The sequence below is a fragment of the Sorex araneus genome, chromosome 1, assembly GCF_027595985.1.
Source record: "Sorex araneus isolate mSorAra2 chromosome 1, mSorAra2.pri, whole genome shotgun sequence".
In the NCBI taxonomy this organism is placed as follows: Eukaryota; Metazoa; Chordata; class Mammalia; order Eulipotyphla; family Soricidae; genus Sorex; species Sorex araneus.
In genome coordinates, this window is record NC_073302.1 from 434,765,477 (window position 1) to 435,009,269 (window position 243,793).

A 243,793-nucleotide genomic window follows, 5' to 3' on the forward strand; every position below is an offset into this window, starting at 1 on the left:
CCTGAAGGAACTAAGGCTTTCCATCTTCCTGGAGCGAGCAGATGCCATTGGGCTACACTAGCGTGAGACAGGGATGAATGGAGATGTTACTGGCACCCGCTTGAGCAAATTGATGAGGAACAGGATGACAAGTGATACACGTGATCTAAAATTTAGTTTTGATTATTTGTATAGAAGAGACATTTTACTTACACATCTTATCTGAAAATGCAAAGTAAAACATATGTATATTCATATCCATATATAGGATGATCCATCTATAACCAACTAATACCACTTCACCAAAACTCTTCAGTGCCATGTGAGGACTGAATGGTATTTCCAATGCATTAGTCTAGCCCTCTGGCCTTATCTTTATCTAAATAGTCACTTTTACATATGAACCTATCCCAATTATCAGCCATCAATCGTTTGATTGTCCAATATACAATGTACTTTCAATACTCACACACATAGACTCTTATATGCCATTGAAGACAATTTTATCAACTAGAGTACAGAACTTATATGCAGTTCCTTTTGCCTTGGGTCTTACACACTCAATTTATTTCCAAATTACTTAGGGCTGCCCCATCTCCCTCATCACCTTCCATAAAGTTGTTTGACATAATAGAGTTATAATTTGTATTATAATTTATAATATAATTGGATTTTCTTGACATGATTTGAATTTTCTGTGATCCTTCAAATGAAAATGAGTTTTAAAATATGTGTACAAGAAGGTCCTGATTTGTATTATACAGTTTTGTGGGTGCTTTAGCCTAGCAGTATGGATTTAAGTTGGAGTGTAATACCCCCAATCCATTTTATCAGGAATTAGAATAGCGGATGCCTCTGAAACTATAGTAACCATATATTTTATCAGGAATAAAAATAGTGGACGCCTCTGATAGTAATAACTCAAGTATTCACACCACTCTTGACAGACAAAATTACAACTATTTCTTCTTGTCAATTTGCTAGGTTAGCCATTCCAGGTAGGTACCTAGGTGAAAATATATCATTGTCTATCTTTGTCCTATTTATATGCACTTGGATATGAAACATTACTATTTTGTTAGATTAAACTTTTAAATCCACATCTCTGTTATATCACAAAGAAAATTCTACTTATATACGAGGTTTGCCCTAAACATTAGTGAAAAGTAAGGGAAAAGGGAGAAAGAAAGACAGAAAGGGGAGAGACTATGAGAAGAGAAAGAGAGTTTAAGAGACTATGTATGTGGAGGTGTGGGGAGAGAGGGGGAGGGAAGGACACAGAGAGAGAATCTGTGATAGAATAATATAAATTTCTTAGGATTGGACAGATTTTTTCTCAGTTGATATTCTTGTTCATTAGTGCATAGTATGCATAAAAATAGCATATCCAATACAATAACATAATTGACTTGGATAATTTCTCATTCTTCTGTTCATTAGAGAGAATTGTCACTTCTCATCTCATTCCATCAGCCACTTGATTAGTTGTCAATATTAGTGATATGAATTGAAATTGGATAAGAGGTCAGGTACAGAATTATTTTACTCCGTTTCCCCCCACCCCACCCCACCATTGTTCTGCTGTTTTAATAGAAAATTTTATTTTCTGAACTGTTTACCGTTGTTTAGTTCAACAGCTGGACTATGGGGCAAAATAATACCTAGCTTTTCACCGCACATTATACAGCTCTTCTTGTAACTTTATATATCATTCATATCTTCCTGCTCTAGGAGTTATCTCTTCATTAAATCTCATAGATTGTCTGTGTGCTTACAGATATCAATTCCCACATATCAAAAAGTCAAGTCTATCCAAAATCAAAGTTTTAGAACTTTAATTCAAATATTGATTATTCTACCCATCCCATCTTAGGTTTAAAAGTCTGCAGCAAGGAGGGGCATGTGTCTTAATTTTCATCATTTGCCTTCCCTGTAGGCATTACGTTTTTTTCTGGTAGGATCCTTTAGTTTAGACATGGATAAAAAAGAAAAGGTAAAGAGCATGATCTCACAGCACTAGCAGATTTATGATGCAATGTTGGAGGCTTTTAAATAGAAGCATCCAACCATTCACGAGCAGTTTGTCAGACAGGGAACTTCCATACTTTATGGGAAGGGTTTTCTAAGTGGAAATCGTGGCTTTGTACTCTTCTCTCAGTTACTCTTCTGGCTATACACTTCAAACATCTTTCATTTAAGGTAATATTCAATTGAGACAGGAATTCAAAAGAATGTGGATTTTTGAACTAATATATTTTTGCCATAGCAAACTATCACATGGAGAAGGCCTAAGATCCAGAAGAAATCAGTGAACAAACTATTCTGGAGCTTAATGTCTTAGAAGCAGCATAATATTGATTTTACACTATTTGTGTTCCATTTGCTCGCTCCCCCCCATATTAGTTAAATTAAAATATACAGCACACACTCCTCTTTCAGCTGTAACCCAGCACATCTCTAAGTGCAGTCATCTTTTTGTGGGCTAGCAACTACTAGACAATGAAAATTCAAAGACACTTGGAAAATTGTCTAGGTTTCTATATTTTACTAAAATAATGAGTGGATGGTGATTTAAATTAATCAAAGACTGAATCTGAACTTCTTAAATACTCCTGGATAATTTTATCAGAAACTCTTGAATTTGTATTCAATATAAGAGCATTGAAAAGAAAATTTGGTTGTTATTATTTTAAAATATTCAAACTGGATTTATTCCAGTCAGTGAATATAAAAATAAGAGAATTGGGTTGTTGGTCCTCTTCCAAACCATGTCTGTATGAAGGGAACAATTAAGAATAAAATTTGGGCTGCTGGATGCATCTCAGTTCATATAATAGCTTATTTGTAATGTCCTAAAAATGAATAAAAGCAGTATTTTTATATTTTCCTCTGAGAACAAATCTTCAAATGTTCAATATTTATTTATGTTTAGCACTACATGGATAAATATAATAGTTAAGTCATTCATTCACTTTTCTAATTGTTTTAGGGGTTGTACTTAGCAATGCTCAGGCATTACTCCTGGCTCTGCATGATCAGAAGACCACCTGGGATATCTGGGGTAGGATCTGGGTTGGCTGCATGTAAGTCAGACACCTGCTGTACTATTGTTCCAGTCCCTTCTCTAATTTCTTTTGGAGTTAATAAATAAGTACTCTGAAAAATTAAACTGTAATGGCAAAAAAATCACAGCAGTGCGGGCATAATTATATCATGGTGCCACAAAAATTAGAAAAAAAGTTATATCTGACATTAGTATGACAGATTAATTCCTCTAGAATATTATTTTAGAGTTAAGCAGAAACGTATTCATTTTGTTAATTTTTCAAATTACCTTTTAAAGCCAAGTTATTAAAAATCTCCCTTCAAAAAATTAAAGCTCTTCATCCTTCACTATTACTTATCTTTGTTATTAATTGAGCAACAATTGTCTTTATACATATCCACTAGAATGATTCAGAGGAGGTGCTCTAGTTCTGAAATTTTATTCACTTCATATCTAGTACTATAATTTTTACTACTATTTCATAATATTCTCTGTCTTCTATTCTTCCTGTGTTTATCTGAAAATCTTTTCAGGTTTTTCTTACCTGAAGACTAGATAGTAAATAATATATAAGAAAGTTCTGATTATAATACTTCTAAAGTCATTCAGCTTTGGAAAGATAATCAAAAGCATAAGAACATGGTCATGTGCTTGGCTATGGGTCCTTAAAAAGTGACAAGAAAAAAAGATGAAGAAAAACTTAAGAAAGTTACCAAGCTATGAAGAGAAACTGGTATTCCAGAAAGACATCTCCAAGTTTGGGTGTTTCAGCTAGAAGCCTGTAACTCTTGGTGTCATGCTTTTCCATCTTAAAAAGTGCAGGGCGCTCTAAAGAGCACTTCTTTAAGAAATTAAAGGAAGTTGGAAAGAGTTTCAGAAAAACACACCATTTTTTAGGATTTTAGAACAACTATTCAGGTTTTCCCCAGAAGAAGTGATCATAAAATTTCAGGAGCAGTGTGAAAGAAACTCAGCCTTTGTTCTGCAAAGTCCTTTGGCAAGACAATTACCTTATTTCAGTACTTTTTTTTTGCCCAAAATTCAACCTGTGAGAAGGGGAAAGACATTTTCTTTTCATGTATTCCACACCAAACCCAGTTTGATCTCTAGCACCACGTGTGGTCTCCTGAACAAAGCCAGAAGTGACCCCTGAGCACAGAGCCAGGAGTAAAACCTCAGCACGGTTAGGGGTGCCATCTCTCTGGCTTCCCCCCAAGGGGGAAAAAATTAACAGATGACAAATTCATCCTGCACTTTTCCAACCCTTTGAAACAGATGCTTGGCTATTCTGGATTATGAGAAAGCATGTTTGAGGACCAAGGTTCCCATCACACAGGTCTCCTAGAACTGGGTGTATTCTCAACTGTGTTGCCAATCTTTTTCTTGGATTCCTGAGCCTGATTTCCCTGGTTCAATCCTTAAATTCCTCAATTGTTTATACCACTTTGAGCATTTATTTTTTTCAAATCCAATTTTGCATTCAAAATTTAGGAAAATGCATAATCACCCTATATGTTTCCTACATCTTTATCAATGTATCACTGTCATCTCATTGTTCATCTATTTACTTGAGCGGGCGCCAGTAATGCCTCCATTTATCCCAGCCCTGAGATTTTAGCAGCTTCTCCTTATTCGCCTTTCCCAATGATTAGAGGCTCTTTTCAGGGTCAGGGGAATGAGACTGTTATTGTTACTGTATTTGGCATATTGAATATGCCACAGGGAGCTTGCCAGGCTCTTCTGTGCAGGTGGAATACTCTCGGTAGCTTGCTGGGCTCTCCAAGATATAAATTTATATATATCTTGGATGTATGTGTATATATATATATATATATATATATATATATATATATATATAGGCTGGAGCGATAGCACAACGGGTAAGGTGCTTGCCTTGCACGAGGCTGACCCAGGTTCGATTCCTCCACCCCTCTCAGACAGAGAGCCCAGCAAGCTACCAAGAGTATCCCACGTGCACAGCAAAGCCTGGTAAGCTACCTGTGGTGCATTCGACATGCCGAAAACAGTAACAACAAGTCTTACATTGGAGACGTTACTTGGTGCCAGCTTGAGCAAATTGATGAGCAACGGGATGACAGTGACAGTGACAGTGATATCCCTTTTTGATGATGTGTCGCACGACAGTTTTGCGGCCATGCAGTCCAAGAATATGTTCACTCATGCGTGAGGCTCAGCCCAAGCATATGGAAAGTGGCCTGGAGCATGGCAGCATTTGGGTAGTGGAGATCAGCTGCCAGGGCTGGGTCCCTTGGGCAGAGAGGGCTCTCACCTGTCCCCCTCTGGGGCGCCCCTGGTGCGAAGTCTGGTGGCACGGTCATGGGGGCCTCATTTTATGCTCCTTCCAGGAGAAGTAGCTGAGTTCTGGAGAGTGGCTGAAGAGATTATCTGATGCCGGCAGGAGGTGGCTTATGAATGTGACCCCTCCCCCCAGCCCCGGTCACCGGAGATTGGGGGAAGCAGGCAGAGGATCTCGGCTCCCGGGTCCCGTTGAGCCCAGAGCCCAAGATCACAAAGTTCTGCATTACCTTTATCAATGTAGAAAAATTTCTACAATGTAGAAAAATATGCCTTTGGAAATGTGATGAGAGACCAATAAAGTAATGCAATAAAACTCTCAGTCGGAGGCAGAGTGATAGTATAGCAGGCAGAGCACTGCTGTAAAAAGGGGAACCTAAAAAGATCTAAAAGTCAGCTCTGATTAAAACTTAAAGAAGGCTAAATAAAACTTGGACTCGTCTAGTGTTTTGCCTAAAGCTAGCTCTCTTTACTTCCTCTTGTGAAGGCAATCTGGCACCCTGCACGGCGGGTTTTAAGTCACGCATGGCTGTGCACAGTAGCACGTAAGAGGTTGCCTTTTCCGTCAGGCACTAAATCATAAAAATCTTAGAGCTGGAAGGAACTTTGGAAATCATCTATTCCAACTCCCTCATTTTACAGATGAGGAAACTGGGACCCAAAGAGGTTAAACAACTTGCCCAGTATCAGTTATGTTGACTCTGGGCACAGAAGCAATCAGCCACATCATTAACTCGGAGGCTTGCAGACTCGCTGCTCCCTAACTGAAGCTTTGAGAGCTAAAACCACTTCATTGATCTCAGAAATAGAGGCATGTGTTTATTCACTAGCAAATTCTTTTTCTTGCATTAGAGAAAATGTATTCCACTGTTATTTGAAAATTTTACTAATCCTCTCTAAGACTCAGAACCACCCTCTATTTACTGTAGCTTTAAGAAATGTGTTAAATTGGAATTTCCCACCATAATTAGCAGAGTGATTCTTAGGCACTTATTTCCCATAAACCTTAGTTTACTTCTTTTCCTTATTTGGTTTATGATATAATGACACTAATCAAAACTTTTAATCCTGTTAATATTGAAAGAAAGAAATATCTGTTTACAAAGTTGGTGGTCTCTCGTAAAAGATGGCGAAATCACTATGAGCATCTATTTTCTTTCCCCTCACCACAGCAGGTAGGGCATTTGCCTTACATGCAGTCAACCCGGATTCGATTCCTCCACCCCTCTTGGAAAGCCCAACAAGCTACCAAGAGTATCTTGCCCACACGGCAGAGCCTGGCAAGCTACCTGTGGTATATTCAATATCCCAAAAACAGTAGCAACAAGTCTTACAATGGAGACGTTACTGGTGCCTCCTCGAGCAAATTGATGAGCAACAGGATGACAGTGACAATGAGAGTGACACCACATAACTGTCTACATATCGACAATTATCTATACACGTATTTCTAATCTTGAAGAATGTTTTAAGATTACTGTTATCTATCTCTATCATTGAAGCTATATGATTAATCTCACCCAGCAAACGACTTGACTATTAGTTTGGATGACTAAGAGTAGTGAAATGGAATCCTCGAGAAAACTTCCCAAAGCTACCTATGACCAATAAAATCTCACCTCTACTTCACAAAAGATTCTGATAAAGTCTAATAAAGACTAAATCACCAGACTCTCCAGATGGAATCTCAGCAATACTTAGCTTTTACTAACATGACTCCGGTATGTGGACACCAGGACTATTTCTCCAAACCACCTGGAACTGGAACTGGGCAGCTCCAGCCCACCCCTAAGCCAGGAAGTGACTCCCTCAACCCGCTTCCAGTGCCATCTTTTCACACTCAGCAGTGAAAAATCCAGGCCGGTGGGCACCACACATGAGAGAATGCTCCAGACCCCAAACTGAGCCGATAACACCGGGATACCCCAGACAGAGAAGGTGCAGTCTCCCAGCCTTCTCCAAATGGAATCCCAGCGACACTGAGCTTCTACAAACATGGCTCCCATATGTGGGGACAGGGACTATTTCTCTAAATCTTTCCTGATATACAAAAAACCACTCAGGAACAGCTTCTCTGCCCCTGAGTGGCCATGATCCCAGAGGCACACAATTCAATCTTGGAATTCAGTGGCTGCTGGCAGAAATGGTCCTGGACTGTGAACTAAGTTATGGCCCTGTGCAGCTCTGGGAAGGGAAGGGGTTTTGTCCCTCGGCCTTTTCCCCTTTGCGGCAGCATGGCGACTGCCACCTTTCAGAGCCAACTGGACAGAGAGGTAGGAGCTTGCAGTGATGGGGCACATGGAAAATCTCGTTATGGGGGGCAAAACCAGCCCTGCTCCCTCCCCAAATGAGACCCTGAGCAGCTGCCCACGAATAGCTCCTTCACTCCTAACAGCCATGATCCCAGAGGCACACAAACCAATCTTGGAACGCAGTGGCTGCTGACAGAAATATCTCTGGACTTAATTACTAAAATACCAGAATTCCAAAACTGTGCAGCCACTTTTGCAGCCGTGCAACATCATATGCTCTTCATTATCAGCAATAGAAAAAATATGATCTAATGATGCCTTTTTGGCAGGTCTGATTGTTGGAGGGAAATTCCAAATAATAATAGTGTTTTTTTTGTTGAAAATTAAATGTAATAAAAGTAAAGAGAGAATAAAGTGAAAATCATCTGCCACACAGGCAGGGTGAGGCATGGGAGGGTGTATACTGGGGTTCTTGGTGGTGGAACATGTGCACTGGTGAAGGGATAGGTGTTTGATCATTATATGACTGAGACTTAATCCTTTGCAACTTTGTTACAAAGTTAAAAGCTTTGTAACTGTTCTTATGGTGATTCAATAAGGCAAAAGAAAAGACTAAATCACCAGTGTCTCTACCTCCCTTCCCACCCCCTTCTAATTTACATTTTTAAGTTTTTTAATCACATCTGGTCGTACTCTGGGGCTAATCTCAGTGGCTCTGTGCATTGAAGTTGCTTATGGTGCTACTTGGGGGGGGCGGTATGTATGATATATGTGGTACCAAGGATAGAACCCAGGCCTTGTGCATGCAATCCACATTCTCAGCCCATTGAGCTGTCTCTTAAGTCTCAGGCCCTTCTCTAGTGTGGTACAGAAATCAGCAACATCATAATCACATAGGTGCTTAGTGAGGATACAAATTCTCCAACCTCTCAGAAGTTTCCACTAAATCAGAGGTTCTGGTGGGCTTTTAATAGCTGATCTATGTGCTTTGGTTACCTCCAATCTTTGAGAATCACAACTCTAGAGAAGCTTCCCTAACTAGCAATGTGCAATATTTGATGAGCAATTTTTGAGTTAAAATCACTTTTAAGTCCATTAGGTATACTTTCTAATATTTTTTAGTAACACACCTTAATGGTGCTCAACTAGAACCTTAAACAAGGCTCTAGAACAAAATATGGTTATGCTTTTCTCCGAAAAGGACATCATTGCCTCAACATCTTTCCATTATTGCTTCTCTGTGACCAACATAGCTAAGAGCCATATGGAGGCCGAAGGCTCATTACACTGTCATAAAGCACTTAGGAAATACACGTATCTAACATTGGGGAGATGAAAAAATATATTTCCTAGTACAGTGTTTATTTTTAGCTTTAAAATTCTGAGTTACTGTCATGTAAGTCGGGGTCCCTTTCACAGGTGCCAAAATAAATGCACTATGCTTACAAAGCTTTAATGTTGTTATAAGAAAACTGTTCTCTTCCTTTCACTAAAAATAAAGAATTAGTTTTAGCTGGTGCAGATATTTCCTTTGAGTGTGGGTGGCAGTGTTTACATGGCTATGTATTTGGATGAATACACATAACAGTTTGAATGTGCCTATTTGAATACATCTATATGTTCAGTGAATACAAACCTCTGCTCAACTGTAAATAGGTATAGAGATGTGCCTTTTCTTGGAAGTACCCCTGTAAATATGCAAATGTCTGCAGAAGTTTGTGGTAAAGAGCCACTATATGTATGTGCATGCCTCAGTTTTGATTTTAATGAAGAGTGAAAAAAATCCACTTAGCCTTGTTTATTTCTCTTCCAGAATTACTTTAAATTTTTAAGCATTATTTTATAGAAATCACACAGTAATATATATACATACACATGTGTATATGTACACATATATATGTGTGTATATATATTGCTCTCTATGATTTGTATGAAATGATACTTAAAAATTTAAAGTAATATATGTATATTATATACATATATATATATATATATATATATATATAGCTGGAGAGCCCAGCAAGCTACCAAAAGGCTACCAAGAGTATCTCGCCTGCACGGCAGAGCCTGGCAAGCTCCCCGTGGCATATTCGATATGCCAAAAACAGTAACAACAAGTCTCACATGGAGATGTTACTGGTGTCCACTCGAGCAAATCAATGAGTAAGGAAATTACAGTGACAGTGACAGCATATATACACATACCTCTCAGAGAGTCCAGCATGCAACCAAGAATATCCCGCCTACACAGGCAGAGCCTGGCAAGCTCCCCGTGGTGTATTTGATATGCCAAAAACAGTAACAATAGGTCTCATTCCCCTGACCCTGAAAGAGCCTCCAATCGTTGGGAAAGATGAGTAAGGAGAGGCTGCTAAAATATCAGGGATGGGAGGAATAGAGACGTTACTGGCGCCCACTTGCGTAAATCGACGAACAACAGGATGACAGTGATAAGTGATTTTATACAAAGATACATTCTTCCACACATGCCATTTTTTTTCCATTATAACAATGACATTTGGTGTCTGTAAGACTTGTAGACACCAAAATTATAAAGAATTCAAATTAACTCAAGCTTTTTATACTATCATTAGACTTTATCATTAGACTTTACCTTTTTACCTTCTCTTCTAATTTCCAGGCCAGTATTTCTTCTTATAGCTTGTTATTTATCTTTCTTTCTGTTTATCCCCAATTCCCCATATTCTTTCCAAATATTAAAAAGGCACCTTCTTAAAAATGTGAGAATTAAATATCAGTTAGACATATGGAGCGATTCACTGCTTAAGAGATTGGTCTGTAGATGAGAAGTTGTTTTGACCACCATTCATTAGCGATAACGTAGTATATTCGGGGAATTCAGTCGCTTGGTGTATCAGATGGGAAACTGACATAGAAAAGAAATGCCAAAGACGTAAAAGAATTTTCAAAGTAATCATTAACAGTTGAACAAAGCTCAAGGCCTTATACCTAAATATGTCATAGGTTACATGTCAGAACATGAAGTTTCTTTTTGTTTTGGGACCACACCTGCCTGTACTCAGGGCTTACTCCTGACTCAGATCTCAAAGATCACTCCTAGTGGGGGTTGGGAAACCATATGTGATGCCAGGGATTGAACCTGAGTTGTCCGCATGCAAGGCAAGCTCCCTATCCATTGTACTATTGTTCTGGCCATGAACACAGAGATTTTTACAAAGAAAATCAGTGGAACACTAGTTAATGTGTTGCTACAACTTTCCAAGATACCATACTACTATCATCATTGCTATGGATGTGTCCCACTCACCCCAGGTACCTGAAACTGAATAGATCTTCACCCAATATTTGTGAAAGAATTAATGAAAAAATAAAATAGACCTGTGAAAAACCATCAGAATCTATTTGTCAACATGTCTGGCTTACCTGATATCTCCTTGCAGAAAGAGATCCTACATCATTTATTTAAATAACTTCCCTGAGGTACATTGTACATATAATTTGCCCACTGAGAATACAAGTCAGTTATTTTTCACATGCTCACAGAACTGTGCCTTCATCACCACCATCATTTTTCACATTTTTCATTACCACCCAATCTAATTCTACCCTCTGTTTGTTCCATATACACCAATTTCCTACTTCTTCCAATTCCCCCACCTGCCCTAATAAATATACTGTCTGCCTCAATAGAATTTTCTGTCATATATGTTTTATATAAATAAAGTTTAAAATATATAGTCTTTTGTAGCTGGCTTCTTTCATATAGCATATTTTAATAGTCTTCCATTTTATGACATATAACAATACCTAATACATTACTTTTGAAGACTAATTTAACATTAGTCTTCTACACGCTACATGAAATGCAAGGATAAAACATTTCATTTATTGATCATCAGATGATGAATATTTGTGCTGTTTCCACTTTGGGGCCATTACAATGCTTTAGTGACTATCCATGTACAAATTTTTGAGTGAACACAGGTTTTCAATTCTTGAAATGGAATTGCCGGACCATATGATAATTCTGTTTAGAATCTTTTGAATAACTGCTAGACTGCTTTCCAAAGTGCATTATGTACACGCCCATCAGTAGAGTACAGGATTAAATTAGGGGTGAGGTTTTATTTGTATCTACATCCTCATTGCCCGATACTGCACAAGACACTATGATACTTAATATTTGTTAAATTTATTGTTCTACTCTCCCATTTCTTAATTTAAAAAAATTAAATAATAAACTTAGATGAATTTTATAATTAATTTGTCATTGTCTATTGCCTTGACTGTTAGGTAACATGGATGTTAGTAGCAGAAGAAATGCATATGAGCAAAAATTGGTCTCTGATATATTCAATTTTTAATTCTTCGATTTACCACAAAACTAAGAGTTTTATTAAGGATTTACATTATAACCTTACTACAAAGAAAGGAATAGTAGTCAGTCAATATGGTTCAGAACTTAGTTCTGTGACAAATTATGTTAGCTAGCCAGCAATTTTGGAAAGACTTAAGTTGTTTGTGATCATACAAAGTAGAAAAAATTGATACTAGTAGTTTACTAGTAGTTGAATCCAGGCCTTATGACTTCAAATGTTTATATTTTTCCATCTGTTTTTGTGATCTCGCAGCCTAAATAATCAGCAATTCTATAAGCCTTCTCTGCAACTTCAGATGCCCACTGCAAGTCCTTTGCTTCTGTCTTTTTGGCCATGAATAAGAAATTCCAACCTTCTCTGCCATAGGTATCATCAATTTCCTCTCTCTCTCTCTCTTTTTTTTTTTTTTTTGCTTTTTGGGTCACACCCGGCGATGCTAAGGGGTTCCTCCCAGCTTTTGCACTCAGGAATCACTCCTGGCTGTACTCAGGGGACCATATGGGATGCTGGGAATTGGGAATCGAACCCGGGTCAGCTGCATCCAAGGCAAATGCCCTCCCCGCTGTGCTGTTGCTCCAGCCCCTAGGTATCATCAATTTCCTAGAGTGGCTCACAGAACTCAGAGAAACATTTTACTTACTAGATTACTGATTTAGTATAAAGAGATATAACTCGGAGAGAACCAAGTAAAAGAGATTCGTGGGCAAGAGATTACAAAGAAGCACTTCTACACTGCCTCCAAGTGGTCATGCTCACCAAATCTCTCTGTCTTCACAGACTTGGAAGTTCTCCAACCATGAGAACTTCATTTTTCTATGAAAGCTTCCTTGTAAAGTCATGACTGATAAAATCACTAGTCATTGATGATCAAGCAATTTCCAGAGCCTCTCTCATATGTGGAGGTCTGAAAGTCCCAATCCTCTATCACAGTGTTGGTTCTACTGATAACTGGCCCCAGTCTTTAGATGTCTTCCAGAAGTTGTTAATTAACTAGCACACATCTAAGTGTAGCTGAAAGGGATTGGTTATGAGAAGCATGACATTTTATTGCTTTTGTGTTTGAATGTGTCAAGACTTTTAAGAGTAATGTTTCAGTAAACAATGGACAAAGGCATATATACTTACATTCACATGGCATACGTGATTAATAGTCTCATCATCATCATGATATTATCATATTATCACTATTAATAGTCTAAGGGGTAAAAGTGTCATAGACTTCCAGTTCTAAAATAAATACATTTAAGAATAGTAGAGATAAGTACCAACAGGAGTACTCCACAGCTTGGAAGCTGACCTCACATGCCAGGTGAAGAAGCAGCTCTGATAGAGAAGGGATCACCAACCAAAGGGTGCTAGGCGGGCCCACTAGGGATGGGAGATACGGGCTGAAAATAGACTATAGAGCAAACAAGATGCCTACTTAATACCTCTGTAGCAAACCACAACACCCAAAAAAAGAGAGCAATCAAATGGGAATGCCCTGCCACAGAGGCAGGGTGGGATGAAGGGGACAGGGTGGGGGTGGTGGGAGGGATGCTGGGACCATTGGTGGTGCGAAATGGGCACTGGTGGAGGGATGGGCATTCAATCATCATATGACTGAAACGTAAGCATGAAAACCTGTAAGTCTGTAACTTTGTCTCTCGGTGATTCACTAATAAAATTAAAAAATAATAATAAAATAAAATAAATACATTTTGGGGATTCAGTGCAAACCCCAGTCTAATAATGCTGTATTATATACGTATGAACGTTGCTAAAAGTTTGTCTTAAAATTTCTCATCACAAGAAAAATCTTTTTAAGTTTGTGTGGTGATGATGTTGACTGAACTTTCTTTGTGCTGAGCATTCATAACATATGTGTATATCAAATCATCAAGTTTACACCCAAGCTAATACAGTATAATAAGGGGCCGGAGCGATAGCACAGCGGGTAGGGCGTTTGCCTTGCACGCGGCCGACCCGGGTTCAATCCCCGGCATCCCATATGGTCCCCCAAGCACCGCCAGGAGTAATTCCTGAGTGCAAAGCCAGGAGTAACCCCTGAGCATCGCTGGGTGTGACCCAAAAAGCAAAAAAAAAAAAATACAGTATAATAAGAAATTATAACTCTATAGACCTGGTTAAATACTGATTATAAAATTGTCAACTTCTAGGTGGAGATAATTTCAGATTCTTTATTTGTTATTTTTGTTATGTTTTATTGCCCTCATATAATGTGTTGGTTCACATTATGTGAGGGAGTGTTAATAGTAGTAGTAGAAGTAGTAGAATACTTGTTAATAAACAAGCTTTAATGTATCTACTTTTAAATATATGTACAGGAAAACAATTTTCTCATTAACCCTTTCAACCATTTTGAAATATATCCAGAATAATTTATATACATATCCTTAGACATGCACCATTCAAAGCATTGATAATTTAAACAGTATGTTTGCAGTAAGATAGATAAAGAGTTTATTTAATAGTCTCTTGTTGAGAATACATGTGCATGAGAAAATAAAGTGGGTTTCCTCACTTTTGATCATAAATAGTCTTGCTAAATTTAATATTTACAAATTATTTGTCATTAAACACTATATATTGACATTCATTTTACTTAATGTCATTTCACAAAATCTTATCTAATTGCATCAATAAAACAAGAATATAAGGAATAGTCTAAAAATGTGATAAGCTATTCTCAAACTTGTTTGGAAACTAATTTTGCAGCAGATGTTTATGTACAATATGCTAATTTCATCTGGTGCTTATTTAATTCCTGGAGGAAAATATATCAAATTAACTCCCATTTGGAAGAACTACTTACTTCCCTAAGAATAACCCCAAGTATTTTTGAATTTTTTCTGATAATCTCTCATATTTTAAATGTATTTTCATCATTTTTACCAGGTTCTAGCAATATAAGATACACAAGTATAGTAGTTCAATAGGAAAAAGAATAGATTATTCTGTTAGATAAATCCACAATCAAAGAATCACTGCTATTATTTTCTAATTGTGTGAATTTGAACAACATTAACTTCTCCATGATTTAATTTTTATTTTTTAAATAAGATGCCAATGACTAATTTCTAGTACTTTGGGTGGTTTATTTCATAAACTTCATAGTTTGGGGCTTGGATAATAGTAGATTTAAATATGTGCTAATTTCAGTCTATTAATCCCACATCTGTGAGGTTTTAATTCTAAAATGTAAATGTGATGATTGCATGCTTCTCCTTCTAGTTATTCTTAATGAGGAGATTATGCATGCCAGCAAGATCTTGTACCCCTCCATGATAGATCAACAAAAGCTGAATCAAAAATAGATTTACTTCCTTATGTGTGTGTGTGTTTATTTCTTATTTTGGTTATGATAAAACTTTGATTAAAAAAAAACTCGTGGTGAACAACACAATGATTCAATCATTCTGAAACATGGCCCAGGAGATGTTGTCTTGCTTACTTTGACTCTACAAATGGCTAATGTAATATTAAATTTCGTACTAATGAGAGAGTTTACACCTCTAGCATATTAAATATAACAAATGCCAAATGGAATGAAAAGATGGAATGAAATTGAATACATTTGTTTCCAATATAAACTCATATTTGAAGTACAGTGGGACATAATTTGAAATTTATAGCCAAAACAGAATTTATTCTTTTAGTCACACACACATAGTTCTGTGCCTTGTGCATAGGTGCTTCTGTGAATGAATGAATTGCCACTCATTTTTTATGGATAAATAAGGTAGAGAATTTTCCAACAAAAAATTTCAGGACTGAGCCAGATGCAGGATGCCCAGCTGGTACCAGGAAATTGCTTTACGTGAGAACACACACACACACACACACACACATACACACATACACATTTAACTGGTTGCTCAATCAAATGTAGTTTGACAGAAAACCTAGCCGGGAAAATGTTCCATGGGCATTTAAAAAGAATGTGCGTTCTACTGCTGTTGAATGGAAAGTTCTGCAAATATCAAGACCATCTGAGTCTCATATGTAGCTAAACCCAATGGTTACTTATTGATTTTCTGACTGTATAATCAACCAATTATTGAAATGGTGTATGTAAATCTAATGAGATAGTAGAATTGCTATTTCTTTCTCTCTTCTGTTAAAATTTTTCTTTCTATGCATGAATTCTCATAACAGGTATGTGAAAAGGGATCAGCAATTAGGGGCCGGAGCGATAGCACAGCAGGTAGGGCATTTGCCTTGCACGCGGCCAACCCGGGTTCGATCCCCGGCATCCCATATGGTCCTCCAAGCACCGCCAGGAGTAATTCCTGAGTGCAAAGCCAGGAGTAACCCCTGAGCATCGCTGGGTGTGACCCAAAAGAGCAAAAAAAAAAAAACAATCTAAGTATACTAAAGGACATCTCTGGTTATTATAACTTAAATATGATATATCCATCATATTTATGTTACCATAATAATATAGCCATTTTATATAGCTATGCATTTGTCTATGCTATATATGTAAATATTGTGATATATTTACATATTTATTAGGTTGATATAAGCATATATGTATTTAATCTGGGACTAGACCTCAGTTAAACAGCCTGAAAATTTTTGAAGGGTAGTAGAAATAAAAGATCGGAGACAGGTAAACCAAACATATGACAAAAGTTGTAACTTACACTGACTGACTTCACAACATAATAATTGGGAAAATAGCCTAAGCTATCATAACAAACTATGATTTAGATCACTGGAAGCAACTGGAAAAAAAAATTGCAGAAAGAACAGTGAAAAGAGGCCAGAGAAATAGTACACTCTGTAAGCTGCTTGCCTTGCACATGGCTGACCCGGATTCAGTTCTTGGTACCACACGTAGAGTACTCAGCAGTACCAGAACTGGTCCCTGAGCACAGTCTCACGAGTAAATTTCAGTACAGCCAGGTGTGGTCCCAAACAAAAACAAACAAAAAAGCTGTTTGCAACAATAAAGAAAAGACACATTTGGCCAAGCCCCAATAGCATAAGACAAGCTAGAGTAGGATATTATATATTGTAAATAGTTTAGATAGGCGAGGGGAGGATAGAATATTAGGTTTTCTTTAGGAAATAAAATCCTGAAAGCCACTGATTAAGATATATAAAGTTAATGGTCCTTCAGTAAATAAAATCCACTTCTATGGAAATAAAAATAATAAACCACTAGGGAAAAGAATTTGAAATACTATGTTTTAAGCTCAAGGGACAAGGATTTGGATAAGTGCTGTCATCCCGTTGCTCATCAATTTGTTTGAGCAGACACCAGTAATGTCTCTCATTATGAGACTTATTGTTACTGTTTTTTGGCATATTTAAAACGCCATGGGTAGCTTGCCAGGCTCTGCCATGCGGGCGCAATGCTATCGGTAACTTGCCGGGCTCTCCGAGAGGGATGAAGGAATCCAACACAGGTCGGCCACGTGAAAGGTGAACACCCTACAGCTGTGCTATCGCTCCAGCCCAAGGATTTGGATAGAAACACTAATAAAAATTAAGGAGTTACTTAAAAATGGCTACAAAAGCTTGGAATTCTGGAAATGAAAATTATAAAACTACATGATGCATTAAAATATGGCCCCAATTCTGTCCCCCATTCTGGCCCCTCCAAAGATATGCTCAGCACACCTATCCACAGCCTTACTAACGTTACAGTGAACTGTCTTGCATCTGTGATAAACTCAGGCATGGCCATGTGCCTTTCTTTGATCAGAGAGCTGGTATATAATAGGAACTGAAGTTTTCTTTCCCTTTTTGCTCTCAATTTTTTATTGAATCATCATTGACTTACAACATTGAGGAGTTTTACAAGTAGCATAAGCTTTGTCAACTTATTTTTAATTTATTTTGTTTTGGGGACAACAGCCAGCTGTGGGCTTGCTACTGTGTCTTGTGTTCAGGGATCCCTCCTGGAGGGACCATATGGGTGCATAATCAAATCGATGTTGGCCACGTGCAGGGCAAGCACTTGACCTTCTTCTGCCAAGGGATGTAAGCTTTAAGCCTTCTTGTGGATGTAGGCTGTCTTCTTGGTGACTGCCACTTCTATGAGAAAAAAATTCTCATAGAAATTCTGTTTAAATTCCTTCAATTTTCTGAACTTGAGAATGGAATATGTGGTGCAAAGAGGTCAACTGTCTCTTAGAAATTTGATATCTGAGTCAGAATCCCTATCACTGAGCTGCAGATGCATGAGCCAGAAAGAAGTCACTGCAACTCTGTGTGGGTTTATTGTACAAAAGTTGCTGACTGATGCAAAAGTTTGTTGCTTGAATTTGGGGCTACAAAATGTATGAATCTGAGGCATCATTCTGTTTGGGGAAAGGTGGAAGACTGTATGAGTGGTTATTAAAGACTCACGGATGGGTGCCCAACATTATGTAATAGAAAATATCTAGCCAAACGATCACTTTGGTTAATTTTGTGCTTAACAGAAATGTGCTTAATGAAAATGTGCTGATGAACTTTCAAATTCAACAGTTTGAGGAAAAATATTGAGAGCACAAACTCTCGCATGTAGTGAATTTAATAAGTTTCTACAAAAAGAGAAATGAGCAAAGGAAAAAAGCTAACCAATCTGAAAATAGAACTTAGAATAAAAAGACTCCGGAAATCACGGAGTAGGAAAGAAAATATGTTTTATAAAATTAAAGGCATATACCTTGAATATACTTTAAGGAAAAATACAAAATCCAGGAAACAAGAAGAAGCATCATTAAAAAGAAATCAAACATACAGCTATGTAACAGCCATTTAAAATATTTTGTAAGAACTACTTGGTCTTTTATAAAATAAAATTCTTTCAGGATATGAGGATATGATCCTATATAATCCTGTTAATTAAAAGAGAGTGGCCTATTAAGAAAATTTAGGTATGGAATTTCCAAAATAATATATTCAATAATCAATGATCAGTAACACAGAAACTTAAGGTTTCTGAGTAATTCACCTGAGTCATATATTGTCAGCCTGGACTAACTGAGACTAAGACTTATTGATATAAATATATGCCTTTGGTATATCAAGGTGATTGTTGCAGAGGTGCAAAGATAATATAGCATGTAGCGTGTTTGCTTTGCATGCAGCTGACCTGGGTTCGATCCCTGGCATCCCATATGGTCTCCTGAGCACTGCTAGGAGTAATCCCTGACCAGAGAGCCAGGAGAAAGCCCTGAGAAAAACTGGGCGGGTCCCCAAGGCCCCAAATCAAACAAACTGGTTATTGTAACTTTGACATTTTGTTTTCTGAGCCACACACTACTATGTTCAAGCCTTACCTCTGACTCTGCTCTGAGGTATCATTCCACCCTCTGTACTGTCTATCCACGATAAGTAAGTTTTCAAGTTGAATCTTTTCTATGGTTTGGCAATTCTGAGTTAACTTCCATCATTGCTTGCTTTGTTCTTTCAATGCTGTGAAATATGTTTGGGAGATCCATTGATGTATAATCATCACTTGTGTCATTTCCTCTGGGACATCTTCATCTTTTGTTTTCAGGCCACTTTTCTCATTGGTGACTCTAAGGTGGCCTTCCCTCTATTCCTTTCTCTGAAGAGCCACAGTCTCTTCATGGCCAGTGTTTCCACAGTAAGCATTTCTATAACTCTACTTACATTGATTCAAGTTCTCCTTTTAGCATTATCCTTCTCACTTTGTTGCTGCACTTTCATCTTGGTTGGGTGATTTCCTCTTTCAATTACCCATTTCTGTATGAAGTTTATGTATTAATTCTGGGCGTCAACAGGCTTACTTTTGTATGAACTGAATAGCAGCTGTGCAGTGACCTATCACCAGCAGAGTTTTGTGACCTATCACAGCACATTATTGGCCAACGATGATAATGGGCACTTGTTGTTTACTTAGTGATTTCAGGACTACAGAGATAGCAGGGGACTTGTCCTTTTTTACAATTAATCACAGCTGATATGCCATGGTTACAAATTGGAATCGTGCAGTTAAGAGAGTAGTGTTGTTTAACTAAACCATGGAAACTTAACTACATGAATATTCTGGTTGTGTACTTCCTGTGTTGCTGACGTAAACCAATTTGCAGCTAACCTAGGCATCAATGGGATTATCTTCCTGTTGATATGGTTTATTCTCTTATTTATTTATTTTTTGGTGAAGAAATGCTTGAGAAGAAAACAAGGGGAGATGAGTTTTATTTTTTCACAACTTACAAAATTATTGAAGTTTCCAGTAACAGATTAGCAGAAATGCCACTAGAGGACTGGTATATTATAAGAGGAATTTACCTGGATTAAGGCTGCCATGACCAAGTTCCAATTCCTAGCCCCCTGTATGATCCTCTGAGCACTGGGAAGGGCCATTCCTGACCTCAGATCCAGGAATGGTCCATGAACACTATGAGGTACTGCCCCCAAACCCAATTAATCAGTCAATTAATTTGAAGATAAAAAAACATTAATGACAGAAAATGTTAACTCATAATAAATGTCGGATTTTATATTTCATGGTTGTAAATGTTATTAAATAGTAATTTTCTGGAGGAAAAAAATTCTATCTAAATTTAGTTAAATTGCTCTTATTGTATCTATCAAATCAAATATAAGAAAATATTGGAATGAGGGTATAAGTATTAATGGGCTATAGTCATGGTGTCGATTTTTGACATTAACTTAAAAAATTACACATTCGTTTTTTTATAGAAGCACACAGAATAATACTTCCATTGGGAACATATTGGTATTGATTGTGTATGCTAATATATTGGTTCATACTCCATAACAATATTTATTTTTTCAGGTGCCAATGCTATAGGTTGTGGCTGACCCAGGTTCTATTCCAAATATAACATATGGTTTCCTCAAATACTGCCAGACCGAGACAGGAAAAGTTCTGAACATTGCCACGTGGCCTCAAAGCAAAATCAAAACATTTATTTTTAAAAAAAAATTTGCGTGTGTGGATTTTCCTTATTTTGATTTAATATTTTAAGGAAAACTATAATTATTTGCCCTAGCCAAACAGGGCATTCAAACTCAGTACATCAAGATCCTCCGAGAGCTGTATTATGGATTCACCACCAGGATCTCACCACTCTACAAGGAAGTGATCATTGACGTAAAGAGAGGGGTTCCGCAGGGTGATACTATTTCACCGAAACTCAGTGCCACCGTAGAGAACATTATGCAATGACTGGAATGGGAAGGAAAGGGAGTAAAGATAAACGGTCAGCAACTACACCACGTCCACTTTGCTGATGACATAGTTCTCATAGCACCAAACATTAGCCAATGGGCACAAATGCTGGCCGACTTTGACTGAGAGTGTGGAAAGGTTGGACTGCAGCTGAATCTCACCAAGACAATGTTCATGAAAAACTAACTAGTCCCTGATGTTCCATTTGCTCTCAATGGAACAAACATCTCCGAATGCAGCAGCTATGTGTACCTGGGTTGAGAACTTGGTGCCCAGAGGAACGGCTTCCGCCAGAACTGTGCAGGAGGAAGAGAGCAGCGTGGAATGCCTTCAAGAGAGTTGAAGAAGTGGTTAAGAGGATGAATAGACTCCAGCTCCGGGCACATCTTTTTGACTCCATGGTTCTTCCTCCACTAACATACACCTCAGATACCTGGGCCCTACGAAAACAGGATGAAAATGCTATTGGGGTATCCCAAAGAAGAATCAAAAGAGCTGTGCTTGGAGTATCATGTTTCACTGAAGTGAGAGAAGGAATCCAGAGTTCCGACCTTTGTCGCCTATCAAGAATCAGGGACGCTGTGTCGTTTGCTAAGTCGTCAAAAATTACAGGCCGGACACGTAATGCGATTTGAAGACGACTGATGGCTAGAGTTGTTACTGACTGGATTCCACGGGACGTCAAAAGACCGCATGGCCACCCACCTACATGAGATGGTCAGACTTCTTCGTCAAAACCCTGAATGAACGATTTGAGGCTCTTCGTGTTCCTGGAGTGAGCATTACCATTGGGCTACACTAGCACGTGACAGGGATGAATGGAGACATTACTGGTGCCCGCTCAAGCAAATTGAAGATCAATGGGATGACAAGGGATACAAGTGATAATTATTTGCATGTCACTATTTTCTTTGTCTAAAATGCCATTTATTTTTCTCTTTATACAGAAAAAGGTCTGGATCTATTGCTTTGTCACCTAATTGGGGAACTATGGTACTATTTTCTAATTCAAATTTGGGTGAATATAAAAATTTCTTTTATTAAAATGTTTGAGCAGTAAATATTTCTTTTTGGTGTATGGGGATGAAAACGCAGGACCTCACACATACAAGACAGGGGTTCTCCTACTGAGCCACTTTCTCAACCCTAAAACTTTCTTTCCTTCCCCCCCCCCCTATTTTTTTGGCTTTGCTGGGGATAGAACCCGGTGCCTCACACATGTAAGGTTAATCTGTATCTCAGAACCTTTTCAGCTTGAGGATTTTATTTCTGGGAAGGAAGATCTCTTCCTTTATTCTCTTAAATGATGGGACTAGTAGTTGTGGGTTGAACTGGCAATGATAGATAAGAAACAGAAAGGTTCTTTTTTCCCCTTTCACTCTCTCTCTCGCTCATATGTGTGTGTGTGTATGTGTGTGTGTATGTGTATGTGTATGTGTATGTGTACACAGAGCGATAGCACAGTGGGTAGGGCGTTTGCCTTCGTGTGGACAACCCGGGTTCAATTCCTCTGTCCGTCTCGGAGAGCCCAGCAAGTTAGTGAGAGTATCTCACCCTCATGGCAGAGCCTGGCAAGCTACTCGTGGCATATTTGATATGCTAAAAACAGTAACAAGTCTCACAATGGAGACTTTACTGGTTCCCACTCAAGCAAATCGATGAGCAACAGGATGACAATGATACAGTGATCAAAATTTCACCTAGGATTAAATGTATTATGCCCTCTGGAATGAGTTTAATAAAAGATGACACAGGCAGAGAGTAATTAGATGGAAAGAATAGAGGTGCTATCTTGTTCAATCCTTTCTGTTTACTGATGAGAAAACTGGACTCTGATCAATTAGAACCTATCCTGAGTTAACAAATTAAGCAGTAATACCATCCAGGTCATGAAATTCTTAGAACAATTGATCATTATGCCACAAGTTGGCAAGAATGAGAGTAAGACCAAAAATTGTTTAACAGTTTGAAAGTCACAGTTGATACAATGTTGAAAAAAGTTTCTCCAAATAGATTTCCTCTAATGAGAAATAACTCATGCCAAATAAGACTACAGTGCTTTACACGCTCTTGAGACAATTGCCTTGTGCATCTCCCAGATATCTCAAACTGTGTCTATTGAGCTAAAACACATAAAATTGAAATCCAATTGAACAGGTCCCTTGGATAACTGAAATCACTGCACTGGTTCAACTTGCCCGATCAGTTCGGTGAAAATAAATTACCTAGAAAGAAGAATCTGATAGTTTTCCTAGAAAATGGGTTCACTTGTAGATGTATTCAAAGGAAAAAACACAGTAACTTTTAGAAGTGTATCCTGAGTAATCAGGAACTCTATAAAATGCCTAACTTTTTCTAATTAGATTAATCAACTATATATGTATGTATTCATATTGCATTATAAGTTATAATTTTTTTATTCCAACTCATACAAATGTTATAACCCATGATGTCCAATTGGAGAAATGCATTTTAAATTAATCTAATATATTTATATGTGAACAGTTTATGCTTAGGAGAAGTATGGGTATAAAATCAAATATACACATATTTTTATATATTTCTTTTGTAAAATAGCTAAAATAGGACAAAAATTTTAGCAAATTAGAGGCATAAACACATTTGTTCTGAGTTCAGACTATATTTAGTATCTCATAATTTCCAGTTAAGAACTCTTTTGACTTTGTTCTATAAATGTAGTGATTCTCTTTCATGAATACCTTTATTGATCAGACAAAAATAATTTTATTTTTAATCTACTAGTTTGTTTTAACATGGTGTCCTATGGAAAAGGAGTGGAAATGTAATATCTAGAAATGACTAGACATTTATTTAAATTTTAATTGCAATTTCAATGAAAATCTGTCCAGACTGTCATTTCCTTATTGTGCAGTACTTCTTAGCTCCTTTTTCTGCCCATCTCTATTCCTAGAAATCCCCTCATTAGACCTCAGTTGGCAATCACTCCAACTTTCACTTAATCCACTCTCCATTTTACAATCCTGCACACAAAAACTTGTGCATCACTCATTATTACCCAACTATCATCATTACCCTCTGGATTTTTATAAGACAAACAGTTGCAAAACTTTCACAATCAGGTTTCAGTCATACAATTTTCCAACACCCATCCCTCCACCAGTGTATACTTCCCACCACCAGGGACTCCAGTATCCCTCTCCCCACCCCCACCCTCACCCACCCTGCTGTCTGCCTCTATGGCAAGTACTTTTCTTCTTACTCTCTCTCTACTTTGGGGGCATTATGGTTTGCAATATGGATATCAAGAGAACCATCATGTTAGGTCCTTTCCCCACTTTCAGTACCTATCTTCCATCCAGAGGCATCCCTCCAACCATCACTGTCATAGTAGTCTCTTCAACTGTTCCAACCGTAGGCGACCTTCTTATGTGTATCATGTGTATCATTCCTTCTGGCCCTTGTTTCTACTGTCTTTGGGTGTTAGTCTCAGTATGTTATTTTTATATCCCATCAATGAGTGTAGACATTTAACTTCACCCAAAAACCTGCTTGGAGAAAATAATAAGATGAAAAAGGCCTATAAAATAATTATATTGGGTCAGGGAGAATGTACAGCATGAAAATGAACCTGATTTTCACTCCTGGCATCCCATATGGTACCTTGAAAACCAGCAGAAGTGATCTCTGAGTGCAAGGCCAAAAATAACTCCTGAGCATGGCCGGGAGTGGCTCTCCTCCAGCCCCCAAATAATCGTATTTATATCGATAGAGACATTTTATGATATTAATAAAAATAAGGAATAAGAACATATTTATTCTATTATATATTTTGAGATATATGCACATACAAAGGCAAATAATTGGTTATACTATTTCAGCATACAAATCAATTATTTTACATGGCATAAATGTGTCCATTAAATGAATTTTTTCTAAAATTTGGAGTTTAGAATGATATCACACATTTTAATCTTGTATTTAGCTAAATGACCAAACTGTCTCTACATTACTAACTCTTGTTTAGTGGGGCTATGACAGGTAAAGATTCTGCTGTTGCACTTAAATTTAGTGAAAGTTCATTACTGCTCTACAAAAAGAGGAAGGAGTGGCACAATGTGACTTCTGAAAATATGAAATTGAAGAAATATAGTTATTCTTGTATCTCTCTTTAATATTAAACACCTTTGGAGTCCAAAGAAGACTGTCATCTTGCTCTACTGGAGAGACTATTAAGAGTAGAGACTCTTAACTTTATTCTTGCTTTTGCATTTTCCAAAATAAAGCATCAGTATATGAAGGAATAATGCCCTGATTTTTCCCTAGACCCACTTACTAGCTATAAATATTTAACAAAATACTTTTAACCATCGGGCCAAGAAAGAAACCATAAGGAAATTAAAATATTCTTTGAGACAATGGAACAAAGACATAAAATAACATTTATGGGATGCAACGAAATCTGTGGCCTGAGAGAAATTTGTAACTACAAATGCTTCTGTGAAAGTAAAGCAAGATATAAAATCAATAGTTTTAGACTTGGAAAACTAGGGGGGAAAGGTAGAAATCTACATACAGAGCTAGCAGAAGTGAGGATGATGAATAGTGAAGCAGAGATAAAGATAATAGAGAAGCAGAAATAGATTAAGTGGAAAATAGGTAGAGTACTAATAAATCCAGATTATTTGAAAATATCAAGATATTGAACAAACATTTAGCTGGACTTAGAAATACATAAGATGTAAACAAATAAAATTATAAATGAAAATGGAAGCATTACTGATAAAGGATTTTTTTTCAGTTTTTTTTTTGGGGGGGGCATACCCTGATGTGCTCAGGGATCACTCCCAGTGGGGCTTAGGGACCATATAGGGATTGGCCACCTCCTGCTCCACCTACTAGCTCACCATCCCCAGGTTTGTTTTTATATAACTGAAGCAAATGCATATACATGCAAAGCAAACAGAAAAGAAGAAGAAAATTTGACTCTGGAAAACAGCCTTGACGGGGAAGATAACCTGTTAGAGTTAACTATGAAGCGCTAAGTCTTAGAGCCACAAAACTTTTTCCTAATGCCTGGTTGGGCTAATTTATTTCAAAGTCTGAAAAAGTTTTCCATTCCCAAGCTGCAGTCCTTCCTCCACAGGATAAAGTACGTTTTTCTGCCCCAATATCTAGATGGAATTGCTGTTTTCACATACATCTTCAGCTAAATCCTATTACCTAAAGTTTTTCTTTCTTCATAATCCAAGAATCTAACTTATGTAGTATTGTGCCCCATAATTGCATTTTTATTTTATTGAAGTAACATTGTATTGTAACTTTATATGCTGCAGTTGTGATAATTAAAAGCAAATATGTTTATCTGGTCCACTATGTTCATGGTTTTCAGTCCATATTTATCATACAATGATCCTCTTTGGCTCAACTAACTCACTTCTCTTCTTCCTTCCCTTCAAATAATCATTTTTTGGCTTCTCTCTCTTTTTTGGGTGGGGCACACACAGTTGGCTCATGGTTACTCCTGATTTTGCACACAGAGACTATTCTTGGTGATGCTTCAGGGGCCACATGTGGTGTGGGGAATCAAACCTGGTCCAACTGCGTGCAAGGCGAAGGCCCTAACCACGTTTGGTCTTAAAAGGTTATTATTGTTTTATTTTCTTCTATTTAAGCCAACTCCTGCCGGTGCCAGATAATCTCCTCATCTCATCAGCCACCTTCCAGAACTCACGGCTGCTCCTCCCAGAAGGGAGCATAAAATGAGGCCCCCATAACTATGCCACCGAACTCTGCACCAGGGGTACCCCAGAGGGGGTGGGTGAGAGTCCTCACCACCCCACGGGACTTGGTCCCAGCAGTCGACCTCCACTACCCCACCGCTGCCATGCTGCAGGCCGCTTTCCACTCGCTCAGGCTGAGTCGCACAGATGAGTGAACATATTCCTGGACTGCACAGCTGCTGACACATCATAATAAAGGGAAATATATATATGTATATATATACACTCTCAGAAGATTGCCAGTTTATCCTAGAGGGAGAGGTAGGCTAAAGATATATAGTTATAAAGATATATAGTTTTAAGTAGGCTAAAGATATAGAGTTTCCTGCCCCCATGGGACAGCCTTGCAAGCTCCCCATGTGTATTCATATGCAAAATCCAGTAACAAGCTGGATCTCATTCCCCTGACCCTGGAGAGCCCCCAGTGCAACATTGTTAGGAGGGCCGAGTCGGAATAGACTTCTAAGATCTCAGGGAAAGGACGAAATGAGATGTTACTGAGCCCTCCCGAGAAATCGGTGATTAACGGAATATTGTGACTGTGATTGATTGTGCCATACACACACACACACACACACACACACACACACACACATATATATATATATATATAAATATATATGTACACATATATGTATGCCTCTCAGAGAGCCTGGCAAGCTACCAAGAGTCTCCCACCCACATGGAAGAGCCTGGCAAGCCTCCTATGGCATATTAGATATGCCAAATACAGTAACAATAACAGGTCTCATTCCCCTGATGCTGAAAAGAGTCTCCAATCAATGAGAAAACAAATAAAGAGAGGCAGCTAAAATCTCAGGGCTGGGACAAATGGAGACATTACTGGCGCCCACTCGAGTAAATTGATGAACAACGGGATGACAGTGATACAGTGATTCGTCTATTAACTCTCTTTTTATTCCACGTATGAATAAACTCATACCACATTTGTTTCTCTTCATCTGACTTATTTCACTAAGCATAATTTCCTCTGCATCTATGTTGATTCAAATGTTCAAATGGTAGAATTTCGGGGCTGGAGCAATAGCACAGCGAGTAGGGCATTTGCCTTACACACGGCCAGCCCGGGTTCTATTCCCAGCATCCCATATGGTCCCCCGAGCACCGCCAGGAGTTAATTTCTGAGTGCATGAGTCAGGAATAACCCCTGTGCATCACCGGGTGTGACCCAAAAAGAAAAAAAAATCAAATGGTAGAATTTCATTTATTTATATCAGCCTTGTATTCTATGATATATACATATATACTTATATTATATGGTGCATAATCATCCAAGTATCTCTCAATGTATTATTATATCATTGTCTATATGTGAATGATGACTGTATACACATATTACTTTATACACATACATTAGTTACTGTTCTCTAAATGTTGAGATCATGGATTATTTATTTTGATAAACTTTGTTACATTTCTAAATTTTCTGAAATATGCATAGTATATAACAAGTCAGTTAGCTTAAAAATTATAGAGTTAGGCCTTCTCAGAGATTTGCTTCTGATTTATAATTTCTTCAAGGAAATGCACTGGGAAAAATAAAGTCAAAAAATATGTTCTGTGTTGATGTTGTTTTGTTTGTTTTGGATGGCCTCAACAGAGAGAATAGCATCCTGTAAAGAAAACACTTTATTCCTCTGATACAAGAAGGAAGTAGTTTGAGAAGAGTAGCAGCATGGTTTCTAAACTGTATGCTACATTCTGAGTCTTGTTAAAATCACTGGAACATTGTGCTTTTATAGAAATGTACTGCTTTTCAAATCATTTCCTCTTTTATTCTCCTCACAACCTAGGGAGTCAGGCAGGGCAAATCTCATTGTTTCTCGTCTGTAGATCCATCCTAGGTTAAGAGAAGGTAAGCCACTCTCCTCTAGCTGCACCCTTTACAAACAGCAAAGCTCAGAATGAAATCTTTGTTTTCTGTCCTCCTATAATTCTCTTTCCACCACACCACATGCACCTCTTAGAGCAACTGGGTTTTATTATCATTCATCTCGATTATACTACTTGGGGAAAATTATAGTTACAGAGTTGAGAATTATATTCTAATAAGATTTTAGACTTCAAACCAGCTCTCAAAATCAGTGAGTCCAGGGTAGAACAGAACATTTAGTTCCCTAGAAATCCTGGTTTCTGTAGAGTGCAGCAAAATATAACTTTATTCTTTCTTGTCATTTTCTTACAAAACCCACAATTTGGGATCAGGTTTATTTTTTGTTTCACTGCCTTGGACAGAACTAATAACTTTCTCATTCTCTACAGTATTTTAAAGGTCCCCTGCTCCCACTGATTGCAATAAAAAGGTCTTAATTTTCATAATTAAAATGTAGGGTGCAATTAAATCTAATCTTCAAGCTTGATGTTAAACACTGTCCCTCGTGAAGTAATATTGACCCAAACTAGGCAGTCATCAATAAAGAGATAGAATGTGTCCTCCAAATCCTTTGCTTTTTTTGGGGGGGGGCTTTTTGGGTCACACCTGGTGATGCTCAGGGGTTATTTATGGATCATGCACTCAGAAATTAACTCCAGGTGGTGCACAGGGGACTATATGGGATGCTAGGAATCGAACCCGGGTCAGCCACGTGCAAGGTAAACACCCTACCCACAATGCTCCAGCCCTTAAATCCTTTCCTTTTATGTGCTTTCCCCACAGAATGTTCTCACTGGACCTTCAAGAATTCAGTAGAGCAACATGGAGTAAAATGAAGACCTCCACTTAATGTGTCAAACTATTCTCTTGTGAGGATAGTCTATAGGCTTAGTAGGTTCTTGCATGGTCTTTTATGGCTATCTTATATATTCTCTGTTAGAAATACATGATTGTCTCTCCCAGTACGGTCAACCCCCTGTCGCTCTTTCTGTGCATACAATGGCCTGACCACTGAATACAGTGCTCTCTACATCTGTATTTGAGGACAAACCTTAGTATCTTTTTACTAAGTGGCCTCTTCCTGAAGAATTCTTTTGGTCGAAGTCCTATAAGCTCCCTGATAAATAGCTCTCTCCCAAGCCAAAGCTTGGGAGGCACCTTCTTTCTTACAACTAATGGAAACTTAGATGTTGGTCATGGGTACTTCTTTTTTCTTCCTCTCCCATTAATTTGTCACAACTTCATCTTCTGAGACATGGGGTCCAAAGTCCTTGAATCCCAAATTTCAAGGGATACTCAAGTAATCCTCCCAAACACACACACATACACACACACACACACACACACACACACACACACACATGCCCGCACGCACGCATGCACACAATCTCATTTTAACTTAAGTGAGAATCAAATACCCTCTCCCTTTTCTGTATGGGGTGACATATCACAATGTCCTCACATTTTGGTTCAAACTAAAACCTGCTATGAGAAGGGTCACAACTGCTCCATCCTATCCTGGCGGCATGTGAGAGTCATGAATCCCTGGGACATCACTCTTGTAGGTCTTGCATAAGTGATCATATGTTCTTTTGAAGTAGTATAATGAGTTGATCTTTGTGGATTTTTTTTATAAGTGAGACCATCATGAAGAGAAGAATCTCTGTTGCATTCTGAAAATTGGGATTTCAATGAAAAATTTGGTCACGTGGCACCTATGAATTCAACAGAGAATTTTTAGAAACAGTCTCAGGGAAAGTAATAAACTTAGCAACAATTCTTAACGTAACTAAAATGTGTTAACCTTGTTCTTTTACATGAGTATGCTAAAATTATGGTATCTTTACATAATAGTATGAATATTCTTTTTAATCAGAAGTGTATATATTTAACCCTCTCACTACCAACAGGTCTCACATATTTCCTTCTGTTGCTTACTATCCATTTAGAAACACAGATGTATACACCCTAAAACAAATACAGTGATCCTCAAACAGGTACTACCTGAGAAATTTTTATAATATCTCAGTGCCTAGACCTTACGCTGACCAATTGCAATAAATTCCTAAGGACTAGGAATATTTTTCAGCTAATTATGACATGCATTTTTGGGTGAAAGTGCTATTATAAATTTTCAGAACTGGGGTGTCACTTGGAATTGTATCGCATTCAATATTTTTATTCTCATACAAAGATATGTAATCTACTTCCCTTTTCTTTGTTAAGTGACTCTGGTTTCACTCTTATTCTCTCCAACCCAGATAGGGCATAGTTGTATAAAGTCCAAAGTGTAACTGGACTGGGAAGAAAGCGAGGTCAATCTGGCTTTTCACCAGAATATTTTCTTTGGACCTTGAGGAAAAAGAGGGAAGATGAAAATTAGATTAAACTTTCTGAGTTTTTGCTAATGCTTTTTCACATCTATACCACAAAGATAGGTGGTATCAGGTCATAACAAAAAGCTATAGAGAGGCTTCTGCTAATTTTTCAGGAATTTGGAACCACTTGTTTCACATAGAAGACTTGAACATAATCATTACGGAAACAGTAACATAGAAAGTCAAGAATTTCTATGAATCAGCTTTCTCTCTCCACACCTGTCCCCCGCCAAAGAACAAACTATCTAACTATCAATATAAACACTAAAAAATTCTTCAAACTTTGCCATCACTTTTGAAGTTTGATTAGGACTTTCTGCAGATAAATGATTCCTTTATTTAACAAGTCTTCTAGAAATTACTTCCTCAGTAAGATGTTATACTATTAATTGATGATATGGGGGAGTCGTGTAACCATACATCTAACACACATATAACAAAACTGAAAAACCTGAGATCTAAAGTTGCAACCATAGAAACTTTGCAATGTGTCTTTCAAATTGGCAAGCAGGGATGGGGCAGGAATCAGAGGAGAGGTAGGGTGGCATCTGGGAACACTGGGGGAAGGACATTGACACTGGTAGTGGATTGGTGCTGAAATATTATACGCCCAAAACTATCAACAACTTGGTAAATCACAGTTCTTTAATTAAAAACCGACACACACATACACAAAGATGTCATGCTACTGGAGAAGAAGATAATATCAACCAAAATACATTTTAAATTGCTTATATGATTATGTAGACATAAAGTAGATATCTATCATTGAAAAGGTGGAAATGCAGGTGTTTCAGTGAATGTTCATTGGTGTTCCTGCTACAGGCTTTTAATAACTATACTCTACTTCTTTTTTATCCCAGTCCATGTGTGAGGAAGCCGTGTTTTTGTTTTTCTAAAACCCATGTATTTCCCTTTATTTGTTCATGTAGGAAGAAGTTTAGGTGATTTTTAAAGCACTGTTTCAGTACATTGTAAATAAATGCCATCTTTCTTTCTCCGAAGACTAAGGATTTATTTATTTATTTATTTATTTATTTTAAATTTTATTTTTTAATTGCATCACCATGTGGAAAGTTACAAAGCTTTCAGGCTTACGTCTCAGTTAAACCATGCTCAAACACCCATCCCTTCATCAGTGCACATATTCCAGCTCCAAGAATCACAGTATACCACTCCCCCACCCCCCCCGCCCTCACCCTGCCTGTGTAGCTGATAAATGTCACTTTACTTTCTCTTTAATTTGATTACATTCAATATTTCAACAAAAAACTCACTATTATTGTTTAGAGTTTCCCCACCCCCCAACATCGGACCTGCTGAAAAGAAAGCATTTGATAATTTGTTTTTCATTGCTGAGAATGAAGAGCTATGAGGTCGTGCCATCACAATAGTGACCACGCAGTTTTGGATTTCTGTATTTTAGTATTTTAGGAACTAAGTCCAGAGAAATTTCTGCCAGAAGTTGCATCATTGCAAGCTCGAACCTCTCTGCTACTTTATATTCCACATATGAGTGCAATCTTTCTATGTCTGTCTCTTTCTTTCTGACTCATTTCACTCAACATGATACTTTCCATTTTGATCCACTTATATGCAAATTTCATGACTTCATCTTTTCTAACAGGTGCATAGTATTCCATTGTGTAGATGTACTAAAGTTTCTTTAACCAGTCATCTGTTTTTGGGCACTTGGGTTTTATCCAGATTGTGGCTATTGTAAACAGTGCTGCAATGAACATAGAGATGCAGATGTCATTTCTACTATACCTTTTTGCCTCTCCGGGATATATTCCCAGGAGTGGTATTGCCGGGTCAAATGGAAGTTCAATTTCTAATTTTTTGAGAATCGTCCACATTGTTTTCCAAAAGGGCTGAACCAATCAGCATTCCCACCAGCAGTGAAGGAGTGTCCCTTTCTCCCCACCTCCACACCAACAGCGGTTGCTTTTGTTTTTTGGGATGTGGGCCAGTCTCTATGGTGTGAGATGATATCTCATTGTTGTTTTGATATGCATCTCCCTGATGATTAGTGATGTTGAGCATTTTCTCATGTGCCTCTCAGCCATTCGGATTTCTTTTTTGGGAAAGATTCTATTCATTTCATCATTCCATTTTTTGATCAGGTCGGCAGTTTTCTTCTAGTGGAGTTCAACAAGTGCATTGTATATCCTTGATATCAACCCTTTATCGGATGGGTACTGGGTAAATATTCTTTCCCATTCTGTAGACTGTCTTTGTATTTTGGTCACTATTTCTTTTGAGGTTCAGAAGCTTCTTAGTTTAAGATAGTCCCATTTATTTATCTCTGTTTTCACTTGCTTGGTCAATGGTGTGTCATCTTCAAAGATACTGTTGGCTTCAATGCTGTGGAGGGTTTTGCCGACCTTGTCTTCAATGTACCTTAGGGATTCTGGTCTGATGTTGATTTCTTTAATCCATTTTGATCTGACTTTTGTACATGGTGATAGGTGGAGGTCTAAGCCCATTTTTTTGCATGTAGCTTTCCAGTTTTGCCAGCACAATTTGTTAAACATGCTTTCCTTGCTCCACTTCACATTTCTTGCTCCTTTATCAAAGATTAGATGATCATATACTTGGGGGGGGGGGTGTCAGAGTATTCAACCCTGTGCCATTGGTCTGCAGCTCTGCCTTTGTTCCAGTACCATGCTGTTTTAATTACTACCGCTTTGTAGTAGTGTTTGAAGTTCGGGAGGTTGATTCCTCCCATTTGTTTTCCCCAAGAATTGAGAAGACTAAAGATTTATTTTAAGGGGAAAACACTTCAGGTAGGATTTTATATCTTTGAAAGAACATCTTAGAAACAGGATGATACACCATGGATGCTGAAGTGAAGCATATCGCAAGAGCTATATATTCAAATCTATATTTCACTCAGAACTTATAAAATAATAAAAATCTATGAAATCAACTAAACATATCCACTCGCTTTAAAATAAAAAACTACTCAGCAAGATCAGAGAAGTAGGTGATGCCAGTCATTTGATGTGCATGCAGGTCACGGTAGCTCATCCATCTGAGAATAACTTTGTAAATAAATTGAAAATGGAAATAAAAACAGTGGCCTTGACTTTATGAAACTTGAGTTCTTCACAACTCCTAAATTTTCCACATGCAATCAACTTCAAGTGGCTATTCTTTCTCCTTCCCCCATATTTCTCTCAACAAGACACAGAAAATTCTTTTTCTATTTGTCCCACGTGCTCAGTTTTAAAAGATCTTTCCCGTGGTCTCTATTTCCCTTATCCTCTCCCTTTGGCTGGCTTTCTGTGACTCAGAATCCTCTTATTTTTTATTCTATCTTCAAGTCTCTATCAAAGTTGCCCATAGGCTCTCTCATCTCTTCAAGGGTTGATGAAATGGTACTTATATTTGCCTTAGAGTTCTCATCACTGTAGCACTATAGCACTGCAGTCCTGTGGTTCATCGATGTGCTTGAGCAGGCACCAGTAAAGTCTCCATTGTGATGCTTGTTGTTACTGTTTTGGACACATCGAATACGCCACAAGTAGTTTGCTAGGCTCTGCCATGCAGGTGGGATACTCTTGGTAGCTTGCCGGGCTCTCCAAATGGAACACAAATTGGCCGCGTGCGAGGCAAATGACCTGCTCGCTGTGCTTTCGCTCAAGTCCTTCCAGTTCTTTTCATCAGTAAATTAAAATATAAAAGACCCCTTTCAAGAGAATTTTTTTTTAAATTTATTTATTTTTAATTAGAGAATCACCGTGAGGGTACAGTTACAGATTTATACACTTTTGTGCTTATACTTCCCTCATACAAAGTTTGGGAACCCATCCCTTCACCAGTGCCCATTCTCCACCACCCGTAAACCCAGTGTCCCTCCCACCCTCCCCAATCCCATCTCCCCCCCACCCCACCCTGCCACTGTGGCAAGGCATTCCCTTCTGTTTTCTCTCTCTAATTAGCTGTTGTGGTTTGCAATAAAGGTGTTGAGTGGCCGCTGTGCTCAGTCTCTAGCCCTCATTCAGCCCGCAACTCCCTTCCCCCACATGGCCTTCGACTACAATGTAGTTGGTGATCGCTTCTCTGAGTTGACCTTTCCCCGGAACGTGAGGCCAGCCGCGAAGCCATGGAGTCAACCTCCTGGTACTTATTTCTACAGTTCTTGGTTGTAAGTCTCCCACTCTGTTATTCTATATACCATAGATGAGTGCAATCTTTCTATGTCTGTCTCTCTCTTTCTGACTCATTTCACTCAGCATGAAACTTTTCATGCCCATCCACTTGACTACAAAATTCTTGACCTCCTTTTTTCTAACAGCTGCATAGTATTCCATTGTATAGATGTACAAAAGTTTCCTCAACCAGTCATCCGTTCTGGGGCATTCGGGTTTTTTCCAGATTCTGGCTATTGTAAACAGTGCTGCGATGAACATACATGTGCAGATGTTGTTTCGATTGTACTTTTTTGCCTCTCTGGGATATATTCCCAGCAGTGGTATTGCTGGGTCAAATGGGAATTCAATATCTAATTTTTTGAGAGTCGTCCAAATTGTTTTCCAGAAGGGCTGAACCAGTCGGCATTCCCACCAGCAGTGAAGAAGGGTCCCTTTCTCCCCACATCCTCTCCAACAGCGGTTGCTTTTGTTCTTTTGGATGTGTGCTAGTCTCTGTGGTGTGAGGTGGTATCTCATGGTTGTTCTGATCTGCATCTCTCTGATGATTAGTGATGCAGAGCACTTTTTCATGTGCCTTTTGGCCATTCGTATCTCTTCCTTGGTAAAGTTTCTGTTCATTTCTTCGCCCCATTTTTTGATGGGGTTGGATGTTTTCTTCTTGTAGAGTTCAACCAGTGCTTTATATACCATTGATATCAACCCCTTATCTGATGGGTATTGTGTAAATATCCTTTCCCATTCTGTGGATAGTCTTTGGATTCTGGTCACTGTATCTCTTGCGGTGCAGAAGCTTTTTAGTTTAATGTAGTCCCATTTGTTGATCTCTGTTTTTACTAGATTGCTTAGTTCCGTGTCACCTTTGAAGATACCTTTATCTTCAATATCGTGGAGGGTTTCGCCGACCTTGTCTTCAATGTACCTTATGGTTTGTGGTCTAATGTTGAGGTCTTTAATCCATTTTGATCTGACTTTTGTGCATGGTGTCAGGTCAAGGTCTAAACCCATTTTTTTGCATGTGGTTGTCCAGTTGTGCCAGCACCATTTGTTAAAGAGGCTTTCCTTGCTCCACTTCACATCTCTTGCTCCCTTATCAAAGATTAGATGGTCATACATTTGGGGTTGTGTGTAGGGATATTCCACCCTGTTCCATTGGTCTACGGCTCTGCCTTTGTTCCAGTACCATGCTGTTTTAATTGTTACTGCTTTGTAGTAAAGTTTGAGGTTGGGGATGGTGATGCCTCCCATCATCTTTTTCCCAAGAATTGTTTTAGCTATCCTTGGACGTTTGTTATTCCATATGAATTTTAGGATTGCTTGATCCATTTCTTTGAAGAATGTCATGGGTATATTTATAGGGATCGCATTGAATCTGTATAATGCTTTAGGGAGTATTGCCATTTTGACAACATTGATTCTCCCTATCCACGAGCAGGGTATATGTTTCCATTTCCTCATGTCCTCTTTGATTTCATGGAGTAGAGTTTTGTAGTTTTCTTTGTAAAGGTCTTTTACTTCCTTGGTTAAGCTGATTCCGAGGTACCTGATTTTCTGGGGCACGATTGTGAATGGGATTGCTTTTTTCATGTCCCTTTCCTCTGCCTCATTGTTTGCATATATGAAGGCCATGGATTTTTGGGTATTGATTTTGTAGCCTGCAACTTTACTGTATAAGTCTATTGTTTCTAAGAGTTTCTTAGTAGACGTTTTAGGCTTCTCTAGATATAGTATCATGTCGTCTGCAAATAGTGAGAGTTTGATTTCTTCCCTTCCTATCTGGATGCCCTTAATCTCTTTTTCTTGTCTAATAGCTATCGCAAGTACTTCCAGTACTATATTGAAGAGGAGTGGTGAGAGTGGGCATCCTTGTCTTGTGCCTGATCTCAGAGGAAAGGCCCTTATGCTTGCCGTAGGCTTGTGATAGATGGCTTCGACTATCTTGAGGAAAGTTCCTCCAAACCCCATTTTGGCGAGGGTTTTCATCATGAAAGGATGTTGGATCTTGTCAAATGCTTTCTCTGCATCTATTGATATGATCATATGGTTTTTATCTTTACTTTTGTTGATATGCTGGATTATGTTGATTGATTTCCAAATGTTAAACCATCCTTGCATCCCTGGGATGAATCCCACTTGGTCGTGATGTATGATCTTTTTGATGAGTTGTTGGATCCTATTTGCTAGTATTTTGTTGAGGATCTTCGCATCGGTGTTCATCAGGGAAATTGGTCTGTAATTTTCTTTCTTAGTGGTGTCTTTTTTTGCTTTTGGTATTAGGGCGATATGTGCTTCATAGAAACTGTTTGGGAGAGTTCCTGTTTTTTCAATTTCCTGGAAAAGTTTGAGGAAAACAGGCAATAGGTCTTCTTTAATTGTTTGGAAGAATTCGCCAGTGAAACCATCTGGGCCTGGGCTTTTGTTTTTGGGGAGGTTTTTGATTACCGTTTCAATTTCCTTAACATTGATGGGTCTATTCAGGTATTCCAGGTCTTCTTTCTTCAGTCTTGGGAGATTGTAGGAATCAAGGAATCCATTCATTTCTTTTAGGTTCTCCTTTTTTGTGGCGTAAAGACTTTCAAAGTAGTCTCTAATGATCTTTTGAATCTCACTGGTTTCTGTTATGATGTCCCCCTTTTCATTTCTGATTCGATTTATTAGAGTTTTCTCTCTTTCTTTCTTTGTGAGACTTGCTAGCGGTTTATCAATCTTATTTATTTTCTCAAAGAACCAACTCTTTGTTTCATTGATCTTTCGGATTGTTTTTTTGGTTTCGATGTCATTAATTTCTGCTCTAATTTTTATTATTTCTTTCCTTCGGTCTGGTTTGGGGTCCTTTTTCTGGTCCTTTTCTAGGGTCTTGAGTCGTGAAGTCAAGCTATCTATGTGGGTCCTTTCTTCCTTCCTGAGGAATGCTTGGAGAGCTATAATTTTTCCCCTTAACACGGCTTTAGCTGCGTCCCATAGGTTTTGGTAGCTCGTGTCTTCATTCTCATTTGTTTCTAAGTATCTTTTGATTTCTTCCTTGATTTCCTTCTTGACCCACTCATTGTTCAACATGGAATTGTTTAATTTCCAGGTGTTTGATTTGATTTTCCGTATTTGTGGGTGGTTAGCTTCTATTTTCAGCGCATCGTGGTCTGAAAAGATGGTTGATACAATTTCTATTTTTCCGATTCGATTGAGGTATGTTCTGGGGCCCAGTACATGGTCTATTTTTGAAAATGTTCCATGTGCACTGGAAAAGAATGTGTATTCTTTCTTTTTGGGGTGTAAGGCCCTGTATAGGTCTATTAGGCCTCTCTCTTCAATTTCTTCATTCAGAGTCAGTGTTTCCTTGTTGAGTTTTGTTCTTGTGGATCTATCTAGAGGCGATAAGGCCGTATTGAAGTCTCCGACTACAATTGTGCTGTTAGTGATGTCCTCTTTGAAGTCTGTTAGGAGTCGTTTTAAATATTTAGCCGGTCGTTTGTTAGGAGCATATACGTTTAAGAGTGTGATTTCTTCCTGTTGTACATATCCCTTGATAAACAGAAAATGACCTTCGCTGTCCCTTTTGATCTTTTTCATCCTGAAATCTATGTTGTCGGATACCAGGATGGCCACTCCAGCTTTTTTAAGGGGGTTGTTTGCTTGGAGGATTGTTTTCCATCCTTTGACTTTGAGTCTATGTTTACTCTGTTTGTTCAGGTGTGTTTCTTGCAGGCAACAGAATGTTGGGTTTAATTTCCGGATCCATTTAGCCACTCTGTGTCTCTTGATAGGTGCATTTAGGCCATTGACATTGAGAGAGATTATTGTGATGTGGTTTTGTGTCATCTTTCTGTGGGATTTGTTGTTCTTATGGGGCTCCTCCTTGTCTTACAGTAGCCCCTTTAGACCTTCTTTCAAGATTGGTTTTGAGTCTATGAAGTTCCTGAGCTGTTGTTTATCCGAGAAATAGTGTATGGTTCCTTCGAGTTTGAGTGAGAGTTTAGCTGGATAAAGTATTCTTGGTGAGGCATTCATTTCGTTGAGTTTTTTCACTATGTCCCACCATTGTCTTCGGGCTCGGAGGGTTTCTTCTGACAGATCGGCCGTAAATCTGAGGGGTGCTCCTTTGTATGTGATTTCCCTCTTTGACCTTGCTACTTGTAGAATTGTGTCTCTATCTACAGCATCCGCCATTCTGACTATGATATGCCTTGGAGTCTTTTTATTTGGGTCTCTTTTTGCTGGCACTCTTCGGACTTCTTGTATCTGGACGCCTGCCTTGTCCAGCTCTGGGAATTTCTTAGTGATGATGTCTTTGACTATGTTTTTTTCATTGGGGTTACTTCCCTGTGGTTCTGGTACTCCAATGATTCTTATGTTGTTCCTCTTGAAGTCATCCCCCAGGGCTCTGATTCGCTCTATAGCCATTTTGAGGTCTTTCGCCATTATTTGTTGCTGTCTGTAGGCTTTCTGCAGCTCATCCTCAAGCTCGCTGATTCTGTCTTCGGCTGTAGTCATTCTGCTGTTGAGGGCATCGAGTGAGATTTTTATTTCATCTACCGATTGCTTTATTTGTGAGACTTCTGTTCGAAGGTTTGAAATTTCTGCTCTCATTTCTGCTCTCATTTCTTCCTGTATTTTCTTGGTAGACCGTTCCAGCGCTTGATTCATCTCCTCCCTTAATTTATTGGATGTCTGTTCCATAGTTGCTTGGAGTAGGTCGACTCTCCTCCATATTTCCTCTCTGAATTGTTTATCTGAGAGGTCGTAGATGTTGGGAGACTCTTTTGAGCTTTCTAGTATCTTTTCTTCTCCCTCTCTTCGTGGAGGGGATTTTCGCTGTTTCTTCATATTGTCACGGAAGTGCAGAGTTGGAACCTTGTAGTTATTTATTCCTCTTCCTTTTTGTGGGAAGAAGGGGCTCCGATTGTGCTAAACTTCCCTTATTCCCTGATAGCTTTTATACTGTCAGCCTAAGCTAATGGCTATTTTGCGTAAATGTTTGAGATCGCAAAAATGAGTTTTCAAAGGAATACACAGTACGGATTGAGCTGAGGTAGCAAAGAATACCTGCGGCCGCGTTAGCGTTGGTCGCTCTGAGAGGAGGCCACGCCCACTTTAGACCACGCCCACTAAGACACAGGCCACGCCCCCAGTGTCTTCCTGTTGATGGGGGGGACGTGCGCAGTTACAAGCCGGTTCCGGAGACGGGGTGCGCCGGGCGAGCAGGGAGTGACTTCAGAAACTCGGGAGACGCAGACGGCAGCAGGAAGTGGGGGAAAGGGAGGGCCTCAGGGAGTTCTTTGAAGGAATGAATTCTATCAATTGTGGCCAAAGGAGAAGGCATGGAATGGTAAAAAAAAAAAATACCTGCGGCCGCGTTAGCGGCCTGTGCTCCGGAAAGAGGCCACGCCCACTTTTAGGCCACGCCCCTGAGATGAGGACACGCCCCTAAGCAGCAGAGTGGGGATTGGTCAGGATCCGACGGCGGCGGCGGAAAGGTGCCAGGCAGGGGCTTCAGAAGAAGCCCCGAGCCGAGGAGGGCAGGGGGCGGGGAAGGGGCTTCTCCGCGCTGAGGCAGGCTCTCCAAAGGATTGCCTGTTTACCTGCAGGATGGAGATTGGTCAGGATCCGACGGCGGTGGCGGAAAGGTGCCAGGCCTTTCAAGAGAATTTTAAATAAAATCCTAGGGGGATGCTGAAGCCATTGGGGACAGTCCTTAGTATCATCTGAAAAGTTGCATCCAAGATAGATATAGTCCCATTCGCCTTTGTCTAAGGGAAATATTTCATAACCCTATAGCTGGAGTGAGAACATTGGAAGAGTACTTATTTTCAGGACACATATTTTCCAGTTTATATAAACTGCATCTAGAGGAGTATATTCAACTCTGGTGACTGACATATGATAAAAACAAAACAAAACAAAAAACAAACAGGGATCTTGCCAGGCCACCTCACCCAGCTCCCATGCAACACATGTCTTAAACTAGTCTGAGAATGTTTCAATCTTGTTTTTCATTGAACCTTCAGCTATGTGATCGTATACACCAAATGCCATTCAATTTAGGGAAATGCTTTTGGGATAAAATTAATCAATTGGTATGTAGTAAGCAATTCAATAAAAATAGTGCAAGTAATTTTTCTTTGTGATCATAAATTAAAAACATAACAGGGAAATGATGAGAAATAGACAACAAGGCTTATGCAGCTTGCATTACATGTGGCCAATCCTGATTTGATTTTTTGTACAAGAGTCCTCCAACCATTCCATGTCCCTGCCAACACAAATCCATGAACAACACCAGAGCACCACTGGGTGTGGTCCTCAGACACCCCGCCCCCCAAATAGAAAATACACCATTACCCGGTATAGCACCTGCATGATTATAACGCCTTGCATAAAGGTCTTGACTTCTCTATATAATGACAGTGCCAGGTACTATCCCCAGTGCCACAGTAAGTACAACCCCCAGCATTGCAACAAAATGTGTCAGACCAAATTGTGTCAGACCGAACATTCAACTCCTCCTCAGACAGTGCAGCAGTTGCAACAGCATACAGGAGGCATTTTGTTTCTGGTGCTGTAATTATAGGAAATTAATGTCTATCCTCTAATTGGTAACCATTAACATAAAATGTGGATATAAGTACCTTGTTTAAAAATTGCATATTGTATAGAAGTTCAATTTTGGGCTCTTTGTAATGCATTTAACTAACAAGACTTGTTAAAATGAATAAAAATATTCATGAGCTTTACAGATCAGGAGAACATTTATCATCTAAAATTTTCTTATCAGGTCACTTATGCCTAGAATTCTTTACTGTTTTTTCTCCTCGATTTTGAAACTAAGGCCTAATAATAATCCATTGGAGAGTCAAATTATAATTCTATGTTCTGAAGTGTAAAAGATCTATCCCAAGTGCCAGAAGGAATTGAGCTCTCTCTTTTTTTTCTATTTATTTTTTAATAAATTTTTAATCACAGTGATAGTCACATCTACGAAGTTGTAATTGAGTTCTCTTAATAGTTCCCTGTCCCCCACCTCCAAAAACTATTTTAGAATCTGCAAGAACTTAAAATACAGAAGATGCCCATTCTTACTAAGTTTTCTAACATTTCCTTCTATGCCTTTCACATCTGATACCCCCTAATTTCCTGGGAACATAGTTTAGGTCCAAAAAGCAATAATGCTAGGTTTGCATTTTTTATGGGGGTTGGATCAGGGTTTCTGGGTTTGTATGTGTGTGTTTGCCTGTGCAATGGCCACCTTGTTATATTTTCAGAATGCATTTCATTGTCTATTTAAAATGTTAGCTATGGTGTTCCATCTGCTGTCAGTGAACTGGAAAGTACCCAAAATGTAAAGTGAGTCCCACTGGGAATTGCCTCAAGAAATCATTTGCTTGATAAATAGCAAGTTGCAAAATGAGTTTTAACTTTTTACAATTAACTACAAGGAGAATGAGGAGGGGAAGAGAGTTGGAAGAGAAGTAACAGAAGACAGTCTTGCTGGGCTTACATTATAGGTATGTCTTAATTAGCTTATTCATTAGTATTGGTGCTTTTTATATTTTTAATGTATTGAGGCAAGTATGGTCACATGAGGGTAAATGTCTATATATATTTTTTGGGGGGTAATATTCTTATTTTTCATTGAGTGAAATTTAAGGTTGAAAGAATTGTAAGAGCTACTATGACAAGACAGTGTAGCTCAATACTTTTTCTGTTGTGGATAACTCAACAGACTAACATCAGGATGCTGTCATTGGAGCACTGGAGCACTGTCGTTCCATTGTTCTTCAATTTGATAGAGCGGACATCAGTTATGTTTCCATTGTGAGACTTGTTCTTACTGTTTGTGGTATATCGAATATGCCTCAGGAAGCTTGTCAGGCTATGCCTTGCTGGCATGATACTCTTGGTAGCTTGCCAAGCTCTCCAAGAGGGACGGAGGAATTGAACCCAGGTTGGCCGCGTGCAAGGCAACCATCCTACCTGCTGTGCTATCGATCTTATTATTATTATAAAGGACATCAAAGTGCTTAAATCATTCCCCAATCATCATACTGTTTAAAGTTACAGTATTCACAATTGAAATGTTTCTCTTGCCAATAGAGGCAGAAAAGGAAGTTCTTCCTTCCCTTCTGTAGAAAAGCATTAGAGTAATTTTGGAAAATTCAAGTATGTCAGAGACTAAATTATTCATTCAACAAATACTTATTGAGTGTCTACTATGTGCCAGAACTCATGTTAAGCACTAGAGAAATGAAAACGTAATAGTCCCTGATTATAAAACTTGCTGTTTGGTGGAAGAGACAAATATTTATAAATAATCATTGAAATAAATGTACAATCTCAAGTATAACTAGGAAGGATGTGAAAGAGTAGTACATGAGGCCTCTAGAATGGATCTGTAAGGGGGGTTCCAAAGTAAGCAGAGATCAGAGAGATAAAGTGTAAGAAGGGAATTTTTACACTCATAAGACAGATAAGAATTTTAGTGAATGTCAAAGGAGAAACAACTAAACTCTGCAAAAACACTTTGCTTGATGAGCCCAATAAATACTGGGGACAAAAATATCGGAAGAGTGAGAATGGGGTAGATGTAGTCCATATCTTATCATGTAAAGAAAAGAAAAGTTTTCCTCTTGAAATGTTCATTTTGAAAAAAATTGTTTATATAATAACTTTAAAAAGATAAAAAATGTTCTATTTTTATTGTTTATCCAACTTCTCCTAATATTAACATCTAAATGTCATGGTAACTCTATTAAAAATTAGACACTGATAGAATATTTTTATCTAACTTACAGACTTTATTATTTTGAGGCCACACCTGGAAATGCTTAGGGCTTACTCCCAAGTCTGTACTTAGAGAACACTCCTGGTGCTCAAGGGGTGCCAGGGATCAAACCTAGGCTGGATGCTTGCAAGAAAAGGGACCTTGCCTGCTATGCTATCTCCCCAGCAACACTTAATTCCTTTTTAACTAATTTTCCCATCATACTCTATGTACCTAAATAAGGATAATATATTTATTTTAATGTATTCTCTATGTCAAAAACAATAACAACAAGTCTCATAATGGAGACGTAACTGGTACCCACTTGAGCAAATCGATGAGCAACGGGATGACAGTGATATAGTGACAGTGATATACTATTATCTGGATATTTTTTCTTTTCTTTCATAATCTTAATTTTTTTATTTTAAAAGAATATGGCACTTTTTTATTCTATCTATTTTGTTTTGACTTTTTTTCTTAACTGAAGTGAGGTTATGGATTTGGGGGGTGTATGTTACAGATGTATAGGTCCTCATCATTACATCCTACCTATTGACTTTTCATACCAACCAGATTTAGTTTTGATAATATTATCTTAGGACTGGAGCGATAGTACAGCAGGTAGAGCATTTGCCTTGCACACAACCGACCCGGGTTTGACTCCTCCGTCCCTCTTGGAGAGTCCGGCAAGCTACTGAGAGTATCCGGCCTGCATGGCAGAGCCTGGAAAGCTACCCGTGGCATATTTGACATGCCAAAACCAGTAACAACAAGTCTCACAAGGGAGACGTTACTGGTGCCCATTCAAGCAAATCAATGAACAACAGGGACAACAGTGCTATGACGACAGTGCTAATATTATCTTTGTACTTCTGAAAATATAGCATGTGTAAGACTTGCATCTTGTCAAGGGGAAGGAACTAAACCTCTACCTCCTGAACCCAGAGATATAAAATAATTTGTGCCTATCTGTTAGAACCACTATATCAATAAGTATATATTGGACAGGAAAGGGGAGAATAATATTTTGAAGCTGAACAAATATCGTGCTACTGCTATATATTTCACTAAAATATATTAACATTCATTTGTTCATCATGCCTGGAATAATTTCCTTATGTAAATTATTGTTTTCCTTTTCTTCTATATTTAAACATAATTAAATTCTTCAATAATAAATATTTGTCCCTTCACATCCATTTATTTTCTTAAATCAATCATTTACTTATATTTGTATAGGTTCATGAATATCAATATTTTGGGAAGATTATAACATAATGCCATAGTTTATCTTTTTAATTTGCATTGCTCAGTTTTTAGCTATAGAGAACTCTAAGATGTAGATCAATGTATTTTTCAAACTATGATACCATTTCTTGGGTAAGCCTTGCTGTCCTATACCAGAAATATTAAACAAACCTTGTATTTTTCAGAAGAACTCAGATTTTCATGACTTATTAGCGCTTTTACATATTGTTAGGTTTGACTTGTGAATATTTTGAGTGTGAAGTAAATGGATGTATCACAATAACATGGAAATTCTCAGGGGAGTAAGCTGTTCTATATTTTGACTGCACCAACATTAATATATATCCTCAACTATTTAGTAAACATTGTTTTCTAATATTTTATTAGTATTCTTGAGAAATACATAAATGTTATATAATATGTCTGCATTATTTTCTAAAGCCTAATATATATAGTTCATAAATATAATTTTATTTAAATGCATATAAATTGCTGTTAACAGTTGTAGGCAGAGTATAAATGTACAGTTTTATATGATTCCTCCACCTAACTTTGTATACATTAGCAAAGCACACTGCAAATTTAAAGAGTCCACTAGGGACCAAGTAGAAAAAGCTCCAGGAAGTTCACACCGGACAGGAAGTGATGGGTCTGTGACTCAGGGTCTGATCCTTCACTATGAGAACTTCTGTAGACTAGAGCAAGTTGGTGAAGCATTGAAACCAAAGAGATCATGATACAAATTTGTCTTGTACCACATACATGAAAATGCCTCATGTAAAAGCAGTTCAAGGTAGAAGATAAGGATCTTGCAGAAAGATTTTTATCTGTAGAGATAATCACTGACAATGACCAAAACAATGGGAACTATGATTGCACATTGGTCATGGATGCACCAGTTGTATGTGACTTACTGATATGAATTCTTCAAAACAAGTTGACAGCAAAGTAAATGTTGTTGTAAATGTGAAACCTAGTGACAGTGGACTAGCAAGCTGCCAAGCTAGGGAAATTTTAGAAATAGGTTTGTGGTCATAAACTGCATATTTCTAAGGATTGGGGGGGTAAAAATAGGTAATGTTGCAGGTTTATGAAAATGGATCACTTTGAGTTTCACCTTTGGAAAATATATAAAACAGATGCTAAAGACAATTCTCTGAAAACTTGTGTAGCTAAGTTTAGGAATTCTGGACATACTGCAATATATTTAAAAGCATGAGCATGTACATGGAGATATTGATGTTGGAATCTTGTGAGCAGTAGCAATACACTTTAAGCACAAGTGTGCACTGAGGAAATTTGAAACCAATGGTGAACTGAAAGTAATCATACCAACACCCCCAAACAGCTCAACATTTGTCTATATAAACTCATTCTATCATTCTAGGGTGTAACAGCAGAAGCATGCATATTTCTGACATAAACAGATACTAATTATTTCATTTTTTCTATCCTACAAACTCTGCCTATCAAAAGTTGTGAGACACTCAAATATTGCATCAAGAAAACAATATATGGTCCAGAAACAAAGCAATTAACAGAACCAGTTTCAGAAATAATTAAGAATTTTCAGACTTTAGGCAGGCATCTGAAAGTAATTATGATTAATGTATTCAAATATTCTATGAAGAAAATTTATAAGCTGCCAAATGTGGGGAGTTCCAACAGAGGGATGGAAATAGTAAGAAAGAAATTAAAAGGAAAATCAGTAAATAAAAGCCACACTAATGGGGACTTGAAATTTTTTCTTTGACATAATTAGCAGTAGATTTACAACTGAAAGAAGAATCAGTATATTTCAAGATTTTCTCAACAGATTACACGAACCATAAATCAAGGTGAAAAGCAATAAAACAAAAACAGATCATCTTTACTTTCTAGAACACATCAAGTGCATACAAAGTTTCAAGAGCAAGCAGGAGGAGGGGTTACGGTTGGAAGGTGGTAATGTATTGTCTATGAAACCCTATTGGCAACTGCAAAGTAAACCACAATGCACAAACTTACATATTTTTAGAAAGTGCTCCTTGTAGATTGGAGGGTGGGAGACAAGGAGGGGGCCAATAGGAATGGGTGGGAGGGGGCACCGATGAAGAGACTGGTGTTGGACCAATGCATGTCTAAAGCACAATCATGAAGGAAACAGCCGCGGGACACCTGGGCAGTCTCAGGCTGGGGCTGGAGCTCGGGCTCCGGCCGAGATTCGACCTGGGTGGCCATGCCTTTGCACGGCCGCGTGGATGTGGAACGAGCAGGAACCAGAGACAGCTTTAGGACTTGGGGTTCCAGCGAGTGCTTGCAACCATGTATGCAGACTGTGAACTAAGCTTTTTCTACATGCTGTTCCAGGAAGGGAAATGATTCATTTTCCAACTTAAATCTCCCTGGACTTAATTACTATAATACAGAAATTGTAAACCGCGCGGCCCCGGTAGACTTTTTTTCTCTTCATTCTCATCAGTGGAAAACTTATTATCAAATAGTTCCTTGTCAATAGAGCTGTATTCTTGGGGGATAAATTCCAACAAAAATAGTGAGTCTGTGTTGAAACTCCAACAACAATAGTGCGTTTGGTGTTGAAATCTGGAATGTAATCAAGGTAAAGAGAAAAGGAAGTGAAATTATCAGTCACACGGGGGAGGCTTGGGGGGTGAAGGGTGGGATGTATACTGTTTTTTTTGTTTGTTTGTTTTTTTGTTTTTTGTTTTGTTTTGTTTTTGTTTTTATTGATGGTGGAATATGGGCACTGGTGAAGGGATGGGTGTTTGAGCATTGCATAACTGAGACATAAGCCTGAGAACTTTGTAACTTTCCACATGGTGATTCAATAAAATAAATTAAAAAAAAAGAACTCCTTCAAAAAAAAAACTAAAACACAATCATGAATAACTTTGTAATTTCATGAATCATCATCATCATCATCATCATCATCATCATCATCATCCTGTTGATTGTCGGATTTCTCGAGTGGTCTTAGTAACATCTCCATTCATCCTAGCCCTGAGATTTTAGAAGCTTCACTTTGCTCATCCTTCCCAAGGATGCCGCATTGGAGGCTCTTTCAGGGTCAGGGGAATGAGACCCAGCATTGTTACTGGTTTTGGCATATGAATACACCATGGGGAGTTTTTGAGGCTCTTCCATGTGGGCAGGAAACTCTCGGTAGCTTGCCAGGTTCTCCCAGAGGGAGAAGTAGGCTATAAGATGTCGCGCGGCCATGAATTTCATGAATAATTTTGTAATTTCACAGTGACTAATATTAGTTTTTAATAAAATTGAAAAAAAAAGCATGCACATAATGTTTCCTAAAACAGAAATAAGTGCTCAGCAGGATAAAAAGTGAAGATTTTGTAAAAGTAATTAAATGCATTAAATTTGAACACAAAAAATTTGATAATTCAAACATGATAGCACTTAAGGAAATAAAACACATCTATGCACATCTAGAAACTCATATTCTAATAACTAAAATCCAAAGATACAGACATGTCTTGAATACAGTCAGAAGACAAAGGATACATAAAATAAACAAGGAAAGCTTGGAGTTGGAGCCAGGGAAATAGTTCAAAAAGCTGACAAGCATACTTTGCATGTGTGGGATCCCTAAATTCAATTCCAGGATCAAGTGATTTTGCTTCCCACCTGTAAAGCTGGAAGAATCATACCGAACTTATTTTTTAAAGTTGCTGGTCCTGAGAGTGAATCACTTTGACTGATGTGGTAAAAGCAATATGAAGAGAAGCTGCCACTCCCAAATTTATTCATAGTGAACATATATTAAATAAGTAAAGTAGAAATAAATATTTCAGACAAAGTGAAATCTTCATTCTCATTCATTGCCAGAAAAATTGCACTACAAATTTGATTTTTAAAATGATCCTCAGAAAGACCAAATAAAATTTTAATACTTGGTTCAACAGAAATAAATTAAAATTCTTAGAATGATTATATAAATTAACATAAAGATTTTTTTAAGTTTTAATTTATCCAAAAGAAAAAGTTCTCTTCTATGAAATAATAGCATACCATTGGGGTTGATTACTATGGAGAATTGACATAAATAACAATAGAACAAAAACAGGAGATATAACTGAATATACTTTATAAGGTTCTTATATGACATACAAAACTATATATTTTGAAGCGAGATTAATGCTTATTAAAATGAATGTGTGAAATTCAAGTTGACTATGGAAATTTTAGAGTCACAAACTATAACTTCAGTGTCACTGTATCACTGTTATCCCATTGTTCATCGATTTACTCGAGCGGGCACCAGTAACGTCTCCATTCATCCCAGCCCTGAGATTGTAGCAGCCTCTCCTTACTCATCTTTCCCAGTGATTGGAGGCTCTTTCAGGGTCAGGGGAATTACGCCTGCTATTATTACTGTTTTGGGCATATCAAATACACCAAAGGGAGCTTGCCAGCTCTGCCGTGCAGGGAGGATACTCTCGGTAGCTTGCCAGGCTCTTCAAGAGGTATATATATATATTTCCCTTCCAAATATATATATATGTATATACATATATATATATTTCCCTTGATGATTTTATGGAAAATGGATAGGGAGTTTCTCATGATGTGTTGTGTGTCTGCTTTGAGATCTCATAGTCCGGGAATATGTTCACTCACACGTGAGGCTAATGAATATTAACTGAATAACTTACAATATCAAAGTCATATAAATATCAAATGGAATAAAGCCAGAAATAGAGGAAAGAGAAAAGCATGGAACAGAATTTCTCTATGGGAGTCCAAGCCTGATTCAACATGTGAAAAAACATTTTGTATAGCTCACCATACTAATATTCTATGACAGAGGGGGGAAGTATGATTCCTATGATTTACAAAAAAAATGACTTAATTTTGCTGAAGTAAAGATGTAATTAACCTCCACTTACCTTCTCCTCTTAAGTGAAATTGCCAGGAATTCAATGCTCAGTTGGAGCTGACAGAGGTTTATATAGGAAGAAAACCAAACTCCTCTCTTTTATTTTATTTCTATTACAATGTAGGTTTCTGGCCTAGAGAAATAATGCCTATTCCTGGCTACCTATCATTATGGACTATGGATTTTTAAAAATTAAGGACTCAGTAGTCTGGAAAGCTAGTACAGTTAGCAGGGAGCTTGTCTTGCACACAGCCAGACCGGGTTTGATTTCCAGGATCTCATATAGTCCCCCTAGCATTGCAGGAGTAACCCCGGAGCATTGCTGAGTGTGCCCCCAAACTAAATAAATAAATAAACAAGTTACTAAACAAAATAAAAGATTCTGAGATGCAGGCACAGGGTTCTGGATCAATAGAATTGGCATCCTGCCCAAATACTACATTGATGATGGCAATGATGGTTGACAGTCATTGTCCTTGAAAGATTAAGACCTTAATATCAACTTGGTCTATGGGTTTCATCCATAGATAATCAAGTATTCACAATAGAGCCTTTAAGATAGTCTAGAAAAATTTAACTCTAATTGAAAGCTATAAGCTAGATGTAAAGTCTGGGATATATAATAAAATAATAATTGACATTTAAGTCTTTGGGCAAAGATAGATTATTTTAGCTTGGCTATTGATATTAAATTCTGATTTTTGACAAATATAGAGAAGATAGTCTATTTTTAAAAATTATTTTTAAAATTTTATTTTTAATAATTATTTTTAAAATTTTATTTTTAATAAAGATATATGCTATTTAATTAGCATAAATGCAAAACTGGAGATGTTTTGTCTTAATTATGAGTTGTATTAACTCTTAATCTTTCTGAAATAAAACAAAAGGAAAAATCACAGTATTTAGATAGCCTTTCAGTAATTTTACGTAATAATTTTAAAACTAAATGTTATAATACATAAAAATTTAAAATAAAAAATATTAATTTGTCCTCCTTACTTTGACATTTATTTACATTTCAGCAAACACTGCTTTTGTTTTATTACTTCTCAGAATCTTCTCTTCTTGATCAGTTATTTTAATTCATTTTATGATTTTTTGTGAAAATATTTTATTGTATGCAGATCTAATTAAGAGTTAAATATGTTACCAATGTATAAAATACTTTGATTAATCCAGGTACTCTGGCCCTAAATTATATCCAGTAATGATGCTGTATTTTATTTCTTATTGTAGAGTTGAAGTCCATTACTGAATATCATACAATTTTTATTTGACACTTAAATTTTGTTGATTATAGCACAGCAGGTAGGGCATTTGCCTTGCATGTGTCCAACCCAGGTTTTATTCCTCTATCCCTCTCGGAGATGCTGGCAAGCTACCGAGAGTATCCTGTCCGCATGGCAGAGCCTGGCAAGCTACCCGTGTTGTATTCAATATGTCAAAACCAATCTCACAATGGAGACATTACTGGTGCCTGCTCGAGCAAATCAATGGGACGACAGTGCTACAGTGCAGTGCATATTGAAAGACAAAAAAGAAGATGAAGGAAAAGTTGTTGCAACCTATTGAGTATCTGTTTACCGAGCATTCTGCTTAGCAATTTACAGAATTACATTAATCCTCTCAAGGAACCAATGAAATAAACATTATTATTATTTCACATTTTAAATGAAATAACTAAAACACAAAACATATGGAGTACTTCTCCAGCATCACAGACTAATCCTGGATTTGAGCATTTTCAGTACTATGCAGTGCCTTCAGCTTGTTTTTTTGTTTTTGTTTTTAGCTTTTTGGGTCATACCCAGCGATGCCCAGAGGTCATTCCTGGCTCTGTACTCAGGAATTACCCCTGGCCGTGCTCAGGGGACCATATGGGGTGCTGGGAATCAAACCCAGGTCGGACGCGTGCAAGGCAAACACCCTACCCACTGTGCTATCACTCCAGCCCCAACAGTGCCATCAGCTTGAACTGCCATGAATATTTCTTCTTTACCCATTTCTATCCATGTATTTTAAATCTGTTGCCTTTTTATCAATATAAAAATTTTGCAGCTCTTTTAAAGTTCTAATTTAAGGTTTCTAAGATCAATCCTAATATTCAGCAAAAGTCAGGAATTCAGATGGAAACACATTTAAAAAAAATTTTTAAATAGTTTGTTTTAATTAAAAAAAATTATTAATAGTGAATCACCATGAGGTACAGTTACATACTTGGAAACCTTTGTGTTTGCATTTTACTCTTACAATGATCGAGTACCCATCCCTCCACCAGTGCCCATTCTCTACTACCAAGGATCCCAGTATCCCTCCCACCATCCCCGTCCCATCCCCCCATACCCCACCCGGCCTCTGTGGCAGGGCATTCCCTTTTGTTCTCTCTCTCCTTTTGGGTGTTGTGGTTTGCAGTAGAGGTATTGAGTGGCCTTTGTGTTCGGTCTATAGTCTACTTTCGGCATGCATCACCCAACCTGAACGGGTTCTCCAAACACCCTTTGCTTGGTGTTCCCTTCTCTATCTGAGCTGTTTTTCCCCCAGCATGTGAGGCCGGCTTCCAAGCCATAGGGCAAACCTCCTGGTTCTTATCTCTACTATTCTTGGGTGGTAGTCTCAAGTTCTGTTACTGTATATTCCACAGATGAATGCAATCTTTCTATATCCATCCCTCTGGAAGCACATTTTTGAGCAGATACATCATTTTGATATTCTTTGATGTCATTGACATAGCACTTTAGTTTCCCTGTCTCCTCTTATCCTTTTCTCTTTCAATTCTTTCTACCAGGTTATCCCTGGTTATTTCAACTTGGAATTTTATAAAATTCCATAGGTCAAGGAATTCACAGTCGATTTACTAGTGATATCTTAATGTGAGTTATTACAATATTAAATAAAATGCTGTATTTTAAAATAATTTTAAGTAAAAATATAAGAATACTTAGTTAAATTGGAATTTCAGATAAAGAAAGGAAAGTATTTTATATGCTCCCAGAAAATTTTTAGTACTTCTACTAAAATTTATTATTATTCATCCTACATTCAAATTTTACATGGTCTTATATTTTATCTGAAAAATAAAACTCAAATATGCTGGGGGAAGGGCAACCCAGACAGAGAAGGGAACACCAAGTAAAATGTGATTGGAGATCCCACACGGGAAGGGAGATGCGTGCTGAAAGCAGACTAGAGACTGAACACGATGGCCACTCAATACCCCTATTGCAAACCACAACACCCAAAATGAGAGAGAAAACAAAATGGGATTCCCTGCCACAGAGGCGGGGTCGGGGGCAGGGGGAACGGGATTGGAGGGTGGGAGGGACACTGGGTTCATTGGTGGTGGAGAATGGACACTGGTGGAGGGATGGGTTCTCGAACATTGTATGAGGGGAAACACAAGCATGAAAATGTGTAAATCTGTAACTGTACCCTCACGGTGACTCACTAACTAATAATAATAATAATAATAATAATAATACAGAATGCACATATATATATAACTCAAATAAATGTGGGATTTTAGGTTTCCCACACCACCACCCAAAGGAGTATTCATCCTGAGTATCCCAGGCACAGAAGACTTAAGATATGATCACAAATGTTACTTTTTCAGTTTGTTTAAATAATATCTAAATTTTACAATTAAGAGTGCTTCCCTCCATACTCTAAAAACCCAATTTTTTTAGAACCTCTTCCTAATACCCAGATGGGTAATAAAATAAAAACAAGGTACCAGTCAATTCATGTTTGGGGTACTTTAAAATGTACAGGGTCAACTTTTTGTCTCAAGAGGGGAGGTACGCTCCTGGAAGTAAGCACTTGTTAATATAAGCCCTTCTTCCTGGAATGGATATAATTAAATGAGGAGACACTTTTTTCGGTCCTGCTGCACTTTCCCACTATATTGAAACAAATCTGGAAATAGCAGTTTGTGAATCCAATGAAACAGCTTACGAATCAGTATCCCGAACCACCAGATAGAAAGCAACTTTCTTTGCAAGCAGGAAACTGGTAAAGATGTGCAGGGAGGTCATTCCCTTTAGATGGCGTCAAGTTGGGCATGACCCTGAGGTCCTTAACTTCTTTCTGACATTAGCCCTGACTCCTTCTGTCAGAGCCATGACGAGGCTCTCCTGGATGGCACGGTTGTTCAAAGTGAGCCTGCCATTCGATGTAGTCTATTTAAAACCTTAGTAGGAGCTTGGATTTTTCCTCCCCTATAATTTACAAGGCAGAACAGAGAGGCAGTTTGCTCTTAAAACAATGCAATTGCAAGCTCCTGAGCTGTTGTCAGACTGACTTCCCTTCCATGGAAAGTAACTCCCTGATGCATGCCAGAGATCTGTGTACCCCAGATTAATGAGAGAGGATTTGCATTGTGCTTAATTCTGGCCCTTGAAGAAATACAGTGATGTGACAGTAATGGAAGAAACTGAGAAAGCGAGCTATGTGGCAGGCGAGACACTTGGGTCCATTTCCCTTGTGCTCAATCTTATTACCTGTTAGCACTGTTGCCTCAGGTAAATTACTAAGTAGCCTCGTACATGAAATACTGAGTGAAGCTTGACTAGATTATTGTAGAGCCGTTGAAACTAGAGGTTTATGATATTTTACATCGGCTTTCTCTTTCCCTCGAGATTCTTGTGCTTTGTTCACTTCTTCCAACTCTGCCACTGCTTGAGCAATAGTCATAAATCACAGCACTCACTGGCTCTCTTACAACTCTTTTAGAAACCTTTATGTAACAAACCAGCATAAGAAATCGCAAAGTTGCAGCCACCTAAAGGGCCTGTGGGAGAAAAAGTTGAAAAGGTAAGGATTTATAATTCTTAAAAAGAAAACCGAGAACAAAACCACCAAAGCAGAGAACCGTACAGGAGAAAAAATGAGAAGGGGGAAATATATCTGAGGGAAATATTCAGATAATAGGACGTGAGGATGAGCTGTGAAAAATACAGAGGATACTGTAGAGTCCAGAGTTCAAGGGATGGCGAAGAGACTGCATAGAAAAACAGTGGGGGGCTGCAGCGATAGCACAGCGGGTAGGAAGTTTGCCTTGCGCGTGGCCGACCCACGTTCGATTCCCAGCATCCCATATGGTCCCCAGAGCACCGCCAGGAGTATAATCCAGGGTGCATGAGCCAGGAATAACCCCTGAGCATTGCAGGGTGTGGCCCAAAAAAAGCAAAAAAAAAGGAAGAAAGAAAAAGAGTGGTTTGTAACAAAAAGAGTGAAGTGATACTCATATAAAGGAAGGGACATGTTCAGGCTTCAGAAGGAGAGCAGTGCTCGTTCCTTTGGAGAACAGAGGCTTATAAACTTTCTCAAAATATTCTTGAGAAATAAATAAAGCATGCAGGATCACATATACAAGTATCAATTTCTAACCTTGGATGGTTGGGCTATATGACAGAAAAGGGACAGGGAGGCAAGGTAATGAGTGGGGTGGAGTAATTGGGTAGTGGTTGGTATTATGGAATGGCATAAATTAGTCATGGGGGAGTGGGGATGCAGAGGAAATGATGGGGAAGAAGAGCAGTGATGTGTGTCTATGCTCTGGAACAGTGAGAAACTGCAGCCTACTCATGGACTCTGGACAGCGTCAGAGAGATCTCTGGTTGTCGTACATTTAAAGAAGGTTGGAAACATCTTCACGTTCTTTCTAGATTCTTCATTGAACCGTGTATAATTCAGTGACAGACCCAATATGTTGTTTAATTTGGTAGACTCTTGAGTTCGATTTCATGGGTAGTTTTCCTTGGGCAGCTGGTGGGTAGTTTGTTTTCTGCATAAAGGACTAGATTAAACTTGAGCTGCAAAGTCAAATACACTAGGAGACTAAGTTCTTTCATGAGATAAATCCAGTGATCACTTGTATCACTTGTCATCCCATTGATCTTTGATTTGCTAAAGCGGGCGCCAGTAAATCCAGTTAGGTAAAAGAATAATATAGATGACATTTTCTCCACTCTTTCTGTCCATTATGCCTCTGAATTTTATTATTTATTCACCTGGATGTAAGGCATGGACATATTCTCATCTGATTAAGAGAAATGAAGTGGATTGGGTATGTGTCTTTGATTTTTAACTACTGATGTTAAATGTGGTTCATGGTTTCTATGTAGACTATAACATAAATGTAATATATAATGACAGAAAAATAAGAAGTATTAAAATATGTGTGATTGGGAAGTGGAGATGCATATAGGCAGTGTAATATATAATAAGAAAAATTACAATTACTGTTTCAAAGGAGATGAATACTCTTAACTCTTAACTCTTTAAAATTATAAGTCTAGACTATTTTGATTGCATAAAATTTCTTTCTACTCTATAGATTTAGAATTTGTGACTCTATAGACATAAAGTTAGATAAATGAAAGATGGTTACAACCATCAGCAATCCTCTGAATCCCGTAATCCTAATCTATCTATTCTCCATTTGTTCATTTTTCTGTTTTATTGGGCCTTCAAAATTGGCAGCTAAACAATTTTGTATTGAAGAAAAAACTGTAAATACTTTCTAAACACCTATTCTGTTCAAGTTTCATGTTAGAAACTCATTAGGAAGAAAATTGAAAAGAAAAATTACACCTTAAGGTACCATTCTATCTTTAAATAAGGGAAAATCATTTAACAAAGCCAATTTGTAGAAAAATTTGTAAAGGATTCCCAGAAAAAGTATAAAAGATACATTTGTTTAAAATGGCAAAAATAGAGGGGCTAGAGAGATAGCAGAGCAGGTAGGTTGCTTGTCTTGTATGCAGCTGGCCCAGGTCCACTTCGCAACACCCCAAAGCTTCACCATGAGTCATCTTAAAAGTGAGGACAAAGCCAAGACTAAGCATTCAGATAGGCTTTAGATAGGCTTCAGATAGGTCTGACCCAAAATGTAAAATAAAATGGGAAAAAATGATTACTACACAGAGGAAATATAACTTAAGATAACTGAAAGGATATAGCACTGTCATCCCGTTGTTCATCAATTTGCTCGAGCGGGCACCAGTAACGTCTCCATTGTGAGAGTTATTACTGTGTTTGGCATATCCAATACCCCACGGGTAGCTTGCCACGCTCTGCCCGGAGGGCGAGATACTCTTGGTGGCTTGCCGGGCTCTCAGAGAGGGGCGGAGGAATCAAACCCTGGTCGGCCTCATGCAAGGCAAACGCCCTACTTGCTGTGCTATCGCTCCAGCCCAACTGAAAGGATAAATGTAAGCACACAAACAAGTTAACTAAGCACCATTATGTCTATACACATGTACTAGACTACATCATTCGTGTTTTATTTACAACGGTTAAATACTAGAAACAACCAAATTGTTGCCATGAGACAAATAGCTCCTTTTATATACTACTGGTGAATTTCATCATTTGTTGTTTTTACTTGTTTGATTTTTTTAATATCAAACCTGAAAGTACTTGGGGGTGGGGTGGGATCCATGCTAAGGGGTCGCTCCCAGCGGTGTTTGGAGGAATGTTCAGTACCAGAGACCAACCTGGGCCCTCACATACAAAGCATACACTCCTCCTGTTGATCTATTTTTCTGACTCCACACTGTAAATTTTGAAAGAGAACTTGTAAAACTTTACATGTGAAATATGTGTGCAACTGACACAACTTTCTTAAGTTACTTGATAAATAATCTATAAGTGTTATATATAAAACAGAAATACCTGTAAGCAACTTTCCTCTTATTAGAGGCAAATGAAATCACAGGCAAATACACATTGCTCACATCTTCACACATATATACTATGTACAATGTGAAAAAATAAGAAGGGATAAAGATCAAGAGAAGGATTGTACATAAACTATAAAGTGCAGACTGGTTCTTGTGCTTAGTACTTCAGCTGTGTACATTGTCCATGCATCAAGAAATAACAAACAACAAGGAAACAATAGAAACGTTTTAACAGTTGTTACTTTGGGTGGTGAACTTGTAAGAGAAATTAGTGGTCTTTCCACTTTTTCTTTATGCATTGGGCAGTTTGAATTTATTGCAGCAAGTAAGTAGTACTTTCATATTTTTTAAAATCAATAAGAAAATTAAGAATGATCCTAAAGTACTGTATGGTTAATATTCAGATGAATTATTGAGATAGCGAAGATAATAAAAGGATTCAGAAATTGTGGAGAAATTTCCCAAGGGCTTTAATCATGAAGCATTGATGAAGGGGTCACCTATGAATTAGGTCTCTATAGCTACTATCTGAGAGCGCTCCAAATGTGGGCGTTAGCCTATTCCTGGCTGCCAAATCCCTGCCTGTTGGAGGCAGAGTAGAAAAAGAAGCATCAGATTTCTGAGCTGAGGGTCTGGAGTATTGAACTTTTGTGTATTGAAGAAATTGAATCTGCCTAACCATCCAGTCTCTTGGTTTAAAATTAAGGACTTTAGGTATTCCACAGGCCCTCTTTTGATGACTATTAAATAATATTTGATGAAGAATGAGCATTCATGGTAGAAGAGGAATAGAAAGTGAGAGAAGTCAATCTCAATTCTGAAACTAGTAAGAAAACTTCCTCACAGTAAAAGGTTAATATACAAGGAATGACCAAGATTGTAGACTATGGATGACTTTTAATGTCAAGTTAAAGAGGAAATGCCTAACCATAATGTCCAAAAGGAGAGAGAGAAGGAAAGTGCCTGCCTTAGAGGCAGGGGGTGGGGCTGGGGGTGGCAGGAGAGATACTGGGGACATTTGTGATGGGAAACGTACTCTGGTGGAGGGGTGGGTGTTTGTTCATTATCTGACTGAAACCCAATCATGAAAGCTTTGTAACTGTATCTCATGGTGACTCAATTAAAAAAAAAAGGAGAGGATGTGCTTGATTTAATGGGAAATCACTGGTGATTTTAAACGAGTAGACCACAATTGTCTAACTAATGCTTTAGAAACTGTAATTTGGTAGTGATATGCAGAAATAAGGAATTAGAAGTAAGAGGGTGGGCCATTTAGAAGGTTTACCAGTGGATAAAGGTGAGATAAAGATAACTTGCTTTGAATATTGGGCATGAGCATGGATAAAAAGCAGAAATGTTGTACCTAGTGCTACAATAGACAGCAGAGGCCTGCGGGTTGGAAAAATATAACTTTGGTGCTGATAGCTTAGTTTGAAAAGAAACAAATATATTAAACATAAATGAAATGTCACTATACAATCCTGTTCTGGTAAAAAAGAAAAAGAAATTAAAATTTAAGCTCTGGGAAGTATTTGAGTGCCATGGTCACTGATTTATAAGCTGTAGGGGGTACATTTAAAAATCTATACTTTTCGTCTGTAAATGAAAAAGGGTGACCTGCTCCCAAATTAGCCAACATAGGCACAGAACATTAAGAGTGGAAAAACACAAAGAATATGAACAGCATAAAGGAAAACCTCCCCAGATTTCATATATAATTGATTTGTTAAGTGTTGTCCTAACAAGTAACACACCGGGCAGTTTTAATTTTTCTCATATTATTACATATACTTTTTTATTAAGATAGAAAATGTCCACTCTTGGTGGTGATTGGGGGTCACCAGGGCCATGCCTGGTAATATCTGAAGGCTATGGTAGCACCAGGATTAAAGTCAGGACCTTGTACTCTTACACTTGAGTTATATTTTTTCTCCTGAGAAAAATACGTCTTATTCTTATACCCACTTTATAATTTATCTCTCTTGTAAATACTTTGTCTGCAGTGAAAAAAATAACAGTCCTGTGAGCTCAAAACCCTTAGTGTTACACTGTTTCATATGAGGGGCCTTAAATCAGAGAAATTATAATGACTGGTGCAGACTAACCACTGATTGGTGATTGGGTTGGTGTGAGTGTCCAGAATTATTTTATTATATCTAATCAGATAATGGTGCCCTACAGTGCAATGACTATTAGTAAGTATTTTCTCATACATCCTTAGGAACAATATAAAAGATGTATTGTGGGGCAGGGGGAATACTAATCTTTTCATGATAGCATAGTAATGTAAATGTGATCTAATAGTTCATGTGAACATCTTAGAAATAATGTAAATAATACGGAAAAGCAATTATATCTATTCTATAAATGATGAAATTGAATATCCAAAAATTAAAATGGGATCATCTAAAGGCAACTTTTATTAGAACAGTGGTGAACTAAACCCAATATTGCATTTCCAGAACATTTGTGAAAGTTTCTTTTCATGTTTCAAGGTTTTGTTAATAAGAAATACAGCTATCAATGGCTATAATTTTATATTAATTTAATTAATACCTGATTGCCCACCAAGCTTTCATGAAAACTTAGTGCTCTTTTCTAAGTGATAAATATTCCTCTGTAGTGTTGGGACAAGTATAAAATTAAAAACATTCTCTTGCTCTTAAGATTCATTTTTTAAATTCTTCATACTACAGGAAATAGTAATCATTAAGCTATTGATTTTCAGAAGTGTTCTCTATGAGATTTATTTATGACTCCTGTTATTATAGAGATGTTAATGTCTTATCAATATTAATTTATTACATAAAAGTATACTTTTGAATAGAAAATAATGTAGAAAATTTTTATTTCACTAAAGGCATTTGTTATATTAACCATACATAAATATGCACACAAAAATATGTGATTTTAACCCAAATATAAAAGCTTGTAACTATCTCACAAGTGACTCAATAAAATTTAAAAAAATTAAATTCAACCAAGATATTCATAATACATCTAGATAAGTGGTTTTTGAAAGCACATTGCATTCAGTTGGTTTTTATTTCATAAAAGGTCACTTGAACCTCATGACAAATCAGACCAGAAACAACTAATGATATCATTATACTCATCTGTTTTAGAGAAATGTTTTTTCAGGGCAATGAGTGTAAAAAATTACAAATGTGGCGCGCGCAGGAGGGGGAGATGCAATGATGTGTGGTGTTGTTCTGTTATCCGAGGGCACTCAGGGAAGTTCTCTCTTGCACTTGCTGCTCAAGTTCCATGTTCTTGAGCCGCTGTGTAAGGACCTGATCAATCGGGATAGCTCCTTCTTGTTCTCTGCTTCTGTGTGTGCCACTGTGCTCTCTTCTGACTGTCTCTCTGTCTCTGTCTCTGTAGTCTCTCCTCTGGTCTCTTCTGACCTCTCTCTGTCTCTGCTTCTGTGTCTTCTCTGTTCTTCTCCCGTGTCCTCTCGTGTGTCCTCTCGTGTGTCTTCTTCTCTGTCTCTTCTGTCTTCTTCTTCCGTCTCCTCTGTCTTCTTCTGTCTCCTCTCTTCTTCTGTCTCCCTTGTCTTCTTCTTCTATCTCAGTTTATATAGCAAATTATATAGGTCGGTAACACAAAGGTGGGTTTAACATTAACAAATCAACAAAGAAGGGTAAGACCATTTCTCAAGGAGATTAACAAAATCTCAGCTAAGGAGACTACTAGGAGATCTGTTCAAGGGTGGGGGTCCAAACAAGGGTGTGTCAGGGTGTGTCCCTTTCTTCCTTCCTCAGCTAGTAATCCACTTAAATAGTTATAGTAAATTTATTTCCAATATTTCTAGCAATGTCATTCTGTATGAGCACAGTATGACATATATCAGACTTATAAATTTGGTTCTTCCTGAGGACATTCACTATATATTCCAGACCACAGTCCTCAGGCCAGGTTAGTCTTCCTAACCCCTGCAGGGTCCTAGTCTCATTGTTACTTTTGGATCATGACAGCATTTGTCTATGACCATGCTCTCAACTTATAGTTGAGTATTGTGGCACTTTGGCCTGTCCCATCTTGATGCCAGGGTAGCTCACAGCTTGTCCTGGGTCCATTCTGTCCCTCATTGTGACCCTGCTTTTGGGGTGCTAGGAACTAAGGGCAAATTAGTGGAGAAAGCAGATGCCCAGGAGTAAATATTATTGGAGTCAATCGGCTCCCAAGTTACAAAGCATAACATTAACTGTCTTCCTGTGTCCATACAGAAAGGCCATTGCTTTTTTTTTTTTTTTTGCTTTTTGGGTCACACCTGGCAATGCACAGGGGTCACTCCTGGCTCTGCACTCAGGAATTACCCCTGGCCGTGCTCAGGGGACCATATGGGATGCTGGGATTCGAACCCGGGTCGGCCGCGTGCAAGGCAAACGCCCCACCCGCTGTGCTATCTCTCCAGCCCCAAGGCCATTGCTTTAAGGTAAACTAAGTTCCCTGTGGCAAGGCTAGAAGGACAAACCCCATTTATCCTACAAAATAGTAGTACAAACTTGTAGTGGTAATAATATTGTGCTACTCCTATTTCTTGCCTGCATGAACATGGATGACTAATGAAGCTATACCGTGATTCTTCTATATTCACAAATGCCAAGTTTTCCATATACTGTCCTAGTAGGTCACTAACCTTGGCAGATGTATAGGTCAAAAAAGGACAAGCTGGTGAGGTGGAGGCATCTAATAAGGTTAGTAACTTTGACTTTGACTCAGTAACTGATGCTGACTTTGACTCAATGACTGCATTGACCAACTCCTTCCTGGAACTCTGTTGCAGCCCAAAATTCTTTTTTAACCAATATTTATTCCTTGCTTCACTCCTCTAAAATGTTAGACCAATATTTCTGTGTAAAGATTTTTATTGCATTGTCCTTCTTTCCCAATTTATTAATCTTTTGCATGTACATCTAAGTCTGTACAGAGCTTCAAATTAATGCAAAAAAACATGTCTATCATAACACTTAATATTTAACTTTAAACACACTGAGTGACTCCACATGCTTCCTTGAAATTACTAAGAACAGGAATTGTAATATGCGAGATAATTATCCAACAGAGGTTGTTCACAGTGTGGCAGTATTCTTCAAAGGAGTTTAATAATCTCACAAAATGTATTCTATTGTCTCCCAGCAAGAAAATAGAGAATTCACTGGTGTGCATAAATTATCCTCTGGGAAGTAAGATGAGTGTAACATCATTCATTTATTTATTCAACAACTATTAATAAAATACATTCTAGGCATTGTTACAGACATACTGGATGCAACTGGGAGTAAGAATGAATGAGACAAAATTTCTGTTCTCCTGATGTTTGCCTGTCACACAAATATTACCCTGTGTTCCCAGGAAAGCAGACTCTGAAATGGTGGGTGAGAGATTCATAGAAAATCATTATTTATGTAATGAGTAAAACAAGTTAGAGGAGCCAGAAAAGGTACACTAGGACCACTGAAATACCACTTAGGCATCCTGAAATTGAGATGGCCTTCACCATGATTGAGTATTTGATATGGATTGTCCCCAGGAGGGACAGAAACTTGAGTTTCAGCTTCTTTTAGTCATTGACAATTTTAAGTGGTGCAGGACTATGACCCATGAGCAGGTAATTCCACATTTTGGAAAATACGGGTTTAGTTGTATAGGATCATAAATGCATGGTGCATCATAGCATTGAATACTATGCATTCCAGTGTGATGGAAAAGTTAAGGCGAAGTGAGACATTAATTAGAGTCTTAAGGGAAAAGGAGACTTTAAACAAAAATGTATATAACATACAGTGAGAAAATACATGCAGGGTATAGCTTTTGGTGACTACAGCTTTAAAAGTTGTGCAGAAAGTAACTGCAAAGCTCCTGAGAAAAAGCATGGTGGTTAACATGTTAAAAGAACAACAAAGGAACCAGTGGGTCTTAAGAGGCACAAGATGTAGAGAAAATTGGTAAAAGATGAGGTTGGGGGCTGATATGGGGACAGAGAGTCATGTAGAGTCACACTCACCAAATAATGAGTTTCAATATTAGCCATGCCTGATGGGCAAGCTCTCAGGCATGCAATAATGACAAGGCTCCTACTGCCATGAAGCTCATATTCAGAGAGACAGAGCAGTATGCAATAACCAAAATAGTAAAAGATCATATTTGATACAGAACAACCTTAAAACGAAATTTTCTAAAAGGAATATGTGATTAAAAAATCAATGAGCTATTTACATCTTTAGATTGTTTGATCAGAAATGTATTTTTGAACAGGTACTATTGAAATTGAGACCCGAATCACTAAAAAGTGATATCAGGACTTTCATTCAAATAAGTGTTTAATGTAGAAACTATTTGTACTTACATATATCCATCACGAATCATGAATCAGAAATCCCCGTTAATCGTCGATTTCTCAGTGGGCTCAGTAATCTCTCCATTCGTCCTTTCCCTGAGATCTTAGAAGTCTCTTTTGACTCGGACCTCCCAATGATGTCACACTGGAGGCTCTTTCAGGGTCAAGGGAATGAGATCCAGCTTGTAACTGGATTTAGCATATGAATTCACCATGGGAAGCTTGCAAGACTGTCCCATGTGGGCAGAAAACTCTCAGTAGCTTGCTAGTTTCTCCCAGAGGGAGAAGTTGGTTATAAAATATCGCTTCTGGGAGCTTGCTTTTGAGTCTCCGGACGTTGGCTGTTGATGGGATTACACACACCTGGGTTCCTCTGCCGGTACCTTCATGTGTGAGGCCTGTCCGAACCTGTGGAGAGGGGCCTCGAGCATGGCTGTAGCTATGTTCCGGTGGTCTTTGGTTGCCGGGAGCTCTGCTCAGGGTGGGGAGGGAAGCTGGAGCCCTTCTCCTCTGAGGGGCCCTGGGGAAGACAGCCAGGCATGTGGCAAGAGACTCTCTGCCCATACACTTTTTAATCCAATTTGTGTCCATTGCCAGTGGCTTTTGAGGAAATTCAATCAGGGAGGATTAGCTTTAATTGTACCAACCTCACCAGCAAGCACAAGATGCATCTTGATTATAACGGGCCACCAAATCTTTGGTTTCATTGCTTGGTAGGGATGAGATCAAAGTTTTTATTACAGCTCTTTAAAAATCAGTGGATAGGGTGTTTGCCCTGCACGCAGCTAACCAAAGTTCAAATCCGAAGCATCCAATAAAGCTCCCCAAGCACCTACAGGAGTAATTCTTGAGTGCAGAGCCAGGAGTAACCCCTGAGCATAGTTAGGTATGACCCCAAAACAACAACAACAAAATCACTCCCTAAATCTAAATTCAATAACAACAAATGTCCAGAGCACAAAATAGATAAGATTGGTCTAATTGAATTACCATTTGTCAATTTTTCATTACCCTTTTTAATTAGAACTTAGTGAGACAGAGGCATTCTCCTATGTGAGTCAGTTAACTTCACAGAGTTCTGTAGTTGTTTAGCAAATTTATCATTTCAACTAATAATTCAATACCACATATCTCAAAAATGCTTAATAATCATAGTTCATGTGCAAAACCCAATGATAGATGCAAGGAGAATACTCAGATGATCAATATAATGGCCCACGTTTACAAGAGATTTGGGAGATATGATATTTGCGCAACAGAACCCACAAACTGACTATGGTAAGTATAAAGGAAGCACAGAGACCAACAATTAATTATTAAACACTCCATTTAACAAAGAAGCAGATAAGGGAAGTGGATTTAAGGCAACCCACCAGAAATAGCAAGTTAACTTTAAAAAACATGTCTTTGCCCAACATTAACAGCAGATAGTGTGTATTTATTTATTTATTTCTCACAGATATTGTGTTAGAGATTATATTGTGTTTTGCCCCACCCCCATTTATATATTGAAATATAAACTCATAGTATATAAAAATATAACCTTTGGGATACCATTTTTACCAATGAAGTCATTACAATGAGCTTTAATAAATGCAACTGTTATCCTTATAGGAAGGAAGTTAAGTTGTCAAATTTGGAAATAGACATGCCAAATTCAGATATCATCATGAACACAGCTTTTTATAAGCCAAGGAAAAGGATACTATAACTGATAATTCTCTTGTAATGCTAAAGAGAAATTACTCCTTCCTACACCTTGATTCAAAACTGCTAACCTCCCAGGCAGAGAGATAATAGTGTGCCTGGCCTTGATTCAGCCCCTGGCACCACATGGTCCTCTCCCCCCTCAGCACCACCAGCGTAGCTCCTGTGCATCGATGCATCACTGGGTGTAGTCCTGGTGGTCTTTTGCATGGCTAAACTACAGCAATACTGCATCCGTGGGCCCTTGCATTAAATGGAATTGTCTAGAATTGCCAAGAATGGCCCTCAGGACCGTCCCCCGATAATTTAGTAAATATTTAGCCTCCAGAACTGTGAGACAACATTTCTTTTTTTCTGTAGTATAAGTCACCTAGTCTGTAGAATTGTTTTTATGTTCATTTGTTTGTTTGTTTTGATTTTTATAGCATCTTGAGTAAATAAAAACACTAAGTTTAAATACGTTTCTAGAGACAGGAAAGTTTAGATACCTAGAGGCAGGAAATACTAAGCTTACATGTTTAGTCTTTACACTATATATTTATCTAGCTCACATCAAAATGAGAGGTTTGAAATAGAGTTATTTATTGTTCCCTTGAATGCTGTTATTTTTATTAGTAAAGAAAATTCATTGAAAATTCATGTGGGATATTTTATGCTTTGAAAGTTAAAAGTTAACTAATTCAAGCTTGGAATGATCAGGATGACTCACAAGAATTTTGTCAATCCATAAAATAGCAAATTCTTCAATTGCCACATGATTGAAAAAGGGTCTGTGTCCTGGAAATGGCTTTTAGAAAGCTCTGCTTGTCGATGTCTTTGGATTATCTTGCTTTTATTATCTTTTTCACTTTTGTCAGATTTTTATTTTACTCATTCTCCTTATAGCCTATAGGAGTTTTAAGTTTTATAATTATATGTATAATGGTGCTCTTCTCTTGGTTAGGAAATCAGAGAAATCAACAAGTGTCCTATAGAAAAAGAGGACAATGGATTTGTGTACTTGTCTACGAAATTACTCCATAAAATATGTTTTAGCCTCTTTTTAGACATGCATTTTAAGGATATACACTATTTGACTTCTCGCTTTTTTAGACTTACATATTGATACACCAAGCACTGCATTTGGTAGATGTCTTACAAGTAAGATATTGCTTTATTTTAGCCCTAAATCATGAGGCTGGCTGGTCTCCTGCTCACACCAGTAAACCAATAACCTGAAAGCTCCCGAGAAACAATAGTACAGAGGTCATGGTCTTGGAATGAGTTTTAATTTAAAAACATTTCTTTTGGACAACTTGTGAGGTATAAAACAGCCATCAGTTTTGAAGAGAAGAATTATTTACTCTCATTGATCTAATCCTAATGATTAATATGTGAGATAAGTTTTCTTGTGGGCAATTTGCATACAAAGTTTTGAAAATCTTGTTTCCAGACCAGGATTTCCTTACATTTGTCCTGATTTGACCCTGCCCTTTATGCTTTTTTTCTGTTTGTTCTGCTAATCTTCCATTAGTCTCCCTGGCTTCCCGCCCTTGTTCCTTCTCCTTCTATGATCTCTCCCTAGGCAGTCTCAGCCTTGCCCCTGGTTTCAATTACCACCTAAGAGCAAATGACTCAGAAGGTTATATATCTAGCTTAGACCTTTATTTTGAATTCCAAATCTGTATTTTCAACTGTCTCTCTGCCAGCCACTCTCGTCTCAAAGTCCCTTCAGATTCAATATGCCCAACACGAAATCCCCACTCCGAGTGCTGTTCTTTCTCACTGTTACCAGCTTTCATCAATGGCATCACTACCGCAGACTGGAGGGGGGTCCTCAAAATCACCACATCTCATAGGTACACATTAAATCCATTACATACTTTAGAATTCATCATTCCTCTATTTCCACCGCAATGTCTCTAATCAAAGCTGGCCTCATCTTTTAATTGGTCTCAGACAATAGTCCTATTGAGTTGTTCCTATTTGCTCTTGCCTTCCCCCAACTCCTTCTTTCTATTTTGATTTAAAATTATAAAAAATAAAATTATTTATTTTAATTTTTAAAAATGTATAATCATCTTTAACCAAATCCCCTTTTATCTTCCAATGACTCTATGTGGCTTTCCTTCATATTTTCCAATATACCTCATTTGTTTACATACCCAAAAATCTCTCAATTTCATATATACTATGTCTCTGTTTTCTCTTTGTACTCTCTACACTCTCATCAACAAAGATTTGACCTGTGGTTCTTTGTCCTATAACATTTTCTTCCACTCTTTACCTGATTAATTCCTTCTTATCAATGGCATGACAGTATTTCACTTCCATAGGCAAGCCTTCTATGACTCTCTTGACATATTCAAATTTCCTTATTATGTACACTCATAACAAAATAATCTTTATGCCATTACATTTACCAGGATTGTCATTTTCCATTGAACTTATGTGATTTCTTACTTAATAATTGGTTCCTTCTCAGTACTGCATGCCCTATCTTTATTCACTATTTCATTCCAATTGTTTTGCCTACAATATGGAATATTAAAGTTGAATAACAAATTTATATTTACTAAATTGTGGGTTGAAAATTATGACATTGCAATGATTCCATGTTTACAAGACTCTTAAGCCTTGCCTGATGATTCAAAGAAAGGTATCTAAATATTTTATTAGGTTGTAATATTGGAAATAAAATGTCACAACACTTGAATTGAAATTTGCTTAGGTCAGATGTAAGTTTTTAACTATATTCCTGAGGCTGAGTATCTAAAATAAAATCTTTATCTTATTCATCTACCATCTTTCTACAAATATATATTAGTTGAGTAATACCTAAAGAAATCAAAATCATTAGGCAGTGAATAAGGAAAGGAACAAAAACCTTGCATCATCCAGAGTAGCAATCAACATCCAACCTTAGTTCAGAGTTTTTAAACACATTCTTGGTGGCTAGTTTATGCTTCTATCCAAGTTTTTACTTTACTTATTTCCTTTGATTGACATATTTTTGCCCCAGGACTTAACACTGAACACGTTATTATTATTATTCAGGTTGCATTTGAAATGTCAGCTTCTTAGTGTCATGCCATCACTTGACTAGCTTTACTATTCCATCAAAATAGGATAGAAATATGCTGTAGATGGAAAAACAAATTTTGTGGCATAAAACAACAAATATGTATTGCACACTCCAATTTCACATCCTTGATAGGCAGAAGGAATCACTCAAGGACCCAGGCTGTGGAATTGCTACCATTTTGAATATTTTCAGTTTCTCTATAGAGATAAGAACCCTGAAGATCCTTATACCCGTAATTAAATGTTCTGATTTAGTTACTCAGTGCCACTCACATTTCATAGATAGAAGTGATCATGTGACCTCATTCCACCACAACTGTTATCTGACATTTTGCCTCGAAGGGAGGAACTGTAAACTTTATGAAAGTAACATACTATCTAATCCAGAAACGTTTCTTCACTTCTTTGGGAACTTTTATGGTAATTAACATTTTTATGTGACTATATTATATTCATTTAGCAACTTCCCTCTATGATTATAGATATTGATAGAAATCTTATGTGATATGTAGATATAGATAGTATTTATTTACTATTTTTCCCCACAAGATGCCCATGAAAAAGCAAGTTTTTATCTTATCCAACTTCATCTATAAATGTCACATGATGCTCAGTAAACAGTTGATTAAATAAATGAATAAATCATGCAAGATGGTATTTTTTAAACATCTTTTTCTAGTTAAGACTTCTAGAGGTGATCTTTGTATTGGTTCCTAGTCAAGAGCTTTTTTGGACTATAAAAATATGTGAGTTACATTGCATAGATTAAGACACATATATAAATACACACCAAACATACATACATGGAGAAGGAAAATCAGATTGAAGAAGTTCACATGAGCTCCATAGATATGCAGGATTGGCTCACAAAAAGTCTGACATTCTTACTCCAGCGGGCTTTGCTAAAACTCAGAAGGTTTGAGGGTCAGGAAAGAACTACTCCAAAATGGGTAGTCACTTTATAGTTCCCCCTGTGGTAATGATCAAACCTTCTTCCTACCTATCTCTAGGATACGGACATAGGCCAGTGCTACAGAGTAACTAGGCCTATCCTGATTACTATGAGAAAATGTGTCCTGTTCTCTCTCCAAGGTACTGATTCAAGGCTGTTAAACGAGGCTGAACTGTCCTGAGTGCTGAACATTTAAAATCAAATAATTGCTGCCTCAAAACTTTTGTAATATTTAACCCCAACTTCTACTCTAGAAAGATTATCATTTCTATTGCTTGTTTGTGTCTTATATCCACACCTAACAGTTCCTGTGGCTTAATCCTGGCTCTGCACTCAGGGATCACTCCTGAAGTGAAGAGACGATATGGGATGCTAGGGATAGAACCTGGGTCAGCTGCATGTAAGGCAAGCACCCTACCAGCTATACTATTGTTCCTGTTCTAGAAAGAGAATTGCAGAAACTATATTTGACAGAATTTGTGGCACTATACTTGACACATTTATATTACCTATAAATAACCACATATCTGGAAATTTGGTCAAACAAAATTACTGCTAAGCCTATACATGCACACATACACACAGAACTTATGTTTCTGACCCTTCCATGACTAGTGGAAATTTGATGTATTAGTTTCCTCCAGATGCAGTAATAAATTACCATACATTGATAGCTTATGGCAATACCACGTACATCAGATATCAAGAAGTCATCAAAGATACACTTTCTGGAGACTCTAGAGACAACCTGTTTTCTTACAGTTCCAAGTTTTTGTGAGCTGCCTACATTCCTTGGCGATGGTCCCTTTCATCTTCAAGGGTAATAATAATCAAATTCTTTTCATATCACATTATTCTCATTTGACGGCTTAGGTGACCCACTTTTTGTAAAGAAGGGTAATTTATTAAAGCAAGATAATATCCTTTTGTTAAGCTTAGTTGATTACCAACCTTAATTCCATCTGTCATTGAAATTATTTTCTTTCCATGTGTGTAACATTCAGAAGTCCCAAGGATTGATAGAGTATCTGTGGAGGGGAGAAATCATTCTGCTTATAGACTTATCATATCCAAACATTAACAAATATCAGAAGATAATGCACAGAGCTAGAGTGAGAGTATAAGGATTAAAATTCATGTGGTTGCACTCAGTTGCATCTTTTGCACTACTATATAGTCTCTTGAGTATCACAAGTACAGATCTCTGATCTCAAAGAACCAGGCATAAGCCCTGAGGACTATCAGATAGGTCACACACCCACCTCCCTAAAAACAGAAAAGAAAGAAAATCATAAAACCAGCCAAAATGAAGTATTATTAGCATCTGGGTTTTCTAAGTATAAAATAATGAATCTTTAGGAATTGAAATATTTTTGAATAATATGAGCCAAATAATGTGGCCATCCCAGGTTTGATTCCTCCGTCCCCCTCAGAGAGCCCAGCAAGCTACCAAGAGTATCCAGCCCGCACGGCAGAGCCTGGAAAGCTACACGTGGCATATTCTATATGCCAAAAACAGTAATAATAAGTCTCACAATGGAGACATTACTGGTGCCTGCTCGAGCAAGTCTATAAGCAACGGGATGACAGTGATACAGTGATGGGCCAAAACTAAAAGGGATGCACACAACACTTCACTGATAATAAGAGTGAGAAAAGTGTCAGTAAAATTACCCATCCATGGCCATATTACTGAGAAAAAATGAAATTTTGATTCATGAAAAAGTCCTACTCCAGCATCATTTTTGTATTTCATATAGGAGTCTTAGCTAATTTTTTATTTACTCCAGAAGAAATATACCAAATGGCTAACCTTTATGCTTTTAGTTTATGTAGATTACTAGGATACTTGAAAAATATAGGATGAGTCTGTTCTTTGATGCTGCTCAAATAATCATTCCTCTCAGTATGTATGAAAGGGGCATTTCAATGTCAAATGAGCACATTATAAGTGATTTACTTGTCCAGAAGACACCAAATAAATTATTACTCAACTCATTTAATCTCAATAAGAGTATTTTGTGTACAGGGTACATTCTTTCAATGAGACTAAAGTTTTCTAGCCACTTATTTCACTTTCCACAGAAGTGTCTTCATAAATAAAGAAATGTTTGTTTGCTGTTTTTTTGGTTTGGGAGACACACCTGATGGTGCTTAGATCTTACTCCTGGCTCTGTGCTCAGAGGTTACTTTTGGTGGCATTCAGAAAACCGTATGCAGTTCTGGGATTGAACCCAGGGTGATCCACATGCAAAATAGCCCCTTTGCCAGGGTTCTCTCTCACTCTCTCTCTCTCTATCTCTCTATCTCTCTCTATCTCTATCTCTGGCTTCCCCCTGCAGAATTATTTTTAAGTGATCAGGAATAGTAAGAAAAATATCAATATTTGTCATTTGGGGGGCAGATATAGGAAAAATGAATGGAGACTTGAGATGTGCCTCCAAAAAAACTATTTTTCTGCATATTATGCAGTATTATCTATAAGAGAGAGGCACTTGGAGTCTTCAGAGGTAACTGAAAGCTAAACAAATACTCTGCATGTGTATACACAGTCACATAGAAATGCTTTTAAAAACGCTGTCTCCCTACTGCTGCTGTGCTTTGTAAAACTGGCATAGAAGATGCTATTTATATCTTTAATAAAACATTTAATTTTTCCGGTCCAGCACGATCCATTCTGAGAGCCACTGTGGCACACTGGGTTTGGGCATTAAGCTGTGACCCTTCCCCCTGGCAACTAGATTACTCTACATTTAAATCCCTTAGTCCACCCTCCTTGCCACACCCCCAGTCCCCTTTGAGTAAGGGCTTCCAGTCTATGCCATCAAGTTCCTAAAGAGACTCCCAGAGAGAAATGTCACCACAAAAGGCTGACAAGGTGCAAAAGAAAAGGAAGTAGAAGCTTTTTTGGAGACTGCTTTTGTTTTACTCACTTAAATAAGTAACTGACAGTTCAGTGGAATGGGTTTACTTACGGCATAAGAGGAGAGAAGAGCTTTCAGCACAGCCTGAGAGCTGTGTGGTACTTTGTGGTGGTTTAGCAGACGATCAGAAAGCCCCAAGAGCTCATTTTCTTTCCCTGATTATTCTTGTTTTAGTTTTCCATTCTCCTCAGAGTGGATTTTTTTTTTGATGCACTAGCGGAATTGGTTCATAGCTGTCCCTTTTGTCTAATGAGTATTGGCTCCATAAGAACAAACTTTACTTGGTATATTTTCCATAATTTCTTCCCTCATTTCATTTTTTTAATATTATTAAAAGTAATGACACTGTTCATCTACTCAATCCATCTTTGAAATTTATTCTTACTCTTCCTTCCCTCATTACCTTGTTAATTTGATGCTTTCCTATTAATCACAAGTTTAATTCACCAGGTACATGAACTGAAAATAGCATTCAACAATTCTGTTGAAGAGGGGAACTAAGAATATTTTAAAAGTTTATGCTTCCAGCATTGTAAATGAAGACGCCATTATTTATTGTGTTATTATTTTGTTTTAGGAACTGGAGAAATAATACAGTGGGTAATGTGCTTGTCATGTAAGTGTCTGACCTGGATTTAATCCCTAGCATTATATGGTTGTCCCGCATTAAGGAGTGATCCCTGAATACAGAGGCAGAAGTCCTGTGTACTGCTAGGTATGGCCTAAAGACCATTATATTTTTAACTTTCAGTGATTATAATTCTATAATACTACTAATGATAGGGCTTGCATGAATACAATATTCCAAAATCACAAATGCCACCATGATTTTTACCCTTAGCCATTGTTTCAGGGACACCCCCTGCCTCTCCCCCCATCTTATTGTCATGGTAAACTCAGTTCTATAGACCAGTTCTTAAATTGCTTTTGTTTGCAAATGTTGCTTTTGGCTTTTTGTTATTCCCCTACTATGCTTCTTGTATCCCATGTATGAGAGAGATCATTCTTTTTTTTTTTAATTTATTTATTGAATCACCGTGAGAGCAGTTACAAAGCTTTCAGGTTTTTTTTTTTCTTGTTGGGTTATTCCTGGCTCTGCACTCAGGAATTACTCCCGGCGGTGCTCAGGGGACCATGTGAGATGCTGGGAATCGAACCGGGGTCCGCTGCGTGCAAGGCAAACACCCTACCCACTGAGCTATCGCTCCAGCCCCAGGAGAGATTCTTATCTGTCTCTCCTCTCCTTCTGGCTGAATTCATTTGTATGATACCTACCAATTCTAAAATTGGAGGCAGAAAATTACATGATTCCACTTTCTTTCTTATAGTCGAGTAGTATTCCACTGTGTATACATACAATATAAGTTCTTTATCCAACCGTTTGTTCCTGGACATGGGTTATTTTCAGAGTGGGCTACTGTGAATAATGCTGCAACAAGCATAGGAGAGCAGATGCCTTTCCTGATTAGTTTTTGGGCCCTTGTGGTAGAAGCTCAGAAATGGAATTGCTGGATTAGATAAAAGCTAAATTCTCAGTTTTTTTGAAGAGTGTCCATGCTGTTTGCCTAACAGGTTGAACCAGTGAAATTTCTGCCAGCTGTGGTTAGAGGGTTTTTTTTTCCCTACATGCATGACGGTACTAGTAGGTTTTGTTGTTCTTTTGCCTTTTGCCAGTCTCACTTGTCTGGGTATTGTTTTGATTTGCATTTCCTCCTGTCATCATTATTAAAAAGTCATAACAAAAATATTTTAAATGCACTGAGATTACTTTTAATAAAAACAATTAATGCACTTATCTTAACACATATATTGGTACTCTGGTCAAAGGTAATAAACCAAATGTGGATGGACAACTCATAACTTAATATGTTTTTAAAAGTCTTCCAAGAGTATAATCATATATGTACATGTAATGAGAACAAACATCCCCTATAGTGACCTAAGTTGTGAAAAGTTAAGCACATTCAAAATAAAGTTGAATCACTTACTATTAGAGAAATGCAAATTAAAGACCATAATTAATTATTAACTTGCTCCATGATAATGACCTATGCAAAAATATTGGAAAGAAGTGGTGAAATGTGGCAAAAAATAACTCAGGTATATTATTAGAAATGTACATTGGTGTAACTTCATTGGAAGATACTGTAAAATTTGACATAACATATGATCATGAACCAGTGATATTGCAATTAGGCATTTATCTGGACTATGGAAACACTACTTAGAAAATGTATGTCAACCTCTGTTAATAGGAACATTATTCACAATAACCAAAACATGAATTCAACCTAAACACCTGTCACAAGTGAGCTAGATAAAGAAACTGTGACCTATGTGCTCAGTGAAATATCACCTTAACATATAAAAGATAAAACTGTGCGTTCTGGAACAAAATGGATGGGACTTGCATGAGTATGCTAGAGAAATTGAAACTTAAAGAAAATATCATAAGATTTTTAATATGTGGAATGCAAATAAATAAAGCGAATAAGTTGACCACAAACACCACCAACAACAACAACTAAACTAACTCTAAGCCTCTGAGAAACCCATGGTGTTTCCCAGTGAAGTAGGATAAAGAGACCATTTTTGTTAGTGAAATGACTCTGGAACTTTGCTGGTAGAGTTTTTAATCTCTTCTTTTTACTTGATAATTACCAGAAACTCCTGCATTTGGAAGAATAGTCAATAAATTGTCTACAAAATCACTGCTCTTTGACATTAGAAGCATCAGTGCTATTCCTGCCTTGAAAATGTACATCTCATCTCCATTTCCATTCTCTTACTCATCACACTGGACCAGCTCTAGAGAGACAGCGAAACCTGAGAGAACCATTCCAGGAATGAACCTGGCATGATTCCGCAAACAGAATGTGTATCCTGTGGCTCAAAATAGGTTTCCATTCCATTCACCCCATTCCCTGAATAGAAACTCCCTTCCAGGGCTGAGTAATATCGCCCTCCTCCCTAACACCGTTAGACACGATATTAATTAGAATAAGCTATAACATTCACGACCAAAACTTTTGTTCAAAGAAATGGCAAAAAAATATACCCTTGTGTTCAGAGAGATAGTATAGAGGGTAAAGCACTTGCCTTGCATGTTACTGACTGGGTTCAATCCCATGCACCACATATGGTTTTCCCTGAGCACAGAACCAGAAGTAAGCCGTTAGTACCACCAGTTATGGCCCAACAGCAAAAAAAAAAAGTCACGAAGACATTCTTTTTTTTTTCTTTTTGGGTCACACCTGGCAATGCACAGGGGTTACTCCTGCTCAGGGGACCATATGGGATGCTGGGAATTGAACCCAGGTTGGCCGCGTGCAAGGCAAACGCCCTACCCACTGTGCTATAGCTCCAGCCCCAAGTCACAGAGACATTCATTGTTAAGTTTCTTCAGTCATCATATTGCTTCCAGAAAATGAAAGAAACTGGTAAAAGAACAGGAATAACTTGAGAGAGATTCCAAGTATATCCTGAAACATTGTACCCTGGAAAGAATTGAAGGGAACTTTTGTTCTAGTCTTTTCCATTAGGTAATTTTAGAGATTGTATATGGGATAAAATAATTTTAGTTATATTTCTACATCTGGATGCTATAAATTCTGAGCCTAAAGTTTTAGTAGACGGTGATTAATGTCTCAGTTTTAGAAGTTCTCTCTAAATATTTTGTTTATGTTTTGTAACCACACCTGGTGATGGTGAGGGATTATTCCTGGCTCTGCACTTTGGAATTACTCCTGGCAGTGCTTGGAGAACCATATGGGATGCTGGGGATTCAGCCCAGTTTGGTCGTGTGCAAGGCGAAAGCCTTCCCCACTGTACTGTCACTCCAGCTCCTTTCTGTAAATATTTAACTATTATTTTATTCTTCAGAGTCGCTCACTCAGAAGCCCTGAGTTGTCATATCTTCCAAATCCCAGGTGACAGTCTAACTTAGCTAGTTAGTTTAAGTTCAGATAACTGACTCCGGAGGTAGCAAAAAGTAATAAGATTAAGCACTTCTTACCTCCCCCACGGGCTATGTTATCTGTGTTGCTGAAGAACAACTTTCCTGTTTATGTTCTTTCCATCTGGGTTAGCTTTTACAGGGCAGAAAATCTCATCTATCTTTGTTGAACTAATTGGTAAGAGAATACCGAATGGTAAATAAATATTTTTGAAACAATTTCTATTCTTCAAATGCATCCTGAAGCATTCAATTCTCAGAGGTTTCATCAGACATACTTGCAGGCATAATCTCTCATTCTCCGTGCTGCAGAAGGAAGCTGAGCAATGGCATCTTGTTTACATGAGATTGAAAATAAAACAAAGAAACTCAACAGTGAGCATTTTCCGAGGCTTGCAACCAGGCAGCAGAACCTGTATAGTCCATATCCTACTCTTAATTAAAGCACAGGCACCTATGATGTGGAACTACAGAGCTATAGAGGCAGATTTTGAATGGTTGGTATTGAAGACTTCCAATGATTACCAATACAAGTTTATTGGCATTCTTTTCAAATTAACTCATTTTCCAGAACATGTTTGCCAATAAAAGCCTTGTAGAAATATAGCACATACATTGACTTTGCCAGTGGCCTTGTCTCTTGCCTTTCTGCAGGGATTTATAGAATACTTTGCATAAGATTTTATAAATGAGATCCTTCAGCACAAAGCCCAGTCACCTTGCTGATTAAGTGAGGAAGAAAGGACACAGAACCCAGAATCTATCTTATTAGGCACAATAATCAGGGACTCTTTAGGGAATGCTTCTTGGGATGGCTTCCTCAGAGAGTCTATTTTTAAAGATAAAAGACCTATACGGAGCGATTATCAGACACAGAGGGAACTGAAGACTCGCTCCTAGGAGTGAGTACATGCTTTGCATGCAGGAGACCTGGGCTCAATCTTCAGCATCCACAAGGTACCCTGGAGCACTGTCAGGATTGGCCCCTGATTACCAAGTCAGGAGTGTGGCACCCAAACCAAATCAAAACAAGTACCAAAATCCAGAGACAGTCCTTGGGTCTTGCTTGGCCAAACATAACTTTCAGCATCAGATGATCTTAATCTCTCTCAAGAAATAGACTGTAGATCACACCAACGCTGCCTGTTGTAGTGGATTCAGAAAGCTGTCTCTTTGGGATGGGTGAGCATTTCTGCCTTTCTCTTGAAGGTCCATTATAATTAGCTTAAGAACTTTAAGATAACAGGTTTTCAATCTCAGAAACCACATGTTTACACAAGCATGATTTCACTCTAAATTCAGAGAAACTGGGTTTCTCTAATACTCAAAAGTTTATGTATATTCCTAGATTATTCTTTCCTGCAATAAAACAAAGAGCCTTGGAGGCAAATAATTGTGATCCTGCACCTAGTGAAGAATTTGTTAATTCTTTCACTTTGAACTTGCTAGAATATTATCAATCTTATCACTGGCTGAGATCCCAAGTATCTGTCTGAGGCTGTTAAAGAAAGAAATCTATCTAAAAGGAGGGGTTTGGGGGGTTCCTAAGAGAGAGATGTGGGTACACTGGTGATAAGTGTGATCTTGGAATTATGTGCGTGTGAGAAAACATTGTTTACAGTGCTATAAACTACAGAATATCAATCAATTTTTTAAAAAGTTTTTAAGGTGAGGTTTAATCTGTTTGTCAAAATACACTCTGAAGTAGCTGCTTAAATTTCTCAGCACTCCTTGTCATACAAGTTCACCTCCATAGCAGATCTCAGCTTGCCTCCTGGAAGTAGGACTTCACATACTTATACTAGAATCTTCTCTAAGTAAACATGCTTGCCACATGACTTTTATTCTGCATTCTTAACACTGATTTATCACCATTGCAGCTGCTTAGCACTTTGCAGGGTAGTCTTTTTTTCTTTTCTTATTTATATTTCTTTCTTCTTCACCCCCTCCCCACTCTTTAGTATACCCCTGTTTGAAAAGAGCTCTGTATTTTAAATATTTTAGACTCAGCAGCAGTAAATGTTTTCAGGCTTTGGATAACACTACCACTGCTAGGAGAGAATGAGTTTTAAACAGCTGTGATGCCAAACTTCATGAAAAAAGGAAAAGAAAAAATAGCAAAGCATTGTTTGTTAGACATCACCAAACGTTTTCACTCAGAATCAGTCCCATTTGTATAGGGAAATGGGTGTTGCATGGTCTGGAGGCTAGCTCAGAGGATGAAAAAGAGAAGTGGAGGGTTTTCTAGAAAGAGATCATCTTTTGTGGCTAAAGAATAGGGCATTTAAATTATTCTCTGGAAAGGATTTTAGGGGAAAATATATAAATATCTAAGAACGGTGTATTTATTAAGAAGCTTGTTATTAAGTTTTCAAAATAGCAAGGGGACAGAAAGATAATTTTAAGCAATGATTTTCATTTAGTGGGTGTTCACTTATAACTCAGGATTGTTATGTTTCAATCTGAGGTCCAAGAATAGAACATTTTCTTCTCTGTACATCAGATCAATCAACCTGCTTTCCCCAAGCTTCTGTTGATAATGCTGTGCTTTCTGAGTTGACCCTTATAGCCATATGTAAGAGGTGAACTAGGCAAGAGCTACTGCGTTGGGCCCATTCTCCCACACAAGCAAAGTCTTCATCTCTATTGTTTAAGCTCCTTGAAAGCAGAAAATAAGGAAAATGTGTTGGGTGCCAGAACTGATGGGAAATCACTCCAGTTGAACCTGTCACCTTCGTAATCCACTTATATAAGGAAAGCGGTGATTTGTGCAACTAATTACTGAAACTTAATTATTGCTGCACTGAAATCAAGGTAGCACAATAAAATATGCATCACCTTTCCAGGAATGAGACCTACCATTCCCCTTTTTTTCTTCTTGTTTAGTCTGTCTCAAAAGTTTGCAACCCAAGCTCTCCCAATGAGTCAAAGACAATCCTTTCAAGAATTGAAACCCTTCTTGTTTAGAGGGCCCACTCGGGATGGGAGATGCATGCTGAAAGTAGACTAGAGTCCAAACATGATGGCCACTCCATACTTGCATTGCAAAGTACAAAACCCTAAAGGAGAGAGTAAAAAGAAATGTGTCTGTCACAGAGGTGGAAGTGGGGAGGGGAAATGGGGGGATGGGAGTGATACAGGGAACATTGATGGTGGAGAACAGGCACTGGTGGAGGGATGGGCACTTGATCCTTTGTATGACTAAAATGTAAGCACAAAAAATGTAAGTCTGTAACTGTTCCCCATGGTGATCCACTAAAAATAAATAAATAAGAAAACACACAAAGAATTGAAACCATTCAGTATCACTTGTCACTTGTCATCCCATTGATCTTCGATTTGCTCGAGACCCTTCAGTATATACCTTAACGAGCCATATGAGATGGTAAGTAATGAAGTTAGGCTTCACAAGTGGAGATTACTAATTTAGTAGTATTCTTTGAGGTGAGATAGGCATTTAGACAAAGGGAAACCTGTCAATACATTCTACAGTCTTTAAAAAGCACTTTTGAGAATGTTTTATACCCAGAGTAGGTAAAATCTACACTCTTGGTTTAAAGGAACACTCTTTTATCTTGGAAAGTAAACTGGCTTAGGAGATAAAAATAAAATGTGCAGAATCAACATGATTTTTTTATATAAAAAGAGAAACTACAAGTGGAAGTGGAAAGGATTTCTTCAGATTAGTGTAATGATGGATTATGTTAATGTGTTTGTGGCATGAGGATGATGAGAACTCTGATTTCATTGGTAACACCCATTCCTAAATACTTTGATTAAGTACTTTAGAGGCATGACCAGAAAGAAGTCTGTGTTTTGAAATCCTCACTGGCAGTCTTATCATAGCTCATTGCTAATGTCACACACCCTTTTGAACACTTTGCATGAACTTTTTCCCTTATAGCAATACCAGGGTACCTTATATTACTAGATTCCTTTCACAAATTAAAAAACTGAGGCACAAAGCAGTTAAATAATTTTTCCAAAATCATATGGTACTTGGCACAGCTACAAATATATGTATCTATATTTGTATAAAGTAAGACAATAAAGCCCAAATTTACAGATAAAACAAGCATCATTCACTGATTGTTTGCTAAAATATGATTCTGTTGGCAGTTGCTCCAAAAGGCCTGAAATATAGAAACTCTACTGAACATAGTAGTTCAGTGACTACTCAACCAACATTTTTATTCAAGTGCAAGAACATATTTTTATTTTTTGTTGATTGGTTTGCTTAGCTTTGTTGCTCTTTTTGGAGAATGTGTCACCCTGTTGCTAAGAAGGCATTTGCATTCATGATAGAAAAGAATAAAATAGCAATAGATCCTAAGGCATCCTGGCAGCTTTCCCCTTCTCTTTTCTGCATTGCTATGATGTAGTGTGTGTGTGTGTGTGTGCGTGCGTGTGTGTGTGTGTGTGTGTGCATGAGAGAGAGAGAGAGAGGCAGAGAGAAAGAGAGAATACGCACACACGTGCACATTTGAACAAGTATATGTGTTTTAAAAGATTCAGGGAACACCAGGAAGATGTAAATAGAAATTATGAAGTAAGGGAAAAGATGCCAATTCATTTTGAAATCATCACCTAAAAGAGAAGAAATGACAGAAAAGATAATTAATGGAACAGACCACATGCTGGTGACTGGGCAGCCTCGATTTCCTCGCAAGTATAAGAAACCTTCAAAGTGATGGTTGAACGTAAAGGCTAAGGAGAGTGCCACAATGTTCATGTATTACTTCATCCTGTTTTCCATCATCCTGTACCAGTTTGCCTAGTGATAGCTTTGAGTTAACTATGAGAAAGACCAGACACTCAGTTATAGGATTCTCATTAATTAATTTATACTGCTGCATAATTAATCATCTTGATTATCAACTGCTACATATGTTTCCTAAGATTGCCTTTCCTTAGCAAAAAGATCAAAAGCTTATAAAGAAAGTGCATACTATAACTTTTGTTATTCTTCATTACCTTGTAAAGAGTGGACTTCAAGAATTGAACTGAATTTAGTTCAAAAATAAAGCATTTATAAATAACTCTTTCCCTGTTTTTTTTTGTGATTTCCCGAAAGTAATACATGTAATTCTATTACACAATTTAAGCTTTCCACTTCTTTCACTTAACTGAGGAAGGTGGTAGAGAGAAAGCCCAGCCAATATCATATACTTTCACAAAATCAAATCTTGTCCCCAGTCATACTTCAGAATTATATCATTGTATCTTTATCAAATGGGATTAGCACCTGAAAAATAATGAGCACTCTTCTTGGAAGAATTTCTCATTCAATTGAAGAAATGAAAAGCTAAGCTTCCACAGAATACAAGAATTTTGCATCCCACATTTTTTAGGGACCCCAAATTCCATGAACCATCATCAATCCTGAATCACCCTCAAAAATTGCATGCCTCTTAGTTAAAGAAAAACATGGACGTTGACCCGTGTTTAAAAGAAGGGGAAACACACAAAAAGTCTCCCTCTTCTACACGCATTTGCCAGCGTCTCGAAGTCATCATCAGCCCGTGAATTTAGCACGATTAACATGTTTACAAAACATAACGGATTTATTCGAACACGTCCCCACCTGGAAACACTGGCTTTAAGCATCTTCGGCAATCGGAAAGCAACAGTGCGTTCTCCCCAGAAGCCATGTCACCTCTAGAGCCATCCTACACTTGCAGGATGGGACTGGGTGGCGGCAAAGGTGGAGCACTGCCACGGCTCTGGTGTAGAAATTGCAGATGGAGAGCAGGACTCTGGGGGGGGCGGTGGTTGGGGGGCTGAGGTGGGGAGGGGGGGATGGACGTGGAGAGGAGCGGGCCGGAGTCCAGAGAAAAGGCTGTCATATCTGCCCCGAAGAACCGCCAAATCAGAGCGCAGAGGAGATCTCATTGGAGGAGCGCCTTCAACGGCAACTAGTCCTGTCATATGGTAAAGAAAATTGTAAGTGTTTTCTCCACAAATTGTCCGCCCATTGCAGCGCATCGCACACACACGCTCCCCAAGCCATCGCCGAGGCGCCCGGGCACAGAGACGCGCGCACAGACACACACATACACACACGCGCGCGCGCGCACACACACACACACACACACACACACACACACACACGCACGTATGCACACAAGCACACATGCACACATGCACACACGCACACGCGCACCCTCTCCGGCCTGCGGGGTGGCCTGAGCGCTGAAATCCCAGCTGGGAAGACGGCCCGCAGCGCCCACGCCCGCTCAGCCCTGGTCCGACTCCCCCGAGCACTGGGCGAGGAGATGACTCCGGCCGGGATCGCCCACCCGGCCCCAGCTCGCTCCTCTCCGGCTCCTCTCGGCGAACACCAGGTTGGAAAGTCCTGCGGGCTGCGCCGGGGGCGGTCGGGAGGCGTGGGCGTGGGCGGCGGTGGGTGCCCGGGGTGGGGGGGGGCGCCCCCGGCCCGGGGAGGGGCTGCAGAGCCGCCGAGTGCCCGGGACGGCCGAGCGCGCCCGGACCCCGCAGCTCCGGCCCCGCGGCCCGGGATCGGTCCTCACCCCGCCTCCCCGCCCCACCCCTCGGGGTGCCGCGGCGCCAACTAATCTTTGCCTTTTTCTCTTGCAAGACCGAGCGAGCGAGTGGCCGGCCAGCCGGCGTAGGACTCTGAGCCCTGCGCAGCGGGCGCCGGGCCGGTCCGCCTCCAACCCGCCGAGGGCTCCCCGGAGGCAGCGGCCGCCGCCCCTGGAGGCACCTGCAGGCAGGTAAGGGCGTCGGGAGTCCCAGTCGCCCTGGCACGGTGGGTGGTCCATCCCCGTCCCGCAACCCGGGAGCGACGCGCAGGTTGGGGGGGGCGGGGGGGAGGAGGGACGGAGGGGAGCTTGGGGTCGCCGCGAGTGCAGGTTTGCCAGGGGAAACTTTGGCTCCGGGGGGCGTGGAGGGCTGCGGGCAGGGACTGCGGGTCTGCAAAGGGCAAAGGGGGGGCACTGCGCGCTCGGCGGGGCGCGGGCCCGCGGGTCACCGAGTCCGGTGGAATGTGGCCACGTCCCGGCATCGCTCCACCCGCCAGCCCGCGATCCCCCTTGCACGCGCAGCCTCACCCCTTCCCCGACCGTCTGGGGAAAGGTCAGGAAGGCTCTGCCCCTCCCGCGCCTGCCTGCGCGCTGGACACGGATTCGGGCGTCTGGGGGGTGCAGGCCCGGCCGGTCGCAGCCTTCCCCACCCCCCTGAGACCTTCCTTCTGAGCAGTGCCTTGGACAGCCGCGCCGGTGGCAGGAGAGAAGCCTGGCGCTGCGCTCGGTGGACCAGGGCCAAGGGGCTTGTGAGGATAAGAAGATGGGGCGCGGAGAGGGGGGGTGGGGGGCGGAATCCCAGGACGCCCGACTTGGATGAGCTTCTCCGCTCGGGCTGGGGGACGAGGGGTCTCAGCGAGAGCCCGGCCGGTGGCTGGACTTTGCCCAACGCCCTGACGGGGCTCGGGGTGCTAGAGGAGGAGCCGCTACACCCCAAAGTCTCTGGCGCCCCTGAGGACGGGCGCAGCCGCTCACTTGTAGCTCGGGTACCCGGCGAGGTGCGGTCGGACCGGAGCGCGCCGGGGACACGGCGCGGAGCTTCCACCTGTGCGCTCTGCCCGTTCCCCACCCCACCCCACCCCCGGCCGCGGGAAGGGCGCTCCTGGAAGGTGAAGACGCCCCGAGTTAGCAGCTTCCAAGTGACCCCCGCCCGCGCCTGCGACCCCTTCCCCGCCGCCCTCTTTCGGCGACCCAATCTCTCTCTCTTCCTCTGGTCGGTCTCCAGGAAGGCGCGGACCCTCCCCTCGCCAGCCCCCACAGCCAGGCCTGGAGACCCGGCTCCTGCCTTTATGGCAAAGAGGTCGGCCGGGAGCGGGGACCCCCCCCCCAGGCATCCCCCCCGGGGCTGCCAGGGCTCCCCCCGGGCCTCCTCTGTGTCCTCGGCACGTCTGTGACCGAGTTCACCCCAGTGTGTGCCCCCCGCCCCCCCCCTCCCCCCACACACCACCCATCGCTTCTTCCCATCCCTGTAAGACCGCCGCGCTGCCGGGGTGCCGTACCCCCCACCCCACACACACACACTCCGCACTTTCTAGTTCCCTTTCAGAGCCTCATTTCTTCTTTAGGGTTTATTTTTTGGCTTCCTTGCTCTTTTTCTCAGCTCTGGCTGGCTCCGTGGCCGCCGGCCCTGCAGTGTGTCGGGAGCTTAGTACACGCAGACAGCGACGCAAACACACCACCTCTCCCCCACCCCCCACCCCGTGATGCCCCCGGTAGGCAGCCCCCACCCTCCCCCCCACTCCCCCGCCACCATCCTGGGCAGCAGCGGCTGGGCAGCCCCTGGTCCCCACAGCTCGGTCAGGGCCACAGTAGAAGACAGGGAGGGAGGAGAGCTGAGTCCGCCCAGACTCCTCCTGGAACTCAGGGCGAGGTGCAAGGCCTGCGGGTAAACTCGGATTGCGGGGTGGGGGCGGGTGGGAGGGGAAGACTCGGGTTGTAGGTCTCAGGCTGCTCAAGCGTGAGGTGACCAGTGGCTGGATCCTGGGCCCTGTGGAGTCTCGGGTCAGAGTTACTCTGGCCAAGGGGTTTGGGTGGAGCGTCAACCTTTCCCTACCCTGGTATGGGAAGCCCAAGTGGCCCCTTGCTTCAGCCAATTAAATCTGGTGGGTACGAAAGGAGAGGGTTCTGAAAGAAGCAAAGGACCCCAAGAACTCAAGCCAGCACCCTGCAGCAAACACCGCTTCGCAGTTTGCTGACAATGTCTATGCCTCTACACATACGCTTACGTCTATACACTCAGAGCATATACTTGGAAAGCATGTGGTACATCCACCGACATATAGAGGAAATGGAAATGTGTGTGTAGGTTGAGATCTGTTTTCATTGATGAGCACGGTAGGCTGATGTTATACTTCAGAAATTATAATTGTGTGTGTCTGTATTTGTGTGCGACCTGACTTTAGAGATGTAACCAGGGCCCAGATAAATGTAGATGATTACCAGTTGATTCAGCAAAAGACAATTTCACAATAGGAAGCATTTTAGGCTGCAGAAAGTGAATTTTTTGACGCTCTTGTCAAAGGGATGGAAGCATTCTGTCTCCACAGTGTCACAGGTCTGCAGTATTTGGCTACTAAGTTCCGAGAAGAAATTATACCAGGAAACTTGGAACTGTTATTACTATTAATCAGTATCAGTTTGTGGTGGTTGTATAACAGATTAGAATTTTCTACTGGTTCTGCTTGCTTCACTTGGTCAGAAACTATCAAACCAAGAAAAAATAAACAAGTAAGCGGGATACCAAGAAAGTAGGAAAATCCCATCTAAGTCAGGTTACTGTCTAAAAGTTCAGTGAATGAGGTGGGGTGGGAGTGGGGGGGGGGAAGTCAGAGACCCCAAAATCTGACAGGCTTCTCAGACAGATGATTGGCTAGCCTACAAAATAAAGGAATTGCTTATTTGTGAAGGCGGCCTTAGGGTATGTGGAAGGGATGGGAGAGAGAAGGTAGAGGGATTTGTGAATCTCTATGACAGATAAGCTCAAGAGCGCAGAGAACATGGTGGTAACTCTCTACCAACTTCAGGGGCAGACAGGAAAGACACTAGCAGTGAGACTTGGGCAAAAGTCCCTTTGATTGGTGTCCTCACAGTCTTGGAGTTTGGGGAGAGCAGAGTTTGCTAAGTTTTACATTTTTTAAATGGGTATTTTGTTTTTTGTTTCCAATACTATTAATGATAGTTTCTCATGGACATAATTCCAACACCACACCCATCACCAGTGGACACGTCTCCCTCCCAGAAGGACTCCAGCCCCCTCCCTAGTAACCCAGCTCCCAAAATTCTAGTTCACATTTAAAACTCACCTGGGTCCTAACAACATGACCTTAGTCCCTTGGGTCCACCTCACCTGTCATTTCGGACTTCTGGACTGTAGGACTCCTTGTCTCCAAGACCGCTGGTCTAGGAGGGAGAGAAGCTTCTGGAATTTGTAGAAAACTCTATTAGTTGCCTTGGAAGCCAGGGAAGCTCCTGGCAGAGGAAGCATATGTTGGCTTGTTCAGAGACACATGTCTTTCTGACCCACAGCAAGGAACAAAATTGCAGCGAAAGCCAAAGAGAAATAGGCATTAATAGATTAAGAAAATGGAAAAGAATGAGGAATGAAAAGGAGGGGGGAAGCAGGTGGTGATGATGGGGGTAAAAATCTGTTGGTATGTCATTAGCAGCTAGCACAGAGCTGACTGCAACCTCCAACCCCAATGTCAGACTTCAGAGTAAGCACCTGAGAGAACATCTATCAGCGATTCTATGAACACAAACACCAGACCCCGTACTTCATCTCCTCTTCATCTTTCTTCACTTGACTTTATAGTATCCAGAGGTTGAGGGACACATTTTAACTCTGCAGTTGCCTGGAAAGATTTGTTTACTTCATACTCACATCACAGTTGGCTCTGCATCTTATAATGCGAGCTCTGGGTTACCTCCGTTTAGAAAACACTGTCAGTATTTTTTCTGAAGACTGTGAGCCATTATCTGGCCCCTCTTGGTCTACGTTTGGTTCATTGAGCGGGCTTGGCATTGCTTTCATTAAAAGGTGTCAGAGCCCAGTGGTGCTCTCTGAGGCGCAGCTGGCTCAAGCAGTGGCAGGGGTGTGTTTGATGCTGGGAGTCAAGCAGGTTGATTTCCCCTGGGAAATGCCAGTCCTCGGAGGGAACTCGGAGTCCTTGGGACTGGCTCGGCACATTACAGATATGGAATCATCCGTTCCATCCTTGCTCTACCCTCACTGTTTAAGATCCTGTCTGGCACATCCGAGATGGTATTAAATATTTGTTGAAAGAGTGAATAGATGAATCAATGTTCCCATTTTATCCTTGAAGCAGTCCTCTGAAGTGGATGCCATTTTTTCCATTTTACAGATCAGGAAAAGAGCATTGAGAAGGCTCCGGCCAGGGGCCAACTACTCACTGCTAGTAAGCTGTAGTCCCCGCATTCAGACACGTCTGTGGCACTCCAGACTCTGCCTAATACTGTGCAGATTGGTGCTTTGCGTGGAGTTAGGGCACTTCTTGCCCTTGGGTTTGGGGAGATCCAAACAGTGGTGTGCAGAAATGGGTGATATTGTCCTATCTATTTTTAAAACTCTGCTCATTCCTTTGGATCCCCTCACCATTAGCAACAAAACTTGGATTCCAGCTAGATTCTTGGTGGGTCACATGCTCGATCTGATTAAGCAATGACACCCAAATGATACCTAGTATTTTGGTGAAAGAAAGAGTGGATTTTCCCACCTCTTTCTGTACTGAAATTTTCTTCTTCCGTGCAAAAGGATGAAAAAGAATTTTGATATCTTCCAGTGTAACTCCTGACCGCCGTTGAAGTGGATTAAAGGACATTTGCAGTGGGAGGCCGCTAAGCCACCCAGGAACTACACAAGGATACAGGTACTCAAACTTCCAGTGTGGTTATTTCTTCATTTGTCATGCTGAATGAATTGCTCCTTCATCAAGATTGCTGGTGCTTCGGGTCCTGAATTTCAATAGCAACTTTTAATTTTCATTAGAATCTCTCAACTGCGTTGGCTTTGGAGGGCATAATGTGACTTAGTGAGTCTGCTCTTAGTAAAGGGTGCAGTAGGCTCCTGCAGCTTTGACCCCTTCCACACCTAATGTGTCCTTTCCTTATTGTATTTCAGTTCCCTTCCCCTTGTCCCTGCCACTCCACCCTAACACACACACCTTCGAGTTTCTCTTTTATACCATGACCTAAATATACAACCATTTTAACGGGTGCTGTTGCCATAGTAATGTTTTATGGTAGATAACGGTGCACACTAAAATATCAGTGTCTTTCATTAGCTATGGAATTCCTTCTGTATTTCCCCCTCTGGCTTCCAAATCCAGCCTTTCGCTGGATGATGCCCTCTAGTGTTCAATATGGGGAAGAACGTTATTTTGGAGAGGGGAAAAAAAAATCTCTGAAAATGTTTTTGAATCTCAGTTGTATTTGAAATGGGGGAAAAAGCAAGAAGGATACTTAATTTGTATATTTTCATCCAATAAATGAGTAGAAGGCACTCACTACCTAGATGTTTTCTTTTCTGTGGAAAATGAGTAGGAGTCTAATAATGTTTTGGAAATGGGCAGGTTGATGCCTTATATGTTTGATATTGATAAAATACATATATAGAAGAAAAAGCAATTCCATTGAGATAGTGCAGGAGAGTGTAATGGAAGCTTCTAAATGTTTTTGTCTTTTAAAATTCATAATTAAGGTCCTTTTTCTTGCTAGACAGGACACACACATGTGTATACACAAATGTATATATATGCATTTATAAAATAAATGCGATTATTGTTATTGCTTTTATGTTATATTATGTATTATTGTGCGAGTAGTAAGATGAACCTGCACATTATTACTCATGCTAAAGTCCCCGACAAACTAGAAGTGAGGTTGATAGACTATAAACATATCTTTCTTCACCACTCCACATTCACCATCGAATGTCAGCATATAATGGTGTCACCAAGTCAAACCTATCTTAGAGACGCGTCTGGAATTCTTCCCCACTTCGCCATCCACACATCTTTCTCAGACCTTTAGCATCTCTCACATGAACTGGCAGCAGCGCCTTATGTTTCTGTCTCCCCCTCCACTCCTTCCCTGGTACAATCTATGGCTCATGCTGCCAGAGTGACCTTTCCAAAATGCAAATCTGAACATGCCATTCTCTTGTTAAAGATGCTCACTGCCCCTCAACTGTCTAGGATAAACTCTAAAGTCAAACCTGCACAAGTTCTCCTGTAACTTTTCAAAGACATTTTGCCAAGTCATATCACGATCAGCCCTTTTTTTTTTTCCATTCCCCACAACAAGAGGTAAAGAGCTTCATGTTTTGATGGACAAGAAGTAAATGCTATATAAATATTGGTCGCTATTATTCTTTTGTCTTTATTCTCCTCTTCCTCTTCTTTCTCATATTACTATTTGCCTAATTTATTATTAATATAATTCCAAGAAGCATGAGAAAAATACTAGCACCCCTAAGTAAATGATAATAGAAGGAAAATCTATAATGTGTTGGGAATTTGTAATTTATTATTAATATAATGTTAATAAGCATGAGAAAAATTCTAGCAATCCCCCCCCCCCAGTAAATGACAATAAAAGGAAAATCTATAGTGCATTGGGCATTTGACCAAGTATTTTGCATTCTTTATCTCAATTTAATCTCTAACAGCCTGGCACGTTGCCTGCTATACTCTAGGTATTCCGTGTATATAACCTCTATATGTTTGTTATTTTGATATACATCATCAGTAAATAATAATAGCAATACCATTTCTGCCATTCCACACAGAAAAAGTTCATTGTAAGATAAAAACTTGGATTTTTCATTTTGAAGAGCTCTGTGGGGTTGCTGACTGTTTTCTTGGATTCTAAATTGAACTGCTTCCAGAAGTGTTAAACTGCAAACGCGCTAGGCTTATATTATTTTACTTATGCCGGTAGTAGAGTACCAACTGCAAATTGTTAGGGATGTTAATGAGGTCTGAGATGAGAGCAGAGGCTGACAGCAATAAACATTTCAAATGTGTTACAAATATGGAGCTTTATTTTCCTCCAATGGCTTGCATGTATAATATGTAATCCTATAAATATGCATGTATCTTCTATTCCATAGTCCTCCGAAGAATCTGTGAGTCTCTTCTTCATGGCTTCCATACTAGTTTAAGCTCAAATTTCTGGTTCATCAATGCAGCAAAACTGAAGACCTATGTTGTTACGATCAGAGAAAAAAAATACCAAAAGTGTGGTCGTGGGGCAGTATTTCAGAGTTATCTATAATTACCAGCCTCAGAGAAGCAAGCCATCTCTTGTCTGAAACTGAATGCCTCGATACCATCACATGTTGATCTCATGACAGGTCTGAAGCCATATTTTCATCTGATATTTATCATCCATTAGAAGTGATGCTTTAAATAACCTCATTTTGAATTAGTTAAATCACTACTGCCTTAACATGTATTACAGTTTAGGTGTTATGATTGTAATAGTGTTAAAAGTTATGGCGTTGATGAATAAGAATTAGGCACCGTCACCACCCCTAATGTGCCCATGACACTCACCAATGTCCTACATCACCTCTCCTTCCATCCCGTCCTCCCCCATTGCTCCCCTGACTACTTGGTAATCAGTTTTGTAATCCAAGGTCAAGGGTTCTTTATTGTCCGTTGCCTTGCTTTGCCTCTCAATATACTATAGATGAGTGAGGTCACTTGGTATTTGACCTCCACCTGACTTAGTTCACATAACATCACAATTGCCCTTAAAAAACATTCTAAAAGAGATTTAATTACAGGTTGAGTCCTCGAAATCTTCAATTTTCTGCAAGGATTTTGAATGACCAGGTTCGGTATCAGAACTGGGAATTCATTTTGTTGTTGTTATTGTTTTTTGGGCCACAACTGGTGGTGCTCAAGGCTTACTCCCGGATCTGTGCTCAAAGTCTATTTTAAACAAGCACTGCAGGTGATACTGATGTGTGAAATCATAGGACCACATTTTAAATAATATAAAAATTAAGAATTGTGATCTAAGGGCCACTGAAGAGAGAGGAAAGGAGAAAAAATACTCAGCATAGCGCTATCATACCAATACATACAATATCATATCATATAATGCATGAGTTTTCTCTCTATATATATGTGGGTCAGAAACTTGGTGTTCTAGTGTGGGTGATAAACAACAATCAGAACAACCCTGGGAAAAGGTGTTTTTCTTCTACTTCACATAATACTGTGTTTGTTGATTTGGGGGGGGTGGTGTTCACAGTCCAACTGCATACCTTGTATCTTCAAAGGTTAATCAGTCCTGGTAATTTCACACAGAGATACCCTTTTTTTCTATGCCTCATTTCATCCGCCTGTCTACAATTTCTCTCATTCTCGTCATCTCATTGTCATTCTCAGATCATATGCCTCCTAATGAGTACCAAAGTTCCTTCATCCTCTCTCCTCTTTTATTTTATTTGCATAGTTTAGGAGTTATGGTTATTTGTTGAGGTTAGGTAGTTATTTGTTATTAAGAGTGAAATAATAACTAAATAAAAAACAATAACTCATTACATCATTTCATTACCTCATTACTACAATTTCTCTCATCCTCTCATTCTCATTCTGTCATTCTGTCATTCTCAGATCATATGTATCTTGATGAGTCCAAAGTTCCTTCATTCTCTCCATTCTCTCTCCTCTTTTATATTATTTATTTGTATAGTTTAGGAAGCTGTGGTTATTTGTTAAATGTAGGCAGTTGTTTATCATTAAGAAGTAAAAATAATAAAATTAGTAAGTCATTTGTTACATTCAGGAAGTTAAATGACACAGTATTGATATACAAAATGACTACACCTCACCACTATCACAACAGTGCCCACAACCCTGTGTAATTGTTCCCATGTCTCTTCTAGTCTGGTCTTCTACCCTACCATGTCCCACCACTATTGATAATTGTTTCTGTATTCCAGTGCTAAAGGTTTGTCACTGTTTGCTACTGTCTATTGTTTTATTTTGGCCTCACAGATGAGTAGATCACACAGTAGTTGTCCTTCTCCCTCTGATTTATTTTGCTTCACATGTGGTCTTCCAGTTCCACACACATTGCAGCAAACTGCATGATTTCATCATTTTCCTACAGCAGTATTTCATTATGTAGATATACCCAAACTTCTTTCTCTATGTATGAATAAACAATATTTATTTACCCTTGTCTAAAAAAATTACCTGAGGTGCTATGATTTAGAATGTCGATAATGGCAGGGTTTTATACATAAAACATCCCAATACCACACTCTCCATCAGAATGTTAGCTTTCCTCCACCATTGTCCCCATGTGCCCCCTCCCTACCAAATCTTGTCCTCATCCCCTCTACAGTGATATGCTTCCTACTGAAGAGCAGCTCTAAGAGTGCTTGTTGTTTCCTTATTATGTATTTTTGTATCCCACATATGAGGAAAATTGTTCTGTGCCTGTCCTTCTCCTTACCAACCTCACTGTGCATGATGTAATCTAGATATGACAAGGTAGTAGCAAATTGCATGGTTCCAAATTTCCTTATTGCCCAGTAGTGTGCCATTGTATATTTGTACCACAGTTTCTTTATCTAGCCATCTGTTTGTGGACACTGGGCCACTGTGAATATGGATGCAATGAACACGGGAGTGCAAATTTTTCCGAATAGAATTTTTGGGTTCTTAGAGAAGATGTAAAGAAGTGGAATTGAGATAGAAAATCAATTCCTAGTCTTTTTGAGAAGTGTCCCATGTTGTTTTCCAAAAAGACTGGGCCAGTCTACATTCCAGCCAGCAGTGAATGAGATGACTCCTTTCCCCTAAACTCCTGCCAGCACTGGTTATTTTTGTTCTAAGTGTTGTTTGCCAGTCTCAGTGATATGAGATATCATCTCGTTGTTTTTATTTGTATTTCTCTGATGATGAGTGATGCAGAGCAATTTTTTCATACACATTTTAGCCATCAGTATCTCTTCTTCTTTTTTTTCTTTAGTCTTTTTAAAAATTATTTTTATTGAATCACCATGAGAAAAGTTACAAACCTTCCAGGTTTAAGTCTCAGTCATACCATGATCAAACACCCATCCCTTCACCAGTGCACATGTTCCACCACCAAGAACCCCAGTAGACCTCCCAGACCACCCCCAACCCTCCACCTGTGTGGCTGATGATTTTCACTTTACTCTGTCTTTACTTTGATTACATTCAGTATCTCAAAAGAAAACTCACTATTATTGTTTGGAATTTTCCCCAATAACCAGACCTGCCGAAAAGACATCCTTTGATAATTTGTTTTTCATTGCTGAGAATGAAGAGCATATGAGGTCGTGCAGCCGTGACAGTGGCTGCACAGTTTTGGATTTCTGGTATAGTATCTCTTCTTTAAAGAAGTTTCTGTTCATTTATTTCTCCCATTTTTATAGGGTTGTTTTCTCTTATCTTATGAAGTTCTACCAATGCTTTATATATCTTGGATGTTAAATTCTACTGGATGAGTAGTGGGCAAATATTTTCTTAGTTTGGAACATGGAAGTTCATTCTAAGCACAGACAGAGTGGGCATCTTTCAAAACTTTCCATCCACAAGCAAAATCATCTTTTTAGACCATAGGCTATAAATCAAGTATAAAACAAAAAATACACATAATAAATTTCCATGATGTACATATACTTTCAAATTATGTTTATATCTCTTAAGATCATATCTATCTTTTTTTTTCTTTTTGGGTCACACCCAGCGATGCTCAGGGGTTACTTCTGGCTCTGCACTCAGGAATTACTCTTGGCAGTGCTTGGGGGACATATGGGATGCCAGGGATCAAACCCGGGTCAGCCGCTTACAAGGCAAACACCCTACCTGCTGTGCTATCGCTCCGGCCCCTCATATCGATCTTGATGATTACAAAGTCCCTTTATCCTCTCCTCTCTTATTATGTTTAGACTTTCATTAACAGGTTAGCTGGACAACTCCCCCCACCCTTCTTCCTCTCTCTTAAACTAGCAGAGGATTTAATGAGCGAAATAATGTCTTGTATTAATGGGTTCCCCTTTCACTGTTGCTAAATCTTGGTACATTGTGATGATCTTTAGTAAAAGACTAATTTAATAATTCCTCTAGAAGTTGGATCTATAATGATCTTTTCTGTCATGGCTATTCGCTGTTTGTCTTGAAATGAGGACCTTTTCCTTATCTCGCTTACCATATCAAGCCAATAAATAAGATGGTTTGATGGAGGAAAATAGGCTTATTATTTTTTTCATTATTTATTTAACTAACTACTAAGAAACTGCTCAGAAGAACTCAGGCAGGGAGTTGAAGATTTATCAAAAGCCTAATTTTTCCCACTCTTCATAAAATTCAAGTGTAAAATCATTTTACCAGCAGCGTAAAGAACTTAAGTTTTACACGCATTTTTAAAATAGCTGTACACAATATAGATTTTTAAATACTCCCTGCTTTCCTTGATTCTGCTGAGGAGTAAGGAGGCCTCTACCATAATCAGCACGAAAAGAGGAAATTATAGAAAAACTCTACTTCATTGTGTTCTTTGGAGAGCACTAGGGCATTTGGTTTCATTTTAGTGAGAAGATAAAGAGCAGTCCCAGAGCCAACTCTCCTGCATCTGCCTGCTGTTCTCTTGCTTCTTCCTCAAAATTACTTTTCTACCAGATTTTATCAGTATAGTGGGAAGCTATGTTTTCATGTGTTAGCCTAAATATTGCAGACTTCTCTTTTCTCCCTTTGTACTATGTGTTGGGAATCCAAAAGGCAACGCTAGTGGTAAATGATGCATGCTTTACTTGCGTTGTCTTTGGCCCCTGGTGACAGTCACAGATAAACAAGGAGTCCCAATTTTGCTTTTATTTGTAGGTAAGAATGACTGCATATTTTTCATGTTAGGAAACATTTCAGAATTTTGGATGAAATACTCTGGTGATAATAATAATGACAACAGAAAATGATGGCATGTCAAGTACTGCTTCTTGAGCATCAAATTTTAGGACCTGTGCCATTTTCTTTGCATATGCTATTTCTACATCTCATGCCAAGCGTTAGATATTTGTTATCTCTCTGTAAATCTAGAAACTAGAGCTCAATGATGCTAAAAGGCTGTTCTAGGTCTAAGAGTGATTTCGTGGTTTTGAGCATCACCATCACATCAAATGTTAAAAATCAGGTTATTGTTTTTTTTCTTTTGTTTACTGCTCCAAACACCCAGGTTCTTTGACTCTGGAGAAATGGAAATTTAAAGGAAATCAGAGTTCTTTTTCCCAAAGTTTGTTCAGGAAGGGGTTTATGGAAAGACACGAGAAGACATGAAAACAAGAGAAGCAACATAGATAAGAGTGTCAAGGCTAGTTGTCTGAAGGATTTTTAGCTTACACTCACAGGCTTTGAGAACATCTGTCCAATAGGCTACTGAGACACTTAGGATTTGTTCATGGCTTTTTGCTGTGATACAAGGATCTATAGGCAGAGAATGCTTAGTGGATGCATAGTCGGGTAAGAGAGCAGAGATAGCACTAGACAGCGGGTAGAGTTGCTCAGTACCAGAGAGGTCTTAGCCTGCAAAATGGTCAAACCATTTTTCACAAGTCCTAAGGCTAGGAATAGCCTCTATTTTGCTGTGTGTTTTGAGGGAAAGAGGAGAGCGAGTGAAGGGGAGTTTGTAGCAACAAAATTGGAAAGTATCAGGTTAAGCAAAGTAAATCATAGGGAGAAGGACAAATACTGGATGATCTTATTCATTTGTGATATATAGAGGTCCCACATAAGGGAATAGATAATTTCAATGACAAGCCCTTGACACCATCTGGATTACAAAACTGAGTTTACCAAACAATTAAGGTGGGTACTGGGGAGAAATGAAGAATCAGACTACAAGTAAGTAAGTACATTGGTGACAGATCTTGAGCACTTTGGTGTTGGTGAAGTTGCACCAACTTTATACATTAAAACCATAAATACTAACCAGTCTAGTAACCATGTTACCAAAACTGCAATATTTTTTTAAAGGGACATAGTAGCTTGCTCTTGGCCCAACATTTTCAAAATTTATAGATTGGGACTCTTCAGTGGGGTGAGGGGTCATAGCCAGCCCTAATCTATGTTTTAATATGCCATAAAAAGTTTCTTTCAAAGAATATATTGTACTATCATTTGATGTCTCATTTCAATAAAGCCAGGGCAAAGAAGGAAATAAAAATGATGTTCAGAAAATAGAATAAAGAAACAAAGTTCACATTAGAAGAATCCGTCTCTAGTAAGATTAAGAATTTGTCTTGGCCACTAACTTCCTAGTTTGCTCTAACTCTAGGCTTTGCATTTGAAAATACTCCTGCTAGTCCTCTGGGAGCACTTTCTAGGCACAAAAGGGAGAAAGTCTAACTGATTCTAGGTATAGAGTTTCAAAGGCACAAAGTAAGAATTCATGCATATTTAAAAACATGCATAGTTGGAACAATTCTGTTGGCTGTAAAAGCATGATGTGTTAGTAAAATGACACCTGCTTTCCCTCACTTTATTACTGTTCCATCTAGTTCCTTCCTCCACAACACAATTACTACTGCTTAGCATTAACCTTTGATATGGGATATAAAATGAAAAGTGGAAGAATTGAATTGCTCGAAGGGAAAAGGATGGGAAATTAATTCCTTTCTTGTTTACAAATCAACTTTTAACTCCAACTATTTGTTTGTGTGCCCCATGTCTCCTGAGAATCATTAGTGTCTATTGGTAAATAATAATACTAGTTATTTTTTATAATTAATTGAAATTTCACACTCTTACATTTCAATATCAGTCAATATTTTTACATACTGACACTTTTAATCTAGGATTATCTTTCACAAGGGAGCTACAACAAGGCCCTAATTAATTAAAGTGATAATTGTTCCTCTCTCTTGCAGTCATTGGTTACATAACACATTCTTCAAGAAATTCACATCTTTACTATTCCTCTTAAAATGTTTTCCACTTATAGGAAGCTTTCTTGGCTTCTATCTCTGTAAGCATACACTAAACATTTAAAATACTTCAGTTTTTAAGCAATGATACAGAAAGGAGGTCATCTTTATTTTCCAGCAAGTTTCCGTATTTAAACAAAATAAAATGACATCTTTCTATCACTGAAGTGTTCATATTGAATCTCAGGGGTCATTTTCATAGAAGAAAGAGAGGTTGTCAAACGTTTTCTCTTTGATGTTCACTTGCTTATTTTAAGTTCTTTATCACCATGCAAGTTCCCAGGGTTGATTCCTTTTGGATCTTTCTATCCTTTTTGAATCCTCAGCTACTTAATCGCTCCAGCTTCTCTGTAGCATTTTCAGTGCATGAGTTTGTTATAGATCCCCGTCTGCTTAGTTCCATTGTCATCGTGGACATCAAATCTATAATAGTGACTGTAATTGACACTGTTGCTATATTCTTTTTAAATAGATATTTATCCAATTCCTATGTTTTAGCATCTCTGGTATGAGATTCATTTTCAGAAATAATTAATGGTGACAAATCTGATAGCCCATTTCCCTAAGATTTAGAGATTGCAGATCACTGAATCACTCAATTACATATTGGTCAGATTTTCTAAAGGTCATTATCTCTCTCTGCTTCTCTTAATTAAATTAATGTTATTTATTCATTCTATTTGCAACAAATAGTTGGCTGGTGAGGGGGTACACCTGGCACTTCTTTGGAGTAACACTTGGCTCTGCAGTCAGAAATCACTCAGGGATGGTTGGGGAACCATATGAGATGCTGAGGATCGAAGCAGAGTTAGCTTCGTGCAGAGCAAATGCTCAACCAATTATACTCGCTTACTGGCCCCAAATATTTGTGTTTTTTCATATTTTCCTCCCAAATTCCATGTGTTCTTACTTTAATTCATATTATAATTTTTTAATATTGCTCAATTTTTAAGAGTTGGTATTTTAATTTTCTGTTTTGAAAGATAGCTTTTATTGATGGAATAGCACTAAAGCACTGTCGTCCTGTTCATCCATTTGCTCGAGCGGGCACCAGTAACGTCTCATTGTCTCATTGTGAGACTTGTCACTGTTTTTGGCGTATAGAATATGCCACGGGTAGCTTGCAAGGCTCTGCCATGCGGGCGGGATGCTCTCGGTAGCTTGCCGGGCTCTCTGAGAAGGACGGAGGAATCGAACCTGGGTCGGCTGTGTTCAAGGCAAAAGCCCTACCCACTGTGCTATCACTTCAGATCGTATTGATGGAATGTTTTTAATAAATTTCATTTTGTCCTCTTGCAATTAAAAATTATTAACATTGCATCATAACATTTTTCTGTGCATCATTGAAAATTATCACATGTATATATTCCATGAAATTCCCCACTAAAATGTCAACTACATTTTTTACCATACAATTGTTCCCTTTGTCCTTTCAACTTCCCTTCCAGTAACCACTAATTTCTCTAAGAGTCCAAAAATTTAATCTTTTGTTTACTTTAGCTTGTTTTCATCTGTTAAGTTTATTTCTCCTTCATCCACAGGAAGAACATTATATACTATTGGTCTTGCTCCTTCTGGCTTATTTCACTATTTTTTAGAGGAATTTTAAGTTCACAACAACATTGAGTAGAAAGCACAGAGCGTTTCCATATGCTCCCTGGCCTTGTACACTGACAGGCTCTTCCTCTGTCAGCATCCTGCTCTAGAGTATTTATTATCTGGGACTAACCTGTAGCAATACAATTTAATCACCGAAAGCTCATTCTTCACATTAAGGCTTGCTCTGGAATATGAACTCTGCTGAATTTGACAAATGTACAGTAATCAATGACATGTATGTACTATTATATAATCATTAAGAGTTTCATTGCTGTAAAGTGCCTTTGGTCTCATCCTTTTTATTCCTTCCTCTTCTAAAGCCCAGCAACCACTGATATTTTTACTGTCCCCATAGTCTGCTTTTACTGGAATGCCATAAAGTTGGGATCAAATAGTATCTAGTCTTTGCAGATTGACTTCTTTTACTTATAGTAATATACGTTTATGTTCCCTCATGTATTTTGATAGCTTGAGAGCTCATTTCTTCATTGAATTGAATAATATTCCATTGTATTACATTTTCTTTGGTATTTGCACTAAAGCAGTAAGTATTTTCTCTTATTCCTATAAATGTGTTTTCTTGCTCCTTGGAGAACTTTTTCTTATTTGTAGAGACCCCTTCTCATTTTTCCATGTATATTATGTTATCCTATTCTTGCACTGGATTATTCTCTGATCTTGTATTTCCATATTACCAAATTTCAGAACTTTTTAATTGTAGTTATAGAACGTGATTTCTGATTATTGTGTTTCTAAATTTCCACCCCCCCATCTTTCTTCTACCAAATATGCTCTGATTTTAGCAGTTACAAAGAAATTGATCAGTATGTTGAATCTTGTGGGTTTTATTTAGTTATTTATTTAGTTATTTTAGTTTTATCATTATTGTGTTTTTTCACAAGATTTATTTTATTTTGTTTTTGTAATCCAGGTAACAAAAATCTTCCACTTCTCAGTTGGAATGCCAAAATGGTTTGTTTATGCAGTTTTGGTAGCTCTTTTGCTCCCTTGAGTCTGTAAACATGAGAAGATGGGAGAAAGGTTATCACAGAAGTGTTCCTTTTCGATTTCTTTTCCCAATCTGACCCCCCAAGCCTCGGTCATTCTGGTGATGGAATAAAAAAGTTGAAAATGTACCTGATATTTCTGCTGTCCTTTACACTTACACTTACAATTCTCAATTTATCTTTCTCAGTAACGGAGAGAATATTTTTACTTCTATTTGAGAAGCAAATGAAATCCTAAGAGGTTGTTCAGAACTCCTCTAGGCTGTGATCTTTATTCACTGCCTTAGAAAAATTGGTGCTGTTTGACATATTGGTTTAATTGTCCAACTATTTAGAGATGGCGTTGGCACTGAAAAATTAATGAACTAAAGGTACCTACTTTTTTTAAAAGTTTTGATATTTTGACTTTGGCCTACCCTTTTACCGTAGACACCTCACATTTTACTTCTTTGCATGATGAAATTGTCTTTAATGTTTTCTGCTTCCACTGGAAGAAAACTGCTTCATACAGGAAAGTTCTTTATTGGGAATTCTTTATTATTCTCAGTATTGAATTTTGTGCCAGGATATAGTCTTGTCACAGAAACAAGCTCAATAAATATTTGTTAAATGATGATGATAGGTGTACAGCTAGTCTGATAGAAGTCTGAAGTTTTTTAATAATCTAGTCTGCTTGTTCTGTTGCTGTCATAAGTTTAAGTCATCTGAAATAGAAAAAGCAAACAAAAAGCTTCCAGACCTCTTTTAAGTAAATACCATCCTTTTGAAATTGATCCTTCTGATAAACTTCTTTTTTGAAACTAATACTTCATCTAAATTTGAGGAAATTTTCTATAGGTTATATTTATAGTTTAACAGTAGTAGCATGACTTCATTTAATCTGAATCTAAGTAATATTTTAATATTTAGTCATGTTTAAGATTTCTGACTTGAGTATGACTTCATTTAATCTGAATCTAAATAATATTTTAATTTTTAGTAATGTTTAAGATTTCTGACTTGTTTCCTTATCTAACATATATTGAAAAAGAATTTTAGCTGGGGAAAATCAAATAAAAAAAGAGACTACATTCTCCTCCACATTAAGATGTAAATACAGTGCCTCTGACTCATTTTTATTGCTTTCATCTATAAAATATAAGACAAAAGATGGAGGGAAATTCATAACATGAATCTGAATAGCTATTCTGGGTAACTTATACTCTACAGTCTTCATGTTATAAGTAGAACTGAAGTATTCCTTTCTTTCTTTCTTTTATAATTTATTCACCCATTCAATGACTATGCATACTTATTTTGTGTATGTCACTGTATATGTGGCCTCACATCTCCCACCTGTCTGACACATTCCCTATCATCTCAGGTGAATATCAGTAGGGGAAAGAGAAGTAGGAGTCTCACATTCACGCCTATTTTACACTGATATTCAACCTCTTTCCCTGACCTGAGTCTTCATTATCTACTGGAAAATATGTTCTGTAGTCAGACAGTATAAAAGAGTGATCAAAGTATGCAGATCTTTGAAACTGTTCTGGTCCCTTGAAACAACATATAAGAAGTAATTATGTTCTAAGTCCAAGAGCTATTCGTATTGATTCTCTTTTTTGCTTTTTTTTTTTTTTTTTTGCTTTTTGGGTCACACCTGGCAATGCACAGGGGTTACTCCTGGCTCATGAACTCAGGAATTACTCCTGGCAGTGCTCAAGGGGACCATATGGGATGCTGAGAATTGAACCTGGGTTGGTTGCATGCAGAACAAATGCCCTACTCGCTGTGATATCACTTCAGCCCCATTTGTATTGATTCTTAACTATGAAATCACTGCAGCAAACAAAATAAAATGATAACAAATAGGTATGTTGGAGACAATGCTACCATTGGGAATTTGCTTTACTTTTTCAACTTCAAGAAGAACTAGTAATTGAGAACTAGTAACTTGTTCAATACTATTCAATTGATCAGTCTAATTTTATAGTAAGGGAAGACACAATCAAGAAATAGTAGTTCACCCTCAGAAGGAATCTGAGGAGATAGAACCAAGTGTTGGGATCTGAATATCCTGGCCCCCAGATCATGACCAATTCTGTTACTCCATCATAATTACTTTTACAAAATGTTCTACATGATTATTTTCATCCAGCCTTTTACCATTATGTCACTCTTTTGGATCACTGCTGAGAGCACTGGCTCAATGAACTTCTCAGTCTTGAGAGTACTTATTGCTTTCCAGAAGCTTTAGAGATCTTATCTATTCATTTTTTGTTTCTTAATTACATATCAATAATTCGAATTTTCATTAATCTTCACTGCATATCTTTGAAACAATCCTTAAATATAATAATGATTATAAATAATGGATCACCAATTCTTAACTTTTTATAATAAACAATAGTTTTACAAAATTACACCAATCAGTTGTTCCCTAGAAATGTATGACTATTTTTAAAAAGCAGAAAGTTACTAACGGAGGAGGCCTTTCATACAGTAAATGCAAAATCTGTTTATTTTTTCCTGTTATGCATTTCATGAGGATATTAGGAAACTCTGTCTCATCTAAGACCAAATTGGCAAAATCATCCATGTGGTATCTTTAGAGTAAGAGAACAAATTGGAAAGCTGTATTTTGATGTCATTTCTCCTAATACTGCAGATGTACTTTTCTTACAAATAGCAAATTACTTCATTCCAAAGTCCTGGTGACCATAAATGCCATCGAATTTGCCATAAATGCTTTAAAGATGTGTCCATTTGGGGGCATTTTTGTTTTGCTTTGTTTGATATCAGAAGAAAGTGGAGAGGAGAAGCAATTGGTGGTGAGTTGAGGAATTTGTGTTGCCTGGTACACTAGGCATTTCATGGTCCAGAGTAGTTCACAATGAGGTGACAAAACGCTCTCTCAGACCACTGTCACTTACACTCGAACATGATGTACTCCTGGGGAATGTGGAGAAAGCACTTGCCAAGCTATTTTAAGACTCCTTTGAAACTGTGAGAGGACAAGGAAGTATAGGAGAAATACCAGAAGTCTTGTTTGTAAATATTCACTGTATTCTTTTTAGTGGTTACTCAGGGGCAAACCAAAATGATTTTTAAATTTCAGGGTGGGGAGGAAATAAAACTGATTATCACTTGCCAAACTAAGAAAAAAAACCTTCATACTTAATGAAGGCCTAAAATTAAAATGGGAAAACTTGAAAGAATATTAAAAAAAATAGATTGTAGCTTGTTTTGTCTTTCTTCAGTGTGAATACTCCAAGATTCTCAATGAATTTGTGCCATTGATTGATACCAATAATCCTAAGGAATGCAGATGGAACTTTGTTTTCAGAAGAACAGTTTGTAGGCTAATTGATCTCCATCATTTTATTTATTTATTTATTTATTTGTTTATTTATTTATGCTTTTTGGGTCATACCCAGCAATGCATAGGGGTTACTCCTGGCTCTGCACTCAGGAATTACTCCTGGCGGTGCTCAGGGGACCATATGGGATGCTGGGAATCGAACCCGGGTCAGCCGCGTGCAAGGCAAACACCCTACCCGCTGTGCTATCGCTCCAGCCCGTCTCCATCATTTTATAAACTGTTTTATTCATCTTAACAGAGGCCTAAAGAAAAAAATATATTGGGGCATCCTTTTGTACGAGATTGTATCTCTTCAATTGTGGAAAAAAAAAACAGAATAACAAATTGGACGTCAGCCTTTAACATCTTCTCTTTCTGTGGAAACCCAGTGGGCTACAAAGTGAATGAAGAAGGGCTACAGAGTATTGGAAGTCAGGTTCTTGCCTTGTGTGAAGCTCACACTCTTTCAATCCCCAGAACTGTGTATGGTCCCCTCAGCACCACCCATCCCCGAAGGGGTCTTTCTTGAGCACAGATTTGGGATTAGCTTCTCAGCACACCAGTTGGAGCTCCAATCCTCCTCCCATCCCCACCCTCAAAATAAATAAAAGCAAAAGGGAAGTGAGTTGAAGAAAAGGTACAGTTTCTCACATGGATGAGAAGAACTGGCAATTCTTTTTAGTTCATCCCTTTCCAAAAGAGAACTCATATTTCAGAGGTATCATATGCATGTAATACGTAGAGGATATTATCCCATATTTAAAAATGATAAAATCTCCATCACTCCTGCTGGTATCATTCCTTATTCCACATTTTAAAGCAAACTTCTCTGTTTCCCTGCACATTCAATCAATGACTGTATAAAAAGCATATGTTTTATAAGAAATAGCTATTGTCACACTGTAAAAAACATGTTCACTCATTTATTCCTCAACATTTATTGCTGCAAAATTAAGCATAGCCATGCACTCTGCTGAGCAGAGATAAAAATATGATTAATCATAATTCAGTTCTTACAATTTGTCATGGGAGATAATGTGAGAAATAAACAATGATATGCAATGTGTGGGTGCTATAACAAAGTAACACTATAGCACTGCGTCCCGTTGTTCATCGATTTGCTCAAGCAGGCACCAGTTATGTCTCCATTGTGAGACTTGTTGTTTCTGTTTTTGGCATATAGAATATGCCATGAATAGCTTTCCAGGCTCTGCCATGTGGGCATGATACTCTCAGTAGCTTGCTGGGTTCTCCAAGTGGGACAGGGGAATCGAACCTGGGCCTGCTGCATGCTAGGCAAATGCACTACCCACTGTGCTATCGCTCCAGCACGCTATAAAAAGGGAGGAAGGAAGGAAGGCTATTGAAATCCCTTAGGAAAGAGTGTGAGTAATACACCTGAGGCTTGGCATCACTGAGCATTTAAAGGGTGAATAGACGCTGGACAAGAACTGAGTGTTAAAAATAGGTAAAGGGATATACATGACAACCTTTCAGTATCTGAATTGCAAACCACAATGCCTGAAGGGAGGGAGGGAGGGGGGAGAGAGAGAGAGGGGAGAGAGAGACAGAGAGATAGACAGACAGAGACGGAGAGCAGAGAGAAAGAGACAGAGAAGGAAGGAAGGAGGGAGGGAGGGAAGGAAGGAAGGAAGGAAGGAAGGAAGGAAGGAAGGAAGGAAGGAAGGAAGGAAGGAAGGAAGGAAGGAAGAAGAAAGAAAGAAAGAAAGAAAGAAAGAAAGAAAGAAAGAAAGAAAGAAAGAAAGAAAGAAAGAAAGAAAGAAAGAAAGAAAGAAAGAAAGAAAGAAAGAAAGAAAGAAAGGAGACAGAGAGAGAGAAAAAAGTGTCTGCCATCGAGGCAGGCTGGGAGTGGGGTGGGGAGTGATGAGAGAGATACAAAGCATATGGGGGATATTGGTATTGGAAAATGTACACTGATGCAGGAATGGATGTTGAAACACGGTATGAATGCAATCTAATCATGAACAGCTTTGTAAGGGTCTAACTCACAGTGATTCAATTTTAAAAAAACACCTTGGGAAAATAAATTAAAAAATGATGGGTGAATAAGATTTTGTTTGGTTGATGCCACCAGAAGTCTTAGTTTTAGTCCTCTTGGGCTCAAGGTTTAGTTCACTTCAAAAGGAAGCATTTATTTCTCACAGTGCTGCAAACTAAAATATGAGATTATGGTGTCAGCATGGTTGGTTTTGGTAAGTCTTCCTCTTGGTTTACAGGGGACTCCCTTCTTGCTATATCTTCCATATGATGTGATGGTGTATGGTGGAATGCATGTGTGTATATGAGAAATACAGAGATACACAAAATTATGTGGTGAGACAGAGAAACCGAGATAGAGATAGAGACAGAAATGAAGAGCCCATGAAAATACAGAACAATATATCCTTCTTCTTTCACTACCCTACATTCATCACTCTGGGATATAGAGGTAGTAGGCCAATTTCTATCTTTATAATATGTAAATGAAGGCACCAGAATGCTGAATAAAGTACAAAATTAATCCTATTTTTTAATTATCTTGCATGTGTGCTGCTGAAGTTAATAGCTGCTTCTAAATTGTTAGGGTTGGAGGAGAGTTGAAATAAAACCCTAATGTGCTGGGGATTACCCTGAATTCTGTGGCTGGGGATTACTCCTGGACATATTAGGAGGACCAAGTAATACCAGGGATCCAACTGGAGGTTGGCTTTATGCAAGATGTGCCATAAGTTCTATGCTATTTCCTTGGCCATTGGCTGTTTCTCAGACCCTCTCTCTTCCCCCACTCCCTGTATCTCAGGGATATAACAGTGAATAGGTGAATAAGTCATCTAAATATTTTGCCTCTGGCATGAAAGACTTCATTACGCTTTCCTAATGATATATTGATAATGAAGAGAAAAGATAGTTCCAGAGAAATCCTTTAAAACAAAGTTTATTTCAGGGATTTATGCTAGAGCAACCTGTTAGGATGTGTCAATTTAACCAAGTGACTTCCAGAATGCCTCCTGTAGGTACAACGAGGTAGTCTGACATATAGTCCAATGAAACAACAGAAAACGTATGTCACAGATGGACTGCTGTTGTTTATGGAACGGATAATTTATACAGGCAGCTCTGTAGCACCTTCGCACTGCACTGTCATCCCATTGTTCATCGATTTGCTCCAGCAAGCACAATAACATCCCCTTTATGAGACTTGTTACTGTTTTTGGCATATCAAATATGCCACAGGTAGCTTGCCAGGTATAACTTAGAATGCAAATAAACCAGTCTTTATAGTGGTGTCAAGCTTGGCGTGAATTTCTACCATGCACCTTGTCTCACTCAATCCTCACCACCCCCTAAATTGCATAATTCCCATTGGAATGAGAGAAAATGATGTTTAAAGAAGTCAAAAAACTTACTCAAGATTGAGCACAAAAGTAAAGGGAATTGAATTTGAACACAGATGAAGTTGGTACAGAAACCCTAGGTCTTGATTATAAAATAAGCCACCCTTGATCCCAAAATATAGAGAGGACAAGGAAGGAGAGCTAGTGGAGGGGGTGATAGAGCTAAATATTCAAACCACTGAGCAGCAACACTGAAATCACGAGACCCAAACTTTGAGAACCAGACTTTAAAAGGTGCCTGTTTAGACAGCAGGCTGAGAGTAGACAGGGAACCTGGGGACACTGGTGGAGGTAAATTGACACTGGTGGTGGGATCGGTGATGCATCATTGTATGCCTGAAACCCAACTATGAATAGCTTTGAAAACCATGATGCTTTCGTGAAACAAAAAATTGGACAATAAATCAAAGAAGACCAACATGGGACAAGTGGGATAGTATAAAGGGGCTGGCATGCATGCCCTGCCTTTGGAGTTCCTAAATTTAACCCTGGACTACAGAAATCCCTCCTCATCATCACGTGTCATCTAGGGACCGCTGTGAACATTTTGTGCAAGAAAAAGGTATGGTTTGGGGCCTCTCGAGAAGCAGCACCCCAACATTGCTGAGTCTGACCACTCAGCTGCCAGGGCCTCAGAGCCAGACCAAGAGGTCCCTGATCTTCTGAGAACTGATTGGTAGGTTTCTTAAAATAAAATTAAATTATTATATATATGTGTGTATATATATGTGTGTGTGCATATATATATACATATATTTATTTATATATTGCAGAAAGCTCAATGGGGTGGGCAATGCTTTGCATTCTGAATGCCTGAGTTCAGTCCCCAGCACCACCTTAAACTCTGAGCACCACAAGGAATGATCCTTGATCATGGAGCCAAGAGGAGCCCCTGAACACTCTTGTGTGCAGTCAAAGTTCTCCCTGCACAATAATGAATAGAATGAGTCTGGAATGACAGTGTGAGGGTTAATGCACTTGCCTTGCACTCAGCTCCCCTCAGTTTGGTCCTCTCACTGCACATCCCCTCTGAGCACCACCAGGAGTGGTCACTGAGCACAGAGTCAGGAGTGAGCCCTAAGCCCAGCCATGTTTGACTCCCAAATCACACATACACACACACACACGTGTTCACACACACAAGTACTCACACGCAATATGTACCTTACTTGCTTGCTTATCTATTTCTTTGCTTGCATATGTCCACCCTGTAGAAGACCATATTGTCTCTTGAACACATTTCCCTCTTCTCTCCTCTCAAATTTTTCAAAACAAATTTCATTCAATCAAAACTGCCTTACTTCAGGGCTGGAGCGATAGTACAGTGGGTAGGGCGTTTGCCTTGCACGGGGCTGACCCAGATTCAATTCCCAGCATCCCATATGGTCCCCTGAGCACCACCAGGAGTAATTACTGAGTGCAAAGCCAGGAGTAACCCAAAGAGAAAAAAAAAAAACTACTTTACTTCACATACACACACAAACACACACACAAAATAATGGGTAAAATAATGAGTTTACTGTATGTGCTATGTTACTATTTTTGACATATTATTGAGTACTTCTAATAAAGTTTTTAGAAGACATGCATTTATAGGAAACAATTCTACTGTATCTGGATGTGCTATCTAAAGAGAATAAATTCACTTGCCAAAACTTAAGTTGTGGCTGTTATAACAGAATAAAAAAGTATAAACTTATGTATCACTGTATAGCTGTCATCCCAGCATTCATCGATTTACTCGAGCGGGTGCCAGTAACGTCTCCATTCATCTCAGCCCTGAGATTTTAACAGCCTGTCCTTACTACTCTTTCCCAATGACTGGAGGATCTTTCAGGGTCAGGGGAATGAGATCTGTAATTATTACTGTATTTGGCATATCAAATATGCCACGGGGAGCTTGCCAGGCTCTGCCAGGTGGCATCAAACAAAGAATATCTTCACACTTACTCAGCATCTAATACCTCTATTTATCATTGTTTGTTTTTCTTGCTGGTCAAATCCAGGCCTGGTCCAAAGAGTGTGCTCTACCTATGAGCGACATTCCCCAGTGTACACCATGGTTTATTCTTGTTTTATCATGAACAAGCCAATTTAGCAGTGATGGGGGTGATCCTTGGGATACTTATTTAGGCAGTGGGGGCCTAACAGATATGGGGCTTGAAAATCTGAAAAACAATAGTGTAGGTTTGAATTAATAATCTTATATACTTGCATGTCACTTAGATTTCCCAAAGGTCCACACTTTCTTGATGTGTATTAGGGGTTCTGGTCACATACAGTCTTCCAACAGATTCTACGTCAACTCTACTCAGGAACTGCTAAAAAGTTTCACATTGACAAAGGGTTGCACAAAAAATAAATAAATAAATAAAAGGACAAATATGCAACAGAGACTAGATATGGTTATTTGAATCTATAATGTTGAACACTGGTCACTATAAAACAAAAATCTTCGAAGCTGCCTCACAGTTGCAATTTCATTTCTCGTGGAGCTCAGACAAGATGGATGAAACATGAGGACCCAACATCTTGTGGTTAGGTTTAAAGAGACCTGCCACTTACTGTGGTGGTTCTAACGGACAGATTTTTGTCTTCCTTTGCACTGTAAATGAACCTGGCAAATCAGGTGTCTTTGCGTGAGTTTGAGCATTGATGGTAACTACTTTTGAAGCTATAATTGTGAGTTACTTATGGAAAATAAGACAGTATCTCATTTTTTTAAATTAAAACCCTAACAATTTCCAGCAGATTATCTGATTTATCCTCTTATTGCATTTTTACAAAAATTCCAACTGGGTAATAATAACACATTTTGGAATGCATGATTAGTGATATTCAAAGACAGGCTTTGAGGTGATTAAAACTGGAGGAGAATTCAGAATGCACACCTATTCCATTGTCTTTTTCATTCTTTCCCAGAAAAAAACTATTGTGTTTTTCCAGAAATGCCCTTGAATGTGGAAAAAAATCAATTGGCAATTTATCTGACTAATCTTCTAGATGGGTTACGTATAAGGATTTAAGAATGGACTCCACTTATCCTCAAAGACAAAAAATTCATTGTGGAACTTAGAACACACTGACCCTGCCAGGCAATGGTTCTCTCTCCCTCCTGAGGAAACCAGTTGTATACTGGAGGAGAAAAAGAAGTCTCAGTTTCATCTCTGAAATCAGTATTCCACTATGTGGCATTTAATATATCACTGTATCACTGTTTTCCCATTGCTCATCGATATGCTCAAGCAGACACCAGTAACGTCTCTATTGTGAGACTTCTTGTTACTGTTTTTGACATATTGAATACGCCACGGGTGGCTTGCCAGGCTCTGCCACGCAGGTGAGATACTCTCGGTAGCTTGCCAGGCTCTCCGAGAGGGCCGGAGGAATTGAACCTGGGTCGGCCAAGTGCAAGGCAAATGCCCTACCACTGTGCTATTGCTCCTATATATATTTTTTCCAGTCCTTAGTGAGTTCTTTGATGTCTATCAAGCTTTTACTGAGAACATCTCAGCTCAGAAGTCCTTGGGAAGGCATATCTAAAAGATGCAATCTATAAAATTTTGAGATGCTGGGATGGGAACATAATATTTGCCCTGAGCTCTGGAGAAAACTCCCTGGAAATCCCTGGAAAAGTATAATTTCCTCGAGGGCAAATTAAGACTAAAATTTCCCTTCTCTTTTTTTTTATGACTAAATGTGTTGCTTTTCCTGGATATGCTTAAAGCAGGGGAATTTTACCTATATACTGATGTTCACACCAGAACATCAAATCATAGCTGAGTCCCCAAGGCCCTGGAATGATAACTAAGAAAGCCTCATTATTTTCAACGGAGAGGAGCCTAATTCCCCACTGTCCTCTGGTGCCTGGTTAAGTGTGCACATTCATGCTTCTGTCTGCACCAGTGAGAGGAAAGATGTGATGCCTCAGGGCACTTTCCCAGTTTAATCTTTACCTCAGCCTGAAGCAAATAGTTGACTTCTGTTATTGGAAGCTATGCAAATTCAAGGAGTTATATTTTAGCAAGTTTACAGAAAGGAAATACATCTGTGAGTAGAAAAAACTTTTCCCAAGTCACACGAATTCTTCTACCCTCAATCTTCAAGAAAAAAATGAAGGTTTCTCTGCTCTGAAATGAACTATGGGAGACATGAGGTTAGAATTTTCTACTCCATCTCCCTGTTGATGCCATCTCCCATGCCTCAGTTTGCTCTTTATGGACATGCATCTAGTATCTGATTTCTTTCCTCCAAAGTGGTAAACATAGTCGTTAATTTAGTGATGTGGAGTTTTAAGGAAATATTTGTATGGTGACTCCAAAGAAAAGAGATCAACCATTTTTAAAACATACACGTACACACACATACACACACACACACACTTCTCTGTTTCATAGTTCAGTTTGTACTGTACTCATTTTCTTCAGAATTATTGCTCTTGTTTTATTACTTTTTATTACTAATTATTATTTTATTACTAATTATTTTATTACTGCTAAAATATCTAATACTGATGAATAAATATGTTCTATGGAGAAGGGCTGGAGTTTATGTTTAGCCATCACTGAGTTTAAGCCTTTTGCAGGTAGCTTAAGAATGAATGGAAACTACTCTTAAGAGAGGATTTGAAACATGCCTCAGTCTTCTTGAGCTCAGAAAGAAAATAATCCTCTCATACTTGATTAACACAAACGGCTTTCAAGTTGACGTTTGTTATCTCTTTACAATCCTGAGGTGAGGGTGTTATTATGAATTCTTCAATTATACTATATGACATAGCCAGGAAAACAAATCCGTTTCTTTCCCCATCACAAGTATAGCATATCCTTTTCCAGTAAAAGATGACTCAGAAAATTTATCGTGTAGTTTCTTTACTTCTAGAATGGATATTGTCAATTCCTACAACTCTGACTTCTTAGATTAAGAATAAAAAATAAATTCAGAGGCATTTTATAAATACTTAAGATACTATACATTTTATAGATACTTAAAATACGATAAATAATTGCAATTTACAATCATCATCGTCATCATACCATTGGTTGTTGAATTTCTTGAGTGGTCTCAGTAACATCTACATTCGTTCTAGCCCTGAGATTTTAGAAGCCTCTCTTTACTCGTCCTTCCCAATGATGCTGGATTGGAGGCTCTTTCAGGGTCAATGGGATGAGACCCAGCATTGTTACTGGTTTTGGTGTATGAATACATCAGGGAGAGTTTGCGAAGCTCTCCCATGTGGGAAGGAAACTCTCATTAGCTTGCCAGGTTCTCCCAGAGGGAGAAATAAATAGGCAATAAGTAGGTCCCTGAGTGTGACTGCCTAGCTACTGGAACATGGGAAATCTGGGCATAAGAGGCCCAGTCCTGATCCAAGCAGGCTTGGAGGTCTCAGCCCCGGGTCCACACACCTGGGTTCCTCTGCCGGTACCTTCATGAGTGAGGCTCGTCCAACAAAAATGTAGATAAAACCAAATGTTTATCTTTGGTTTATTTGGCTATATAGTAGTTTATTTTACTATATAGTACTACTACAGGGATTCTACTATTTTGTTTCATTTTGTTTTATTTGGTAGTCACACTCAGCGATGCTCAGGGGTTACTCCTGGCTCTGCAGTTAAGAATTAGTCCTGGTGGTGCTCAGGGGACTATGTGGATGCCAGAGATGGAACCTGGGTCAGCAGTGTGCAAGGCAGATGTACCAACCATTGTACTATTGCTCTGGCCCCCAGGATGCTACTTTTCATGTTGAATTTATTTTTAAGTTTTGTGCCTTCTCAGACTAATTTATTTTTTCCTGTTAGACCCAGAGATATTTCACACATATAAACAGAGAGCAGACTTGGATTGAGTAGGCTTCAATGAAGAATAAAGAATCCTTCTTGCCCTTGAATAGCTTATCCTCTCCAGCTGTTTCCAATTGCTTTCCATCAAAGTTCAGCATGAACTGTACACTTCATTTTCCTGTATGTCCTTTGCTTCTAATCTGGAGTGAAAAGTTAATGCAATTGGCATGGCTTTAAGAAAATTCCTTCACAACTGAGATAATGTATTCAAGTCTTGGGGAGAATAAAGAAATGCCTAGTTTGCATGGAAGTGTAGCCTCTGGAAATGTTGCCTCATTTCCTGCTGAGATGGACTGGAAACGGGGAAATGGAAATGGAATCCGAGGAAAGGTGTGAGTACCTGGGATCAGAAGGTACTGCCACCTCGGAATTCTTTCATGCCAGTGTCTGTAATACAAAGCAGACTGCATCTTTGCCTCTACTGCTGAAAATTACCAGTGATACTGGTGACATGTCTGAAGGGGTCAAAAAGGAGAAAGAATCATCTGAAAAGAATATTTTGTGACCATTGGCTATTTTTCAAATTAAGTCATTTTCCTTGGCCAAATCCTGAAAGGATGTCAGCACTCAAAGAAAATTGCCATGTTCTGCTGTAGTGAGAACTTGTGACTCAGAGGGAGAAAGAGCATGAATAGAAACAATCTGTTTACAAGGGGAAATATAGGGAGAGCCCCAGAGAACTGCATGCATTGGGATAGTCAGACACTAAAGGTTTTGCTCAGGTATGAACCTTTCATCCCAAAGAGAACATGTTTCCCATGATGCTTGTACCCACCTGAAGGAAAAATAGTAGATGTCTATCCAAAGGTGCTGTTTAGGGTTATTTCAGAGACAACTTAAGGTCCAATATATCATTATACATTATTATATATACAGAAATATTTTATATGGACCATGTGTAGATGTGATTTTATTCCATTTTTAACCAAGCCTTCAAGATAAATATTATATCCAATTGACAGATAAGGAAGAAGGGATTTTGAGAGGTGGAACCAAATGAACAGGACCTCAGAACCAATAAGAGTTAGAACTGGAATTTAAATGCAAATCTTTAATAGAGCTGCTATCTTCTGCAGACCACATTTTCTTTACAAGTATTCCTGGAGGAACCAATGGAGTTAAAAAAGATAACAGGTTCTAAGGAGAACACATCAAAAACGTCATGCAACTAAAAACCACCATGTCAGAAACACTTTACAGGACATTCCCTGTGGAGGCACTTATGTTGGTTCTTGTCAGCATTGTGTGTGTGTGAGTGTGTATGTGTGTGTACTTCAATGTTCTTTATCATGCATTCATGATAAAAAGAACATAAAGAAAGGGATAATAAAACTGTGCCCATGCCTCCAAGAGCCTTGTACTATTTTTTTGTTATAAAATTACATGTAACATAAAATTTACCATATGAATCACTTTTAAGTATGCAGTTCCATGCAGGATGCCCATTCACCTTATTTTTGGAGGGAAGGGTCACACCTAGGGATGCACAGGGGTTACTCCTGGCTCATGCACTCAGGAATTACTCCTGGCGGTGCTGGGGGACCATAGGGGATGCTGGGAATTGAACCCAGGTTGGCTGCATGCAAGACAAATGCCCTACCCGCTGTGCTATCACTCCAACCTCCCATTCACCTTATTTTATAAACTTCTTTCGTTTCCAAAATGTTTCATTTCAGATAGAAACCCTATTACTTTTCCATACTCATCAATGCTGAATAGACTCATCCAGTAATTCTTTGCAAACAATAACAGAAGGGAAAAAAATGCTTAAGCAGTGGGAAAATTATCTCCGAGAATTTCTGAAAGAGCATAGATAAACCTTAGGGTAAAATTGTTCAACTGTTCTTCCTCGTGCAAAAATAAGGACTGTCTAGCTGAACTCTGACCAGTATATGAGATACTTTTCACCAGAGTTGTATGGAAAGTCAGCCTCTGTTTCCTAAAACAAAGAAATGCCTCAGTTCTCTGAGACATGGAACATAATTTGTGTTCACAACCAACAGCAGTGAAAGTTAATGTTCAATTACTCTATACTCATCACTGTCACTGTCATCCCATTGCTCATCGATTTGTTCGAGCGGGCACCAGTAACATCTCTCATTGAGAGACTTATTGTTACTGTTTTTGGCATATCCAATACGCACGGGAAGCTTGCCAGGCACTGCTGAGAGGGCTCGGTACTCTCGGTAGCTTGCCGGGCTCTCTGAGAGGGGCGGAGGAATCAAACATGGGTCGGTCGCGTGAAAGGCAAATGCCCAACCGCTGTGCTATTGCTCCAGCCCACTCTATCCTTATAATACCCTTATTTCTCTTATCTAGTCTCAGTCTAGGTTAGGATTATCATGAGATCTTCTGGTAGATCTAAGGGAAGTAGTATGTTCCTCAGTGGAAGTTATTTTTCTAGGTAGGGTGGAAGACTCTCTGAGTTGGAAGATTGCATAGTTGTAAGCCCATACAACACAGAAAGATACGATGTTTCAGGGTCTTTGTACATTAAGCAATTTTGTATTTGTGTGTGTGTGTACTCATCTGTTCACTCAGAGCTGTATATGCAGAGTGGCTGTAGATACAAATGTAAAAATTCACAAGACCTCTTTAGTGTCAAGGAATGTCCAATGAAGTGAATGATTTCCTAGAGTGGAGAACCTGATGTTTTACTGAATAACAGTAGTTCATCCTCACTAGACTGATGAGTAAGGGGGCATGGGGAATGTCACTGTAGAAATCTGTAAAGATAAACCCTCAGGGGTCTTTAAAATCACGTCATAATTGAGGGAAGTGAGGCATCAATAAATGGTTGATCAAAGGACAGCAATGATTGATTCGTATTTAGGAAAAATGAAAATAAAGAATGCAAAATGATGTAAAAGAAAAATGGCTGAAAACTAGGATCATGGAAATATCAAAGAGGGGATATATTTTTAAAATGTAAAATGAATGGCATTAAGTGAGTGGGTGGTCGGGTGTGTAGTTTCAGTGGTATTGGTGGTAGGTTGACCCAAAAATTGATGCCTGAAGAGTTATTATGTTCTTAGTTTCTTAGTGCATATAAATATGGCATCAATCTGGGGCCGGAGCGATAGCACAGCGGGTAGGGCATTTGCCTTGCATGCGGCCGACCTGGATTCGATCCCCGGCATCCCATATGGTCCTCCAAGCTCCGCCAGGAGTAATTCCTGAGTGCAAAGCCAGGAGTAACCCCTGAGCATCGCTGGGTGTGACCCAAAAAGCAATAAATAAATAAATAAATAAATAAATATGGCATCAATCTTGTAGTATTGGTGGATTCAATTTTGGAGTTCTGAGTTTGAGGAAGCTGGTGTAAATCTAAGATGAGCATTGAAGTGGAATCTATTAGATATACATGTCTTAATGGACACATTTGAATGGACACATTTGAACTGAGAATACTGTTAACATTTATCATATTAATGAAAACTACAGTTGCTTATGTGAATTAATAATAAACAGTGATTTTTCAGCTAACATTTTTCCCTACCTATAAAGCTCTAATGCTAATTCCCTTTAAAAAGTAAAATAGCTAAGTGGTGACAAAAAAGACAGAATTTTAATAGATGATCTCATAAAGCTAGAAAGCAGCGTAGCAGTTTATCTATTATTCATTCCCTGTTGTTTCTTTCTTTTGCTTGCCTTCTGAATGCCTAGGTGTAACTCAGAATATAATTAAAGGGGTGTGAATTGTACCACTGTTGGAGGCACTTTTCAGCAAGCATTAATAAGCCATGAAAAATAGAAACAGACACCACTAGTGGTGTTTCGCAGGGGAAACTTGCATTTGCATATATGCATGTGTTCATTTTTACTGCCTTGTGAGTATAATCACTGTTTCTACTTCATTTTAGTCTTTACTCATATCTTCCCACAATGTGTTTGTGAGTAGGTTAAAAAAAAAAAGAAGAATGGTGAGGAAAAGAAAAGAAAATTCCAAGTGTCATCCCTATCCAAGATCAGTATCCTATGTAATTTTTGTGCCCTTTCCTACGGTGGCATTACAAAGACCAACTACTGTGGGATTTATATTCCTAAGTAATTAGAGTTACTGTTGATACCAACAACGAGCGTACTGTCATGGCAATAAGTAAACTCCAAGTGATCTTATTTCTATTTATTAGACACTTCACTCTAAAAGCTTAAAATTAATTTAAGAGATCAGAATATTAAAATTAATATGGAAGATTATAAAATTTTTTTCAAGGTTTTTGCATCTCTCACAGTCCATTTAATATTTTTAAATGAAATGCCAACTGGGTAAGCTCATATTAGCTATATTAAAAGCTTATCGAATGAAAAAAATAAGTTGTTAAATTCTCTCAGTGCTAAATCTAGAAAATAGTTTTAATTTAGAGCTATCTTCACTGATAAGTATTACATACAACTGATCAAAGAGGTTCCTTAGGTTGTGTCAACAACCAGTTTTCAGTGCATCCACTTTCTCATCTAATCAGTTAATTTTTCCACATTGCTAATATATCTAAGACTGTGAGTTAAATATCTAATTGTAACTTTGTATTAATATAGTATGAATTGGTCATATAGTGAATAACTTACTTTCAAGAGAAAAAAGTTATTTTTCAGAAATGATGAATCATATCTTGCTACATAGTAAATAGCCAATAGAATAAAAAGATCAATTCAGTGAGTGCTGAATGAAGTCTCCTGAAGGTAGACAAAATGATTTCATGATATGTCTACACAAAGTGGTAACACAACAGCCTTAAAATGAACTCTGATTCTAAGGCTTATCAAGAGGGGCTTAATATAGGGAGTTTTACTAATCTGTCTGACTTCTACCTGTTAATGAGATAAGCTCACTGTATCACTGTATCACTGTCATCCCATTGATCATCAAATTACTCGAGCAGGCACCAGTAACATCTCCATTTGTCCTAGCCCTGAGATTTTAGCAGCCACTCTTTACTTGTTCTTCTCAGCAGTGCCGCATTGGAGGCTCTTTCAGGGTAAGGAGAATGAGCCCTATCATTGTTACTGTATTTGGAATATCGAATATGCCATGGAGAGCTTGTCAGGCTCTGTCATGCAGGCAGGATGCTCTCAGTACCTTGCCAGGTTCTCTGAGAAGGAGAACTAGGCTATAAGAGATTGTGCAGCCGAAAACGCTGCTGCGCATTTCTGGGAGTGTTGTTTTATAGTCTCTGGAAGTTGGCCATTGATGGGATTACACAGTGCCAGGACAGTTTGTGGATGTGGCTGCCAAGCTACTGGAAACTGAGGGTCTGGGTGGAGAAGACCCAGTCCCAATCCGAGCAGGCTTGGAGATCTCAGCCTCGGTCCCACACACCTGGGTTCCTCTGTCAGTTCCTTCATGTGTGAGGCTCCTCCGAACATGTGGAGAGGGGCCTTGAGCATGGCTGTGGCTGGGTTCCAGAGGTCTTCAGCTGCCAGGGTTCTGTTGAGGGGTGGAGATAAGTTAAATAGGAAAATTTTAAGTTATATCTCATATAAAGTTTATATAACTGGTTCTTATAAAATATGATGAAGTATGATGTATATGTATCTAATTCATCATACTCTACAACTGGAATATGCTGTACAATTAAAGTTAAAAATTAAGAATACATTAATTAAAGAAACTTGAGAAGTATACCACTTTTTCCTTTAGGAACAGTGCAGCAACTGCTTGCAGTGAAATTTTATTTCCTCCTCCTTTATGTGTTAGTATGCATTGTGAAATATAAAATAATTATTCATCCTTTGATTACTTTTTCTTGCCTTTTTTGTTCAAGTCATTGAAGCCCAAATCTCAAAGAACTGGAAAAATACTCGTATTGAGATCATCAGACTCTTGTCAGATTTGATATCTATTTAGGAGGAAAGATACAAAGACAGTACTATGGAGTAGGTAACAAACAATCACTGTATCACTGTCATCCCGTTGTTCATTGATTTGCTCCAGCGGGCACAGTAACATCTCCATTTGTCCGATCGCATGCTAGTGTAGCCTGATGTCATATTGTGGGCTCTTTCAGGATCAGGGGAATGAGGACCATCGTTGTTACTGTTTTTGGCATATCGAGTATGCAATGGGTAGCTTGCCAGGCTCTGCTGTGTGGGCGTGATGCTCTCGAAAGCTTGGTGGGCTCTCCAAGAGGGGAGGCCTCTAATTGCCTTTACATGTGTTCCCAGTCTACTGAATGTAAGCTTTTGGTCGACTGGCATGTTGTTACGATCTGCACACTGACAAACACGCACCTGCCTGCATTTATGGGCAGTACCTGGGACATCTGTGGCCTCAGGCTGATCTCCTTGAGGTTGATTGAGGGCACCCAGAGGTTGTTGATTGGCTGGCAGAGCAAGACCTTATCACGAAGGGTCTGTGCCAGGTCAAACACCTGCTCCGAGTCCCATTTCACCCAGTGGTTGACTGGCAGCACCCCACAGTGGATGAGCCACTGTGCACACTGCCGCCCCAGCTCTATAATCTCTCGTTGTGTGATGTGGGGACCACCTCATGCCAGAAAACATTTAAACATAGTGTATGTTTAAAATAAAACATATATGAATAACATAAAATTGGCTCCACAGAAACAAAGAGTTATTACTGGTACCTCTGATGTATTCGTTACCAGCAGCTGTGATATCTTTCCCATCACTTCTCTCTCGTCTGGGAACCTAAATGTAGCTCAGTCTAGGCATTGGAGGTACTGGGAAAACTCAAAACGAGTCCTAAACAAGGTTTAAAGTAGCTGAAGTATTTTGCCACCATGTTAACATTTTATTCTTCTGATCCTTTCCCTTTTCCCTTCCGTCCCATTCCACTCTTAGCTTTCCCTTCCCCTCCTTCTCTCCTTGTTCCCTCTCACTCCTTCCTTTCTTCTTTCCTTCCTCCCTTCCATTCCTTTTGATATTATACCGCATTGCTACTGCAGTACACCATCAAAGACATAAAACAGAACTGATCTTGCTGAATCAGTGTTAGTGAGTAGATTGTATTAGTAATCTATAAAATGGGTCTCTAGTTTGGGCCGGTATTATTTAAATGATTTTGACATACACTTGTTTTTGCTGGAGTTTTTATCTGAGTAAACCCTACTTCTGTTTGGGAAGTGCTAGGAGCTATGCAGGAAAGAAGGGCTATAAGAACGAAAATGGAAAATCTGCCAATAAAATATTTTCTATCAAACTGGGCACCTTAGGTAGGGGCTAGTACTAAAGCACATGGATAATTCTAAGAGATGGTTAGAAATCACTAGCTTCAGGATCATCTTGCCAGAGAACTGAGGGAGCTGGAGTATTTACATACCAGTGGTTGGAATAATCACTATCTAAAAGAGCCATTGTCTGAAGACTGCTCCTAGAGGCTGTAAATTCTGGTGTCATTTCCAGCTTGCCACATAGGATAAGCAGTGCAGACTTCCTGGGTCTTTGTAAAAGAAAAGTAGATACAGAAAAATAACAAACACAGTCTTAGTTAAATGCATCTATTTGTTCAAAGCAGATATAATAATGTGTATTTAAACAGAAATCTCTTCTGGTCCTATGACCTTATGCGAGGTATGCAGGCAACCCTCCTCAACCACCACCACCACCACCACCACCTCCTCACCCCAAGGAAAGACAGCCTATGAACTATGGCTATGTTTGAGATGCATTGATCTGGAGCAGCTAGTTTGCCTATCTGTGAGGGGCTGAGGAGAAGAACGGACGAGAGAAGAGCAGAAAAAAGATTCGAGGATTCCATGAAATGAAGCTCCAGAAATTCCAGGGATAGATGACAGCATTAAACAGGTTGGCCAGTTTGGTCAGCTTAGATAGGACAGTTTGGACAGGACTTAGGGGCAACTTTACAATGCAAATGGTGAAATGATAAATAAGGAGACCAGTAACAATTGGTGCAGTGCCAACCTCTGGTCAGTCTTGTTTTGTCTTGTTTTTACCATTATTCCTAGCTGGGTAGTCTTGCTCTGTCATGCTAAGTATAGATAACAACTACAATAAGAAGCTTAGCTTTTGAACTGTGAGATTCCACAGCAAGATGTAATATTTGGTCACTAAATACAATTCAATTTATTGGTTTGACAGTTACTTTCTGGATTTTTATGTGAAGGGTGACTCAAATCAAAGGTTATTTTCTCTAGTTTTTTTGTTCCTGTCATAGGACAATTTATCAAAGGCAAACTGTTCAAGCCCAGGATTAATTTTGAGTCTGAGAAGTATACATTATGTCTAGGATCTTAAAAAGATGGGGCAGGGAATGGAAAGTAGTTGAAGTGAATCTTGAAAGAGAAGACTGAGAATAGAAGCTATTCTGGGTGATTGTAGATAGAGACAGTGCTCGCCAACCAATGCTGGTGAAGAGGAGTTCCCTCACTTTATGGACACCTGGCTGGCTTGGAAAGTTCATTGTTCGACACCATGGATCTCCAGGTGGGTCACGTTTAGAGATACACCAACCTGGAGTACTCCATGCTGTTGAGCTGTTCACAAGCTACGGATGCTCTAACTCCATCTTCGCTGGAAGTACCTTGGCGTCTTCCATAATGTGCATGCAAATCTTCAACAGGAAAGTTCACTCTTCCCCCATTCACAAATGGGAAGGGACAAATTCCCACTTCTGCATCTAAATGTTATTGCTGTGAATATTATTAAAGCCAATTTGGGATGGAAGTAACCATAGAAGATTTATCCTAATGAGAGCTCATCAAAATGGTAGAATATTAATAAAACATGTGTTTGTGTATTAAAATAATGTGTGTAAGGGTTTTTAATGATGGTTGAGTCTGGCATATAGAATACATTTTTTCTAAAAATTGAATTTATTTGACTTGGTATATAATTGTTATTCATACATAATGAAAAATGTCTTTTGCACTAAATACTTAGCTTGTTTATATTTGACAAATTTGTACCGATTAGATATTTTATTGCAAACTGTAATATTGTTATAAAATAATTATGTCAAAACAACTATTCTTATTATATTTTACTAAGTATTCATTAATTTTGTTCTCTTTTTCCTTCAGTGATAAGTGTTGTATATAAAATTAAGGAATATTTGACTTATTGACTTTTTTAATTATCAAATTTCTGTGAGATAGACCATTACAAAGCTGTTCATGATTGGGTTTCAGTCATACAATATTTCAATACCCATCCCTCTGCCAGTGTACATTTCCCACCACCATTGTCCCCAGTTTACCTCCCACCGCCGCTCCAATCCCTACAGCCCCAGCCTGCCTCTATGGCAGGCACCTTTCTTCTTTCCCTCTCTCTCTCCTTTTGTGGGTTATGGTTTGTAATTACAGGTACTAGGAAATCATTGTGTTTGTTCAGGGCATTCAGTATTTTGATCAGAAAGGTACATCTGGGGTAGCTTTTTTTTTTTAAATGGGTGGAAGCTTTGGGGTATGGATGTGACTGCCAGGACTTCTGGAGGTACAGGGAGGTGGGGGGAGGTAGCCCATTCCAACCTAGAGAAAGCCTGGAAATTTCAGTCACAAAACCCGCATAAGCAAATTTTCAGCAGATTACTATCTTAGTGAGGTCCATCCCAAGACAACAGAGACCAGCTGGGGGCATGGCAAAGATTTTGAATTGTGAGAGCACTGGATGCCAAGGACTCTGTTTCTGTGGCCACCAGGCAAACCCTCCCCAGTCAGATTTACCCCAGTCTGTTTTGCCATTCAACCTTGTTTGGATCCAAGATTAACTGCTGCTTTTGCACTCTTGATATTTATTTATGGGTCTCTGGAGCAAGGATGATAAATGACCTTTGTAAGGCTGAGCCAGAGGTGGTTTGTGGGTGTGTCTCCCACATACTTACCTTTTGGTGGTTTAATGTCTCAGAAAACTTGGTTCTGAGTTGTTGGAATCCTGCCAGATGCATAGCAGTGATTTGGGGGTATCTGAAAGGCTGAGGGCACCATCAGGCTGCTGTTATCCTCACATTATCCGTGTTATCCGTGTCCAGGTTGACCTGTTGGTGGCACGGTGCCCTCTGGGCCCCAGTGGCGGTGGCGGCCATGGTGCCAGCTGGGATCAGGACAGCTAGAGCCACCAATCTGGCAAAACCTTCTCAGGGTACACACCCTCCATGCTTGATCTCCAGGGCATTGGTGCACAAGGAGGTTTTCCTCCATAGTGTGCTGGTGGCAGGGATGCCCTGCTGGGAGCCAGCCTCATATGGTGGGAGCCTGGGAACCCAATAATTCCAAGATCCATGCTCGGTGGTAGTGCCAAGATGGATCTGAAGAAATCTATTCATTCATGCTAAACTTCTGCCACCATAGCTGGCTGTTTGTAACACTGGGAGCTACAATAGCTCTGGTAGCTCAATCAGCTTTGGAGTCCACATGGGCACCACCACCAACTTCACAAGTTCCATTCCAGCCAGGGCTCTCCCATGGGTGCCAGTTTGATTCCACTTGAAGCCACTCTGTTTGAGAGAAAATATGTAAAAAAAAATATTTAAAACACTTGGGAGCTGGAGCGATAGCACAGCGGGTAAGGCATTTGCCTTGCATGAGGCCAACCCGGGTTTGATTCCTCCTCCCCTCTCGGAGTGCCCGGCAAGCTACTGAGAGTATCTATCCCACACGGCAGAGCCTGGCAAGCTCCCCGTGGCATATTCGATATGCCAAAAACAGTAACAAAAAGTCTCACAATGGAGACGTTACTGGTGGCCACTCAAGCAAATCGATGACAACAGGATGACAGTGACAGTGATTTAAAACACTTAGAATCATTCACGAAGAAATTTTATGACCCCGTTGTCCCCACTATTACGAGCTCTGAGAGCTGCTGCCGCTCTCCCAGCTCTCAGGCTGCCGTGCCACCATCATCTTCCCTCCAAGGACTTATCAAATATTTATTTTTTGATGCATTGAGATCAGCGTATACATATATCACTGTCACTGTCACTGTCATCCCATTGTTCATTGATTTGCTCGAGCGGTCGCCAGTAAAGTCTCCATTCATCCCTGTTGCGTGCGAGTGTAGCCCAATGGCGTATTGGAGGCTCTTTCAGGATCAGGGGAATGAGGGCCGTCATTGTTACTGTTTTTGGCATATCGAGTACGCCACGGGTAGCTTGCCAGGCTCTGCTGTGTGGGATATACACATATAGGATCATATTAATGACTTTCCAAACTTAATGACATTAATCATAAAGATACACTATGATCTCAATATACAAATGAATACCATATTGATATTTTACAATATTTTAAATTTTCAATCAATAACTTAAATTAGTTTAAGCTTTGTTTTTGTTTTCTTTGGGGGGAGCAACACCCAACATTGCTTAGAGCTTAGTCCTGACAACTGCTCTCAGAGATCACTCCTGGTGGGGCTCAGGGGAACATTATGTGCCGATGAGTATCAAACCTAGGTTGACTGCATACAAGGCAAGTGCCTCACCATTGTACTGTTACTCCCCCCCCAAAACTTATTTTTGAGTTATATATGACTCACATTATTCTCAGTTATTTTTATTTATTAGTGTCTTATCCCTATTACTTATGCTTTCAAGAAGTTTCTAGAAAATGAGGATAATATGCTATTTCAGTGTTTAAATGAGCCACTTGGAATGTTTGTTTTAGAAAAACTTGAAATTCATTCTTGGGAGAAAATTATTATGACATTTGTAAGCCATTTGTTTATTATATTCAATAAGGTTTTTTTATTTTTTACTTTTGGTAAATTAAATATCCTTAAAATATTCAAATAATCACAGCATTTAATTTCCACTAAAATAATTAAATTTGGGGCCAGAGCAATTATACAATGGGTAGGGCATTTGCTTTGCTTGTGGCAACCCAGGTTTGATCCCAAGAATCCCATATGGTTTCCCAAGCACTGCCAAGAGTAACTCCGAGTGCAGAGCCAGGAGTAATCCCTGAGCATCACCAAGTATGATGCAAAAAAGTCAAAATAAACAAATAAAATAATTAAAATTCAAAAACTTGATTATTCTCCAAAATTATTATTTTTATTTTCTCGTGTCCTTTGGTAACTTTTGTCAGTTTTGTGATTTTCGATTTTTAGTTTATTGCTTTCAATTTTATGCTGCTTATTTTATTTTTGTGATTACTTCTCATTTCATAGCAGTTTTTATTTCTTTAATTTTTACAAATCTTAGGGATAATTTTTGTTCCTTCTTTAGGAAAGTTTATTTTTGTTCAGAATTAAGAATATTCATAATTATATATTTGCTCCTAGAAAATCCCTTGGATCTCTAAAAGTTTGAAATATAATATGACTAATTAGAATACAGGCTTAGAATGTTTAAGTTTGGTTTGTGTACATATTATGAAAGGACCTTTAACTAATTACATCTCTTCATTATAATTTACAGTGAAAATACCTTCTAGAGCTTTACAAGACAAAATGTGAAAATACACTTCTAAGTATATAGTACAGTGAGAGAAAAACCAAATATTCAACAAATATAGCAATATTTGTTGGAAATTATAGTTTGCTTTTTTTAACTCAATAATTATTTTAATTTTAGTGCCTATAGAGCTGTGTTGTTACTTTTGTTATCTTGGCAAAAATCTTAAAAATCTTACACATTATTTTTTGTTGAATCTTAGTTAAAAATGTGTTTTAAATACTTTATATTATTTTTCAATTCTGGTTACTTGGGTAATTTGAAGGAAGTTTATATTCTGTATTTAAGGTGACCAACTTACACAAACATACATTCACACAAATTTTATTTATATTTGTTTCTCATGTTCATTATATCGGTTTTGTTCTTGATTATGTTTTTAATTTACCTGGTCTGTAACTGTAGGTTTAAAATAAGGTAGGTGCCTACCTTATTTTAGTAGCAAGCTACCTAGAGTATCTCGCCCGAATGGCAGAGCCTGGCAAGCTACCTGTGACGTATTTGATATGCCAAAAACAGTAACAAGTCTCACAATGGAGACATTATTGGTACCTGCTCGAGCAAATCGATGAGCAATTGGATGACAGTGACAGTGACCCTTTGTTTGAAAAATATTTTTCATTACTTCAATTTTTTATTTCTTATCTACTCATTTTTTAAGTAACACATCAATGAATTCTGTTTTCTATTTTTTAATTCCTGCATATTTGCTTATAAAATAGTAGTATAATCTTTTCTTCTCATATTTCCTTTAATATTATAATAGTGTGACTTATTTCTTTTTCATTATTTTATTTCCTAACTCATTTTCTGTGTCTCAAAATTTTGATTTGGAGAGCAGAGATGTTTTTAATATGAAATTGGTTCTTATATCTACTTAATACAAATTTGAAGTTTATTATTTATTTTAGAAATTATCAAAGCTGAATAAAATGTAACATTAAAAATTAGTATTTTTCATCTTACACTCATTTTAAATCTTTGGTATAACCAAGTGTTCTCTTAAGAGTTAAATCATTACTATTCTTTTAAAAATATTTTGTGTCATATGTATATATGTTTTATTTTAGCTTCCATCAGTTGCCTTTTACTATACAAATATTTACTATTCTTTATTTCATTTGTTTTTATGACTACAACTTCTATGATCACAAACTCTGTATCTAAATTCTTTGTTCTGATTGAACCTCTGGAAAAGGGGTTTTAAACACCATGCTACACTATGCTTTGCTTTAATGATCTTAATCTCAATGCACGTTGACATATTATCTTCAAACTTGACTATTTCAGATGTCCTTCAGTACTAAGTTCTTTTTAACCCGTTCATAATTATGAAGCAGAAGCAATAGTTGCCTTATGTTCTCTCTGGCCAAGGACCAGGATGATTTACTCTGATAGAATCTGAGAACCCATCACCTGACTGGAGACCCATATGAAGTAGTCTAAGTAATTCACTTTGGCATCCAATTATTAAGAAACATCGTTAGGGTAGAAGAGTTAGTTAGTTCAGGGGTTAAGATGCTTACCTTGCATGCTGCCAGCCTGCTTCTAGCCTTCACACTGCGTATGGTCCCCCAAGTTTTGCCAGGAGTAATCCCTGAGCCAGGAGGAAGCCCTGGCAAGCAAGCAGCTATAACCCCGAGCACACACAGAAACAACCAAACAAAAATGAAACAGGACTCAGGGATGCTCTGGAATAATTATGCGATATTTTAAATTCACCTCTCACCTCAATTGCTCACCTTCAAAAGAGAGGAAAAGTTCTAAATAAATTTTATGGGTCAGAGTTTTCTCTGGAGCCGAAAGTTAGACTTTGGCTTTGGTGAGACGAAATACCTACAAAATAGGCATTATTCGTCAAAGAATTAGAGAATTGGAAAGACCTAAATTTCTAACAACCAAACAAAAACATCAAAACAACAAAACATACTATTATGTAAGATTGATCCCTGGGCACAGATTTGAGCAAAGGTGTAATCTCTGAGCACAGCCAGGTGTGGCCCTAAACAAAACCAAACCAGAATGTGTTTGATTTGTTTGGGTGCCACAAATGATTGCATAGATACACTTGGGTCTATATTTGAAGTATGAGTATCAATCTCATGGGAAGTATTCATATACCTGGAAAGTGGAGAAAGAAGCAATTTAGGCATAGAAAATAGAAGAAATTATAATCACAAGTGTTAGAAGATGTAACATATGCTTTAAAACTCTAAGCCCTTTATATCCATGATTTCATTTAATTCTCAAAGCATTCTTGGGATTCTAGTTTTGATCATTATCCTTTCTTAGGTGGGGTCAAGATAATTGAGCCTGAAATCGTTTGCCTGAGACAGATATCTAGGGCCAGAAAGCGTGTAGTTTCAAGGTAACTATTAAATATGGTGTAATGCTGTCTCAGTATTTGAGCATTTATAAACAAAAGAACATAGAATTTTGTTCACTCATAAATGTATTTCTATACTGTATTCTGATGACTATATCAGTTGTTTTGTTTTGTTTTTGGTTTGGGGGCTGAGCTCAATGAATACTCCTAGAAATTACTCCCATTGTTGCCGGGGATCAAACCTGGCCTCCAATATGCAAAGTAGGTGCACTGTCCTCTGAGCCCTCTCTCCAGCCCTCAACTGAGAGAAGAGGATAAATGATGAATTCACAAATGCACAGAGAAAACTATTTTCTAATACATCTATAGTAAGCACAGTTATATTAATCAGGATATGTAATCTTTTTCTTTAGGGGAGAAGAATATACACATGTTCATTGGCCAAAGTGAAGTTCTTCTAAGATGACAATTTAATCCTCATTGCAACTGAGTTAGGTTCAACAGTTTAATGAGGAAACTAAGGTGAAGAGAGTTAGGATAACTTATTTGAGGTGAAAAAGCTTATAACTGTTGGACCTAGGGTTTAAATTAGAAAAATTCAGCTACAGAAATCTATAATTATGCAAAATTCAATTTTAAAAAAGTTGTTAACATGTGTATTGATATATATATACATATATACACCATTCAGGGTAAACAAATTATTGAAAATGATGCCTTTTTAGCATGACTATGTAAGTGTCTGAATAAATATACAAATATATTTTAAAAGTGTTGTTGATTGAATAAATTTTTCCTGGGGTTGAAAATAAGTTGTGTGATGCTGAGCAAATTATTTCAAGGTACTACTCTTTCTCTGACCCTCTGTCTCTGTCTGTCTCTCAGAACGATTGAATAAATAATTGTAAGTGTGATAGTTAACCCTGCTGAGGGATTGTGTTGGATGAGAAGAGAGGTTATGTAATAAAGGGGAGAGAAAAGAAAACATTATGTTCAGATTATTTAGTCAACTCAACCAAACTGAAGCTAGTCAAACCATTTTTAATTACAATTTGAATTTTGTTCCATTCTATGTAGTATCATCTTTATAAATAATCACTGGTGTTAATTATCTTTAGTTTTATAGTAAGTCCACACTTTCAGCAACATTACGTGTCTGCATGACTGTTGCTTCCATATCCTCTGTTAGTTTGAATGGAATCTAAGTGACTATTATGGCAGGAAGATAGAGCCTCTATCTATAGAGCTAGTATTTGGAATCATCTTTCAGAACTTAGATGAAAACGCTAAATACTCCATTGGTTCAACTACTATACCTGTCACCTTTCTAAAATGTGAAGACTGAATTTCTTTTCATCACTGGGAATCCAGAGGAAAGCCTTTCTTATTGACTCAGGAGAACACAAAACAGAACATGATCGGAGGTTTTTAGACACTTAGGCACAGCTCAGCTGCCATCAACGCCCCCCCCCCTTGCTCAGAGGCACACACAACCATCCTGTGCCTCACACAGACACACAGACACACACACACACACACACACTTTCTTCAATAGCATATTCCCAGATTTAAAACTTGAATCTGACTATTTTTCTCAGCTATTAATATTTTGTTGTGGTTTGATTGATTCTTGGCTGTATAATTTAAAAGTTTTGTTGTGTTTAGTTAACATTTAGAGATATTGATGATGATGATGATGCATGAGAATGAGAATTCTCAAATAACTCAAATGAAGTACTCGGTTGTCATATAAATAGTATGTTTTTAATTTAGTCTGTTTAAAAATTTACTTGTTCCAGTGTACAAATTATATCCCTGACTTGTGTCTGACATTTCATGATTTATGTCACTTTCAGAGAAAACATCAGCTATTTTTGATCGATTCCATGAATAAATTCTTACTTTGAAAGTAACAGAACCAACATTTTACTAGACAATGATGATAAAGAGTAATTTTAATTTATTTTCTTTTAGCAAACAAAACACTTAGTTTCAGCAACGGTTATGGATTAGAACTGAGTGTTTTATGTATATTTATAAGCATGTCATATAATGTAAAACATAACTGAACATAGATCATCTAAAAATACATCTAATAAGGTATATTAAATTGATAGCCTTATAAACATAGAAAAATAGGAAAAAACAATAAAAGTTGCATTTTTATTTACTGTGCATTTGCTGTTCACTTAAATATTCTGCATATGCAACCATTCCATAAATTAGATGCTACTAAATTTCCTAATGTGCATTTGAAGAAACTAACATCAGTATACGTTTTAGGAGGAAGAGACAACTGAGGAGCTTCTCTGGAGGATAATGCAGAGCTAGGAATTGAACTGGAGTCAGCAGGCTATTAAAAGAAAAAAAAATGCCCTAAACCGTATACACTGTCTCTGGTCCAGAATATCTTTTAAGTAATGAAGAAAATTTTTACCACTCAATTCTGGCAGAATTAAAACTCAGAGCCCTTTTTCTTGCAACCAAACCATGGTGTTGTTAATGTGTTTGGATCCTTTGGCGATACTTTCATGTATACACTAATTTGGTAGAAGAAGGTTGTTAGTGGAATGATTGCATTTCGTTATAAATCACACTTAGTAACTAGCTGCAACATAGCTATCAAATATCTCAGTTTTATTTACCCCTTTTCAGCCCAGTTTAGGTATTAAAATTGTAGCTTTTATGATTCATGACTCTTACGTCTTTCCTCTATAAGGATTACTGTCTTTGTCACCAATATGAATGAGAAGTTTTCAGATAATCTTTAACGGTTTTTTGGATAGAGGACATTGATTTTCCTCTGATGCCTTTGAATTCTCAGGTGGCCACATACAAAATTCTTTCATTTCTTTTTCTATTTTATGACAGCATCTACTCCTTCAGATATTGCTTTTAAAAAACAAAATTAGTGTACTCATGTGCTTTCTTAGTTTTTGTTTCTGTTATTTTCTTTTTTATTTACTTTGTGTTTGTCTAGATAGTACTGGGGAACAGTCAGGACTATACCTGGAGATGATGTGGCGGAGGGATCAAACCCAGGACATTGCAAAAAATGTGCTTTTCTACGTAAGACATATCCTCTAACACCAATTTTCTGTCTTTTTTTCTTTGGACTTTGCAGTTACACAGAGTGGTGTCTGGAGTTTATTCCTGGCTTTGCACTCAGGGCTCATTTCTAGTGGAGCTTGGTGGACCCTATGAGATGCCAGGGATTGAACTCAGGTAGACCAGATGCAAGGCAGTCACTCTACTGCTATACTATTGCTCTGACCCCATCTGTTTTCTTTATAATGGCAATATTTTTGCTATTAAAATTTTGTTTGCCACTAAAATATTATTGAAACATACATGTCAGCTTTCATACTTCCTTGTAAGAAGGGCCTTATAAGGAAAGGAATTTTAAACAATATTCAAACAAAGATAATTTAATGCTTTTTAATATTCTCCTCCATTAAAGCATTATCTTTTTCTTTAAGATTAATTATTTTCTTCTTTAATATTGGATGCTTTCAAAAATATATTGCTATTTACCTTTTCTAAATATATTCTATTCAACAAATATTTACTGAGCACAAACCACAAGTTGGTTTAGATTCCCTATAGTCTTCCATTATTTTTGACATGTTTCAGAAGAAATTTACTGACAATATTTACGTTAAAAGACTGAGAATGTTTTTGATTCCTCCATAAAATTAGAACATATCTATTTTCATAGTATTTTGTTTTCAAAATAGTATACTCATCTCTAGAAGAAAAAGATGTTGACTTATATTTTTTGCGTGTTAATTACCAAGTATGCCCTAGGGACTGTTTCTGGACTTATCCATGTCTATCAAAGCAGGGAAGAAAAATACTGTTTTCAGAGGCATAGCAATAAATCCTGTTTCTTGTCCTGAAGAAACTCAGGACAAGAGTTTTCATTTGAAGTCCCCCCCCCCAATTCTTTCTACAAAATAATAATAATTATCTAAATAATAATTACAATAAAACAAAAACACATATAAAAGCTCATCATGTGACAAGCATTACAGTAAGCTCTTTGCAGAAATTTCTTTCTTTTTTTTTTTTTTTTTGCTTTTTGGGTCACACCTGGAGATGCACAGGGGTTACTCCTGGCTCTGCACTCAGGAATTACTCCTGGCGGTGCTCAGGGGACCATATGGGATGCTGGGAATTGAACCCGGGTCGACTGCGTGCAAGGCAAACGCCCTACCCGCTGTGCTATCACTCCAGCCCCCTTTTTCCTGTCTTTTCTATGCATGCTTTTAATTACACTTCACAGTACTGTCACTCTATGTTGTTGGAAACAAATCTCAAGTCTACCTTGGTTTCCCCTTTCTCATCTGTATGTAGCAAAGTCCAAACTTGAACCTCAAACCTTGTCCTTTAACATAGCTAATGAGATGGAAAAGAGTTTAACACCTAAAATATTTATTTATTTACTTACAGCCCAAATGAGTTCATGGAAATCCATATAAATTTTGATAGGAAAGCTAAAAGATATAAATATTTGTCTAATAATAATTGCTACCACAAAATATTGGACTTTAAGCAAATTTAACACTTGCATGTGTAACACTTCACTAATCTATGCCTGGATTTTATACCCTGTGAAATGTATTAAGAAAGATACCTCTCTTGTTAGACTCTGGAGATGCTAAGAGGAATTTCTGCCAAGAGCTTACTGTAATGCTTGTCACATGATGAGCCTTTATATGTATTCTTATTTTATTGTAATTGCTTTTTAGATAATTATTATTATTTTGTAGAAAGAATTGGGGAACTCTCTGTACTTTTGGGCATATGGCTTGCAACACAGACATGAAAGCTTGTAACTATCTCAAGGTGATTCAATACAATTTAATAAAATAAAGAATTGGGGGAACTCCAAATGAAAACTAAAACTAAGGCTACATGACACTTTATTAAAAAATTGTAATCAATAAATTTTATTACATTAAAATCATAAAATACCTATTTTTTCCATATGGAAAAAACCAGAGTGCCCAAAAACAGATGATTGGTTAAAGAAACTCTGGTATATCTATACAATGGAATACTACGTAGCTCTCAGAAAACATGAAGTCATGAAATTTGCATATAAGTGGATTAACATGGAAAGTATCATACTGAGTGAAATGAGTCAGAAAGAAAGAGAAAGACATAGAAAGATTGCACTCATATGTGGAATATAAAGTAGCTGAGAGGTATAAGCTTACAATGATGCAATTTCTGGCAGATATTTCTCTGGATTTAGTTACTAAAATACAGAAATCCAAACCCATGCGGCTGCTAGTGTGGCCTCTCTGCCTCATATCTCTTCATTCTCGGCAATGGAAAACAAATTATCAAATGCTTTCTTTTCAGCAGGTCGACATTAGGGGGGAGAAACTCCAAATCAATAATAGTGAGTTTTTTGTTGAAATATTGAATGTAATCAAAGTAAAGTGAAAGTAAAGTAAATTTACCAGTTACACATGCAGGGTGGGGGGCTAGGGAGGTGGGGGGAAGGGGGAGGTATACTGTGATTCTTGGTGGTGGAATATGTGCACTGGTGAAGGGATGGGTGTTCGAGCATTGTTTAACTGAGACTTAAACCTGAAAGCTTTGTAACTTTCCACATGGTTATTCAATAAAAGAATAAATTTTAAAAAAATCATAAAATACCTAAATGACAGTGTCAAAATCCTAATATTCAAAGAAGATTATTTTATTACTTGATGTGATAAATTTTTTGAGAGTACATTATTTGTGATTGACATTTTTCTTATTGAAAAATTTAGAATGAAAAAAAAATGAATTGGCTTTTACTCAAGGTGGCAGGATATCCTTTTTTTAGTCATTAAGGAGTTATTTGAAAGAATTCTTCTTTCAGAAATAACAAAAAGTCTTTAGAAATTTTCCAGAAACAGATTTTTTGTTTCTCTAGAGCATATTTCTATATATTTTTAGGAGTTGGTCCATCTTTAGTTTATACCCATAGCAAATATAGTTGAACTATCTCTGCTATAAAATGCTGGAGATCTTTAATATAATGTAACTTTGATGAAGACCAGATAACCAGCTACCACATCTGTGTGTATTCCAAGTTTTTCTTACTTCAGTGACAATTAATTCCCAGACAACCCTTTGATGGGGGCATCTTTTTTTTTTAAGATAATGGAGCCTGAAGTCTAAAGAATGACAAAACACCTAAAAAGCATATCTGTGTTCTGACTGCAAGCACTTTTCTTGCTTTATACTTTTCTGCCCCATTTTGTGTTTAGTTCCCCAAACTCATTTTCCTGCGCAGAAACTATGTCTATCCATATTGGTAGAACCATATGCCCCAAATAGTGGCAAGCCCATCTAGTCATTTCTTCAATGCCCTTTTAATGCAATAAGTAAAAAATCAGAACTTTATTCCAATAATCCCACAATATAAGAGAAACGTGATTTTAACTTTTTTTCTTCATGTCTAACTCAGTCTCCTACCTTGCATTGGGATTCCAAAAATACACATGCAATTGCTTATCTCCACTTCCTTTTATTTCATTTCATTATTACTGCAATTGTTAGTCTCATTCATGTAATTTTTCTCAATTGATTATACAATCACTGAAGTGGCAACCTCAGATTCACCTACCCTTCAGTTGATTGCAAAAAATTTATAAAACAGTGTCTAAAGAAAGGCTATATTTGGAAGAAAAACAATTACAGCTTTCATTCATTATTGCTTGTTAGAGTCATAAGTAGAAGAATAAGCCCTGGCAGCCTGTTATTTCAGAATGGCAGAGTGGGACTTGGGAGGTTGCTATAGATCTTTCACTCTGGGCGCCCTCCTGGGAGTGACTTCATCTCTCTTACATGAAAGTAGAAGCCTGTAGTAGTATCAGTGCATGCACCTGGAGCAATTCATGAGAGGAATCATAGCAAGTCTCCTTAAAATGCACAAAGCAAATGAGGCAAATAATTATAAAGAAGAAGACGAAGCACAGTTTTTGTGGACCCAAGTGCCACCTGGATGAAGTGTTGGAAAGCTCTAAACAACTAAAATTTGGGGCTTCAGTTTCTTCATTTGTGAAAAGAAAATGCTCGTCAAACTTACCTTATCTCCCATCTAGAACCTTGTAATGGAACAAATGAAATAATGCAAGTAACCAGTTTTGGTTAGTGACAAGTCATGTGGAAATATTGGCTGATGCAATGAAGTGGACTCTGCTGAACAAGTGATGAATTGGGTCCTTGAGTGTTTAGTATTTTTATTAATTGCTGATTTCAGAGCACAGGAGGTAGTAATCCTACGTGCTCTGTTAGTGGGCTGTAAGGAGGGGTTCTGCAAATATTTAACTGTTTATGCTGTATATAAATTATGACTTGTGAATATTTTAAAAGCTAGCCTTATTAATTTACAGACATCTTAAAATTCACACTTAATTGGGGCAGAAAAAAAGATAGTCTGGATGCAGTCTGTAGAGTTACCACAAGACTAATTTTGCTAGTTTAGTGAAAACCAAATAAAAGCTAAATACAAACGTAATTTAGTAAAGTTATAATGCTTTCTTAAAGTTACAAAGTACATCTATGCACTATCAATTTCAAGTCCAACAAAATTAATTAATTAAGGCTATGTATGCTATAAGATTAATTTATTGAAAAATTGACTGAGAAAAGTGTTTAACTTTCAAGTGCTGATACTATAATAAATCATTGACATGACTGATTCATCTCCCTTGGATTAATTGATAGGTTCTAAATGGGAGTAATTGGGGCATATTGATGAGCTTCATGCCACATATACTATTAAGAACTACTAAGACTTTTGATGGACTCAAACATGTGTTTTTAATAGAGATAAAGTTCTATTTTTTAACCTATTTTATAATAGAGATAGAGAACTTTATCTTTATTAAAGTTTTCAATATTTTTGGTAATTTTATTGTCTTCCATTGCAACAAGCAATGTAAAATTTTATCTTTATCTCTTTATCTCTTTCAACTTTGTCTATTTAATTTTCAACTGGAATTTCTTCTTGAACATAAAATCAACAAATTCTTACTCTGGGTCACAACTGATTAATCAAGAAAGAGGATTAAACTGGTAGCCACGAGCAAATTTCTTGGAACTCAGGGAGGATGGGTAATGGAGAAATGCCTAATAAAGCTCTTTGTGACAGAAATCCATACTCAATGTGTCAGTCAAAGTGAGTTTATTACAAAATGCCCAAATGATGGGAATGTAGCAATCATAACTGAGCTTCCCATACCAGGTTGCATTTTGAAAAGAAGCAGCTTTGGTTCTGTGATTTTGGTTCTATTAGAAAATTTCTAGCTAGAAATAGAATAGGGATGAAATATATATTCTATTGACTGTTCTATTTATCCAACATAAATTTTCTTCTTTTTCAAACTTATCTAACTATGGGTAAGCTATACTGCTGTTGAATTAAAAGTATTGATCTTTTAAAAATATAGAGTGATGGGTGATCTTACTCAACAGTGTGAGTCTCACTTACAGAAACCATCCATTTGTAATTCTTACTATTAATCTGAACCAGGAAACTCTTACTGAGGAGACTGTTGCTTTAACTTTCCTTTTATGCTATCATTGTATCACTGCAATTGCTATTTTGTTTTCACATCACAATTCTTATTTTGAAAAAATGTCAGCATATAAATAAACATGATCAGACTTTTTTAAACTTTGTTTAAACATCATGGTTTGCAAAGTTGTTCATAATACAGCTGCTTCAAGCATTTCACATTCCAACACCAATACTCCACCGGAGGGACTTTCCCTATAGCATGTCCTCATTTTCCAACTACCCCCAGGCCTGCCCCTTAGCAGGCACAAAATAATATATTTTACATTGCTTGTTGCAATGAAAGACAATAGAATTACCAAAAATATTTCAACAAAAGGGAATTTGTAAAACTGTTATATGTCATGATGGAGTCATTAAATCCTTGTCTGAGGGTTTACAAACTATTTGCTACTTGTTGATCCTCCTATATCACTGTTTTTATAGATAAATGAAAAGCTTAGTTGGCTTCCATGTGATGTTCCCATATAATCTGATGTGCTTAGACTAGGATGTATGCAATGTGGTATTTGGAAGTGATATATGCATGGTCTTGTGCTCTGGGAATTCCAGGATCTGAGAACTGAGCCAGTGAGTTTATGTGATGGCCACTGAGGGCTATGGCTATGACTTCTGAAGTACAAGGGAATGGTGGGAGGCTGGCCAGCTCCACCCCAGAGTTCTTAGCCTGAAAACCCATGTGCCTGGAATTTCTGTCAGTTTGGTGTTTCTGCCAAGACTAGTCATGAAGCAATGGAGTTGGGTTGTTGGCATGGCGACAGCTGTTGGGTGTGGGTGCAGCTGCCCGGGCTTCAGCAGAGCAGGACTCAACCTACAGTCCCCCTTACCCCCCTTAGAGTTTTCAGTCAGTTGACCAGTGTGCCAGGGTTAGTCACACAGGTTGTGACCAGCGTGTTAGGGCCTGGCTTTCACCTCCTCAGAGACTGGGTCATGAGTCAGTAAAGCTAGGCCCATGGGTGGATTTACATGCTGGTGGCTGTGAGATGCAGTCGGTACGACTTCTTTCAATCACAATTTGAGAAACAACTGCATAACTTTGAAATATAATTTTAGCTTGGAAGGGAGAATAAAGTGCACATTTGCTGGCCCTTGGCTTATATTTCTTTATCTATCTTCTAGTTACTATTTAAGATAAGAATTTTACTATATATTTTACTATATATTCTGTCACGGTCACTGTCACTGTCATCCTGTTGCTCACCGATTTGCTTGAGTGGGCACCAATAATGTCTCTATTGTGAGACTTGTTACTATTTTTGGCATATTGAATACCACACGGGTAGCTTGCCAGGCTCTGCCGTGCCGGTGAGATACTCTCGGTAGCTTGCCGGCTCTCTGAGAGAGGCAGAGGAATCGAACCCAAGTTGGCCGAGTGCAAGGCAAATGCCCTACCCGCTGCGCTATTGCTCCAGCAGAATTTCTAAAAATTCCGTTCTGTATTATTATTTAGAAACCTTTTCCCCTTCATAAGAACTTAGTTAATAAATGAAAACAGTTATTAAGATTATGTAGTAGTGAGATTCAGCTAAAATAAGACAAGTGAAGTCATATTGGCTTTAGATATTTTGGATTTCAGGGGTCTGAACCATGTACCAAGTCTATTGAACAGATAGACCATTACTGAGCAGAGAAGATCAACTTGAAAATTCACACAAAACAGTAGACAAGTAACATCACATGTCTTTATTTGACAATAGCTATAATTTTTACTGAGAAAGAAAAGAAAGCATTTTAGAAAAGTGAATGAAAGGGAAAGGAACTGAACTCATTCAACATGTTAATTGGAAACAGAATGCCATGTCTTAAGTAGATGATAGCTCTCTAAAGTTAGGCATTGTTTATCTGGAAGCTTGATGTCCTTCAGTGACTCTGAAGAATTTATCATTTAATGAATTACAGCATGATTCCTAACTCTTCAGGAGAAAGAAAGTTGAAATTCTCTACTTCAGCTCATACTTTGTACGTATATAATATAGTGAAATTTAGGTGAAAGTTTTTCCTTTTTTTTTCTTTTTGCTTTTTGGGTCACACCCAGCAAAGCACAGGAATCACTACTGGCTCTACACTCAGGAACCACCTCTGGCGGTGCTCAGGGGACCATATGGGATGCTGGGAATCAAACCCGGCTCGGCCGAGTGCAAGTCAAACGCCCTACCCTCTGTGCTATTGCTCCAGCCCCTATTTAGGTGAAATTTTAACCTGAAAAGAACTAGCAACTCATGATTCGTATTTTGTTTTCTCCATTTTTATGTAAAAACTCAATAAAAAAAATTTACTCATTCAAACTTAAAATTATGATGAAAGGGGCTGGAATGATAGCACAGAGAGTAGGGCGTTTGTCTTGCATGTGGTTGACTCGGGTTCGATTCCCAGCATCCCACATGGTCTACCGAGCACCGCCAGGAGTTATTCCTGAGTGCAGAGCCAGGAGTTAACCCCTGTGCATCATCGCCGGGTTGTGCCAAAAAGAAAAAAATTATGATGAAAGTCAAAGATTTTCATATAAACATTTAGAATTTAGCCTCCCATGTCCATCTATCTCACTGTTGATGGGTTTCAAGCTCTAAAAGTGGAGTTCATAATCACTGTATAAAAATTATTCTGGAAACTGAGAACATTGGTGGAGGGAATTGGTCACTGATGAAGGGACTGTTTTTAAAACATTGTATACCTGAAACTCAATCATGAATTTTTATAATTGATGGTGATCCAAAAAATATACTATTATGAAATGGAAGGTTTGGTATCGGTCAGGTAATATTACGTCTCAAAATTGATGTTATAAATTTCTAGGAATCTAGTGATTCTGTGGATATGCATATAAACACAGATAGGTTAGATAGGTAGAAAGGTCATGACCCCATGCTTCATTTCGGACCAGTGGAAAACACAGTTTAAGCATGGGAAAGATATCCTTGGTAACATTCACAGCTGGCCTTATTGCTGCTTCCTCTTTAGTACTGGATAAATAGTTCCCATCGGTAGTGTACCTCCCATTGGGAAATCCATATTGAAGGCTTCTAGTGTTATTGCATAATAAGATATGAATAGGAGAAAATCATGATGAATAGTTTCTTTATAAAGTGGAAATATGGGTGTATCCAGAGAAACAGCTATTAATAATGGTAAAAACATTTTCCCCAGGAAATGAACCTTTGTAACTTTTGTGTTAGCTTTTTGAAAAGTGCAAAGTGGCAGAAAGTAGCTGAACATTTTCTTAGCATTATGCTGGATGGATTGTGTTTTGAAGACCCCTGAGACACGTCAGAGCATTTTTTTTGCCTCTTCTCAGGCCAAAGCAATGTAGGAAAGCAGTCTTCAATCTTTTGCCTCAAATTAGAGAGGAAAACAGATTTTTCTATAATTGAATGCCCTAACAATGGTCATTTATTTCTTTAAATTAAAAATTTTTATAGTAGTATTACTGTGGACAAGATGCTTATATAAAAAATCATCAATTATATGTAAATTATCCTTCAAATGCTACACATTCCCATATATCCAAATTTTCTACTGACTATGGTTTATCTTATTAAACAGCTTTATTAGTAAACTTTATCAGCATTAAATAACTTTAAATATCTCCCTCATACTTACAATGCAGCTTAGGTGCTTATTCTAAATTGTAAATCTTGTCAAGGAATCTTCCTTCAGTAGATATATATATTTTCTTACTTATTCTTCAAAATTATGCTATGTTTCTGTCACTCCAATTTTTCTTCCCACCCTTTAATCTAATCTAACTAGACCATGTTAGTTTCCACAGTGCATCATAGGATTGCAAAGGCTTGTTGTTTTGGTGCTCCAATTCTCTAGAAAGTCCTTTGTCTCCACTTCTATTTGGTAATCTCTCACTCAACTTTTGAAATACACTTCACTTTTGCACCTGAAATTCTGATTGCCTTTGCGTTTTCATTCCCACTGTTGCCTGTACATACCACAGTCATAGTCATCATCTACATGTGACTCACTTATTGATTGATCTGTTTAAATTGTGGTGACTTGTTTATTGCTTTCAATTACATAGAGTTTGTAAAGAACCCGGATTTCCTAATGATTTATACATCTTTAAAGAACCAGTGCATGTAATGTAGTAAAGCTACCAGTGAATGCTGAATAACAACGTAAAATCTTTTTTCCCATGATCCTAGTAATTCAGATGGTTGTGTATTTTGTGTTTGATTTCTCTCTATAATCTCTTCTTATTTTATCAAGTCTTGCTGCTGTCAATGCCTACTGAACTAAATAATGGTGTAGTCTAAGCTGAGATACGAAAACCTTCTGACCTCACTTCCTCCCTCTTGCAGTTATTAGCAGAGTAAATTGGGGGAGGATAACAAAGAGATTAAATAGCTGAACCAATGTTTGCAAGCGTCTTCAATTCTGAACTGAAATGAAATCCTACATTCATTTACAGAACTGGATAGTATAGTATGTTTGTAATCACTACATATTGAGCTCATCAGTTTTACATTATAAGTTCAAAATGACCACATCTGTGAGGTTCTGCATAGCATTTAGATGCTTGGAAGTTTCTGGGGTAAGTGGTAAGGGTCTACTCCCCTACTACATTTTGACTATATAGTTGAGGCTGTATACATTTCACATTCAAACATGACTGTGAATAAGATATTAGTCATTGGAAAAAATATCGCAGCTACCTTAGTTATTGGGAAGCTGATATTAGCCTTTCTGTTTTTCTTTTCTTTTGTTCTTTTTTTTTCTTTTTGAGTCAAATGTGGCAATATTCAGGGATTATGCTTGACTCTGAACTCAGAAATTTCTCCTAGCAGTGCTCAGGGAACGCCCTACCCATTGTACTAATGCTCTGGCCCTTCATTAGCATTTCTATGACCTCCAAAACTATTCAGGACAGTTTTGCTTTACTTTCTGCTCTTGTCTTTGGTTCATTGCATCTCCTTTTCCTCTCCAGAGTGCATGTTTGATTCTAAACACCTCTTGTGTTGACCTAAAATTTTTCCTAACTGATCTTTGGCACGTGTGGCTACACCTATCATTTCGCTCTTGGGAAAAGATGCTTAACAATTTTTAGATTGATTCATAGTTATTTTAGCCCTATTTAACAATTCAACACAGGTTAATTCACTCACCATATACTCTAAGCATCTACTAGGTAACAGGCAGGGTAGACTGCTCATGAGCCGGTATTACCATTTACACTTTGGCATCAGTACCTGAGATAGAGTACTGAGTGACCTCTGTCCTGGTGTAGAAAGCCAAGCTTCCATTTCTTTCACATAAATTTATCTTCATAACTCTTAGATCTCAAATTTTGCACAGAAGAGTCCTTTTAACTAGATATTGAGGTAGATAAGTTAAATAAGGAACCCTGTTATTCCATGTTTCATAATATAGAACAATTTGAATGTGGAGTTCAAATCATCTTTGAAAGTTGTAGTAGCATGCAATATTCAAAGGATCTGATGGGAACAGATGATAGGAAAGAAATGAACTCTTTGTGGAAGAGAATAGAGTCCTAGGAGTCTGTTGTATCTGCCTCCATTCTGCTATCAATGTTAGTTTGTACTCGGCTGTGAGCATCCAGGAACAAGGCAGTTATTGCCTTTGCAATGCCTCCTGATGGTGTTCCTGCTGCAGCTGTCAGATGTATGGAGACATAATTGATGAAATTCTATTTATACCCAGGGATAAACTTAGAAAACCAAGCCATGCTGCCGAAACTAGCATATTCAGTGGATCCCCTTGCTGCAGTTGCTATCAGCCAAGTGACAGCATCTAACAATTTATTTTCTGTTTGTCTTAAGGTCCTCACCTTTGAAGATAGTGCAACAGTTAGTAGTGCAATTTTTGTTGTCAGACAGCCTAGGGTCAAAACTTGGTTTAGTTTAAGCAACATGATCTTGAGCAAGTTTTTCAACTTCTTTGTTAGTCAATTGAAAATATGAGTCTCCACCTCACAGTATTGTAGTGAGTATTAAATAGACCACAGTGCGTGAAGATCTTAAAATAGTAAATAATGACACAGCAAGCACTCAAATTTATTTCCTGTCTTTATTCTCATTATTATTTTTCCTACAGTTCAGAGGAATGTTTAGTCTACTAAAGGTGTTCTGAAGATATACAGCTGCATGATTTTAGAAGTCATTGAACTTCCCTTTCTCTAAATCTGTTTCTTTTGTATATACAATGGATATATTTGGAAATAAATAAATATATATATTTATATAGTAAAATGTTAAGATTAACCATTATAACAGTGGTTACAATTGTATTATTGAATGTGAACTTCCAGAACATTATCATTATACTTTGTTACATTTTCTCATTATTTTCTCTGGTAACAGTGTACTTTTTAAACTGGTTAAAATGTGGTTAAGATTTCTTTCAGCACCAAAAAAGTGATTATCATCACCATCAATTGGTAAATTCATACATAATACACATCATTGAGGAACTTATAATTTTAAATGCTAATCAGAAGAGCACAGAGTCTCTTGCCCCCGTCTCTGGCTTTCTTCACTGGAGCCCCTCGGAGGGGAGTGGGTTGAGTTTCCCTCCCCCTCCCGAGCAGAGCCCCGGCAGCCAAAGACCTCTGGAACCCAACCACAGCCATGCTCAAGATCATGCTCCACACATTCGGACAAGCCTCTTGCATGAAGGAACCGGCAGAGAAACTCAGGTGTGTGGGACTCAGGGCTAATATCTCCAAGCCTGCTAGGATCGGGATTGGCCTCCTCCACCCAGATCCCCCATTTTCCAGTAGCTTGGCAGCCACACCCACAAACTGCCCCCAGCATCGTGTAATCCCATCAATGACCAAGATCAAAGACTATAAAACAAAGCTCCTGAAAGCGCTCGGTCACATTTGCAGCTGCCCGACCTCTTATAGCCTAGTTCTCCCTCTCAGAGAACCTGGCAAGGTACCAAGAGCATCCTGCCAGCATGGCAGAGCCTGGCAAGCTCTGCATGGCATATTTGATATGCCAAATACAGTAAATATGATGGGTCTTATTCCCCTTACTCTGAAAGAGTCTCCAATGCGGTGCCACTGGGAATAATGAGTAAAGAGAGGCTGCTAAAATCTCAAGGCTATGATGAATGTAGACATTACTGGTGCCTGCTTGAGCAAATCAATGATCAACGAGATGACAGTGATACAGTGAATCAGAAGAGCATTGAATCCAAAACATTTTTATAAATTACAAAATTAAAAAAAAAATCAACAAGCCCTGATGGACAACGTTTACAAAATGATGTTTTAATTGAAGTAACAATCTCTTGGTGGAATGAGATTAACCAAGTCTTACTTATCAGCGGTATCAGGTATACCTTGATTGTCGTTCTAACCAATAACTGCAAAACTAAATACAGGTACTGAAGTTTGAATCCTTAAACTCTATGCAGAGATTTTCATCATTTCATAAGGCTCTTACTTTACATTGGCTACTTTGAAAAAGTTAGGTCATGATCTAGACCCTGAAAAAGTTATTTTGATATTTGGGTATTTCTTTGATATGCTATAGGATTCTCATTTATCTAAAGTGTTTATACCTCCTATAACTGTACTTCTATTTACATGCTTAAACTCACATGTGTTCATTGAACTTTAAAACCTAAAAATATGCCCTCGGCCCAGATAAATTCAGGCTTCAGCCCTGTGCTGCCCGGGGGTGGAGTTTTTTTCCTCCCCACCCTGTCTTCCTGCACGGAAAATGGCGGCAAAACAGCAGAGGCAGCAACCACATGGCAGGCGCCATCTTTGAGAATCCTAACCCAGAGGTATTCGATTTCTACACTTGGGGCTCCCAAGGACTCATGGGAAGGGGGTGTAACCGGCAGGCCCTTGACCCAGATAAATTCGGAGCTGCTGAGAGGAAAACGGACCCTCTGAGCCTAAAGACTTTGATTCCAGAGACCTAACACGTTCGGGCATCCAGCGCAGCTTCTAATAACAATGCACTGGGACTGCAAACTGGGATATGCAATTTGTGGTAGAATTTTCCCTGGACTTTATACAGAAATCCAAAACCGCGTGGACGCGGTAGCCAATGTATAGACTTAACATATATAATTGTCAGCTATGTGAAACGGTTCCTTTTGAACAGGTCTGACTTGGGGGGGGGCAAACTCCAAATAATAACAGTAAGTTTTTGTTGAAATATTGAAGGTTATTAATGTAGCAGCCACCTCTCTGGACTGTGAACTAAGCAAAATCCCCACGCCGACCGTTGCGGCGTGGCGTACACCATACTATGAGGCGCGGGATGGGGGATGAGGGTGAAAAAAAAAAGGGGAAAAGGAAAAATAAAAATAAAAAGAAGAAGAATAGTTATGTACTTGTAGCAGTGGGGCTCCATATCTCTCCATTCCCAGCAATGGAAAACTAATTATCAAATGCTTCCTTGTTAGTAGGTCTGTCTCTCTTGGGTGGAAACTTCAACAACTATAGTGAGTTTTGTGTTGAAATATGGAATGTAATCAAGGTAAAGAGCAAATGAAGTGAAATTCATTAGTTATACAGTAGGGGGTAGGGGGTGGGGGTGGGGAGTATACTGGGGTTTTTGGTGGTGGACTGTGGGCACTGGTGAAGGGATGGGTGTTTGAATATTGTATAACTGAGACATAAACCTGAGAACTTTGTAACTTTCCACATGGTGATTTAATAAAAAGTTAAAAAAAAATAAAACACATAAAAAAAGATATGTATACACCAAAAAAAAAAATAAAACTTAAAAATATTCTAGGTAATTTTAAATATGGTTTAATAGCTAGGACAGCAAAGTGATATCATATTTCCATTTACTGCTATATACTCTAAATTATTTAATTAAAAATTATTCTTTAGAAATAAAAATATATTTAAGCAATGTGCAGAGACTAGGGCGTTTGCCTTGCACGTGGCTGACCGATTCCTCTGCCCCTCTCGGAGAGCCCAGCAAGCTACCGAAAGTATCTTGCCAGCATGGCAGAGCCTGGCAAGCTACCCGTGGCATATTTGATATGCCAAAAACAGTAACAACAAGTCACACAATGGAGACGTTACTGGTGCCCGCTCAAGCAAATCGATGAGCAACAGGATAACAGTGACAGTGACAGTGATATAAGTAATGAAGAAATGTTAATAACATTTTTATCCAAATTATTGTTCTTAAATAATTATAAATTTGTGAAACACATTTACCTAGCAATAAAAAGACACAAGAAACAATTTGTTTTAAAATTTATGATTTCATTTATTCACCCAGCTCTTTGGATATCAGCCATTTAGCCTGATTATATTATTTTGCTCAGAAAGGTGCATCAGCAAAGAAAAAAATAATTTATAAAATCTAGAAAATGACAAGTAAAAAAAGTTACTGTAAGTAACAATAATAATTAAATTTGGGTTGAATCTTAGCTTGCTATGTGACTTTGGAAAATTGAAAATCTCTGAACCTCATGGTTCCAGGAGTAGGTTGAAGATATTTACATTTTTGTTAGATTTTAAAGTAAATGAAATATATAAAGCTCTCTGTCATAGGGACTAAAAACTAGTATGCTGTTAACAAGTTTGTAATAATTATTTTCTGAATGCTGGATGTGAGGTGGGGGTGGAGATTGCATATCCTATACTCTGTTGATCCTAGAGCATAGTTCTTTGCTTCATAATTCTTCCAAAAATCAGAGTGAACAGTGTTTTTAATATTCATCCACTTTACTTGTATTCACTGTAAATAATAGAACTGATTGAGTTAGTGGTGGAGCTATTCCAGCTGCTATTTCTCTCTAAATGAGATTATTTAGTAAATATTCTTGAGAAAAGAATTCAGTCATGATTTCAGGATTGTAGAGCAATACAGTTATGCCATTCTTGACAATGTTTTGTATTGGAAAGAGTTCATGATTTTGAATAGGATATTTTTGTTTGAATACCAACCAAACCACTTACTGGCTTCTGTTTCAGGGCTAAAGCATTTAACCTTTGGGGATAAGATTATGTAACTTGAGATACAAATGGAAACAAAAATAGCATCTATCTCCAAGGGCTGCAATGAGGGTGACATAAAGATTTATGTGGAGTTTTTGAAGGAGTAAAACACTTGAGAAAGTAAGCAAAGTTGATTATTGAATAATCCAGGTCCATAAGATAAAATACCTTCCCTCCTCTTAGATCCTGCTGTATGAATCATCTTTTTGAATTTCTACTAACATTTCTGACCCCAAATATATTAAGTTCGAAAGGTTTCTTTTCACCAAACAAGTCCCCGGCTCTCTGGACACCAACAGCTCAGTTCAATTCTGCACTACCGAGCAATAGTGCGTACAGACGCCAAAGGCTCAGACCCACAAGCCTTCCTCCTTTAGATGTCAGTCTCAAGTCCTGAGCCTTCAGTCCAGACTAGTAGTTTGTAAACCAGGGTTCTCCCCACCCACTTCCCCAGTTAAGTAATCTACTACAGTAAGTTACAGCATTTAAAGATTCAGAAGTTTCGCTTACTAGTACTGGCTTGTTAATTTTGTTTTGTTTTTATTTGGAAGCCACACAAAGTGGTGTTCAGGACTTTCTCCTGGCTCTGTGCTCAGGGATCACTTCTGGTGGGCTGGGGAACCACATGAGATGCCGAGGGTTGATCTCACATCGGGTGCCTGAATGACAAGTGCTCTATCTGGCTGTACAGTCTCTCCAGTCCCCAAGTACCGGCTTATTAAAAAGAATGTGATAAGGGATACAATTATCAGTCAGATGAAATTGTGCAGAAGGAGAGAGGTCTGGAAGGACCCCAGGTTCTGAACTGTTGCTATTGAGTTGGTATGTGCTCTCCTTGAGTTATGTGGTTACATATCAACTCAGACGTTCCCTAAGCTCTGTCATTTGTATTTTTCATGCAGGCTTCCTCACAGAGACATTACCTACTGTGAACTACATCCCTAGACGCTCTCTCTCCATGGGAGATCAGGGATGAAGCTACAGTGCCAGATTCCAGCCCTGATAAAATCTAAAGGAAGACCAAATGTTGGCCATTGAAGTAATAATATTCTTACCACTTCCACTAAAAACTTCAAAAAAATTTGCAATTTTCTACCAGAAAACTTGGAAAAAAAGATCAACCTTGGTTTTCTTATTACACCAAATGACAAGATTTCAGTTATATTATAAAAATCTTTTTATTTTAAAATTTAATTTGTTGGCCTAGACAGCTAGTACAGCAGGTAGGATGTGCACCTTGCATGTGACCAATCCAGTTAAATCCTCAGCACCCTATAGTCTTGAACCTTTCAGGAGCTATCTCTCAGTATAGAGCCAGGAGTAAGCTCTAAGCACCACTGGTATGGCCCCCAAATAAAAAGAAATCAATAAATAAAATTTAATTTATTTTTGTATTGACACTGTTTTGACTCCCCTTTAATTTTCACTTTTACTCATTTAGAGGAAGTCATGTGCATAACAAAATAGTAGCTGAATCTTATCATTCATTTACTTGATTATAATTTCCAAATAATTCTCTATTCTTCACTTGCACACCATAGAGTAGTCATTTATTTATTTATTTATTTTTTGCTTTTTGGATCACACTCAGTGATGCTCAGGGGTTACTCATGGCTCTACATTCATGAATTACTCCTGGCAGTGCTCGGGGGAACATATGGGATGCTGGGAATCGAACCCAGGTCGGCCGCGTGCAAGGCAAACACCCTACCCGCTGTGCTATCACTCCAGCCCCATAGAGTAGTCAATTTTTTAAAACCCACCAATAGTAACAACCATACACATTTAGTCATTAAGAATCCATAAACATTTATTTAAGCCATTTTGTTTTTCACCTACCAACTTGTTTTCTGGAAGCAGCCAATTGAATTCAGACAAACTTCTAATTTTTTCAACATTTTGGTTAAAAATGAAAACAACAATGTAGTATCATCTCACACCTGTTGAAATGATTATTATGTTAAAAAAATTGATAACAAGCTTTGGCAAATGTGGAGAAAGAGAAGCTTGTACACTGTTTGTTCAGATATAAACTGGTATAGAAACTATAGGAAATAGTTCTCAGTTTCCAAATTTCTTAATTTTGGACCAAATTCAAATTGGAACTTGTTTCCAAAAGTACCATGGTTTTGCTAACCAGAAGAAGTAGAAATGTACATCATGCTTCTGCTTCATTTTTATAGATGCATCTGTTCCTTTGAGAAGAAGGTTATGTACTTTACAAAAGTCTGTTACTTTTCACTTTGAACAAGAAACCTAGAAGAATTAAATATATATGGTAGCTACCTATACCAGTTTTTGAATTGACCACCTCTAGGCAGTTCAGGCATGAGTTGAAATATGGATTCCACTTTTGAATGCTGTTATTCTCCCCCAAGTCATTTATTTTTCCCTCTTTCCTGCTACTCTCTTAAACTGCTCCAAGAGTTTCTTAGAACATGGGAGATTATAGCTTTTTGTTAATTGATTAGGAATCCCTGAATCATAGAGAGAAGTAAGATACTCATAGAGGATGCAAGAAACTGAGGTCCAAAGTAAAATTAGGGAGGAGCAAAATATTTGGTATTCTGTTTACAAATAGTAGGAAGAGGGAATCATGTCTATTTATCTAGGTAAAAGAAAGTTAACTAATTTTAAAGTAGTGATGAAACAATAATCAAATCAAATGAAAGTATTGATAGTGCTAACAAGTTTGTGAGCCACTACACTAAATATAAATGTGCCAATTGTTTCATTCAATAGCAGAAGATTGTCGGATTGCACTTAAGAAATCTCAGTGTATGATATGTATGAGAAACCATGCAAGCAACGAAGTAAAGGCTGATAATAAAAAGTGGATGTCAGTGTTAATTACTGATAATTTCATTGAGCTTTAATCTCTTAAGACTTAGTCTGTCTAAATTACATAGATGTAAAGGAGCACAATTCCAGAGTATTTGGTCTGGTATGTTTCTGAACTATATTCTGTATTTTGCATCAATCTAGTTACCCTTGGATTCAACAAATAAACAGTACACCTTGCCATTCAGTTACCAACCTGCACATTAGAGAAAGATGAAAGCTTAAGTTTAACAGTCTACGAAATACTTGCGATTGACTTAGACTTTTAAACCATTACGCATTTTCTTTCTTAGCTACTGAATTGGTAGGTAGAACCATAAGGTGAGTGGAATCATAAACACTATTACTAAGAGTAGTAGTATTTATTTCGGTGTTGGAGCTACACCTGGTGCTCAAGGATCACTCCTGGTGGTGTGCAACCTTATAGGGCACTGTGGACAGAACTGGGGTCAGTCACATGCAAGACAATGCCTTGTACAATGTCTCCAGCACTTATTTTTAAATCTGGTATTCCATTATATATATATATGTATATATATATATTTTTTAAAAACTAACCAAAGCTGAAAGTCTTATACTGCATGTATGTTAAGAATATGAAATGTCTTTTGAATAAGGCTGGAGATTATAAATTCAGGAATTAAATTTTCAGATTATTTGCTGGCTTCTGTCATCTTTAATTTTAGGAATTTTAGGAAATCATAATTTCCTTTTGATATGGCAAAAGTTGACAAAATTTTGCTAGTGTTCATTGCTGAATTGTGTTGGGACTGAAGTAAGGACAAGTAACTTTATTTTATTTTTTGCTTTATCTGAGATCTAGTTGGAAGTGCTTAGAATCAAGATAAATATTCAAAATTAATATTTGCATTTTATAATTAGCATATCTATTTGCACATTTACACTTGAGAAATAATTCTAACAGTTTTTTTTTAAGAATGGAAAAATTCTGCAACTAAACCTATCAATAATACTCAGAAAAAAGTAGTCAGAAAGCTTTTTGTCCCATACTGCCACTTCGCTTTCTCTGAATAAATTCTGGAATTAGTAGGGTGTTCAATTACCTGAATCATCCTGTCATAACTTTTCTGATATGATTATATCTCTGTTTACATTAATTAGGATCAATTTATTTTTTTGATGCATTGATAGGTTACATGGTTAATGTTTATACACATCCTCACGAACTTTTTTGGCTGCAGGTATAAATAACAAAGAGAAAAAAATTGAAGTGTGTCTGTTTTGAGAAAAGAATTTATGTTGGGGAGTGACGTTGCTTTTACTCTCAACTCAGTTGAACTACTTTGGGCACAAAGACAGAAAGGGATTTTTTTTTGTTCCAGCAAATGCACAGCAGGAACAGCTGAAACCAAGGGAGAGATAATGCACTAAGTATAGCAGTTAAGTGATAAAGATTTTTATTCCTAAAGTGGCAAACTTGAAGCATCAAAGCAGCAGAGTACATTAAGGCAGCAAATGGAAATGGCGAGAATCTACTGGAGCCAGAAAGATGCCTCTAGGTTGTGTCAGAAAGGAAACCCGTGAGGCACACCCTGGGTTACCACCAATGGGGACAGCTGACTGCAGAATAGAAGAAGCACCACATTGTCTCAAAACTGTTACTGGCACGACTTTGAAGAACAAATTCAAAGATTTCTTTAAAACTATTTCCTGTTTCTTTTCTTCTTCCATCATGCACTCTTAGGGAATGTGTTTCCCATACCCTTGACTTAATGCACTTTAAATTAACATTGTCCAAAATTGCCTCCATGACTTGATCCTTTGAAAGACTTCTTTATTGCGAGTGAAGAGTCCTGGCCGGCGGGCATGACAACACCGGAGAGTGCTCCGGGCCCCAAACCGAGCCAATAACACTGGGGTGCCCCAGATAGAGCAGGTGCAGTCTCCCCGCCTTCCCCAGATGGAATCCCAACAACCATGAGCTTCTATAAACATGGCTCTGGTATGTGGGGACCAGGACTTTTCCTGATATACAAAAATACGCTCAGGAATGGCTCCTCCGCTCCTGAATAGCCATGATCCCAGAGGCACACAAACCAATCTCGGAATATAGCGGCTGCTCCTGGACTATAAACTAAGCTATGGCCCTGTGCTGCCCTGGGGAGGGGAGGAGGGTTTTTGTCCCTCAGCCTTTTCCCCTTTGCAGCAGCATGGTGACTGCCTTCTTTCAGAGCCAATTGGACAGAGAAGTAGGAGCTTGGAGTGATGGGGCACATGGGAAATCTCGCAATGGAGTGGGGAGAGCAGAACCGGTCCTGCTCCCCACCCAGACGAGACCCCAAGCGGCCTCCCACAAATGTCTCCTCCACTCCTGAATGGCCATGATCCCAGAGGCACACAAACCAATATCAGAACTCAGAAGCTGCTGGCAGAAATATCTCTGGACTTAATTACTAAAATACCAGGATTCCAAAACCGCGCAGCCGCTATTGCAGTCATGCGACATCATATGCTCTTCACCAGCAATAGAAAACAAATTATCTAATGATGCCTTTTCGGCATGTCTGATTGTTGGGTGATGGGGGGGGGGGAATTCCAAATAAGAATAGTGGTTTTTCTGTCTAAAATTGAATGTAATCAAAGTAAAGATAGAATAAAGTGAAAATCATCTGCCACACAGGCAAGGTGGGGGGTGGATGGGGGTATAGTGGGGTTCTTGGTGGTGGAACATGTGCACTGGTGAAGGGATGGGTGTTTGATCGTCATATGACTGAGACTAAGATCTGAAAGCTTTGTAACTGTTCTCACAGTGATTCAATAAAAAAAGAAAGACTTCTTTATTGCTTATTGCTTTGAAGATGTCTACCTTCCCTTCTCTTTGTTGTCATTGTTGTCCTTGTTACCATGCCCAGGGGTTGTTGTACACTTGCTTGCCTTTGGCCAAAGATTGCACACTTTGGTGGTATTAGGGTTGACACTGACAGTGACCTTGGGGTCTCACTCAGTGTGATAGGCTGGTCTCAGAATGAGCACTGTAAGGCTAACACAGAGCCACATTCCTGGATCCTGAATTTTTTGCTTAATTGCTTTTCTTAATCACCTATTGGGTTTAATTTTCACTTCCAGAGAAGTGAGTTAAAAATAACTCTTAAGTCCAGTCACATGGATCACCATACCAGAATATGCTGGATATGCCTAAAGTTCTGTAGTTTGATCAGAAACAAAGATAAAGAAGCTCACAATGCCTGGATCTCCATATAAAACTTTTTATTTATGTACTTTTGTAGACTCATTAGGTTCTCTGGGAGTTGCATTTGGAATACCCCAAAAGAAAAAGGGACCAAGCCTTTTAGATTTTTGAAGGAATTCATTCTTTATAAATTATATACAAATATATGTATGCACGTGTATTGTCTGTGTAGACTATATTTGGTAAAATACTAATAATACAAACCTTGTCTTCTTTAAATTTTACATTATTGTCGGCTGGAGTGATAGTAAATAGATAGGGCATTTGCCTTGCACCCGACTGACCTGGGTTCAATTCCCGGTATCCCATATGGTCCCCCCAGCACCGCCAGGAGTATTTCCTGAGTGCAGAGCCCACATTAACCCCTGAGCATCACTGAGTGTGAAGCAAAAAAAAAAGTTTACATTATCCTCATTATAGAAATTATTATTATTAGTTTTACACGTCTATGCTCAGGGCTTCCTCCTGGGCTCAGGGTCCATATGGAGGGCCAGGGACCAAATCAGGGGTGGCTGCATGCAAAGAAAGCATTTTACTTTTGGTTCTATCTCTCTGGAAATTAAAAGGAATATAAAGTTACTATGAATATCTAATTATGTTAAACTGGACAGAAACATGCAGTTAATAATGACCCAATAAGTTATATTTTCTAATAGACATATAGAAAGTACAGAAAAAATTGACTTTGTCATTTTAAAACAGAGAAAAGTGCAGGTCCAGCTGGCCTCACCAGTAAATTCTACCAAGTGTATTAGAGAAGAATTCATAACAATTATTTACCAACTCAGCCCCTGGTTCTGCTGACACGGTAAACTCAATTCTGCCACTGGAATTGTTTGCCCACTATCCAGATAGGAGATTGTGGAGATTACTAGTGTTATTGTGTGTCGATGACTCACAGGTCATATCTCATTCTGTAAACTTTATTCCCTATATCAAGCAATGTAGAAGTAACACTTTGTAAAACATTACTTGTCTTTTAAAGAGTGCTCGGTTTGGTAGAGAACACATTTAATATGGTGCATACTTCTTCAGTCGTTATATACCTAACATGTCTTGGGTGAAAGTTATCCAGATGCCCACTGTCATCACAATTACCTTAAAAATGTATGTGGACCAGCATATTGAAATAAAACAGAAATCAGGAGGGTACGGTTAGAAAGGAGTAAGTTAAACTGTGATTATTTACAAATGATGTGATATTTTACATGAAAAAAACCTAACACAATCTCCAAATTATTAGAAATTATAGAAGTTTATATTAAGGTTTCTAAGCAAAAAAGTTTTTATTCCCCAATAACGAATAACCAAAAATATAATTGTGAAAAGGAATTATTAAATATAGTTTCAGAGACTATTAAAATCTAAAACTGATATAATTAAATACTTTAAAGATAAGAATATAAAAATGTAAAAGTTGTAAAAGGCCCTAAATAAATCAGAAGTGATTAATGTTATATACATAAAAGGTTAATGAGAGTGCTTTTTAAAAAACTCATTATTTAAGTGTGTTTTAGACTCTGTGCATTTCTAACTGAAATCTTTAATCGGAACTTTTGTAGCACTTTGAGTAAATTCTAAAATTCTAAAATTTAATTGAGAGTCAGGGAAATAAAAGATGTCTGCCTTTCAAACATTAAGGTTTATAAGTTTATATTTATTTTGGCACGATACACTTATGCAAGGAAAAACAAATTAATCATAGAATAAAATAGAAACCTCAGAAACAGTCCTGCACCTATATCAAAAACTCCTCTATTGTGTAAACTGGCATTAATTATAAAAAAAGACAGGTAATGCTGCATTAAATGGGGGTACTAGGATGGGTTGAGTACACAGCAGCCTGACATAAGCAGTAGATGGGATGAACATTTGATATGAAACACAATCTGATTAAAATAATGTCAGTGTCTGGCAACTAAAAGCCTAATAATGAGGTTTAAGCCAGCATAAAGAGGAAATTCAAGCCTAGGGATCAAGATTTGCAGTATGAACTTGAAATTGTCCTCTCTCAGATTGTCACTGATCCCACAAGGACTCACTTCTTCGGGAGCTGTTTTAGAGTGCAATGTTTGGTCACCCCATCCCACAGGTCTCTGTTACTTTTACCAGGTGACTTGACAAGGTTCAACTGGCAACAGGAAGTCAACTTCAGTCTCTGAAGTTTCCTTTATTTTTAATCAAAAAAGATTATTATTCCTATAGGTATCAACTCAGGTATCCATGTTGCTGCTTAGAGCACTGGAGAACAAGTTAAAGGTCTGTGGCCAGATTAGAAAAAGGACTAGCTATTTTTCCTTTTCAGATAAGTATGAGCATTCTGGGAACTTTTCTAAGAAAGCAGAATGAACCTGATCCAAATTGAGTGCCTTCATCATTAGCCCTCAGTGATAATGACATTAAAAATATTTAAGCTGTGCTCCCCACACCCCAAAATATTTATGCTACCATCGCTCCCTTTAGTGCTCTTCTACCAGTGATGTGACCCATTTCTCACACCTAGCTGAAGTGTGGAATTTAACTGGATATCACAACCTTCACACTGGATATCACATTCAGACCTTTACAAAAACAACTTGTTTTCCAGATTTAAATTTCTACTTAGAGTGACAATTTTGCATCATCGATCTAGTCAAAAGATATAATGACTAATATGCAAAGTATACAAAATAATGTCCATTTTTAATGCTATGAATCCATCTAATATCAAATAATTACTATTCATGCTCTGAATGTTATTCTTATGGCATACTGTAAGACATATATGTATATATAATCAAATAGAGAAAGAGATATATTAAAATGTCATCCACTCTCTAAAATTTCATTAATCAGGATCAAAGTTGAAAATCATAAATATCACAATCCATTGTACTGTAGATGCATGTAGCAGGTGATTAATAAGCACCTGTAATAAGTTTTTTCAATCTTAATGTAAAAATTACCTTAACATGAATGATATAATTCAGATATAATCAGTCATTACAGATAAGTCATAGCTATATTATTTATGCTTATGTGTTGTGTACACTTAGAAACAAAGAGTTGGGGAAGTAAAAACTGTAAGTACAGTGATCATTTTTTTTTTGTCTTGCTTGTCAGTGTTTATGTAATTTCCTGTAATGGCCTTGCACTGCCTTACAATCAGAAATAAGTGATAATTTTCAAAAAACTGCAATGGTTTTATATATCATCAAAGTACATTTAGCATTTCCCCCCGAATTAACCCTTTCTGTTCTGGAAGAATTTTGGATTTTATAGAGATTTCCTTTGTGTCATTTTCATTTCTTTTGCAGTGGGAAAGTTTGATTACATTCTGCAGTTTTCAGAAGTGACCATGTGGGATTGGGTATTGAACTGGATTTTGCCACCTGCATGGTCAGCGACTTATCCCCTGTACACTCTCTTCAACCCCCCACTTTAATTTCTATGTATCATTAAGAGCTGGACTGAATAAAGTGGTTAAATTCAGACTGTAGTGAAGCTCTTTTCTCAATTGTGCTTAAAAATACCAACTTGCTTAATCTATCATGCACACAGATTCACTCTGTCACAATGCATTCATCACTTGATCAACTTTTTAATCTATTAGGCTAAAAATAAGAGACTAATGGTGATTACATTGGACCCCAGCTCTCCAGGCCCAAGTCTGAAAAGCCTAAATTGAGATCTTTATCATTGTTGAAAACCAACTGCTTGCCATATCCACTGGTGTCAAACACAACATCTGATAATTAGGTTTTCAAGAGTGCTGATGAGAAAATGAGCTTTATACATGTATCCAAATGAAGAAGTGTGAAGGATTTTCTTTGGATTGACATAAATATATGAGATGGGGTTAAAAAAATAGAGATCTGGGTCTTAGAATTACATTTCAGATGTCAAACATGACTTTCAGAATGGGAATCAGAGCCCAATATTTTTTTCATGGTCAAGCATGTGGTCAGTAACTACATTTCTTGCATGAAGACTAATTAAAGGAGAGTTTCCTGTAGCTTGCAAGAGAGTTTGTCCCAGAAATTAAAGGAATTGGACTGGATGGTTTCATGGTATCAAATGCAAACGCATTGACACTGCCATAGGCAGAGCTGTGAATTGAACTGCATCATTGGTCTTCATTTGTGATGAACAGAAAACATTTCTGGCATTGGGCAACGGCAGTTGAGTGGACTGGGGTAAAGGTGATTTGGCTTTGCTTTTGCTTCCCTCTTGTCAGGATTTGAATGCTGCCTCTGCATTCTGCTCAGCATTCCACTCTGGCATAGTCCTTGGCTTAGAAAGTCACTTCTCCCTTAGTGTAACTTAGTATACCATGTTATTTGGCCTCTGGCTTTAGAAACATTTAAAAAATAATTTTGTTTTTTCATTTTTTACACATTGAACTTACTTTTTCTTCCTTTCTCCCTCCCTCCTTCTCTCTTTTCTTCTCTCTCTCTTCATTCCTTCCTTCCTCTCTCACTTTCTCCTTCCCTCCCTTCTTCCCTCTTCCTCCCTCCTTCCCTCCCTTCATCATAGAATAAATGATAATGACATATATGCAATTTTCTGGTATCAGACACAGAAATTTTAATGTCTTAAGTTTCCTCTGTTGTTTTCCTATTTATCCATCCTCTGTCTCTACTCACTGAAATACTTAGTACTTTAATATTGCACATCCTTTTCCATTTCCTAGAATGTTAAATACTAGAATCATGAAGTATGCTCATCGTGGCTTATTTCACAAACACAAAAAGAAATATGCTTGTTTCCATTATATCTTTTTCTGGCCTGGAAAACATACATTTTTATAATCTGCTGATTATGTCTTCCTATAGATTTCTTTGGACTTATGAATATGCTTAGATTGATTGATTTTCTTAACATATATAAACAAAATATTGCAAAGTCAAGTAATGTTCAATGTTATAGTCACTGAGATCTCTGTGCTTTTTGTTTCAGTTTTTATTTATAATTGGTTGTTGGTAACTCTTAGCCTGTTATTGGGGTGGGGAGTTATCTTCATAGTAATGAGTGCTTCTGCATAATTGCCAAAATATGTTTCTGTAACTAGAGATAGAAATGAAGGCTTGAATTTAAGCTACCCAGTTTCAACTAACCATTGGATATTAGTCTATTTCTAACTATGTGACCAGAACTAACAAGTACACTGCTTTGAGACTTAGTTTCCTAGGCCTTAAAGGGGCTTTTGCATTTGACTTCTTGATGTTTGTGTGGTTTTATGCAAACGACGAGTGGCAAATAACTGTTCAGTTTTCAGGCATTGCGCAGAGTTCAAGAGTAAGCCAGAATACAAGTTCAACTATTCTTAATGCCAACTGTTGTTTGAACAAGCATAGCTCTTTGAAATTTTATCTAGTAGAATTGATATTAACAGATGCAAATGAGGTCGGCTAAGGCCCACCATCCTCTCCCTACAAAGCCCCTACTCCTGATAGCGCTGGTCATTCTTGCAAGAAGGCCTTTATCCAAGCCACCGCCAAAGTGTTTCTGCTTCACGCAGTGGGGAAAAGCAAACTTTCATGCTCTGACAACGTCAAGAAATTCAGCCTCTCCTGTCCCTCGGGAGGTTACTCTTGACCACTAGTTTGCTCGGACTCACATCATGTCTATTGCCAAAACCCAGTAACAAATGGAACATCCCTGCAGCGCTCCTGTTTTCAAAGGGTTTATTTTGAAAGATAAAGCACATTTTTTTGTGGGCTGCCCAAACTCTGTTCTCTTATTCTTTCAGAACTCACATCCCTTTTCTGTGATATCTGGCATTTTTAGTTCTCCTCTTGTCCCTTTACCCTTTCATTTAACACATGACTCCCTGACAGAGACGCACCTTCACTGTCAGGAAGAAATAACCCCAGGGCAGTCCGTTTGCTCATTCTCCTCTGTGGTCAAGAGGAATGCAGTGAAATCATTTCGCTGTCCAAAATCTCTTTATCCTCTTTGATTTTTTCTTATGCTTTGCTGCTTTGCTGGCACTCGCTGGGTCCACAGACAATGCACTGCGGGTTTTGTTTTCCTTCTTTTAATTCTTTTTGACTCTCTCTTTATTTTTCTCTCCCTTAAAAATCTGTCTTTGTCCTACACATCATGATCCAACCTCTTACGGTCAGAGTCTTCTTTGCATGATAAGAGATGCAGTGTATTCACAGTCTCATTTTAATCATAGCTTCTAAAGGTTGTGAGGGAAACGGAGAGGTCACCAGACTTGCACACACAGGGGGTTCTGTCTTTGGCAAACCAGACAGTCATTTAGTCTTTCTGTGGAAGTATCCTGTGTTGGGTAGCTCCTGTTAGTAACAGAGTTCACCCATTCATGGAGCATACCTGTTATCAAGGTTCTTTCTTATTTTTAGCTGCTGTTTCCTCGTGGCATCCAACTACTATGGACTTTACTCTGGGGCCATATAGAATTGATCTGTCAACATCTCTTCTGATCATGCCTTCTAGTCTTGCTAGCATGTGGCATACTGATGTGTTTTAATTTCTAGTGGAAATAATTTAATTTACAACTGCTGATTCCTGCCCCCAACCCCCTGCCCCACAACAAATTGCAAGCAAAAAACACAGTGGAAGCATAACACAACTGTCTATAATTGGAATAACATTTTTATATCTTTTACTAATCCAGGGTAGCACTCTTTGCATTATAATATGAATTCCTAATTTATGTTAATATGTGTATATATGATCCATGCTTTTTTTCTTTCACTGGTACCAGATATGAAGCTGATACTTCACCGACAATAGGTCATTTCTTGAATCTGATTCTAAATTTGATATGAATTTCCATCATTGTTTTAGGGCAAAAAAAAACGTTCTCGCAAAGACCAAAAATTGGGATAAGAGCCAACAATTTTTTCTAAATAAGATCATGTTTAAAACTGATATAACATCAGGTATTCTTATAGTAACTCAGGGGAAAATATAATAGAGATTAAAATGATCTATAAACCCACTTAGAGGAAATACAGAATACTTCAAAAGAAATACCACAAAGCTGGAAAAATATTTGCCCTCATAAACACAATATTTTTTAAAATTTTATTTATTTTTATTTTTTTAATTTTATTTAATCACCGCGAGATACAGTTACAAGCTTTCATGTTTAAGTTACAATCACACAATGATCAAACACCCATCCCTCCACCAGTGCACATTCCCCACCACAAATCTCCCCAGTATAGCCCTTCTCCCACCCTCCCCCTCCTTCCATGGCAGACAATTTCCCACATAGTCTTTCTCTACTTTTGGGCATTATGGTTTGCAATACAGATACTGAGAGGTTATCATGTTTGGTCCTTTGTCTACTTTCAGCACACATCTCCCATCCTGACCAATCCCTACAACCATAAACCAAATATTTTTATCCTTATAAAAATATTGGCAACAGCTTATATTAGAGATTTTAATATTTGTAAATATAACCATAATGTAAGGACAAAAGGGAATATCTAGATACATGTTCAAATGTAAGTAAAAGGCCAAATTATAAAATAATCATAGATGTGCAATAGATACAAGGTAACTTTTCGATATGTAAGTGATTTTTGCCTGCCATGCATACAAAAATATAAACAGATCTATCAATGGAGTATAAAGGAAGTTGATAAATATGCAACAATATCTCCAAGTCATTGAGTGGACTAGAATTGAGAGTTATTTACAGGCTGGATATCAAAATACAAATAAAGACACAGAGACAAAGGGCCTGAAATGTGGCTCAGTGGTTACAGCACATCTCTTGCCTGAATAAAGTTTTCTTAAAATCAGTAAACAACAACCAGAAAAAATTAGTAAAAATAAAATAATCTTAGACAAAGTTACATGAGGTAAAAAATACAAGAAATGATGATGAGGGAAGACTGAAAATAAAGAGAGGTTACCTAGAAGAAAGGGTATTATTATTGGGGGAAGGTGGGTGAGAGATTGCCAAATATTGACCTTGTCTACCACATGAATAACATAAAAGATCTTCCTGGATATTTCCTTATGTCCAGTTTTAAGCAGTTTTCATGCTAATGTGTGATTACAAATTTTAATACAAACTAATAAAGATAATTTTTCTTTTTGCTTTTTGGGTCATACCTGGTGCTGCTCAGGGGTTACTCCTGGCTCATGCACTCGGAAATTACTCCTGACAGTGCTCAGGAGGACCATATAGGATGCTGGCAATTGAACCCAGGTCAGCTGTGTGCAAGGCAAATGACTGAGTAACTGACACAGAGGAGGAAGATAAGTAGAATTATTGCAAGTTATTCTGAGAATTACATGCCCAGAACAGCAAAATGTTTATGACCACTGGACTTAACGGTATTGAAATCTCTGCCAAAATAAAATTCTCCACTTCGTTAGGCAAATTATTGTTTATTCTCCTCAATGAGAAAGTTTTTTTTTCTATTTTTATTTTTACCACAACCAGCAGTGCTCAGGGATTACTTCCTGATTCTGCATTCAGGGATCACTCTTTATGGGATCATAAAGTGGACCAAATGGGGCACTAGGGATCAAACACAGGTTGGCCACAGCAAGACAAACAACCTCCCCACTATCTACTATCTCTCCAGGTGCCCCGATGTTAAAACTGATCAAACAACATTAGTTTCAGCAGATCTAGAAGGATCTTTGGCCAGTTTTACATCTGAGGCAGATAGTACCTATTACACCATGAAACGACCACCTATATATAAAAAAAAATAGGATAGGATTTTTTTCTCCAGATTCAAGTATATCTAAGAATGGACAAAAATAAAGCAAGACAGATGTTTTATTGAGAAAAGAACTTTTTGTTAAGTTCTCCCATCTCTTATGACCCAGAGAGAGGGATATTGTGCGTGTAGAAATAGAATGCAAAACTGAAAGAAACAGCAATAATCACTGAGGTAATTTTTAATAACAGGGATTGGTGTAGACATCAGTAAAGTGATTACTATGAATTTTTATCAACAAGAAACAAAACTCTTTCTCATGGCAGATTTACTATGGCTCTCCCATCATAGCTGATTTGGCCATCTGCCCGGAGGCTCTCAGTCATGTCATGTACCTGTTAACCTGATATTATTCTTGTCTGGGATTGCTATTAAGTAGCTCTGCTTCTGTAAAGAGATGATTCACCATCTTCCCCAGTAATATTATCATCATTCATAATTTACAGATCAAGAAAGAGAGATTATTATACTTTGGGTCTCATGCTTTTAGAGTTTGTGTCTTTTAAAGAGTCTGACTCAGGGCTGGGTTGGATCCAGGGGATGTCGGTGAAGCATAGCCGTCTCTAGTGGTGGGATTGGTGTTGGAATATTGCATGCCTGAAATTATTTTGCACAGCTTTGTAAATAATGGTGCCTTCATTCAAAAATTTAAAAAAAAACAGAGATCATAGATACTGTTAGGATTGGAATGATAGCACAGCAGGTAGGGTGTTTGTCTTGCACGAGGCCGACCCAGGTCCAATTTCTCCGTCCCTCTCAGAGAGCCCAGCAAGCTACCGAGAGTAGCTTGGCAAGCTCCCCATGGCGTATTCGATGTGTCAAAAACAGTAACAACAAGTTTCACAATGGAGACGTTACCGGCGCCCACTCGAGCGAATCGATAAACAATGGGATGACAATGATACAGTGATAGATACTGTTGAGGCTGGAAGTAATGGGGTTTGGTGGTGAGTCTAAGTGTAGCTAAGAGAGATTGACCTCAGAGTCAAAAAAAAAAAAAGACTGATTATCACGGAAAGGAAGTCAACAGATGCAAAGATGATTAACTAGGGATTACTCCCTTGGTAATTATTCATTGGTGATTATATAAGAGGCCTGAGACAATTATGAGCATTGGGAAAACTTCAGAAAAGTAGTGAAAGTTTGAACTAGCTGATAGAAAAGTGACTAGGGGCTCCTGGTTAGGTTTCAATCTTTGTAAATTAAAGATCTCATCCTTCTGGCCTAATATTTTATGTAGCAGTAGGCATTAGTTAGCTTCGTCACTTGAGAAATTGAAATGGTACGGCTCACAAGAAAGCTGATGCAAAACAGCAAGGAGTTGGTCTGTAGCTCAAGTAGGGTAATGAACAGAGAAATAGACTATTAAGTATTTTCTATGATGTAGTGAAAATGAGAAAATGATGTTAGGAAGAAAATTATTAATGGGATTGAAGAAAGGAAGGTCTATGAGGGTGTCTTTCTACAATTAAGAAAGTAGTATATTGGAAACAAGAAAAATCTTGAACAAAAACACTAAATAGGAGGAAGAAAGGAGATTATTAATGCTTAAGAATTCCAAGATGGAATAATTTTGAATTTTAACAAAGCCAAATTGGTGCCAAGTGGAGTGAATCACTGAAACCAAGTAGAAGTGATGACAAATGGATTGGAAGAGGTCAAGACTGTGATGTTCTAGGTCATTCAATGGATCTGTTGTTGGACATGTAAATCACCCAAGGGGCTGGGGGATCAGAAATACAAGTACGTTTCATGAATCAAGCTCTGAAAATGTTAATTGGTTGGGTGTAGGTTTGATTAAATGGCAAAGGAGGCAGGATTAAGCAGCAACGATTTGAAGTTCTTTTTACGTGTTAGTATGAAAGAGTTTAAAAAGTAATAAAAACTCCTCTGGGTTTGATTCCTTCGTCCCTCTCAGAGAGCCCGGCAAGCTACCGAGAATATCCCACCCTCATGGCAGAAACTGGCAAGCTACCCGTGGTGTATTCCATATGCCAAAAACAGTAACAATGAGTCTCACAATGGAGCCATTACTGGTGCCCGCTCGAGCAAATCGATGAACAATGGGACGACAGTGCTACAGTAGACAAATTACCTAAAGAGTGGTAAAATAATGTATCCAAAATTATTAATGCAAGAAAATGTTTGTGCAAAGATCCAAACCTAGGCCTGTCTGAACAGTATTTTTTCTTATATCAGTGTATCTGCATAGCAGTAATATCAATTTTGTCCAACATTGAGTTCTTAAATTACCAAATTAGTTATTTGTAAAAAACAATGTATATATATATATATATATATATATATATATATATATATACACACACACACATACAGTGATATATACAGAGAGGGGAGGGTGAGAGCCCTCCCCGCCCCAAGGGACTCAGCCCCGGCAGCCGACCAAAAAGCTTACATGCTTATATTCGGTAGACTGGGAACAACTGTAAATGTGATTAGAGGCCGCCCCAAAATCCACTGTCCCTCTTGGAGAACCTGGCAAGCTACCAAGAATATCCCGCCCACATGACAGAGCCTGGCAAGCTACCCATGGCATACTTGACATGCCAAAAAGAGTAACAACAATGGTCCTCATTCCCCTGATCCTGAAAGAGTCCCCAGTACACTATTGGGCTATAGTAGCTCGCTGCAGGCACTGATGGAGATGTTACTGGTGCCCACTCAAGCAAATCGGTGAACAACAGGATGACAGTGATACAGTGATATACATATATACTCAGCTTCTTACCCTTTAAAACAAATACAAGAAAGCAAGAGATTCATTTATTCATTAACTTTAAATATAATTCAATTTCTATAGTATAAACTAATACTATGAAGAGTAATCATATGCAAAAAATAAAAATAGTACCTTTTTAATAGAAGACCTAATTATACTTTATTAGAGAAAATTCTTTAGCAATATAAAAGGGATCATTATCACTCACAGAAATTTTATCACTTGGGGTTGTAATACTTTGTTTGCAGTTGCCTCTCTAGTGGGAATAAAATGGTATCTCATGGTTTTACTGGTATTTCTCTGATCAGTAGTAAGACTTTCACTCAGTTGCTCACAAGTATTTTCAACAAAATATCTGTTAATATTTTTGACTCATTTTCCAATGAAGGTTGTTTTTCTCTTCAAACCTTCTCATTTAAAAAGAAATAAGGTTTGCATCAAAAAGGTGAAGGAAGGTACACAGATTTTCACAATGAGTAGGTGCAAGAGCTTTACTGAGTATTCTCTGGGATTTGTGCCCCACAAATGAAAACTATTTGCAAGTCAGAGGCCTGGAAGCAGTGGGGGATGCACGGATACCCACCTAGGTTAGTTCTTATTCCTTCAGCTTTGTTCTTTCAGAAGAAATGAAACAAGGGGGCTTGAGTGATAGCACAGCAGGTAGGGCATTTGCCTTGTATGCAGCAGACCCCGGTTTGATTCCAGCATCCCATATGGTCCCCTGAGCACCACCAGGAGTAATTCCTGAGAGCAGAGCCAGGAGTAACCCCTGTGCACCGCCGGGTGTGATCAAAAAAGAAAAAAAAATACAAAATGTGCCAGATGCATCAATTACAGAAAACACCCTATCCTTTTTGATGATAGATGGCATTTTTTTGTAAATCAACTACCAGTATTGAATTCTCAGTCGGAGAATGGTGAGAGTGATTTGAAGCCTGTGTAAGAAGCCTTGTGGCATTAGAGAAATGGCAGTTGGAGCAGAAAATAATCGAACGTGATTTGTGCAGGGGGCGGCTGACTGGCTGGCTTTAGGTTTTATTACTGCAGTTTACTACCCCTTTATTTCCTTATATTTACAATTCTTGCTCCTCTCCTTCACATGATAAAAATATTGGGAAGGTTGATTTAGGAAATGAATTGCTCTCATTTCCTAATGATAGTCTCAAATAGGAACTTGAGATCTGGTATGCAAGATTATGTATAGCACAATATTTTGGGGAATGTATTCATTAATCAATTTATTCCTACATTCACTCATTCATTCAGTCCTTACCACCTAACCCCATCCATCATTTGAAGCACTGGATTAGCTTCCAGGAACAGTTAAACTCATGAGGCAGATTTTACTTTTCTATCAAAATGATTCTCTGTAGACTAGAGCGTACTTTGTCATTCTTCTTGCTATCAGTTTCCCCAGATATACCACTTAATCTTTCCTTCTAGCTCTTATATTTCTCCTCTTTCTTCAGGGATTCTTGTATGGACTATAAAAGTGTCCCTGGGGCTATTTATTAGGCCAGTTAAATTGCTTCCCTTTCAAATGTGCAGACCTGACCCTCTAGCTGCTTAAACGTTCTGCTGAAACTGGGAATATTCAGGATTGGTGGGAACAGAAGAATGACTTGGTGATCATATGGTCCCACCATTGTTCTGTAAAATGAGCCTGTGAGTGAAGGGTGAATTACCATTCAAGGACATATTGTGGGGGTGGAGTGTGTGTGTTGAGTGTTACGGGAAGAGAAAAGGGAGTTGAACTTTTCGTCCTTCCCTCCTTTCCTCCCTCCCTCCTTCCCTTTCTCCCTCCTTCCCTCCCTCCCTCCCTTCCTCCCTCCCTCCTTTCCTCCCTCCCTCCCTCCTTTCCTCCCTCCCTCCCTCCTCCTTCCTTCCTTCCTTCTCCTTCCTTCCTTCCTTCCTTCCTTCCTTCCTTCCTTCCTTCCTTCCTTCCTTCCTTCCTTCCTTCCTTCCTTCCTTCCTTCCTTCCTTCCTTCCTTCCTTCTCTTTTTTTCCTTCTCTTTCTTTCCTTCTCTCTTTCTTTCCTTCTCCCCTTCTCTTCTCTTTCTCTCTTCTTCTTTCTTTCTTTCTTTCTTTCTTTCTTTCTTTCTTTCTTTCTTTCTTTCTTTCTTTCTTTCTTACTTTCTTTCTTCCTTTCTTTCTCTCTTCTTTTCTTTCTTTCTTTCTCTCTTCTTTCTTTCTTTCTTTCTTTCTTTCTTTCTTTCTTTCTTTCTTTCTTTCTTTCTTTCTTTCTTTCTTTCTTTCTTTCTTCTCTCTCTCTCTCTTTCTTTCTTTCTTTCTTTCTTTCTTTCTTTCTTTCTTTCTCTCTTTCTTTCTCTCTTTCTTTCTTTGTCTTTTTCTTGAAGTCAAACTTTAAAGATACTCAGTGATCTCATTCCAAAATTTACAGAACAAAGAATTTGTCATTTCAATAAAGACAAACATAAAATAGATTTGTCTTTATGACTCCAGGTTCAACCACTACAGAGTGAAAAATTCTCTTTTATAAGCAGTATTTTAATTTCCCTCATACCTCTCCTTTTTTCCCCACCTTCCTTATTGTTTATTTTTTTCTCTGCCTTTCTAAGATCTTATAACCTAACACTGTCACTTTAAGGGAGAAAACTTAAAAGACGGGAATGTTGTTCATTCTCTTCTGGTCTGGAACTCTTGTCTCCTAACTACCAATTTAGCATCTTCTGTTATAACCAGAGTTTATACTATTATAACCACAGTTTATAGAAATAACTGTCTTCTGACATTTTATGGGATTGTTGTAGACTAACTCCTTTTTATTTTAAAATTTGCTTCTCTTCAGTAAAACTAACATACATCTGAATATTCGGAGACAGTTTTAAATGAATCACATTATTACCTTAGGTTATTTGTCAATATCTTACCCCTGACTTAGTGGTACTGAGAGATGGACCTAGCAGAGCCCTTGTAGAATCATCTCCCTTGACAGTTTACCAAAATCCAATTCAGTATAGACATCACTTTTTAATACGCTTGTTTCATGGACTTATTCAGAAATAGAATTATCTTAACTCTATAAGAGGTCTAGTTTTTTTTCCTCATCCTTCTAAGTAAACTCTCATATCATATCAAACTGGACATTTGATTATGCCACCCAGATCCATGATATTTCACTCAGCATTCATTGAATATCTCTCGTATACATTGAACTGCAAATTTAGGGAATAGACATCATTCTTGCCTTCAGAGAGCTCGTTAACAGTGGCAAAAATTACATACAACAAAAATGCAAATCGTATGCCAAAGCAGACATGTATACCATGAGGTTTTTAAGAAAGATATTTTTCCTCTGGCAGATAAATAAATCCAGAAGGTACAACAGCACCAGAGCGGCAACGCCTGCTGGCCCCTGGATGTATCCCTCCATCTTTCCATGTGGACTTTTTCAGCACTGAAAATAGTGACAGAAAGTCTTGTCTGAAGAGCAGTAAGCGGCCTGGGGGGGGGCACACTCATCCAGCCATCTTCCTATCCCGTGTCTCATCCATCTTCTCGAGATGTTACAGGGGAACTTGTTCCAAATCTATCTCATCACTCTGAAGCAAGCAATGAATTCTGATGGAGAAATGGTCTTTTTTTTTTTTTTTCTAACCTTGAGTCTCAGGTTCTTCTACAGAGGAGAATTCATTATTCTCTTTTTGGAGGAGCATAGACAGTGATAAAACTGGCACTTGGATAAACCACAAAATTGAAGGGGTAAATGATCCAACTGAATTTTCTCTATTTTTCTTTACTTTATTACACGTATATATTTTTCCAGCCATGTTATAATATAAATTGGCAACCTGTTGTCAGAGAAAATAAATGAGGTACACCTGCATAGCTTTGCGTGACATCTCAGTCTTATTATTCTCTCTTTATCTGCTTGTTTATCTCACACCTAAAATTAATCAAAAGGTTGATTCTGCTACAATTCTGCAAGCTTTTTGCTTCTTGTGACCCCTTTCTATAAGGTCCCATGAGTTCATAGATTATCTTCTACAATTATTAATTCAACTTAGTTTTTCTTTTCATTAATCCTGAACTATTTTTCTATTCGATGTTTTCTTTCTGATGACTTCTCACCTCAAAAAATGAGTTAGTGGAGATACAAACAGCATCGAATGACCAGAATATAGAAACAACATAGCACACAGTTTTAAAGATATTGTACATATGCAATTTTGCACTCCTACACTATGATCTGTGCTAATGCACATCAATTCTTATGGGCTATGTTTCGAATTTACTTGTTCTGTAGCTGCCAGTTAGTTTTAAGCAGTGGGAGAGAGCAAGAGAAGATGATCCGAAGGTGCAAAAAGCTAGAGTATGTGCTTATACTCGTCTCTCTTTCTGCCCAGTTACTATAGTTGGTTGCAGTCTTCCACAGAAGACCAAACTATCAGACTGTCCCACTGCAGTTACATTCTAGTGCAGGGAATCTCCTTCTTGCTTTGTCTTTAAACCTTAAGTATTTTAATTACCCCCCACTGTATCGTATACCATACACTGCACTTGCCTTTCTCTTTAGATATATGAGAATTCTAATTCTAAATTATAATAGATCAATAAAATTTTTCATTGATCTATTTGCTAAGCAAACAGAGATGGTCCTGAGGCTCAGGACAGAAGTAGTAGCATAAACAGATAGATGAGTAGCTGGATTTGGGGATTATATGCAGAAAAAGAATGAAAAATAGCTAAGAGAAGCCTAGAGAGTGTTCATAGGTACTGCAGGAATGTTTCTTCTGATATTACCATCCTATTATTCTCTTCTCTTTGCCCATGAGTATTTTCTCCACTCAAGAATATTTAACAAGGGCTGGAGAGATAGTGCAATCGGTGGGGTTCTTGCTTTATGTGCAGATGACTCGGGTTCTATCATATAGTACCAGCTTGTCATATAGCTTGCCATATAGTCTTCTAGATATCACCAGGACTGGTCACTGAGCAGAGCCACAAATAAGCCCTGAGTGCAGCAGAGTGTAGCCCAAATTAAAAAAATGAAAGAATATTTAAGAGTTAGATTATGAGCACAAAAATAGAGAGATTCTCCAATGGAAAAAGAATTTTTTTTTTTTAGTTCTGGACACATAACAGTCATGGCGCATTTGAATCTGTATCATAAAGATTTTATTGTAAATTCTTTAACATGTACCACATATATATATATAATGCTTTAGCTAGATTCCCATTTGACTAATAACATTTCTCACTGACTGCACTTCAATCATTTTCTCCTCTTCACACCACATTAATTTAAATGGAACAGGTCTTGATCTCTATGATAATTTTCACTTAGTTGGATGTTAATTATTTTCATAGGTAGAGGAACCACAGGATAAACCATTTTTTCACAGTTACTTTTATTGCTCCAATAGTCCCAATTTCCATTTAGCCTTAAAAGAATCTTAAGCACTTGTGTTTGCTTTAATGTTGGGCAACTTATTTTAAGATTATTCATCTTCCCTTTCCTTTACTCCTGACCAAATTCTATAATGTTTCCTTACTATTTCCTTCATGTTAAGAAAATTTTATATTCCATTTATATCAATGCATTAATTAATTCATTTCTCATCAATTATGTGGTCGTTGATCTGAGTAAACATGGCATCATTAGTTAACTCTTCTTTTGAAGTTTCACTTTGATATACTTTAAATAATTTCCTTGGACTATGCCTAATCTAGTCTCTCACCTCATACATAACTCATTATGATACCCTCAATGACAAAGTCTCAATTTTAATAGAAAAGGGAATCATTCTACTATATGTGTTATCAACATATCTTTAATCAACTTCCACAGCTATGAAAGAACATGGTTTGACTTAGCGTCTCATCCCATGGGAACTGTCTTAGCTCTCCCCCTTCACTACCTATTCTTGCTAGGACATGTTCAGTTATAAAGCATATAAGGTCACAGAAAGCACAGTCAGAGGTTGGAATAGTAGCTTTTGCAAAATTTGGAACAACTACTCTCAAAAACATGTTTCAGTAATTTTCTCTGACTATCAATGCTATGTTTTAAACACTGTTATAAAACCAAACTTATCCTAATTAATAATTAATTCATCTCTTGATGCCTAAATTTTAAGTTGGCACATTAAACATATGTTTTCTATGCAAAGTACTATAAACTACAATGTGAACATTAACTATATTGCTCTGCATATAAAATGAGCATTTAAATGTATATTATTCATTTTCTTTTCTTGAATGCACAGGGGTAATAAATTAACTGCTCTTTATTAAGCACCTTCTGTTATCCTTTTACTACTCCTGGTATTAAAAATAACTCAAAAAGTGTTTAGATTCTGAGTCCACATTGATTTTTAAACAAGGAGGGTAATCTTATAAAATAATAAAATCTCCTCCAAATTTTGGAATGATATTGAATATAACAGTTGGTCCACACAAGAGTAGGAAGGGATGCTCTCAAGAGATAGTGTACTGGGTTAATATTTGCCTTGCACATGGCCAACATTTGATTCCTGGCATCTCCGAGTGGTTCTTCAGGGGTGGTTCCTGAGTGCAGAGCCAGAGTCACCCCTGAGCATCACTCAGTGGACCCACAAACCAAAATAAATACATTTTCAATAGAGAGGGGAAGAAATGTGAATGGCCTTTATGTTTTGGTTCTTCTTATGTTTAATTTATTCTTTTTATGGTTTTATTTTTAATTTTTAAAATGTTTTCTGTTTGAACTGTTTTCCACATGTAACTTCATATAAATTTACTTAATTTTTTAAGATAAATAATAACTCTTGGTCATCTCAAAAAGCACTTTTTGTTGCTCTAAGATTAATGGCTAGAATTAGTAACAGAAAGCCCTGGTTGGAAGTAGATTTGGTTTCAAATCTGCAATAGTAGAATTCAATCCATAAAATAGATAAAGTAGGAGATAATCAAATGCAAGAAAGTATGCTAATACTTTCCCATTTCCCCCCCCCTTGTCCTGAAGATTTGAAAAGTCTGAGTATACATATTTTCTATTATTAGCACATCTTAATCATCACCAAAGTATTCCTCATTACTAAACAAATGGGCATTGCTGACCCATTTTTTTCCTTTAGGAGACCTTGGCCTGTGACTGCAGAGTGAGTTGCCCAAAAAGTTACTTAATGAAAATTAAAGCAACAAATCAATGCAAAGGGGCACAGAGAAGAAACGAAATGTGTTTTTCCTTATTTTTATTTCTAAATCCTCCTAGCTGGAAAAGACTTACAAGCAGTAGAATGATGACCTTCCATCAGCAAACACTGGGCACACACTGGTTGAAAGCTACCTGGGAGGTAAGATAAGGTTAGTCCTAGGACTCAAGCCTCAAGAAACTTTGGGCATTCCTTCTTCCAAGTTTCCTCAGGGACACCTGATAGAAAAAGGAAATGTTTGGTCTGAGTCAACCACCATCTTGGCTGGCCCTGTAGACCTTGTGCCAAAACCCCACTTCAATTAGTGTTTGAGGAGCAGCATAGAAAGGAAGAAACTCACCTAGGCAGAAAGCCAGCGTTCTGAGTGGTCACTTTACTGTCCTGGGTGGCAGGCCATAACACTCCCACCAACACAAAATCACCACCGTGGTTTTTTTTTTATTGTTTCTCTCTAAACGAGCACATTAAGTCGTTTCATTATTGGCTAAGTGTTCAGTGGCTTCTAGTTTTCACGTTGTTGAGTACGCTATATTTATACTGATGTGATGTTTTTGTAAATAAAAGAGAAGTGTTAACACTACACATGCTGATGAACACAGAAGTGAGAGAGACAGAAAATAACTATCTTTACTTGCTGTGCTCTAATATCATTAATATCATGAAAATACTGAATGATGTATTTTGACATTTTCTCAGTGAAAGCTAAAATAGGAATAGGGTCCCTTATAGATGATATTTAACTGCCAGAAGACATACATATTTGAGAAGCCCCTGAGTCTTATACCAGGTCTATATTTCACTATATTGTATGAAACATCCAGTGTAGGGGCACCTTCAGACAGCTGACAAGTTTTATTATTGAATATATAAGATGTTCCTCGGAATTTCAGATTTTAAATTATTATGACCACTCATAGACTTTGATTACTGCCCAAGAAATAGATATAAGTATTTGTGAAACTGCAGCCCTCATGAGTTAAAATTTCATATCAAATCAATCATTTTATGAATTCATTTAGAAAATCAAGCCAACTTTGAATAATTATGACCCAAGCCATAATTGTTATGACTTTATTTAACTCTTTAACACTCGCCATCAGATCACCTCCTTGGGAAAAGTAAAAACCACTCCTTGTGACTGTGTGATAGAATGCAACGTGTTCAACTTGGAGACCCTTTTTTAACTGGTGACACTGAAGTCATGTTAAAAGTTTTTCTAAGAGTCAGAGAGATAGCTCAATAGGTTAAGTACATTCTTTTAATATAGGAGACCTCATTTTGATTCTAAGTATTGCATGATCCCTCAATTACTGCTGAGAGTGACACCCCCACCCCGGCACAGAGCTAAGAGTAGCTTCCAGGCACTGTCAGGTATGGCTCAAGATTGGGGGAAAAAATTCTATCATTACAGTGAGAATTTGGAAAATTTACTAGCTAAAAGAAATTTGTATATGTTGTCAGGGAGTCAAATGAGAGGAAGCAGAAATAGTGGAGAAATAATCCAGAGGGTGGGAAAAGATGGTGAATGAGGGAGACATAGTTTCTGGTTTGGACATAGAGACACCACCTGGTCACCCTTGATAGCACCAGATGAAGCAGTATTTGGAGCCTGGTACTCATAGTTTCATAAATGACACAATGGGAACATACAGACATTTCTCTTTAATTCACTTGTATTTTGTGAAGTGAAAGAAACCGTCATCTGTTGAAAGCAAAGAAGAAAGAAGGTCTGGATGAGGCATAAATGATTTGAAAGCATACTTTAATGGAGATAAGAAGCAAATGTGTCACCAGCCTTGCCTTTGCAAAGGACAATTAACAATTACATTGTAATTCCAGACTTTCAGGAGTTTGACTGTCTGTTCATTTGCCTTTGGAAGATGTCTGCAGGAGATGTCTGAGAGACTGGTTCTGTGACTGTGCTCCAGTGACCCTGATTCTCTGTGGGAATAGTAGTGACCCAGTGTTGTCACCTTTATTCCCCGCACCCCTTGTTCTCCCCCTTATTTTCTCTAAAAAAATTTAGTAGCTCTCCTCCTCAAGTAAACCCTTTATTCTCTTAATATTCTCTTTCCTTCTCCCTCCCAGCTCTTAATTTCATTTTTTAGATTCTTTTCTCAGCCTTGTTTTGTTTGTTTTGTTTGAGGGCCACACCCAATGATGCTTAGAGCTTACTCCTGGCTCTCACTACTAGCAGGCATGGGGGACCATATGGGATGCCAGACCAAATTCAAGTTTGCTGCATGCAAGGTAACCACCCTACCTGCTCTGCTATAGCTCTGGCTTCAGCCTCTTAGATTTAATTAGATTCTCTATACTTATCCTTTAGCTAATAAAAGATACACCAATAAATCAATATAACACAAACAAATTACATTATGCAGAATCATTTTTTTACATGTTCCATCACATGCAAACATAAATTTTAAAGAAAAGTGTCCCCTTCGGCCCACGGGAGTCAAGAGGAAGTTGTCTGAGATCAGCCTACCTAAGAGATATGGACACTAGTATCTAGGACCAGAATTGCTCACTAAGCTGACCTGTACAGCTTTCCATCAGAGAGAAAGTGTAAAATGTGGTGAGCGAGTTATTAGGAGAACTTGACAACATTCCCTGAATGTGGAAAACATGCTAAAACAAAGAGCCATAACTCTCTGCATTGGAGATTTCAGACATAAGTGGCAAAGTTCTAGAACATAAATGAAAAGAACTTGAAGGTGGGTGTGCTGTTTTACTCCAGTTCCTGGAAGTTTCATATAGTACAGATACTACTCAAGACTCCTAAGACACTTAAAGGAGGGGCCGAGAAATAGTACAGGAGTTAAGACACTTGCCTTGCATGCAGTCAGCCTGAGATCTCCAGCACCACATATGGTTCCCCAAGCACAGTGATGAGTTATCCATGAGAACAAAACCTGGAGTCAGCCCTAAGCATTACCAATTGCCCATCCCCCAAAAAATATTAATCTAAGACACTTGAAAGAGAATAGATAGATGAGAAAGTTCAGTAGCCACGAGAGTATACTGGAACCCACTTACTAAACAAGCTAGAGCCCAACCTGAGAAAGTATTGAAGGAAAAACTATTGTCAGTGTGTCTCTGTAAATCGGGAGCCAAGAGGGCTAAAGCAGATCACTACCTAGGAAGAACACCTGTCCCATCCACATAGAAACTGTCCTGTTTAAAGAGGCTGAAAAAGCTGCCCATAGAATGATCCTGAATGAGGAGTACCACTTTATAGCACAGATGTAAAAATTGCAAAAGCATCTCCTGTATTCCCTTTTCCTACCTGTTACCAGGACCAGAAGACATTAACACAGGGTCAAGGAGGGCAAAACATACCCCATGGCCAAAACACTACACTCACTCATCCCAAGGCATTAACTAGGAGGAGAAGGAGTCAAAAGGTGGAAACTCACTCCACACGAGGTCAAAAAACTTGTCCCTATGATCATGAAGAACTTCTAAAAGTGGATGAATTTTATAGTGTCTGAAAATGCCTGCGTTCTCCCTCATATAACATTAAAAAATGATTTGACCAAGCACATTCAAAGTCACTGGTTAATAACCTACTTAGAATTTCAGGTTTTGTGTTAGACACCATGTACTGATCCCACAAGTATAGAAAAAAACTAAGCTCAAGACCAACTCTTCTATTTTCTGTATTTTAAAATGCTCCCCTAAATTGTAAGTAAATTGATTCCTCTAAGAATATTTTTATTGAATAGGTTTAATCGGCAAAACGAAATATTGTTCCATTAACCCATGAAATGGTCATATTTTTAAAGGTACTTAATTATTTTTTAAAGATACTTAATTCTTTTTACTTTTCAAGATTTCTATTTTTATTGTTTTAATGTAAAAATCATAATTACCTATTAGTGATGTACATTTATTGGTAAATGAATTATAAAGCTTTTTAACTGAAAGAGCTTTCTAAATGTCAAAACACTGCGAAAGCTTCATCTTCATTAAGTGAAAAAGATAAGAAACGGGATCCAGAAAAGGAAGGTGATTCGGGTAGAAAGAAAGGAATGGGAAGAGAAGGAAGGGAAGAAACTCTGAGAAGAAATGATCATTTACATGTGGTAGGAAAAGGAAAGGGGAGATTAGAAAGAGGAAGAGATAAAGGGGACAAAAGGAGGAGAAGGATGGATAAGGTCATCTTTGATTTTTATGACATCGGGGCATATCCTTTAAGACATTTGGGGTCCAGGTCACAAGACAAAAATTAAAATACCTTTTCAGCAGCATTTTCAAGACGTTTGAAATCGTCAGCAGTTTAAAACTCTGAAATAACAATATCATTGTCAACTAAGTGGTTGGTGCTGTGGAGAATGGTCGGGTAGGGCAGGGGGAGTACACTAGATGAGTAGTAAATAAGAACAGAAATTCATACCTGAGTCTCTGAGGAAATCTATTAGGTTTTTTTCATATTCAAATGTGAAAATGTCTTTTCTTTTGAGTTTATGAGAGAGCTCTAAGTTTTTGGAAAGAGTGAGAATTTTATTTAGAAAGAATCAATTTGGGGGAAAAATGTAAAATTGGGAAGGCCTGCCTCAGTTGGAAAAGAAGGCATTGTATTGGGAATAAACCCCAATTACATCCCTATGACAAGAGTCAGCGACAGCACTGTAGCACTATAGCACTGCTGTCTCATTGTTCATCGGTTTGCTCGAGCGGGCACCAGTAACATCTCCATTGTGAGACTTGTTGCTATTGTTTTTGGCATATCGAATATGCCACGGGTAGCTTTCCAGGCTCTGCCGTGTGGGCGGGACACTCTTGGTAGCTTGCCAGGCTCTCCAAAATGGACAAAGGAATCGAACCTGGGTGTGTCGTGTGCAAATCCCCTCCCCACTGTGCTATCGCTCCAGCCCATATATATTTGTATGTATATTTATTTATATACATTTCATTTGCACATATATATATGTATGCAAAGCTCTTTATATACTACTGGAAAAAAATGCCTCTGTGTTACTCACTCATAGAGTTAATTCACAGAAAAACAATTAAACCCTGAATGTCAACAAGTATTTTTTAAGGGCTTAAAATAAACTCTATATGGTAGTAGAAATGATGGTACATATAAGAAATACAGCTATCTTTCTTTCTTTTTTTTCTTTTTGGGTCACATCTGGTGATGCACAGGGGTTACTCCTGGCTCTGGACTCAGGAATTAGCCCTGGTAGTGCTCAGGGGACCATATAGGATGCTGGGAATCGAACCCAGGTCAGCAAAACAAACACCCTACCTGCTGTGCTATTGCTCCAGTCCCACAGCTTGTTTTCAAAGATCTTATGCACTTTTAGGTAAATTGCCGTAAATATTTGACACTTTTATGATTCTCCATTATGTATGTTCCAAGAAAGGATGCTAATCAAGTTTAACAGAACATAGAATAATAGGCATGGAAGAATGAGCAGAAATGCTCCTTAAAATGAGAATAATTCAAAAACAAGCAAAACAAAACAGAGGAGCTGGAGAAATAGTTCAACAAGCTGGAGCATGGACTTCTCATGCAACAAGCCCAGACTCTAACTCCTGAATCACAAGATCTCACAGCACCGCCAGTTACCCCCAGCACTACCAGGTAAGACCCCTAAAACAAGCAACAGCAAAGAATCAAAGAAACAGTAGATATGCAGAGCAGAAAAGAAGCCAATTAAAGGATATAATTAGAGCATCCAGCATACTAGAGACTATGGTGCCTGAGGGCTTAGTCATTCTCTCCATTCTTCATTCATTAGCACATTTGTCAAGCAAAGCTTTCCATTAATTAATGCGTTTATTGAGCTCTTAGGCACCTGACAAGCCAAGAAGCAATGGAGCAATGGAACTAAAGTTAGTAGGATTGCTAGCCCTAAGAAGACTTACAGTGGGGGAGCAGTGTAATGAAAGCACTGGTTACATTGTAGCAATGGGGAATGCAGTGCCCAGTGGGAAAGGTCTTCCGGGGAGCTCAATGGGGAAGTTAATTTCCTCTTAAGAGTGGCACGATCCAGGATTTCACATTTTGTTTCCTTGGTTATAAAGAAGAAAGATCAAAGCAAATATATGCTAAAATGAATGCATGACAATGATCCTCACTTCTAATATGGTGGTGCTGACGTCTTCACACTGGCAAGGCCAGTGGCTGTGTGCTGGGCTCTAACCCCAATAGCACCGACAATTTTTAATTCAAGGCACACCTGCCTGCACTCTGGCTTATTCGCGTAAGTTGTGTGTCTGTTCCCATCGAAAGGCGTGATTTGGCTTATCAGCCCTCTTTGCCCTGCTTTGATTTAATAATAATCACCTAAGAATACTTCTGCCTGGCCCCTAGGCGGCAGGAATTAAATCAGAATCATTGGAAAGGAATCATTAATTTAAAAAGATATTCTTCACATGGTTCTAATGTGCTCTGGAGTTCAGGCTCGCTGGTCTCTGCATATATGTGGATTCGCTCCTGTGTAGCAGAAGATGATCAAAAGCTTCTGGACTGATTCCAGATGTTACAACAAAAAGGCCTCTTCTTTTAGAAGCACAGATGCTTCTCATTGTATATAGGATTTGCAGACTGCACTGTTTGTGTCTATATGATATGTGCGCATTAATAAACTAGATTCTATTGGCAGAATAGTTTTGCTTTAAAAACCTGGCTATTTAAATAGCTTTGCTTTGAAAAATCTGGCTATTTTCCCATAGATGTTAGTGTACCTAGCCCATTAACTCCTTTTCAGGTGTGTGTCTAATTTTTTTAAAATCATAAATTCTAAAAGAATAGCATCATCAAGAGAATATTCATTTATATCCATTAATTGAAACTCTAAAATATTATTTATATAAAGATAATTAGGAAGAAAATAAGAACCTCTATGTGATAGGTATTTTATAATATTGTTATTTAACATAAAAACAGTACTTCAGCTTGTTCTATGCAGATTTTAACTTTTGCTTTCCTGTAGATTTTTATAGCCCATGAAAACTAACCCGAATCTTGACTTTTCTTTTTGTAACCTCCGTTAGATTTTTAAATGCTACCTGGATCTTTGTATTTCAGTCCTCTGTTCCCCATGATAGATAAAGGGCTGGGAGTAGAAAGAGTTTTCAATCTTTTGTCTACAAAACATCAGAAATATTACAAGACTAGTGAGCATCACAGAGGATTTTCTTCTGTATTTATTTTGTCTTCCACAGGAAATGTTGTATTTCCTACCTGCTTCCCTTTTTCAGTTAGAAGAAAAGGAGGTGGGAATTCCACTTAGCCAGAATTGCTTCTTAAAGCCGGAAACGCTGTTCATCGGGCTTTGTGGTGGCTCAGGCAGAGACGCACCAAGTTTACCCTCTGTGCCGTCTAATCTCTCTTGTTGGACCAGTGGAACAACCACCTTGAATAACATAATCAGTAACAGTTTAGTTAAAGTTACTGGAACTAATTTCAACTCTTAATTTGCCATAAAAAAATAAGCTCTTGTTTTTCTGAACCATCTAAGGATGACTGAGCAAACTATTCTCATTGTTTTATAGAGCTGAGTAGGACTCACAGCCAATGGAATGCCCCAGAAGCTATACTTCATTTAAATCAAGTGGATATGAGATAAATGTTTGGGTGTCTATGTCGAGAATTATAGTAAGACATACAAATATAGAATCACTACATTGTCCGCCTGAGTCAGTTAATCCCAATAAAATATTAAAGCATAGAAATCTATAAATCAATGAACATTGTGATGAGCATTAAGTTAAAACAAGGTAATGGAGGAAGAGAAGCAGTGGAGTTTTAGAGGAATTTATATAGACTGCCTTGTCAAAGTGCTTTGCTTGTGATGCCGGGGTATAAAAGCATGTGCCTGGGCACAAATCCAAGGCATAATTACAAGCAAAGCATGCACTGTGTCACGGAGCTACAACGGTCCCCAAAGCTTTCTCTATCCAGATATCCTCCTGGCAAAAGCAACACCTACTCAGAGTAAGAGAACTCAAACATCTATATACTACTTACGAGTCAATTTTGGCTTAATAGAAGCAATGGAAAAGAAAATGTTTTCCTTTATTATTCATTCTATAATTCAGAATAAGGAAGTCATAAAAGGCATATCTATGATTTATTCGATGTCCTGCCCCCTATGTGGTACCTTGAACCCTGTCCAAGTAATCCCTGAGCTCAGAGCCTGGAGGTAAGCCCTGAGTGCTGCTGGGTGAGGCCCCAAACTGCCTCCACCCACCCCACCCTCCAAAAAAAAATTCTAAAAAGAGCTTTCATCTCAGTTGATATCACTGTACAAGCTTCCAGCCAGTGAGGAAATGATGATGATGTTGAGTTTATGAATTAAAAGAAACCATATACAAATAGAGGTGTGATGTATAAAGACAAAAAATAAATTCAAAAATACAACATGTTGAAATACTAAAAATAATATTTAAAGGAAAAATATATAAATCAACTAATATTTATATGTTTGTTATTTAAAGGAAACAAACCCAAATTAAGTGGCAAAAATAACCTAAAGTCCTTACCAAAAAATTAGCTCAAGGAGAAACTGGGTATCCTGGATTTAAATATGTTACAGTTGGAACAGATCATTAAAAGAAAATAAAAATTAGAAAATACTTTTTTTTCTTTTACATTTTTCTGTAAAGGATCATATGCACTAAACACAAAAGGTAGAATACTAAATGATGCCCCCCAAAAGAGGAAAGTTATAGAGAAGTCTTGATGGTTTAAATCATTGTGAAAATATTTTCCTTCTGCAAAAAAAAAAAATTGCATTTTAGTTTTTAGTTGAATGTTTCATGAAACCATTATCAATTTTATTTGAAATTCATTCATTGAAAGAATACCCTATATACAATATTATTTGCCTTTATTTTTGCAAATTATTTTTCTTCTTAATTTTGCTTAAATTAAATGTTGGCCATAACATAGGTTAAGTTAGCCATATTGTCTTTCTAGAATGTAATAAAAATGTAGCAACTTGTGTTAGCTCTCTTTTTAAGTTTCATTAGTTTTATAAAACCAGAGTATCATTTTTTTTGATTTTTAATTTTTGACTTTCCTTTGAATAAGAAAAGTCATGACATCTTTTCAAAAGATTCATATAGTCACAGTGTTTTGCTTGTTTTTGTCTTCAGTCTCATGATCTCTCATGTTCTTTCCAGAAAAGTAACTAGTACAATAATACAGAACATAATTCTATACAAGTCCTCCAATTTGCACAAAATAGTCCTTTTTTCACACTATGGTAGCTTATGGAATTGTTCTATAACTTTATTCACACATACTACACATATATGGAGAGGTGTCATTAATATTGATATATAGATATAAATATCAGATTATTGAGCCACTATTTTAATAGTATTTTGAGCTTAAACTAAATATGGGTATTAAATTACATTGTTATTATGTATAGGATCAGTATGAAAAGTTCAGGAAAAATCCTGTAAGGAAAAGGAAGTATTTTAATTGAAAAGGCAAAAATGTTGACTCAGCACTTTACAAAGCAGAAAAAGAACTTCCATGCTGGTGAACTCTGGGCCAACCCTTTGAACTATCCACTTCACCTTCAATATTTGGTTAAAGGAAGGATGAAGGAGTAATTGACTTAATATTAGAAAAAAATTAATAATTAATGTTCACAAAGTAAAATTAGCTACTCCCATAGTTGAAAGGTTTTCAACACTAGCAAGGTTGAGTAGTAACTGCTCATTAATAGTTTTTCTAAATTGTTTTTTTACTAGTATTACCCCATAAGTTCCCAATGCCAAGTAGTCTGTTTATTTCAGTGATATATTTTTAAATCTGGAAAGAGATTAGTGTATTTCTCTCAGGTAGAGCTATCAAATTACCAATTACCTTCCAGGTTCTACCTAGCCTAAAATTCTTATTTCTATATGCTTCCATATTCTTGACCCATAGCTAATCTATTTTGACTTTGGACCTTGCTCACCTATAGATCCTTTAGGCATTCCTCCAAAATCTTTCCACCAGGTACAAAAATTTTGTGCCCAAATCACCAACTAGGTTTTATGCAAAAACAAAGAAAAACAAAAGAAAATTAGAGAGAAGTCTTGATGGTGTGTTTGAATCACTGTCTTCAACCTACTTCTGAGTAGGTTTTGTTCTTATGGTTATCCTCTACATAGTGTTTTTCTATGCCTTGGCTCCTACAAGTATTACATCACCAGACTTCAGTTTTATAAGTGGCTTTTAAATGAACACTACCACCCATCTATCACCCTTCTGTTTGGAGTCTCCGATTTCCCATCAATTGACATGTGCTTTCCCAGAGCATAAATATTTCAAAATGTTGCTTTAATTACTACTTATCTTTCCCAAATGACCACCACAAAGCCCATGTTTTCTACTAGCAATGGAATGTGCTTGGGTATTAGTCAGCTCAGGATACCATAACAAAATACACTTTTTGTTGCTTAAAAAAGACTTTATTGCTTAAGCATCATGACTTTTTCTTACAATTCTGGAGGCAAGAAGATCCAAGACCAAGTGTGAATCAGTTCTGTTATGGAAGAGTCTCTTTTTTCACCCCCTGACTCGGACAGCCACCTTCTTTCTCTTGCCTGATATAAGAAAGGAAAAAGGGGAGGAAGAGGAGAAAAGAGAGGAAGGATAAGGATGGAAGAGTAGAAGAGAGGGGAGGTGGAGGAGAGATAGGAAGAGGCAGCAAGACAAAGAACCCACCCACTGGCATGACTTGTAAAGGCATACAATTCATCATGTGGACACATCCTCAAAGTCCAGTATCACTCTAACTTCCTCCCAAAGGTGTGTCTCAAATACCATCCCTAGAAGGCTAGATGCCCAACATATAAATTTGGAGATCTTACCACTTTCTTTTCTCTTTAAAGATTAGCACCAAAAATACAAATGCAAGTTGTGAAAAAAAAATCATTTGATTTATAAGGTTCACTCAAATACCTTATTTGCCTTTTGATTCTAATGCAAAATTTTATCAAACTCATGAAAGGGAGATGAGAATCACTCGGTACTTTTAAAAACGAAATCCATTCTTTTTCCTTTTATGTGGTTTTCCTCCTGGGTCTTTTTATAGCTATACATTTCTGTTATATTTTCCCCAACATTCAGTCCATAACAAAGCATGTCTTTATGGTCAGGTTCCAAGTCATATTTCTAGCTTTATTTCTTTGTACTCCTTTACATAACTCCTCTTCTTGAACCAAATCTATTTATTCACTCCTTCATGACACTGTTTAAGCTCTCAGGACTATCATATGACGTACATTCTGTTCTTAATTTTTAAATCTTACCCATTTTAGCTCATTATCTTCCTTCCATTATTATTTTATATAATTTCCATGTAAATGATATATTTTATATAATTCTACATGATTATATGGCATGGGGCTGGGGGGACAGATAGCCAGTTCTTACATAAGAATATTGTAATAATTATTAATTGCAGAGAACAATGTCTTAGACTTTTAAGTACTAGAACATAGGTCTTGAAAAATAATTATTGGTTATATTCACAATCAGTCCTTCATTCAATTACTACCATTTAATGACCACTTACTTTGCCTTAGTAGGCTAAAAACAGGACACAACTAAAATGTAGTCTGATTTTCAAATTTTTTGACTCTTTCTAACTTTCTGAGCAATACCATATGGAGGGAAATGATTTCACCTTTCACATTTTTCTTATACTTTTATATGTACTACTTCCTTCTCCTGCAGCACTTATGAATCAGAGATTTTCTCGAGTCATAAGTCTAAGTCATAAGTCTAAGTCATCAGCATCTTTCCTTTGTAATTCACTAAGAAACACAGAAAGAATTTGACTGCAATGTCATTTTAACTTCATCAAACTTCAAAATACACAAAGACCATAATTGGGAAAATTAGGCAGATGGAATTAACTCCCCGCCTTCTCCATTCCTCTGGTTGATCTTAAAGTTCTCCCAATGTCAGACAAGAAGAACAGAAAAAAATAGAGCATTGAGTAAATTAAATTAAAGACAACTGCAAAAACCTGCCAGTAGGAAAACTAGAAACATTGAAGTTTAGAGCTGACCTTGTCAGTCATTAATATAAATGTTCACTTTTCAGAACTTGGAATGCCACACCTGGAAAACAAACCTGTTTGTCCCCAAGTCACAAAGTCACCAACACAGTTTAGAACTTCACTCTTTTGACTAAATTATACAATTTAGAGCATCATTCTCAGTAAGTATAGGTTAAAGATAGGCTGAAGAAGTTTTGGGAAAAAATTATAGCAACAGTATAGCTCTAAAAAGACCCAGGAGGAAAAACATATAAAAGAAACAAGGGTCATTTAGTTTTTAAATGTACAGAGTGATTTTGATCTTTCTCTCATGAGCTTGGTAAAGTCCTGCACTAAAAACAAAAGAAACTAAAGGAATATTTTGAATCTTTCAAGCTGCATTTACTACTTATATCTATGTTTTTGGTGCCAGTCTCTAAAGGGAATAGACACTTGTAAAATCTCTGAACTCTTTAACTACTTGAGAACTGCTGCTCTGTGTACAGAATTTTAAAATGGCTTAACTACCTTGTTAGTGATTAATCTGATATATCAGTAATATGCCTACTGAGTCTCTGAGAAGTAGAAAAACAATCATTTTAATGGGATGTCAACGTGATTCTTTTTAATCCAAGTTTCTTTCCTACCATTTCAATTAAAAACATCTTCCAGAAGCACATAAATCCACATATAGATAAAATAAGACTAAAGGATTTATTTTCATTCTATGGAAGTAAAAGCCTTATCCATCTGTTAAAGTCTTTTTGTACCTTGGGGTTAGTTTCTGGTACCTTTCTGGTACCTATATACATTTTTAAGCCTTTCTCATCTGTTCTCTGTCTTTGAATCTCTGCCTTGCTTAGTCCAACCTGAAGGATAACAGCATTTATTACCTTATATATCTTGTTTCCAGAAACAAATGCCTGTGGCACTTCCATTATTTATTCTTTTTTTTTCCTGTCAGTGACATAACAGTCCGCCACTTGCCAAGTACCCTGCTTTTCCAGACCAGTGATTCCATTCCCTCAAGCATTTTCTTAGATTTAATTTCTTATGAAGGAGAAAAATATGGCTGATAATTCTGCCAAATGCGACTCAGCTTGAATTAGCTAAGATGTTAAAATGTTTGTGACTGATATTTGAAGTGCTGATGAAATCGGTAATAGTAATTATGGCACTAGCAGTAGCTAATGATTATGGCGATGGTAATCGTATGGCGAGTATGGTTGTGATATTGTCGGTGGAAATGACTTGATTCTGCTTCTCAGTGTCTTTTCTTATCAACTGTCAAATTGTTTTTGGGATAAATTGACCTCATTGTAGAAGAAGAGGAAACATATAATGATATTTTAACAGTGTAGCATGACAGCAAGTAATATATAGCGAGCAGAATACTGTTTTCTGATTTTCAAGTATAGGAAATATTTATAATATTTATCATATGTACTTTTCTTGAGAATAATACTTTTTAACTACTGTACATCTTTTTCTTTTTTTTGAGACAACCCTCCCCTCCTTTATGGAGCTTGTAAACTCCAGGGCATTATTCCTTTGCCTGGTTATTGCAGGGTGAGAATTTAGACAACCAAGGATGGCTCCCTATAGCCCAGAGCTGCCAAATCATTCACATGGGACAGATCTAAGCCTACAGAAACCACAATAAACCTGATGATTTCCTCATGTGGTCCTGGTGTGGCTTGACATGCTTTTTTATTAGGAGGTTAATGAGCCTACTTAAATTATATTTTCTTTCTTTTCTTTTTTGGCCGGGAGAGGGTTGGACACACCTAGTGATGCTCAGGGCTTACTCCTGGTTCTGCATTCAGGAAGTATTCCTGGCAGGCTTAGTGAACTATGTGGGCTGCTGGGGACTGAACCTAGGTTGACATCATACAAGGCAAGAACCTTACTATCACTCCTGCCACACAATTGTATTTTAACTTTGTTTCTCTCTTTTTTTTTCTTTTTGGGTCACACCCGGCAATTCACAGGGGTTACTCCTGGCTCTACACTCAGGAATTACCCCTGGCAGTGCTCAGGGGACCATATGGGATGCTGGGAATTGAACCTGGGTTGGCCGCGTGCAAGGCAAACTCCGTACGTGCTGTGCTATTGTACATCTTTTTTATGCACTGGTTACAGTCTCATGTTTTTCTTCATTTTATGTTTAGGGGATCCTATCATAAGTATCACAGTATCACTGTAATCCCGTTGTTCGTCGATTTACTCGAGTGGGCACCAGTAACGTCTCTATTCGTCCCAGCCCTGAGATTTTTAGCAACCTCTCCTTACTCGTCTTTCCCAACAATTGGAGGCTCTTTCAGGGTCAGGGGAATGAGACCTATCATTGCTGTTTTTGGCATATTGAGTACACCACGTGTAGCTTGCTAGGCTCTGCCCATGCGGGCAGAATACTCTCAGTAGCTTGCCAGTCTCTCTGAAAGGTGTATGTATATATATGTATATATATATATATGTATATATATAACACGATCATGATCATGATATCCCGTTAATCACCGATTTCTCGGGCCGACTCAGTAACATCTCTTTTCGTCCTTTCCCTGAGATCTTAGAAGTCCATCTTGACTCAGCCCTCCTAACAATGTTGCACTGGGGGCTCTTCAGGGTCAGGGGAATGAGATCCAGCTTGTTACTGGATTTTGCATATGAATACACCATGGGAAGCTTGCAAGGCTGTCCCATGTGGGCAGGAAACTCTCAGAAGATTGCCAGTTTCTCCCAGAGAGAGAAGAAGGCTAAAGATACCGCTTGCTTCTGAGAGCTTGCTTTTAGTCTCTCTCTGGATGTTGGCCATTGATGGGATTACACACACCTGGTTCCTCTGCTGGTACCTTCATGCATGAGGCCTGTCTGAACTTGTGGAGAGGGGCCTCCAGCATGGCTGTAGCTATGTTCCAGTGGTCTTCAGCCGCCAGGAGCTCTGCTCGGGGTGGGGAGGGAAGCTGGAGCCCATCCCGTCCGAGGGACCCCGGGGAAGACAGCCAGGTGTGCGGGCAAGAGACTCTCTGCATATATACATATATATATATGCATTTATATATACACACACACCTATACATATATACTTATATATATACCTATATATACTTATATATACCTATATATACTTATATATATCTATATATATATATATATAAAACTCTCTATGATTTGTTGCCTACTGTCTGAACTCCATCAAATATGGTGTGGTAATTATGGAAAATGGGTAGGAAGTGTCTTATAATGTGTCAGGAAAGCGGCCTGGAGTGTGGCGATGGTTGGGTAGTGGAGGTCGGCTGCTGGGGCTGGGTCCCTTGGGGCAGGGAGGATTCTCACCCACCCACCTCTGGGCACCCTGAGTGAAAACAGCCTGTCACAGAGTCCAAAATGATAAACATTTTGTTTGTTTATCATAAGTATAAGAAATAAAATTGGAGATTAATTCCTGGTAATGTCAATTTAAATATTCTGAAAAATATTTAAAAGTTTCTCCCAGAAGCCAGGGAGATTGCACAATAGGTAAAGCACTTTACTTGCATATAGCAAACCTAAATTCAATCCCAGAACTGCATACAATCCCTTGCGAACTGCCAGGAGTAATCCCTGAGCAGAGTCAAGAGTAAGCCCTGCACACATCTTGGTGTGACTGATCCTTTCCTCTCACCCCCCAAAAAATAAATCCTTGTCCCAAACATTCAATTTTATTCTGTCACTGAGATAATTATCTAGACGTTCATTTTCACATCCATATAATTTAGATCAAAGATGTGATTTTCACTTGTCTTATAAATATTTGTTGAATACTTTCTAGGTGCTAGATGCTGTTCTAAGAAGAAATGGTACAGCACTTGACTCTAAATTCTAAGAACATGTAATTAAAAATACCATTATTATCAATAGATCTACTATAATGACAGTGTAAAAAGTACACTGCGTTTACCACAGTTTCTTTAACCAATCATCTGTTCTTGAGTTGAACAACCTTCTTCAACTCAGGTTGTTTCCAGATTCTGGCTATTGTGAATAGAGCTGCAATGAACATAGAAATGCAGATCGTATTTCTGCAGTGTGTTTTTGGGCCCCCAGGATACAAGTCATAGAAATGATATTGCCGGGTCATCTGGAAGCTCAATTTCTAGAGTTTTGAGGAATACCCATATTGTTCTTCAGAAAGGCTGGACCGGTTGGCATTCCTACCAACAATGAAGGAGAATCCATTCTACCCCAAATCCACACCGGTGCTGATTGCTCTTGTTTTTTGGTTTTTGGGGTTTTTTTAATGTGTTCCAGTCTCTGTGGCATGAGATGATATCTCATTGTTGTTTTTATTTGCATCTCCCTGATGATTGGCACAGAGAAGGGACCACTATGACAAAGACAATTGAAATTATCACTCTGGATAAGAACTGCGTGCTGAAAATAGGTAAAGGAACATGATAACCTCTCAGTATCTGTACTGCAAACTCAGAAAGAAGAGAGATAGAGAGAGAGAGAAAAAGAGAGAGAGAAGAAAATTACCTGCCAGTGGTGGGAGGGAGGGAAACTGGGGGCATTGGTGGTGGGAAATGTGCACTGGTGGAGGGATTGGTGTTGGAATATAGTATGACCGAACCCCAACGATAAACAGCTCTGTAATTGTGTATGTCACAGTAATTCAATTAAAAAAATAGGTTATTTTTTTAAAGGAAAGCATGCTGGGAAATCAGAGAAAAGAACATCTAAATTTCATTAAGTAGTCAGATAATTTTCTTATGAAAGGAAAAGTTTATCCAAGACTTGGTGGAAAAGTTGAGGGAGTAAAACTTATAAGTATAATGTTTATATTTAAATATAATGTTTATGTATAATATAAATATTTAAAGAGTCAAAAAGGAGGAACAAAATACTTGAGAACATACCAACTTGAGTGCATCTGTCTTATTGCAACTATAGTTAGCAAATGCTATAGAATGGCCATTCTGGTAGAGTGGAGGAATAGAATAATGAGTTGAGAGGATATTTGGTGATCTGGCAGATCATTGCCTGAAAGTTCTTAGAGGCTCTCCTGAGGAATTTTATTGTACTCTTAGTAATTTCCAACACCAGTATGGCAAAAATGAGATAAATATCTCTGAGAAGACAGTGAAGGAAGATATTCGATTGAGACTGGAGGTAGGGAAACTAATTGTTCTTTGTGGCTCAAAACTCTGATGAGACAGCATTACCTGCATGGTAGAGACACAAAGATGTGGCTAATATACAGGATATATGAGAATTAGTGGGTGATGGAGTAAAATCGAGTTTGAAACATATTGGAATCAGGTTTCTGGCTGATTGCATGGTACAGAACAATATAAGAGAGTAGAATTAGTAACTATGATGCACTTTTGAAAAATAACCACTCTAAAATTCTCAGTAGCAATTAATAACGAAAGATGACTTCTTGCAGAAGTTGTTAGGGTATAAATTTGAGTACCAGAGACATGGTACTTATTGCACTTAAAGAAAATTGGGTTTCTTAAATGATTTAAAACTCATTTTCTTGTTTCCTATTTGTGTTCTAGAGTGTCATTGAACTTCTACAAAACACAATTGCCTTTCCATTACTCTCAAATGTTAAGGAAAATAGGTTTAGACATGGTCCACAGTCTTACCAAATAAAATTATAGCCCTCATAGAAATACATAAATTTTCAATCATGGATCCCAGAAAAGTAGGATAGAGAAAGGAAGAGAGAAAGAAACTGCTAAGTAATTAGTTTCACAAAAGATGGAGAACTCAAACAGTAAGATATTACTGTATAGTATTAGGAAAAATTAATTTGTAATGACCTAATTAAAAAACCAAAATTGAATAAATAAACACACGAGCATGCTCAACTATAATAATGCGATTTTTTTCTGCCTTCAAACCAAGGTCATTTCCATCAAGGGACAGATGTGTGTTACTTTAGTAGGAGTGCTATAATTCCTTTTTATCTCTCTCCACTGATTGGCATCACTTTTGCAGTTGGTGCAGAGTTTGGCAAAAATTATTAAGTTTTGTGCCCATAATACAAGAGCCAACTGTAATAAGTAAAACAAGAAAATAGAGTAAGGCAGCTTGCCATTTTCTTTAAGCACACTGAGGGTGGATTAGGTGGTTTAAGCACTCTCAAGATTAAGGGCACTATTTGACTTTCAAGAAGAATATTCCAAAGTATACTTATGTGTAATGCACATCAATCCTGTTCTGTTTGACTTGGAAAACAAGTGATGACTATAGAACCAAGAGAATGCTTTTTCCAGTGGTGTTCCATTGGAACCAGATCTGAAAATAAAATTAAAAATTGACGACTTTAAAAGGAGAAAGGATATATTATAAAAAAAGATCATATTGAACCTGAGAGTAATTAAGAACCAAGTACAAACTGCATAAATCTAAGATTTAACCTTATTTGAAGTTATGGGATAGTTAGATATAAAGCATTACATAAAATAGAATACTTCCAGGGTGGGAGATTAGATTTAGAAATCATGGAAGATTTTGATATCAGAGTAGAAGACTAACACTCAAGAATAGTAGTATATAATAACAGGAGGTTGGCTCCATGGCTTGGAAGCTGGCCTCACAAGCTGGGGGAAAGCAGCCCAGACAGAGAAGGGAACACCAAGTAAAATGTGGTTGGCGATCTCGCACGGGAAGGGAGATACGTGCTGAAAGTACACTAGAGACTGAACACGATGGCCACTCAATACCCCTATTGCAAACCACAACCCCCAAAAGGAGAGAGAGAACAAAATGGAATACCCTGTCACAGAGGCAGGGTGGGGTGCGGGGGTGGGATTGGAGGGTGGGAGGGATACTGGGTTCATTGGTGGTGGTGAATGGACACTGGTGGAGGAATGGGTTCTTGAACATTGTTTGAGGGAAACACAAGCACGAAAATGTGTAAAATTGTAACTGTACCCTCATGGTGACTCACTAATTTAAAAATTAATTAATTTTAAAAAAGAAATCATGGAAGATTTTGAAAAACAGATGGATGGAAAACAAGTAACATTACAACTCTGTGAATGCTAAATATTAGCGTTACTAACACTACTTGAAATAATGATAAACATCAGTTAATTCCTATTATTAAAGGTTTTGACAACTATTTTCATCCTTATTAATAAAATTAAATAGATGGCATTATTTTCATTCCTATTTTCCATATTTTAAACTGAAAAACAATGGGACCAGGAAGAGCAGGCTTGTGACTTCTTACCTCTTCCATTAAGTTTCTTATTTGAAAAAGAATAAAGAAACAAAAAAATAGAAAGAACGAGAAAGAAAGAGAGAGAGAAAGAGAAAAAGATAGAAAGAAAGAGAGAGGAAGGAAAGAAAGAGGGGAAGGAGGAAGGAAGGAAGGAAGGAAGGAAGGAAGGAAGGAAGGAAGGAAGGAAGGAAGGAAGGAAGGAAGGAAGGAAGGAAGGAAGGAAGGAAGGAAGGAAGGAAGGAAGGAAGGAAGGAAGGAAGGAAGGAAAAAGTCTAAGAACTATATGGGTTAATTCACATGTAGAAGATGTAAGATCTTGAGGTATAGAGCTCCATGGCAACAGAGAATGTCCACATGCGATAAAACTATATTCTGTTTGGATTGGGTTTTATTTTCACTAAAAGCAAGAATCCATTCAGGTCAAGTATAAACTCATCTAATGAGAGAAACTCTTGAGTGTACTCTGCTGTAGAGATTGATTTCACAACCAGAACTGAATCAACTTAGTCATTGGAGAAATGCCACCAATTCTTCATAATAACTAGTGATCACTTCATATCTTCAATGACACTAACTTCCTTAAGTCCATAAATAAAGTTTTGTTGCTGGAAATGGCTTCAATCTATTGGCAATGTAAATAGTATAACTTCATTTCCATGAAAGCATATAAATTTCTATTTTATACATGCAATATGCATGCAACTATTAGCTCTGATGGAAAAAATATGTAAGTAACTCAGTATTGTTGTAGGAAATCGAACATCTGTTTGCTTTGGAATGCAAGAGGAGTGCTCCACATGGGTTCTTTCTAAAGCATGTTTGTAAGCAACTTGAAAATAAATTATCCACTAGTCTCTCTTACCCATATGCTAAGAGTTTAATGCTCCCTAGAACTGGTGCTGTCCTTTTTATGATGACATATCCATTGTCTCTAGGCTAGATTTCTTATGATAAAGGGAAGAAATGTTATTTCCTAAACTAATCTCTTTAGGATCATATGATGACATTTCTAATCATTGAAACCTCTCTGGGGATATGCTTCTCTAAAGCATTGTTGTTTTTCTTTCCTATCATCCAGTAACAAACAAACACTAATTACTTCCCAGTTATTGGATCTTATGGTAGGTGCTAGTTCGATAACAGAGAACAAGGCATAGCCAATTCCTTCAAATAAAAACAAAGAAGTAAAAGAGTTGTAGTAAGAGAATGTTCATAGCACTAGAAATATTAAAAAAGATACCCATGCACTCGAAGTATCAGGAAAATCTTCCCATAGGACATCACTTTTAAGCTTGGTTTTAAAGGTCTCATCAGACAGGGATGTAGGTAGACAGTTAATAATAAACTATTGTTAATAGTTTATAATTTTGTATATAATAGTTTATAATATTTCATGGACAAGAAATAACAGATATACATTCAGGAGGTAAAAAACTTTACTGAAAATTTCAGGAAACTTTAAGTATCTTCATTCAAATACCCCTCAATTTATTGTTCCATTTGATAAATGTTCATTATTCGTTTCAAAGTCATTTTTTCCTCTTAAAAATGATAATATAGATCCACTGATAAGAAATGTTCTCAATTCAAAATATTTTGAAAAAAGATGAAATTACTTATTAATGTGATTTTTCCCTACAAAATTTTAAACTCACCATGTGAGTCAGAATTCACCAAAAGAATTGTGGGTGATACTTTTTGCAAACTTATTTGACAGTTAAATTGTTTATTCCACATAGCATTTTTTATCAATTGATTAAAGTAGTATTCTGTTGAACAGAGACATGATTCCAAATTTCAGCACGCACCATAGAGGTGAAATGTTCAGATGTTAGAAGATGTGCATTTTAGTCATAATAGTTTTAACTAGTCCCTAGGATTTTAGAAATTGTTAAGAATAAATTAGACAATCAAATTCTTGCTTTCTACAATATTGTGAGCCAACATTGAAGAAACTACAGGACCTGGTTCTAAATAAAGTAGGATTACTGTCCAGTCTTCCTAGAAGGTTCCCAGGGATGCGTCTCTATTTAGTATTTTAGAGACAGTCCTACTGAGATATAAAAATTTAGCATATTCAGGACATATTATAGTGTGAGTATTTACTTGAGCTTGCTATTTAGTATCTCACTGAAAGGGATCCAATATTAAGGTAGATTTCTCTGGGTTGCATCACTGTTTTTCATATTCACTTGCAAAAAAAAAAAAACCAGACTTTTCACTGAGGTTATTTTTAACCATTAAGATAGGTTATCAGAATTACCTAACATCTCTTCCATAGCGTAGAGGGATTCAAGGGGGTGGAGGAATCTTGAAACTTGGAGATGGATGACATTTCGTTTGAGTTCTCTTTAACATAAAAGCTGGATCTCAATAACTACAAGAGTCTCATCCCTCTACTATACCAGAAATAGATGAAAAGGATTATATTTTTCAGTAGGCTTATTTGTGGTTTATACTTAGACAGTAAAGATCAACCTTTCCAGAATGCCCAGAAACTAATCCATGATTATTTTTTTAAATTGAACCATGTCTGAAAGTATCAAAGCATTTCCTTATCTTGGAAGATTTGAAAAAAATAATCTTTTTAAATGTAAAATATAATAAATTATATATAGCGATACTTTGCTATTCTTACCTTCATTCTTCAAAGAGTCTAAACAATGTACACATGGCCTCAACCCTTTATTCACTGTCACTGTCATCAATTTGCTCGAGCAGGCACCAGTAATGTCTCCATTGTGAGACTTGTTACTGTTTTTGGCATATCGAATACACCACGGGTAGCTTGCCAGGCTCTGCTGTGAGGGTGAGATACTCTCGGTAGCTTGCCAGGCTCTCTGAGAGGGGAGGAGGAATCGAACCTGGGTCAGCCTCGTGTGCAAGGCAAATGCCCTACCCGCTGCACGCTTGCTCCAGTCCAACCCTATATTCACAAATTCTAAACTATATGATTTCACTGTCACATTGGCATGGTAAGTCAAAATATACATTTATACATATATATCAGAATGTACAGACCAATTATACATGGGCCTGCTATAGATTTATTTGATTGAAAACTGCTTACCAAAACTTCTTCTCAAGACTTTGGTTTATTCACTAAGAATAAACTTTTTTAACTGTGAATTGTGACCCATAACTGAACATGAGAGAATCTATTTTAATTCCTTTTTTTATCTACTATCAGCTTTCTTTGTAGATCTAAGTTATATACCTACACACCCAAGATTACATAAAAGTTTCTCAGGGAAATAGGAGTCCCAGTAGAGAAAGTTTAAGAAGATTGCATGAAGATTTCTGACCTACTATGACCAAATATTATTTCTCTGTCTATGATTCATTTGCTAATAATTTTGACAATGTGTATATTGTTAAAAATTTGTCTTGCTGTCCAAAGACATTTACCTAAGAAATTGTTGAATAATGTTTTCATAATCCCTGGCAGAAGCTCACTCAATCAGAAACACCTACCTTTAACTAAGAAATTGTTAAATAATGTTTTTCATAATCCCAGGGACAGGCTCACTCAATCAGGACCACCTATAAAACAGATGCCTTATCTCTAGGGACCCTTTTCAGTATTCAAATGAGTAGCAGTTTTATGTTTGTTGAAAATGATGTTGTTAGCACATGAAATAAAGCTACCCAGTACTGAACTCAATTATTAATTATGGCATTGACTCAGCTTTATTAATTTAAAACCGGCAACCCCAAAATGAAACCAGACAAAAATGGTTTGTTCTGCTATTTAGGAAAAAGTACCTTGTATGTCCTTGACAGTTTTTTCCTGCCTTCAGGGCTCCTTTCTTTATTTTCGTGTGTCATCTGTTGCTTTCTCCTTTGCTTGAAGTCCTGATTCACAGTCCCCTTACCTCCCTGCCTCCAATCTAAATAGCATCTGGGAGCAAAGTGTAGGGTTGTCACTGCTCCTGTTCAGATGGCCTTTCTTTCTCTGTAGACTCTGTTCATCAGTGCTCTCTTATTTCAGATGCATTTTGCCTTGTCATGCTTGGAGGGTCTCTGCTTCTTTCCTCCCTCAGTAGGAATTCACGAGGGGCTTCATCCTTGTGCCCCACATCTGCACATTCTAAAAGCAAGCCCTTATCATTTTGCTAGAGGTCAGCGGGTGGGTCTGTAGAGATTTTATTTCAGAACTATGGCTGGTTTCCATTCTAGTAATTTTATTTCCTTGGGACCAGTGATGACACACTCACAATTCCCCTGGCACCATTCTAGGAGTTGGAGATACAGACAGGACCTCTCAAGGACATTTCCCATTGCACTTAGCAGTGAGCCAATGAGCTAAAGTAGGGTGAGTGAAAAAACAGTGGATAGATAAGGACTTACCAACCACCTAAGGATGGCTATCTCCAGGACATCTGTCTCTTAAATTTGCACTTCTCCCTATAGTTATAAAAGATATGTTCTCTCTGGGGTCACTTTAAGTATTTTCACAAACACATTCAGGTTTCAAGTAAATTCTTACTTTCAGGGACTGCATTTAGCACTGTTTATTGATCTTAGTGGTTGCAACTTTTTTACTTAATTACTTTATATATATACATATATATATATATACAAGCATATAGGTAGCACTGTAGCACTGTCGTCTCTATGTTCATCAAGTTGCTCGAGTGGGCACCAGTAACGTCTTTATTGTGAAACTTGTTACTATTTTTGGTATATCTTATACCCCACGGGAGCTTGCCAGGCTCTGCCATGCAGGTGGGATACTCTCAGTAGCTTGCCGGGCTCTTTGAGAGGAACGGAGGAATCGGACCCAGGTTGGCCACTGTGCAAGGCAAACGTCCTACCCACTGTGCTATCACTCCAGTCCAAGTATATAGGTAGGGAGAAAAACAAAGGATCATAGATTTGTTTATATTAATATCCACCACCATTCTTTGAATGGAAAGGAATATGTCTATGTGAGGCTTAAAAGCACTGATATCTAATCCCATCGCAATTTTTAAAAAATGTACAAAAATGACTTTCAAAAAATGTTCTTTCACAAATATATCCAGAAAAAATCAGAAATGGGCAGTCACAGTGGTTTAAAGGAACTTAAAGGAATGGGAATAAAAGGAAAGAGACTTAAGAACAAAGAGAAGGAAGTAGAGGCTAGGGAAGGAAAAATGGAACTGAAAGATGGGAAATCTGATTATATGATTGATGAAGCATGGTCATCTGTAGAAAAATGCAATTAAATGAATGATTAATAATGAATGTATTGATAGTAACATTTTACAGTGTTCAGATCTGTTGACCTATATATAAACTTGTAATACTTTAAAAACTTTCTTCATTTTGTAAAGAAAGTAATTGAGACTTAGAGAAGTAATATAACTAGTCCAAGATTACTTAGATCTAAGTAAGAAAATCACTGTTTTCCTGTTTCTCTTACTACTGAAAAATACATAGTGAGCAAATATTAAGTAATCAATTCAACTCTGTACTGAAACTAGTATTGGCCTGAGAAGCTTAGCAAAAGAGAAATTACAGTATATATACTAAAGTTAAAAATTATATCTTCATGACTGAACATCTTCTATAATCAACTACATAAGATCAGACTATATTTATCTTTTGTCTTTAAAGATGGCTGATATTCTATCTGCTTCTGCAAAATAAAATCTACATATATATGTGTATGTTTTATATATGCAGTCATAAGTTTATGCTTTTCATAATTAACAGGTAATACATATTAGTTGTAATGGAGTATCTAAGTACCTTACATTTATCATTTCACAGTCTTGGAACCCCATAGCTGTCATTTTTCCTGTTCATAAAGAAGGAAACAGACATGGAGCATTGGAACACTAAAAATTGATTGAGTCAGAGCAGAGTTTGAGATTTAGATATCATTCTTTTTTCCTTTTCTTAATTTTTTGGTGGAGGGCATACATAGTATTGTTTAAAGGCTACTCCCAAGTGGGTGCTCAGCAGTCATTCCTGACAGTACTGGAGGAATCAAATGATGCAAAAGCTAGAACCTGAAACTTGGCATGCAAAATGTGAACTGCAACCCATTGAACTACCTTTCCAACCCTAGAGCTCAGTCTCTTACCTTTATAGCTCTTCTGACTTCATATTTGACATATTTCTATGTGTGTTAGGGGAAAACTCATAATGGAGTACATACATAAACAATTCTTAATACTTATTTTTATTATTTTTATTTTTGCATCTTCCTTCCTGATATCTCCTCCCATTTAAATTTAAGCTTATATGTAAGCCATTATTTAATTTACAGAGATAAAAGTACAAAAAATTCAGTGATTGTATTTAAAGTCATGATAATTATCAGCAAAAGTTGAACCCAAGGATTCTACAGAGAAATATCTGAGTGTATGTGTGTGTGTAGAGTTACAGTTACATATAGTTAAATATGAAAATATGTATAAGGTTATATATTCACACATATATACACTATATATCCATATGTACACATATATAGTTGTTGTTTATTATTTGTAGGTTCTACTTACCTTCTTACTAAAATTAATTCAGAGTCCCAATTCCTCAGTTGCTGCTTTTTCAGTTCATTTCCAGGTAAAAATTGGGTTACCTGACATACACATTCCTAGCTGAGGTCTTGCAGACAAGTATCTTTTTCATGCTCTAAGCAGTGCCTTGTATTCCCCCTTTATTGTACATTTTTCTTGCCAATGTTGCTGTTAAATGGTCCCAAGCAGAGTGTTAAAGTAGTCTCCGGTGATCCTAGATGCAAAGAGATGGAATATGCCTTATGAAGCAATTGTGTATTAGATAACATCCTTCAAGCATGAGTGGGATCTTTTTACTATGAATTCAATGTTAATAGATGAACAATGCACATATAACAATGCATATAAAATACCTTTAAATAAAAATATGCACATGCATAAACCAAGGTTATATATTGGTTAGTTGACAAAATTGTTGTCATCCAAAACTTGCAGGAATCCTATTCTTGTATTCCCCCAAGAGCCATGTTTCACATAAGCATATTTAGTCTTTATGCAAACTTTACATAACAAGAACCACCATAAATAACAAGGATAATAGGGAAAGATGGGAAAGATCTCTCTCTCTCTCTCTCTCTCTCTCTCTCTCTCTCTTTCTCCCTCTCATTTTGAAGAATTGGTTCATGCAGCTCGGTTCTGATAAGTCTGAAATATGAAGAGTAGGATCAGAAACTCATACAAGAGATTAATGCCATACTTTTTCTGCAAAGTTCCTTCCTCTCCAGAAAATCAAATTGGTTTTTTTTTCTATTTGAGAGACCAACTCTGGACATAGCCTCCCTGTTTTATGGAGAACGGTCTCCTTTACTTAAATCCAACTCATTATAGACATTAATCACATCTACGGATTCCTTCATATCCAGATTTTTCTTTGACCGCTGAACTGGTCAGGATGACTTAACCAAAATGACATTTAAAACTAATCATCAAAGTTATTCACGGAATGTGTTTTTATACAAGTGAGTTATCACTGATTCTATCCACGTACGTACAACAGAGAGTGAGGAAGAAATAAGATAACGTTTCTGTTCCAGTTCAACATGCCGTTGAGCACCATGCCGTGCCTACTTTAGCTGGCACTGGAAAACGTCAAGACTTTTCTGTGTCAGGTTTGCCTTTGCTTCGTTAATCTCTGAAAGAAAAGATAACAAAGTCTCACCCATGACATTGGGCCTGTTCTGTTCAAATATTTAGCATATGTTAGCTCCTCTTCTTCCTAACTCCTGGGGCAATGTGAGAGGTTTGTGAGGCTGTACACAGACATTCCTTTGAAGGTGAAGCCACAGCCCCTTTTGCATGCTGGTAGTGGAAAATAGCCAACTTTAGTCTCAAGGCTTTCAGCTTGTCACCAAAATAACCCAGGCTAAGAATACCACCGGGATGAATTGAGTGCAAGGTTTTAAGCCTCTTTTATGAATAAAGAAAAACACTCATATATTACCTATGAAAATTTGTGGACTCATAGGAATTTTGTCAGTGATCAAACACGTGGTTTCCTTCCATGCAAAGACTGTGTTCTTCTGCTAAGCTTCATTCCCAGAAAGTCATAACATTCTTATCCCAAAGCTCAGTGATCAAGGAGATAAAAACCCAAAGAAAAGTGAAGTAGTTACAGGTTTCAAATGCCTTCTGAACCCTATTTTATTCAAAAGAAATAAGTGCACTTCCCAAATTGGTCCACAGACAAGTCATAGCAATCACTTTAAAAGTGGGAAAACAACCAAGCAAAAGCAAAACAACAACAACAACAACAAAACCTGTCAATTAGCTTACATGTATATATAATGCAAAAAAAAAAAAAAAGCCCATGAGTACAGTTCCACCGCTTTGTTTGAAGGTCTTCTGTTGTCTGGCTGACTGTTGTGATGCCATGTAAATGTGGATGATGTGATAATGGAAGGTGAACCGAGGACCTTGCTATTCCAAATGCAGTCTCAGCCTCTTTGATGTACCTGCTCCCCTGGCCAAGCCCTTCCCCGACCTCTCCATCACAAAGTGACAGACCTTGGGGAGGATGAAGGGACATTCTAAAACAAAAATAAATCTGTCACTTTTGTAGTCAAAAGTGTCAGAGCTCAAACATCAATGGTGATTTGGGAGAGTCAGTAATGTATTTTGTGTCCGAGCTAACTGACATTTAGTGATTATTCCATATGAAAGTTATTTTTTTATTTGCTCTTCCACCCTAATCTAATCAATATCACATATTTGACTTAGAAACTATTATTTTTAAACTTGCACTTCAGCTCATGGACTATATTGCATAAGCTATGCCATTTCTTTTTGTTGTTGTTGTTTAAAACAGAGGTATTTGTTTAGTTAGATAATATTCATTATCTGCCATTGCCTTTTCCTACAGAGACACATTTAGCTTTATTGTCATTATTGCAATAGTGGCCATGATTATTAGGTTATTTTTCATGCTTATGCAATTGTGACAAATACGTTAAATATTTTGGACACAAAACTCCTTATAGGTATTTTAAATTACATGATTAAAAACTTCAGGTGAACGTAGATCCCCCCTATTTCTCCAATGAGATATAAAGCGAGAAAGTCATTTTAATTGGGAAGAGGGACTCTGCAGATTTACTCCTGCAATCATTATTTTGGAAGACGTTCATTTCTATACAGGATAAATGAATAGAAACCAAATTAGAATGGGGATAAAATTGGAGAAAAGCCATACATCATGGAAATTATATTCATTCAAATGTCAGGCCACTGTGCAATAATGTATATATTTTTAAATATAAAAACAAGGAAGATGGAGAAATAGTACAGAGGTTAGGAGCTTGCCTTGCAGCCATTTCAATCCCTGGCACTGCATTGGTGCCCTGAGTCAGAGCCAGGATAAGCCCAGAGCACAGGGCAATGCTGGTTGTGGCTCAACCTCCCACCCTCCAATAATATAAGCAATTTTCAAAGTAGTCTATTATGGTTTTGAAAATAAGATAACAATTATGTTTAAGCCAATAATGTTTATGTACAATGTTACTGTTCAACTGTCCTAACCTCACCTAGAATTTTATTTTCTTTCCCCACCCCAGCCTATGTTGGTAGCCAATAAATGGCTTTGGTGCATACCGTTATGTAAAAAATTACAAAGACACGCGTGGGAGGAGGCGATGATGTGTGTGGTGTTGTGTTGTCTGAGGGCTCTCGGGGCAGTTCTCTCTTGTGCGCGCTGCTCGCGTTCAGTGCTCTTAAGCTGCTGTGTATGGACCGGATCAGGATGCTTCTCCTTGTGCTCTGCTTCAGTGTGTGCCGCTGTGCTCTCTTCTATCTGTCTCTCTATCTCTGTTTCTGTCTCTGTAGTCTCTCCTCTGGTCTCTTCTGACCTCTCTCTGTCTCTTTTTGTGTCTTCTCTCTTGCTTCTGTGTCTTCTCTCTACGCTTCTGTCTCTTCTCCTTGCTTCTGTCTTGCCTCTGTCTTTCTGTCTTGCCTCTGCCTTTCTGTCTTGCCTCTGCCTACTTCTGTCTTGCCTCTGCACCCTCTCCCACTTACAGTCTTAGTTTATATAGCAATTACATAGGGTGGTGACACAAAGGTGGATTGAACATTAACATATCAACAAAGAGGGGTAAGACCATTTCTCCAGATTAACGAAATCTCATCTAAGGAGATTGCTCCATATTACTAGGAGATCTGCTCAAGGGTGTGTCACTTTCTTCCTTCCTCAGCTAGTAATCCACTTAAATAGTTATAGTAAATTTACTTCTAATATTTCTAGCAATGTCATTCTGTATGAGCACAGTAAGAGATAAAGTTTGGTTCTTCCTGAGGACATTCACTATATACTCCGGACCACAGTCATCAGGCCAGGTTAGTCTTCCTAACCCCAGCAGGGACCTAATCTCGTTATTACTTTTGAATCATGACAGCCTTTGTTTATGACCATGTTCTCAACTTATAATTGAGTATTGTGGCGCTTTGGCCTGGCCCATTTAGATGCCAGTGTAGCTCACAGCTTGCCCTGGGTCCACTCTGTTCTTAGCCTGGACTCTGCTTTGGGGGTGCTAGGAACTAAGGGCAACTGAGTTGAGAAAGCAGATGCCCAGGAGTAAATATTATAGGAGTCAATCAGCTCCCAAGTTACAAAGCATAATATGAACTGTCTTCCTGTGTCCATACAGAAAGGCCATTGCTCTACGGTAAACTAAGTTCCCTGCAGCAAGGCTAAAAGGACAATCCCAACGTTATCATATACCATTACTTCACTTTACCACCACTAAAATACCTTAGAATCTGTAGCTATTCCCTTTGTTACACCAACCTAATATTTTCACATTTACAATCCAGTTTTCAGGGTTTATTGTCAATTAATATCATCCATACTATTGATTTGCTAATTTGGCTAGTAGATGACCAGATGCAAGATAATAGCTTTTATACCTATGATATCATATATATGTGTATATAAACATATATGTGTCTCATACATCTGTTAACATAGGTGACCAAATACAAAATTAATCATTTCTTTTGTTACATAGTTTTGTGGTCTCTGTTGTCTACGTTAATTATGTACATAATATACTTGTCAACTCAAAATAAGTTCAGTCTTAGAAAGATGTGCACATGCATAATTATATGATTACAGGTCTATAAAAATATCATATTTGATATAAGGGATTGCCCCTGCACCAGACTGTCTTCACCAGGGCCCCCTCGGAGGGGGGTGGGTTGAGTCTCCTTCCTCACCCCAAGCATTGCCCCGGCAGCCGAAAACCTCCAGAACCCAGCCGCACCATGTAATCTCATCAACAGCCAAGATCCAGAGACTATAAAACAAAGTTCCCGGAGGAGAGCATTGCAGAATCTCACACGGCAAAGCCTGGCAAGCTACCCATGGCGTATTCAATATGCCAAAAACAGTAACAATGATGGACCTCATTCCCCTTACCCTGAACGTGACAGGGGCAAATGGAGACATTACTGGCACCCACTCAAGCAAATCAATTAACAACGGGACCACAGTGATACAGTGATACAGTGATATAAGGGATAAAACAAGATAACACAGATAAGGGGAAAAAAGGTGAACTGGTAATATTCCTGTAGGAAAAACTGCATACTAGACCATGTTTTTTTTTTTCCTCAAATTAATTTATAACAGTTTAATATAAATGCTATAAGAATAAATGTTTTCACAAAGGTTATATTAAAATAGAATAAAGATCATTTAGAATATATTTTCATAAATTGATTTAATAATTAGAGCTTTGATATATTTTATAGTAAAATATTAAAATAAAAGATAAAATAATGGAATGATGTGAAAGCACAAAACTGAATAAAATTTATGGAAATGCTTGATATTTGAAAAAATTAGCTGTTTCTCAAAATGTGTGCAGAAAGACTTCTTAACAAATGATCTAGAGGTGATTTCAAACTATATGAGAAAAATCAATGTTAAATCTATTTATATGTGATTTCAAAACAGGGCTCATATAAATTACAATTTCAGTTATGAACTCTGTAAAAGAATTAGAGATTATCTTAAATGTTTACAAGCTGAAAGATTGAATTATGCTATAAAGTTAAATATTAATATATGCAACACATGTCCTACAAATTTTCTTGTAAAAGGAACAAAATTTCAATTGTCAACAGTACACAAAAAAAACAAAGCTTCATAAACAACAAATCATAGCTAAAACTGAAACAGATATTATACTTACCTGACTTGTAAACTTTTAAAAATGATTATTCCTTTCTCTGTTAATTATTCTAGGAAAAGGGGCTGGAGTGATAGCACAGTGGGTAGGGCATTTGCCTTGCATGCAGCTGACCTGGGTTCGATTCCCAGCATCTCCTATGGTCCCCTGAGCACCACCAGGAGTAATTCCTGAGTGCAGAGCCAGGAGTAATCCCTGAGCATCACCAGGTGTGACCCACAAAGCAAAAAAAAAAAAAAAAATTTTTTTCTAGGAAAATAGCCATTCATTACAGATATAACTTTACTGTCAAAGATAGAATGTTCTGATGTTGGAGAGAGTGCAGTGGGTAAGGGTAAGGCACTTGGTATATGGTCCCCAAGCACCACGAAGAGCAATTCCTGCGCAAAGGGCCAGGAGTTAGCCCTGAGCACAGTTGGTGCTGCCCAATACCCATCTCCTGAAAAAATAAAATTTACTTTTAGCCAATGATAAAATTTTTAGAAATTAATCCCATAAATGCATGTATATATAAATTTCAAAAGCAATCTGAACTTATATATACATTTATATATAACACACACGCATATACATACATTATATGTATGTATGTATATATATATTCAGAAGGTTCCTGTAACATTTTATCTTAGGCTGAAATAGCAAACATGTTCCAGGTTTTACAAACACAGGATTATTTAGCTAATTTATAGCATGGCCACATAATTAAATTTAATACACCATTAAAATGATACACCAGAAGATTATCTAAGGTCATAGAAAAATACCCATGATTGTCTTTATTTGAAAATTTTATAAGCCAGTAAATGCCAAAGGTCATAAAGTAGAGTGCTACAGGCCAAAATTGTCCATAGACATATTTTGCTTGCTTGTCAGCATTTCATAGTGTATGTCAAGATTTTAAAATTGACGCCAAGGATTTTTTTACGTAGCTATTGGTTATCTGTATGTCTTCTTTGAAGAAGTTTCTGATCATTTCTTTTTTCCTAATTTTTTACAGGGTTGATTGATTTTTTTCCTGGTTCAGTTTTACAAGTGCCTTATATTTTATACATTAATCCATGTTACATGAGTGGCAGGAAAATAATTTCTTCTAGTCTATGGGTTGTCTTTTTTTTTTAATTCTGGTCATCACTTCTTTGTGGCACAGAAGCTTCTTAATTTGCTGCAGTCTCATTTATTTACTTTTGCTTTCATTTGCTTGGTTAGTGGCACTGAGTCATTGAAGATATCATAAGATTCAATGTCATGAAGTGTCTGCCAATGTTTTTTTTCTGCATAATTTATGAATTCAGGTCTGATATTGAGGTCTATAAGCCATTTTGAATTGTCTTTCGTGCATGATATGAGGAAAGGATCTGAGTAAATATTTTACTTGTGACTGACCCATTTTACCAGCACCATTTATTAAGGAGTCTTTTCTTGCTCTTTGGTCTTTTGTCAAACAGTAGCTGTCCATTTACCTGAGGAGTTGTCTGTGAAATCTCAATTCTAGCCCACGGGTCTGAGAGTTTATATTCCATTACCACACTGCTTTGGTTACTATAGCTCTGTAGTATATTTTAAAGTAGGGGAAGAGTCCCAGGTTCGATTCCCAGCATCCCATATGGTCCCCTGAGCACCGCCAGGAGTGATTACTGAGTGCATGAGCCAGGAGTAACCCCTGTGCATCACTGGGTGTGACCCAAAAAGAAAAATAAATAAATAAAAAAAAATAAAGTAGGGGAAGAGAAGTCTCCTATCTTCTTTTCCCTAGGATAGCTTTGACTATTCAGGGAATTTTATTACTCCATATAAATTTTGACAGCAGTTGGGCTAGGTCTTTTAAATTATCATGGTCATTGTAGTAGGGGGTACCTTGAATCTGCATAGTGCTTTGGGTAGGATTGTCAATATTCATTTGGCAATATTCATCTTATCATCATAAAGGGGAAATTTAAATGAAAATAACTGTGGGATGGGATGTAATCTTATGCCAGTTAAATTGGCGCTCATCACAAAGGACAAAAGCAACCAGTATCCCTCATCTACTGTTGATGAGAATATCAACTGGTTCAACCATTTTTGAAAACACTATGGACACCTCTCACAATACTAAGAATTGAGCCTCTATATGACCCAGCAATACCACTTCTTGTTATCTATCTGCAAGGGCTCATAAAGTCTGTTCCAAAGAGAAATCTGTGCTCCTGTGTTTCCTCCAGCACTATTCACAATAAATGAAATCTAGAAACCACCCAAGAGTCCAAGAACATATGCCTGGATAAATAAATTGTCGTACATATATATAATATATTTTTATTTTGTTTTGTTTTGTTGGGGGGGTGCAAACCTGGCTATGCTCAGGGCTTGTTCCTATCTCTGCACTTAGGGATCACCCTCATAGACTCAGTTGCCCGGGATCAAACCTGTGTTGGCCACATGTAAGCAAGTGCCTTAGCCACTGTGCCATCTCTTCTGTCCAGCATATATACACAATGGAACACTACTAAACTGTAGCACTGTAGCACTGTTGTAGGGCTGTTGTCCCATTGTTCATCGATTTGCTCAAGAGGGCACCAGTAACGTCTTCATTGTGAGACTTGTTGTTACTGTTTTGGGCATATCAAATACACCACGGGTAGCTTGCCAGGCTCTGCCTTGTGGGCAGGAAACTCTTGGAAGATTGCCAGGATCTCCAAGAGGGAAGAAGGAATCAAACCCAGGTCAGCCACGTGCAAGGCAAACACCGTACGCGCTGTGCTATCGCTCCAATCCTATTAGCTAGTGACTACTAAACTATGAGAAAAAATAAAATTATGTAACTTTCTGTTTCATGGATAAATCTGGAGACTATCATGCTATGTGAAGTTAGGAGAGGGACTGATGCAGAATAACCTAGCACATATGTAGCATATAAAGAAGTATAGTAAGAAAAACAAGAAATTCCCAAAGGCAACAGAACCAGAGAACTAGTATACAGAACTGAGCTTGCCACAGTCAGGAGTTAGCAAGGGTAGAGTAGTGGGAGATACTGAGAGAACGTGAAGGAAAACAAAATATTCTGGTGGATAATGTAGTGCAGGAACATCTTATGCACAAAACAGTACCACTAACAATATAGTAAAATTACTGTAGCACTGCACTGTCGTCCCATTGTTCGATTTGCTCGAGCGGCCACCAGTAACATCTCCATTGTGAGACTTGTTACTGTTTTCGGCATATCGAATATGCCACAGGTAGCTTGCCAGGCTCTGCCGTGTGGGCAGGATACTCTCAGTAGCTCTTCAAGATGGACGGAGGAATTGAACCCGGGTCGACCACGTGCAAGGCAAATGCCCAACTTGCTGTGCTATCACTCCAGTCCAAGTAAATCACATTGCCTAAAATTTTTAAAATATGTTTTATAATGTTAAAAATTTAAAAATTGAAATACATATATGAAACTTTGAGTTGCTTACATATATTTTTTAAAAGTTTTATCAGTATTCACCGTGAGGTACAGTTACAGACTTACAAACTTTTGTGCTTGCGTTTCAGTCATACAATGACCGAGTACTCATCCCTTCACCAATGCCCATTTTCCACCACCAATGGTCCCAGAATCCCTCCCACCACCCCTACTCCATCCCCTCCACTCCACCTCGCTTCTGTGGCAGGGCATTCCCTTTTGCTCTCTCTCTTTTTGGGTGTTGTGGTTTGCAATAGAGGTATTAAGTGGTCATCATGTTCGGTCTATAGTCTACTTTCAGTCCGCATCTCCCATCCCGAGCGGGCCCTCCTAGCACCCCTTACTTGTTGGTCCCTTCTCTATCTGAGCTGCCTTTCCCCCCAGCATGTGAGGCCGGCTTCTAAGCTGTGGAGTAATCCTCCTGGTACTTACCTCTACTATTCTTGGGTGTTAGTCACCCATTCTGTTACTTTATATTCCACAAATGAGTGCAGTCTTCCTATGTCTGTCCCTCTCTTTCTGACTCATTTCACTAACAAGGTTGTGCATACTTTAAACTCCTGGTAAGAGCTTAATAATGGAGCAACTTCTAGCTACTCCAGTTCTCCACATGTAAAGGCCTACCTGCCATGCAACTTTCTCTCCATTTGGCTTCTTTTACCTTATCTCCCTGTTACTGGTCCCCAGTAAGACAGTGACTCAATATACACCATGGGATCAAAAACATATTGATCTTCACTTGCTTGTTTATTTTTTATCTTTTGTATTTAGTGACCAATACCTTTAGGTCCCCTCCCATGGCTACCAACTCCCCACCCTCACCCCCACAATTCCTTTGGCAGACTCAGTTCTATAAACTAGTTCTCATGGTCTATTATCACCAGCCAATTGTAATTCTCTTACTATGTTTATTTTCTTATTTCTTTTTTGGGCCACACCTAGTGTTTCTCGGAGCTTACTTTTGGTTCTGAGTTTAAGAATCACTCCTGGCCATGCTCTGAGGATCATATGGGGTATGGAGGATTAAACTGCTGTTTGCCCTGTGCAAGGCAAGTGCCCTATCTGGTGTACTAGCACTCCAATCCCATGATGTTTCTCTTTTCATTCCACACATGAGAGATCATTTGTATTTGTTCCTTTCTCACCACTGACTTCACTCATTCATAACACTCTGGTTTTATTCGCATAGCAATAAATGGAATGATTTCATCTTTTCTTATAGCTGAGTACGTTCCATTGTTTATATATACTACAGTTTCTTTATTCCATCATCTGTTCTTGAACACTGGATTATTTCCATATCTTGACAACTGTGAATAGTACCATAATAAACATAGGTGTGCAAAATGCTTTTTCAAAATAGCATTTGGGTCTTTGGGGTAGATGTCAAGAAGTGGAGGTGATGAGTCATATGGAAGCTTAATTCCTGCATTTTTGTAGAAAACTTTGTATTTCTTTCCACAGAGTTACGTGTGCATGTGTGAAGTACATTTCCTGCACAGTCACATAAGATACAATAAAAGTATATAAGAAAATATTCAAAAGCGACAAAAATTCACAAATTTCTCCAAACTTCAATAAGGTCTTGGACATAGGAATTAAATCTGTATTTGGTGCTATTTAATCCCCTGAAATTTTCAGAAGGAAAATTAACTTTTGAATAGGAATCACTGTATTACTGTATCAGTCATCCCATTGCTCATCGATTTTCTCGAGCGGGCACCAGTAATGTCTCCATTGTCTCGAATACTCCACAGGTAGCTTGCCATGCTCTGCTGTGATGGTGGGATAATCTCAGTAGCTTGCCGGGCTCTCTGAGAGGGATGGAGGAATTGATCCCGGGTTGGCCGCATGCAAGGCAAATGCCCTACCTGCTGTGCTATTGCTCCAGCCCATTTTATTAAGTACCAGGAATAGTTAAAGAAAATGAATAGCTTTTATGGATAGGAATAAATTGTCCAAGATAGTTTTTTCTTGTGGCTTACATTTCTAAAATTCTAATTAGAAATCCATGAAAAAATGCATAGTAAATTTGACATTAAATGATCTAAGGTAGAGGAAATTTTGTAAGTTACATGGCATAAGTATTTTGTAAGATATATAGCATAAGTAAATCATATATAAAAATATATGTATTTACATATATAAGTTTATCTTTACTTTTGAGTACATATATAACTTACATATACTAATATGCTTGAATATATAAATGTAAGCATATGTTTACATATATAAACATTTATCCATTTAGTTATGAGGCCACACTGTACTCAGAGTTTACTCCTAGCTGTGCACTAAGAAATCATATCCGGAAATGCTAAGGGAATCATATGTGATGCCAAGACAGAACCTTGGTTATTGAGCCAGAGCTTACAAGGCAAGTCCCTTACCCACTGTACTGTCTGTCTTACTCCCTGTAATATAGCACTGTAGCACTGTCGTCCCATTGTTCATCAATTTGCTCAAGTGGGCAAAATGTATGCACATGAATATATATTTCAAAGTAAAACATACTGTTTTTAGTTGAGACTTAAACCTGAAATCCCTGTCACTGAACTCTGCTTTGCAGTCCAAAACATAATCTGAGAGCCAATTATTCTTTTCTGCTCATTGTAACTTTGTTTACATTTGGACAACCAACGGACATTATCAGAATGTCCTTCCTTACCCTTTGTAAATCTTTGCATGTCTCAAACACACTCTACCCAGTACCCTTTCTTTCATTCCCCTTTCTTGTGTAGAGATAATTAAGCGGTGGTATTTGAAGGGCTAAGGACCAGCATAGAAAGTCAGTAGACTACTATTTCTAGTCTGTCCACTAAATGAGTCAAGGATGAAATCACTGGTATAGAGGTGTCAGTTAATTGGGGAATCAGGCAGCAGGACAGCATAGACTGAGTGAGAAAACACCCTTATCCCAAGGACAAACCTTTGCTCTGACATTCGAGAGAATCCACAAGTGAACTGCCAAGTAAATTGCTTTCCGTCTGTAATGTATGATCTTTTGCTCCAGTGCTAAAGACACTTTTTAATGAGTTGGTAGGTAAATATGGAGCTAGATCGAGAGAATTAGTTCATGCTTGTACGTTTCCAATATTGAAAGTGAAATGAAGATGCAGATAGCAATTTGAATCTAATTTTCAAGCTTACATGGTTGAAGGGTCACACGGGGAAGCTAAAAAGTACCAGGATATTGGGGGAGAGAGACATGGCAACTGCTACAAAGAAATCCAGCTGACAGAAGCAGAGGCATCAGGAGCCAGTCAGACCAGTAAAGCCCAAAGCTGTTAATTCAAAAGAAAAGGGACAGTTTCCTCATTTTACCTCTGTAAGCACATGCCATGCAGGAGTCAGGAAAATGGAGATCTAAGGAAGAAGTCGCTGGTGTTCATCTCTGACCTCTGTGTCAACAGCCAATATTCTACAATGTATCCTGTGAAAATTCAGGTGAAATGAGAATTCTGGACTGTTATGAGCTGAAAGAAACATTGGGAGTTTCCTGTCCTCACTGCCACAGAGGAAACAAATGCATAGAGGTTCAATATAGACTCCCGGAGGAGAACACAGATATTTTATTATCATACCCCTGCTATTTGCATGAAGCCAGACCAGCACCACAGGTTGAAGAAAGGGGAAGGAGGAATCCCAAGAATATTCAAGGAAGAACTACAATAGGGGAAAAGCTTATGAATTGAATTTCGTTAGAAGGTGACCAGCTTGTCCAATTAAACATTTTTTAATATTTGAAAACAAGCACTGGAGCGATAGCACAGCGGGTAGGGCACTTGCCTTGCATGTGGCCAACCCAGGTTTGATTCCTCCGTTCCTCTTGGGAAGCCCGGCAAGCTACCAAGAGTATCCCGCCCGCACGGCAGAGCCTGGCAAGCTACCTGTGGTGTATTTGATATGCCAAAAACAGTAACAACAAGTCTCCCAATGGAGATGTTACTGGTGCCCACTTGAGCAAATCGATGAACAGCAGGATGACAGTGCTACAGAAAATAAGCAGATTCAAGGAAGACTTACAATGGGTAGAGTGCTCATGGCTTGAATTCCTGTAGAAGATGTCATCTTGCGCAGTTTAACACTTTTATTTAGATCAGATTCATAATAAAACCCTTCCCAACCTTCAGTCAAGTTCTAAATTTTATTTCTCTGTGGAGTAGACACACCCCGTGGAGTGAAGGGAAGCTGCAATGGGCGCACTCCCACTCAGTTCAGCGATGCAGACCTCACAAATGGGGGCTTGGCCTTGTGGTCAAGTGCTTGGGGGCCACCAAGACTAAGTCCGGTCAGTGATGCTCAGGGCACCATGCAGTGCCAGTGCTGGGAAGGAAGCACAGGGCCTCGTACGCTGTTGGTGTGTGCTCCACCATTTGAGCTATTTCTCTGGTCCTCAATTTTCTAATGTTTTAAAGAAAACACATGCACATATATACACACATACATGAACAATACAAGTCAGAAAAAGAACACAGTGGGACAGTCCAGAAAGAGACTGGTGGAGGGATAGCTGTGCTTGATCATTGTGATTGTAACCCAAACATGAAAGCTTGTAACTATCTCGAACTGATTCAACAAAATTTAAAAAAAAAAGAAAAAAAGCAAAATAAGTGATTTCCATGATATTACCACTTACCTGCTAATATCAGACAATATCCATGAAAGTCCCCTACCTAACTGCTAATATCAGTATCAAACCGAAAATCTGAGGAAAATTCGCACTAAGATAAATTGCTAGTTTTTATCTGTGACTTCTTTTACATAGCAGGTTGGTGTGATTATATTATTAAATTATCACATGATTTCTATTCACATCCTGCTTTCTTTTTCTTTTATTTATTTTTTATCAAATATCAAAAAAATGGAAATAATTTAAGGCATCATTAATAATGCCATACTTATTCTATAAATGTACATAAATAATTAAATAGAGGTTATATAGAATACATTTTCACCCGGATATTCTGATAGTTTGGTATACATAATAAGATAGGCAGCAAAGCAATTTGCTTTGATAGCCATGCTGTCTTCCCAGTATGTACCCTTCCATTATTTAGCAACTTAGAGTTATTGGGAAAAGTATACATTGTAAATCTGTCCAGAACTTTTAAAAATATGGTGGGTACTTGACTATAAGAAGTGGTGAGATAAGTAGAAGAAATTTATCAACTCCAGGAGAGTTGAAGAAATTTAAGAATATACTTTCCAAATAATAATAGAAAGCCATCTAGAAACAGGTTCAAAAGACCTTTGTACAAGACAATATTACAAACCATGAAAGTAATTCTCTTTACACTTCTACTCCAAATATAATCAAAGTTACTTTTATGCTTTTAAGTTCATGAATTCATGCTCTAGAGCACAGACTGGGAATTCAGCTTAAATCCTGTTATGGATATTATCTCAAGTAAATCTTGAAATGGTTCTGTGTGTGTTCACTGATGAACAATGAGAAATTGTATTCCTGGAGAATTTAAGAAACTTAAAACATAAAGTGTGCTCATGTGCCCAGACTAAAGTTTGGGAGTGTCAAAGGGAACATATTCAAACAACTTGTGGTCAGAAGATTAAGTCAAACCAAGGCTAAGTCCAGAAAGAGACATGAGCATGGTCTGTTTGAAATAAAACTCCCACTAAAGTTCTGGTCAATGAGATAACCCTTGACACCATCCTGGTTAATAATATCAGTATTTTATTATAGTTCCTGACTTCCTAAATCTTCCTCATGCCCTGTCTTCCTCATATTTGATACATAGCTTTAAAAATATTTGTTTTTCTTTTTTCCTGAATAGTTTAATTTCTCAGTAATTATTGAAATTTTATTGTGTTGCTGTTATGCCCAAGTTTCGAATCCTCAGTTGCGGAGAGACCAAGTCCACACACGATAATGTAAAAGCAAAGAACTTTATTGCTAACTCGAGCTAGGGTCCAAGTCTCATCTAACACAGTGGAGTCTTGACAAGGACCCTGACTCCAACTCACAAGCAGTTTATAGAGGGTTCAGAGTTAAGTATTATAGTAACAGTGATCAAGCAACAGTGGTCAGGAAACAGCGGTCAGCAGTTAGACAATAGTTCCCACTAACTGTTGGTGGTTTCTCATGAAGGACACAGTGAACTCTCATGACCAGCTAGACCCATCTGGAAGTTCCTTACTGGGCAGGTCACTCCACTGGGAGCTTATCAGAGATTGCAAGTTCTGGTTCTGGTAAATGGACACTCAGGCCTAGTGGAAACTTTAGGTTAGCTGCAGCTAAAAGTCTTCCTTCTGTGTGTGCACAGGAAGACTGTTACAAATGCTATGCTTTTGTAACCTGGGAGTCATTTGACTCCGCATGATATTTTCCTCCTGGGCTTCTGTTCTCTAAACCAGGGTCTCAGCTGCCCTTACTTCCTAGCACCCCCAAAATCAGGGTCCCAACAAGGGACAGGACGGACCCAGGGCAAGCGGTAAGTTATGTGCTACCCTGGCATCGAGATGGGCCTGGCCAAAGTGCCTAATGCTTAACTATAAGTTGAGAGCTTGGTCATGGACAAATGCTGTAATGATCCAAAAGGTAATAACTAGATTCGGACCCTGCTAGGGTTAGGAATGATTGATCTGGCCTGAGCTCTGTAGTCTGAGTCTGCAAGATGTTCCCAGGAGAGCTGCCCTGCAAGCCTCAATGTATCTCTTACTGTGCCCATACAAAAATAACCAGTATTAAGATATTAATGAGTTCTTGGACTGAGGAAAAGAGAAAAACACCTTAAGAGGTACTTTGCCTGCTAGTAGTCAGGAAGGGCTTTGGAATGCCCCTAGGTGGAGTTTCCTTTGAACCTGGTGGGCCCTCAGGAAGGGCTTTCTTATGTTGATTTAGCTACCTGGCTGTGTATAGCCTAGAGGGCAAGGTGGAGAGAGCCAAGTAGGGGGAGAGACTAGTGAAGAAAGCAGAATCCAGAGGAGGAGATGGAAGGAGCCAGGAAGGAAGAGTGCTTGAGATGAGAGAGAGGAAAGATTGAAGAAACAGTAACTAATCAGCAACCAGCTTGATCTTCGTTTTTTTCTTTCGCCTGTCCTTGGCTAGCAGCCGTCCCGATCCAGCCCATACACAGCGACTCCAGAGCACTGAATACAGGGCGGTGAGGCAGAGGCGCCTGGAGAGCCCAAGAGCACACACCCTGTGGCATGCATAGGTTTTTACAAGCAGGGATTTTTTTTTCTTTTTCATCCTAATTATTGTGAGCTGAAAATATAAATATAAAGCAATCTAAAAATATACAAAAAATAAAGTCTTGATTATTAATTTTTTTAATTTCCCTCTTACTTATTTTTAATTGAATCCCAGTGATAGACACATTTACAAAGTTGTTCCTGACTGGATTTCAGTTATGTAATGCTCCAACACCTGTCCCTTCACCAGAGTGCTTTTCCCTCCATCAGTGGTCCCAGTTTCCTCCTGCTGCCCTCCACCTCACTGCAGGCACTTGGCACTTTTCATATCTCTCCCTCTGGCTCTGTCTCAGTCTCTTTGTCTCTCTGTCTTTCTGTCGCTGTCTCTTTCTGCTCCTCTCTCTCTCTCCTTTTGGGCCTTGTTATTTTCCTTAAAATGAATTTTTCAAGGCCTCTTCAAACCTTCTTTCTTTCAAATAACCTTTTTGTTTATGTATTTTTTACCCTGATGTTTCAAAATAGAAGCATGTCCGTCCCTCCCACTTCTTGGTTATCCAGCCCAATTCTGGGCATGTAAAGAGGTACATGTAATACATTTTATCCTCTGACTTTTGTAGCCCAAGAATTTCCATCTAATTAAATGCAATTCAAACTTTCCTATGTCAGCGTATCTCAATTTATGAAGATATTATTGATTTTTTCATAAATTCGCCCATTTTTTTCAAGTATCCATTAAAGATTTCTTTTTACCTGAGAATAGATGCGCAGTTTACATTAAGAATAAAGAAACTAGTCACAGGTTGGAATAAAAGTTGGTTTACAAAATATAAATCCTATCTAAGCGGAAATGAAACTTCATTCACATCACATGGTGATTCCTCTTTATTTTATTTATTTTGATTGTCTTATATTTTGGTTCTAGGGTCACATCCAGGCATGCTCTGTTTACTGCTGGCTCTGTGCTCAGGGATTATTCCTGGCAGAGATCAGGGGAGTATGTGGGGCAGAGACTAGAACCTGGGTTGACTACGTGCAAGGCCAAGTGCCACCTTCACTATACTATGTCTTTGGCCCCTTTATGACTCTTTATATTAAAACATGCTTTGAAACTTTAAGGATATACTGGTTATTGTGCAAAACATAATTTTTTAAAATATCACTCTTCCCAACCCACAAGGCCTGGACTCTACCCTGCCTTGTTTTGGAATTTTTATAAGCTAAGTTCATTTTCCTCCCCCTTTAGACAGGACTGGCACCCTATGATTTCCTAGTTGAGCCCTGTTTAAAGAGATAAACTCTGGGCACTGAGTCATTTTTTTCTATCTTAATAATACAAAAGACTAAACACAATGGAGCAAAGTGGGTCAAGCAATCACCTTTAAGCCTTTTAAAGATTTTGAAAGCAAACAGAAAAGCTAGGAGCCTAGAAGTAGGCTACTCACAGTTAACACATCTAAATGCAGTTACAGAGCTGAGGATGTTTCATCACGAGTTGCAGAGACTAGGAGGCAGCCTACACACATTCATCACTGGAACGCTTCAGTTGGAGGGCCCCCTTTCAAAAGCTACCCGTGGCCCCGTGTAAGGACAGAGCAGCACAGGGGTCAGTCCAGGCTTAGGATAAAAATTGGGTCATGAGTCCTGAAAAGCGGCCAACTCAGCAGGTGGAAGAACTGCCTTACGCCCACAGCACTCAATACTGGAGGTCTGAATCCTTTGTCTGGCTCTTAGAGATCAACTCTAACACCGTCTGCCCATAGCGGATAAGGTGATGGTTTGTGCTTTCTGTGGAATAAGGCTTCCAGATATACATTTTCTAATCGTCGTTTCCAAACTAGCTACATTTCTTACTTGTAACCAGTCACAACAGAAGAGTACTACATGGCATTAGACAGCTCAAAAATTTTTTCCGATGGTGACTTTTCAGACAACTTGTGCTGCCTCTGACATACTAAGCTCACTGAGAGTACAATGATTGAATGAGAGGATGTGAATAAAAAATGTAGAATAAAAGAATTAGATAAGGAGATTTTTGAGAAGTCAATGGAACTAAGCTGCATGAGTAAAAATGGAATAGTTCTGTAAGAACTCAATCAAAAAAGCTAGTCTTTGACTAGAGGTAGAAGTTACTTACTTTTGGGACCAGAGCAATAGTATCACAGGTTGAGCATTTGCCCTGTATGCAGCAGACCTGGATTTGATTCCTGGCATCCCGTGTGGTTCCCAGAGCATCACCAGGAGTGATTCTGAGTTGAGAGCCAAAAGTAACCCCTGAGCATCACCAAGTGGAATCCAAAATGCTACTTCCTTTCAATTAGCAGGACTGTTAAAATGATATTTTTAAAATAGTTGTTTCTTTGAAAACATCACTTTGAGTAATATGGTAAATATAAAAAGATTACTTTTATGCACACTTAGAGAACACTGACTGACTATATTGCTTAAAGCATTTGCAATTTGATGTGGAATAGAACTTTGAAATACTTATATTGGCAAATAGGAAATCTCTCTCTTAGTTTAATTTTTCCAAATTTGTCTGAGCAGGAATTTTATTTTTTAGTTCCTTAGTAAGGTCATATTGAATTCCAAAATAAAATGATCCTTTCTATCTAAAGTATAAGTACAGATCTATTCAATAATTTTTAGAATCTGTAACTCGAATTTAAGATAGAAGTTTACTTGCTTATGACTTTCTGTCAAATTAGCTAATAAGAAAATTTGTTGCTAATTTTAATATAAGACTTTCTCAAATAAAAAAATTAAAAGGCTCAATGATTTACGGGCTGGTGCAATAGCACAGCGGGTAGGGCGTTTGCCTTGGTTCGACCCAGGTTCGATTCCTCCGCCCCTCTCAGAGAGCCTGGCAAGCTACTGAGAGTATCTCACCCACACGGTAGAACCTGGCAAACTATCTGTGGTGTATTTAATATGCCAAAAACAGTAACAACAAGTCCCACAATGGAGATGTTACTGGTACCCACTCGAGCAAATCGATGAACAACGGGATGACAGTGATACAGTGATACAGTGATGATTTACAGTTATTTTAGGTTGAAGAATTTTACCATTTAGATGTAAGAATCAGGACCCTATAGAGTGATTTGGGGAGGGGAAGGGGTTCCAACTTCTTAAAATGAATGGAAAAAGTAATTTTAAAGGTTTTTAATAATCTCATAAAATGCTTCAAATTACATTCTCATTTTTTATGAAAAATGAAGAAATATGATTCACCAATTTCTTCCTCCCTCCCTCTGCTTCTCTGTCTGCCTCTTCCCTCTCCTCTCTTTTTCCCCTCTCCTCCTCCCCTCCCCTAATCCCCTCCCCTAATCCTCTCCCCTCCCCTCCCCTCCCCTCCCCTCCTCTCCTCTCCCCTCCTCTCCTCTCGTCTCCTCTCCTCTCCTTTCCTCTCCTCTCCATCCTCTCTTACTTTATCTTCTCTTTTTTCTCCCTCTCTTTTTCTCTTTCTTATTTATTGGTTAAGTAACTACTTAAATTGTAATTAACATAATAGCATGATTTTTATCTGCCTGGTATATTGTTTTATAGCTTAACTGTTTTTTAGAACAATAACTTTATTTTTTAAATCTTTTAGATATAGAAAGGAGTTTGATAATTTTAAGTTCATACAAAATAAAGTAGAAAAGAAGAATTTTAAGTTCCATATTTAATTCCAAAGTTCTGTCTACTGTCTCCAGGGTCCTATCATAGTTCTTTGTGTATAAACGTACAGGAAGAAGAGTTACATCATCCCGATAAAACAAACAGGCCAACCCTTATGCTAGCACTTCTTCTCAAAAGGCTTTGCAGACCCTGTAAGTCTCTGTAGATTTCTCAGGGAAAGTGATACTTCATGAAAATTGTCCTTAAACTATTATCTTTTTCAGACTAGTGACTTTCTTGCTCTTTTATTCTTTAATGTGCTTATCCCTTCTTCCTTAACACAAGGCACACACCCTAGTTAGGTGAGGGAACCCAGAGCAAATTTTCTTAGTTTCTTTCCTATTGCCTTTCATTGTGCATTGTTTGGGGGATGAACACAACCCTGCTCCAACATGTTATATCCTAGGAATCCTGAAATGGATCATCTCTGTCCGGCGGAGAGCACAGACTGAGACGGCTTTGCTGCTGGTACAACTGCGCTGGAAGGGAAAAACATGTTGCCTGGCAGACTTGTGCACAAGTCCCCATCCATTTTCAGTCTATCTATTTGAAGATCTTCCCTTCTCATGCATTATTTAGGCACTGAAATTGTATTTAAAGACCTCTATCATGTGAACCACTCCAAGTGTAGCTGTCTTTTTTGCTTTTTTTTCTTTATAACACAGAAGCGATGAAGGCCTCTAAATTGCTCTCAGAATAATCACTAGTCCTTATGGTCTAGGTAAGAAAAGGAAGCTTCCTTTTTGACCTAGCTTTCAAACCAGACTCAGTCAAAATGGCCCCTGCCTCCTGGAGAAAGGTAAAGATAAGGGTTTCGAGGGCCAGTGAGATTGGACAGAGGTTAAAGCTCAGACCTTGCATGCAATTCACCCCCGTTTTTATTTTTGGTATTTTTTTGTTGTTGTTCCTTTAAAAAAAAATTTTTTTTATTAGTGAATCACTGTGATGTACAGTTACAAACTTAAGAACTTTTGTGTTTGCATATCATTCATACAGTGATTGTTTACCCATCCCTCCACCAGTGCCCATTCACCTCCACCAATGATCCCAGTATCCCTCCCATCACCCCACCCCCTCCCCCACCGCCCCACCCCCATTATTCCTCCAGCACCGTCTATGGTCCTTCAAGAACTGCCAGGGGTGGCCTTTAAGAACTATCCTGAATAGAGCCAGGAGCAAGTCCTGAGCACCCACCACCCAGTGGGACCCAATCCCCTCGTTTCCCTCCCCCCACACACCAAAAAAGAGGAGAGTTAGTAATTCTAGCTCACCCTGAATGAAGGATATGATTTTGAAAATTCAAAAAGAATTGTAGAGTCTGAAGATGATGAAAAGTTGAGGTTTTTAGGATGAAAATTGGTTTGAGCTAATTGTATTAGAGAAAAGGGGAGGGAAGCCAGGAAGGGGAGGATGGGGCTTGGGAAAACGCAGGATGGTGTATATGGCAAACACTAAATCAAGTTGTGATTTGCCTTGTGATTATCTCCAAGAAAGAGGCTTTATTCAAGTAGGTAGGAAAACTGAATGCTGGGATTTACCACATCACTGTGTCACTGTATCACTGTCATCCCGCTGCTCATCAATTTGCTCGAGCGGGCACCAGTAACGTCTCCATTGTGAGACTTATTGTTACTGTTTTTGGCATACTGAATACACCATGGGTAGCTTTCCAGGCTCTGCAATGCGGGCGTGATACTCTCGGTAGCTTGCCAGGCTCTCTGAGAGGGGCAGAGGAATCAAACCTGGGTCAATCTCGTGCAAGGCAAACACCCTACCAGCTATGCTATCTCTCCAGCCACGTAGATCTCTTAATTCTATCCCCCACAAACTTTCTCCATTTTCATACTCATTTAGTACTACAGATACAAAAATCTTTGCTGAGTTGATACAACTTTTTATGTTTCCTCATGTCGATTGCCATAAGATCATTTAGTCAAGACTTCAGTCTTCTCCATGCTCTCATCTTTCAGCTCTGGGGTACAACACTGTGGTCATTTTGCTGACTTCTAGAAATAGGCTGCAATCAGCGCGGAGGAAACAAACGTTTTGCCTTTCGATTGGAAACAATAAAAATAGTCGCTACCAGTTACCCTCCCTACTTTGTTACTATTTTATTTTTGAAGATTCAAAGAATCTGCTATGAATCATAAGTACACGAGGCCTGTGCCACTTCTGCCATTAGGGCTGGAGATCGCCTTATGGAGATGAATTGGTTTCCTGAAGTGAACTGGTTTTATCCTACAGGGTCTGTGTGTGCGTGTGTGTGTGTGTGTGTGTGTGTGTGTGTGTGTGTGTGTGTGTGTGTGTGTGTGTGGTGGTGGTGAGTGAGGGGGTGGGGGGGTGGTGATGACATCTTATTCTGGGGGCGGGGGAGGGGGTGTTTTTGTTTTAAGCACTGAAAAAAATTTAAATCACATGTTTATAATATAACTCACCTACCTTAACTTTTTATAGAAATGTGTGTTTTTATAGAAAGAGGCACATAGACGGTAACTTTCCATCTCTTCAAGAAACCTCAGAAGCATGCTTGAATAAATAAGTGAATAGGGGTCAGACCAATGGCATAGCAGATACATGGCTTGTGCATGGCTGGTCTGGGTTCAATCCCCAAGACTACATCTGGTCCACTTACCCCAACGAGAGTGATCCCTGAGCAGCACAGTGCGTGGAGAGTGGCCTTAGGACAGCTGGATGTGGCCCCCAAACAAAAACAAGTAAATTTTTAAAAATATTCCTAAGGACAACTAACTGTCCCTTTTTCAACTTACCTGCTATATATTATATACATTTGTATTTCTTTATACATAAAAGAGAAAATTTCATTCTGCGAGTACCTCCAAATCTCATAAATTTATAATCTCACTTATCTGTGTGTATGTGTGTTTTTGCATTTGTGTTGCCAAGGGTGAAACTCAAGGTCTCATGCATACTAGGCATGTGCTTACCACGTGGGATATCTCTTCCATCTCGACTGCGCTTATTTTTAACCCTTTATTTAAACTTGCCAGAGGAAAACTATTGAATCTTTTTAGCTTCCCTCTGAGTCTAACCTGAATTGCATTCCTGTCTTCAGTGCTGTCTTTGAGGTGCTCTTCAGGGTATCATATGCTTAATGTTTTGTCTCAAGTTTCATGGAAGTGATGTGCACCCCTGAAAAGGGTCCCTAGAGGGAGGTGTTGTGCGGGATTGCTTAGCTTCTCTAGAACAATGGTTTTCATTCTAGAACTTGCTATCAGAGTCCTAACAAGCTTCAACCTCTCTGTAAATTGGATTCACATGTTTAATTCAAAGCAATAAATTAACTACTTTGGAATCAATAAACCAGCTGCCTGCTGATTTAAGGGATAAGAAAACAAAAAAAATTAAAAATAAAGCCAAGTCTACAAATTTTCCATTTCTCAAGATAATAAGAAAGACACACACGTTTCCAATACAGCTGCCTAATCCCATTCTGTATGTTCAGAAGCTCTCGGAGGATTTGCTTCCATTTCCTTTCACGCCTCTTCCTTGTGAAGGCATAATAACATTTACAGAGCAACTTCCTCCACATGGCTTTGCTGCGTGGCACTGCATCCCTCCAGAGGCACCGTGAACTCAGCGGTTCTCATCCCAGCAGTAGAACTCCGTCCAGCCCCTAGTACAGCACAAGAAAAGGCATTACTGTGCTTATTCATTTCCAATTTCATTTTTTTGAGCACCCAGGTTGTGGTTTATCTACAATTTCCCATTATCTTTTTTTTCTTTTCTTCTTCTTTTTTTTTGTGCAGACTATGTAAAAATGATAAGTAAAAGGTGCCTCAGCCATAAAGACAAGGCAAGGGTGCAGCTTAAACTGGCTTTAGACTGCTTTCTCTCTTACTCATGAATTTTTTTCTAGAGTAAGTGGTATTTAAGATGTGTTTTCAAGGAGGCAAATGATAGTCGGATGAAACTGGAGTGAAAGTGTGTCCCTGCATCCCTAAGAATAGTATTATGTTTGACAGGCAGCCAACACTGTAAACGTGTTTACATCGTAGTACAAGCTTGAAAAATCTTTAAGGTTTCACATTGGGAACGTTTATGAATTCTCTTGTATTGGTATGAAGTTACCAATTTTCTATCATTTCCCTTTCCTTTTTATTTTTAAATAAAAGTGCAAGTTACAAACCTCCAAGACACAAAAGTGCACAAACTTTAAGGATAAAGCTTGACAAGTACAATATGTTTTAAGTGTGACTTGCATTTTGCAAGTACTTTTATATAATGGTTAGTTGGTTCAGTCTGCAGTGCTGTGCTACAATTTCCTAAATGAGAACAACTCTGTACATTTCTTCCAGAATATTTTCAGCGCATCTTTGGATACATAATTCAAAATTCACTGTACGTAAGTCGATTGCTAAATCTTCTGTGTTTTGGAATCTATGGGTGGACGCCCACCATCAACATAGCATACTTTCCTGAGAAGAAGCTATAAATGCAGAATCTTGAGAATAGAGTTACAGTGAATTTTAAAACATCACACATGAGCAAATAGTGAGGGGAAGGAGAGGAAGAGACAGACACAGAGGAAGAAACAGATGGATTTTTGAAGGTTTCCAGAAACTTCTCTACTGACTTCACCCTATTGCAACCAATACTGCTCCATGAATTCTTAGCCTTGGCAGTCGTCAATCTATTGATCCACAGTTGCTTTGGGTAGCTGGAAATTCTATTAACAACTTGTGTCTTCCCTAAAATATAATTTCTTACAAGCTAGAATGTGTCCTATTTTATTAGTCACTTATTCCTTCTCTGTATCTGTCTTCTACAGCCTTTCCAGGCATCAGATCTGTTCACACCAGAAATTTAGTAAAATGTTTTAGAGTCAAAAATGAAACAGAGAAAGCCCTGATTTTCTAGGAGGGCCTCCATCCCTCCCAGGAGCTACCACCCACCACAGCTGCTCATGTAGTGAGTCTCTGATGCTCAGAAGATCTCCATATGTGCACCGGCTCAAAAGGAAATCTGATTGAAAGGAGAAAAGTGGAAATTTACTCCATTTCTGTCTGATGTTGTCAAAGACTAGTATAGAAACTCAAGACCGTCAGCTATTGAGCTGCATTTTCTGGTCATAACTTTCCCTACTTAAAGTGCAATAGAAAGACATTGAAGGTTAGCCAGGGTCACCTTAATATAAGCACACTCTTGCATCAATATCAAAATTGTGCACTTGGAGAAAAGAGATTTGGTTACCCAAGACTTAAAAAAAATATCTTTCCAGTTTTTTTTTTTATGTTTCATTTTGGAGCCATACCCAATAATGTCCAAGATTTAGTCCTGCTGTATGCTCAGGGATCACTCCTGGCAGTACTCAAAGGACCACACTTGGTGCTAGGGATTGAACTAAGGTTAACTGCATGCAAGAGAAGTGCTTTATTTCTCCGTCCCCTTCTTTTCTTTTTTCCTCTATATCTAGTGTCTTGATGACAGGAGTAGGTGTATTTTTAATTATAGTGTAAATGATTTAAAGCTTGTAGAATACCTATATCAAAATGTTGACAAATTGATAACTGTTGATAAACAGTTATAGATATTTACGGAATGTTTTTAACATTTGTAATAGGATATAGACTCTATACTCCAAAGCCATGCCTCCCATGGTAGGAAAATTTTACAGTTAAATTCTCATTCATTCGAACATTATATAACAAAGCATATACATTTATAGACATATAAAACGAAATTTTTTTAAACTTCATTTTATTTTTGAGATAAACCAGTGTGAAAATTACCACATCTCATTCTTAAGTGGAGAAAAGATGGTGGGTAAGTACCCTAGCCTACCATCTGCTCATTGGAGATACAGAATTGTTTCTAAGAAAAGACCAGTATTTTACTGTATCATCCTTACGTGTTTTTTGGGGGGAGGTCACACCCAGCAATGCACAGGGGTTACTCCTGGCTCATGCACTCAAGAATAACTCCTGGAGGTGCTCGGGGGACATATGGGATGCTGGGAATCGAACCTGGGTTGGCCTCGTGCAAGGCAAACGCCCTGCCCGCTATACTATTGCTCCAGCCCCACATCTTTATGTTTTTAATGGTTTGTGTGTGTGTGTGTGTGTGTGTGTTGGTAGTATGCTGTGCATAGAAAGGTGAATAATCAGTAATACTATAGTAAAATTTTAATTACCTGGACACAGTGTAATTAGTCCCTATATGTACAATTCAGAAGCTAACATCCTCCTTGTCACTCTATCAGTTTGGACACTCTCAGTCAACAGTGGGGACACAATTGATTTCATCCCCAGTGTGCAGAGCAGTGAGGTTATCTTTAGAACTCAATGTCTTACTAACAACAAAGAATATCTAGCACACCCTGCCCTTCTTGCTAATGTATTTAAACAGCAGAAAATAATTTGAAATCTATCAAACATGGATACTCTAAGGATACATTTTTAAAATGCTAAGTACAAACTATTATCCATTCACATATCTTATCCTGGAGTTAGAACATTTTGTATTTTCATTATTTGGGTTCCAGTTGCTATCAGTCAGAGACTCCATTTTTCCTGACTTCTCATAGTCCTCTAAAAGAACTTTTTAGTAACTCAGATTTTAAGTCACTGAGTAACCTAATTAGGGAGGTGTGGGATGAGGCATGCCTTAAATTTGAATAATGGTACCTACCTAGTACCTACCAGATAGCTAATCTTTGTCCTACGTAAAACTAACAATGTTTATGGTTATTGTTAAAATAGAATTCCATAACATTTTGGTTGCTAATTTATTGTTAATTGATTATTTTGTGGATGCTTTGTGAAGTGGTTTTTAAATGCTCAAGAGATATCCTTCCCGACATGTGCATGGACCCTTGTCAGGGAATCCCATTTTTAAAATTTAATTTCCATTGTCAAAATACACATTAGTATTTAATTTTATTATTTTAATTAACATTCTCTGTGATAACATAAAAATCAGCTAGTGTCATTGTTTAAAGGTTCAGTTTTGATTATTGATTACTATACTTTTTGTGAGATATTGATTTTTGATGATACATATTTATGATGATTTCTCTTAGAGAAAACATTTCAATTATTAAATTTATTATACTTTCAGGTACATCATTTTGTTAACTCTTCATCTCAAATGTGAACATCTCCTGCCCCAAATCAGAGCTGTGACATAAGTAATTAACTTCCTCGATCTAAAACAAGATGACAATGTAAATTTGGGCATAGCACTAGTTCTGACAGGGGAGAGGGATAACTTTTGAGTCACATGTTTGCTGCTAGATTAAGGCTGATTCTTGGACAAATAGTACATTGTAGTACAGAATCAGAATCAACATAGTCTTAGAATATCAAATAAGTTTGCTTTGATTTTTGGTCCATCTTTTCTTTATTAAAGGGCACTTAATAGGAGCAGAGATAAGGCTCAAAGAACCTGTGTCACAAATTTTGCATGCTGGAGCTCTGGTTCAAGCCCTGGCACTTGTTACATAGCTCACCTGGCACTGGCCCTTACAAAACAACTATAAATAAGTGCCCAGAATTAAGCTAGGAGTTGCCCTCAAGCTCAGCTAGGTGTGACCCAAAAAGTGCAGAAAAGAATAACTACCACGAGAGCTGTGTGAAGAGCAGTCATGCTCAATGCATGTTAATTGTGGATATCATTATGATTCATAGCATTATTGTAGGTAACAATATAATTATAAATAAAATTTTCTATTACCACTACTCTACAACTCCTCTCATAGATTTTACACAAGTAACAAACACATGAAAAAAACATAATTCTCATCTATTAATAAGAAGAATTAAGTGTCTATTTAATAATTGTGACTAGAAGTGATAAGCTGATCTTTAACATTTAGGAAATATGGTTCAAATTAATAAATTATTTCATTTTGAACATTACTGCAACTAAAAAGAAAGTTAGCTATACTATTATTATTTCCTTTTAAGAAAAATAAAACAAGGTTATGAATATTAAGTGATATTATTAGATTCACAAAACTAATAATTAAGAATGTAGTACCCATACTTGTGCAAGGATATCTTTTAAAAATTAATATTATTTTTATTAAAGCTGATTTCCTTATTTTATTATTGTACCATATATATGTAGCACTGTAGCACTGTGGTCCTGTTGTTCATTGATTTGCTCAAGCGGGCACCAGTAATGTTTCCATTGTGACACTTGTTGCTACTGTTTTTGGCACATTGAATATGCCATGGGTAGCTCGCCAGGCTCTGCCTTGCGGTCAGGAAACTCTCGGTAGCTTGCCAGGCTCTCCAAGAGGGACGGAGAAATCAAACCCAGTGTCAGTCACATGCAAGGCAAATGACCTACCTGCTGTGCTATCGCTCCAGTTCAGTCACTGTCACTGTCACCTGTTGCTCATCAATTTGCAGGAGCGGGCACCAGTAACATCTCTCATTGTGAGACTTATTGTTACTGTTTTTGGCATATCAAATACGACATGGTTAGCTTGCCAGGCTCTGCCATGCAGGCGGGATACTCTCGGTAGCTTGCCGGGCTCTCCGAGAGGGACAGAGGAATCGAACACGGGTTGGTGGAGTGCAAGGCGAATGCCCTGCTGCTGTGCTATCACTCGATGGTAGTGGGTTATCAGAACTTATTAACGCTAGGATCACTAAAGGTGGTACTCCACGCCCACCCCCCAACTGCTGAATTTGCCTGCCTCTTTCTCCTGCCATTGCAGTAATTGCAGGGAAGCAGGTGAGAAGTAAATAAATAAATGTAACTGAGTCCAGTTCAGTAAGATTTCAAAAAAAAAAATGTGGGGGACATACATACAAAGGACAGCCCATAAGATCCAAGGTAGATATATCAAATGAAACTCTCGGAGTCAAAAGAAAGTGGGAGAATATAATACAAACACTCAATGAAATGAACACCTCACCAAGAATACTCTATCCAGCTAGATAATCATTCAGATTTGAAGGAATGATATAGAGCTTCATCGACAGGCAATAGCTTAGGGAATTTAGAGCTCTGAAATCAGTTTTGCAAGAAGTATTAAAGGAGTTTCTTCAAAAAATATGACAGGACCAGCATATGGCATTGAGTATGGTACTCAGTTGTGGCATTTAATGTTGACCACTACTAGATTAAGAAAGGTATGTTTACTCCTAGCTTGCTGAGGGATTTTATAAATTTTCAGTAATAATGTTTCATTTATATTGAATCAAATCTAATGTGTCTGATCAGGTGAGGGCTTTTTAAATCCACAGAAATGTATTATTACTCTATCTTACCTATTAATGCAAACACTAAACGTATCTACAAAAAATATTTCCTAATATAAAGTCAATATTCCATTTCTTGGGATAAAACCTTCTTTTATACTTTTATATGTGTAGTCAGATTTTCCCCTTAAAATTTTATGAATTCTCTTCATTTTTACAACATTGGGCATTTGTAGGATTTACCTATTTCATTCAAACTTTTAAGCATATTAGCAAAGACTTATTCATCAAATTATTTTAATTTATATCCTTACTTAAAAAAGAAAGATACCCTTTTTTGGGGAGGAAAAACCCTAAATATTGATATCATGAAAACTATATTTAGCAATGCCAAATCAACCTTCTCTCACCTGGCATGAATACTCTGTATTCTTTTACAATAAACAAAGTGCAAGTTAAAAGTTAGAAAATATTTTCTTTGCCAAGGTGACAAGTCTCTACAGAATGCCCAACTGGGACAAGATGACACTCAAGTCAAGAGCATTGTGAGATGCATCCAAGCAGCTGGACAATTCTGCAGACACAAGATACTCCTCAACATCAAAGCAGACTGTGATGTCACCACAACTACAAAGGCATGCTTATGGAGATGTGTTTCTCCAAATGCAAAGTAGACTCACACACCTGACATCAGTGAAAACTCATTAGGTCCCATTTCAAACCCACCAAGTCCAAAGCAATGATGATGGGACCCAAGAATCATCCAACGCAATGTTTTTAACATTAGATGATAACCACTAGGTAAAGAAGAAACACAAGCAAAAATTGTATATATAAAGCTTATGTTTTAAAATTTTTTAAACATAGGCCATAGATATGAAAATTTCTAATATTACAGAAACATCAGTGAAGATGGCTGAAAAGTATGAATTCCTTTTGTAAATATTTTTTATGTTGAAAATTTCAAATACACTGTTTAAAATGTAAATAGGAACATTTATTTATCTTGGTCATTATTTTTTGAGTTGTTTGGTCAAAGAAATTATAAAATAATTTGTTGTATTTTATATGAATTGTATAAAATAATATGCTGTATTTATACAGAACCTAGCTACAGCCATGCTCGAGGCCCCTCTCCACACGTTCGGACAGGCCTCATGCATGAAGGTACCGGCAGAGGAACCCAGGTGTGTGTAATTCCATCAACAGCCAACATCCAGAGACTTAAAAGCAAGCGGCCGCTTTGTGGCCACGTGATTTTCTGTAGCCTACTTCTCCCTCTGGGAGAAACTGGCAAGCTTCTGAGAGTTTCCTGCCCACATGGGACAGCCTTGCAAGCTTCCCATGGTGTATTCATATGCTAAATCCAGTAACAAGCTGAATCTCATTCCCCTGATCCTGAAGGAGCCTCCAGTGCGACATCATTGGGAGGGCTGAGTCGAGAGGGACTTCTAAGATCTCAGGGAAAGGATGAATTGACAGGTTACTGAGCCCGCTCGAGAAATTGACAATTAACGGGATTTTGTGATCGTGATCATGATCTTATATTTAAAAATATTGATCTTCTATGATTTATAATACTTTAATAATTTCTCATGCACATAATTTCAATATCACACCTATCACCAGTGTACTCATCTCCCTTTTCCAAGGACCCCAATGTTCTTCCCTTTTAACCCCTCTCCCAGAAATCAATTGTGTGGATAATTTCTCCTCCCATGCTGCCCTTGGTCCTTTGTTGCTACCTTGCTTTCTATCTTCAAGTTCCCCATATGAAAGAGATCATTCTGTATCTATCTCCTTTTTATTTGGCTGACTTCACTCAACATGATATCTCTAGTCCCATTCATGTTATTGCAATTGCAAGGATAATATTAAACCATGATGCATTCTTGACTGTTACATAGGAAACTAAGAGCAGAAATATTTTTTTCATAACTTTCATTTCTTTTAGGTTATTTGTCATAAACTAACGTTGCCAAATGCTAAATGGTTCTCTTGCCATATCATTATGTTGAGTTCTTTAAGGGCCATCTTCCCTGTATAGCTGGATGGAGTAATGTATTTTCTTAAAAAAATAATGTAATAATTATTGCTTTAATTAAACTTTATTTAATTTGAAATCCCTGCTAGAAGTAAAAACTTTTAAGACTCTGGAGGTGGTGGTGGCAGGGGTGCAATGATTTTTGTATACCAAAAGACAAGCATTAACACTATATTAAGCTGTGTTATTTCTCAAAAATAATTTTTGAAAAAATTTAAAAATTATTGGCTGAAAAGGAAAGTGAAAACTTTTAAAGAAAATGTAAACAGCAGAAATGATAATATGTGGATGAAAGGAGACTATTGCATAGTGTGTGCATGCCGCAGGGAGAAAGAATGCCATCCTCCAAAAGCACCTGAGTGTACTTCTAAGTGAAATGTTTCCTGTCCTTAAGACAATAAAAACAAGAAAATACTGTCATTCTAAAATTTTGGTAAACAGGATAACAACTATCTTAATTATATAAAATTTTATGTGAATTTACTATGCTTTACCTTAGTAAGAAGTCCAAGTCCCCAAACAAAACCTGTCTTAGCTAATAATCTCTGGAATAGGTCATCACTGTATAGATGTCTAACAGCTCTATACCGATTTTATACCATTGGTAAAGCTTAGGTTTCAGATGTGGGGCAGACTGGTACCTAACAGAAGGTAAGGATGCTGACTTTAGTTGCACACTCATTCTAAACTAGTGTGAGTCATTTGGCTTTCTTCTATAACCTCAGTCTGTTTTAGTGTGTTGTTAATATTCAGATAATATAGCGTTGAGAGTCCTAAGATTGTATTTTGTTTAGTCTTCTTTAAGTGGAAAATGCAGTTCTTGCTGATGGTTAACAAGAAAATGAAAACATTAGAATGAGTTAGTTAGTTTTATGTTATTATAAATCGTTTTGAATGATAATACTGCTAGTAGCACATTATGAATGGAACCAGATGACTATAGAAAAATTACTAATGTTTACAATTTCTTAATATATAAAAGAAGTCATCAGATTAGCTTATTTTAACATAAATGATATATTTATATATTTCCTAAAGTCATCAAAAATCTTACAAAGCTAAAATAAATATAATTTTTGTTTTATTAAAATAAATGTTAAGATAATAAAATTAAAACGTCAAGATATTCAAGAAATAAAGGTTCATATTTTGAAGGTTGACTAAAAGAAGCATTTTATGAAGTAGATATATGTCTATATAACTTAATTCTAAAAATATCCTGAAACTTGTCTAATGAGCAGCCAAAAGTGACACTAAGCAAATCAATTCTGATTTTATATTAGTTAACAAGTTATTATTAGAATAATGTTTGGAATAGTAAAATGATTTTATTCAAATAAATTACATGAATAAGCAATTGTATAAATAATGACAAAATTATTATTAAAGAAAAATGCTGTTTAAAAAAGTGCTATTGAAATACTCACTAAGTAAATTAGGGTGGGATTAATATTATTAATTATTGATCCTTTACTGATTCAATATATATTTAATATCAATTATATTTGAAGCAGTAAACTGGAGAGTGGTGGAGAGTGGTACTGAAATGAAGAAATCACAATTCTGTTTTTCTACCGAGGAAAGGAAACAGATGACACTCTGGCAATCAGTGATTTCAGGGGCAAAGATATGAACAAGGGGGCTACAAAAATAAAAATGAAAGTGCTCAAGGAAGTGAAGAGATGGTTATAGGAGTCAAGATACATGTCTTGCATATGGCTAGCCTCAGCGTAATACCCAGCATTATAGGGTCCCCCAAACACTGCTGAGTAGCCTGAAGGACCTGAAGCAGATGGGCATAGCCCTGGTAATCCCTGGCACAGCAGTGAGATACCCAGGGGGAGTGCCCAAGGGGAAAATCATAAATTTTACCAGGAACTTACTTATGTCAAGAGAGCTAGTAAATAGGACCTACCATGAGAAAATGGAAGTGGAAATTGGAGCAAAGTATGAATACTACAGCTATTGTAGTTGTGGCATTGAGAAGTCAGTCATGGCTCCCCATTGACTATCAGAAGTGTGGCAGATATAGGAGGTCAGAGGTGGCTGAGAATTTTAACTGGGGTACTTAAATGATAGTAATATGATTCGCAGAGGTAGGTAAAATATGACTTGGAAAGTTTTGAAAGAAATATTTTCAGTTCTATTCCATCAAAATGACTCTCCGAAGTAAATTCTTCAATGGTTTTCCTTGACTCAAAGACGACATTTGAATTTCTTGTCTTCCATAAAGACCTCCTGATGAGACCTCTAGACACTATTCAAACCTCATGAGCAAGCCTGCCATGTTAGCTGGTGGCCTTTAACAAAACTAAACTTATCATAGTACTTGGTGAGGAACCTAACATTGAAATGTATAAATTAATCTCTCTGGGATTCAATTTGCTCTTCTGCTAAGCAAATACTAGTTTTTGCCTAAATTTACCAAGGTCTGGCAGGAAGAACAGTTGAGAAAACAGAACTTGTGGTGATTTGAAAGATAAAGCATACGGAAATGTGATATGATTGTATCAATTTGTATTTATTAAACTTTTTTACAGAGTGAGGAATATTGCTTTGTAATACTAATTGTAAGTATAAAACTAAGTTTAGAAGACTTTGTAGGAAGGAAGTTGCAATTAGTACAAAATTTCACACACTAGATATTATGTTTTAGTCCATAATCTTGTTCTCCCAGTGGATCATTAACTTTTATAACACAAATTTATTGACACTTCGGAAAATTTTGTGTGTTTTTAATTTATTTAGTCTAATTTATTAAAATTATGTTCCATTTAAATAGGTAAATATGATAGATGATAATCTTATCTGTCCATTGACTCATTCAAAATATTATCAGACTTCAATACACAATATCTTGAATGGATTTTTGAAACTCATTTAGAATCTTTGCCGTTTTATGAGGGATTTGGGTCAGTACATATAATAAAATATAGAAAAATGGTAGATATGAAAGGGCATAGTTCAAAGTGAAGAAATCATATATTTTAAAGCAATGCTTATATGTGTTCATTTTGTTCTGTTTCTCTACAGGCTTAAATGTTTACCTGGATACGTGGCTACAGATTAGAGAACACAAGATGAATAATTCAACAAACTCCTCTAACAATGGCCTGGCCCTGACCAGTCCCTTTAAGACTTTTGAGGTGGTCTTTATTGTCCTTGTGGCTGGATCCCTCAGTTTGGTGACCATTATCGGGAATATCCTGGTGATGGTCTCCATTAAAGTCAACCGCCACCTCCAGACCGTCAACAATTACTTTTTATTTAGCTTGGCCTGTGCTGACCTCATCATTGGTGTTTTCTCCATGAACTTATACACCCTCTACACTGTGATTGGGTACTGGCCTTTGGGCCCCGTGGTGTGTGACCTTTGGCTGGCTCTAGACTACGTGGTGAGCAATGCCTCCGTGATGAATCTACTCATCATTAGCTTTGACAGGTACTTCTGTGTGACAAAACCACTCACCTACCCTGTCAAGAGGACCACGAAAATGGCAGGCATGATGATTGCTGCCGCCTGGGTCCTGTCCTTCATCCTCTGGGCCCCAGCTATTCTCTTCTGGCAGTTCATCGTGGGGGTCAGAACTGTGAAGGATGGGGAGTGCTACATTCAGTTTTTTTCCAATGCTGCTGTCACCTTCGGTACTGCCATCGCAGCCTTCTACTTGCCCGTGATCATCATGACTGTGTTATACTGGCACATATCCCGGGCCAGCAAGAGCAGGATAAAGAAGGACAAGAAGGAGCCGGTGGCCAACCAAGAACCCGTCTCTCCAAGTCTTGTACAAGGAAGGATAGTGAAGCCAAATAATAACAACACCCCCGGCAGCGATGACGGCCTAGAGAACAACAAAATCCAGAATGGCAAAGCCCCCAGGGATGCTGTGAATGAAAACTGTGTCCAGGGGGAGGAGAAAGAAAGCTCCAATGATTCCACCTCGGTCAGTGCTGTCGCCTCCAACATGAGAGATGATGAAATAACCCAGGATGAAAATACTATTTCCACTTCCCTGGGCTATTCTAAAGATGAGAACTCGAAGCAAATGTGCATCAAAATTGTCACCAAGACCCAAAAGGGTGACTCCTGTGCCCCGACTAATACCACTGTGGAGCTGGTCGGTTCTTCGGGGCAGAACGGAGATGAAAAACAGAACATGGTCGCGCGGAAAATTGTGAAGATGACTAAGCAGCCTGCTAAAAAGAAGCCTCCTCCTTCTCGGGAAAAGAAAGTGACAAGGACAATCTTGGCTATTCTGCTGGCTTTCATCATCACGTGGGCTCCGTACAACGTCATGGTGCTCATTAACACCTTCTGCACACCTTGCATCCCCAACACAGTGTGGACAATTGGCTATTGGCTCTGTTACATCAACAGCACCATCAACCCCGCCTGCTATGCACTCTGTAATGCCACCTTCAAGAAGACCTTTAAGCACCTTCTCATGTGTCATTACAAGAATATAGGCGCCACGAGGTAAAACTTTTTTTTTTTTTAAAGAATGAAGGTGGTCAAGGGGACTTGAGAAGAGAAAAAGAGGATCAAAGAGCTCCTGGTTATAAAATCTCTGCCATTGCACTTGACAGTCTTTTGGATTGTGCAATCAAGGAGCCCAATCGTGACACTGGTATGTGCCTCTGCTCCACTCTGAGAAAGTTGCACCTTAAAAACTGTCAATTTCGGAGCCGTGAGACCATGAAAAAGACATGTTAGGATTGCGGCGGATATAAGGAGTTCTATGCTTTCTCATACTCTTTTGAAGAAGGGCTTTAACATCTCTCGTTTGTCTGTCTCTGCACAGGAGAAATAATCTTGCTTCTTTGTTTTTTCGTTTTTTCTTAAGCTTTCATGTGTCCATATGATGATGAAATGCCATGAGTTCTAGCTAACATGGAGTCTTAAGCATAAAGAAACAGGAAGTGAAGAAAGAAAATGAAAGGATATAGAAACATTCAGCGTGCTAGACCTATATAATTCTTTTGTTACAGTTTTATATGAAGAGCTTCAATATTACAAAAAAATGCTCTTTTTATTTTCCCCACCTATTCCCACCATCAAAAGAAAGCAAAGGAAACAAAATACCAACTAGATCACATCAATTGTTTTTCATTATGGCCCTCGCTTTTCAGCTTCCCTATTCTATATTACATAAAAGTAAATGTGTAGGACTTTTGTAAAATCCAGCAAGCATGAAAGTGGGTTTTTTTTTATCCCTGCGCCAGCATCTCTGCATTCTTTTGGAGTAAAACAGCCTAAAATGAAATAAATTAAATCACTGATTTCATTTGTGATCCTTTTTTCTAAAATGTTTCAACAATCCAATTTTCTCACAAATTGGTCTCTTATTATAATATATGATCCTACCAATACAAAAACATGTGTGAGAAACCAAAACCATTTATTCCATTGAGACCACATCAAATTAAATGTTGGAATTCAAGGTGGAATAAGTTTTCAGAGGCAAGATGAATTTATGACTAGGAGAAATGGAAAGCTGAGAGGGCATTCTTGTTTCATCATGAGCCAACTTGGCCCACATAGAAAATGCTAACTTGTAAAACATGAACTCCTGGCATTTGTCAGCAAGAGGAAGACGCTACTTTCTTCAAATGTACTCACATAGCTGCAGTGGCTTCTCAGTCAGTCCCAAGACATTAAGACTGTCCCTTCAATGCCTGCTCAAAAAAAAAATACTATATTTATATAGTCAAGTAAGGTTATTTGTAACCATCCTATGACCCAGTGGAGGGAGATGAAAGAGTAATTGTAAAACTTTTACTGAACCCACAAATTTTTATTTCTCAAACTGTCAAATCTCTCCCCAGTTTTTTAGTTTAATATTTCTATCGATAGATGCTGGAGAGATAGCACAGCGGGTAGGATGCTTGCCTACATAAATTGCTCCAATAGCCACACCTTAGAATAAACTCATAAGGTGCTTCCTTGCATGCAGTTAATCCAGGTTCAGCCCCAGCACCACAACCCCCCAAGAATTTCCAGCAGTAATCCCTGAGCACAGAGCCGGGAGCAGTGTTGAGGACAGCCTGGTGTGGCCTCAAGCCCCCACTCCCCCACCCTAAAATTGCCATCAATAGAAATATAGCAATTATATGACAGGACTATACTAGATAACAAAGCAGAGACCCAGTGCGCTTATTGGAACCTAAAAGGAGAATGTGGGTGACTGCATCTCAGACATTTCTCAATATTTTTCTAATTTGTCAAAAAAAAGTCATGGCAATTACTGTTACCCAAATAGTAGTGTTTTAAACAACCTCATTCATGTAGAGACTCTTAATTTTATTTGATACCCCAAATAAACATATCAATATACTGATTTATATCTAGCTAGCTACTTTTAGTCCTTATCCTTTGTTTTCTTACTGGACTTGCTCTAGTCTTCCAGTCAGATTTCATAAAGGCAGTCCAATCCATAGAAGTCAAATTTATAAAATGCCTTTTCAAATTTTATATTTTACATTCTAGATGTATGAGTTTTCTGATATCATGCACAGTACCATCAATGTGAGTTGCATGATGAATTTGCATTAGAACTTAGCACTTTAGATGTTAAATGAATTGCCTCATTTAAGGCATTTTGACAATTTTGTGAGCAAACATAAGCACAAGGTAAACAACAACAAAGGAATAGTAAGAAGCACGTGGTTAACAATATTCATACTTCAATTATTCTTTATTAAAATAACTTGAAAAATTTTATTTTCCCCAAATATTTTTATATAAATTTACATCATTTTACATATTCTATAGCTCTAAAATGCTAAAATACATTTTATTTTTAAATCAATGTTTTTTATTTTATTTCTCAAATTAATGAATCAATTTACTGGAAAGAATATCAAGCTAATGAATTTTTTTTTCCTTATTATCAAAGCATTGACTGGGACTGAGTAGTTCATTGGTCATGTATATGTATAATGAAGATTCAGTGCAGTTAGGAAGGATTCTTTGGACTCGAGGATTTTGGACTACAGGTTTGGGTCTTCTTTACCTGTTATAACAATCCAACTCTCAATAAGGCAAACCACCTCTTACTTGCCATTGCCTCTATTTCCTTCTCTTTTTCCTTTGATTTTTGATCTGTCCCATAGTCACCACCACCGACTGGAAGAGAATCATCAAAGGATTAATGACTGAAACTGAAGACAGATCGATACATCATGGAATCTCTGATGTTCATAGTCAAAAACTAAAAAAGAAGAAAATGGTAGATGATTAAAAATACAGACTGAATTCAAAGGTTTGCATTAGTTATTTCCCGAGCTTGTCTTTATGTTTAGTGACGCTCAACAGATAATTTTGTCCCCATCCTGCTTCCAGGGTCATCTAACAATGTGTGAAGATATTTTGGACTGTAACAACCAAAAGGGATGGGAGTCGGGGCTGTTGACAGAAGGCTGATGATACCTAGTGGACAGAGAACAGGACGCTGTTTACAATGCAAAGAACATCTATAACTAAGAATTATTTGGCATCAATGGTTCCATAGTTGGAAAACTTGGTTTATTTTAGAAATTCTAGTGCTGGATTTGTTTTATTTGGGAAATAATCTTGTATTGCTACTAGAATAGCAGAGCAAATGGCTTTCCTGTTCCAAGAAAGATATAATGCTCACCAATTGTCTATCAGGTGTAACGAACGCCATCCACTGAGTCTGGTGCAACTGTAGAATTAAAAATTCTACCTAGCTTGGGAACATAGGCCACAATGACATACCCCAAATTGGCAGACCATACATACAGTGCATCACTTCCAACATCTAAATGCCCAGTCCACTGAGGTTGCTGAAGTTGGTCATTAAAATAGTTGCAATTGATATGACTGGTCTCAACTGAAGCAGCTGGTTTTTCCTTTTAAAAAAAAGTGTCTTTCAGAACCAGTATGATTGGTTGACTTCGTTTTCACTGGAATGGTGAGAACAAAATTTTGCCAAGAATTGCTTCTCTTTTCATAGCAATAATGTAAATACAGAGAAGAATAACAATGTAAAGGGGAAAAAACCCAGTTCATTTCTTGAAAAAAAAAAAAGAAATGATTGTCCTTTTCACAATTACCATTAATTAAATGTCAGCTCCCACGTGTGTGTGCGTGGGGGGAAAGTCACTAACACAATAATTCATGTAGACAAACTCTCCAACTTAACTGAGGAAATCCCACATACTCCTGCTTGTACATTCATTGTTTTGCTGATTTTGGAGATCTGCCATTGGGGAAGATGGCATCGAAAGGATGCCAACATATGTTTAGAAACGCAGTCTTCTTTCACTTTCTCCTGCTTACTTCATTGTTAGTTGCCTTCTTCCCCGGCCCCCACCCTCACTCACTCATTAGTAATATCCGTTTCAACAACTCTCAACACCACACAGGTTGTTGCAAATAGATTAGGGAAGCACCCAAAGCTGGATAAATCGTGCAAAGTGTATCTTCAGCATGTATATACAATACCATGCCTCTTAAATATGCTTTTCTTTCAAGGGTGCACGCTACAGCATGATATGTGTGCATATTTAATGTATCTTCTTGGGATATGCTGTATGCTTACTATATATATTCTATAAAGTAATAAAATGTATAATAGCAACACATATTTCTGTATGCAAATAAAGAATATTATACACAAAACTTAATATGCAAAATGGTATATGTGGCTTCAGAGTAACAAGACTTTTCACGTGTCCAATTTTGAAGGAAAGTAGTATTTGATTTTGAAGGAGGCAGTTTGAAGACAGCCAGAAATTCCTACCCATCTTAATATGAGACTGTTTTTATTATAATCTTTAAAAGCATGGCACTGATATTAAATATCGCTTGGAGGAAAATATTAATAAATCTTGTTGGTGTCACCCCATGGAACGACAATGCTTTTTGCTCTTGTGCTTCTGACAAACCTCTAACTAGAATCTTCTTGGCTGTGGACTTCCAACAGCTGTGTTGATCTCATGTCTGATTGCCTGATGAGATTGCATCCAACTCATTGACATACAGCTTTGCTATCATCCAAATCAACTGATTTTTTTTTGGTAAATAAAAAATAATTATACTAGGAGGAAAAGATAACCTTCAAAATGTGTTTCATTTGGAAAAACAAGCTAAAAATTGTTCACGCCACTGTATTTGTTAAACCACTTTTTCTGGGTTGAGTCTCATATAGCTCCCCATGTATCAAAAGCTTAAATGTTTTGTGTACTATAGTTTTGCAAGTTTCTTCTAGGAAACAATAAGGTACATAGTTTCTGAGTGCCTTTCATGTCCTCCATACCAGTTCTCTTGCTTGCTGCCTTTGCTGTTCACATAATTATCCATAATTTCCAGAATGGTTTTCTTTCACCAATTATCACAAGTGCCTATTGCTTCAAATATTGTTTTAGTTGGCACTAAATGATCACAAGTGATGGTTCCTTTTTAATTTCAAAAGACAAAAATGTTGATTGTGCAAAATTTTCCTATTAATCTTTAGATGCCAAGACATACACCATGAGAACTTTTTTTTTCGATAACTTTAATTTTTTCCCCTAAATTTTATGATAAATTTCTGTATCTATCTCCTGTTTTTTCTTGATGTCACAATCCTTTATTGTGAATTGCTATTCCTTATCTGAAACAAAAACACTTATAGGAAAAAAAGATGGAAGAAAAAATAATTTTCATCAATTTTGATTAGTTTCAAATTGCTCCAGTGAAAGAAATTTATTTTTAGACTTTGACTAAATTCTGTTTCTACAAGAATCGTCAAGTTCTGAAAAACTGTAAATACTAAGACAAATAAAACATCTTGCCATCATAAAATAATAATTTTCAACTTCATGTATATCTGTCTTTCTCAATGAAAAATAAAAGAAGCAGAGGGAATTATGAAATATAAATGCATATTAAATAGGTAGTCTCTAAAGTATCTTTTTTTTGATTTCCTAAATGCATCTGTTAACACAAGTCCTGGGCAATTGCAAAGGAAAGAGAAATCTACATTCTGGATTTTTGCCTTATGTTTACAGAACTTCTGACTCCATAACTTACACCTTTACTAAAAATCTACATACTTTTGAGGTTTTAGAAATGAGTATCGGGGCCAGAGTGGTAGTACAGCAGGTAGAGCACTTCCCTTACATGCAGCTGATGCAGTTCAATCCCCAACATCCCATATGGTCCCCCAAGCACTTCCAGGAGTGATTCCTGAGCACAAAGCCAGGAGTAATCCTTGAACACTGCTGGGTATACCCAAAAAGCAAAAAATAAAAAAATTAAAAACATCTGTTTCTATCAATGTTCCAAAAAAAGGAGCTGTGTTAGTAAACAGATTGTGTGGTAATATTCAGAAATTTTTCATAGTTAATAGTATGAGTTTCATTTCTATGTCTACCACCAACATATCTCAGTCCTCTCAATATCATCTCTTTTGATATTTTGACATTTACTTTGTGTCAGGTGTAGATTGAAGGAATACATCCTAAGAAAATACCTACAATGAAATAATTTGCATAGAGGGTATACTTGAACATTACACCATACAACTATGCAACACAATGCTTTTTGTAGCCATATGAATTATCTAGAGAGCTGTGAGGAGGAAAGTTACACTTTCTCACACATTTGTGACAGAATAACTCCAAGAATTTTTAAAAAATATTTGTAGCTTTTATGTATATGGTTGGAATAAAGTCTTAGGAATGATCTATACTTCTGAATATGTGGCAGGTGATCAAATAGTTAAGATGTTTGTATCCTCAACAGGATGAGAGAACCCAGCTCTCTGGAGTACACATGTTGCATACAGGAGTTCAAAGTTTAATTCTGAGCACCTCATCATTATCCCCTGAGCACCTCAGGGAATAACTCCCAAAGATTATGGTAGGGGTAGGCCCCCAGCACTAGTGGTTTGGCCCGAAAAACAAAACAAAGTCTGGCTTCCTGAAAATAAATTCTAAGTCAGGAATAAGTGTACTATCTTCAAGAGAAAAATAAAATCATCAACCTCATTAGTTATGCTTCTTTTTCAATAATTGCTTTGTATTTATTAATAAAGAAAAATGAGGGTTTCAGGCTAAATATTCACTGTCACTGTCATCCCATTGCTCATCGATTTCGCTCTAATGGGCACCAGTAACATCTCCATTGTGAGACTTGTTGTTACTGTTTTTGGCATATCGAATATGCCACAGGTAGCTTGCCAGGCTCTCTGAGAGGAACGGGCTAAATATTAAAGGCTATTATTAAGTGACCCAATAAAAACTAGTTAATTTTTCCCAACACTATTGGTCAACATACCATGGAGAAAATATTACTTAGACAATTATTATTGAAACAAAATATTATGACAAAGAGTGAAATGAAAACTAATGAGGGCAATAAAAATATTATTTCTTTCTCAAGAAAAATAATTTTACCTAAACTCTCTCAAAGAAATAAAATTAATCACTGAGACTTCCTTTTTCCAAGCTCTTACTATTGTTGCCTATACATTTGCTTCCTTGATCTCTTTTTAGTGTTTTCACAAAGGATGTGCTTAATGCCTTTAAAATACTTTTTATGTGTTTTGAGAGATCAAGACAGTAAGTCATTTGCCTAGAGCTTGTCCTTTTCGAATGTAGTTCACATTGCTACTCCACAGTGAAAAACTATTTTAACTGTGAGTAGTGACATATGTACTAAATATCAAAATGCTGAGAGTTCAGCAACACAGAGGAAATATGCACCGAAGTCAAGGACATAGTGTCAAATATAAATATAAGTCTATAGATGCTGATTTCCATAAGTGATCATTTCTGAATAGCACGACACTGATTTTTCTCCTGTCCTCACTATGTCTTTGCCCACCATGATGAATATTTGCTATTGGTCCCTCAGAGAAGAGAGTTGGACATATCAAAGCACTGGTCTGTCCCAGACCTGATGGGCACAGGAATCAGCCTGAACCTCATAGGGGAGCAGCCCATAATTGTGCATTGGATCTGCCCAGTCCTTTGCTTAACAGAGTGTGTGAGACAGTCATCACTGTATCACTGTATTCACTGTCATCCCATTGATCATCGATTTGCTCCAGCGGGCCCAGTAGCGTCTTCATACATCCTAGCCCTGAGAATTTAGCAGCCTCTCTTTACTCGTCCTTCCCAATGGTGCTGCATTAGAGGCTCTTCAGGGTCAGGGGAATGAGAATCATCATTGTTACTGGTTTTGGCATATGAATACACCACAGGGAGCTTGCCAGGCTCTTCCCTGTGTGGGCAGGAAACTCTCGGTAGCTTGCCAGGTTCTCCAGTCATATTATCACAAATTTGGGAGCACAGTGGCAAAATAAAATTATTGAGAGTTTTCATATCTGATTTTAAAAGGAATTAACACTTATGTCTCATGCTCACATACCTATTTGGAAGCAAGTATTAACAGACAATAATAATACTTGGTTGTGTACAGGTTAAAAGTATCTTCTGTAACTGATCAATTAGGTTTAGATAGTCACATGAACTATGATTCCTATAGTCTTGACAGAGAAATCTGGTATTTTTCTGCTCCCGTGCTTTAAGTTTTATTTGTAAGTAAGGAGGAATTGGGATGTGGTTCAGTGGTAGAGTTTGCTTCAGATGTCTGAGGCCTACAATTTAATTGCTGGCACACACACAAAAATAAGAGTAATGATATAACATTCATTAAAGAAAATACATATGCAACATGGAATCCCTATGCTGTTTTTATTTATTTATTTAATTATTTGTTTATTTATTTATTTATTTATTTATTTTTGCTTTTTGGGTCACACCCAGCAATGCTCAGGGTTACTCCTGCATTTGCACTCAGGAATTACTCCTGGCGGTGCTCGGGGAACCATATGGGATGCTGGGAATCGAACCCAGGTTGGCTGCATGCAAGGCCCTACCCATTGTGCTATAGCTCTAGCCCTCCTACTCTGTTTCTAAATCCCATATTAAAATACAATTATTTGAATGCAAATAAGTCTAAATCACATAGTGAGGTTATTAAATATATTAAATATAGTTCACATTCCTAAATATAGGAAATGTATATATTAGAATAATTTAAAACTATTATATTAGAGATATGCAAGTAAGTATATCTTACATATACATACATTCATTATATACATATTGTACATTATATTTATATAGAGAAAAGAACATTTTTAAAGAAATGGGAGTAATTTAATGCTAAGTAATTCACAAATACAAGGAATGATGTTGAAAATACTTTACATACCACAGGAGTGCTAGCTTAGGTATTGGTGATGCCAATGTGGCATTAAAATGCCTGCAAAGACATTTTAAATTTCAAGTCAGGACCAAATAAATCATGGTGCCAAATCCCAAAAGTAGTTAGAAGATAATAACAATTACATTCCATGTCCTGGACATATTTTCCCTCAACTATATTTCCAAACAAAATATGAAATAAATCAGATAATGTAACAATATATAAAATGGATTTTTTCCACACAATTCACCATGTTTAGAGCACATTGGCGAACATTTTGGAAGTCATACTCTAGGATACTCCTAGTTACATCCCTGAATACTCTTTAAGAGCAAACAAAAAGTAGTGCAAATTCTTCACTCAATCACGAGTAGAAATTAATGGGAATTCTTGTTCTACCCCCAAAAAAGTTTTATTCTCTTTTCTCAATCTAAATAAATAACTCTCTTCTCTCAATCAGATAAATAACACTCTGAACACTCAGTCTACTTTCCTCTTTCCAGATATCTAAAGTATTAATGGAGGGACGCCAAATTTTCTCATATTTTATAAGTAGTAGAGAGCAATGTAGCACTGGAGCACTGTCGTCCCATTGTTCATCGATTTGCTCCAGCAGGCACCAGTAACATCTCCATTGTGAGACTTGTTACTGTTTTTGGCATATCGAATACGCCACAGGTAGCTTGCTGGACTCTGCCGTGTGGGTGGGATACTCTTGGTAGTTTGCCAGGCTTTCTGAGAGGGACGGAGGAATCGAACCCAGGTCGGCCACATGCAAGGCCCTACCTGCTGTGTTATCACTCCAGTCCAGATGACAATATGTATATGAAATTTTCCCTTTTTGGGACACTTTCCATAAATTCTTTACTTTATGATATTAATCTGGATCTCTTTTCCTCTACAAGAGAACGCAAATTAAAAATCCACATAAACTAGAATTAAATATTCTGAAATGTATACAAGCCCAGAAATAACTATGGTGTTGGATTATAGCTAATAGCAGTGGTATCACTTTCAGTCCAAAGAAAGTGTTCGTGCAGATAGACTCATGATCAGGTTAATGGTAAACTTTTTAATTCGTTGAGTTTCAGTGGAAAAAAAAATCAACATCATTTGCCACCTACACATATTTCTAGCTGAAAGCAGGAATTCTCTATAGACTTCCTGATTAATGGTTACAGAGATTTATTTTTTATTTATTTATTTTTACAAACTTACAACTTTTCGTGCTTGTGTTTCAGTTATACAATGCTCAAGTACCCATCCCTCCATTCTTCTCAAAAATGGGAAGTTCACATTTCTCTGAACTCTCTTCTCTGTGGGGGCCCCACAATGCTCTTTCTCAGTTTTTTCTTCTCCCCTTCCATATTCATCTCCATGCCAGGATTCTCCACTGAATACAAAAGCTGCATCTGCCATTGTCTAACCCATCTTGGAGATTTCAAATATCTTGTCAACTCACCATATATAAATTTGCCCTCCTGGGGCTGGAGTGATAGCACAGTGGGCAGGGCGTTTGCCTTGCACGCGGTCGACCCAGGTTTGATTTCCAGCATCCCATATGGTCCCCTGAGCACCGTCAGGAATGATTCCTGAGTGCAGAGCCAGGAGTAACCCCTGTGCATCAATGGGTGTGACCCAAAAAGAAAAAAAATTGTGCTCCTGATTTCAACGGCAAAGTTGACCCTTTCTGCTGTTTCTTTTCTTTTTTTCTCTGCTGTTTCTTAAACCATCATTTTCTCCATTGTACAAAACAGAAACCAAGGTATCATCTTTGTGTTTTTTTATGATATTCACTTTATTCTCTCTATACTTTGAATACATTCAATATTTTAATAGAGAACTCACTATTTTTTTTAACTTTTTTAACAGTTTATTTTTAATTAGTGAATCAACGTGAGGGTACAGTTACAGATTTATACATTTTTGTGCTCATGTTTCCCCCATACAGAGTTTGATAACCCATCCCTTCACTAGTGCCCATTCCCCACCACCAGTAAACACAGGGTCCCTCCCACCCTCCCCAGTCCCGTTTCCCCCCACCCCAAACTGCCACTATGGCAGGGTATTCCCTTTAGGAGAACTCACTATTATTGTTTGCAATTTCCCCCAACAATCAAGCCTGCTGAAAAGGCATCATTTAATAATTTCTTTTCATTGCTGAGAATGAAGACTCTATAAACCCATGCGGCCACTGTTTTGGATTTCTGATATTTTAGCTCAGTTCACAGTCCCAATGCATTTGCTGTAAGAAGCCTCTCTGGGTGCCAAAATGGGTTAGAAGACCTCTGGAATCAAAGTCTTTCGGAGCAGAGGGTCCCAACCAAGGTATCATCTTTGACTTTCCTTATCCACAGTCAAGTCCTCTCAATTTTACCTCTGACATAGAAATCTGGCAAATCTAAACACTTCTCGTCTTTCCACTATCAGTAGAAAATATACTGGACATCAAACAAAGACTGGTGTCCTTTGTTTTACCCCCCTGCAGTCAGAGTGACCTCTTCATTAGACAACTCTGAGCCTCTCACTACCCATCCTAACCTTACACCACAATCCTTGGTGATTTCACTGGTCACTTTGCCTCCAGGCAAGGGAAGTATTTTCCGGGACTGGAGCAATAAGACAGTGTGTAGGGCATTTGCCTTGCTTACAGCTGACTTGGGTTCATTCCCCTGCATCCCACATCGTACCCAGAGCACCTCCGGAAGTAATTCCTGAGTGCAGAGGAGCTACTGCTGAGCATCCCTGGATATGAACCCCACCACCATCACCAAAATAAAAGTATTTTCTATAATTTTCTTTTCATAAAGTTGTTCACCATAATGGATGATGTTCAGTATTTCAACACCAGTCCCACCTTCACACTTTCCCACCACTCAAACCTGTTGAACATACAGATGTTAGATTTATTTGTATTTATTTGTATTGCCTGCTATGAATTTATTTGTATTACCTGCTATGAACAACATAGGATGTCATGCAGCCGTTAGAAATTCTAAGATTTTAGATAATTAGGGTCTGAAGAAATCTGTGCAGTGAACTGCTTGGTTCCAAGATTCTTTTGTGTGTCTCTGGATCATGGCTGCTAATGAGCTTAAACAGCAGCAAAAGGCAGCTCATGGGTGTGACATCCAGGGTCCCCTGGGGGGCAGGAAGATGGGAAGGACTGGCCCATCCCCTCTCCCTTGGGAAGGACCGGCCCATCCCCTCTCCTTTGAGGCCTGGAGTTTGCCGTCACTAATCTCGAGTA

The 243,793-nt window shown here is 38.0% G+C and overlaps 1 protein-coding gene across 1 annotated transcript; it reads left to right on the forward strand.

Annotated features, from left to right (window-relative positions):
* The first annotated feature begins 83,045 nt into the window (after positions 1 to 83,045).
* On the forward strand, positions 83,046 to 236,766 carry CHRM2 (cholinergic receptor muscarinic 2). The gene is made up of 4 exons (XM_004608236.2): positions 83,046 to 83,187; positions 83,442 to 83,577; positions 88,185 to 88,271; positions 230,355 to 236,766. Exon 4 carries the CDS (start codon positions 230,402 to 230,404, stop codon positions 231,800 to 231,802), a length of 1,401 nt encoding a protein of 466 aa, XP_004608293.2. The 5' UTR covers positions 83,046 to 83,187; positions 83,442 to 83,577; positions 88,185 to 88,271; positions 230,355 to 230,401; the 3' UTR covers positions 231,803 to 236,766.
* Positions 236,767 to 243,793: the final 7,027 nt, after the last annotated feature.

Coding starts and splice junctions, on each gene's coding strand:
- CHRM2 (XM_004608236.2), top strand. CDS start 230,402: ATGAATAATTCAACAAACTCCTCTAACAATGGCCTGGCCCTGACCAGT.